The 288,358-nt window shown below is 34.9% G+C and overlaps 28 protein-coding genes and 1 pseudogene across 33 annotated transcripts in view; 12 read left to right on the top strand and 17 right to left on the bottom strand.

Annotated features, from left to right (window-relative positions):
* The window catches only part of LOC120332333 (xaa-Pro dipeptidase-like), a 9,662-nt gene extending 4,521 nt beyond the window's left edge, over positions 1 to 5,141 (bottom strand). Inside the window, exons 1-4 of the mRNA XM_039399557.2 lie at positions 2,397 to 5,141; positions 1,956 to 2,139; positions 1,271 to 1,462; positions 679 to 726 (exon numbers count right to left, since the gene is read on the bottom strand). Coding sequence (XP_039255491.2) covers positions 679 to 726; positions 1,271 to 1,462; positions 1,956 to 2,139; positions 2,397 to 2,413 — 441 coding nt within the window. The 5' untranslated portion in view covers positions 2,414 to 5,141. The remainder of the gene's footprint in view (positions 1 to 678; positions 727 to 1,270; positions 1,463 to 1,955; positions 2,140 to 2,396) is intronic.
* Positions 5,142 to 7,133: 1,992 nt separating this feature from the next.
* On the bottom strand, positions 7,134 to 9,578 carry LOC120332334 (uncharacterized). The gene has a single exon (XM_039399558.2). The coding sequence runs from the start codon at positions 9,346 to 9,348 to the stop codon at positions 8,155 to 8,157; it is 1,194 nt and encodes a 397-aa protein (XP_039255492.2). The 5' UTR covers positions 9,349 to 9,578; the 3' UTR covers positions 7,134 to 8,154.
* Positions 9,579 to 29,647: 20,069 nt separating this feature from the next.
* LOC120332603 (uncharacterized) lies at positions 29,648 to 31,342 on the bottom strand. The gene is made up of 3 exons (XM_039399881.2): positions 31,032 to 31,342; positions 30,607 to 30,830; positions 29,648 to 30,025 (listed from the first exon to the last, which is right to left on the bottom strand). The coding sequence occupies exons 1-3, from the start codon at positions 31,201 to 31,203 to the stop codon at positions 29,840 to 29,842; spliced, it is 582 nt and encodes a 193-aa protein (XP_039255815.2). The 5' UTR covers positions 31,204 to 31,342; the 3' UTR covers positions 29,648 to 29,839.
* Positions 31,343 to 39,438: 8,096 nt separating this feature from the next.
* Positions 39,439 to 42,888, top strand: LOC120332604 (transcription factor CP2-like). Its single transcript, XM_039399883.2, has 2 exons — positions 39,439 to 39,651; positions 40,580 to 42,888. The coding sequence occupies exons 1-2, from the start codon at positions 39,577 to 39,579 to the stop codon at positions 42,239 to 42,241; spliced, it is 1,737 nt and encodes a 578-aa protein (XP_039255817.2). The 5' UTR covers positions 39,439 to 39,576; the 3' UTR covers positions 42,242 to 42,888.
* A 9,788-nt stretch (positions 42,889 to 52,676) lies between these two features.
* On the top strand, positions 52,677 to 62,196 carry LOC120332342 (uncharacterized). Its single transcript, XM_039399566.2, has 12 exons — positions 52,677 to 53,807; positions 54,447 to 54,516; positions 55,026 to 55,138; positions 55,544 to 55,673; positions 56,068 to 56,155; positions 56,885 to 57,008; positions 57,266 to 57,377; positions 58,161 to 58,272; positions 58,483 to 58,528; positions 58,710 to 60,416; positions 61,164 to 61,350; positions 61,573 to 62,196. The coding sequence occupies exons 1-12, from the start codon at positions 53,611 to 53,613 to the stop codon at positions 61,654 to 61,656; spliced, it is 2,970 nt and encodes a 989-aa protein (XP_039255500.2). The 5' UTR covers positions 52,677 to 53,610; the 3' UTR covers positions 61,657 to 62,196.
* Positions 62,197 to 66,062: 3,866 nt separating this feature from the next.
* On the bottom strand, positions 66,063 to 76,194 carry LOC120333213 (solute carrier family 2, facilitated glucose transporter member 1-like). The gene is made up of 10 exons (XM_039400582.2): positions 76,045 to 76,194; positions 75,271 to 75,399; positions 74,167 to 74,434; positions 72,915 to 73,036; positions 72,377 to 72,547; positions 69,482 to 69,588; positions 68,766 to 68,937; positions 68,097 to 68,260; positions 67,731 to 67,872; positions 66,063 to 67,449 (listed from the first exon to the last, which is right to left on the bottom strand). Exons 1-10 carry the CDS (start codon positions 76,060 to 76,062, stop codon positions 67,273 to 67,275), a joined length of 1,470 nt encoding a protein of 489 aa, XP_039256516.2. The 5' UTR covers positions 76,063 to 76,194; the 3' UTR covers positions 66,063 to 67,272.
* An 866-nt stretch (positions 76,195 to 77,060) lies between these two features.
* LOC120333212 (solute carrier family 2, facilitated glucose transporter member 9-like) lies at positions 77,061 to 84,649 on the bottom strand. Its single transcript, XM_039400581.2, has 10 exons — positions 84,503 to 84,649; positions 83,738 to 83,866; positions 82,896 to 83,163; positions 81,176 to 81,297; positions 80,851 to 81,021; positions 79,957 to 80,063; positions 79,021 to 79,192; positions 78,598 to 78,761; positions 78,226 to 78,367; positions 77,061 to 77,566 (listed from the first exon to the last, which is right to left on the bottom strand). The coding sequence occupies exons 1-10, from the start codon at positions 84,518 to 84,520 to the stop codon at positions 77,390 to 77,392; spliced, it is 1,470 nt and encodes a 489-aa protein (XP_039256515.2). The 5' UTR covers positions 84,521 to 84,649; the 3' UTR covers positions 77,061 to 77,389.
* A 3,277-nt stretch (positions 84,650 to 87,926) lies between these two features.
* LOC120333211 (solute carrier family 2, facilitated glucose transporter member 9-like) lies at positions 87,927 to 96,738 on the bottom strand. The gene is made up of 11 exons (XM_039400580.2): positions 96,582 to 96,738; positions 95,226 to 95,346; positions 94,476 to 94,604; positions 93,552 to 93,819; positions 92,426 to 92,547; positions 92,105 to 92,275; positions 91,409 to 91,515; positions 90,501 to 90,672; positions 90,101 to 90,264; positions 89,722 to 89,863; positions 87,927 to 89,411 (listed from the first exon to the last, which is right to left on the bottom strand). Exons 2-11 carry the CDS (start codon positions 95,241 to 95,243, stop codon positions 89,235 to 89,237), a joined length of 1,470 nt encoding a protein of 489 aa, XP_039256514.2. The 5' UTR covers positions 95,244 to 95,346; positions 96,582 to 96,738; the 3' UTR covers positions 87,927 to 89,234.
* A 14,194-nt stretch (positions 96,739 to 110,932) lies between these two features.
* Positions 110,933 to 112,340, top strand: LOC120332633 (uncharacterized). Its single transcript, XM_039399928.2, has 3 exons — positions 110,933 to 111,087; positions 111,604 to 111,762; positions 112,125 to 112,340. Exons 1-3 carry the CDS (start codon positions 111,030 to 111,032, stop codon positions 112,268 to 112,270), a joined length of 363 nt encoding a protein of 120 aa, XP_039255862.2. The 5' UTR covers positions 110,933 to 111,029; the 3' UTR covers positions 112,271 to 112,340.
* Positions 112,341 to 117,614: 5,274 nt separating this feature from the next.
* LOC120333148 (glucan endo-1,3-beta-glucosidase-like) lies at positions 117,615 to 122,642 on the top strand. The gene is made up of 9 exons (XM_039400508.2): positions 117,615 to 117,701; positions 117,822 to 117,987; positions 118,097 to 118,225; positions 118,349 to 118,559; positions 120,548 to 120,623; positions 120,884 to 121,026; positions 121,445 to 121,616; positions 121,787 to 121,992; positions 122,365 to 122,642. Exons 1-9 carry the CDS (start codon positions 117,650 to 117,652, stop codon positions 122,578 to 122,580), a joined length of 1,371 nt encoding a protein of 456 aa, XP_039256442.2. The 5' UTR covers positions 117,615 to 117,649; the 3' UTR covers positions 122,581 to 122,642.
* A 6,640-nt stretch (positions 122,643 to 129,282) lies between these two features.
* LOC120332568 (potassium channel, subfamily K, member 16-like) lies at positions 129,283 to 134,348 on the top strand. 3 transcript variants are annotated; one of them, XM_039399837.2, is made up of 7 exons: positions 129,283 to 129,514; positions 130,125 to 130,160; positions 130,487 to 130,610; positions 131,098 to 131,252; positions 131,557 to 131,737; positions 132,022 to 132,153; positions 132,981 to 134,348. In XM_039399837.2, the coding sequence occupies exons 1-7, from the start codon at positions 129,314 to 129,316 to the stop codon at positions 133,127 to 133,129; spliced, it is 978 nt and encodes a 325-aa protein (XP_039255771.2). In that variant the 5' UTR covers positions 129,283 to 129,313; the 3' UTR covers positions 133,130 to 134,348. The 3 variants fall into 3 exon arrangements, with proteins under 3 accessions (XP_039255771.2, XP_039255770.2, XP_039255772.2); XM_039399836.2 differs by having other exon boundaries at positions 130,122 to 130,160; XM_039399838.2 differs by lacking the exon at positions 130,125 to 130,160.
* Positions 134,349 to 134,379: 31 nt separating this feature from the next.
* LOC120332566 (uncharacterized) lies at positions 134,380 to 138,413 on the bottom strand. Its single transcript, XM_039399835.2, has 4 exons — positions 138,135 to 138,413; positions 137,512 to 137,608; positions 136,972 to 137,095; positions 134,380 to 135,110 (listed from the first exon to the last, which is right to left on the bottom strand). The coding sequence occupies exons 1-4, from the start codon at positions 138,384 to 138,386 to the stop codon at positions 134,417 to 134,419; spliced, it is 1,167 nt and encodes a 388-aa protein (XP_039255769.2). The 5' UTR covers positions 138,387 to 138,413; the 3' UTR covers positions 134,380 to 134,416.
* Positions 138,414 to 140,707: 2,294 nt separating this feature from the next.
* On the top strand, positions 140,708 to 157,213 carry LOC120333043 (scavenger receptor cysteine-rich type 1 protein M130-like). Its single transcript, XM_078119450.1, has 16 exons — positions 140,708 to 140,831; positions 141,777 to 141,875; positions 142,035 to 142,167; positions 142,550 to 142,675; positions 142,969 to 143,052; positions 143,440 to 143,520; positions 143,870 to 144,191; positions 151,011 to 151,138; positions 152,150 to 152,250; positions 152,411 to 152,543; positions 152,931 to 153,056; positions 153,747 to 153,872; positions 154,409 to 154,471; positions 154,720 to 154,803; positions 155,187 to 155,267; positions 155,649 to 157,213. The coding sequence occupies exons 1-16, from the start codon at positions 140,769 to 140,771 to the stop codon at positions 155,993 to 155,995; spliced, it is 2,097 nt and encodes a 698-aa protein (XP_077975576.1). The 5' UTR covers positions 140,708 to 140,768; the 3' UTR covers positions 155,996 to 157,213.
* A 3,496-nt stretch (positions 157,214 to 160,709) lies between these two features.
* LOC120332733 (protein-glutamine gamma-glutamyltransferase E-like) lies at positions 160,710 to 170,429 on the top strand. Its single transcript, XM_039400048.2, has 15 exons — positions 160,710 to 160,824; positions 162,183 to 162,386; positions 163,663 to 163,848; positions 164,285 to 164,445; positions 164,823 to 164,919; positions 165,161 to 165,408; positions 165,592 to 165,769; positions 165,854 to 166,045; positions 166,745 to 166,914; positions 167,309 to 167,462; positions 168,072 to 168,247; positions 168,399 to 168,531; positions 168,601 to 168,764; positions 169,281 to 169,420; positions 169,886 to 170,429. Exons 1-15 carry the CDS (start codon positions 160,788 to 160,790, stop codon positions 170,037 to 170,039), a joined length of 2,394 nt encoding a protein of 797 aa, XP_039255982.2. The 5' UTR covers positions 160,710 to 160,787; the 3' UTR covers positions 170,040 to 170,429.
* A 1,250-nt stretch (positions 170,430 to 171,679) lies between these two features.
* LOC120332734 (neuralized-like protein 2) lies at positions 171,680 to 174,411 on the bottom strand. Its single transcript, XM_039400049.2, has 2 exons — positions 174,101 to 174,411; positions 171,680 to 172,793 (listed from the first exon to the last, which is right to left on the bottom strand). The coding sequence occupies exons 1-2, from the start codon at positions 174,259 to 174,261 to the stop codon at positions 172,013 to 172,015; spliced, it is 942 nt and encodes a 313-aa protein (XP_039255983.2). The 5' UTR covers positions 174,262 to 174,411; the 3' UTR covers positions 171,680 to 172,012.
* A 270-nt stretch (positions 174,412 to 174,681) lies between these two features.
* Positions 174,682 to 178,004, top strand: LOC120332735 (protein Hikeshi-like). Its single transcript, XM_039400050.2, has one exon. It carries the CDS (start codon positions 174,766 to 174,768, stop codon positions 175,384 to 175,386), a length of 621 nt encoding a protein of 206 aa, XP_039255984.2. The 5' UTR covers positions 174,682 to 174,765; the 3' UTR covers positions 175,387 to 178,004.
* On the top strand, positions 177,933 to 205,824 carry LOC120332732 (5-oxoprolinase-like). 2 transcript variants are annotated; one of them, XM_078119157.1, is made up of 32 exons: positions 177,933 to 178,122; positions 178,287 to 178,378; positions 179,197 to 179,388; positions 185,506 to 185,631; positions 186,058 to 186,164; positions 187,031 to 187,146; positions 187,805 to 187,937; positions 188,736 to 188,848; positions 189,255 to 189,343; positions 189,930 to 190,047; positions 190,692 to 190,746; positions 190,877 to 191,087; positions 191,743 to 191,855; positions 192,439 to 192,527; positions 193,372 to 193,591; positions 194,213 to 194,351; positions 195,050 to 195,209; positions 195,596 to 195,683; positions 196,047 to 196,113; positions 196,500 to 196,610; positions 197,015 to 197,116; positions 197,834 to 198,008; positions 198,772 to 198,884; positions 199,313 to 199,451; positions 200,163 to 200,257; positions 200,890 to 201,024; positions 201,164 to 201,313; positions 202,354 to 202,428; positions 202,561 to 202,643; positions 202,815 to 202,975; positions 203,267 to 203,364; positions 203,909 to 205,824. In XM_078119157.1, the coding sequence occupies exons 1-32, from the start codon at positions 177,933 to 177,935 to the stop codon at positions 204,083 to 204,085; spliced, it is 4,032 nt and encodes a 1,343-aa protein (XP_077975283.1). In that variant the 3' UTR covers positions 204,086 to 205,824. The 2 variants fall into 2 exon arrangements, with proteins under 2 accessions (XP_077975283.1, XP_077975284.1); XM_078119158.1 differs by lacking the exons at positions 177,933 to 178,122; positions 178,287 to 178,378; positions 179,197 to 179,388 and adding an exon at positions 185,200 to 185,386.
* LOC144431347 (zinc finger BED domain-containing protein 5-like) lies at positions 181,353 to 182,386 on the top strand. Its single transcript, XM_078119372.1, has one exon. The coding sequence runs from the start codon at positions 181,388 to 181,390 to the stop codon at positions 182,384 to 182,386; it is 999 nt and encodes a 332-aa protein (XP_077975498.1). The 5' UTR covers positions 181,353 to 181,387.
* Positions 205,825 to 208,627: 2,803 nt separating the features above from the next.
* Positions 208,628 to 221,550, top strand: LOC120332768 (uncharacterized). The gene is made up of 19 exons (XM_039400082.2): positions 208,628 to 208,713; positions 209,224 to 209,329; positions 210,149 to 210,285; positions 211,603 to 211,723; positions 211,919 to 212,070; positions 212,148 to 212,300; positions 214,748 to 214,942; positions 215,917 to 216,003; positions 217,155 to 217,296; positions 217,783 to 217,899; positions 218,228 to 218,393; positions 218,495 to 218,621; positions 218,792 to 218,928; positions 219,021 to 219,202; positions 219,375 to 219,500; positions 219,613 to 219,726; positions 220,008 to 220,235; positions 220,483 to 220,628; positions 221,129 to 221,550. The coding sequence occupies exons 1-19, from the start codon at positions 208,665 to 208,667 to the stop codon at positions 221,314 to 221,316; spliced, it is 2,673 nt and encodes an 890-aa protein (XP_039256016.2). The 5' UTR covers positions 208,628 to 208,664; the 3' UTR covers positions 221,317 to 221,550.
* A 4,805-nt stretch (positions 221,551 to 226,355) lies between these two features.
* LOC120332355 (COP9 signalosome complex subunit 1-like) lies at positions 226,356 to 238,509 on the bottom strand. 3 transcript variants are annotated; one of them, XM_039399581.2, is made up of 14 exons: positions 238,384 to 238,509; positions 237,423 to 237,524; positions 236,590 to 236,690; positions 235,775 to 235,855; positions 235,175 to 235,339; positions 233,856 to 233,991; positions 233,053 to 233,174; positions 232,127 to 232,223; positions 231,181 to 231,275; positions 230,208 to 230,394; positions 229,713 to 229,850; positions 228,911 to 229,045; positions 227,772 to 227,842; positions 226,356 to 226,999 (listed from the first exon to the last, which is right to left on the bottom strand). In XM_039399581.2, the coding sequence occupies exons 1-13, from the start codon at positions 238,414 to 238,416 to the stop codon at positions 227,792 to 227,794; spliced, it is 1,443 nt and encodes a 480-aa protein (XP_039255515.1). In that variant the 5' UTR covers positions 238,417 to 238,509; the 3' UTR covers positions 226,356 to 226,999; positions 227,772 to 227,791. The 3 variants fall into 3 exon arrangements, with proteins under 3 accessions (XP_039255515.1, XP_039255516.1, XP_039255514.1); XM_039399582.2 differs by lacking the exon at positions 227,772 to 227,842 and adding an exon at positions 228,437 to 228,482 and having other exon boundaries at positions 238,384 to 238,508; XM_039399580.2 differs by lacking the exon at positions 227,772 to 227,842 and having other exon boundaries at positions 238,384 to 238,507.
* On the bottom strand, positions 238,484 to 240,335 carry LOC120332356 (autophagy-related protein 101-like). The gene has a single exon (XM_039399584.2). The coding sequence runs from the start codon at positions 240,328 to 240,330 to the stop codon at positions 239,650 to 239,652; it is 681 nt and encodes a 226-aa protein (XP_039255518.1). The 5' UTR covers positions 240,331 to 240,335; the 3' UTR covers positions 238,484 to 239,649.
* Positions 240,336 to 240,361: 26 nt separating this feature from the next.
* On the bottom strand, positions 240,362 to 247,079 carry LOC120332353 (FSD1-like protein). Its single transcript, XM_039399579.2, has one exon. It carries the CDS (start codon positions 247,063 to 247,065, stop codon positions 245,467 to 245,469), a length of 1,599 nt encoding a protein of 532 aa, XP_039255513.2. The 5' UTR covers positions 247,066 to 247,079; the 3' UTR covers positions 240,362 to 245,466.
* Positions 247,080 to 247,092: 13 nt separating this feature from the next.
* Positions 247,093 to 251,916, bottom strand: LOC120332352 (E3 ubiquitin-protein ligase MARCHF6-like). The gene has a single exon (XM_039399578.2). The coding sequence runs from the start codon at positions 251,776 to 251,778 to the stop codon at positions 249,046 to 249,048; it is 2,733 nt and encodes a 910-aa protein (XP_039255512.2). The 5' UTR covers positions 251,779 to 251,916; the 3' UTR covers positions 247,093 to 249,045.
* Positions 251,917 to 258,584: 6,668 nt separating this feature from the next.
* On the bottom strand, positions 258,585 to 261,624 carry LOC120332569 (uncharacterized). The gene is made up of 3 exons (XM_078119100.1): positions 260,484 to 261,624; positions 260,220 to 260,403; positions 258,585 to 259,003 (listed from the first exon to the last, which is right to left on the bottom strand). The coding sequence occupies exons 1-3, from the start codon at positions 260,525 to 260,527 to the stop codon at positions 258,821 to 258,823; spliced, it is 411 nt and encodes a 136-aa protein (XP_077975226.1). The 5' UTR covers positions 260,528 to 261,624; the 3' UTR covers positions 258,585 to 258,820.
* Positions 261,625 to 261,876: 252 nt separating this feature from the next.
* Positions 261,877 to 266,878, top strand: LOC120332485 (nuclear transport factor 2-like). The gene is made up of 4 exons (XM_039399734.2): positions 261,877 to 262,012; positions 263,199 to 263,270; positions 266,050 to 266,160; positions 266,419 to 266,878. The coding sequence occupies exons 1-4, from the start codon at positions 261,923 to 261,925 to the stop codon at positions 266,527 to 266,529; spliced, it is 384 nt and encodes a 127-aa protein (XP_039255668.2). The 5' UTR covers positions 261,877 to 261,922; the 3' UTR covers positions 266,530 to 266,878.
* Positions 266,879 to 267,264: 386 nt separating this feature from the next.
* LOC120332484 (large ribosomal subunit protein bL27m-like) lies at positions 267,265 to 270,183 on the bottom strand. The gene is made up of 4 exons (XM_039399733.2): positions 270,042 to 270,183; positions 269,850 to 269,960; positions 267,942 to 268,012; positions 267,265 to 267,609 (listed from the first exon to the last, which is right to left on the bottom strand). The coding sequence occupies exons 1-4, from the start codon at positions 270,091 to 270,093 to the stop codon at positions 267,406 to 267,408; spliced, it is 438 nt and encodes a 145-aa protein (XP_039255667.2). The 5' UTR covers positions 270,094 to 270,183; the 3' UTR covers positions 267,265 to 267,405.
* On the bottom strand, positions 270,130 to 272,014 carry LOC120332483 (ribonuclease P protein subunit p29-like). Its single transcript, XM_039399732.2, has 2 exons — positions 271,489 to 272,014; positions 270,130 to 271,181 (listed from the first exon to the last, which is right to left on the bottom strand). The coding sequence occupies exons 1-2, from the start codon at positions 271,918 to 271,920 to the stop codon at positions 270,987 to 270,989; spliced, it is 627 nt and encodes a 208-aa protein (XP_039255666.1). The 5' UTR covers positions 271,921 to 272,014; the 3' UTR covers positions 270,130 to 270,986.
* A 6,425-nt stretch (positions 272,015 to 278,439) lies between these two features.
* On the bottom strand, positions 278,440 to 279,739 carry LOC120332646 ((3R)-3-hydroxyacyl-CoA dehydrogenase pseudogene; annotated as a pseudogene).
* A 5,350-nt stretch (positions 279,740 to 285,089) lies between these two features.
* Positions 285,090 to 286,944, bottom strand: LOC120332736 (uncharacterized). Its single transcript, XM_039400051.2, has 3 exons — positions 286,483 to 286,944; positions 285,936 to 286,075; positions 285,090 to 285,714 (listed from the first exon to the last, which is right to left on the bottom strand). Exons 1-3 carry the CDS (start codon positions 286,806 to 286,808, stop codon positions 285,623 to 285,625), a joined length of 558 nt encoding a protein of 185 aa, XP_039255985.2. The 5' UTR covers positions 286,809 to 286,944; the 3' UTR covers positions 285,090 to 285,622.
* Between the last annotated feature and the right edge of the window lie 1,414 nt (positions 286,945 to 288,358).

Here is a 288,358-nt window from a genome sequence, read left to right as displayed (position 1 = left end):
GATATCGAGGTGGAACTGAGTTCTGGTTGCTGAATTGCAATATTTTTATTAAGAACATTGTCAATTGCAAAGGAGCAAAACTGGTTGTTGTTGTACTAATTTATTGAGAAAATAATAAAATAATGCAAGAGTGCGATATTTTAGGATATGCTTGCTTATCAAGCCTTTAAATAACAAGTAAATCGGTTTCGGCATTTCTAATAATAAATCCGTTATCCAACCACACATTATATTTGGAATTCTCAAGTAAGTAAATACTTCTAACTATTTATTACAGTGCAGAGTATGGAATACATCAATGAGTCGCATAACTCTTCAGCATTCTTCACAAACAAGTGATTTGTAAAAAGAACAGGAATTCTATTTTCTGTGCAGCTTTTACATATTGTTTGCCAAATACCCACAATCGGTAGAATCGCCAATCAGCAAATTTCTTGTCCAAATAATACCAATGTTTGCCGATAGCTCGCAACTACTATATGCAGTAGTACTAACAAACAAGAGTTAATACCAGTATCTGTATTTTGAATTTTTTGTTTTTGAGGTCTATCATATTCCAGCAAATTCTTATCATAATATATTTCCCTGAGCAGCCACATATATATATATATACCTGCTTTGCAATGGAAAATCAAATTTATTGTTGTATTTATATTATAATTTTCTAGACTTACATACCAGTGTCAGTAATGTTGAAGGGCTTGCTGCTTTCAGAATTTCTGCTACCTAAAATGAGAAAAACAAATTATGTATTACAAATTACAATATTATTCTAATAATTTTGTTCCAAATCAAAAAACCATCATTATGGTCCACTAAACTATTCTATAAATAATATTAGATTTGAAGTAACGACATTAACTACACATAAACGAATTGAATTTTCATTGGAATGCTTGGAAATTGGGACTGGTATCAGTTTCACAAATACTATATCCAATTTTCAAATTTGATAACATTGGGTTTGAAAGGATATTTTCAACCTCTGGCACCAAGAATGTTTTAGTCTGTAATGGTAGTCTCTAATACATCACTCTATACAACACAATGCTAATTTCAAGAATCTTACTTAGTCCAAAAAATTTGCAACAAAAGATTTCATAAATTACAAATCTAGTATTATGAAATAATATTCTAAATCACAAATTGAATTATTACATGGCCAAAATCATCATGTATGATATAAATTGTTATCTGAACCAAATTTGAGTGATGAACAATCATCTTAAACTAGAGACTTCAATCTTAATTTCAAAACCATATATCTTACATCTGCTGTATATTGAACATCCTCCACCGCATATTTAGCCTTGAAATGTCCAAGAGAGTAAATTTCACCCAGCCACACTTTGTAGGAATCTGGAAGTTTCGGCATAAACAATGTCGCTTTGCCACTGTCAATGTCAATCACCCCATAACAGCCAGGCTCAGTAACACCAAAACACCATTGGAAATAGGATTCCTGAAATGAAATCATTTATTACAAAAAATCTGCCAAGATTTTAAACTCATTTGAACAAAATCAATAGATAATAAAAATGTAAAATAATTTGATGGTCCAATAGTAAAAGAATTCCTCCTGATTAATTATAACTACAAATAAATGTCTCACTGAAAACAGATTAATAATGGCAAAAAGAAAAAAAAATTAAGGCAATCAAACATATGTTGATAATGAAGTCTTTTCCCATGGGGGATAATTATGTGCAAGAGGATTGCTAAACTCCTAACTTCGTAGGGTGGTTCACATAACCGCCGGTAAGTTACGGCTTTCTCCACCATTTGAAACAAATAAATGATCAATTAATTATTCACATATCAGACATGAACTGTTAACCAGACAAGACAGCCTCTTGACATATTATAATAAAAAAGAATATATATAATATGGAATATATATGAATAAATATGTAAATCCTTTCCTATCTTTAACAACAAAATCAATTTTCACATACTTGTCTAAATATGAGATCTACATCAGTGGAATCTTGTGAAATCTCATCGCCACCTTGCAGCAATACGATAGATTTTTCTGAAACATCAGAATTTCCTTTTAATGCTTTACAGAGACGTTTTCTGTTGTGTGCAAACAAACTCATAGGAACTGGAAGAGTCTGTTCCCCAAGACAATAAACTGGCCTGTGAACCAAAATTAAGATAAACTATTCAGATAATAGAATTTAATAATGTTATCACAAATCAAAAAATTTAGTAGAGCCTGATGGTGATTGCTGGATTGATATGCCTGGATGCTTTTGTCGCATGTTTTAGAATGTTATCAAACTAGTTAATGGATTGAAGATTGTGGTATGATTAAGCCATATTAGTTTATTTTTTGTCAATAGTTTATTTTTTGTACATTTTTTATTGTAAAAAAAACAATAATTATAACTTACTCGGCTTTCGCGGACATCTTTATTCAATTATTGCAGTGGGTTCCAAAGATATGACAATGCACTCAATATCAGCAAGTACTGGAAGCCTTTTATTTATTTTATTATTTTTGCCGGATTCATATTTCAATGTTATCATAGAAGTTATGAATTAGATTTTTGACCAAATAAAAACATCAAGTGTTAGTATAAATTTTGGTTTGGATAATTTAATTTTGTAAAACAATCACATTCTGATCCCCATTAATTTCAGAAAGAATAATATAACAATCAATCATTTATTTTGGTTCTCTGACATAAACAAAAGAAAAAGTAAACGGACATAACAAAATGCAGAGATACCTGGGAGACGGGCATAACTCAAAATAAAGATAAAAAGCGTACAATGTACGTGCCTGCTCCCCAAAAAAAAAAAATAATAAAACAAACACAGAAAAACACGATTTACAATCGGGCAGTACTTTGAAGGCAATTTAACAAAAACAGCAAATATGAAGTACATGAATGCAATAAACTTCTGACAACTTCTTCCGTCTTTGGTTGATGAAACTTTGAACCACATGTTGGTATCCAATTAGGATTTATTGAGAGATCACCAGAATTAATATATAAATGAAGCCGATTTTGAATACTGCAAATACTGTGTGGGCCTATGGAATTCTTGGATGTGTATAGCACAAATCCGAATAAGTAGAAAGCTATAGGACACATCGTTTGAAAGAAATACCTTGAGCAAAGGTGAAATAAGTGATAGAAGGAAAGTTAAATTATGCTCATGTCCTATGTGCGGCATAACCACAGTACAGTGGCTGCAAATTTCATCAAAATAACAATTATTGGTAGAAAAAGAGCAAAAATATATTATTGCAATAATATCCACACACTAAGGTTACTAACTAAGAACTCATGATAAAATAGAAAATGAGTAACAAAAATATGAAATAAACTACATACTGAAACTATCTATTTATAACAAAATATTAGCAAGCAATATGCATACATTGCATATTTGTAGAACATTGCTTGCAAAATGCAGTGCTAAAAATCACTTCTAACATATGTGGCCAATTCCTTGTCAGATCTCCAAGCCATTCCACCCACTATCACAGATTTTATTTATGCTTTGCATATATCCAGAATAACTTCCTACAAACAATATAAAAAAAATTTGAACAAATTTCGTCAAGTATTAGAGAAGTTAGAGCATTTTGAAGATTGCCATTATTTATGAACGAGACAATCTTTTGAAGGTTTTATAAAATCAATTATTAAACATTTATGTGCTTTTTTTAGATTATTTTTTCAATATTATACTCAATTTTTGGTGCTGTTGAAGAAAATACAATTGCGCCTCAGAAGGGTAACAAAAAATTATTTTTTCACTTTCCGAACCTCCCAAAATTCCTGATTTAAACTCAAAACAGCCTTCAGAATCAGTCATGAGCGACGAAGACTTCATCTTCAATTTACAAAAATGGGTAAGTTTTGTTTTTAATAAAATGAATATTTTCTGAAAGCTTGGTAACAATGCAAGTCTGTGTAAAAATTTCATTTTGTATTTTAAAAAATAGAACCTATTTTTGCTCTGTCAAAGTCGTGTTCAAATTCTAAGTCAAAATGTTATATAAAGTGATATTTTCTCTATGACGTCATAATGGTGAAAGGTGATACCACAATAAACATAACACATTTATGAATCAGATGCCTAATCAATTGGAACTGAACATAGTTTTTTATTAAATAACATAATAAACGTATTAAATAACATTTAATAACAGGCAATAATTAATTGAGAATCACACACAGTTGGGAATATGAACAAGGAATACCCAAATTACTGCTGGGCCCAAAAAACAAACCATCCAATATTACAATTTAATCAACATTTCAAAATAAAATTTTAACAGAAGAAAGAAAGAATTTACTATTAGTTATACACGTTTTGCTTCATCCACCAGCTCAAAATGCATGAAACAGTGTAAAACATTTAAATTATTCTCTGTTGGGTCGTTTTTGTGGGAATTTTTCATGCCAAACAGTTGATATAAGGGAAGACGATTGTTCTGTTAGTTGATACTGTCCCCTAGTTGTTTGTAATATGGGGCATTCTATTGTGCAGATCACATTTTCAAAGGGAACCCAGCATCTGTCATTATTGGTTGGCCAGTAAAATGAAACAGCTGGTCCAGCTGGATGAAAAAAATCGACATTCAAATCACCTTGGGCTTCATCCACCTCTGAAACCATTCCTATATACCATTTTTCGTCATAAACACAACATACATATTTCCCAACATTAAAATTGTTTCTAGGTGTTACATTTTTATTAAAGTTCCAAATTAAGCTGTATTCATAATCATTACTAATCCTTTTCATTCCTATTTGATAACTTGAGAGTGGTGTAAAATTGTGGAATGTTCTGGTTCCTTTGATGGTCGAAGCCCCGATCCGAGTTTGCAGTTTGGATCTCGATAATTTTAAATCATCAGAAAGAAGGTGAAAAAAGTGAATCGATGGCATATGTTTTTTACAGAATTCCATCATTTTAGAAACATCATCAATCTGATGTTCTGGTTCGCTTCTGATATTTTTTAAAGCAGTTGTGCGTTTGATGGTACCACCAAGACCATCACAAGCGGACTTACCATGACAAGTGGCAAAAAAAGACCATGAGGCTTTGATGTTAAAATCTTTGTGATGTTGGCACAAATTAAAAAACTTTTTGCAGTTTTTATACTGGGCAGCACACCCATCACTAAAATACTCAACTGGTTGGGTATTTTATCTTTTAAGAATTCGATTGATTTTTTTTTGAATAAGGTACACCATACCAACATCATGTTGGAGGTCTTCAGAAATAAAGCACATACTGATATGTTTCGGTATCTCATCTTTGTAGTAACACACCACTGGATGAACGGTGCAATGATTTTGTGTCCAGTGGTATCCTTGCGCTTCATTTTGAAATCGAAAACGATCATTTTCGCTGAAATCCATCAGTATGAGAGCTGTTGTTTGTTCCATATTTAATTTTCGGTTTTTGAAATAATTTGATTGGGCCTTCGAAATGTATGAGTAAATATTCGATGAATTCTTTTACATTAAGGGTATTATCGATAAGGTCTGTTCTATCCGTGTTAACCCACTGTTTGAAACGCACTTCCTCTTGACACTGGAGTCTTTCCTCCAACCATTCAACTGAATTACTTTCTTTTGGACATTTGTCACATTGCCCCAACATACACTGCCTGTTACTGAGACTGCATACTGTCATTTTAATTATATCTGAATATGTTTCTTTAATCTGTGCGGCACGTAATAACAGGATGACATTTTGGTGTATGGTGCATACACACACTCTGTGCATACCAGGAGATGATACGGACATACACCATTTGGGACGAAGGGTACAGAATGTGGAAAAGCCAATTTTCAATTGTGGATACTTGTCTTTAAAAGCGATATACAACTCTTTTAGCGTACATAAAATTAATCTTTTTTGCATATAACTATTTTTTTCTATGCTAACTTTATCTTTAGTACCAGGAAGCAAACGTGTGAATTCATCATCTTGAAAAAAATCCTCAACATGCTTGATCACTTCTACTGGCAGCTTCTTACCACTTGGTTTAGGTGGAACAGCTAAAATTCCTTCTTTGTTCACTAGAGCTTTGGCTGATTTGACCAAACTTTGATGAACATTACAATAATTTGAAATCTTAGTGCGAAACCAGCTTTTAGGGGCCAAAGTCAAAAGTCTTAATTTTTCTGATCGTGTTATTGCATCTCCAATTTTTTCTTTTAATTCGTCGAGTGTGTGCAATTAAAATAAGGTGACAATTTGCAATCGATATCTTTTACATATTCAGCAATTAACCATTAAATCATCATCAAGTATCAGAGCTAGTTCGGGTCAAGAGAAGTTTCAACAAAGAATTTGTGATTTTCTCTAAAATCTTTCATTTCAATCTTGTTATTGTGAAATACCTTGAGATATGCTGAAGTGTTGATTGGTACCATTCATCAAGTGAACAGAATCTTCAGTTGTTCAGCGTAATTGCACAATGCTGTAATGTAATGGTATTCAGCTTTCTGCAGTTCTGTTATTTTCTAACCTCAGACCCTCCAGATTGCGATAATTTTTATAGTCATAACACTCATAACCAAATTACGCTGTCTTTTTTTTTTCTTCTGGAAATGGAAATATGCAATATTTAATACATTAATATAGATCAGAAAAGTATAGTTAAAATACAGCATGATAGTGGGTAAGGGAGTAAACAAAGAGATGTTTGTTTATGATAAACTGTTTATATTGAACAATTAATATGATAATTAATAATACAGCAATTATTTGTCAAATTTTCCTATATTGACATAGGTAAACTATCCTTTTTTTTACTATATTGTTAAGAAGGTTAAGAAAATATTGATACAAAAATGGGCAAAAAGTTCAAATTTTGTCAACATACTGTAATAAACTTATAATACCAGGCATTTCCAAAAACCACTTAGAAATCTATCAATATTGAATGGTTCTTCACAGTTGTTTCAGTATTGAAATTATCCAAACTTTTTTTTTATCAGAAAAATATTTCAAAACAATGGTTGATACTAAGATATCAAGTTGGAGATATATAAACTGAGCATTATACCATCTATATACACAATTTGAAAGATAAAATCTACACATTTGAATACAGAATATCATAAATAAATCAATTAAGTTCAGGATCTGAATACAATCTAGGAGTAGTTTATTAGGAAAAATACATTGGTATCAGGATCGCTCTTTCAGTGCACTTGTTTTAAACCATGAAACTGTACAGTTCAGGCAGGTAGCAAGTCATTCAAGGTAAAATATATTATTAATATATGATAGGCTTGGAAGAGTCTGATATAAGCACAACTATGCATTGAAGAAAGAAATCGCTTTGCAAAGCATAGGTATACATGCCCAAGAGGAATTGAATACTTTTCAAATCGGTTATATGAGGTATAGAAAACACCTGATTTTAGGAAAGAATTTTTAAGCATTTCAAATATTATGATTCCCAAAATTATATTAAAAATAGAAAAACAATCAAAAAAAGTTTATTTCAACAATTTTTCAGCGCTAAATTCAATCATCATGGAGCTATATTGATTTGTGTAAACTCCCCTGTTAAAATAATCCAATTTATGATATAGGCCTATTCGATATCCATATTTGAAAATATTATTTTGAAATGTATTTGGAGTAGTTAATTATTCAGATTTGGGCATCCTTCGATAAAAAATTAAATGAGGGTAATTGGTTTGAAGGAATATATCATGTTTCAGTGCAAAATATAAAAAACATAAAAAAATACAATATAAACTGTGAAAATTTCCAGTACTTGAAGACGGAAGAAGATGCCAAAAGGCCATCTTCTTCTTTCAGGGAACAAGCTTACTCTGTTAGGTCTGCGTTGTCACGCATCATATATTCTAATATGCACGAAAGGGACACGACAAAATGAACAATTATACATTAGTACAAATTTTCAAAATTTTAATTATAGAAACTCCCGGCCGCGCTGTAAAGCCTGTTCGTCGCTGACCACATGCACAAGAAAAAAGTACCACAGTAAAAATTTTCTCTGACGATCTTTTGTGTGAGAAACACTTTCCACGTTCTTCTAATCTAAAACATGCAGTTCTTACGTGTAAGTTCGGGTACTTAATGACTCAGCCTATGCTTTCACAACGATTAACGCAAGTAATTATGCTATTCATGTTGTTATTCCTCAGTATGACTCGATAAATGTTTCTTGTGTATAAATTGTGGTTGAAAATACCATCTTACGTTCTTGGCACAGTCAAGACTTCTTTCAATATGAGTTTGCTCATGTTTACGTAAACTAGATGAATGAGAAAAACTCTTACCACATTGTTTACAAATATGAAGTTTTTCTTTAGTATGAATTCGTTCATGCACGTGCAAATTGGATAATTGCGTAAAACCCTTCTCACATTGTTTACAAACATGAGGTTTCTCTCCGGTATGAATTCGTTCATGCCTGTGCAAATTGGATAATTGCGTAAAACCCTTCTCACATTGTTTACAAACATGAGGTTTCTCTCCGGTATGAATTCGTTCATGCACTTGCAAATGGGATAATTGCAAAAAACACTTCTCGCATTGTTTACAAACATGAGGTTTTTCTCCTGTATGAGTTCGCTCATGTTTATGTAAATGAGATGATTGTGAAAAACACTTCCCACATCGTTTACAAATATAAGGTTTCTCTCCAGTATGAATTCGTTTGTGCAAATGCAAATGAGATAACTGGGAAAAACCTCTGCCACATTGTTTACAAACATAAGGTTTTTCCCCAGTATGAGTTCGCTCATGGCCACGTAAACTAGATGATTGAGAAAAACCCTTATTACAATGTTCACAAATATAAGGTTTCTCCCCGGTATGAATTCTCATATGCATGTTCAAATTGTGCTTCGTTTTCAATTTTCTCCCACATTGTTTGCAAACATATGGTCCATCTCCACTGCAAATTTGCAAATCTGATCCTGGTCTTTTGTTGGTATGAACAAGTGAATTAGCTTGTAACTTTCTGTCTGGTAAAGAGGTTATGTTAAGTTGCTCGCAATTATGTGCTGGGTTAGTTTTATCAATCAACCAACTTTTACTACATTGTGCATGAATATCGGATTTCTCTCCGCCAGCTCTTTGTAAGAAAGTTTTATTTGTAATAACTTCTCCACAATGCTCATTAGAGTTAATAGACAGACTTGTTTCTGCAATGTCAATGTTGATAGTTTCATATTCATTCAAATCTCCAATTAAATAATTTTCATCGTGAATATGCAAAAACATGTGCTTCTCCAAACTTGGCCCTGATGAGAAGTTTTTATTACAGATGAGGCAAGGAAATACATCTTCGGCGGTTTCTAATATTTCTATAAAATTTTCCATAATGTAGAATATCTTAATCAAACAGCAATTATGATAGACTGAAATAACATGTTTTTCACAAAAAATTATTATTTTAGGCTCTGGTTACAATAACATATATTCATGCTAGAAAGCACAATCGAGCAACAACAGAAGGGTGATGTTATTAGCGTTGACGATTCAACGTAGCATTTATAATTTGAATGAATCTAAAATAGATGAAGGGATTTCTAGACAGTCAGACAGTACGGTATATTGTCAACGTATTATAACGGTATTATTCAGCATTTTGAGAGAGATAGTCTACCATGTCTGCATGTTGTGATTTCACATGATGATTGAAATAGTTTCATCATTGATAAAACCAAAGTTTTGTTTTCCGTCTGACTTATCTGAAATATTGCAATAGTCAGATAGTGATGATTGAAATAATAAATTAGACTAGACTATACATAAGTCAGAGAAGGTCTGACCATAGATTTTACATAACAGCATAACAACAAGCAAACTAGTCTACATAATAAAAAAACACCGGTAACTAAATTAATTCAGACGCAAAACTTTTTGCTACGGAGAACGAATTGATCGCAGTTGTCTTGCTAATGTGGCCCAAAGCTGTTTCTGACATAGATCCGTTGGTACCGGTAAAGTGCCTCACCATTAAAGGCTTTCCTCGATGCTATTTTGAACAGATGCTTTTCGTGTGATGACCTTCCGGTATATCCAAAGTGACTATAACATAGTTTATAGTCACTTTGGGTATATCCTACCAGGCTACCATTACCGCATTTCCCTACCACTTCCCGCATACTTGTTCTCTATTATTACGAAGATTCTTCAAGGTTTTCTTAAAGCCTCATTTAATTGGGCTTGTGTTTTTGTGTGCGTGCTGGTGGGCAGGCACATGAGATACTTCATGTTTTAAACTTTTTTGTAGGTTTTGCTTGCTCTCCAGAATTCTCCATTTTAAATTTAGGTTTGTTATGGAGTTTTCGAAATAAACTATCTATCTATCTATCTATCTACTGACTGACTGAAAACGTCACTTTTTCTCAAATGAGTCCGCGGAGCGTTTGAATGAGTCCGCAACGAGCCAGAAATTCTCTGCGGGCCGCAAACGTTTTTGCGAAACTTAGCCATCAGCCAAGTTACGATTTACGTTAGAATTTACATAAAACATAAAAAGCAAGTTTATTCACATAACAATAATTACTGGATACTGAGTAGGGATATGCATATATTCGAATATTCAACTATTAGAATAGCAATTTACTATTTGAAAATTTGGTAACAGGTGAAGCGACAGGTCACTTGCGCGTCGCTTAATCAAACGATTGGATTTCACAACTCACTTGGATTTCCGACAAAAACACGAGTCGGCACACGCGTGGATAGATACCTAAGTGGTGTTTCTCGCGAGCTCGAACAACGAGAAATAATCTTATTTCTGGGTGGTGTCAATGGTGGCAATCTAAATTTTCTGAATTGAAAAGCGACAAAACAAAATACTAAAAATAAAACGGAGAATAACATAAGTTTTGTTTTATGATGGTCCGCGACCGATTAAAAAAGCTTTTTTAGACATTGCAAATCGCAAAATTTCGAGTGCTACTGTAGTATACGTATCAAGGCATTTCCCCATAGAATTTTTTGCTTTACTTGCTCCACATTGGTATACGTACAGTACTAGAGCGCCGTAAGTGTTGTACCAACAGCTCAGATTTGTCGAGTTCACAAAAATACGAATCAGAACAAAATATAATCGGGCTCTTTACCACGCATTTTTGTGTTCACGGATTATGATGATATTTTCTGAGTAGTATTGCTTTTATTTCGTCAACACAACCGCAGATTAAAATGATCACAATTAAATTAATATTAAAGCAAGGAAATGAATATATTTTTTTTTATTTACTAATATACTTTGATTACATTTTTAATGAGTACTAAATAAAATTGTACTTTCTGGAAATTTATAGCAGATAGTAGGAATTTTCTAACGGCGAAAACAAATTCGTAAGATCGCAAAAAATATGTATCAAAATTAAATATATTCGGGCAATACATTCTCACATTATTATGTTCGCAGATTGATTTCGATTTTGAAATTCGTTAAAATTCTGTTGTGTTTGGTTTTATTACATCTTCACACAGAGTACGGTTGCAATAAACGCACGTTGAGTCCGCAAAGGGTTTCGCAGGTGAGAAAATAGTCCGCGACCTCACCAGGAATAAGCGCTACTTAAAATTTATAATCCATCTTCATTTTATGTCATGGGTGCAAATGTCCGTGGATGCAGATGTGCATGGGTACAAATGTACGTGGATGCAAATGTACATGGGTGCAAATGTCGGTTGGTGCAAGTCAGTGATCGTTAATTAAAAAGAATTGCTCGTTTGTTGAAGGGGAATTTTTCCGCGAATTTATGTATGCTGCATGCTTGCAAGTCATTTCTCCTGATATAAAAAGTTAATTTTCTAACATCAGTCTTTCTAACAACACAATTGTGAACATCAACAAATCAAAACTTTGCTCCAGGCTGACAGATATTCACGAATGCGTTATTGCGAATACAATGTACGGAATTGGAGCCACGTTTTGAACATATGATATACAATGTACACATACACTATGTTAACTAAACTGAATTATGTTGGCATTTTGTTTTTCCATATATACAATTCAGTGGCGCCGCGTCAATAGGGCCAACCGTGGCAATGCCCCGGTTGTTTTTTCGGTATAATAAAAAATATTCGAAAAATACCTCAATATCGGTTGCACAGACTGTCTACACCAGCCATATTCTCCCGACATGGCTCATTTCTCGCTCGCAAAGCCTTCGCTGAACGTCGACGGGGCGACGCCGATTTTGCCCCGGTTGCTTATTGTATATCGTATTCTCTCTCTTATCTTCCACTCGCCGCGTTTGTATCGTTTGTTTTCTGTTTCTTTTACTAAATCATCGGGGCTAGCCCCGAAATTATGACGACACAATGCAGACGTTTCTTACAACAACGTGTTGACTTATTCACGCATTCCTTCTCGTTCGTTGGTTGCTTGAAGAGTTGATAGTTTCCTCGCCTACGTTTTTGTCGCTTGTTTTGCTATTTGAATCAGTTAGAGACCTTTAGTCCATTTGCTTTCGATTTTCCACATTTTTTTTGAATTCCTCACTTCTTTCCGGCTTCGCATTTCTTAGCCTTAGACCTCATAATGAATAAGGTTGATGCACTACTTCGCACTCCGTTTTCGCAGCTGCCGCTGGAACAAAAATTAGAGGTACAACGTCTTGGGCCTTATCAACCAAAAAATTGTTCACTGGAACAATCCCATGACGGAGGAAAGCGTCGGCGTACATTCTGCGCAGAAACTTGGTATAAAAAACACGAATGGTTGTGTTACAGCGAGGACAAAAATGCACTTTTTTGTTTTTATTGCCTATTTTTTGCTACCGCCCGTAACTCACGTTGGTGTAAATTTGGTTTTAGAGATCTTAAACATCTTTCCGAACGTGCCAGGGAATCATCAATCTTCTATGGAGCATCTGGACAATGCAGTAAAATACCGGACATTCGGAAATGTTAATATTGCAGCACAGTTGGATGAAGGACGCGCGGTTTCTATTCGTCGGCACAACCAAAACGTCGAGAAAAACCGCCATGTTCTCGGTCGATTGATAGATGTTTTGAAGTTCAATGGTTGTCACGAGCTGTCCCTCCGTGGGCACGATGAACGGGCTGGCTCTTCTAATAGAGGGGTATTTTTGGATATGGTGGAATACACCGCATCCCTAGATACAGTATTGAGAAATCATCTTGATGCCGCAACTGTTTCGAAAGGGACATCTAAGGATATCCAAAATGATTTGCTCGACTCAATGTATAAAATTTATTTACAACATTTGGCTCTGGAAATTGAGAATTGCCAGTTCCTTCCGATTCAGTCTGACGAGACAACTGACATCACGTGCGTTTCCCAACTGGCTGTGATTTTTCGGTTTGTGAAAGATGGTAAACCTACCGAGAGATTTCACAGCTTTGTACCAATCGTTGATCGCACGGCTTGCGTGATATCGGCTGTACTGAAAGAAGTGTTACAGCCTTACAACACGAAGTCAAAATTGATAGCTCAAACTTATGACGGTGCGGCAATCATGAGTGGGTCGAAACATGGTGTTCAAGTTTATATAAAAGAAGATTTTCCTCATGCGCATTTTTTACATTGTTATGCACACCAATTTAACCTCGTTATTAAAAATATGTGTCTTGATATCCCTCTCGTCCGTATATTTTTTGCAAATGTTTCGAGGTTTTCTTCATTTTTTTCCGTTTCGTCGAAGCGCTCTGACCTCCTTCGCCAGATATGTAGCCGCCGTCTCCCAGCTTGTGCACCAACACGTTGGAACTTCCAATCACGCGTGGTGCAGGGCGTGTCCGAAATTAGGTCTGAGCTCATTGAGTGTTTCAATGGCATTCAGAGCTCTCCGGTTTGGGACGAACGCTCTGTGAGGGAGGCGGCAGGTCTAAAGCGTCTGCTAAAAGATGGTGAGTTTTCATTTTTTCTCCACAATATTTTATCACGTGGATGTATTATACGGCGCATTGCAGTCAAGGCTAATGGATGGAGCGTCTGTGCAGTCGTGTATTTCAGACTTCTGCGATGCTGTATCTCGTATCCGGGAAACAATAAAATACGACGACACATGGAGTGCTTCTTTACGCCGCGGGCAAACAACGCAGCGTTTGATTTTGTCTGCAAAGGAATGCTGTGACATTCTGGTGAATCAAATAGGCGATCGTCTGCGCACTGAACATCTTGCCGCGTTCTCTTTGATAAACCCCAAAAATTTTTCAAAATTTGCACGTCAATTTCCCATCCATTTGTTGGCTACTGTCTCCAAATTTTACCCCATGATAAACGTGTGTAAATTGGAAAATGAATTGCGATGTATATACACCAATCAAACTTTTTTGAACATCACATCAGCTTGCGCGCTCTATGGGTTCCTCATAGATAACACTCTAGTAACTACCTTTGCGGCGTCTGCAAAATTTCTGGACATCATTTTGACGACGCTTATTTCTTCCGCCGACGCAGAGCGAACATTCAGCACGCTGAAGCGTATTAAAACGTATCTCAGAAACACAATGAAGCAGGATAGATTAAATTCCTTGACTGTTTTATCCATTCACAGAGACGTTATTTCTGGGATGCATGACTTTAATCAGCGCGTTATTGAGCATTTTGCTTCCAAGAAACCGCTGCGTGTTGCATATATGTTCAAGCAGTAGAAGTCTAGCAGCATATATATCTATGAGTGAGCGACGCATGTACTTATCTTTGCATTAACTTTCCTTTCTTCATAGTAACGTTTTAAACCTTATTTTAGGTTTTGTCTGCTTTCCCGAAGTTTCTGTTAATATGTCATTGTATTTATCTGGGTAAATATTGCCTTTCCTTTTGAAAGAGGTTTCAAAATAAACTATGTCTATATTTATTAATACCTTGACTTGGACCGGTTTTAAAGACACTTTCTTATCGGTAAAAATTGTCGCTTTTGCCGGTTGGTTGTTACCGATGGAATGGTTTTTATACTCATAAAATGATGGGAGAACTTACAGCGCTCATACTGTGCCGTAGATGGGGGTGACTTGGCCCCCCAGTAGCTTGCCCCGGTTGTCAAAATGACCAGGCGCCGCCACTGATATACATATATACGGTATATACATTGGGATGTGTTTGTGTAACAAAACAAGACGTAGCCATACATATGAGGCTGTTTGCTAGATGAGCATGTAACTTCATTAGTCACTATGAGTTGCAAATTCCTTGTTGAAAGCCGTGCTTGTTATTTATTCCTCTGGTATTCTATCACCTAACCATTATATCTATCAATTTTATTACATAACCAAATGCGATGCTAGGTGTATCTAAAATCAGGATTGCAGCCCTGGAACCCAGCCGTGTCGTATCGCCCATTTGGTCGCTCCCCTTCTCTGGCCCTCCAATATTCTTCTGCTACCTATTTTGGCCCGCGGTCAATCAACTTTGGGAACCCCTGATGTAGATCGTTTGTCAAATACATAACAATTTTTTAAGTCACAAATTGTTTTATCGCTAATAGAAAAAATATTTACCACCCCCTAAATTTCGAAACACCCCTCTAAAAATGAAAAGCTGGGGAACATACTGGACTGCAAATGCACGTGGGTGCAAATATAGCGTTAGGAATACGCTCGCCACCGCACCTCTGATCACCCTACGTGGTTTCGCAGTTTCTTAGGAATGCGCGTGTAATTGCACCTCTGTTTAACCAAGAGTCGAAGCGCATACTATTAAATATTAACAATAATATGACTTAACCATTTTGTTCACTTCAATGTTCCCAAACACAAAAAATACATTTCTTATGATTGGTTGGTGGACATAGACTAATATATCAAAATGAGTGCCCCCGATTACTACATGTAACATGAACGTTTAGTGACACTCAAAAGTTCAAACAAAAAGATTATCTTGGCAAGTTTAAAAATAAGTAGATTGAAACAATTCCAAGTGCAAAACTGAAATTGATTTAGTAGTATTATTTGCGTTGTTTATTGAAAATCTTAAAATGGTTCTTGATCATGTATTTACCCATTGACTCTCCTATGTCCCTATTTACACTATATATTTTGAACCCTGTTAATCTGGGACTCACAGCGATGATCAATAAGTTTGTAAACACATCGCAGGTATACATTTTTGTGTTATGCTGTTGTCCTCACATCAAAATTTGAATTGTCTGCGATCGATTATGCGGGAAACTTATTAAAGAATCAATTTAACTTGTGTTGTGATCTCAATTCAGCAATATCCTGGCTCTTACGAGCGTTTCTATTAATTTGGACACTTTCGATAAACCAGCGGATTTTTGCTCTTTTGTGGACAGGTATTGCGAAACATTATGCCCGGAGAAGGAAAGAAATTGGTTTTATTTTTTTTACATGAGTACATTGAATTTCTTACATTAAAGTTTTACATGAGGTGCAAAAGGGAGCTTTATTCGAGGCTCTGATGTTTGAATTCGACATTCAAGCTTTAAAATTCGACAATACATCTAATTGGCATTTAATCAAATATTTGGGGATTCAGAATTCAGAAATAAAATAAATATAATATATATTCTATTGTGATTTAAGACAATTTTAATATTATTTAATGAAATTAAAAATAATTAATTTCTGATGATCGATTTACACGAGAATCTGATTTATAATTACTGTTTTCCGTTTTTCACGCTTAAAAATCCGCTAACCCCTAATTTGTGAGTTTGTAAAAAAAAAAACGATTCACTCGCAATGCTTGCAAAAAGTAGAGCAGTTAGCTGTTCATTCATTCACTTATATATATATGTATGCAAAACATACAAAGTTCAGAGGAAACTTGAATAAAGAAGCAATATTGAGTTCCACATTTAATCACATTTCACACAAAACCCCAAAAAGTTTGTAAGAAGAATTTCGGTCAAACATCCCATGATTTGCATCACTTGGATCCGATTGAATGTGAATGCCGACATAAGGTCTTGCAGGATTGAATGGTCTACCTGGAAACCAACGTGTGTAGACAGCTGGATTTCCATTGGATAAATAAATTCTTCTTGTCTGAAAGACCAAACAGATAAAAGGTTAAGCAGTAAAGATGCAAAACTATAAATGCTGGGAAATAGAATCTACTTAGAATGTATATTTTGCCTGTAACTAAAATTTTGTAGTAAGTGCGTAAATATTTATGACGCCATAATACAATTTACATATCTGTGAAATGTTTATTATGACGTCATTATTCTTACTTTGAAATAAAAGTTGTATCGCCAACACGACGATGAAACCGTTTTGCTCATAGCCAATTGAATAAATCGCAGCAAGCAAAACTACAAAATGCCCTATATTTTTACTCAATGCCCAATGGAGGCTAATCAATTACGGCAAAATGTTTCATCAAAAGCGCTTCATCATTTATATATGATCTATATTAGGGTTATCATATCTGAAAAAACAAATCCCTGACAACATTTTAATATGCCACGTTGACCAATTTTGCAACCAAAACACTTATATTATGATATGAATTTGCGATAAGTCTGAAGGCACAAGCTATCGTCGCCTTTTTGTGAGAATAGAATAAATACGGAACAAAACGAAAGAGCAAAATTGTTGCAGGTTAAAATCAAATGCAGGTTGTTTCTGTGAAGAATGAAAGTTATGAAAATAGCACAAGGTAGTGAGTTCGACCAAAATACCGATTACAAAATGCTAAGAATTCAGATAATATGTGGCATCACAATTATCGGAATGCGACGTAATCCGTGTTGCACAACAAAGACTTCATGTGATATATCTGAAAAAGTCAATTTTGTGGATGCGCAATATCTGAAACTCGAGATTTGTAGCAGTGATTCAATAATCCCTGACATTTAAGCACTTTTTAACATTTCTCCTTGGCGCAAATTCGACCACAAAAATTTCGGACATGTCCGGGAAAAACCTGACGTATGGCAACACTAAACTATATACCTTACTCATTGTGGAAGGAAATGTATCGTATGTAAACGTGTTTTGGCTGTATAATACAAAATTAACGAATAGCACGCCTCCTGCCTTCAAAGTCTTTGCTTTCTCTTCTGAAAAATATTTCCTTCTACCATCTTTCCCACAAAAACTTCTTCCGATTGTTATTCATTTTCATGTTTATTTTTTGGGCAAAAACTATTAGTATCAGTTGTAAATCAGGTTTATCTCAGGTTCTGTTGATCAAGTGGACAATGTTACATAAATTGCATGCTGGTGAAGTTTTTGTATTTGTTGTGAGGAGTGAAAATCAGGCAATCGCAGTAAAAGGATGCGATAGAGCTAAGGGCAGTCCCATTCCATCTGCCCTTACATCATACCGCCAAAACTAACTATTATATTGGCTATCCTATAACAGCAGTTCCCTTAAAAGTCCTGCGGGAAAAAAGCAGAAGCAAGTTTTTCATGTATTCTTTTTCATAATTAATTTCAATCGTTGACCCACATATTACTCGCCATCTTTGGCCAAGGTACTTGCATCGTCCCTGGCTGCGAATCACCCAAAGGATTGTGATTTCCCTTGTGCAGACCCCCCACACACAGTATATAAACGGAAACGTGAACATTTTAAAAATGGGTCATCAAAAAAGACTTACACTCGTTTCCACTTCCATTCCCGTCCATATGTGATGATAGTTAAGTCCGATGACATTGCGTGTTCGGATCAAGGCAACCATCCTATTAAAGTGCTCTTTGCTGTATATATTTGCAGCATTCCCTCCGATTGCATGACAACTCGCTTTAGCTTCGAATAAATTTAGTCCGTCATCGTTTGTTATCAACACCTAAGATTTTCCATCGCACAATTCATCGCAATATTCTAAATAAACGTGACATTGTCAAGATATTTTCGTATTATATATACCATACAAAACATTATGTTTCTTACTTTTTGCTCTCAATAAAACGTACTCAAATAATTTTAAATTAGTATTTTGTATTAAGCTTGGAATATGTAAGAATTTTGTATATCATACCCAACTCTCTTTTCGTCGAACACGTTCCATGACATAAGTTTATTGCCAACAAGAAAACGGCCACATGAATGAAACTGCAAACCTTCATTTTCATTAACAATCTATCCACAAAAGTCTCTATTCAAAAACTGTATTTTCCTATGCAATTGTCTTCTGTTTCGTTTGGTTTCTATCTTGACACGCTACTTATAGTGTGGTACAATACTTTTTTTCTATTTTAGGCTGGAATATTTTTTCTCGAGCAACTTTTTTCTCCGGCGTGTGTGTGTGTGCGGGTTGTTAATAATTTAAAGTTTATTTATCAGAAATCAAACTACTTTAATTGATGTTTATCGTCAATTCTATAAATCTGATTCAATTCACGTCTGCAATAAACTAAATTAAAAATAATTTATATGTATTCTAAACTAGTGGTGCCCACCCGTTTTACCCGGCAAACCGGTTAAATTATTTGAAACGCACTCACGGATCGAAAATGAAATATTAAAATAGAAATGCGTTTGTTTAATATAAATTTTTTTCCGTCGAAGGTACAAATAATCACGCAATTGCCTTAATATCCGATCTGTGCATTTAGTCAGATCAAGACAAAACAAAATGAATATGTGTACCAACACCCGTGAGCGGAATAGGTGGCTGAGAATAGCGCTGTAGGTGTTAGAATTTGAATCGAGGCCATTCGAATCAAAATCAATTCGGAACAGTTTAAATAAAAGAACGGAGTGATTTTATTTTAAAAAAATGAATTCAGATAACGCGAGACGGTTACATTACGCAGAGGCGTTGTCACAACATCTATCAAAAGTGTCTCAATTTTTCTTGCATTCACAGGTTTTTCCAATTTGCAATATTATATATTTTATATGGGTCACTGAGGAACCAATGGTTTTGTTCGTTTTTTCAGCTACTTAAACTGTTGAGAAGTTCACAAATATTTTCTGATTCGAATTTCGAATATAATAATCGAAACCACTGTTAATAAACTTAAGAATTAGGAAATATAAAATTCAAATATTACCCTATTACAGGTCGATGGGCTTCTCTTTGAATAGTTCCGCCAGAAATAGATCGAAGCTAAAGAGAAAATGTCAGATCCAAGTGTGTCTATGATTTGCTAGCTAAGTAATAGGCCTATTTTAAGACAGGACTACTTCATATTACTTAATTGAGCATTTATCATAGTTTAATTCCATTTTCCACTACATTGATGTTATTGTTAATTAAACCTTTAATAAACATTTTGCAATAAAGGTCATCACGACCAAGTCAGATGAAGATATGTTTGAATATACAAATTTCGGTCATTCCAAATCGTACCGACAAAACCAAAGACTTGGCTAGAGTAATGACATGATTTGACAAAAATAAGTTATAATGGGAATATGCATGACCGCGACCTCGTCGTTGACAAAGTAATTGTCTAAAAATTTGCATATTTTTGCCGACTGAAATCTCGTGCAGACAGAATGGCTAGACTTCCGGCGCCCTAAAATGGCACAAGGTCAACGAGATGAGAAGACCAAAATCCCTCTTGACACCAGTTATGTGCTGAAAATTTAACGAACACGTGAATAATCATTTACTATGATACACTAAGACGCAATCATTCCAGAATAATTCCAAATATAGGTTATTGCAGCCTCCTATGGCATCGATAATAAATCCAGGTCAGATGCTTGATCGGTCATCAACTGATACAAAAGTTTTACGCGATTAAATTGTCTTTTGTCAAATAGGCTTTTAAAGCAATGCTATCCATATGTTAGGAGTGAATTTTCATAGCAAATAAAAGTTTTTGTATTTGTTTATATTATAATAAATATTACTGACATCATATGGTTATTTGGCATAGAAAGGGCTTCTAAATTATCCTGCTAAATTGTTGTTGTTGTTGCAAGGGGAACAAAAGACACTATACTGATATTTTGTCAGTACCAGCCAGGTGTTGAAATTTCCCAATTATTCTAACAAGTTTGCTATTATTGCTCTATGAAAAAAGATTGCCCCAAAATAGAACCAGAAGCATAAGCTAACCCATTATCATCAAGCAATCTATAGACTAGTTATAAGACTTTTATTCAATGGCCCAGCGTAGTCGGCGGTAATCACCATAACCACATCGCGCGTCGTTATTTCAAATAAATGAGCTATTGCATGCACCGAATAAAATAAATACAACCGACACGGAAAATATTTGATCGGTTTAAAATATTTGCATCAATATGGCCCTGCGGCGCACAGCTACCATATATCGTAAGGTTTTTTTAAATGGCGACACCAACATTTTTCAAATGGCGACCCCAATCTAAAATCAGTTCTTTGAAAAACTTTACGATAAAGAAAACTGTAAACTGCACCCAGGATTGTTGCACCTGCTGCATACGCGATCATTTGCATCCACGGACATTTGCACTCACATATTTTGGCTTTCGCAAATAGCTTCTACAATCTACACGCATACATCAGCATGAATTGACGTTTGCACCCATGTATATTTATACCAACGTACATTTGCACCCAGGACATTTATACCCAGAGACAATTGCACCCAGGCATGTTTTTGAGACACCCCAGTTCCTGTAGTGATTTATTACTAATATAATCAAAATAAATTTAATAATTTAAATGAATACACGTAGGCTACTTATGAACATTGTACTTATCTTGGGCAGTTTTGGGGTCTAATGCAAGACGGTTTTACAGCTAAACTGACGCCTGATTATTAAGGATAATACAAATAGAACCAAGCATTAAACAATATCGTTTAATGATAAATTGGCTGTTTTTGACTCAGGCATTGTGGAACTATTTGACATCGAGAAGAAAGTTTGTCGCTACAGAAGTGTGTGTACCAACATGGAGGTAAATATTTTTGTTCAGCTACTTTACACATCAAATCGTGTAAAGGGACTGAAACCTATGGGCAGGGGGCATATTCAATTAGCTAAAATAGACATTCCCAAAACTCGTAATAAAACTAAAATAAGGAAAACCGGAATAAAATTATGGCCTAACCCTAACCTGGTACACACACTACGGGAGTCCAAAAAGCTCAATCTGGACGATTCCAACTTCGAGAAAGTAGAATCGCATTATAAAAATCGCAAAAAAAATTGTGAATAGTATCGAGAAAATACGTCAGAAAAATTTGACATGTGGAAATAATTCTGCAATTTTTTGTTGATGTGAGCGGTTTGCACTTTTTTTACTCGCTTTTGCAGTTAGATGAGTTAAAACTTTTGTTTCAGAAAATACACACGTCGTTGATATACGGGTCAGGAGTCGCTTCCAGAAAGTAATGTACCGATCGATTATTTTAAACCAGGCGTCGGCAATCAGCGGGCCAGTTTGAATCTAAATTTATTTACGCACCGCTCTTCAAAAACACTGCTTTTACTTAAATTGAATTTCCAACTCAACTGTATAACGCAAGCGAATTCTACAGTTCGATATTGATTAACGATAATTTTTCTCTGTTGACTATTATTTAGCGTAAACTTATATCATTTCATCATACCCTGTTCAAATTTAAGATAAGCAAATATCATGGTCATATTGCCTCTAACGGTTTGATATTGCACTGCTTCCCGATGGCTGCCGACCACTCTTTCAAACTACGTATAACGCATGAATTATATTTTAACTAGATTTTTATATTATTTTTTGATCTTGAAAGATTATAAAATTGGAATTTGATGAATTATGCCAGTGTGCCTAAATATCGATATCCTCCGACTGAGACAATAGTAGACTATTATTGAAAATGTTTGATCTGGAAAATTCTCAAATCGGTCGAAAACAAAAACCACATGTATCTCATTCGCCAAATATTTTGTCCACATGAATCCCGTTTATCATACATTTCATTCACCAGATATTTTGTCTATATATATATATTTCGTTTCCCTCATAAAACAGGCGCCGGGATTATTCGCTCGTTATAAAAACGACTTTTTCAGTGAGACTCTTCTGTGGCGTATAATATTCAATCCATGGTAATTAACTTAATTGTGTCTAACGTAACTCGCGGTGGCGACTTTAAATACATTACTACTAAAGAAAGAAAGATGTAATATGCGGACATAAACACATGAGATAAACTGTCTAATTATATTTAGTTTTGATTGGTATGTTTGCAATCTTGCTAATTCGTTATCGCCGTTAGGAATCAGTATTTTTGCCATTTTGCGAAATAGAGAAATCTGTACTTGTAACACAGATCCGCTCAATCGCAATGCTGACACTCAGATTATTTTTAAGATATTACCGTTATAATCTCATGACGTAAAATCTAATTTGTACAATGAAACTCGATTGGATTAATTAATTTACCATCACAATCCGTTAAGTGTGACATGTGGGAAACGTGGGACAAGAGGTACAAGTGGGACAAATGGTACAAGAAGTACACGTGGTGCAAGTGGCACACGTGGGGCGAGTGGTACACGTTGGGCAAGTGGGACACGTGGTACAAGTGGGACACGTGGTGCAAGTGGGACACATGTTACAAGTTGTACACGCGAGACAAGTGGTACACGTGGAGCAAGTGGTACACGTGGTGCAAGTGGCACACCTGGGGCACGTGGGGCAAGTGGTACACGTGGTGCAAGTGCGACATGTGGTGCAAGTGGGACATGTTGTACAAGTGGTACACGTGGGACAAGTGGTACACCTGGGGCAAGTGGAACACGACATTTTTGAGACACCGCTTTAATTAAACCCGTTTGTTATACGAACGACTGCGGCTAGCCGGTTGTTCAGTTGTGAACTGTACAGCAGTGATTTTCAACCGGTGTTTCGCGAGAGACCTCTATGGTGGCCCATCGTTGTCACGTGTAAAATTTAAAAAAAAAATGAAAAAATAAAATGAAAAAGCGAAAATAAAAAAATAGTTGTGAAAAAACATGAAAATAATTGAAAGAAAAAAAAAAAAAAAAATTTAAATTAAAAAAAAAAATTGAAAAATAAAACAAACAAAAAAATTAAAAAAAAAATTAAAATTAAAAAAAAAAAATTAAAAAAAAAAAAAATTTGAAAAAAAAATTGGATAAAAAGAAAATAAAAAGGTTGACAACGATGGTCCGCCTCGTGGCCCATCGTTGTCACGCGTTTTTATTTTTAGAAAATTTGATGCTGCTTGGGACCAACGTTGTCAGACTTAATCCTACACGCACAAATGTGTTTCCTGGGTTTCTAACTCACTACTGATTTTCATGACCAATATCCAATAAATTCAACATGAAAATGTTCTACAAATTCTCCATGCTACAAGTTCAACCACAAGCAATATATTTATAATAAGGATAAGAGAATATAGAATTGGATACGAAAATTTGTTTTTACGTGTAGAAGGTAATTTAATTGGAAAATGCTGCTTAACTGCTCAGACACTCGTGCGATGCCGGTACGGTATCGTCTGACCGTACCGGTACCCATGCAATCACTCGTGAAAGAATGGGAGATGATGAGTGATTGTATGGCTACCGGTACGGTCAGACGCAAAGCGACTATAACCGACTACCGGTATTTGGTAAGACGGTACGGTACCGGCATCGCGAGTGTCCAGACAACTGAGTAGTTAAGCAGCATTCTCCAATTAAATTACCTTATACACGTAAAAACAAATTTTCCGAATTTTCGTATTCAATTCTATATTCTCTTATCATTATTATAAATATATTACTTCTTGTTGAACTTGTAGCATGGAGAATTTATAGAACATTTTCATATTGAATATTGCTCAAGAAAATCAGTAGTGAGTTTGAAACCCAGGGAACACATTTGTGCGCGTAGGATTATGCCTGACAACGTTGGTCCCAAGCAGAAGCAAAGTTTCTAAAAATAAAAACGCGTGACAACGATGGGCCACGAGGCGGACCATCGTTGTCAACCTTTTTATTTTCTTTTTATTCAATTTTTTTTTTTAATTTTTTTTTCTTCATTTTTTTTTTTTTTTCGTTTTTATTTATTTATTTTTTTTTAATTTTCATTTTTTTTTTTCATTTTTTTTTTAATTATTTTTATGATTTTTTACAAAAATTTTTTTATTATCGGTTTTTATTTTATTTTTATTTTCAATTTTACGCGTGACAACGATGGGCCACCATAGACCTCCAGGTGTTTCGCGAAAAATTGTTTTTTCGAAGTATTATGACGTCATTCGAATAATATAAATAGAGTCGATTTGAAAACGGCGAGTCAGAATTTTGGAAAGTCGGTATAAAAAAACTTGTAACCAGATAAGAAATGACAGGCCATATTCCCTTTAAATAGACTTTATCTCGGCGTGTATTTCTAGTGATCCACTCCATTCTTGACCAAATAAAGTTTCAAAAATGTGAACATTATACTCGACCATGAATGGAGTCATCATCGAAGTTGATTACATTTGTTGCATTTTGAAGCTTTTCTTGAAGTAATAATTAGGGCGTGGCATCATCAAAATCGTCAAATGAAGTGTTGAATTTGCAAATTCCGTAAATAAAATTGTGAATTTGTAGGTAACGATTTTAGCTATGATAATGGTCGCGGTATTGTTTTGTTGGAAAAGAAAACGTTAAAACTCGAGGTGATTAATTCTAATCAGCGTCTAATCAGCACAAAAGAAATTGGGCAAAAAATTGTTCACAATTTTTTTGGCATCAGGTCGCGCATGTAAGATATCGTTAAAGAAGTGCTCTTCATCGTCATCTCGCCTAATGACCACGTAGAAATGCCATTATTTCAGCTTTTAAATCAACATTCAGGATTCACGCAATCACAGATTTATCTAATCACAATATCTAATTGATTTATTCCGGAAATAACACTGACACCAGTGTGGTGCATAAGAAACTCAATTATCGTCTTAATAAATGTGTGCATCCCGTTGTCGATAATGATAATATTATTCGCTAAACTGGGACGTTTAATTTGCAAACGGCGATAAGCTAGATCTAAGCCAGCGCAAAAAATAAAAATCAGAATAAAATTAAGTTGGAATTTAAAATCGCTCCTTAATGTCATTAACATCTGTCGCCGATGTGAACGCATATAGTTATACCAAAATATGAAACTTCGATCTCCGCCGATCGACAAGAATCAATACTTGCGCATAAGAAAAACAAAGGCGGTAATATGAAAACGTTCAGGGGGCAAAAAAAGTAGCGATTATGACGAAATTGAACAGGAAAAATCGCTTTGCTGCCAATTTTCAATGTTTCTATTAATTTCCAAATCGACCTCCGACCTTCTGGACTCCTGTTGCGTATAAAAAAAACGCGAGAAATTGAGAGCCGTTGAGAAAGAGCTGCGTGTTTGTCTCTCCTCGATAACAGAATAAAATATTTGAAACTCATCGCAACAGACCCAAATATCACACTAAAATACCATTTCTGTTTCTAGCTACCATGATCATAGTATTCATAAGCAAACTTGCAAAAACATATATTTGTACCGTACTTTAGCTCTTGTAGCTCTGAATCGGAATGTGTCACGTCTTTTCCTAAAGTTGACAAGCTATACAGTATTATTGATTTCGTTATTTTATTTTCATGCCGAAATGATCGACGTCAGTTGATTGCATAATATAGTTTATTTCCAAAAAATTCGTTTGGTGTTCCGCCACAATTTAAAAAAAAAAAGTGTTCCGCAGTACAAAAAAGGTTGAAAATCACTGCTGTACAGGATTATTTAATATTTTATCTACTTTTATATGTTTTGAAGCTCTTATAGTAAAAACGATGCTAGAAATGAAGGTCAGTTTGAGTCCTCACTGACTTCAAATTGATGGACTGCCCGTCGAAATAAAGGATGGTTGACAATCCTAATTCTATTCCCCAAATTAATTGAAACGCTAAACATATTCTATCATTTATATTTCATGCATTTATTACGACTAACTTTTTATGACATTTTGAGAATATGAGCTTATTGTTGCGCTGTTATTCGCAAAAATAATCAATAGTTTTAATTTGAATAATTCTACATCAACCCAATTTGTGTTATGAAATTTTTACTCTACCCAGTTAGAGCAATACAAAATACAAGAACGATTATCCAGAATGTTGTTAATAAATATATACCAAATGCGGATCCACTAATTGCGCCTCACGAAACTTCAAAATTAGTAAAGTAAGTTTATTAGCAATGGCCATATAGGCCAGGGCTGCCCAACCTTTTTCGTCTCGCGGGCCACTTTCACATGACAAAATTCGTCGCGGGCCGCAAACGTTTGTACCAAACTTCAATACCAGCTAAGTCCTGATTTCGGTATAATTTACATCAGAGGTGGTTAACCTGTTTTCGCCGGTTGTCGACTGAACTCGTCAAAATAGCGCGCGATCGACCGATTGATAATAAGGTCACGCACAAAAACGAATTAGTACTGAATAGGCAGATAACTGCAAACACGCATACAAAAAATTCCGCCGCTGCCAAGCTCGACTTGGGCGCATTTTTATTGAAATCGCCACAGAATATGTACTTTTTATGTTATGTTTTTAATTATTTGATATTGATGGATGGAATTATTTTCTGATGATAGTAGAACTGATATATCATTACTGTTTTTGTTTTTATTACATATAACAAAAATCCGCTCCCATTTAATTCATAACACATTTCTATCATTTGGATTAGGCTTGCACGTAATTTACAGATTTACGGAATTATGTAATTATTTGGAGTTACGGAAGGGAAGTTACGAATTACGTAAAGTCGTAATTATTGCATTGAAACGAGCTTTCTTCAAAGCAGTCAATTTCGTCGATTGCGAAAATGAAAGCTCAACAAGTAGAAGAAGTTAGAGTTCCGGTATTCGCAGCCGTTTTTCTCTCTCTTGTTACGTAGGTGAAGGAAGGCATGACGCGTTGCCATTTACTAACCTATTATCAACTTATCTGGCGTGGCCAATGTAAATTATTAACGTAGTTAATGGGGGAAGAACTGAGTAGGGCCGTTTGACGCCAACACACCTGGTTTTAACGCAACCCGCAACTTAACCGTAGATAAGGGATATAATTGCGTTGAGACCGATTGACGCCAACACACCTGGTTTCAACTTCTCTCGCATCTTATCTAGCATGGCCATGGCCAATGTACATAATAACCGTAGATAGGGGGAAGAATTGTGTTAAGACAGATGGACGCTAACACGCCCGGTTTCAACTTCTTCGGGTGAAATGACTAATGAACGCAGGAGATCAATCTATCAAACATTTGTATCCATTTTACTTTTATTTATTATTTACTTGTTCCAGTTTTCCGTTACTTATGGTATATATGTTCCGTTTTTATTTTATTCTATTTTATAGTCACGCGTTTGAATTGTGGGAATTCCCCACCAAGTGTGGATTAGCAATGCTTAACCATTCTTTATTGTTAATATCAACACTTGATATATGAACATGGAATATCATATTGTTTTTGGTTGTTTCATTTCAGAGTTGGGGTATAAACAGAAAAATATCCATAACCTTTCAACACGACTATCTTGTGAAATTTAACGAAGAGCTTTCGCGACGAATTGGAACCAAATAAGCGAAAAGAGCGATTGATCACTCGCGCCAATACCTCGCCGTGATAATTAATGTCGCGCTTATCAAATAGCAATATGACGACAAAAGAGAGATTGCGTAATGAACCAAAACGACGGATTCCTCGCGGACCGTTGAAAATTTGACTGCTATCATATATAATCAAATATGAGCCTGTGTGTTTATTCTGTGCGAGATCCATTTTCTATTACAAAATCTTGATGTTCTGTTAACGGTTTTATCGTTATATATCAGTCCGGACTTGGCCTTGCTCATGATGATTTTCACAATTCCCCTCAATATTTCGGCCATATATGATTAACTGTCTTACCAAATGCGGCAACTTATTTTGATTTATCGTCGACTTGAATACCACCGGAACTCGGCCAAACTTTTGTCAATCTTGGCCGATAGGATCGCCGACTTGAGTTAGCAAATAAATGTTGTGAGTGTAAAATAAATGTCACAAAATGCATTGTTTTGCGATATAACTTTGTATTTTCGGAGAAGGCATGTCATATAAGTTCGGTATTTAAATTATACGCAAATAAATATTATTTGATCTAAATTTATCGCAAATAATGTTATAAACATTCAGTCCGTGAAATGATTGAATGTAAAATGAAGCATGGTAATAGGAATATCGTCAATAAGTCGACATCAATAATTATTATTATAAAAATGCTAACAAGGCAGTAATGTCGGATAATGCAGAAAACGCTGCAAAAACAAGTCTTCGTCGCGAGGAAATCGCAAGTATAATCAAATGAGAAAATACGCTCGTCGTTGGTTAATAAATTAGAAACCCGTAATTTTTATTCAGTACTCAGGTGGTTTTAAAAAACTATCGTTTCCATAAACCAGTGTCGGTAATGATAAAATAAAATTGATCGCATAAAAATGGGACGGTTAATTTGCGAAGGTGATAAAGAAAAACCAAAGCTAACACAAAAGATAAAAATCAGAATAAAATTAATTTGAATTCACTCCTTGATAGTTGTCTTTAACATCTGCCGACGGCGTATAGTACTGCCAAGAATAGGAAAACCCAACTTCAATGTCCCATTCGGAAAAAAAGTGGATTCAATTGGTTGTTACGATAGGTTTAAATGCGTGGAAAAATATCGCAATTACGGGGTCATTACGTAATTGATTTTGCCGTAATTACGGAATTGATTTTTGTCAATTACGTGCAAGCCTAATTTGGATCATTCATTTTTCGAATGTAAATGGTTTTACTTATTTGTGTAAGCGATTTCAGGGGATAATTTGTAAAAAAAAACAATTCAATCGTAATGTTTGCAAAAAGTAGAGCAGTTGGCTGTTCAGTCACTTATGTATATACAAAACATGTACAAAGTTCGAAGGGAATTGGAATGAGGAAGCAATATTGGGGTGTGAATTTAATCATATTTCACACAAAACCCCAAGCAGTTTGTAGGTAGCATTTTCGTCAAACATCCCATGACTTGCATGACTTGGATCCGATTGAACGTGAATGCCGACGTAAGATCTTGCAGGATTGAATGGTCTACCTGGAAACCAACGTGTGTAGTCAGCTGGGTTTCCATTGGATAAATACATTCTTTTTGTCTGAAAGACCAAACAGATAAAAGATTAAGTAGTAAAGTTGCAAAACTAATAGATGCTGCAAATAAGGCCTAATTTTCAGGCTTGTCCGTGGGAATGGGAATCCCATGGAAAACGTCCCATGAGATGGGATGGGACAGCACACATTTGTATTTACTATGAGACACGAAAACCGTATGATTTTAAGGGAAATGATGGTAAAACATTTCGTTATGGACTTCGTGTCCATATATTTGAGCAAAGCTCTCTTGATAGTTAAAAATACGAAAATATATTCAGCATTAACAATATTCTTCGTGAAGGGGCAGATGGACACTTGTATAAAGGTATGAATGAAAAATTAACAAAGTCCGGAAAATTTGGTGTTTTGCATGTCTCTTCTTTGACTAACATTTTTTAGCCTATGTTGATTGGATTCATAGAATATTAGGACGTCAGTATTGAAAAGGGGTCTTATGAATGCCAAATCTACTCTAGTGCAAGGCAGGGATGGCACTGGCCCGCTGGTCATAAAACAGCGCGAAAGTTTAAAAACCGGAATCTTGAATGAACTTTTTCAAAATAGATCTTTAACGAAAACTTACACTCGTATTCAATTCCATTCCCGTCCATATGTGATGATAATTTAGCCCGATGACGATGCGTGTTCGGATTAAGGCAACCATTCTATTAAAGTGCTCTTTGCTGTATATATTTGCAGCATTCGCTCCGATTGCATGACAGCTCGCTCTGGCTTCGAATACATTTAGTCGGTTATCGTTTGTGATCAACACGTAACATTTTCCATCGTACACTTCATCGCAATATTCTAAATATATATACGTGACATTGTCAATTATTGAATATATCACAGAACTAACGAATTATTAAATAGATATTTTCGTGATATAAAATACAAAACATTATGTTTCTTACTGTTTGCTTTTAATAAAACTTACTCAAATAACTAATTTAATCATAGTTTTGTATCAAACCTGAAATACTCAAGAATATTCCATATATATCATACCCAACTCTCTTTTTGTCGAACACGTTCCATGACCCTGGCATAGGTTTATTGCCAACGAAAAAACGGCCACATGAATGAAACTGGAAAATTTCATTTTCATTGACAATCTATCCATTATCCACGAAAGTCTATATTCGTAGAGAACGCGGTAGCTTTTTGTCTCCTGTTTCATTTCGTTCTTATCTTGACACGCTACTTATAGTGTGGTACAATACTTTTTTCTATTTTAGGCTGAAATACACTTTTCTCTTAGCAGCTTTTTTCTCCGACGTGTGTGTGTGTGCGCGGTTGTTAATAATTTGAAGTTTATTTATCTGGAATCAAACTACTTTAAATGATGTTTTATTTAATTTATTTAGACTTATTTATTTTTGTATGGGTAACAGTTTTAGAGGAACCAATGGTTTCTCTCAATTTTGTTCAGCTACTTATAATGTTGAGAAATATACGAACAACTTGAAAAACACTGTTCTAAATAAACTCAAGGATATAAGCTGCAAATTCAAACTATCACCTATTACATGGCGATAGGCGTAATTCAAATACAGTAATTTCGTCTAAATAGCTCGAAGCTGAAACAAAATGAGACAAATCTGTTTAAGCTTCATTAGCTACTTTGTATTATTTAATTGAATGTCTATTTGAGTTAAATTATTATTGTATACACAATAAGTCATTTTATCATGAATGAATCAAAAAAATAAACACAGATATATATTGTGTAAATTTCCCCTGTAGTATTTTATTCTGAGTTTCAAATTTACTGATGAATGTTTTCCGTTTAGGAATTTATAGAGTTTATTGTTTCCGATATATATATATATTTTAAATAAAGATCAAAATTTGAAATATTGATGCTGCCAAACAGTATTGGCGTGAGAAACTTTACAAAAATATTTCGCATAGTCATGCTACACTACAATTTCGAGTAGTTGCGGGTTATTAGTCTTGCAGACAAATAGCATAAAAATAATAGGCAATATGCAATGGCTAAATTCGAAACAAGCGTAATCGGATGAAATATTTCATATGCAATGAATACAAAAGGTAAAAACTGAACAAAATCCCAAGACATTGAAACTGACTCCTTGTTTTTCACTGGTATATAAAAGGCAAAGGTTGCTCATTGGTTTTTATTTTGCAAACAAGAAAATTTACGCGTTTGCGTTATAGGCTACTGTATATGTACATCTTATTTTTAAAATGAATAAACCTTTTGCAATAAGGGTTGTCACGACCAAGTCAGATAAATTTACGCTTGGGCATACAGAAATCGGTCTTTCCAAATCGTACCGACTAAACCAAAATTTAACAAAAATAAGTTATAATGGATATATACATAACCGTGACCTCGTCGTTGACAAAATAAGTGTCTAAAAACGTTGCGTAGTTTTGCCGACTAAAACCTCGTGCAGACAGATTAGCTAGACTTCTGGCGCCCCAATAGGGCGCAAGGTCAACTAGATGAAAAAAACAAAAGTCGTCTTGACACCAGGTATATGCCCAAAATTTAGCGAACGTGACAAATCATTTACTATGATACATTAAGACGTAATCATTCCAGAATATTTCTAAATATAGAAGGGTACTCCTGAAGTATGATCACCAAGATGTCGCACAACCTGAACCCCGGACTGGTACACAACCTGAGTTCAGGTTGTGCGCCATCTTGGTGTGCATACCTCAGGAGGTCCCAAAACTTTTACGCGATCAAATTGTCTTTTGAAATATAGGCTTTTAAAGCAATGCTATCCATATGTTAGAAGTGAATTTCCATACTAAATAAAAGTTTTTGTATTCGTTTATTATCATAATGAATATATTAATGGCATCATATGGTTATTTGGCACAGAAAGGGCTTCTGAAGTATCCTACTAAATTGGTGTTGTTGTTGCAAGGGAAACAAAAAACACCATAGGCCTACTGATATTTTTTCAGTACTCAAGTGTTAAAATTTCCTAAGTTTTCGCTAATTTGCTATTATTGCTCTGTAAAAAAAGATTGCCCCAAAATAGAACCAGAAGCATAAGCTAACCCATTATCATCAAGCAATCTATAGAGCTAGTTATAAAACTCTTATTGAATGACCCAGCGTAGTCGGCGGTAACCACCAAAAGCACATCGCGCGTCGTTTTTTCAAATAAAAAGGCTATTGCATGCACCGACCAAAATAAATATAACAGACACGGAAAATATGTGATCAGTTTAAAATATTTGCATCAATATGACTCTGCAGCGCACAGCTGCCATATATCATACGAATTTTTTTTAATGGCGAAACCAATCCATAATTAATTCTTAAAAAAGTTACGATAAAGAAACATTTGCACCTGTAAACTGCACCTAGGAGTTGCAACTGCATGCTTCTGCACGCACAAACATTTGCATCCACGGACATTTACACCCACAGATAACTTCCACCCGCGTACATTTGCACAGAAGAACAGTTGCATTGGACATTTGTACCCAAGAACATTTGCACCCAGTCATGTTTGCGCCCACATATATTTGCGCCTACTGACATTCGCACTTATGTGCAATTGTCAGCGAATACAAATGTCTGTGGGTGCTAATATACAGGGTACAAATGTACATGGGTGCAAAACTGCAAATGTCCGCGGGTTCAAATATACTGGGTACATGGGTGCAAATGTCCGGGGGTTCAAATGTCCGCGGGTGCAAACGTCCGACGCAGAAAATCTATTGTCTCCCGAACGGTAAAGGAGCATTTCTATTTCTCCGGATGAACTGTGCCGCATTTAGGCTTGCAAACAAGATTGAGTTTTTACTCTAAGTTTGTCGCTGTCGTCGCCATGGTTGTTGTTATAAATTTCAACAATTCAAGAAACTGAAGCAGGTCTAATTCACTGGGGCAAATCTCATCTGCATGATTTAAGTTCTGGGAACTACTTCTTTTTCCCAGACCAGCGTTATCATATATGTTCAAAATTGTTTCTCTCATCATTTGTATCTTTATCTGAAGGTATGTCATTATAAATACACGCTAATTCATTGGGATTTCCAGCCGAGATTCTACTCCGCGCCATATTCCCATTTGTTCTGCTAGATCGATGAAAGGACAAATATGAAATAAGAAATCTGAATCAATCTAAGGTACTTCTCTATTACTCTTACCACGCATCTAGTAGTAAATGAGAATCATATCATTTTTGCAGAATTTAGGTCATGACTCTATAAAAGGCTGTCTACAACAAAATGATCGTTCTGCCTTCCTCTCCGAACTCTTATGTACTGCATCTATATATCACCTTATTGTATCTTATTCTTCATAATAAACCACGTAAGAAGCAACATTATCTGCTCAATTAATTCACATATTTGGCGAAACAGACCCATCTGAGCACATTTAACAACGGAAATCGATTTCTGACAGATTTAGGTCACTCTCGCATGATACGGCATACATTTTTTGTGAGCGCAGGGTGCTGCAAGTTGCAAAAGACGCATGCATCGCCATCAGGCGGCGACAATGAAAATATTAGTTGCGTCGAACCAACAAAGTCTCGCGGTAATATTAAAGGGCAGAAAAAAACATGTAGATCGTGGCAAGTTAGCATTTAGCTGCTGCACAGGGCTACGTAGCCCTGTAAAGGGCTAAAATCTGTGGGTGAAATTGCCGATGGGTGCAAATGGATGCAAGTGTAAATGTCCTGGGTACAGTTTATGGGTGCGTTTATTCATGGTTCCAAATATCCGTGGGTACAAACAATAGCGTAGCCAGCCCAAAATCTGGATGGGCCAACGTTTACTCGCGCCTTTTGCTCCGAAGATAAAAGCAGTCACAGATATCTAACGACATGTTGAAGAATCTCTCTATCTTCTTATAGACTTACTCCGCTGTCGAATTTATCCAAGGTAGGCTATACAAACGCGCATTTTCATCTACCTCGGTTGGTTCATTTGGTGAAAGGATTATTGATAGCAAGCCATTTTCAGTAAATCGTAATGACGTAGGTGTTAAGGTAGGTCCAATACTACAATTGACAGCTGTCTTACATCAGTAAAATTTGTTAGCTGTCACCCTCAATTGTATAGTACCCTAATATATATATATATATACTGAGATAGGCTACAGTTTGGGATAACATTAAAATAAATTTAAAAGTTCCTTTAGAACTGTGAATGGAAGTGGAATGGAACAAATATGACAATATGTATCACTGAACAATAATCATCAGTTCTTCCTCACACTCAGATTTGCTTTACAAGTCTTTTGCGCCAACCCTAATTGTATCCCCCAAATTTATTGGAATGCTTAACATATTCTATGCATCTATCAGTTAATGCATTTGTTACAGCTAACTTATTAATAACGTTTGAAAATATGAGCTTATTTTTACGCTCTTTTTCGCAAAATATAATCAATAGTTTTTAATTGGACACGTCAGTGTACATAACGATCGTTTCAATATTATGTTGTTGTTCTTGTTAAATGTTAGTAGGCTATTATTTTTCTCTTTCGTCATGATGAAATCGCTTTCCTTTTCGAATACTGAACCAATTGCTTTGAAATTTTCAGTGGTTGAAAATTGACCTGTTCGAACGTTCACGTGAATGTAACATTGAACAACGTCTCTTTGAAAGTGTTATCTACACTACAGAAAAGCATGCTTGGGCGATTAAGTAAATTCTCAATGCTTGAAAACGGCGAACTATTTCATTATTCTTTATTCCTTTTGCTGTACATGAAAAATATCTAAATTCGGATCAATTATTTCATTAGCGTCTATTCCTTTCTATTTTTCGAACTGAACCCGATATTTAGACAGAAAATATGCGTGTGAACGCTCGATGACAATATGGTCAATGAAGACAGCCGGGATGGCTTCAAATGTAGGCCTATGTAGTAAAATCGGAAAATGTAAAGTTACAGGATCACGGCTAAGGGGTCGTGTCTTTGGAGGCGCACCGCTTTGAAGTCAACAAATATGGTAACCCTAGGTAAGTTGGAACATTATTCTTATGAATACAGTTTTGATGGATTTGGGGTTAGATTTCAGGTTTAAGTAGATATAATTCCGAATGATAAACTAAAATCTGGTACGTGAATTTGTGAATAAATCGGTATTACTGATTACTGAATAGCGCCATGAACCCTTGGCAAGAGACGCCGCGGTTCGTTCGTGGCAGGAGCTGCCATGAAGTGGTAAGAACTGTGACTCTCGGACTGGGAGTTATACTCTGTCCCATTTACAAAGGCGTCCTGCACTGCAATGACGTCACCCATCATTCCCCGAAATTTTTGTTATAAAATCTGTATAATTAGGGCTGGGATAATTAACCGGTTAACCGATTTAAGATGGTTAACGGTTACGATTTATTTTAACCGTTAACTGACATCTCAGGTACAAATCATCTTTATAGTGTACGATTTTTTTTAAAATGTTAATGTCATCGCAAATTTATCTTCTGTGGCGTTTAATTCAGAAGAATATCGCTAACTGTATTGGTAAGGACCCAGTAAATGTGAAAAATAATTGAAGTACCAAGATTGTTGATTATGAAAATTTGACAATCGGTCGAATTATATTGTTCACGATTTTATTTCAAAATCGTATATTGCCAACCAACAAGTTCGTAGTTGAAGCTGTTTTTCTTTATATATCTCAAAGTAAAATTTGCACATCGAACACTGAACATTTGTCACATAAATGACATTTAATAAAGGAATCGGGTTCCACTGAAATTACTTGGATATGTCCTAACCACGCCGCATATCTCTTGCAGCAGAGCGACCATGAAACCATCTCGAAAAGGTCACGCGAAATTGATTTGTGACCATTGTGACGTAACAAGATAAAATTATTATGTGAAACGTCTCGCTGCGGTTAACCGGTTAATTTTACCCAGTTAACGGTTAAAGTGTTTTCCCCGAAATTCCCCGCCCTTTGTCTAATACATTTATATTTATTTCATGACAGCATTGAAAATATAAACATAATTGACCAAAATGGAATATGGCGTTTATATCAGAAAAAATGTGCAGAGCGTAATAGCCGAAATTTTTCCTAACAAACAAGAACTTTGCTTTGCTATTTCAGGTGGTTGTATTTTCTTTTTCCGTTAATGAAACTCAACCACGTTTTGCTGGCATTAAATATTGTGGGGAGCATGAAATATAAAATTAATTTTATGATGCCGAGTAGTCTAGTTCAAGACAATCAGCTGACAAAAGAAAACAAAACAGTAAAATTGTAATGGCCAAACTGATCTGACCCTATTTCAGGTTTTGTTTGACTCGCTGTAGTAAATGTGCTACCGCACCTCAATTCTTTGTTTGCAAAGATAATAATAGAATCCTATTTCCTGGCGGTGCACAACTGCGATTTCGAGTGCGTAATTCAGTGATACAGAAATAATACTATAATAACAGAATAACAAAGATTATCAGTTCCGTCGAGGTGTCGGTACTGGCACCAGACAGGCAGACCTGCACAACAGACCATTGCATATTTGGAAGATCTTATTTTGTAAATTTCATTAAACAATTGAGTTCATTTTTAATAGGGTAATTAAATTCATTTACGTCCCACGGTATGGTAGTACCACCGTATATCTGTAGGCATAATAGTCATAGTGCAGTAGTGATGCCATTGTATATTTTAGACAATATTGAGTTCATCGTATTATGTCTGTACTGCCTGTCTGTCCAAATTTCAGTATTAATGGTACATGTTGTCTGGTTTTGGTACCGGTATACAATGTACAGATGTAGGAGAAAATGAGTTAATTCATTACGGTAGGTTAGCTAGATGGAAGATTTCTACAAATTTGATTGAGCCATCCAATCCTATAGTTGTATACTGGTATAGTCTCAGAGTCTGCATGACATTCATTCAGACATCTATAACTTCTGAACTTTACATGCATAGGCAGATCAGCAGATAGGTTCATATAACTGGAATCGGAAAACTCTAGTAAAATACGCAAGACAAGGAGATACGACACAACGAGGATATGTACAATATAGTCAGTTAGTTTATGGCACGTCCATGTCCCGGTGTGAAAGGATGAAGACCGGGTACGGGTCGCTAGAATGGTATGTTTTTACAATGAATCTCATGAAACACCTAAAGATTTGTTCGGGACATAAACTTGCCAGAAACAAACGTTAGATGGGACAACGACACAAGAAAAAGAATTTTAAAAGGGAAAAGTAATTACAGCATAAACAAAAAATACTGAAAACAGCAAAAACGCCAACTACCTGACTACGGTTACGAACTATTAGCTACTGTCTGTTATTACCTGTATTGTGGTATTACAGTACAGTGACAGTAATATACAATCAGACAATGGTGAATGGTCACAGTACTGCAGTAATTAGTTGAGGATTGCACCATTGACTGAATGATTACAGGATTATCATGCAGTCACAAATTTGTATGTTAACGAACGGAAAGCAATTATTAACTTAACTTTTCTAGTACCATAACCTCATATTTTTAAATTTGATATTTTTGTTACCATGTGCATTTTCATAGGCATATTTGTGTTAAATCGCAAAGCTGGCTTCCAACGTTAGTACCAGCCGCTCTCTGTCTTCATCAAACACATATTTGTTATTGGTGCCTACTGTCGCATCATCAAATATTGAGCAGAGCAAGCGACAGGTAGTCGGGAATCTTGTGTCACCTAATGACAAAAACAGTCATCATTTTTTTGGCTTGTTAGACGAAGAAGAAGAGGATAAACAGAATATTTTGAAGCGCAAAGTTCCCACAATTATTGAAGGTTCCCGACCATCTAATCCAAGGCAACCTACAGGTAGATTTTGAAATAGTTGTGGTTGTCAAATCTTCCAAAATTATCAGCGTCATTTAAATCGTTACTAAAGGGTACAGTTTTATACTATTACACCTGATCACTGATAAGTCACTTACACATGAAATTGAATGTGTCTTTTGACCTCCAGGGAAGTAGGATGACTGGATTAGTGGTCCCCATACTTTTAACACACTGACCCATGAAGTTTTGATGGTCATGTAAATCAAAAAAGCAAATTATCTGTTTGAATTTTTTGTTGATGATATCTGTCTGTCCCTGAGATAAAAATGTGCAAATACATTGTCATTATTGTCACAATTGCTGGACCTTCTGTAACAGTTATTTATATACAAAAACAGAACTCATAGAGAACCTTATAAATTTCCTAACTCTACGAAAATGAAGAAAATTTATTTAATTAACATTGTAACTTATATATATCATGAATCTAACATGTTACACTATTTTAGGTTTTTCAATATCCCAAGACAAATTTTATATATTTCATAAATTATAATTTAATAAAATCATAATTTTAGATATGTTTTTGTGATTTTGCTACAAGCTGCTTCATAACGAAATGTTCTTTCACACCATCTATCCTATTAAAGGTTCTCACGGAATTTCACGAGCGAAGGCAAATTCAAATCAGTCAGCAGGTCTTTCTCAGTGTCCAAGTAAAAGCATAAACACTAATCATAACGAATCAACCAGACCAGCAGTGAGACAAAAATCAGCTTCAACAGAAAGCTTATCAATGCTGGCTGAAAATTTATCACAGCTTGTGTCCAATGCAGAAGTTGCCTACACAGCGAATATTAATAAAGCACAGGTAAGGGAATTGTTTAAACTTCGCTGTGCTATTCTGTAGGTACAATATCGATGACCCAGTGATTAAAGCATTAGACTTAACACCGGTTACACATTTTGTTCGAATCTCATGCCACCACATCATCCAGAGTAATAAACAGAGTGCATTGGACCTTCCAAAAAAAAATTGAAGCTCTTTACGTATCGTTAGTTATCAGTGTCTGCTTGTGCAACTGCAAGGATATCAGCACTGATTTTCTGAGCTGCCTTTTTACATTTATTGAACTGAACCATTTTCTATACAAGCTAATGTTATCAAAGTGCATGTGTCGGTCATTATTTGGTTCGTTATTTTGTTAACAATTCCTCTGCACATAAATTCACTGCGGCTAATTAACCGATGTATATGCCACTGGGCCTAATTATGTATTTTCCTAATTAAAAAACCTGCTCTTTCTTTGCCAAATATATCAGCCGGAAGCCATTTCATTGAATATTTATTTCATAGCTTTTGGCAGTGTTGATAAATAGCATTTCCAACTGAATTGTATTGTAGTAGAATGTTATTCTTTATACAATATAACTAACATTATAGCTTTATTAAATAACTCACTCACTTTTGACTATCAATTAGACTGTCTTCTTTCTTGCCAGTCATCTCCATCACATCAAAGTGAATTTTAACAATAACTTTCCAATAGAAATAGTTGATATTATTAAATGGGGAAGTTAATGTTCTTAAAATTTGGCATCTGCTGCAGAATTTGCAGTCGCTAAAATATGCCTTAATAATTTTGAAGGTAAGTTTGAAATTATTCATTTTCGGTGGTAAAGCACATCTTTAGTAGGGTATTAAAATGGATGAGAATTTTGTAAATGGATACTTTATAACCCAGCAATCTTTTCTAATTATAATCACTAACCACCAGATGTTTTTTTTTTCTTTCAAGAACTCTCATCGAAACATACCTATACCTCCACAGTTACCACAACGACATCATAGTGAAAACAGTAAATCTAGTCCTGATCTAGCTAACTGGGTCAAGATGGATGAACAAGCACTGGTGAAAGATTTTGATGCAAATCTGTCTGGATTAGGACTGGAATTGGGAGCGGGTGCCTATAACATGAGTGAGGTGTTGAACCTTCCTATTTTCAAACAAGAAGATAGCATAGTTGCAAATACTGGTACACAAAATTTGCCACCCTTGCAGTATATGCTGCAAGCACCTACTTCACCTGCTTCAAAGGTACACGAGGAGACTTTGACTTATTTAAACCAGGGCCAAGCTTATGAAGTTAGACTGAAAAGGTTGAGCGATTTGCCCAATGTGCTCTCAAGCAAACTGGCTAAAAGTTTCTTAAGGGTGGTTTTTCATGACAGACGATTACAATACACAGAACATCAGCAACTTGAAGGTTGGAAGTTCAGTCGGCCCGGTGACAGACTTTTAAACATTGATATACCAATGTCTGTTGGAATTATGCAGCCAAGACAGCCTTCCAACTTGCTAAACCTTGTGGAATTTGTGTGGGATTTAGACAAACAAGCATCAGTGTATGTCCAAGTGCATTGTATTAGTACAGAATTTACACCTAAAAAACATGGTGGTGAAAGAGGGGTTCCTTTTCGAATACAGGTAGACACATATAGTCTAGATGGAAATGGTGAAATGGGTGAACACATTCATTCCGCAAGTTGTCAAATTAAAGTTTTCAAACCAAAAGGCGCAGATCGGAAACAGAAGACTGATAAAGATAAGATGGAGAAACGCACTGCCCAAGAGAAATTGAAATACCAGCCGTCATATGAATCTACTCTCCTCACTGAATGCTCACCCACACCTATGAGTCTGTATGAAGATGCTTTGAGTGTGTTAGATGCGGAGCAGCGTAATGAACGGCAGCCATATAATGAATCACCAATCGACGCTGCTGTTGAGGTCGACTTATCCGCAGGTGGAAGTTATTTAATGGAGGAGGCTTCACCCGATGGAACTAATGGTGGGCGCTCATCTCTTCCTGGCAGTTATAGTCGGAGCTATATGGAAGCTGTTAGAACTGTAACCCAACAACAAGTCCCATGTCCACCAGTTAAAGGCCCAGATATATTACAGCCTTATGCAACCACTGCACAAACCATACAATGGTTGCAACGCAACAGATTTTCCACTTTCGCAAAAACATTTAACAGCTTTTCAGGGGCTGATATGCTGTCACTAACCAGGGAAGATTTAATACAAATTTGCGGTTCAGCGGAGGGTATACGACTATACAATTCACTGCGAGTTAAAAAAGTTCAAGCAAGGCTAACTTTGTATATGACACCTGCAACGCCAGAGAGTGATGGAGAAATTAAGGTTTACAGGGCTTTTTATCTTGAACAACTAACTGCTTCTGAGTTAATTAAGGAAGCGGCATCGCTTTTCGAGCAGCAAAATGGTGGTGGAAGGCCACATATTACCAGGGCCTTATATCAGCCAACGAAATCCAACGTACATGTTCTTGTCACAGATGAGCTGGTTGGAACATTGCGAGATGAGCAATGCTTTACAGTACTTGTAATAAAAAATGAGGGCAGCGATGGATTTCAAATTATATTGAAACAATAAATAGCCATGTGTCATGGTTTGGTGGCTTGCCCTCATCGAACAAGGCTCTGTATTGTGTTGTGTGGTTTGAAATGTGATTTGATAGGCTGTTCAAATATAAATGTTGCTAAATCCAAATTATGAACTCCAAAGAAATATGGCAATATTTGAAACCTGAGATTTTTTGTTTCCATTGAATTTTTATTGTAATTGAGATGTTTGACACAAATTATCTACTAAAAGTAACACATAGAAAAAAGTCTGCAAACATATTTTCTACATGTTAAAGGAAATCATCTGCCACATTGGTATATTTGTTTTATTATGACAAAGTAATTGTTCACGCTGATAAGGTATGATTTCCAATTCATCTGCAAAGTTTGGTTTTTTTGAATTTGCTGTACCATGTAAAATACGGTGGTTGTTTTTTATTAATTACTGCATTTTGCAATGATTTTTTCTTACAAATTGCAATCAGTAATGTCGGCATCTGCTCCATATTGCACTCTTTATATCGCTTACCTGTATGTTTTTTGCATTCCTCATGAAGTCAGTCATGCCCATATATATAAATGTAATTAATTAGTATATTTGTTCTTGTCTAATTGAGAGGCGCCAGAGCTCAAATGATGTTTTAACGAAAATTATTAAAATCTTCTCATGAATCATTTCACCAGTTCTTAGTCGTCAGATACCATGATGAAGTAAGATATAAGGTTTGTAAGAGCTACCATTCAGACATTTCTAGCTGCCAATTTTCAAAATATGAGGATCTATTCGATTCACACTGCATGGAATATATTTAGAGCTAAGCTAGTCCACTTAGCCAGAAATATAGAGCTATAAAAAAAGTTCCATCCAACTCTGAGCAACCAAATCTTGACCACTGAAATCTTGGTTTGTCTTAGTGTTTATATTAGTTTGCTAATTCTTCTCCTCCGGAAAGTTCAAAACTAGCTTTATCTCTGATACGCAATAACCCTATCTTGAGCGTGAATGTCATAACCAGGTGGTCATTGCAAGTCTTTGAGGAAACCAGTAGACTTCGAATACGGCTTGATTATCAGTCCTTTCAAGATGTCTTACATAGTCATAGCCATTGAAGAGGTGATTTTTCAGTCGTAATTTCAATATTAGAGGGAAATTTTCTTTAATACACCATGGTAAATTTTTCAAATACCAATGCCTTTTCAGGAAGATTTTTAACATAAATATGAGGTATGCAAATTAAAATTTCTGTCTGTCATTTTTATAACAATCCTTGTGGCTTGGGTATGGATGTTCGAAATTATAGTAAAAAGGTTTTGAAATATTGAGGGTGGCATATGATTTCCGAAGCAAAACATCAAGTCGCAATACTCTATTTCACATTCACACTGCTTGTATAGGGGTGGGGTAATGAGAACGCGTTGTGATTCTGCAAGTAGCACGCGGCATTATCTTTATTTTGCATCGAAACTAATGGCTTTAGCGTGGTTTTATTTTCCACTCCCTCGAAAAAAATGCCATGTTAGAAACGAGAATCACACTATTATATACAATTTTCAATGTAATAAGACTGAGCTCATTAATGATTCGTCGTAATTCCAATACGATATTCCAAGAAATTTTGAACATGTAAGAAATATGAAGCTTCGAAGATTTCTCGTCTAAAGTTACACTAAATACTTGATATATTTAGTTTTTTCCCTTTTTTATTGTCACTTAGAATCTGGGACGGCCAAACTGCTTGAACGGAGCCAACAACCATGAATTCAGCTGAAGCAAGGTTTAAGTATAACTTGTTGCTTTTAGCCATAGAAAGACCATGCTTATTTTTTTTTATTGATCGGCTCCTGCAATTCATCACAGCACGTGGATGAATCAGTGAGTGCATGATCATCTGCGAAAAGAGTTGAAACCCTATTGGTAGGTCATTAATATAAATTGAAAACAGAATAGGTCCAAGAATGTTCCTTTGTGAAATGCCACGTGTAATATATTCAAACAAAGATGGTACGGATGCATTTAATGTACTGATTTCATAATCAGTTTTTATCAATCATTTTATTGCCAGTTATGCTGATTATAGAGTAGATATAAACTTATACTTAGGCCCATATATATACTGCTGTTGTTTACTCAGGTAAGAAGGCGATAGGTTGAAAGTTTTCTCTTTCACGTTTGTTAATGCAAGTCCAAGTTAAGTAGTAAATTTGAAAACCGAATAGGAATTCGGTCAGTACATTTGTATTGGTTATGGCGCCACATTATCAGTGAAAATACTCGCGGCGCACTCACACGAAAAAAAATGTTTGAATGCCTTCAAATAAAGCTTAATTTCGTGATCGTTGATGTGTACTTTATTGATGATCTGAGATTGATTTTGCAGTTTTTTTTTATAAATCTCCCATGCCCTATTGTTTTTTCTAGACATAATTAGATTTTCCACTTCATAAGATGCATTCCCTGTGATTTAATGGACCCAAACTTTGGAACTCTCTTCCCTCAAGTTTGAAAACATTGAAGTTTAAGAAATCTTTTCAGAAATATTTCAAGTTTCATCTAGTCTCCAAATATTAAAAATTACTGTTTCAAAACCTCACTGACACGTGTTAATAGTTTCGAATCAATTAAATCCTCAAAGTATATGAATATCTTTTTGACGATCCATGACAAAAAGGTGGCACACTCCACTTGCACTTTGTATTTTTCATGGGAATATTGAACAGCTGTAAAAATCCTGTTATAGTTCCTGCAACTACTAACTACTGTGACTAGGTGTGCTGTGTAGCTCTTCTATACCTGTTCCAAATTTTAATCAGTCTTGTTTCAATCGCAATCTGGTGAAAGCATTCTTATCATTATATATATATATATATAAATATAATATGATGTTTGCTTTATCAGATAGTAACTGACATACTTGAATGGTATTTTAATATAAATAGCTGTTCACATTCTGACAATTGCATGGTCATGCTTCTTTTCTTGGTGTGGGATCATTCTTATTACACGGGTTTTTAATTTGATGTGGGTATCTACTTCTTAATGTAAGCATGCACTTTATGTGTAGGTAAGCAATTGCCATGAAGTTGACCAAAGTGTAGATAGTGTGATGTGATCAAAGTTGAATGTTTTTGCATGGTGTGACAATTGTGTCCAAAACAGAAATTGCTTTTGGATTCTCCAAACACCAATATAAAGTGATAAAAATTTGATCAATACCTCCTAAAATCAATTTAACAATTTCATTTATTTCCTGATAAATAATAGGTCACCATATATCCATATATTCAATCTTTTATACGCCTATACTCACAGATTGTTTTTTCGTTTTTCAGGCTACATCACAATCATCGAATGACGTGAAATGTGTGAAATTGTTTCCAAAGACTGACTCTGATGAATCTTCCGTGTTAATCTCAAAACATTCTCAATTCCTTTATCCTTGCTCCCACCTTTTATAACCAATAAATCCCAATACCTACCTCATTATCAATCCCCTAATCTAATTACTGTATGTTATACTTAAGCTCAGTGGCGGCGCGTGGTCATTTTGACAACCGGGGCAAGCTACTGCGGGACCAAGTCACCCCCATCTACGGGGACAGGATGAGCGCTGTAAGTTCTCCCATCATTTTATGAGTATAAAAACCATTCCATCGGTAACAACCAATCGGCAAAAGCGACAATTTTTAACGATAAGAAAGTGTCTTTAAAACCGGTCCAAGTCAAGGGATTAATAAATATAGACATAGTTTATTTTGAAACCTCTTTCAAAAGGAAAGGCAATATTTACCCAGATAAATACAATGACATATTAACAGAAACTTCGGGAAAGCAGACAAAACCTAAAATAAGGTTTAAAACGTTACTATGAAGAAAGGAAAGTTATGCAAAGATAAGGACATGCGTCGCTCACTCATAGATATATATGCTGCTAGACTTCTACTGCTTGAACCTATATGCAACACGCCGCGGTTTCTTGGAAGCAAAATGCTCAATAACGCGCTAATTAAAGTCATGCATCCCAGATATAACGTCTCTGTGAATGGATAAAACAGCCAAGGAATTTGATCTATCTTGCTTCGTGGTGTTTCTGAGATACGCTTCAGCGTGCTGAATGTTTGCTCTGCGTCGGCGGCAGAAATAGGCGTCGTCAAAATGATGTCCAGAAATTTTGCAGACGCCGCAAAGGTAGTTACTAGAGTGTTATCTATGAGGAACCCATAGAGCGCGCAAGTTGATGTGATGTTCAAAAAAGTTTGATTGGTGTATATACATCGCAATTCATTTTCCAATTTACCCACGTTTATCATGGGGTAAAATTTGGAGACAGTAGCCAACAAATGGATGGGAAATTGACGGGCAAATTTTGAAAAATTTTTGGGGTTCATCAAAGAGTACGCGGCAAGGTGTTCAGTGCGCAGACGATCGCCTATTTGATTCACCAGAATGTCACAGCATTCCTTTGCAGACAAAATCAAACGCTGCGTTGTTTGCCCGCGGCGTAAAGAAGCACTCCATGTGTCGTCGTATTTTATTGTTTCCCGAATACGAGATACAGCATCGCAGAAGTCTGAAATACACGACTGCACAGACGCTCCATCCATTAGCCTTGACTGCAATGCGCCGTATAATACATCCACGTGATAGAATATTGTGGAGAAAAAAGCGAGAAAAAATGAAAACTCACCATCTTCTAGCAGACGCTTTAGACCTGCCGCCTCCCTCACAGAGCGTTCGTCCCAAACCGGAGAGCTCTGAATGCCATTGAAACACTCAATGAGCTCAGACCTAATTTCGGACACGCCCTGCACCACGCGTGATTGGAAGTTCCAACGTGTTGGTGCACAAGCTGGGAGACGACGGCTACATATCTGGCGAAGGAGGTCAGAGCGCTTCGACGAAACGGAAAAAAATGAAGAAAACCCCGAAACATTTGCCAAAAAATACGAATGAGAGGGGTATCAGGACACATATTTTTAATAACGAGGTTAAATTGGTGTGCATAACAATGTAAAAAATGCGCATGAGGAAAATCTTCTTTTATATAAACTTGAACACCATGTTTCGACCCACTCATGACTGCCGCGCCGTCATAAGTTTAAGCTATCAATTTTGACTTCGCGTTGTAAGGCTGTAACACTTCTTTCAGTACAGCCGATATCCCGCACGCCGTGCGATCAACGATTGGTACAAAGCTGTGAAATCTCTCGGTAGGTTTACCATCTTTCACAAACCGAAAAATCACAGCCAGTTGGGAAACGCACGTGATGTCAGTTGTCTCGTCAGACTGAATCGAAAGGAACTGGCAATTCTCAATTTCCAGAGCCAAATTATGTAAATAAATTTTATACATTGAGTCGAGCAAATCATTTTGGATATCCTTAGATGTCCCTTTCGAAACAGTTGCGGCATCAAGATGATCTATCAATACTGTATCTAGGGATGCGGTGTATTCCACCATATCCAAAAATACCCCTCTATTAGAAGAGCCAGCCCGTTCATCGTGCCCACGGAGGGACAGCTCGTGACAACCAATGAACTTCAAAACATCGATCAATCGACCGAGAACATGGCGGTTTTTCTCGACGTTTTGGTTGTGCCGACGAATAGAAACCGCGCGTCCTTCATCCAACTGTGCTGCAATATTAACATTTCCGAATGTTCGGTATTTTACTGCATTGTCCAGATGCTCCATAGAAGATTGATGATCCCTGGCACGCTCGGAAAGATGTTTAAGATCTCTAAAACCAAATTTACACCAACGTGAGTCACGGGCGGTAGCAAAAAGTAGGCAATAAAAACAAAAAAGTGCATTTTTGTTCTCGCTGTAACACAACCATTCGTGTTTTTTATACCAAGTTTCTGCGCAGAATGTACGCCGACGCTTTCCTCCGTCATGGGATTGTTCCAGTGAACAATTTTTTGGTTGATAAGGCCCAAGACGTTGTACCTCTAATTTTTGTTCCAGCGGCAGCTGCGAAAACGGAGTGCGAAGTAGTGCATCAACCTTATTCATTATGAGGTAAGGCTAAGAAATGCGAAGCCGGAAAGAAGTGAGGAGCTCAAAAGGAATGTGGAAAATCGAAAGCAAATGGACTGAATGTCTCTAACTGATTCAAATAGCGAAACAAGCGACAAAAACGAAGGCGAGGAAACTATCAACTCTTCAAGCAACCAACGAACGAGAAGGAATGCGTGAATATGTCAACACGTTGTTGTAAGAAACGTCGGCATTGTGTCGTCATAATTTCGGGGCTAGCCCCGATCGGCCCCGATGATCTAGTAAAAGAAACAGAAAACAAACGAGACAAACGCGGCGAGTGGAAGATAAAAGAGAGAATACGATATACAATGAGCAACCGGGGCAAAATCGGCGTCGCCCCGTCGACGTTCGGCGAAGGCTTTGCGAGCGAAAAATGAACCATGTCGGGAGAATATGGCTAGTGTAGACAGTCTGTGCAACCGATATTGAGGTATTTTTCGAATATTTTTTATTATACCGAAAAATCAACCGGGGCATTGCCCCGGTTGGCCCTATTGACGTGCCGCCACTGCTTAAACTGTTACCAGTAGTATTTAATAAATATGATGTAATCTGGACTACAATTTGACAATATTGTGGCATGTCCTTGGTGAAAGAAAAGGTTCAGCCTACCTATTCATGCACTCTACTTTGGCAACTTTGGTTGGCCAAGTTGGCATTTGATTCCAAGTATAATCAGCTTGGCAAAATCATTTTTATGTTCTTATAATAAATATTGTTCACTCTTGTTTGGAAATTTTTATAAAATTATTAAAATGGTGTGTCAAACAATTCTTATTTTTTATTACATTACCTATTTTTTATTCTAATTTCTGTTTTACGTGTTTATTTTTTTGTTGTTATCATATAATTTATCTAAAGCTTCTCTCTTTTTTCTAATTTTATTAATGCTTTATGGTTGTGTGTGTGAGTGTGTATGATTTGATTCAATAGTTTTGGGTGAGTGAACACGTACCACTTCTTTTTGACATTACCTTCCATCTTATATTCTGTACGTTTTAAACCTCTTCCAAGGTTTTGTTTACTCTCTTGATTTCATAATCAGTTTTTATTTATTTGTTTTTATTAACCATTTTATCGACTTTATGCTTATTATGGAGTCGAAATAAACTTAACTTATCTCCCTGAAGAAAACTTATCTCACTGAAGAGGTGTGGAAAAGTATAAGTATAAGTTTATTTCGACTCCATAATCAGCAATAGAGGGTGCCAAATCCTCTGGGATGGCCCAATTTCGGAAGCAAGCAGGTAAAAACGATACTCTTTTTTAATGTATGTTGTCCACCAGTCCTAAACTGCTGCTATACTTTTCAGAGATGCATGTCGCACATCTATTTCTTAGGCCAGTCAGATTTTGAACATGTATCCCGTCGACTCTCTTTATTATGCAGATACTGTTACATTTTGGATGCGAATAAACAAACATACACACATTTCATCAGATATTACCTAGCTATTATTACTTTTTGCGATTAACTTCGATAAATGACGGCGTATTATCAATTTTGAGCTTTTGTCGATATTTCGAATTATCTTCCATGTTTTAGAAATATTTTTCGACTTTTCTTCGTAGTAAATGTTTTTATAAACCGGGATTGAATTTTCTAGGCGTCTTTTAAATAAAGTTTGCGATCTAATAATTTTCTATAGGATATAGTTTTATTTTGATTTCCCCGAAAACATACATAAAACATAAACAAAGAACACACAAAGTATAAACAACGAACACACAGAAGTCTGGAGAAATCGGGGAAACTAGCAAAACTCTAGAAGTGTTTAAAGCACATAGAAATGTATGTGCCTGTTTACCCATATCACACACGCAATTCACAAACATCAAATAAAAACACGAACGTGTATTGTTCGGGCGTGTATCATGAACAAACTGCAGACACGAAAGGTAGGTATGCGCTTTATTCTGATTGATTTTATCAGGCCGTCAACATTCTATATTCATTCTGATCACTTTTGTAGACAAGTTTTAATTAGGTATTGGAAGTGATGTCTATTTTGGGTTGCTGTTGCGATTCATTGCAGCTGTGATATATTCGAGATAATTTTCTTGCGGAAAGTGAGAAAAGTCTCGCCCTGCATAGTTTTGTATTGTATTTTTTACGAATTGGTTTGTATCTCTATAATAGGAGAAAATGATCAGGCAAATCATTGCAATTGCAATATTTGTTTTGACTTCTAATTGAATTGCACTGAAACAAAACTTTCTTGAAATTCAGCCACTGACTCATCTAAATTATACAATGAGAATATATACATTCTCATTGCGTTATCTGAGAATAATAATAAAAAGTATAGGTAGATAAAACTTAGTTTTTGACTCTGAAAGATTCAATCAAGAATTTCACTTTACGCTCGACAATTTCATGTTGCTAATTTGCCATTTCAACCTTTTGAACGTGTAGAATAGAATTTTACAAAGATAGGTGAAGTTGCCGGTGAAGGGTGAACTACCCTGAATATGTTATGCAATGGGAATAGTCTTATGCAAGATGTGGAAAAAGAAGCAAACTTGCGTTAAAATAACTGTTCAAATACTCTTTTGCGGGAAGATATTTCAGCGAAAACACATTACGCCATATACTCGCAAACTCGAGCACGCTGTCTGGCTGTATTCATGAGATGGAAGGTGGTGCAGAGCAAAAGTGCTTCCAATTCAACCAGTTGTCGGGTTAGGATAGGATGTAGGCCGGTTACCATTCCATGTCCCGATGTCGGCCCGGGTATGGGATTAGTTAGCTACCGCTACCGTATTTGTTTTTCGGAATGGACTTGAGACTTGATGACCACTTTGTGATTGCTTGTATGATTATGTAATTTTGTGTATATTTTATAAGTCTGTAAGGAATACCGGTATCTAAATAAAAAACGGCATCACTGGTGCCGAAATGCAGAAATGTAAAAATCAGGCTTGCAAAAAATATTGTGTCAAATCTTTTTCTGAAGTTTTTAAAGTAGACTAGAGTCTCACTAGACCTTGGTTTAAAAAGAAAATCTGATAGCGAAAATACAGAATACCGGTACCATATCTAGGCATAAGTTACACATATTGTAGTCTATGATGGAAATTAAATACCTATTTATGCAGAAACGTAGTCTATATTAAACACTTGTTTGATTGTGTAGTTTGCCGAAAGTTTGCCATGTTATTGCAGTATTGAGTTAATTCTGTAAATATTGAAGTTTAAAGATTAGTGTTCTTCAGAAAACACTAGTTTTGTTAGTTGTATCTTGTACCGTATGGTTGTAAGCACATGATTTTCGATTTCTCTCTGAATCTCAAAAGAATTTGCTGGGGATGGAAAATATGAATTCATCTGTTCAAATTTATTTCAACTCAATTATATTCAAAATTTCAAATTCCTAATTCAATGAATAAAAAGCTTTATTTCAAAAATTATCATTTTAAGCAATTGAAATCCCAAAGTATAACCAAAAACGCCTTCATTTTATTTGAAAACTCTAAAAGTGGAAAATAAAGACCACGCCTGCGCTCAGCAAAAATGCACGCGAGCGAATTCAGTTTTGCACGCCGAAAATTTGCAATCGCTCACCAATGTAAATCGGTTTAAATGGTCTTTAAATCAATAATCCAGTAATATAAAGATGCCAAAAAATTATAACTCCACAATTGTCGACTAATACCAGCTTGCAAGATTTGGCCTGATCGAAAAAAGCGAAGCAAAAAAGACCATATCGTGTTGAATGATGGGAATCCCGTGAGAATAGTTATGTGCGAAAAGATCGCCTCTTCACCGATGCTGGCCAGTTATGGCTCTGATTCAGCGTATTTTTTATACAATAACTTTACACGGATGCACTGAACAGTACCGATACCTAAAGTCGCACAAACACTCTCAAAATTAGTGACAAAGTATAGAAATAATGTTTTGGGTCAAAGGTCAAACGTCCATTTTTGCTCTGATTTGGCGTATTTTTATCCATTAATTCTACATAAAAACACTTCTAAAATTAATGACAAAGTATGTCCATTTTGCTCTGATTCAACGTATTTTTTATCCAATAATTTTACGCGGATGTGCTGAACAGTACCAGTATCCAAAGTCGCACAAAAACTCTCAAAATTAGCGATAAATTGTATAAATAATGTTTGGGGGTCAAAGGTGAAACGTCCATTTTTGCCATGATTCAACGTATTTTTTATCCGATACTGGCAATTTTACGCGGATGTATTGAGAGGTATCTAATGTCGAAGACAGTTGCATGCGGGCGCAGTTGTTTTGCAGGCCTGAGCTATAATTGCACGCCAGAAATTCTTATTTGCACGCGGGAATTTCTGATTGCACGCCCGATTTCTCGTTCAAAAAGGCCATGAAATCCAGACCGGCTCAAATCCACGTTTTCCCAGCAAACCTTTATTCCCAAATTCGAACTCATCAAATATATATTGACTACAGTGACAGTAATACCTCGATAGTCTGATAGTCGAACGACTCAAACAATTACAGAATTAGGTAGTCAATCCAAAAATTCTTGTCCAAAATACGGTAATGGAACAGAAATCTGGAGCTCGACCACCAGCTGACCAGAACCGCAGATCTCGGATGCCTCTTGACAATTCTGCAATTCAACAAGCTTCAGTTCAAATCAGAACATCAGTGGGATAACATGATTGATGAATAAATGATTGATTGATAACATGTGTTGGGAAATTTTCTTAATTTATTGTCTTCTCGCCATTGATCATGGCTCCAGACTGCCAGAGAAAAGTTGTGATAAAGGGAAGGAGATGAGGAAAACAGTGAGAACAACTATCGAGTTGAAAAAATAAATTATTGAGAAGAGAATGATGTTCGGGTGTCTAATCTTGCCTTACCTGCAGTATGGCACGGAGAAGTTTACCATTTTTTGATATTTTTATCTTTATTATGTACATATTTTAATAATTAATGTTGTTTAGGTACACGTTTTTTTAATACTTTCGGTATTTTGGAATGCGTAGAAACGAATTCAGATAATTATCTTTGTTTTTCTTTTGTCAAATGTTTCGGTTGTCGAGCACCAATCCCGAACGAATTATGTTTGTATCACAGTATTTGATATTCTGTTTATATATTTAAAAGACTATTTTGAAAACTATTCCTGGAATATACAACTCTATCGAGGGTTATCATGTCACTATAGTAGCAGGTCTAGCTCGCAATTGCACTGATCCAATGTCACTTCACTGCATCCTTAATAATAACTCTGTTTATTTAGACCCAATTTTTAATGTGTTTTTATTTTATTGTTAAACTTTAGACAGTCATTTGTAATATCTTTAAGTCGTTAATATCTTCAGATCTTAGTATTTAGTTTTATTATATCAAGTATTTAATTGTACAATGGCTACAAACAATTCCAAAGGTACTAGACAGAAATCTGCGAAGAAGGCTAACTCCCAACAAGAGAGGCCGCATGGTAGACGTTTCACTCCACGGAAACGCACTAGCGAGTGTGAGGACGATGGAACATGTGATTTATGTGTCCAATCAATAAAGATTTATGCAATTGGAAACTGTGATCATCCTATATGCTACAGGTGAATTGTTTCTGCACGCTTTCACCTGTGCTGGTGATGTCTGTAAATAACATAAAGTTGGGTACTCCCGTAGTATGTGTACCAGGTTAGGCCATAATTTTATTCTGAGTTTCCCATTTTTCGTATTATCACGAGTTCGGGACTGTTTGTGTTAGCCAAATGAATATACCCCTGCCCATAGGCTTCTGTCCCTTTACACAACTTGATGTAAAGTAGGCGAACAAAATCAGTTATTTCCATATTGGTACACATACTTCTGGAGCGCCTCAAGTTGAATATATACATTGACCAGACATAAAAATTTGAGGTATCTTTTAGTTTCGTACCTTTAAGTACTTCTAGTTGGCGTAACAAAATGATTTTTGCACATGTCAATGCGACGAGAAAACGAGAGAAATAGCTTGCTCGATTCCGGGTGATCGACTGCGCGTCTTGGATGACAGTTCGTATAGTTTGAAGGGCCTTATTACGTCAATGTGATGTCGTAGTGACATGATTTTTGGATGACGAAGTCAGGTAGGGGTCAGGATTGACATATGCAAAAATTATTTTGCTACGCCCACTAGAAGTACTCAAGGCACGAAACTACACTAGATCCCAAATTTGTACCTCATTTTAAACATGTCGTTAAATTTACAGGTGTTCTGCAAAGATGCGTGTTTTGTGTGAGCAGATGCATTGTGCTGTTTGTAGAGTGGAATTAACAAAGGTAAAATATTGAATGGTCAAAAAAAACTATACTTGCTGTGGCGTAGTCAGAATTAATTTGATGACTCAACCTCTGTAATCCCCTTTTTCTGGCTGCCCCGCTGTATACTGGTCCATAAAGATGGATTATTACACGATGATATAATATTGATAGCTAACTTTCTCTGGTACTCCGGAAGTATGTGAACCAAGATGCAGGACACCGGAGCGTAGTATGTGTACCAGGTTAGGGTTGGGCCAAAATTTTATTCCAATTTTCCTTGTTTTAGTCCTATTACGAGTTTTGGAGTCCCGGGACTAGCCAAGTGACCTCCATAGTATTTGTACTTGGAATTATGGCCTAACACTAACCTGGTACACATACTCGTTCCGGTGTCTGCCATCTTGGTTCACATACTTCGGGAGTACCCTTTCTCTTGTAGTTGTAGTAGCGTCTTGATTGATACATTTTGGAGATATAATATGTGATATTTTGTGATGTCTTGATATATCTATTTTTATACAATCCAGGTAGTTTATTGCAAGTCAAGACGACCATTCAAAGAAGCAGAAGCTTTGAAATTAATTCGAGGCAAAAAAGGAAATGTGTTTTTCACTGATGAAATTGTCAAGAAAGAATATGAGTATGTTTCAAATATTTTTTGTGGATTATCTTTCATTTTCTAATTACCAGTAGATTGAGTACTTTGAAATTTGTGAAATATATTCTAAAATTGTTGGATTGTTTTGTTTTTTACTCACGATGACTTACTAATAGACTGACATTGTTTATAACTAGGTCTAAAATGGCTGATATATAAATGAGTCAATAATTATTTTCAAAATATAAGAATATCAATTGTCACAATTCACTATCACAATTCTTAATTGTGACAGAGACCTCTTTTCGCACTGATGATATCTGCCATATTAATATTATGTCATGTCTGTTGGGATTCATCACTATCGTACTGTAAATGCAAAAATAATGATTTGTGTTATAGTCATCAATTCCTGACCTATTAACTATGAAATGCTTTTATTTCTAGAAAATTGTTTGAACATCATTGTTCGATTTGTCCTGAAAATCCTCAGGAATTCTCGTTTGACAGTCTGGAATCTCATATGAGGAAAGAACATAAATTGTTTTATTGTCACCTTTGCGTCAAATATAATACGGTGAGATAATCTGAAACAAACTTTTGAGGTAGCCTTCAAATGAATTAATTATAGCAGCAATGGAACAATAGACATTTATCCTTGTTAGTAATACATCTCAAATGGGGGATGTACATGATGCCAATAATAATATTGCCAACTATGCTGGCCTTTCAGGTTAGATATGCAGTGCTTTTGCTTTGGTTATCACGGATCAATGGTGTACTCAGTCACCACCTCGCCAATGATACAACAAATTGGATACAATTGAAATATTTTGTTCATGGTATTGCGAGCCCCATACCACACAGACTTGTTGCATCTGGCTTTTCTATCAACACTATAAAATAGCTTATATAGTTAATAATTATGCACAATTTTATTGTGAATCGTTGTTTCTAATCTATCTTCTCAGAATTTTACGGATGAGTGTAAGACGTATTCTCGAGAAGATCTTGCAAAGCATCGTAGAGTGGGAGATGAGGATGACACTTCTCATAAAGGTTAGGAAAAACTTTCGAACGACTTCCTATTATTTTTCTCTTATATTTTATATTTTATAGCTTTGCTCTGTGACACCGATAATTAACTTCAAGGGAGATTCAGGGAATAGTTTCAGGCCATCACTACTAGAGGTGATATTCTAGATCAGGAGTGTGCAACCTTTAATACAGGAGGGCCAGATACAAATACTTTGGTGAAACCGCAGGCCGCACCTTTATTTAGCATAGGCTTTCTAGTAGTTGCAACCACATAAATTTTGTTTGTTGATCTTATGACATGCGTTGTCCGCTTGCACAAGTTATCTGTTAGGGCATTGTAACTTTATGGGCATAGATAATAAATTAGACTCAGGTATATGCGTTGCAACGTAACAGGATTGGAATTACTTGCACATACCAGATGAAATTAAATTAATAACTCGTTTCGTGGGCCGCACACCATTCAAAATTGGCACTGCTACGCGGATCGCACAATTTTCTCTTGTGGGGTGCTTTTGGCCCACGGACTGCAGGTTGCCCTTGGTCTAGATATTTTATTTTTTAAAATACTTCCTCCTGTCTTTCATTTTTGTATATTTTAGTTTTTATTGGTTTTGTTAAAAGGTCGAGTAAATTTGTATTATTTATATTCTATTCCTCTGTTTCTTCATCTTATATATATCATTTAGATTACCATTCCTGGTCCTAGCTTAAATTATAGTATTTCCAAAAATTTTTTATTCATTGAAGGTCACCCATTATGTGAGTTTTGTGATGAACGCTACCTCGATAATGATACACTACTTCGTCATCTCAGAAAAGATCATTATTTTTGTCATATTTGTGATACTGCTGGGAATAATCAGTATTATGAGTAAGTCCTTTATATGAATCTTATAGCATATTTTGCTGAGCTGTTGATTTCCAGTTTAACTTAGTTCTTGTAAATCAGTCTGACTTTTAATTAATATCTGAATTTATTGTGTTTTTTATGAATTTATGAAGTTAAAAGAATGTATTGGAATCAAATATAAAAATTACCTTTCATTGAATGAAATAAAATTTTTAATACTCTTAATTAATGGTCATCCTTGGCTGCTGATTAAAACTGATAATTTTGTACTTTTTCAGTGGATATGCAGACCTTCGCAATCATTATCGCAAAGAACATTATTTATGTGAGGAAGGTGATTGTGTTAATGAACAGTTTACTTCAGTTTATGCAACAGAATTAGACCTCAAGGTTTGTGGTCTTTTGTCTATATTATGTCATATTACTTTTGATCAGTTTGTCTTGTCAGATTTTGATGGGTTAAGCCAAGTGTATACAGCCCGCGGGCCAAATGCGACCCACAAGAAAAAATTGTGCGGCCCGCGAAATAAGTTTTTAATTTAGTTTGATCTGGTACGTGCGAGTAGGCTAATTCCAATTCCTTTGTGTTACAGAGCCTACACCAGAGTCCAATTTATTATCTATGACGTTACAATGCCCTAACAGCTAGTTTGTGCGAACCTAACAACATCTGTCATAGGATGAATGACCAAAATTTCTGTTTCTGCAACTACCAAAAAGCCGGGGTCGCGGTTTATTAATCCAGTTATTTTTAAATTACCCTCTTGTATTAAAGGTTGCACACCCCTGGGACACTGAGAAAAATTACATAATATGGGTGCTGCGACTTGTTGAATTCTTCTGAGTACTTGGTGGTAACTGCTTTCGATGACCGCATAGTCGTATCGTTATCCACCCAGTCTGTACCAAGAACTATTTTGCTTTTTATTAATTATGTTTTGTTGTGTATATGTTTTCTGTTTTTTTTTAGTCATACAGCATTACAGGGCTCAATATTTTATTTTAAATGACCCTGTTTTACTTTAACTCACAAGTACATTTTTACCAAACATTTCGCTGTAATTTTGCTGACATTGTGGAGGTCCCCTGAACCTATGTCCATATATTTGAGCAATGTTTTGTTATTATCATCTACGGTAGTTAACGAGTTTTTTGTTTATTTATAATCAATAGGCTCATCGTACAGCAGCACACTCTCAAAGTATGTCTCGACAACAGCAAAAAGTGGAACGGAGTATCGACCTAGGTTTTCAATATGCTAATCCACCTGCTAGGGGAAGTAGAGGTATGTGAAAATAATTTGATAATGTGCTACACCAATTGCTAACTGTTGCTGTAAAGTGAATTTGAATCCAACTGAGTTCTGCGGCCTTCTTGTTCAGAAAAGGCTTAGCAGGATTTGTTATGTTACCACTAAAAATTGTGTGCCTAGATTGGTTATTAATTAATATGGAGTTAATTTTTTGTTTCTAAATTTCGTCACTATATTTTTCAGGTGGCAGAGGAAGAGGCCGTGGTAGAGAAATTCCTGATAACAAAAGGTAAAGAATCCCATTTTCTTACATCTCTCACTTAAAATGGACTATTTTCGATAGATAATTGACAAATTCGAGTACATAATGGTGATATTGTAACAAAATTTTTTTGACATCTAGGCAACAGCTTAAAAAAGGTGTTCCTACCTATGTTCCTATTGGTTAAATTTCGATATTTTTCTTGCAGAGAAGAACGGGATCTAGAACTGGCTAAAGCACTTTCATTATCTGAGAAAAACACACAAAATGATACAAATAAAGATAATTCAAAAGTCAAGGTTCGACCCAGAGTTCAACGAGAACCAGAACCTAAGAAACCCCAACCGGAAGAAGAACCGCCACCGCCAAATCTGGTTCACGACTTTCCAAGTTTGGGTGCGAAAGAACCTGAGGCTCCTGTGAATCTCTATTCCTACTCTAACACTCCAAAGACAGAACCAATGAAACCATCGGAAAAGCAAGAAATTCAGAAAGAACATAAAATTCCTCAAGCCACAGCTGCTCATAAAGTTGCAACCGCCGTGGGCCGTTCAGCTGGTAAAATCAACGATGACGACTTCCCGACTTTGGGAACTAGCAATAAATCGAAAAATATTCAATCGACTGGATATTGGGGATCATCTAACCCCTCACTCCCGAGTGGTGCACAGAAATCCAAACCAAATAAAACGCCCCAACCTGTTAGTGTCAATATCCCTCAATCTCGTTTCAGCAATAGCAAAGTTAATTTCCAAAGTAAAGATGACTTTCCTACTCTGGGATTGGGAGGTAGAGGTCCTGCTTTGATGCAAGGACAGAGCACGATTTGGGGCACTACCGCTCCTATGCCGGTCCAAACAGTGCAGAAGAAACAGAAAAAATCCAAAAACAAAACACCGGTTGTGAATCCGGAACCAGTTAAAAAATCAGCATTGAAATCTGCACCCCCTGCTGCTATGACTGTTAATTCGAACCCATTGGCAAATGATGAAACAGTTTCAATTCGAATTGGTTCTGGAAAGCATTCGATGAGATTGACATCAGCAAAACATCATGAGGAAATTTCAGATATTGAGAAACCTATGGAAGTTCCTGGTATGGATGGTAGTTCTGTTAAAACTGTCAGTGCTGATGCATTTTCATTACTTTCTCAATCATCTCGATCAAATCAATCTAATTCTATCGATGCAAGATTTATGTCACAGACTGAAGAATTTCCAGAACTCGGTGGTGGAAAAGGAGGACGTATCAAAGGCATTGGGTCTTCAAAATCTTCATCCTGGGCTAAAACCAATGGTGATGCAGGCAGAAATTCAAGAAACAGTCCTTTATCTCTCTCTGATATAAGCAAAGATATCTTTCCGAGTAGTACAATTGATAATCTTCCAATCCACTCGAATTCGAAGTCTTCGAAAGTGAATAAAGCAGAAATGAATTTTCCACATTCCAATAATGATATTCTCCATGTATCCCAACCCCCTCCAATAAGTTCATATACTCCTAATTGGTACAACGAACCAGAACTATCTGTCACTGATAAAATTGTGAGAGAAAGCTCTTTTCAAACTAAAGAAAGTGATTTTCCAACTTTGGGTGGTGGGGGCGGAGGACCTCGTACTTCAGCGAAGAAAAATAAGAAGAAAAAGAAAAAGGGTCATCCAAACGCAAGCGAGTTATCAAAGCATTTTGGCGTCAATGACGATCAACAAAGCAGTGGGCATTTACAAAATTTACTGGACAGTGAAAAAGGAGATGCAAAACAGTCACTTTCATCTATGCTTGATAAGAATAATGTTTTTGCTCCTTCAGGAAATAGTACCAAACCAAAACAACAAAATCATCAAGAAAAAAAACAACGAAAGGAAAAAATTAAGAAGCAGGAAAGTTCTGAAGATGAAAGTGAGCTTGATCCAAGGTACCATGATCATTGTTTTTCATTTACTTTAATTCCATCTAAAAATTTAGGAATTTCAAACCTTTAATGACTGAAAAAATCCTATTTACATATCTGGTCAGATTTGCATAAATCCTATTTTAACTCTTTATCTTCAAAATTAATGTCTTAATACAACCAAATAACCCAATGAAAGGAACAATGTATTTCTGATAGCTGAAATTTGGAATTGCCAGTTATTTCACAAAAAAAAATTCTTGCACAAGTATATACAAATCCCTGCTCTCAACACTCGTAATGCCAGTTATTCCACAAAAAAAATTCTTGCACAAGTATATACAAATCCCTGCTTTCAACACTCGTATCTGTTTTCAAAACCCTACTTTTGGAGACCTCTCTAATTTTTGAATAGTTCATGTAGGCATGTGATCTTCTTTTAATTTTGGAAACATAGTTAATAATTATGCAAATTGCAAAATATTAGCAGTATTTAAGATGTAACTGTACATATGGGCGTTTCAGAAGTGTGTGTACTAATATGGAGGAAACTAATTTTGTTTGCCTGCTTTACATCAAGTTGTGTAAAGGGACTGAAACCTATAAAGATATGACCTAACCCTAACCTAGTACACACACTACGAGAGTACAAAATCAATGAAGAATTTTTTATTGTACGAAAGTTAGTTAGCATTGTGCAATAATATTTGATTCTAGAAAAAATACTCGATTTTGGACAGCCCTGCCCTCACAATGTTGCTAATTTTTCAGACCTGATGAGAATGACATTCAAGGACGTAACATGTGGCTAATAAATACAATTCAACAATTGTGTGAACTGGATGAAAAATTTTCTGAGTTTAAATCTTGTTCTGGCGGATTCCGACAAGGAACTATATCTGCTAATCAGTACTATGAAAAATGCAAAGTTCTACTTGGAAAGAAACATTTTTCTACAGTAAGCTACTTCAAAATTTATTTACATACTGCATAGCCTGCTAAGTTTGCAAAGAATGTATTGTCTGTCTACCTACAGAATTTTTCACATATTTGGTCAAACGGCGGTATTCAATCAGAGTAGACTGATTTTTAATCTAAATTACCCAATATAATTGTATTTTGCTAATCTGTGTATTTGTAGGCCTTGAGATTTTAACTTTTGATCTTATTATATTTCAAGGTATTTCAAGAACTGGTTGATTTATTACCAGACGAAGATAAACAACAATCATTGAGGAAAGCCCACAGAGAATATATTCCATAAAAGCCTTATATCTATTAATTCAGGCAAAATATTTAGGTAACATGTTGTTGAGTGGTATATTGGAAAATATTGTGTACAGTGTTGCATGGTTTGTGTGAGGTGATATTCACCTGATTATGGTGTGTCATATCATGTTGCTGCAGTGGGAGCAATTCTGGTTAGAAATTTATAGTCATACAAATGATTAAGTTGTATAGATTAAGTTGTATAGCCTACTTCAGCATAAATATACTTATTCCCATGGTTGAGGATTGGTCAAACCTGGCTATGACGCTAAAAATATGCATGCAAGCCTTTTTTGATTTGTTGACAATGCTTTGAAGTTTGACGAAAGTTTTTCGACTGATTATCACCTTTGAAAGTCGGAAACAAGTATCACTATTCATTATATATGCCACATATTTTATATGCTAATAGGATACTTTATCTAGAACTGACCATTTATTTGTCGCGTTTGATGTTATCAGGTAGCATGGCTTGTTGCTTAACTGCTTCGGTGCAATTTGTTTTTAATAAAGTTTAAATTTAAGGTTGTCAAAATTGATGAAGTCTGTGAGGGAAGTTCGAGTCGACTGCAAGTGCTTTTCTGGGAATGTGGTATGGCTGAATTGACGTTTAAAAACATACATATATATGTTAGTTTCTTAACGTACCAGTATAAATTTATTTCTAATCTCTACCAAGGTCTCTGCGGTGGCGAAAATCAAATATGAGTTCGTTGCAGATAATATATGTGCTGTAAATGTTTCTCGCAAAACCCTTGTCCAAGCTTTTGAAATAATTTTTGACGCATTAGGACAATATAAAAACGAGCTTTTCATATCGGAAGTTATATAAATTTCTTACACGAGTGAACAACATTGTAGACAAGAATATCGGTCGGAGACCGAAGACTTGACGATCTAAAGTTAGGGGATCCCCCAATACAGAAACTGCGGTTTCGATTTCTTCGCTCTTACTCCACAGTGACACCACGTGTCCCATCGCTAATAAATTAATAACTCGCTAATTATACGACATAATTCATCCAAAATCAATAGTCTTCTGATCCGAGATATGATGAATGCACATGCAAAATTTGGAGAGATTCAACCTCGCTTTCGTGAGACATCGCTTGTATCGAACAGACAAATACTTATCAACATACTTACCGATTAAGATCGATAAGTAATGATACTTTTGTTTAATGTTGGCTTCGGTTAACTCTGGGTTATCAACCGACTGTCTACTTACAAACAAATAGTATAGTCAGTTGAAACATCGAACCGTTAAGTTGTTGCTCATTGGCCATTGTTGCTGAGATGAACAAGGGGAGTCGATGCTCGCGGAAGCATCAGCTGGTTGGTGTCATGTCTAAATACGTCTTCCAATACATTTATTGGAGGTTTTGTTCCGAAGCATCCAGTTAAAAAAGGATTTGTGTACTTATGTTTATCTATCGCAAGAAATACAGATAACACACGTGAATAAGTTGTAAAAGTCGGATGATACTCTCGTCTATAGCGCATGGTTGCCAGGTATCTTCGTGTCAAAGATAAGTTAAGCACAACCGGTGTATAGCAAAACGATTTAATTTGCCGACGTTTCGAATTTCTATCTGTGTGCTATCCATATTATGCAATGATGAAGTTTTTCTGAATAGAAATTCGAAACGTCGGCAGATTACATCGTTTTGCTATACACCGGCTGTGGTTTATTTATCTTCGATAGTCTCGTCGATGCCGCGAACTAAGCCAAGAAGTCCGATACCGACATCTCACCTTAGCATCGTCATCACAATAGGTCGAAACAACCGTGAAAAATTGTCAGACATTTGCAAAATATCCAAATATGGGTTGAATAAGTAGGCTTACCATACGTCCTGCTTTAGGCGGGACAGTCCCGCTTTTCAGCGTTTTGTCCCGCCGTCCCGATAAGTCAGCCAAAAATCCCGCTTTTCCAGCATAATACACAAACATGTTCTCGTTACTGTTGTTTCTGTGTAGCGCAGCGCTAGCCTACTTACTGAAGGTGAATGCGTTCGTTTCCCGCTGATTCCCATTGATGGCAGACGTATTGCATGGAAAACCAATACTGATTAGTCTAAATTCGACTTATTTGTACCGGTATCGTTAACGTCAATTCCTTCCTATTTTTAGTACTGAACCCGATATCTGAACAGAGAATATGCGCATGAAATTTCGATAACAATATGGTCAATAAAGACAGCCGAGACAGCTCTTAATGTAGGAACGTAGGCCTATGTAGTAAAATCGGAAAATGTGAAGTTATAAAATCACAGCTAAGGGGTCGTTGTCTTTCGAGGCGTCTCGATTTGAAGTCACAAAAATATGGTAACCCTATGAATAAGGAACAGTCATAATTTTGGAGAATTTTTCCATATATAGATATAGTTCTTTTTATTGTTTTATATATCTGGGTCCGCTCATTGTTCTGGTTGTCATAGCGATGATTATATCAAGGAAAGTTTTTTTATTCACCGTAATACATTGCGTCTGTAATGAATGAGCTAACTTTAACGATAGTTGCAATCAATTAGCTCTCTTCGCAGACAGAATCTACAATATATATTTAATATGACTTTATTTTAGGTAATCCCAAAGTTACTATAGTCACTTTAGTTAGGTAATCCCCAGACCGGATGTCTCACAATCTTTCAATAGACCTTAGTCGTTCAAAACCCATCCTACGCGCGAAAAATAAAAGTGGCATAAACAAAGCGATTTTAACATTAGCTCTTAAGGGGAACGTGATCACCAGAGCAGGAATTTGCATTTTTTGTAATTTTCTAATTATCTTCAATTGTAGACTTGTGCAGTTTTAAGGATAGAATATTTTATATATATTTTTATAATGATAAACATGGTCAAAATAGGCTTCATAGAAAACTAAAAATTGAATAAGGAATCTATTAGCCTAGGTTGGCTGTGCATGTTACCTGAATATATATATATAATTCCTGCCGGATCTTTTTTTTTGCAACCAGCCCAAATAGTATTACAAAAATTTAGTAATTATCCTCATGTATCCCAAATTTGGTGAAATTCGGTAATCAATCAATCTGCAGGTATTTGTAAGTTATTTTGTAAACATGAGTTTGAAAAGAAAGCTGATCAATTCAAATAGATTTTTCGACTGGATATGGGATACCATATCATATTGCTTGCTTAATTAATATGTCTGCATGTTGTGTCGGTGGCAAGTGACAACCTGAAACGGCATTTTCTCCGTTATGAAAAGTTAGAAATCTCACACTAAGTGTAGATATAGTAAGATTTTTGATCGTTCCAGTGAGTTTTTTGGTGGTTTTTGCACGTTTTAGCTTGATAAATGACAAATAACGATTAATGTGTTTGGACAATAGAAGTGTTTGTTTTGTATTGAACTGTTTACCCGATCTAGGCACTATTGTGGGCTAAAGACCACGTCTTTTAAATATGTAATGTACGATTATCAAAAATCTTGACCATGTTTATCGTCATAAAAATATCGAAAACTATCTAAAAATTACACTATATATAAAACTACCCACGTTTACAACGAAAGATAACTAGAAAATCACAAAAAATGCAAATTTCTGCCTTGGTGATGACCTTCCCTATAAAAGCTAATGTTAAGATTGTTTTGTTTACCTCACTTTTATTTTTGCGTGTAGGATGGGTTTTGAATGACTACGGTCTATTAAATAGAGAGGTCTCTCCGTCGTACAAATAAACGTATTTGATCGCACACAAAATACCAAATTTCTTTATATATTTTTTCGAAACTACAAACAGAAATTTCTTCGTTAATTACTCAGACCCGTCAACGCTTACCGGGGGACCATTAATCGCACTTAGCCTGTATGCTGTAGCCTAAACGGAACTAAATTCCTACCTATGATCAAAGAGATTTATATCTATGCTTTAATACCAACAACAAAGTAAAATCAATAAAAATTTTGGCAGAGATAACTCAAGACTAATGCACGTAGGCCTATCTATTTTTAGCCTTTTGGGCCAATTTCGTGGAATTAGAATTGGGCTAAAACAGGGTAAAACATTTTACGGGCGCCAAAAGGTATATCGAATCTTTTTGACTGAATTTTACTGTTTACTATCCGATCAAGGAAACTCCTGTAAATATAACTTTCCCCAGCGAAAACTAACTCTGTTTATAAGATATCTATAATTCGTAGTTACCAACGACACAATTATCTATATTGGCGCCTTTGTAAACCGCGCAAGGCGTGATAAGAGCCCCCGTAGGTGTCAACACAACACTTAAGGATTTATAGCAGACAGCCTCAGAAATTCTATCTATCAATTTCTTTTATCAGACCTACGAAGGCGTGCAATCATTCTATTACAGTTTCTTATCTTGAGGTATCTTTATCCAAAGCAATTTGAGTAAGAAGACAGACTGAGTAAGTGTGTTATAACTTATAATTAACAATTATATTTAATCGTGTAATGTAATATATAGATGTATTTAACATTTCTATTATTTCATAGGCCAAATTTTACTGGAAGTGGCAGAAAGAAATCAACTCTACATATATTTTGAGTTGAAATATTAACCACCAACAACCATAATATCATAATTCTTGTAAAATGTACAGGGTGATCAGACCAATTGTAGTAATCAGACAAATGTTTATTAAAATTTCTACAATATAAATGTAAAAGAAAAAAATATTTTGCAGAAAATAGTATTATGAAATAAATAATATAATTCATTGTTATTTTTTGATATATCCTCCCTTTGCCTTCACTACACGTATCTGATTGGAACTTGACCGCATGAGGCACGTACGGGGGTCTTCTGAAATTTTGCCCAACAAGTCATCAATCTATGCCTTGGAGCAGTTGTTCCCAATCTGAGTTACGCACACCACTAGTTTTACACGGAAGCTTTTCAAGGGGTACGAAAGCAGCTTTGAATTATTGCAACAATTAACTTTTGTATTCGCTAATCAGCGTTTATAGCGCTACCGGTTCTTGTCTTTTGGAGATCGCCCTCGCCCGTTACTGTCCATGCACGAAAAAACGGAACGGGCATGTTTTTGCCATTTTGCGCGTTGTGTCACAATAAGTCTTATCATAATCACTAAATTATCTAAAACCTCGGACGAATGAACTTTGATCAGTGTTATCCGCTATCTCGAACTCTTCCTCATTTGCCGATTTATTAATGCAGATGCATTGTGACGTAACATGCATAACGGCGAAAACATGCCCGTTACGTTTTTTGGTGGACAGCAACGGGCAAAGGCGATCTTTAAAGACAAGCATTGGTAGCGCTATAAACGCTGTTCAGCGAATACAAAATTAATTGTTGCAATAATTCAAAGCTGGTTGAACAACTGCTCTAAAAAGCATGGATTGATGACAAAATGTCGGAAGAAACCATTCGTTCCTTGTACAGTCAAGTTCCAAACAGATCGAGGCGTGTAGTGAATGCAAAGATAGGATAAATCAAAAAATAACAATAAATTCCATTATTTATCTTGATAATGCTATTTTCTGCAAAATAATTTTTTCTTTCACCTACATTTATATTGTATACATTTTTAATAAACATTTGTCTACACTTGGCCTGATCACAAGATCTTGCAAATATATTTTCACATGTGTATTAAAGTTCCGGATCCAGGGGAACAGAACTTGCGGATGTTGTAAGGCCGGTTTTATAAAATGCTTGAATTTGATCTGGTGTCCTCCCTGCGACGTTTGGAATAAAAAATATCGAGTAGATCAGGACAAAGATGGTCAACACCATCCAGACCAGGAATCCATACGGTCCAATCCATATCTAAAGAGATAACAGATAAAATACTTAATCATTGATATTAAATACCCGGAAAAATAAAGGCGATACAGACATAATTTTATAGTATTTCGAAAAAGTTCAGTCTAATATGTATCGAGAAATATTACAACTTGAGACATGATTATTAGAATCATACTTTTGCAATAATCGGGAGTAAACTACTCACAACTTCTAACTTGTTTTAAGATTAACACAGAATAACTGATATTTTAAAGTTTTGATGGAACGGAATGCATTATTAGTACTCTCAGAAATGATGTTACCTCGAAGTAGGGCGCTATGAAGCCCACTAACCACGCGAAAAACCACAAAGATGCTGCTCCAACGTTGATACAGACAGGCCTAGTTCTGTCTATAGTTATTGCTCCAAACATTACATAGGCGATAATATTAATCATTGCAAATCTGAAAATAGTAAAATACATATATATATTTTCCTGAACATAAACTATAAAGCGGTATGGTGTGTCGTGAACTTCAAGGCGAATTTTTCATATATGAGAATTAAGAAACAAAAGTGAATAGGAAGTAATGATCTAAAGGTGGTATCCAAATTCATTTATGTACAACACGAGACAAAAAAAAAATTCTAGATGTCATAAACAAGTTTTAACGCCATGCCGATTTACCCGAAGTAGAAGACGCATACTGCAGCAATTGCAGCTGTGGACATGGCAGGCACACCTTCATAAGTTGCCAAGCATGCAGTTATAAACGCATCTCCAAAAATCATGATCGTGCACCCGGCTATCATAATCATCCGTGGTTCGGCTCCTCGATTAACGAATATCGTCTGAGATACACAGGTGAATTCACGTTAGGAACATTTATTTTTTAAAATAAAGCCATTTTTGTTCTTTACTGAAATTTTTTTAAATAATATCCCTCTGCCACAAAAAAAAAAAAAAAAAAACATGAGCTCTTACTTAATTGGCGAAACAACTGGCAAAATGTTTACCAGCCGAATAATATGAGTTTGGTCATGGACGTTTAACTGTTATTGGACACGTTTAGTGGCCATAACGATCGTTTCAAAATTTTGTTGTTATTGTTATTTGTCTCCTTTGTCTCCGTCTCCATTTTTAAAAAATCGCTTTTCTCTTCGAATACTGGACCAATTGCTTTGATATTTTCAGTGGTTAAAGATAAAATTTTTCTCCAGAAGGCTATTACTTTTTTTTCGCTATGACGTCATCAAAATTATTGCCACTGGGTGGCGCTACGTATCCATATATTTGAGCAAAGCTCTCTTGTTATATTTGCGATTGAATTCGTTTCTCAATGTATAAACTACTTACCAATACAACAGATGTTATTGGCCCAACGACCATGACTCCCAAAGTAGCAGGAGTCACTGTTTCAGAATCCAATCCAGCGTTAGAGAGAATCTGATCAGAGTAGAAGAAAATATTGTTTACTCCGCTAGCCATTATGACAGAATATGCCAAAACAGCTCCAATAAAATGTCGTCTGAAAAACAAGAAAATATATAGAAAAAAGCACGCAAAATATGATGGTATGCCAGGCAATACATGTTTGTTACGTTGCACTTAACGTATATGTTAGTCTAGTGTTACCCTTGCGTTAAAGATTACAATTTCATCGAAACACTTGCAACTCCAGTATTATTTACTTGATAACAAAAGTAGCCTACTCATTTTATCGTGAAATATATTTTGCGTGTAAAGCGTCAAATACATGAAAATATCAACTATACACAGCGAATGCTTTGAATAAAATATCTCAAATTCATATGTCTATTATGTCAATTTTTAACTAAAAAGATGTTCAGTGGTATTTTTTCCCAAGTTATCTAGAATATTGTAAGTTTACTTTTAACCAATCTAATCGGGGTGTAGTAATACATTGTCTGTGCAAGGTCTAACTGTGAAGATGGGGCGATGATTCTATAAATGGTGGTGTCTATCAATGATGAACAGAGCATTTTTCGAGGTAATGGCATAAACACGTTTTTTTATTTATTTCGCGTTGTTTAATGAAATGTAGTAAGTACCTGTATTGTGGAGTTGTTATCACTTCCTTGAATGTGGCAACTGAGCTTGCATTGTCATCTGAGGCGCCATCTGCGACTAGATCCTTCAGCTCATTGTCCAAATCTGTCTAAAAATGTTACAAAGTAAACGTCATACCACATTTCCATTTTTGTCTCTCAAAATCAATGTCACTTAGTAGATAAATTGAGGGGTTTTAATACGTTGTGTATTTTTAATATACGCACTTCAACCGTAACTCAAGTCAACAATCAAATGATGTGGAAGAAGAATTATATCAACTACGAATTTACCCATGTTCAAGTGCAGAATTCAATAGGCAGCAGTGGTGAAATCAATGGGGTTTGCGCAAACTTGGCACGTACGTTCTTGAAATGCCGTGAAAATCAGCAAACCCGTTAGACGACTGCTGCAAATACGGCAACTTACGCCGCATCTGACGACTGCCGTTACATTTGGCGTTTCGAAAGATATGTAGGCCCTACTCCATTTACGTAAATCGCGTCATGTTAAAGTAGCTTTCGTAGTGGCATACACTAGTAAATATGTTGTACAGCTATAGAGATAAAAGGAATGAATAATGGAACCTGTTCTTAGGAATGACGATACAAGAGAGAACATGTGCTCAAAATTGTTAATCTCACCAGTGGTAGGCAGGTACACAAAACAGAAAAGTTTGTGTAAACGACGACCTTATACGATAATGACTGGTCATTACATAATAGGTTTCATTGAACTACGTTGTATACTCACTTTAAAGTATCACAGGAGTACAATTTAATTTTTTTTCATGAAAGTCTACGACAGGGGTGGCCAACCAGTCGGAGACCATGAGTCACATTTCGTACTTTATTATCGCGAAGAGCCACATTATAAACAAGAACACACATGGACATCAGATATACCTTTATTCAGCACTGCTAGTTTATTGTAAATGTCACTAACCAACATGAGTATGTCAAGAATCTACAAGCCATTGTTATGCATGCTACTTAGTGGGACTTCTGGCATTCCTTTGATTGAACAATCTTTAAATACAGTATGACTTTAATGTCGCTGTTGTTAACCGAAGCAGTTCTTTCACATGGGTGCTAGTCAGAACCGATCAATGGTTTAATTAATTTACGTTTACAATAGAAAACACAGAATCGCAGACGTATGTTGACCCGAACGTTGACAATATCCTATGTGCAGCTCGTTTGTCATTGGAATACTTTCCCATAACACAATTACCAGCTTTCATACGAATCAACGGAGCGTGCTGTCAGAGCCACTTCTTAAGGGGACGCTGCGATTTGCCTTGCATTCGCATGTGGTTGGGCGTAGATGATCTCAGCGATTCTGTACTGAGGAATGTTTGCCGTAATATGTCAGTGTTTTAAGGTACATTATAGACTATTTTGACACGATATCCGATCTTCTGATGGTACTGTAGCACTGGTACATGTGTGTACCACCACCACAAGGTACGTTACCTGTACTCAACCCAACCCTGCAAACAGACCGTGGTAATGTACTTGAATTTTAACATAAGTTAGTCCTTTTTCTAATTTATAATATTAAAATACTGTTGAAGCAACATTCACACATGGCGAGCTTTTCGAAGCAGGTGCGAATAGCAACCGCGCCTCTGAAACGTCGCCGTAAGCCAAGCGTCCCCTCAAAATATGTTGCTTGCAGCATCATGAAAGTTGGTATTCGTCCCTACCCTAGTGCATTTGAGTTGGTCTTCCTCATGAAGATCGATCATAGTTAACTCAGATACAGCCTCATCTAAAACTAAATAGAGTTTCAAACAATCTGTCTCAGAATTAAATGAGTCGTCTACGACGTAATCCGCTAACATTTTATCTTGCTCTTCAATTACTTCACTCATGGTAAACCACGTGTTTACCGCCGAATTCCGTTTTCGATACGATTACGACAGCCGTTGTAGTGTAATGAATGCGTATAACGATAGCACGGTAAAGTGAATGCAAACTTATGTATCTTCGATGTAAAAAGAGAATGCACGATGAATAGGGCTGGGAATTCCAGGGAAAACACTTTAACCGTTAACCGGGTAAAATTAACCGGTTTACCGCAGCGAGACGTTTGACGTAATAATTTATGATTTTAGCTTATTGCGTCACAAGGGTTACAAAGCAATTTCGTGTGATTTTACCTCTCAAAATATTTACTAATCGACATAGTTTCTCGATCGCTCTGCTGCAAGAGATATGCAGCGTGCTTCGGACATATGGAAGTATTTTAGTAAAACCCGATTCCGTTATTAAATGTCATTTATGTGACAAATTTTCAGTGTCGATTTGCAAATTCCACTTTGAGATATCATAAAGAAAAACAGCATCAACTGCGCACATTAAATAGACAATTGCAATAAATTCTTGAACAATATGATTTCACCGTAAACTGATTCTGAATTTATCATTGTCAAATTTCTATAAACAGCAATCTTGGTACTTCAATTATTTTTCACATATATTGGGTTCTTACCGATGCAGTTTGTGATTTTCCGCTGAATTAAACGCCACAGGAGATAAATTTGCGATGACGTCATCGTTTTTGAAGAAATTTTACATTATAAAGATGATTTGTACCTGAGATGTCAGTTAACGGTTAAAATAAATCGTAACCGTTAACCATCTAAAATCGGTTGACCGATTAACCGGTTAACCATTCCCAGCCCTAACGATGAATCATAATTTGATCGAACCGTGGTGAATAGTAGTTTGCAAGTTATTCTTTTCTTAAAATAACCAGGGCGAAGAAATCCGCATGATACCGCAGCAAGAACCGCATGCGACTCGCGAGCCCCGGATTGGTCACCCCTGACCTTCGAGATATGAGATTTAGCGTGTTATATAATACCACGTGACTCGTTCAGCAAAACTAACCTCTGTCCCACATCGCAGTTTTCGAAGAACCGTCAAGGCTCTTCCTTCTCCATGCAAAATATACGCCTGTAGAGGAGTTTCTACAATCCAGAATGAGCATATAATATGAACGATTGAAAAAAACATACACACGATTAATACTCCCAGCCATCGCTCATCTGTGCCAAATATCTGTAAGTAAGACATATTTCAAGCTTAAGCAATATCACAGCTATCATTTTGTAGATGAAATTATTCTATGTGTATCACTCGGTTCCATTACATTTGAACCCACGTACATTTGAACCCATGACAATTGCACCTGTATGCTATTGCATCTATGGAATTTTTTTTGTTTCACGGATTGTTAAACCCATACTAACCCTAACCCATGGGTTTTAGCACCCGCTTATAGATTGAACCCGTGGATATACGCATGGGTTCAAATGTACGTGGGTTCGAATGTACGGTCACCGTATCACTCATATTTCATAGTATTTAATTATAAATAATATATATAAGAGGTTCAAAAAAGATAGGATCGTCTGGTAAGTCTTACCTTTGGCCACGCAAAAAAGATTCCGATTGGCACTCCTGATGAAAGAGCTGTCCCCCAAACACTGCTGTAAAATGTGCGACGATGCGGAACGCAAGATTCGTTGAAAATTAATGGTGTTACGCCTAAGTGCATTGCAATGTGTGAAAAAATGTGAATGAAACATGCGAAAATAGCTCAAGTTCTCGATCCTGAGCAAATCGGTCGCCCAAAAGCTTTTAGTTTTGCTGAATCATTCATTTATTTCAGAAAATATTTACTTAGTGGAAAAGTTGTGAATGTGCACGCAATATTTTGACAACGCAGAATTTTGCAATTGAGCACTTTTTTTCGGTAAACATGCACGTGAACTTGGAGCCAGGGCAAGAGTGGTAAAACTTTTTGAAACGCAAACTGAATTTATCGATACCATATATAGTCCAAAAAGAGGTAAAATTTTTTAAATCGCCAAATAAATTTATCGATACTATATATAGTTCGTTGGGCCCCACAGACGTATTGAATGAAGTGAAAAAATTAGCCAAACACTGAATAAAAATAGAACAAACCTGGTTAATTGAGGTATATATATACTATATTCAGAACCGACTTCATAACAGATTGAAATGGTAATGGGACCTTGTGAATATATATATCATTTTTGAACTTAATCGAGCGCCTATTTGAAGCACTATGAATCTAAATGTGATATTCATGGGTATATTTAAGCCCAGAAGTTCCGATAACTTCCTTTCGTGGTTCATTCTTTTAAATTTTAAACTAAAAATTTTCAAAATATGAGACCTTTGATTTCATAGTAAACAGTAAATTTTCTTTAGCTTCGCTTGCAATATATGTTTGGTAAACACATTTTCAGGAAATTGATAGTTAATTAAAGCGTTGGTGCTCATGCACAATATTGTACATATTTAGTGTTTCGTGAACCTTGAAAGAACGGAACACACACAAAAACCAAAACCTTGCAATGCCCGCAAATTTCATTACTTTAGATAATAGATAACAAAATGGAAAATATGAATTTTCGTGGTTGGTAACCCTCCGTGTTAGTGGTTAAAAAAAGATAAAGCTCAATTTATGCATGTAATGAAAAAAAAAGATTGTCGTTAGCATTAGTATGTGTTTCTTTTGAAGCTCTCTTTGGTGTATTGCATACATGGATAATTTAATACAACAGAACAGTTTGTATATAAAGATATATAAAAGATATAAAAATTAAATAAATAAAAAATAACATTTTAAAATATGCCGTACTCACTCAAACCGAGCCCAAGCGCGAGTCCCGTAACAAATCGACCAATAATAAAAGCCTCATACGATCCCCATTTTCCTGTTCCAACTGTAACAATCAGGTATCCAGTCCCCGCACAAACATGGGTTATGATCAAGATTTGTTTTCTTGTCAAATAACTCAACAATATTTTGAAAACCATAGATCCAACAAAAGCACCAATCATCAACATCGACATCGTTAGAGTCAGCAAAAGAGTCCACGTGTCGTCAGGCAGAGCATCGGCATGTTGTTTCTGAGATATGAATGATTATTATAAGTGCAATATTTCGCGACAGCAAGTTATATCCATATACGCAAAAATATATGTTACTGAATTCACATGCGACTTAAACGGCTCAATGTAGAAGAAAACCTTCGTTTGAAATGCGAAATCACGCTTGTCAAAATATGATTTGTTTTGATGGACTGAATTAATTATTGGACCTATGGATCATTTCGTCATTTAGTATTTTTCTTCTTGTTGCTGTGAAAAAAATAGCTTCCTCGTTAACTAATGAACCAATTGCTTTGTTTTATTACTTTTATTCATTTCAAATATTCCCGTGGGATATGTGGAATTCGTTTTTTCTATTTTACGTTTTGTGTGGTGACGTCAACAAAATTAAAATTACTTGTAATGGTTCCGCGGACGCATGTCAGCGGATCTCGTGCTTAGCAAAAGTCGGAACTTTCTGTTTTATTGGGGTACGGTAGACTACGGGACCGATACAGTAAATGTTCCATAATACAGTTATGACTTGAATCCTTCGGTAATTCAATTCACGTTTAGACCAAAAGCACAAATCATCATCGTCACAGGACCTGGAAATCTAGGGGAAGCCCGGATACCGGTATTTTGATACAGGTACATGTAAGTGACCGTATTTGTTCCACAGTTCCAACTTCGTTTAGGGTATGGTTTTGGGGGAAGTTGTGGGTAAAAAAATCTTTCTATGGCTTTCGTGTCCATATATTTAAGCATGGCTCTTTTGTTTAGTAGCAACATATATTTAGGTTGATTCTTGAGATGATGATAAGTTTTCACATGATTACTGACTGATTGATTACTGATAAGAAAACACGACTTACTTCATACGTTGAGTTGTAGATGCGATGAATTACCGGAACCAGTGGATTTAGGCATGCTATCGAATAAGCGATCATAAAAGCGGTGGGAAATATGGACGCGTTGAGGACGAACGTGCAATACCACGAATTCTGTAAATCAAATTTTTATTAGAGTTCAATCAACCGCAATTTTGAAGTGAGATATTTGTACATTACAGCTGAATTCTTGTGACAACATTGTATATACGCCTAATACACAATCAGAATAAAGCACACATGTCCTATTTGATGTGTCGAAACGAACAGAACTTGGTATAAAAAAAAAAAAAAACGTTTAAAAAATATTTAATTCTGATAATTTCGTATATATATATTATATACCAGATCATATAGTTTCTTATAGGTTTGCTTATATCACCTATCATCTTTTGGATAAATTCCACCGTTAATAATATGAAAGCACGTTAATACCCTTTAACATAAATAATAAAAAATAATATCAAAATAAAATTTGGATAAAATTTGTTACAAAGATTAGAGAATAGGAATTATTTTTTATGATTAATTTGATTAACTCACATTGCACTTTCCGCTGACTGTAACGTCACATACTATTCACAAACTACCTGTAGTTATTTTATTTTTGTATAAAAAAAAGGATTCTTTGTCAAATTCCTCGCATAATGTGGCGCACATTTATCATGTAAATATAAAAGCAAAATAGTTGATGAAGTTTGCACTTATAAAAAACAAAGAAAGTATCAAAAGAATAAGTAGTAAACTAAAAAAACTTACCTTGTATTCTTCTTTCATTATGATTGAATACGTAACTTAGTAAATGTAATTTATATGATAAATTTCCAATTGTAAATAAGCTATTGATAGACAGGGCTTTAGCCGACCAATCACTTCGACTGCTGTGTATAATAAAATATATTTCAAGAAAATTATCCATTTGAATCTCAAAATTTATACCTATTTCTTGCCAAAACGTTCTTATTTCTAATATATTATCTTCATTATACCTGACTGTGTCTAACAGGACAATGCGTTCCTATTTGTTTTGAAAAAAAGTATCTAACTTACGTTCCGAATATCTTTGCGCATTAATTTATATAACATTTATTAGTCAGTTTCAAATATAATTTTTGAAAGACATTTTAATACAATGACACACAGAATAGACTTTACTGAAATTTATGTAAACGTTGCTAAAAGCAAGAAAATTAGTCTACGTTCTGGATCATTTTCAAAATACCCTTTAAAATTATAGTTTTTATCTGAATTTTCTATAAATATAGAGGTAACAAAAAACTGATAAAAGAAATAACAATTCAAGCGCGTTATTGCTATACTCTTTTAACGTTGCATACTTAAATTTAACAATCTCAGGCAACTTAGCACAAATTTTAGACAAATGATGAAGGCATTATCTGACCATACCTTCTTATTGTAACGGCCTAACTTGTATTTTGCAGCAAAAGCACAGAGCGTGTCAAAGTATTTCAATGTGGTTTGAAAGCCCGTTATAAATGACGTCAAAGGTATAGCCAAAGTTGCATTTGCTCTTATTCCGAGAATATCATATTACCAAAATTAACGGTACTCCCGAAGTATGTGAACCAAGATGACGGAAACCGGGACGTAGTATGTGTACCAGTTTAGGGCCATAATTTCAAGTACAAATACTACGTGAGTCACTTGGCTAGTCCCCGAACTCGTAATAGAAGGCAATTTTGTATTGCGTTCATTTTAATGACATCAACACATCATATTTGTCATTAGTGGACGCTGTTGGAAGTGGAGTGTACATATGATTCGTTATGTTATTATGTTGTTGTTGTTGCTCATCTTTTTTTTTCTATCTTGAGAGATCTTTATCCAAATCAATTTGAGTAAAAAGACAGACTGAGTGTTATAACGAACAATTATATTTTTAATAATGGAATATACGGATATATTTAACTTTTTCATTATTTTATAGGTCAAATTTTACCATGAGTGGCACGGGGAAATCAACTGTACATATGTTTTGAGTTGAAATAATAACCACCAACAACTCTATAGTTGAGGTATTATCCGGAATATCACAATTCTTGTAAAATGTACAAAATCTTTCAAAAATATTTTTGCATGTGTATTAAAGTTCCGGATCCAGGGGTACTGAACTTGCGGATGTTGCGAGGCCGGTTTTGTAAAATGCTTGAATTTGATCTGGTGTCTTCCCTGCGATGTTCGGAATTAAAAATATTGTGTAGAGTAGGACAGCGATAGTTAACACCATCCAGACCAGGAATCCATATGGTCCAATCCATATCTAAAAAGATAACACATACAAAATCATTCGCCAATCATTTCAATAGCAAAGGCCACACCATGAAAAACTTTAGTGTCCTGGCAATAGACGCACTCACCATCTGTGAGTTATATAGGAAAAACAAAGAACACTTTTGGATCAACACAATGAGAACCCGGCAACCACGAAGAATCAACGTAAAAGACAGAAACTCAAAGAAAATGATTCTAAAACAAACACAAACAACAACAAAACAAACAAAAAATTCAAAAGCAAACGCTGGAACATCTACAAATGGTCAAACCTAGAACGACTCAATATTATTCTTCTACACAGCACAATAGAGACAGACTTATCTCATCATTCTCCAATATTCTCGTATTTCTTAGTATATTATTTCTCACTGACTATTGATCTTTATAATTTGCAGTCATATCTTGTTTTATCTGAAGAAGTTAGACTATGATCTAACAAAAGCTCATAAACAAACTTACAATTTCGTGGAAAGAGATTATGTTATTCCTGCACATAAAATATTTAATAATCAATGATTTAAGATACCCAGGACAAAAAAAAACGATACAGACATAATTTCCATTTCTCTACTCAAAAAATATTTCAAAAGACTCAATCTAGTATGTTTAGTACTCTCAGAAATGATGTCTCTTAAATATTATTACCTCGAAATAGGGAGCTATGAAGCCCACTAACCACGCGAAAAACCACAAAGATGCTGCTCCAACGTTGATACAGACAGGCCTAGTTCTGTCAATAGTTATTGCTCCAAACATGACGTAGCCGACCAAATTAATCATTGCAAATCTGAAAATAATAAAATTAATATATTCATTTTCCTGAACATAAACTATAAAGCACAACTGTTGAGTAGCTGTTGGTGTGACGTAAACTTTTACGCAAATGTTTCATATATAAGAAACTAACGTAAATAAGAAGTGATGAATCAAAAGTTGTTATCCAAATTTATTATGTACAAAACAAGGCGAAAAAAACCCCAGATGTCATAATCAAGTTTCAACACCAAGGCAATTTACCCGATGTAGAAGACGCATACTGCAGCAATTGCGGCTGTGGACATGGCTGGCACATCTTCAGAAGTTGCCAAGCATGCAGTCATAAACGCATCTCCAAAAATCATGATTGTGCATCCGACTATCATTACTATCCGTGGTTCGGCTCCTCGATTAACAAATATCGTCTGAGATACAGGAGTGAATTCACGTCAAAAACATTCATTTTTTAAAATAAAGCCATTTCTGTTTTTCACTGGAAATGTGTCAAAAAGTATCCCTCTGCCACGAAAAAAAACATGACTTATAACTTAATTGGCAAAACGACTGGCAAACTGTTTAATAAACAGTCGAATAATATTAATAATATAAGTTTGGTCATGGACATTTAACTGGTAATATATTTGAAATTGGATTCATTTTCAATGTATTGACTAGGCTACTTACCAACACAACAGATACTATAGGACCAACAATCATGACTCCCAAAGTAGCAGGAGTCACTGTTTCAGAATCTAATCCAGCGTTAGAGAGAATCTGATCAGAGTAGAAGAAAATATTGTTTACTCCGCAAGCCATTATGATTGAATATGCCAAAACAGCTCCAATGAAATGACGTCTGAAAAACAAGAAAATATATATATAGGCAAAAGGGTACTCCCGTAGTATGTGTTCCAGGTTAGGCCATGATTTTGGGCCATAATTTTATTAAGATTTTCCGTATTTTAGTTCTATTACGTGTTTAGGGACTGTCTGTGTTAGCCAAGTCAATTTACTTACTTATAGGCTTCCGTCTCTTTACACAACTTGATGTAAAATAGGCGAGTTATTAGTTACCCCCATATTGGTACACATACTTCTGGAGCGGCAAAAGTATACCAAAAATGATGGTATGCTAATCAATATCTGTTTGCTACGTTGCACTTAATTTCCATATTAACCTTACGTTACATATTACAATTTCATCGGAACATTTGCAACTCAAGTATTATTTATTTGATAATAACAGTACTTGTTTTATTATGAAATATATTTGCGCCTAATACGTCAGATGCACGAAGATATCAACTATACAGAGCGAATGCTTCGAATAAAATATCTCAATTCTTATGTCTATTATGTTAATTTTCAACTGAAATAATGTTCAGTGTAGCATTTTCCTCCACGTTTCTAAAATAATGTAAGTTTACTTTTGCTTAACAACCCAATCGGTGGCGTAGTAATACATTGGGTGGGCAATGTCTAACTATAACGATGGGGCGATGCTTCTAAAAATAGTGGCGTGTATCAATGATCGCTGGTAAGAGCATTGTTTGAATTAAGGGCAGAACGTTTTTTTTTCATTCATTCATTTCGCTCTGTTTAATGCAATGTAGTCATTACCTGTATTGTGGGGTTGTTATTACTTCCTTGAATGTGGCAACTGAATTTGCATTGTCATCTGAGGCGCCATCTGCGACTAGATCCTTCAGCTCATCAATTAAATCGGTCTAAATTTTACAAAGTAAACGTCATACCCTATTTCCACTTTGTATATCCCAAAATTAATTGCTACATAGTAAGATAATTGAAGGATCTCATTGACTTTTTCATAATATTTTAATATTTCGTGTATTTTTAATATATGCACTTGAACCGAAACTTACTCAAGCTAACAATCAAATTCGAAACTGCAAAGTATTAGCATTACTCAAGCAATAAAATATCAAAATGTAGTCGAACGTGTTTCACATACATGAAATTGATGTGAAAGAAGAACTGCGCTGTGACCGTACATTTGAACCCACGTACATTTGAACCCATGTGTATATTCGCGGGTTCAATCTATATGCGGGTGCTAAACCCATGGGTTAGGGTTAGTATGGGTTCAAATATCCGTAAAACAACAAAATTTTTCATAGGTGCAATAGTGTGCAGGTGCAATCGTCGTGGGTTCAAATGTACGTGGGTTCAAATGTAATGGAACCATATATATGATGTAACAATATCAACCACGAATTTCTCACGTTATGAGTCTGGTTCGAGTGTGGTAGGCAGCAGTGGCGGAATTCATGGGGTTGTATGGGTTCGCGCAAACTTGGCACGCACACGTTATTGGGAAATCGTGGTAATCGGCGAACCCGCTTTTGTTCAAACGTTAGACAACCGCAGCTAAAGGGTAACGTGTACCGCAGCTGAAGACTACCGGTACAATTTAATTTTCTCACGAAAGCTTACGAGATATGAGATTTAACGTGTTATATAATACCACGTGACTCGCCAATTCAGCAAAACTACCTCGGTCCCACAACGCAGTTTCCGAAGAACCGTCAACGCTCTTCCTTCTCCATGCAAAATCAACGCTTGTAGAGGCGTTTCTATAATCCAGAATGAGCATACCGTATAAACGATTGAAAAAAACATACACACGAATAATACTCCCAGCCATCGCTCATCTGTGCCGAATATCTGTAAGTAAGACATATTTTAATTTTCGAAATTGAACAGATATCATTTTGTAGATGAAATTTTTCTGTGTGTATCACTCGTTTTGTTCTATAGAATTTAATTATAAATAATATAAGATATTCAAAAAGAGTTATGATAGTCTGGGAAGTCTTACCTTTGGCCACGCAAAAAAGATTCCGATTGGCACTCCAGATGAAGTAGCTATCCCCCAAACCCCACCGTAAAACGTGCGTCGATGCGGAACGCAAGATTCGTTGAAAATTAATGGTGTTACGCCTATAAGAATAAAGGGCATATGAGTGCATTGCAACGTATGAAAAAATGTGTATACGAAACATAGGAAAAAATCTTAAGTTTTCGATCCTAAGCGAAACGGCCGCCCAAAAGCTTTTGGTTTTATTTTATTAATCACTAATTTTAGAAAATGTTCACTAAGTGGAAAGGTTGTGCACGCAATATTTTGACAACACAGAATTTTGCTATTCAGCACATTTTTCTCGGTAATCACATACGTGAACTTGGAGCCAGCGAAAAGTCTGTTCAAAAAGTAGTAAAATTTTTTAAATTGCCAAGTAAATTTATCGACACCCCTTCATGGGCCCCTTCAGATGTATTGATTAAGTAAGTAAAACAACTAATCGAACACAAATTAAAGCGTTGGTGGTCATGCATCATGAACGCGGTATTTTAAATAATTAGTCATTGTTTCGTAAACCTAGAAAAAACGGAAACACACGAAAACCAAAACCTTCCATGCCCCACAAATAGATGATGGATGACAAAATGGGAAATACTAATTTTCGTGGTGGGTAACAAATTTTTTCGATATCGGCAGGCTTGTCCATGGGATTTATTTTTCTGTCTCATCCCATGGGATTCCCACGGATATTTCCCTGACCTTCGACCCTCGAAAAATCCTCTACTTCACCATTGCAAAATTTTAGGTGCGCTGTTTTAAAAGTGGTTTCGCGAGTTGACACGTATAATTGGTTTATATGTTTCATACCATTTTTTGATTGAAAACATTCAACAACTCATTTGAAAGTACTGGTGGGAAGTGTATAGCCTAGTAATAGTTTATCGCCTCTATTTCACTAATTTTTGATTACTGCAATTAAACTAAATCTTCTAAGAAACAAAGGTATCATTGAGTTATTTGATTCATACTTAAATTTTCGAAACACAACTAAAAACTACCAAATAATATGCAAAACGTGAAAATGAGGTAATGTTTACAACCATGACTGATCATCTTGCTGTTGATTAGTTAATATCACGTAATTAAACAAAGACGACGATTCTCGGGGAAACATCCATTGCAATACAATTCAATAAAAATTATTAAATTTATGAATATTTAGGTCTAGTGTCTACAAATAGGACTACATGCCCAAAGAGACATGCAAAACATTTTTGCCTAACTATGGCAATCCAGTGTCAGAAGTGTCAGTGTTTTCTGTTTTACGCAAAATCGTGATAACATATTATCTCACTTTTATGTTTAAACCGCTGCTGACATAATGTTAAGTGTATTGACACACAAAACGTAATCCTATGTAAAATTGTCCCATTTGTCTTACGTTTCCCAAGCGTCCTCTTGTCCTACGTGTCCCATGGGAAAAACAAATGTGTGCTGTCCCATTCCATCCCATTCCCATGGACACGCCTAGATATCGGTCAATTTATGCATGTAATGGGAAAATAAAAATGATTGTCATTAGTATTCATTCACCTTCTTTCGTTTGTTTTTATCGGGGTTCTCTTTGATTTATTGCATGGATGTACTATTTAACAAATTAGAACAGTTTGACAATATAGAAAGAAAAAATAAATCAAAAATGAAAATGACATTTTGAAAAATATGCCGTACTCACTCAAACCGAGCCCAAGCGCGATTCCCGTAACAAATCGACCAATAATAAAGGCCTCAGGCGATCCCCATTTTCCTGTTCCAACTGCAACAATCAGGTATCCAGTCGCCGAACAAATATGAGTTAATATCAAGATTCGTTTCCTTGTCAAATATTTCAACAATATTTTGAAAACCATAGATCCAACAAAAGCACCAATCATCAACATTGACATCGTTAAAGTCAGCAAAAGAGTCCACGTGTCGTCAGGCAGAGCATCGCCATGTTGTTTCTGAGATATGGAAGATTATTAAATGTGCAATAATTTGTGGCGACAAGTTTTATTTGGATCCATATTGCTGATTTATGCTACTGAATTCCAATGCAACCTAAACGGCTTAATGTAGGAGAAAACTCTCGTTGGAAATACGAAATCACGCTTGTCAAACTATAATTTGTTTTGATGGAAAAAGTTATTTATTGAAGTGGTCCTATGGATCGTTTTGCCATTTTGTATTTTTCTTCTCGTTGTCGTGAAAAAAAATACTGTAAATAATCGATACTGTAAAATGTTTGATAATACAGTTGTGAATTGAATCATTTGGTATTTCAATTCACGTTGAGACTGAAATCATGGATTATCATCCTCACAGGACCTGGGAAAGCTAAGACAATCCGGATACTGGTTCCTTGCTGCAGGTGTATGTAAGTGACCGTACCTGTTTCAGTTCCATTGGGAGTAAAAAAAAATCGTTTTAGCTTTCGTGCCCATATATTTGATCATGGCTCTTTTGTTTAATACCAAAATATATTCAGGTTGATTTTTGAGATGGTAATACGTTTTCACATAACAAAGAACGACTTACTTCATACGTTGAGTTGTAGATGCGTTGAATCACCGGTACCAGTGGATTGAGGCATGCTATCGAATAAGCGATCATAAAAGCGGTAGGAAATATGGACGCGTTGAGGACGAACGTGCAATACCATGAATTCTGTAAATGAATTTTTATTTTAGAGTTCATTCAACCACAATTTTGAAGTAATTTATTTGTACATTACAGCTGGATTCTTGTGACAATTTCATATAGACGCCTAACAAACAATCAGAATATGACACATATGTCTTATTTGTGCGTCAAAACGGACGAAACTGAGTTTTATGAACTGAAACCGTTAAAATTCATTTATCTCTGATAGTTTAATATATATATAAGATTATATTATAGTTTCCTATAGGTTTGTTTGTATTACCGGTAACTATAATATTTAAAATAAATTTCACAATTTATAATATAAAAGCCCGTTAATAATCTTTTAACGTAAATAAAAAAAAATTAAAGACCTGAAATAAAATCTGATTAAAATTTGTTGCAACGATTACAGAATGAGAACTGTTTTTTTTTTATAATTAATTTGATTAACTCATATTGTACTTTCCGCTGACTGTAACGTCACATACTATTTACAAACATCCACAAAATATTCTCAAACAAACAGTAATCAATTTATTTTTAAAATAAAAAGAGATTCTTCGTCAAATTCCGTGCATGGTGGGGTGTATTTTTATCATGTAAATATAACAAAGTTACTATGTACAAAAGACTATGTTTAAATTTTAAAAAACGTACCTTGTATTCTCCTTTCATTATGATTGAATACGTAACTTGGTAAATGTGATTTATATGATAAACTTCCAATTCTACATAAGCTATGATTAGACAAGGCTTTAACCGACCAATCACTTCGACTGCCTTGTATAATAAAATGAAGAAAATTATCTGTTTCCATCTCAAAATTTTGACATATTTCTTGCTAAAATATTCTTATTTCTAACATATTGACCTTCATTATACCTGACTGTATCTAACAAGACAATGCATTCCTATTTATTTAAAAAAAAAATTATCTAACTTATGTTTTGAACATTTCTGCGCATTAATTTATATAACATTTAATATTTACCTTCAAAGGTTAATTTTTAAAATACATTTTAATACAATGACACACAGAATAGACTATACTGAAATGTATGTGAACGTTGCTGAAGGCCAGCTAATTAATATACGTTCTGAATTATTTTCAATAAATTCTTCAAAATTTTTCGTTTATATCTGACATTAGAAAATAGAGGTCAAAAGTGCTATTGGTATATTTTTTAACGTTGCATACTCGTAATCAAAACCTCACGCAACTTAGCACAAATTTTAGGCAAATAATGAAAGCATTGTCTGATCATCCCTATTTTATATAACGGCTTACAATATATTTCCCAACAAAAGCACAGAGCGTGTAAACGTATTTCAAATATTAAAAAGTGACTTGCAATTTTTTCTCGTCAGCATGATAATGTGCATGATGCATTTTTAACGTAACCCCTGTCTGTGGTTCGAAAGCCCGTTATAACTGAAATCAGAGGTAGCCTATAGCCAAAGTTGAATTTGCTTTCATTCCGAGAACATAACAATAAAATTGACATCGATCCGATATTACCAAAATTTACTCGAATAATTTGAAAAACATCAGATTGAATTTATCTTTTAACGAAATTAGGAGCAAATTACAGATATTTTAACTAATGTATACATATTTAACTTAAACAAATTACTTCATTATATTAATATTGTCACATGAGTTTTGTTTATTAATTTAATCTGTTCAGTGCATGTAGCACATTACACTACATACAGAAATTACGTAAGACAAGCTTCGAAGAGCTGGAAAGAAACTACTTCAGACGAGGAAGGAGATCTTCATGAAAGGCCTATCGTAGCGCCAACCAGTGATGGGATTCAGTGGGTTCGCAAAGATTCAGTATCAAAATACCGTGGTATTCAGTGAACCCGTTTTTGGTCTGACGATTAACGTTATATTGGACTTTTTAAGGTTTTGTATTGATGTGTGTAAAACTTTTCATGGTAATGTAGCTTACGTAGTGACATACATTAGAAAATATGATGTATAGTCATCGGGCTATAAGTACGGCATGGTTTCCTGGAGATGGAAACCTATTGTTAGTAAGTTTAAAATTTCATCATTCCAACCCGCATCTGCTGTTTAATAATCCACAGCGCAGACTTTGAGTTTATTTAATCTCATTTTAAGGATTCATGACATCATAGCATATATTTATTTGGCTCTTCATATATGTCAGTAGTGGACGCTATCGGACACGGAATGCACTTGTGGTGCTAAATATGATTACTTACAAGCAATGTTCCCTCTAATTTTTGTAGTATGTGTGCGCAGAAATTTTGGTGTGTGCGCACTTTTTTGGAAATGACTAATATTTGTGCAAAAACCAATGAAGAAATTTTGGCGTTCTAACCGGGTAATAAGTGGGCTTATTAAACAAATTTTGGTTATTCAATAAGTTTTTCTATAGATTGTAAATGCTTTAGCGAAGGCTATATGTTATCAGTAGATAACAATGAACATACATGGAAAATAATAAATAAAATTGATTGTAACAGATGGTTTTATTTGAATTCAAATAAAGGGTGAAAAAAGAACAAAAGAACATTGTTACATTACATCGAAATACGTCTGTGCGCAGTAAATCTATGCGTGTGCGCAGCCTCTGAAGGCTGTGTGCGCGCGCACACGCGCACACTTTAGAGTAACGCTGCTTACAAGTATATATTCGATTCTTATCCAATTCCTAAATTTTTTATTCCAATTTTCGATTCCTCGACATAGCTTACCGAGAAAACATACCCACTTAAACAATACCATATGAAATCGAACAAGAGAGCGATGTTCAAATATATGGGCACGAAAAACAAAACCAAGTAGTATGGGTATGGACCTTTACCCGAGCATCGACTTCCATGTTTACTTCGTGACATTGACCAATCAGCAAGATTCAAAAAGTGACGTAACAATGCTCCCTTTCAACATACGCTCAGACACTTTTCTCACTCAGACAGATTTTCAAGCGTGGTCGTAAACATTACCTCGTTTACGTGTTTTTGAACTCGATTCGTTAGTTTTCAGTTGTGTTTCGGAAACTTAAGTATAAATCAGATAATTCAATGATCACTCTGTCTTCCTAGGAGTTTTAACTTCATTGCAGTAATAAAAAATTAGCGTAGAAATAGCTGTGATAGACTAGGCTAAAATTCTCCACCGGTACTTTTAAAAAACAGATTGTTGTATGCGATGAATCATAATGATGGTTTGAAACACATACCCCATTTTACAGGCGCCAACTCGCAAAAGCACTCTTAAAATAGCCCCGAAAATTCTGCAATGGTAGAGTATAGGAAGAATTTTTCGGGGGTCAAAGGTCGGGGAAAGGTCCATTCAATCTATTAAAGTAGACAAAATCGCACACAAAAAATTAAACCTTTGACGAGAGCCCACAGAAATTTTTAAAATACATAAAATAAACGTAATAATAGCCTTCTAGAAAAAGAATTACAATTTTTAAACACTCGAAATTTCAAAGCAATAGTTCCAGTAGGTGAGAACAAATATTTTTCCATAACGATAACAAGAAAATGAATTCTAGCAACAACAACAAAAACAACATAATAACAAAACGATCTGTATGTCCACTTTGAGGTTTACATACAGAATCACAAAACGTTATACTTTGTTTGCAAAACTAGTTTTAACCCTAAGAATCGATTCCAAGTCATCGGAATCGATTCTAACCGAATCCACGACGAATTGATTCCGGAGTCGATCCGCCATACATATGGATCGTTTTGATATTATGTTGTTGTTGGTCATCCATCAATTCCTCTTATCATACCTCTAAACGCATGTAATTATTCTGTATGCACTCTTACAGTTTCTTGTCCTAAGAGATCTTTATCCAAAGCAATTTGAGTAAGAAGACAGGCTGAGTAAATGTGTTATAATGAACAATTATATTTTTAATTATGGAATATATAGATATAATCAACAATTCTATTATTTCACAGGCCAAATGGTACTATGAGTGGCAGAGGAATATCAACTATAAATATGTTTAAGTTGAAATGATAACCACCAACATCTCTATGGTTAGTTTATTATCTGGAATATCCTAATCTTGTAAAATGTGCAAGATCTTGCAAAAATATCTTCGCATGTTTATTAAAGTTCCGGATCCATGGTAACAGAACGGCTGTTGTGAGGCCGGTTTTGTAAAATGCTTGAACTTGATCTGGTGTCTTCCCTGCGACATCTGGCATAAAAAAAAAATTGAGTAGAGCAGGACAAGGATAGTCACCACCATCCAGACCAGGAACCCATATGGTCCAATCCATATCTGAAAAGATAACATACATAAAATACTTAATCATGGATATTAGATACCCGGAAAAATAAAGGCGATACAGACATAATATTCATTCCTCTACACAAAAAAATATTTGAAAAAAATTCAGTCTAATATGTTTCAAGAAATAATACAACACGAGACTTGAAATCATACTTTTACAACAACCAGGAGTAAACTATATGTAAAATAGGCGAAAAAATTAGTTACCTCCATATTGGTACACATACTTCTGGAGGAACGGCAAAAGTATACCAAAAATGATGGTATACCAATTAATACATGTTTGTTACGTTGTGCTTAACTTCCACATTACCCCTACGTTACACATTACAAATTCTTCGAAACATTTGCAACTCGAGTATTATTCACTTGATAACAACAGTACTTGTTTTATCGTGAAATATATTTTGCGCTTAATACTATAGATACATTGAAGATCAACTACAGAGCTAATGCTTCGAATACAATATATATCTCAATTTATATATATATATATTATGTTAATTTTTAACTAAAAAAATATCCCCAAGTTTTCAAAAATACTGTAAGTTTGCTTTTGCTTAACAATTCAAACGAGGTGTAGTAATACTGTGGGTATAGGCAATATCTAACTGTAAAGATGAGTCGATGCTTCTAAAAATATACTCTTTTTAAGGTTTTATGACACCATAGAATATATTTATTTGGCTCTTCATATTTGTCAGTAGTGAGCTCTCTTGGATACGAAATGTACATGTGGATCGTTTTTCTAATACGCTGTTGTTGTTGGTCATCTATCAATTCCTCTTATCATGCCAATAAACACATGCAATTATTCTTAACCTACAGTTTCTTATCTTGAAAGATCTCTATTCAATCCAATTTGAGTAAGAAGACAGACTGAGTAAGTGTGCAATAATGAACGATTATATTTTTAATAATGGAATATACGGATATATATATATTTAACATTTTTATTATTTCATAGTCAAAATATTACTATGAGTGAAATAATAAACACCAACAACTCTATGATTGGGCTATTATCCGGAATATATATCATAATTCTTGTAAAATGTACAAGATCTTGCAAAAATATTTTCGCATGTGTATTAAAGTTCCGGATCCAGGGGAACAGAACTTGCGGCTGTTGTGAGGCCGGTTTTGTAAAATGCTTGTATTTGATCTTGTGTCTTCCCTGCGACATTTGGCATAAAAAATATCGAGTAGAGCAGGACAAAGATAGTCACCACCATCCAGACCAGGAATCCATATGGTCCAATCCATATCTAAAAAGATAGCACACTAAAATACTTAATCATTGATATTAGATACCCGGAAAAATAAAGAGAAAAACAGACATAATTTTAATTCCTCTACACAAAAAATATTTGAAAAAATTTCAGTTTAATATGATTCGAGAAATATTACAACATGAGACTTGAATTATTTAAATCATACTTTTACAACAACCAGGAGTAAACTATTCACAAATTTCAACATATTTCATGATTAGCGCAGCATAACTGACATTTTAAAGTTTTGATGAAATAGAAGGCTTTAGTACTCTCAGACATGATGTTTCCTAAATATTATTACCTCGAAGTAGGGAGCTATGAAGCCCACTAACCACGCGAAAAACCACAGGGATGCTGCTCCAACGTTGATACAGACAGGCCTCGTTCTGTCAATAGTTATTGCTCCAAACATCACATAGGCGATATTATTAATTATTGCAAATCTAAAAATAATAAAATCCATATATTCATTTTTTTAAACTTAAACTAAAAAGTGCAATTGTTGAGTAGCTTCTGATGTGTCGTAAGCTTCTAGGCCAATGTTTTATATATAAAAAATAAGAAACAAAATTAAATAAGAAGTAATGAATCAAAAGTTGTTATCCAAATTTATTATGTACAAAACAAAGCGAAATATTTTTTAGATGTCATAAACAAGTTTCAACACCAGGGCAATTTACCCGACGTAGAAAACGCATACGGCAGCAATTGCAGTCGTGGACATGGCTGGCACAACTTCATAAGTTGCCAAGCATGCAGTCATAAACGCATCTCCAAGAATCATGATCGTGCATCCGGTTATCATAACTATTCGTGGTTCGGCTCCTCGTTTAACGAATATCGTCTGAGATACATAAGTGAAAACATTCATTTTTTAAAACTTTTTTCACTGGAAATTTGTCAAATAATATCCCTCTGCCACGAAAAATAAAAAAATATTATAATATATCACTTAATTGGCGAAACAACAGGCAAACTGTTTACCAGGAGAATAATATTAATAATAGGAGTTTGGTCATAGGCCTTCAACTGTTATTATATTTGCAATTGGATTTATTTTTCAAAGTATTAACTACTTACCAATAGAGCAGATACTATAGGACCAACAATCATGACTCCCAAAGTAGCAGGAGTCACTGTTTCAGAATCTAATCCAGCGTTAGCGAGAATCTGATCAGAGTAGAAGAAAATATTGTTTACTCCGCAAGCCATTATGATTGAATATGCCAAAACAGCTCCAATGAAATGACGTCTGAAAACAAGAAAATATATATAGGCAAAAAGGTACTCCCGTAGTATGTGTACCGGGTTACGGTTAGGCCACAATTTTATTTCGAATTTCCTTATTTTAGTTCTATTACTGTCTATGTTAGCCATGTGAATATACCCCTGTCCATAGGCTTGCGCCCCTTTACACAGCTTGATGTAAAATAGGCGAAAAAATTAGTTACCTCCATATTGGTACACATATATACTTCTATAGGAACGGAAAAAGTATACTAAAAATGATGGTATACCAATCAATACATGTTTGTTACGTTGCGCTTAACTTCCATATTACCTTTACGTTACACAATGCAATTTTTTCGAAATATTTGCAACTCAAATATTATTTACTTGATAACAGCAGTACTTGTTTTATATTGAAATATATTTAGCGCTTAATACGTCAGATACATTAAAGATCAACTACAGAGCGAATGCTTCGAATACAATATCTCAATCCATATGTCTATTATGTTAATTTTTAACTGAAAAAATGTCCCCAAGTTTTCAAAAATACTGTAAGTTTACTTCAGCTTAACAATTCAATCGAGGTATAGTAATACTTTGGATAGGCAATGTCTAACTGTAGGGATGGAATGATGCGTCTAAAAATAGTGACGCGTATCAATTAACGCTTCTACAGAAGAACATTGTCCCGCATAAAAACTTTTTTTTATTCATTAATTTCGCGCCGTTCAATGCAATGTAGTCAGTAGGCCTACCTGTATTGTGGAGTTGTTATCACTTCCATGAATGTGGCAAATGAACTTGTATTGTCATCTGAGTCGCCATTTGCGGCTAGATCCTTCAGCTCATCGTTCAAATCGGTCTTAATTTTAAGTAAACATGTATCATATTTCCATTTTGTGTCTCCCCAAATCAAATGTTACATAGTAAGATATTTGAAGTGTCTCATTGATTTTTTCATAATATTTGGAGTATTTTTAATATATGCACTTCAACCGGAATTTAAGCAAGCTAACAATCAAATTTGAAACTGCAAAGTGATAAAATTACTCTAGACATAAAATATAGTCGAATGTATAATGTATAAAATGTAGTCGAACATGTGTCACATACACGAAGTCGATGTAAAAGAAGAATCGCGCTATATATATGATGTGACAATATCAACCACGATTTTACCACGTTATAACTCTGGTTCGAGTGTTGAATCGCGTAGGCAGCAGTGGTGGAATTCGCGGGGTCGCGCAAACTTGGCACGCACACGTTCTTGTTAAATCGTGGTAATCGGCGAACTCGCTTTTGTTCCAGACGTTAGACAACCGCAGCAAGAGCGTAACGATACCGCAGCTGACGACTACCGGCACATTGTAATTTTCTCACTGAAGCCTATGACATATAGGATTGAGCGTGTTATGTAATAACACGTGACTCCCCAATTCAGCACAACTAACCTCGGTCCCATAGCGCAATTTCCGAAGAACCGTCAACGCTCTTCCTTCTCCATGCGAAATAAACGCTTGTAGAGGCGTTTCTATAATCCAGAATGAGCATACAAAATAAACGACTGAAAAAAACATACACACGAATAATACTCCCAGCCATCGCTCATCTGTGCCGAATATCTGAAAGTAAGACATAATTCAAGCTTACGCAATATCACAGATATCATTTTGTAGATAAAATTTTTCTATGTGTATCACTCGTAGATGTTCTATATTATGTTACTATAAATAATATAGAAGATTTGAAATAGTTATGATGGTGAGTTTTACCTTTGGCCACGCAAAAAAGATTCCGATTGCCACTCCAGATGCAGTACATGTCCCGAAAACACCACCGTAAAATGTGCGACGATGTGGAACGCAAGATTCGTTGAAAATTAATGGTGTTACGCCTATAAGAATAAAGGGCATATAAGTGCATTGCAAATTATGAAAAAATATGAATGAAACATGTAAGAAAAGCTCAGATTTTCGATTTTAAGCGAAACGGCCGCCCAAAAGCTTTCGGTTTTGCTTTATCAATCACTAATTTAAAAAAATGTTTATTGAGTTGTAAGGTTGTGCACGCAATATTTTGACAACGCAGAATTTTGCTATTCAGCACATTTTTTCGGTAAACACGTACGTGAACTTGGAGCCAGGGAAAAGTCTATTCAAAAAGTGGTAGTTTTTTTTTTCAAATTGATAAGTAAATTTATCGATACCACATATAGTTTGTTGGTCCCTTCAGACGTATTGAATGAGGTAAAAAAATTAACCAAACACTGATTAAAATAGAACAAACCTGAAAACTGACTTCATAACAGATTGAAATTGTTACGCGACCTGGTAATTGTGTATCATTTTCGAACGTAATCGAGCGCCTATTTGAATCATTTATTATAAATATAAATGCGATATTTATAGGTATATTTATCATCGCCAAGAAGTTTTCATAATTTCATTACGTGGCATATTCCTTTGTTTACTTAAATCGAAAATTTGAGAGTTTCGCTTTTAAAGTGAACTGTGAAATTTTTAGCTTCGCAATATATAATTATTTAGTAAACACATTTTAAGGAAATTGATAGTAAATTGAAGCGTTGGTGCTCATGCATCATAAACGCGATATTTCACATAATCATTCATTGTTTCGTAAACCTAGAAAAAATGGAAACTTACAAAAACCAAAACTTTGCAATGCCTGCAAATCCCATCACTTTAGTTTAGATAATAGATAACACAATGAAAATACTAATTTTCAAGTTATGCATGTAATGAAAAGAAAAAATTATCATTAGTATTTGTTTCTTTTGAGGCTATTTATTGCATCATGGACAATTTAATACATTAGAACAGTTTGATAATATAGATGGATAAAATAAATCAAAAATCACATTTTAACAAATATACTCACTCAAACCGAGCCCAAGCGCGAGTCCGGTAACAAATCGACCAGTAATAAAGGCCTCAGACGACCCCCATTTTCCTGTTCCGACTGCAACAATCAGATATCCAGTCGCCGAACAAATATGAGTTAATATCAAGATTCGTTTCCTCGTTAAATAATTCAACAATATTTTGAAAACCATAGATCCAACAAAAGCACCAATCATCAACATCGACATCGTCAGAGTCAGCAAAAGAGTCCACGTGTCGTCAGGCAGGGCATCGCCATGTTGTTTCTGAAATATGAAAGATTATTAATGTGCAATAATTTGTGGCGACAAGTTATATTTCGATCCATATTGGGCTCAATGTAGAAGAAAACTCTAGTTTGAAATGCGAAATCCTGCTTGTCAAATTATAATTTGTTTTGAGGGACAAAATTATTTATTGGACTCGAAGTGATCCTATGGATTGTTTTGTCATTTTGTATATTTCTTTTTGTTGCTATGAAACACTTTCTCATTAACTACTCGACCAATTGCTTTGCTTTATTACGTTTTTTTTTCTATTTTACGTTTTTTGTGGTGACGTCATCAAAATTAAAAATTATAATTACTTGGAAAGGTTCCGCAGCCGCATGTCAGCGGACCTCGTGCTTGGTGAAAGTCGGGCCTTTCAGTTTTATTAGGGTACGGTAGACTACGCAGGGCTACTCAACTGGCAGACCGCGGTCCGAATTCGGACCTTTCAAGTTATCGATTCGGACCGCGTCTGTTTTATTTTTATTGTAGAGGATTGTCTCCATTTAATTTTGGATATGTAAAAGCATGTGGAATATTTTGCGGTTACTCAGTTTTCCACAACTCGCGTTTTCTCAACTTTTTAACCGAAAAGATAGAGTCACTAAAATATAGATGGTAATAGGTTTTTTACATAAAAAAACACGACTTACTTCATACGTTGAGTTGTAGATGCGATGAATAACCGGAACCAGTGGATTTAGGCATGATATCGAATAAGCGATCATAAAAGCGGTAGGAAATATGGACGCGTTGAGGACGAACGTGCAATACCACGAATTCTGTAAATAAATTTTTATTAGAGTTCATTCAACCGCACTTTGAAGTAAGTTATTTGTACATTATAGCTGGATTCTTATGATAACTATGTGTATACTAGTAACAAACAATCAGAATGGGGAACACGTGTATTTGATGCGCCAAAACGGACAGAACTGGGCATCAAAAATCGAAAACCGTTAAAATTTATCTATCTCTGGTAATTTTGTTTTTTTATATAGAACAGATCGTATATATAGTTTTTTATAGGTTTGCTTATATCAACTATAATATTTTTGATAAATTCTACAGTTAATAATATGAAGGCACGTTAATAATTCTTTAACTTATAAATAAAAATTCAAATATTGAAAATCTAGAATAAATTATTACAAAGATTACAAAATAAGAACTGTTTCTTATAATTAATTTGATTAATTAATATTGTACTTTCCGCTGACTGTAACGTCACATACTAACCCCAAATTTTCACAAAATTTTCTCAAACTTCTTTCTTCTTTGTCAAATTTTTTGCATAATGTAGCGTACTTTTATCAAGTAAATATAAATGCAAAATAGTTGATGAAGCTTGCCCAAAGTAACGTATAATATCAAAACCTATGTTTAAATTAAAAATAACGTACCTTGTATTTTTCTTTCATTATGATTGAATAAGTAACTTGGTAAATGTGATTTATATATAAAGTATCAATTGTACATAGGCTATGAATAGAGAGGGCTTTAACCGAACAATCACTTCGACTGCTGTGTATAATAAAATAAAATATATTTTAGGGAAATTATCTGTTTCCATCTCAAAATTTAAACATATTTCTCGCTATAATGTTCTTATTTCTAATGTATTCACCTTCATCATACCTGACTGTGTCTAACAAGACAATGCATTCCCATTCATTCAAAAAAAATGATATAACTTATGATTCGAATATTTCTGCGCATTTTTTTTATAACTTTAATATTCACCTTCAAATATTAATTTTCAAAAGACATTTTTTTTTCCCAATGACACACAGAATAGACTATACTGAAATTTATTTAAACGTTGTTGAGGGCAAGCAAATTAATATACGTTTTAAATAATTTTCAATAAATTCTTTAACATTTTTTTTGCTTATGTCCGAATTTTATATGAAGAGAATAAAGGTCAACCAAAACTGATGAAAGAAATAATATTTCAAGAGTGTTATTGTTCTATTTTTTTGTTGCATACTCAAATTCAAAATATCAGGCAACTATGCACTGGCACAAATTTAGGCAAATAATGAATGCATTGTCTGATCATCACTATTTATTTTGACGGCCCAATACACATTTTACAGCAAAAGCACAGAGCGTGTCAATATATTTCATATTTAAAAAAATACGTTATGATTTTACTCGTTAGCATGAAAATGTGAATGCTGCAATTCTGACGATGCCCTGGTTGTGGTTTGAAAGACCGTTATAATTGATGTCAGAGGTATATCAAAAATTCCTTTTGTTTTCATTCCGGAAATATCATAATACCAAAATTGACACCGATCCAATATTACCAAAATTGACACCGATCCGATGTTACCAAAATTGACTTAAATATTTGGATAGTACCAGAATGAATTCATATTTTTGACGAAATTAGGGGGAAATTACAAATATTTTAACTATTATATATATATATATTAATTTAACAAATTACTTCATTACATCAATACTGCCATACGAGTTTTGTTTAATAATTTACATCTGTTGAGTGTATATAACCCATTACACTGCATTCAGGAATTATGTAAGACAAGCTCCGGACGCGGAAGCAGATCTTCATGTAAGGCCTATCGTAGCCCCAACCAGTGATGGGGGTTTGCACGGGTTCATTCTTAGAAAACCCTGTTAATCAGTGAACCCAATTTTGAGCTGGCGACTAACGCTATATTGGGATTTCTGAAATTGTGTATTAAGTTATGTTATATATAATATAATACATGGTATATAATAAGGCTTACCATACGTCCCGCTTTAGGCGGGACAGTCCCGCTTTTTAGCGTCTTGTCCCACCGTCCCGACAAGTCAACCAAAAGTCCCGCTTTTGCGTTCAGCCATCCAGCATAATACACGAACATGTTCTCGTTACTGCTGTTGCTGTGTAGCGCAACGCTAGTCTACTTACTGAAGGTGAATGCGTTATTTTGTTTGTTTCGTTGTTTCCCGCTAACATTGTTAGCGAACGTAACACATGTGTAACACATGTAAAATCATTTCTAATTGGTCCTGTTCGGACGTTCACGTGAATATAACATTGAGCAACGTCGTTTTGAAGGTGTTATCTAAAGAAGAAGCAAGCTTAGCGAATAAGTAATGACCAATGCTTGAAAATGGCAGACTATTTCATTATTCTTTATTCGTTTTGCTGTATATGAAAAAATCTAAATTCGGATCATTTGTATCGTTAGCGTCTAAACCTTTCTATTTTTCGAACTGAATCCAATATTTGTACAGAGAATATGCGCATGAACTCTCGATGACAATATGGTAAATGAAGACAGCCGGGATGGCTTTAAATGTAGGCCTATGTAGTAAAATCGGAAACTGTAAAGTTACATGACCACAGCTAAGGGGTCGTGTCTTTGTAGGCGTCCCGCTTTGAAGTCCAAAAATATGGTGACCCTATATCAGGGGTCACCAACGCGTTGCCCGCGGGCACCAAGTCGCCCGCGAAGACCATATGAGTCGCCCGCAGGTCTGTTCCAAACTAAGCTTAATAACGGCGCTACATCAATTAAATTTTGTCCTGCTATTCTTGTATAAATGACACTTATATGGGAACTGTAAATGACACTATAGTAATATTTGTAACCATCAACCTTATTTTTATTTGACCTCAGTAATGTGACGGGTCAATTTACACTCTTTCAATTATGACATCACACCGATATCACTTTCCACAAAAACGCACCTTTTCTTGTCCGTTGGTTTGTGGAGCAGCAATAATACAATTATTGATTCATTCCAAAGAAAAATGGCAGAAAAGCGATGAAAAACCCATCATTTTCACAATGAAATCATTTTTACCACCATGAATAAAGCCCGCGTGTGCCTCATTAGTAGGCGATCGTACCGACGGCAAAGCGGAGAGATATTTCACATCTTGTCACGTAATCTTTCGCGCTAACTAGCCACTGGTCAGCGCAGTACGGGCAGAAAAAGCTCGCGATTCAAATCATACAGCAATCCTATTTTACGAGACCATTGTTTGGTTCAACCTATCTTTGTGAATTAACATTTATAACATAAACTCAGGATAGGAGGGGATTTACATATTTATCCCGGGGAGAAGATAGCCGATAAGACGGCCTAACCATATGACGACCAAGGCCTCTCGCGCGGTTACCATTCCATGTCTGGTATGGGATTAGTTAGTTATTTGTTTGCGGAAGCATAGACTTGATGGCGAATGAAGCCGTAACCGGCCAGCGGTTACGTGAACCACCCTACGGCGAGGAGTCCAGCAATCTGTTAGTACATAACTATCCCCGCATGGAATTCTAACCTGCGAACCTAACGCTTAAAACGATGGGCCACAGCGCCGCGACTCACTCCACCAGGAACAAACACGGAACCCGCTTTGTTTGTAAATAATCCAGATACATTGTGGTTTCCTAGGATATTATAGTAGGGATCACTTGAAAATCAATTTGAAAACACTCAGCTTTGAAATGCAGGTGTAATTGATAGATTTTTATTTGATACGTTGTAATAATCGTTTGATTTCCTGAAGAATCATAAAGTTTATTAGTGTCTCTACTTCACTAAATACCGGTAATTATCAATAATTAAAGCTTAATCCAGCAACTCAATTTTCAAAAGTGTACATTGAACTGGTAGTCCTCGGCTTGATATGTACCCAGAAAGTAGCCCTCGGCCTCGAAAAGGTTGGTGACCCCTGCCCTATATATATTGGTAATGTAACTTACGTCGTGAATTAGTCTACATTAGTAATATGACGTATAGCCATTGGGTTATAGGTACGGCATGGTTTTCTGAAGGTGAAAACATGTTGCTGGTATATTTCGAATTTCATGATTCCAACCCGTCTCTAAGATGAATCTGTTGTTTGACAACACGGATCCAAAACGCGAACTTCGTGAAATTTATTGCTAGAAAGCTATTATTTTTATTTATTTGAAATATTCCTTTAAGCTCCATGTATTCCTTTTTTTCTGCAATGACGTCATTAAAATTAGCACACCTTGTGGCGGTTGCTCATGTCAGCTGATTTCGTGGTCAGCGAACGCAGGCGGATCTCGTGTTTAGCGAAAGTGGAAAGTTTTTATGGGGAAAGGTAGACTGCATTACCTGATTTGGTAATACAGAAGTGACTCAGATCAGTTGGTATTTCGACTCATGTTGAAACTGAATCATGAAAAATGGATCACCGCCACAGGACCTGGAGAAGCTAGAACAGATCCTGTACCGTTACCGGTACCCTGATTACCGGTACCGTACCGGTGAGTTACCGCATACAGGTATGAGTTTCGGAGAATAGTTGATAAAATATTTCATTTTGATCTCCGTCTCCACATATTTTAGCATAACTCTATTTTTAATATGCTGTTATTGTTCCTCTTGGAATTTTTTTTACTCATTGGTATAGCAAGTAGTTTCGTTTATCGCTTTCCTTAAATCAATTGCTTTAAAGTTCTCGGTGATAAAAGTTTGTATTTTTTGCTAGAAGGCTATTGCTTTTATTTATTTCAAAAATTTCTGTGGGCTCTATGGAATTCGTTTTCACAAAATACAGTGTTTAATTGATATGAGCGTAAGTTCTCTTTCAAATTCAAAACCTAAAACCCGGCGTTAGCATTAACATTACCGTAGTAAAAAGTTATGATAGGAGTCAAATATGAAAATAACCTCCTGATTATGCAACGATGTCTAATTAACTGGGGATTCTGACATTGGGAAAGACGAAAAGCAAAACAAAGCCATCCTCGAAAACAAACGTGTGTTTGTGATACGTGTTCAATCTCCATTATGAAGAGTACAACAACTGATAATTTTTAATTCAGAAACAAAAATTACTAGATTTTCTCCTCCTACCTTGGCATTGGCGGGCCTATTTTCCATGGCGGATTGAAACTGCACCCACAGTCTCCACCATAAACCATCCTCACTTGCTTTTTTAGTGTCTGTAAGATCGAAGTGTGAGACAAGTCGAACACGTAAGACAAGTGAGACACTTGGGGCGGCAAATGGGACACGTGGGACAGTTGGTTCGGCAAATAGAACAAGCGGTACATGTGGCACAAATAGAGAAACGTGGGACCAGTGGGACACGACATTTATGAGACACCCACATCGCATAGCATATAGATTATGAATTATACTGTTAAGCAATGAGTTGAGAACTATACAACAAAAAGGGACAAGGTCGAGACCGCACATGAACATTTTAAAGAAAAACGATGTCTCTGAAGAGATCACGCTTTGTCTTCAACATCTTCTTCTGATGGTAAAGCGATGTTCCCAGTACGATATCCACTGTGAGAGTCTCACGCTACCACCATTCACGGATATGATATGCCCTGCTTGTGATCCTGTCGCCGTGGTAAATGTAAGTCGATCACAATTATTTTTTATTATAATCTTGTTTGATTTGTGTTGGTGTTGCCTTACCACTGCCCTCCAAGGATTACATTTTGTCAACATCCAAGAATTTCCGTTTGCCTTAAGAAAAAGTTTCAATGTTTGAATATGAGCATCCAATTCAAATTATTGAATAACCATGTCTAACTCCATGAGACCCAATCATCATTCATCTGTACAAAAAATCTGGAACAAAATGCTACATAATTCTCCTATGTTTTAAACTTATCAATGTTATTACCTGCACTGGTAAGTTTTCATTCACATGGGTTTTGCGATGTTCAAGGAAGCACCAGCAGAGGTCAAATATTCATTGCGCATTCGATTTCGGTTGTGTTGATTTTCAAGAAGTAATATTCCGATAATTACGGAATGTACTATGGGATGTACCGATACCGCCACCTGAAATTCTCTGTAATGCAGAACAGTTGTTTCGTTGAAGATATGATGGTATCGAATCTGCAAATCCGATGATGAGAGACAAACTAATTTACAGAACTGTTACTGAGGTATCACGAATCTGTTTTATATGACGACTAGCGATTACCCTGCGGCCTACACCAGTGATTCTCAAACTAGGGTTTGAGAGCCGCATGTGACCTTCCCCGTGGCTCCTGTTATTGCTTTAAAAATTAATTACTTTCAAAGAAAATTTTTCATTGATTGACTTGAAATTAAAATGTGGAAGTCTATTAGTTAGTCAAATGGATTCCCCCGTGTTTATTTGCGTAGCGTTGACTAACTTACAAGATGCCAAAGTGACGCAACAGTAAGCGTTTTCGCGGCCACTCGGACGCTTGGAAAGATTTTTAGACATGACTGTAATCATTGGCTTGCTTTTGTAGATTTTCAGTTTTTGTCACATTTCCGAATATTATGTATAAATCAAATCACTCGATGATTATTTTAATTTCTAGAGCATTTTAATTTTGTTCCAGTAATCGAAAAATAGTCCCGAAATATCTTGCGATCATCTCAAGCAGCTACTGCACCTTGCATTCTCCACGATTACGAGCCGCTTTGACAAACTTATTAGGAGTCAAAGCCAAATTAAATGGCTGTTAGGTTAGGGTGGGCAAAATCGATTCTTTTTTCGAATCGAATAATTTGAATATTTTTAATACCGAATAGTCGAATATTGAATATTTTTTTTATACATAACCGGGATCCAGAACGTCGGAGCTCAATACTCCATTTGGAAATTAAGAGAAACTTTGAAAAATCGGCAATAAAGCGTTTTTTTACTGGTTAATGGTTAATTTCATCTTAATCGCCGATTGGCCTTGTCACCGCGATCGTTTCGGCGGCGATATACTAAAGTTGGTTTCTATATTCCCGCCCTTTCTCGTTTTTTTGCAAGAATAAGGGGTCGCCGGATATCGAAGTTTCATATTTCTAGTATACCCTTGCGTTCACATCAGCTACAGCTGTTGAATACACTAAGGCAGTGGTTCTTAAACTGGGTTCGATCGAACCCCTGGGGTTCGGTGGAGCTGTTCCAGGGGTTCGACGAAGGTGCTCTGAAACAGTTGCATATTATGAGACTTTTTTATCACCCTGCATACTAATTATGCAAAAATAACTATAGTTCATGATGACTAATTACTAATGACTTGAACAATTGAATGGAACAATTAATTGGTGTTACCCTTTATTCATATTCTACCGTACTAATAAAATTTAACTCAATTTTACGGATAAATCGAAGATAGGCAGTAATTGTACATGAATGAATGCAAAATCATAGCGTGTTTGAATTTCACTCGGTGATAAATTTGCGACAAGGAATAGTTTATCGCAGAGCTTTACCCGAAATTATTATGATCCATTCAGGACAACCTCGATATGGCGCCGAATTAATCCTATCTCTATTTCTGTAAAATAAAACAATTGGCAAACGATTTTATTCGCATTTCAGCGCAGTTTAAAGTTTGAGAACAAATTGCTTGAACTACTAACGTTTATGGGGTATATTATCATCTTTCGGATTTTCAAAGTTATTTTTTATCAGTTTTCGCCTGTTCACCCGCATAACTTATACAACAAAAACCATCTGCTCATTCTGCCGCCAACATCATTGTGACAAAACAATGGTTATTCCCACATGGTTATTGATATCTAAGGTTTCATCACAATGTTCATATTCGATAACCTTGCAAGAATTAGCTTCCGCTTTATGACGTTACGGTTTGGCTTCTAATTTCAACCGTTCAGTACAATGGGGTTCGGCGGGAGCTTGCAGAATAGCGCAGGGGTTCGGCAGGCTCACAAAGATTAAGAACCACTGCCTAAGGGCTGATTTCAAAACCAAATTAATTTTATTCTGAGTTTTATCATCTGCCTTGGATTTGATCTTCCTTATCACCGCTTGTTCATTAACCGTGCCTGTTTAAAGGCACGGTTAACCGAGATGCAGATATTTGTTAAAATGATAATTGAGTTTCTCATGCTTTTCTATGGTGTTCGTGTTATTTTAGTATTAGATAGATAAACCTAGCAAATTTACAATTGCGTGAATACTAAATGTTGATTTAAAATAGCGATTAAATAAATTGGCAATAAAATCATTTCTAGGCCTTTGTGCCTAATAGAGGGTCAGACGCTAATTAAAACTGATTCCTTCAAGCTTTAACTTTTTTTCAGCAAAACAACACCCCGATGGTTATTAAAGCTAAAATACTTACCGAGAAATGCTAAATTTTCTTTACGGAATTTGCAAATTCAGCTTTTCATTTAATCATTTTGAATATGTAATGCTTCAAAATTTAACAATTGTAATCATTTTCGATGATAATAGACGCAACAATTCGTGAACGAGTCAGTGTGCATTGTTGCAACGAAATTCACGATTGATTTTACGTTCTACTCTTTGCTTAACGACCATGCATGGTCGAGTAAAATGTTTACATATTCGAAACATTACTTGGCCAAGGATGGAAGAGATCCCTATAGAGCTAATACAAAGTGCTTCAAAGGGAGTAGGACATGGCATTTCTTATCTAATTACACCCTAATGAGTGTTTTTTATACAAGTAACTCATACCAACTTCTGGAAAAACTTTTGGTCATTTTTAAATCCATGCTATTTATATAACTAGAGTTTTCTAACGACCTAAAATCGCCTTTTCCACAATGAAACGCCGCAAAGTCATTTTAACATTTAATTTTAATCAACTTTATGATCGGTAATGCAAGAAATGGCTAATGACATGTCACCAAGCATAATAGAGGGTCAGAGCCTAATAGAGGGTCAGACGCTAATTAAAACTGATTCCTTCAAGCTTTAACTTTTTTTCAGCAAAACAACACCCCGATGGTTATTATAGCTAAAATACTTACCGAGAAATGCTAAATTTTCTTTACGGAATTTGCAAATTCAGCTTTTCATTTAATGATTTTGAATATGTAATGCTTCAAAATTTAACAATTGTAATCATTTTCGATGATAATAGACGCAACAATTCGTGAACGAGTCAGTGTGCATTGTTGCAACGAAATTCACGATTGATTTTACGTTCTACTCTTTGCTTAACGACCATGCATGGTCGAGTAAAATGTTTACATATTCGAAACAAGGAGTTTTCTAACGACCTAAAATCGCCTTTTCCACAATGAAACGCCGCAAAGTCATTTTAACATTTAATTTTAATCAACTTTAGGATCGGTAATGCAAGAAATGGCTAATGACATGTCACCAAGCATGCGGAGTTTAAAATCTGGGAAATTTATTTCAAATACCTTATCTGGCTTGACGTTTCTGAATTTACGGAGCGGTCGGTACGTTTTTTTTGCAACATATGGAATTGAAACGATACGTTAAGTGCGAAGATAAGCATATAACACCATAACGCAAAGACAAAAACTTTTGAGATTTGTCGTTTTTTTCTGATATCGAGCGCCGTTGGGAAATCTCGCACAATTCACGAGTGAGTTCGGTCACGTGGTACCGGATATTCGAATAGTAAAATGGCTTTCGCATATTTTATTATTCGAATAGTTTGCCCAGCCCTAGTTGTTACGTGTGTTGTTGTTATGATGACTTTGTTATGATGACGGTATTTTAAAATCGCGCTTAAGGTTGGTTGCTATTTTACCTTGTGTTGTTTGTGCGCGGCTCTTCATAACTTTGAGGTTTGAAATGCGGCTCTGGGACTAAAAAAGTTTGAGAACCACTGGCCTACACCCTTGCTAATAGCAATATATCTACCACCCCAAAAATGTGGATTACTCTTCCAATAAAATGAAACGTGCCGTTTTTCAACAAATCTAGTCAGAAGCGTGCCCATAAGCGCTGATTGTTGTTGTTGTTATATGTTTTATGGCGTTTATAACTTCAGTGGTATTTTGTGCCTTTGATCAGTTCGAATTTAAAAATACTATACTAACATATAATACCCCATTTACGAATATATAATTATACAATTTAATCAATTACAATAAGTAATTATTTCTAAACATTTCTGCCCGTAGACAAAACAAATTTGATAACAGTGTCAATAATGTCCATGTTACTAAGCACTTCTTCCAAAGTCATTTCAAATTTAGGTTTTCTGGCTTTGCTAATGGCTGGTCTTCTTTGATGGTTATATCGTTGACAATGCAATAGATAATAGGCTACGGTCTCAGGTACGAAACACTGTTCGCAAAATCCGTCAGAATGACAGCCAATTTTATGTAAATGTGCATTCAGGGCTCAATGACCAGTTTGCAGTCGGAATAAAAGAACTCGATATTTACGTGATAACGTTTCGTTTTCTAGTCGTGACATCGTGGTAGGATAAAATCTTTCATTCTGTTTTGCTATTAACATATTTCGTATTCCATTTTTCTCGAGCCAATGTATCAAAATATGATTTTGCTTCTGAGACGGAAAGTGGTAGGATTACATCAAGGGAAAGTTTGTTGATTGCTTCTTTTGCCAGGTTATCCACTATTTCGTTTCCGATAATTCCTACGTGAGCTGGTGATCATAGGAATGTAATTTGTATTCCTTGTTTTGTGAACATCAAGTTTATTGTAGCTATATTGCAATTAATATGTTTATGAATGCTGAATAATTAAGAGGAGCTGAAAGGGCATTTAGACAATCCGTTATTATCAATACACGGTCCGGTCTTGTTGTTGCGATCCATCTGAGACAACCCAGTATTGCGTATAGCTCCGATGCATGTGAAGAGACAAAACGATGTAATTTCAGTTTTTTCTCTATTTTCGCTCGAGGCACAAAATATGCAGCACCAACGCCAAATGGATTTTTCGAACCGTCAGTAAATACTTGTACATAGTCTCGATAGTTTTCGTGTATATGGTCAAGGAATGACGTTTGTATTGTTGGTGAACATGTTGTACCATAAATCGTTGATTGTGTACACGGTCTATAGGACAAAGAGTTTATTAGAAGCAGAAAAAGCAGCGTTTATCAAAATGTTTTAATGAGACAGGACATGAATTAGAAAACACAACTAAAAATAGTTCACCACTACTTATACGAATTTGCAATCGATACTACTTGGTAATGGCTCAGTACAAAACGTTTCAATATCTTAGTGTCTACTGTAGTATTTAATTTGTGATTGATCTTAGAAAATCATGCACATTTGTTGGTCTTTGAAACAACAAATTTAGGATTTTCAATCGATTTCAATTTTATTTTGTTCACGCTACAATTAATAATTTCTTCAAATATAAAAATTCATCATTCAATGAGTGTAGAGTCTTACCCACAACAACGTTATACCACAGTGTCTGATGTGTTTTCAAGTAATATCCGTCACGCAAGAATATAATTTTACGCGAAATTACAAAACCAAACCATCGAAATGATACCGAAAATACCACGATATTTCTCGGGAAGCAATTTTAAAATAAATTTAAAAACTTTATATAAACTCCTTGAAAAAACTGATTAGAACGATAAAGTCTCATAAGTGAGTAAACTCGCGGTGTTTTGATCACTTTTAGGTTTTCTCCGACTGCGGCCCGCGAAACCTCATCAAAAGTTTTTGCGACCTTTCAACCTCGCAACCTTGGACCACCCTGCTATAAAAGCTTCCTACAAGATGATATATATACCCGAATATATTTATCAATGTTATTCGAATTTGATTTCTGTAATATTACTGCTCGCAGTTTCTTTAATTAATGGGAGATGGGTATCGTTATTCAACACCTTCAAATTAAAAAAATGCATCATCATCATGATACAAGCGTCAAATTTTGAATCTTGATTTTTCAAGATGTGATATTTACGATCAATTTCAGTTGACATTAAATTTTAATCAAACGGTTTATTCTTTCCAATGCCTCGAGCAAATGCGGTGAAATTGTTTTTTTAGTTTCATACGATGACGATATAAATGATTACGTCTTGGTTAATGTATATGCCTGGAAAAGAATGTCGTGATGCGTTTTTCAATTTGTATAACTGTGGGTGACACAAGAACTGGTGACACTACATGTTAGAAACCTTCCTTTCCGATCTTCCCGTTCATTTTTTTGTTCCGCGTTATACACGAAAGATCTAAATAAAATTGTGAAGTCTGTATTCATCATGTTAATTCCAAGTTTCCACGTTTCCAAGCGCATAAGAATTTATAAATGAATGAAAACAAAGCCATTCACAATGCAAATGTTTCAACCATCTTGTTATTGTCATTATGAAACCGATTCGTTTGATAATATTCCTGTGGGAAATTCAGCAAGCATAGCTAACTAACAACACTCTGCAGAAATTGACGAAAAAAGACGAGTTCATGTGCAACGTAAACAACCGTTAATTCTGCATTCTTCATACTGCATCATCAGGCGACGCCTTCAACAACGCCCACATTCTATTTGGTGTTATTACGTTCTACGCTTCTTTCTGAGTTCCATCCTGCCCATGTTAGACCAAATTGTGTGTTGTGTAATGACAACTGGAAAACGATCCTATAATATATTCATATAGGAACACCTTATATATACAAGGGAAGAAGGTTCTACCAAAGCGAATTGCAAAACACCTCAATCAGCAGAGGCCGGGCATGAGAATAAATACTCTACATTCGATTTTCGTTTGTTTATTCGGTTGACAAAATAGATGTATTTCTAATGAAAACTGTTTGTTTATGGTTTGCCAATGTGTAAAATGGAGTTAGATTTCCCATCCTGCTTTAAAGGCTACTGAAGTTCGTTGGTATTCAAATGCTTTCAAATAAGGTTGAATAAAAATGATAAATGCAATCATCCGCCTGGTATCTATAGAAGCTTCATATAGATCAGCGGTGTGCAAACTGCGGCCCGTAACTACATCTTATAAAGAAGCCGTTCGCAGCTTCACATAGTTACTTGAATCTGGCCCTCCTGAAATAAAGGTTGCATACCCCTGCTATAGATGATATATATATACCCGAATATATTTACTCAAGTTATTCGAATTTGATTTCTGTAATATTGCTGCTCGCAATTTCTTCAATTAAGGGAACATGGTTTTTCGTAATTTAACACCTTAAAAATGCATCAACGTTATGCTACAAGAGTCAAGTTTTCAATCTTAATTTTTAAAGATTTCGTAATTCAACACCTTAAAAATGCATCATCATCATGATACAAGCGTCAACTTTTCAATCTTGATTTTTTAAGATGTGGTATTTACGATCCAATTACAATCATTCAGTTGACATATTAAATTTTAATCAAACGGTTTATTTTTTCCAATGCCTCGAGCAAATGCGGTGAAATTGTTTTTTTAGTTTCATACGATGACGATATAAATGATTACGTCTTGGTTAATGTATATGCCTGGAAAAGAATGTCGTGATGCGTTTTTCAATTTGTATAACTGTGGGTGACACAAGAACTGGTGACACTACATGTTAGAAACCTTCCTTTCCGATCTTCCCGTTCATTTTTTTGTTCCGCGTTATACAAGAAAGATCTAAATAAAGTTGTGAAGTCTGTATTCATCATGTTAATTCCAAGTTTCCACGTTTCCAAGCGCATAAGAATTTATAAATGAATGAAAACAAAGCCATTCACAATGCAAATGTTTCAACCATCTTGTTATTGTCATTATGAAACCGATTCGTTTGATAATATTCCTGTGGGAAATTCAGCAAGCATAGCTAACTAACAACACTCTGCAGAAATTGACGAAAAAAGACGAGTTCATGTGCAACGTAAACAACCGTTAATTCTGCATTCTTCATACTGCATCATCAGGCGACGCCTTCAACAACGCCCACATTCTATTTGGTGTTATTACGTTCTACGCTTCTTTCTGAGTTCCATCCTGCCCATGTTAGACCAAATTGTGTGTTGTGTAATGACAACTGGAAAACGATCCTATAATATATTCATATAGGAACACCTTATACAAGGGAAGAAGGTTCTACCAAAGCGAATTGCAAAACACCTCAATCAGCAGAGGCCGGGCATGAGAATAAATACTCTACATTCGATTTTCGTTTGTTTATTCGGTTGACAAAATAGATGTATTTCTAATGAAAACTGTTTGTTTATGGTTTGCCAATGTGTAAAATGGAGTTAGATTTCCCATCCTGCTTTAAAGGCTACTGAAGTTCGTTGGTATTCAAATGCTTTCAAATAAGGTTGAATAAAAATGATAAATGCAATCATCCGCCTGGTATCTATAGAAGCTTCATATAGATCAGCGGTGTGCAAACTGCGGCCCGTAACTACATCTTATAAAGATGCCGTCCGCAGCTTCACATAGTTACTTGAATCTGGCCCTCTCAAAATAAAGGTTGCATACCCCTGCTATAGATGATATATATATACCCGAATATATTTACTCAAGTTATTCGAATTTGATTTCTGAAATATTGCTGCTCGCAATTTCTTTAATTAAGGGAACATGGTTTTTCGTAATTTAACACCTTAAAAATGCATCAACGTTATGATACAAGAGTCAAGTTTTCAATCTTAATTTTTGAAGATTTCGTAGTTCAACACCTTAAAAATGCATCATCATCATGATATAAGCGTCAAATTTTCAATCTTAATTTTTTAAGATGTGGTATTTACGATCCAATTACAATCATTCAGTTGACATTAAATTTTAATCATACGGTTTATTGTTTCCAATGCCTCGAGCAAATGCGCTGAAATTGTTTATTTTAGTTTCAAACGATAACGATATAAACCAGGGTTGACGAACCCATTTGCTGCCGCGGGCCACTTTATCAGTCACCGCTGAGTGAGCGGGACAATTTTTAGTTGTACTACCGTATGATACCTGTTGTTTTTCATCTACTAAACGAACAACGGCATCCATACAGCTGATGTTATTCAATTATATAATGCAATATAAACGCTCGGCTCGGATGTTCGAGATCCGAATTTCCTTTCGAATACCACAGCATTTTTATGGCCGTAGATTGATTGATTGGATGTGAAGTGATATTTCATCATAGTAATGTTTTTAATTTGTGGGCGCAGCCGCATTATATATTTATATTTAATTTATAATAAATTATAAATAGACTACTATGGTCGCCAATGAAATACTTTGCACAACTGCAAAATCGCTAACCGACAACATAACATACCGGTAAAAAACATTAATTGTCGAAAAAGTGGTCTCTTTTCACGAGTGGCCTGCCTAATTGCGTCGACAGTTGCATAAAAATTTTAGGATTCGTTACGATTTACCCTTTCCCCCAATGGTAATATCAACCTACTCATTATCGAATCTTTCTTCATGACATTTTGTGTCGCGTTAATATGCAAAATTCTGGTTGATAATTCCTCAGAAAGTATTTCGGGATCCTTTGTATGAAGATTCTTTATAAAAAACCACCGCCTCCGCTCAAAAAATTAAATGTAAATTATAAATATTTCAATTACATTTCTAGGGTGGGTGGGGGCTAAGAATCCAGATTGCGTCAGAAATTCAAAACCTCAAATCATTCCTAACCCGAACCGCAATTGGATAGTTACTAACTTGTTATTTCAGAACGTAGTTTTTTTCACATTTTGCATTAGCAATGGAGGCATTGTACAAAAGATCCGTATTTTGCAGGCCTTCGGAAACAAAAGTTGTAAACGAATCCCTCTAATCACGATTAACTGATTTTTAAAACGTAGGCATTTTTTAGAGATCTACCATTGTTTTAAAATCATTGAGCAGAAGTTATAAACTTTTTATTACTTTGGAATATCACGTCTATCGTGCACAAAAATATCACATTTTCATAAAGTGAGATTACTCCTTCTCTATTAAACCGTATGCGTTTGCCGATAAGAGAGCGTAACTATGCTACGACATTGGTCATTTTGATATATTGTTAGAGGTATCGATGACCCCCAAAAATGTGTTGGAAATAGTGTTGTTGCCAGTAATATGAATACGGTAACACTTACGATCCCGTTCTCTCTGTACAGTTCTTGGAGGTTTGTTGCTTTACGCCAAACATACACTGAATTGCCTGAATGCTTCGTGGGCCGCATGAAAGTCCTTGGCGGGCCGCATGCGGCCCGCGGGCCGCAGGTTCGTCACCTCTGATATAAACGATTACGTCATGGTTAATGCATATGCCTGGAAAACGGATATGTTTCCCCTTTTCATTGCTTTTTTGCGAATCATACACTAATATAATTATTCTATAAATCAAAGGACTAACAATTTTGTTTGAATAATGAAATTTTATGCAATCGAACTAGTTCAATTAGAATTTATTTGATGATGCATATGAATCTAAGAAAAAATGATAAACTGCCCCGAGGAACTACGCAATTTTACTTAAGTATTCATTCACTTGAAACTGATCATACATATTTTGCTGAGACTCGATTAAGTAGCAGCGAAAATGTCTGGATCTTTTCTTTGTTTGACAGTTCTGCTTGGTGTCATCGCATTATGCCAAGGTATGCTAATTTGTTAGCCTGCAAAACATTGCATGCTTATCTGCGAAGTTTGTGTGTGAAATATTCAATTTTTTAGGTTGGCATTATGGGGCACGAAATGTACTTACAGATCGTCATGTTATTATGTTGCTGCTATTGTTGTTTTTGCAATCACTGTTGCTGTTATGAAAATATTGCTTTTAACTTCTAACTAACGATAGAAGACTATTACTTTTATTGATTTCAAAAATTTCTGTGAGCTCCATGAGATTCGTTTTTGTGTACGATGACGCGATCCAAATGAAAAACTGCGCATCCCGCATTCGCCTATTTGTCAGACGAATTCGCGAAGACTGCGATACCGATAGTCTACTGTGGTGGATTGCATACCTGTTCCACTTCGTGTTGGTTTTTGTGTCCTTTTTTTGAGCATCGATTTCTTAATTTGTATTCAGCATCATGTTTTGATCAATAAGATATTGAATAGACACCGAGTTTGTTTTTATTCTCATTCAGTTGAGTTGATTTTTATTTTAGTTGAAGGTGGACCTGATTCTCGATGCAAAGATTACAACGGATTGTCTAAAGAAAATGGCAAACGGTGTGGAAGGCCCTGTGCATCAAATGATGATTGCGAAAAGGGACAGATTTGTTGTCCTGCGGGCGCGTGCGGATTTTTATGTAGACCTTTACCGGGTGAGTTTATTTCTACATTACCGGTATTTAATTGTGAACTAAACGAAAGTTTAAAATATGTTAATACTGTACGGAGGAAATTATGTTAGCACCTCATGAAAGCACTAGTAATTTTGTCCCTGTTCAATATCCTAGGACAAATATAAATTAGAACACACAAAAACATCCTTTTATTTTGGAGGTGTAATTGTCAATTTCTAACTTGAATGTATAATTGTGTAATATACGAAAAGTGGCGCATATACAAGTGCGCAAAATAAAAGGCTGGGAAAGCATACTGCTCTTAAGCATTTATCAGTTTTTCATATTCTATGCGACCAGTCATTATTTTCCGTTGATTTGTGAATATTTGTATTCTACAGTGGTGGATAAAAACTGCCCACCTGTTAAAGGAAAAAGAAAACGTCGATCAGCTGGAACGTACAAATGCTTTTCAAATGCAGACTGTGGCGACGGAATATGCTGCTATGGACCAGTATTACCCAGTACCTATTGTTTTCAATACTAAATTTACACATTGAATTCGGTTTCTAAGCTTTACTCGGCTGCAAATAAATGATTTACTATGGTGTGTACAATTCAAGTCAAGTAGTCTAACCAGTATAAAAGTCAGTTTTACACAAAATACGAAGAAAAAGATAATCACACATTTCAACTGGGGAAGGGAAGTCTCGAGGAACCAAAGCTGGTTATCGAGCAGCGACACCCCAGAATCTAATATTTAAATAAAAAGATCGGGAAGTTTAGTTTCGTAACTTCTGTTTTTGTTTAGTGTAGAGAGAGAGTGTAGCTTTTATACTGTATAGAAAATTAATCAGCTAATGTATTTAGGAATAAATAAAATATTTTCGATTATATTAAAGAGCTATATTGAAATTGTCAAAATATTCCTCACTTCAGCTACATTGCTTAAGAATAGAAGTTTTTGAAGGCGACCCCAGGCAGTATAGGTATAGCCACGTGATGGCTGCAGTGGTGAATAGAATGACGATTGTGAATGGAATACATAATAAAAAACATCAGGTACAATAAATTGATTAGAATTAACACATAATAAGGTAGAAAAGTTATGATATTATTACGGGATTGTCAGCGTGACATACATCCAAATTGTGAATTCCGTACACAAACTTTTGTTTTTCACTCGCGCGCAAATTCCAGTGAATGAGCAGTGAGATATTGAGTAGTTCTGATTTTTGAAGAACTTCCAAATTGATTTACTGTAGTATGGAGTCCCATAGAGATACTAATTTTAGTAACAAATGAATAAATTAAGTGTGGTATAACATTGAAATCCAAATTGCTTTCATTAAATATTTTAGTATATATATTGAATATATTGCTAAAAGACTAGCGCTAGTTACCATCAACTTCCTGTGTAGGCGGTTCCAAACTTTTTGTTCGTGCGCGCCAAATTATTTGAATCAAACTCAATTTTGTGATCGTTAATGTGTACTTTGTACCTTTCCAAACTTTGTAAACATGTAGGCCTGAGGAATAAAGGCAAAAGATCAACTTTTCTTCTTCTTTATCTCTGCCCTATTTAACTTTGAAATAATCATTCATGATCGCTAATTTGCAGCAAGTAGTAGACAGACACTATACGTAACAGAAAGTAAACAGCATAATAAGTTAACATGAATTTATTGGTTCATATACACAGCGTTTAAAAAAAAAGACAAAACATTTACATTAAATACAAGATGTTAAATATTCAATCATATATCATTTACTTGTAACATTCTATAGAATGATATTAATTAGTTGATAACCAGCTAATTATCGGGTATTTGCCCTAAAGAAAGAAATGCATTAGCACTCTCTGGAATGTTACAAGCCCAAAATAAAATAAATATGCACCCCCTTGTACGTTTCCATATAGTATTCTACTAATAGAAACGATGACACAAATAAGTTTCTTCCAAAAATCGTAAACGAAGTATAACGGGAATATTTCTTGAAAAAGTATGAATATGAAAATAAATGAAGGATATATGATAGTTGTTCCCAAACTAATTTGTAATGTGTCGTGCAGTATAAATCGATTTTCTAACACAAATTTTTCTTATGCGCCCACATGGACGATATAATACATGAAAATTAGTGTTGAAAGAGAATCTCGGATATCAGAAATCCAGTCGCGATATCATCGTTTATGTGCACAAAAACAATCTCAAATGTAGCATCAATTCAATAGGAAAATGACATGTAAAATTCTTAGTCGTCGTGATTGCAAAAATAAAAATGGATGTTTATAGGCAATCAATCAATCATCATTTATTTGTCAACACAATGTAAATATATCACCAGAAATATGGAAAAATATAAAACAAAGAAACAAAAAAGACTAACTTTAAATTTGTGACAGTTGTGGAGCCCCGAGAAACCTTGAACGGTCTTTGAGCAGCAACAAAAAACGGCTGGCTGTTCAGTTGGGCACAATTGCGTTTGAATTGTGCAGAGGATGATTATGAGGGAAACGAGTTACGTATGTGTTTCAGTCAGATATTTGCATTAGCAAATCGTGCTCAAATTTACGTCTCCACCCTTGTTTATGGAAACACGCGGCAGCGCATTCCAACCTTGGTCGACGCGGCTGATCGTTTTTGTGGGAGAAGTAGAATCAGTGGGCTTGTAACACACTCAAATTTCATTTCAGAAACGAAACAAATGGCAATTTAGAAATCTCTAAAAAACTGTGTAAAAATGTTCCACAGTATTCGCAAAAAGTGCACCTATAGGAAACAATGGTGTCAACCTATTTACATAGAATATATATATATATAACAAGTTGAGGCAGATTGCCATCGAAATTGACCAATTCAGTTATTAATAATTATACTGGTGTTACAAAACAAATCTTTTTCATATTGTGTCTATTTTTAATTTTGCAGCTTGTCTTGCACATTAGTATTTTGGAAATTTCAACATTTGGATTTCAGGGCCGTAAAAGTGAATACAAAAAATCCTCTTTTTATCATTAGTTAGTTTTTAGAAACCCAATTTGGCCTACTAATATTAAAAAAACGTCTGTCAAAAGAACGCCAATTAAGTTTAAAAATTGCTGCTACTTATTTTCATAACATAAGTTACATAAATCGGTGCGTTGTTTTCTGCTTCAGCCTAGTATGTAGGTCAGCCAGCTCGTGTTTGGTAACATGTCAAACAAAGTGGACGACCCATTTACAGCTCAATGTTATATAGCTTATGTTCGACTGGGCTGCTGGTCGACTGTTATCTGAGTATTTGCGACCTTGCGTACGTATTTTCTCACAGATCATTAATGGCTACAAAGAAGTTTGGTGGGAAATAATCGGAGTGTACACATGGATCGTTTCACTAAAATGTTGTAGGGTGATACTCCAAGTTTTTCTACATCTGCGAATATCGCTCAACCTGGAGCGTAGCCGTGTGGCATTATATCATTCCAGTCCGACATAATCATGATTTTTTCCTGTCTAATAATACAAGAAGGGTGCACAATCAAGCGTGAGTAGAACCTTATTGAATGTTTTTTTTTGTTGGTGCTAGAATATTCGACGACACGCAACAAAGATATATATATATATATATTTAAACATCTCAGGAATACATGAAAGCGTTCTGTAAAAACCAATCAATATTTTATTTTTAGAAAGTTCATGCTACCAACTGCAGCCTCATACGTGGAAGAAGCTTTACAAATATACACCATATTATGAAGAAAAGTGTTAGGTAGATAAAAGTTGGGGATTGCGGGAAAACCGCAAGATTTCACAAATGCAAAAGACTGAAACTTATTTTAAAAAATGATCTGTGGACAAGTGTGCCCAAAGAAAGTGTGTCCTCATTTTATTTGTACCTGCTTATTAACAAATGCGGTGCTTAACTACAGATATAACCTTACGGACGCGTGACATTCGTGGTCACGTATTTGAGTATTGCGCACTCGTTTTTATCAACAGCGACAGGTTTTCTTTCTCAAGGACGTCATTAATGTATATGTCAATATAATACGACTATTTTTATTTCATAAGCCAACAATTAGATTAGTCGATAGACGAAAACTTATGCAATAATGACGCACATAGAATGTGTTTATATAGACTTCGGTGTCAGCACATTTGCACACACGTACATTTGCACCTTTATACTTTTGAACCCACCGACATATGCAACCACGGATATTTGCACCCGTACATTTTCAGCCCAAAAGTTTTAAACCTTCATATCGATTATCGATCACCCGCGGACATGGCACGAACATTTGCACCAGCGTACATTCGCACACATGTACATTTGCACTCACATATATTTGCACTCATGTGTATTTGAACTCACGTACACTTGCACCCTTACATGTACACTTGCATGTATTCTTTTAATTTAATGTATATTTCACCTACGTGCATTTGCACTCACGTACATTTATACCCATGCACACCTGCATCCGGGAGTATTTGTACCCATGACACTTTCACGCATATGCAAGTGTGCCAGACATGTGTGCTCGCCAATAACCGTGTTTATTTAATTACCAACTATAAATATATATTCGAAATGAAAAAAGACAATTTTTAAGTAGCCTGTATTCTTGGTGAGGGTTGATACGTTTTTACAGACATTTACGAGTTGTGATCCTATCTCACTTTTGTCGGTCATTTTCTTTCGATGAAATATTGCAAACGTAGTCAAATGCACGGTGGTAAATAGACAATGGCGAAGAAAACTGGTCGTACATAATTTAATCGAGTCAGTGTTAAAACAATTGTACAAGACAAGAGAGAAGTACTTTGAGAAAGAATAATAGATAAAAATAAGAAAAACAGAGCGGGAAACGACTTCGACTTGGCGAAAGCAGGATTTATATTGAACAATTTGTTCACGGTACTTTCCTACTCTTCGTAATATTGCGTCATAAGGGTGCCTATACCAATGAAGATTTTTTCCACGATTTGGATGGAAATTCAAATTAGTTGCGTTCGGGTTTGCAGTGAGTTTGTCTTCATGACTATTCATAACGTTAGGATATCCCCGTTTTGGCGTAAATTGCAATAAAACCTCTTTCACTTCAATGTGTGTTAATGTTTACAGGTGCAAAATTTCATGGGTGCAATTGTCTATAGATGAGATATCGTGGGTTCAAATGTTCATGGGTGCAAATGTCCGCGGATTGAAATGCCCGCAGGTGCAAATATGCTGGATGCAAATGTATTTTGGTTCAAATGCACGTTGGTGCAAATGTCCATGGTTGTAAATGTTCAAGGGTGAATAATGTAGCCTATGTGTGTGCTACAATCTACGGGTGCAATTGTTCGAGAGTGCAAATGTTCGTGGGTGCAAAAGTATGCAGGTGCAATTGTCTTGGGTGCAAATGTACGTTGGTGCACAGATAATGGAACCAACTTACGTATGAATTAGCGCACAGTTTTGCATATTTCGATCGTTTCTATGAGATTATTTATTCACAATTTAAATAAGGTTTCTAAAATGGTTTGAATTCAAACCTATTCCATCAGACAAGATAATATACTAGTGAGTCAAATATTATTTTACAGGTTTGTTCCGCTCTCGCTATTACAATCACTCCCTAGGACCCGATTGCGCACACAGGTCCGTCATTCCCCTACGAGGAGTCATAGCAAAGGTAAAAATTAGTTATGATGAGTGAGTTCAAGTCGGCATTTTCTTTCGTCTATTTTCGAATCGTCTGTATGTCGTATATATCAAAACTGTTTGGTAATTTTCGCGATAGCGCTGATTACTTTGGATAAATACTGTAGTTTACATGAATATTTGAACACGTATCAGACTGTTGACGTCAAATTTCGCTTGTGCTCTATATATAAGCTTCGGGGGTTTGTCAGGCCACAGTAGTGTTGTAGTCGTTTGGAGAAAGCAACACAATATGGAATATAAAACCCTAACTTTGTTTCTGACGGTTCTCGCCTATGCGGCCGGTATGTTAAGTTTTAACTTCGTAATGTACCCATTAGGTTTACTTTAAAACCATGAACTCATATTTAATATATTTGTAATTATCTTCCGGCATTTCTTAACCATAAGTTATCACGTTTCAGGTGCTTTGATATATGACAACGAGTTCGATAGTGCAGACTCTACTGCGGACTGGGTCATTGAAGTAACTGGAAATCCCCATAACAACGAACTCCAGTATTATACAGCACGAGAACAAAACATTTACGTTGAAAATGGAAATTTGGTTATAAAGCCCATAAAAGAAATGTAAGTCACAAACACCGCATATTCATCAGCATCCTAAGAATCATAATAAGCGTGTGTGTAAAACGTAATGCACTCTTTTCGACTAAACTATATAGCCTTGCTTTGAAAGGTATCAAGGAAGAAAATACACTTCTGGGAGACTCCACTCACAATTTGCAATGAAGTATGGGCGCGTTCAGGTTCGTGCAAAACTACCTAATGGTAATGGATTGTGGCCTGCTATTTGGATGATGCCTCGGTAAGGAACAACCTAGTTTGGTATTAGCGTTTGACTATGACATGCGCAGGTTATTCGTAGAAATGCGTTTTAATAAACTTCGGTATACTCATCAACCGTGCACACATTTTTACCAAACGACAGTGACGACGTATTTGGAACATGGCCTAAGAGTGGCGAGATCGATATTTGTGAAGCTAGAGGCGACAACATGGCTGAGATCCAGAGTACAATTCATTTTGGAGATCTTCCATGTTGTGATTACCATTACTATGAGAACAGTGGCGATCTCGATATTGACGGTTCAATTGACCAATATCACGTTTATCAACTTGATTGGACACCAACAGAGTTGGTAGGTGTTTGATTTCATTAACATTTGCTCACTCATACGTCCAAGTCCTTTCGAAAATTTGGCGATCCTGCGTTGATGAATGGAATAAACAACTTATATACATACAATGGCCAAGCTTGGTATCGTACAATATTCGCACTATAGAAAACAGCATTATGACTTTGACGCGTTTACTTTGGTTAATGGACACAATTTTATTTTGACTGCTGACGGGATATTGCCGTTTAATTAAATAAGCACCTTTACAGGGTTCCCGTACATTTGAACCCACGACAATTGCAACTGCATACTATTGCACCTATGGGAATTTTTTTGTTTCACGGATATTTGAACCCATACTAACCCTAACCCGTAGGTTTTAGCATCCGGATATAGATTGAACCCGCGGATATACGCATGGTATCAAATGTACGGTCATCCTTTTACGGAAGAGGGCAGTGGTTCTTAACCTGAGTTCGATCGAACCACTGGGGTTCGGTGGAGCTGTTCAAGGGGTACGATCGATCGATCGTCTTCCGAAAGTCCTCTGAAACATTTTTATATTACGGGACTTCACTATTACCTCGTCTACTAATTATGCAAAAATAACTATACTGGTAGTTCATAGGAGATATTCAAACCTATACGTCCAACAATCGATAAATAAGCTTAGCTGTGTGTATAGATTTGCGCAGATATAAGTTTTAGTGGACCTGTCGATGTTCTTGGATTCTAGTACGTTTCATCAAAAGCTCATATCTCCACATATGTCGTGCGCTTTGGTGTTTGTACTTATCTATGATAGTGCTTTAAGATTCTTTCTGTTTATGGCTTTGAAATATCCTGGGTTGTTATGACAAACCAAGGATTTTCAGGCTGAATATTTGCGTAACACCTATTCATAATCTAACGTACTAATAAAATTTAACTCAGTTTTAAATACCTCAGTTTTGCGAATGATTGAAGATGTACATAAATCACTGCAAAATCAGAGCGTGTATGAATTTCACTAGGTGATAAATTTGCAACAAAGAATACTTTATTGCAGAGCTTTGCTTAAAATTATCGTCATCCGTACCGTATCATATCTCTATTTCTGTAAAATAAAACAATTGTCAAAAGCTTTATACGCATTTCAATGTAGTTTGAAGTTTAAGAAACGACTGACTTTAGCTACCAACGTTTTTGAGGCATATAATCATATCTTGGATTTTCAAAGTTGCTAATTTTTTATCCATTTTTGCCATTTCACCCAATAAGGTTATACAACAAAACACATCTTTTTCCCCGCCGCCGACACTATTGTGACAAGCCAATAGCTATTTCCGCACGTGGTATTGGTATCTGAGATTCTTCCATAATGTTCATTTTTTATAACCTTGCACGAAATTAGCTTCTTTTTTATAAAGTTAGAATTGGGCTCCTAATTTTAACCGTTCAGTACGATGAGGTTCGGCGGGAGCATGCCAAATGGCGCAGGGGTTCAGCAGGCTCGGAAAGGTTAAGAGCCACTGGAATGGGGTATCATAATACTGGCCATTTCGATTTTAGTAATGTTTAAGAGAATGTGGAACATTTTCTAATGAACCGTCGTGCGTATAGAAAATTAGGACAAATACTTATGCTGCAATTACCGCATTGATTTTCAAATCAAAGCTATTTTGAGCTACCCTCACATTTTGCCTCTACTTGATTTTTTCCATCGGGAGAATACTATTGGCATATTAAAAGTTGGTTTGAAAATTGTCTAGATATACTTTTGTTAAAAACTTCATATGCTACCGTAATACTCACGAATGATCATCCGAGTACTAAGTTGCATCAAGGTGGGTCACATGCCCCCGATTTTGGGTTTAAAATATTTTTGTTTCAATAGACGCGCGTTAAGATCTTATAAATTTTTTTAGTATCTGTAGCCATATTCAAATTATTTGCAATTAAGTTAGGGCAATGACATGAATTAAGGTAACGTATCACGGTGATCTACTAACTCTGAATTGAATTCGTAGGTATACAGCTTGGATGGCAAGCCTTATCATATGCACAATCTTGACAGACAAGTAGGATGGATGTACGGAAATAAAGGTCAGATTGAAATTTTTGACCAAATAAATAATGTCATCACCAGTCACCAAATAGTCGGAACTCAAGCATTACTAAGTGTGAAGTGTAGGATAGCCTAATATAATAATAGCCTATTCAAAACCATTTTGAAATTGGAAAAAAATATCTTACTTCGTTTTAATAGACTAAAACAGGTATATATTATATTTTTCTCTGTTCACTATCACACATATGTCACCGACATTTAAACATTTGTGATTATTTACAGTAATTTTTTATAGGTGATCCTTTCAATCAATACTTTTACATAATTCTTAATGTTGCTGTTGGGGGACATTACGTTACGGATCCAACACCAACCACTACCTGGAATTATCCGGATGCTGAAATGAAGGTCGACTACGTACGAGCTTATCCACTAGAGGTTTGTAAGCCGTAACTGTTTAGATAATGCTTTATATAGCTTTACTCGGATCGGGACTGTGTGACTATCTCTGTGAAAAAAATTAAATTTACTTCCTGACTTTTAAAAACAAGAAACACTGCTCAAATATATGGCCAAAAGGAAGCAATGCGAGTATAAAACCTTTTACAGTACCGATACCGTAGCCTTCCCGACTTTGACTGACTACCAGAACGCAACAATCGGAAAGTGAAACCGCCACAAGGTGTGAAATTTTTAATGACGTCATCGCACAACAAAAACGAATCTCATAGAACCCGCAGAATTTTTTTAAATAAAAAAAGTGATAGACTTCTAGCGAAAAATACAATCTTTCCCCGCTGAATATTTCATAGCAATTGGTTCAGAAATTAATGATTTTTTCAAACGATACTTTTAGGACATATCGACATTCAAATGTGGTGTCAAGCCTACAGCGTCTTACGGCGATATATGTGGAAACGTGGAATGGGCTTGTTATAATCAATTGGAGGCTGATGTAAGTGCCCAATGTACTTCCGAACTATTGAATTGCTGCGCGACAAGAAGCTGTGAAATTACTAGAGTACAAAGTAAGTAAATAAAACCAAGCCGCATAATAGAATATTTTTATAACAGCATTATTGAAATCAGAATCTTCGTGCCTGATGAAAATATGGTTCACACAGCGTTGTATGGAAATGGGTAGCTATAAAGTGACAATATTGAGTTTACGTCTTACCCGAATCAAAATTTATTTTAGCGTTGGCAACCGAAGTATTCGCTGCATACGACGAACAAATAAACGATGGAGATTCATGCAACTTCGGCGGTACGGCTATGCGCAAATATGTGTTACATGATGGTTATGCACCAAATCCCGAATGCCGTATCAAAGACGACGCAAACAATGCTGACATTTGCGGCAGTATGTTATGGGCATGCAGCAGTGACAACACCTACGCAAATGTAAGTATATTTCATCGCAGGAGACGACACTTTCAATTATTCTCAAATGTTCAAACTCTAGATTCTAGAAGAACTTATGAGAGAGTGATTGTTAATAATGTCTTGGTTATATGTTAAGTTCTACACCCAAGCTATTATAGAATAAGGGTTCAACTGAATACGCTTACACTTCTTCATTACACCAGCATAACACACAACATAAGATGTCTACAGCAACAGAACATACTAGCGAGTGACGCAACTGCGACACGTTAGAACAAGACAGATAGCACAATCAATTATTAGGGACGTTACTCGACAAGGCATTATTAGCCATCATCAACAGTGATGTAGTCTAAGTCTTACGCTTTGTTCCATATTGATATTTTTCAGGTCGATCCAGAGTGTAGTGATGCTGCCGACGTTCAAGCTTGCTGCAATGTTGATCCATACTCATGTGATAACAATCGCTTGAGGCAAGGTGCAGGGGCTGTTTTTGCAGCATATTATAATGCAATACCCTCAGCATCGAGTTGTGATTTTGGCGGCGTCTGCTACCTTGATGCAATTCAGGAACCTATTCACGCAATCGACGGTTATGGTGCATAAGCATTGCGTACTTTGAAACCTCCATGTTTTGGGGAAATAAATCAACAAAATCAAAACCTTGTAAAGACCGTCTTTTTTTCTTCGTAGTCAAAATAGGGAAATCTTGAATACGCGAAGGATTTTAGATTTATGGCAGTGGTTACCAAACCCCAGTGGTGATTTTGGAGGTAGGTCTGTGAGATCTGCATGTGTAATATAAAAACGAAATGGAAAATATAAAAGTATTAGTGATTGTAATCAGCCAATTCAATATAAATATACAGCCATTCAAGTAATGTAGGCCTACATACATACCCAATGTCATAGGCATGTATAGTCAACTCAATATTCATATGCGGTCATGCCTTTCGATGCAGTTGATATAAAGTGTACGAATATACCCGACTCGTTGGATGCCGCTGGCACAATATTGTACAAAAATATTTCCATTAACCCCCCGTCTGCCTCAAATGATTTCACCTGGCAACCTGTTGTGTTGCAACTTGATATATAACGCACATGCTCAGCCAAGCGTATCTATTCAATTATCTTTTACAAAGGCGCTCAATATAGAAGAAGCGAAAAAAGCACCACCACAATATGTACGAAAAAATTGCCATCCATCGCTCATCTGCCTCAAATGGTTTCGCCTTTCTGAAATGTGTTGGGTGGCTACTCGACATATAGGGCAAATGCACAGGGTAGCGTTTCTCTTCAATTCTCTTTCGCAAGAGCGCTCACTGTAAGAAAAGCATCACCATCAGAGTCACGGCAGCAACTGAGAAACGAGAATATCGGTCAGAGACCGAAGACTTATCGATCGAAAGTTAGGGGATCCCCCAAAACAACCCTCTTACTCCATAGTGTCACCTTGTGTCCCATCACTAATTAATCAATAACTCGCTAATTATACGACAAAATTCATCCAAAATCAATAGGCTACTGGTACGACTTATAATGAATGTACATGCAAAATCTTTAGCAGATTCAATCTTGCTTTCGTGAGATATCGCGAACATCTAACAGACAAACAGACAAATACCTATCAACATACTTACCGATTAAAATCGATAAGTAATAAGTCATTCTCTGTTTACGACAGCGGTTCCCAGACTTTTTGTTCATGCAGCGCCAAATTATCAGGGACAAAACACACGGCACCCTCACCCGAAACAAAAATTGCTGCCTTCAAGTTAAACCCAATTTTGTGATCGTTTATGTGTACTTTATGCTTTTTAAATATATAGGCCTAAAGAGTGAAGGCAATGTCAACTCTTCTTCCCCATCTCTGCCCAATTTTCCTTTGAAATACTGAAAAAATCATTCTCATGTTCGCTAAACTCAGTTCAGCAGATAAAGAAACTGCAGCTTCCAAAATTGCATAAAGCTGTGTCTACCTCTGTTGTTACGTGACAATAGAGGCAAACACTACGTAACAGAAAATAAAGGACATAGAGCAGTGGTTCCCAACCAGGGTGCCGTGCCACATTAGTGTGCCGCAAAAAGATTTTGATGTGCCGCGAGAATATTTCATTTTTGAATTTATTTCAAATGATTCCAATTTCAAATCCTTTAAATTCCACAAGAATTACCCACGGCTCTTGCTAACAAACAGAAACGACAAATTTGAGGAGTCGTATTTCAGGTATTTGGGTATTGTTTTAATTCTAAGTTTTGCACAATGCGCGCCAACCCCGTTTCGTGAAATTGAAAATGCCAAACAAGGTAACAAATTATTGTGCAAAATTTTTCCTAAATTTGACCAAGGAATTATTATTTGACTAGTAGACTTGCCATAATTGCCGATTTATTGAAGTATTATTTAAAATCAAAATAACATTCAGGATTCACGCAATGACCTTGCAGGGTTTTTTGTTCACTATTTAATACGAAAATAAAACAGACACAATAGGAAAGTAATATCACAAGAAGGTCAACTATCCTCACTATAAATATCCGCATTTCAACGTCAGAAATGATAATATTGTTAGCTTAAAATTGGGACAGTTAATTTACTATCGGTGGGGAGAAAGATCAAAACAGGCGTGAACAATAAATATCGAAATAAAATCCCGGATTCACTCTTTAATAGCCGTCTTTAAAATATGTCGCCCCCATGAACGCATAGTTCTCTCTGGAATATAAAAACCAAACGTTGCGTAGGAAGTAGTCCTTGTATAAAAAGAGTGGACGGCCGGAAATAGCTCACCAACATTAGAATGCCTAGCATTCTGGATATCCGTTGTATGTGTATTAAAAATACCCGATATTCGAAAATTCGTTAAAATTATTCTAATTATTCGATTCGATTTAAATATTCTATTTTACCCACCCTTGCGATCTGTAATCATGCCGGTAATCTGGCGAAACGCGTGGTAGCATAAACACCGATGCAATGAAACTCAATAGTAAAAACGTCATTAAATTTATTAAATTGCACTATTTCACGAAAGCATGGTGGAATTGACGATTATTTCATATCTCGAACACAAAAACGGTTATTTTTCGGATAGTTTCTGCGGTCTGAAAAGTCGAATAAGCGTTTCGACATAGTAAATGCTACGATCTTTGCCATCAAATTATTATCGGGCCTTGCACGAAATTCCTAACGTGAAAATAAAATTGTTTATAAATCAACTTTAAACCTATTTAGTGTTTTGGCGATAATAATGAATTGTTATGATGAAATACGGTTCGTTTGCCTCCTTCATTTCGTTCGCTAGTGCTGAGAATTACACCATTGAATGATTTTGGCAATGGGAGAAACATATTAAATTGTAACAAAAATGAATTAGGTTGTGCAAAAGTGAGAATACCTGTGATAATAATAGGGCGTAACGTGGAACGGGGAAGGGCGAGAAAAACCAAAGCGTAATAGCGTCACGTATTACCTGTGAAGCCGCGCATCTTTCACAATAATGTGAGGTGCTCCGAAGGTGGGTCTCGTGTACATTATTGTAAGAAAACAGTTATAATATCGGTAACTATTAACCATCCATTTTAAATCCAGGGTATGTTGTATTACCAAAAATAGAATTTCCCTTATCTGATCTTCTGTGTTTTTACTTATCGATCTTAAGATCGGTAAATTGAATCCGGATTAGGAAAAATTTGTTTTTTCCAACTCCGGGTTGTAAAAATTGTCGACTTCAGCTTCGCACTCGTAAGCAGGGCGATATATTGTTAAAAATGCTCAAAATACTTAATTCCTTTTTGAGAAGATTTTGTCCCTCATCATCATCATTGAAAAGTACAAAATTCCAAATCGGACACTCGAGAATTCAAAATGACTTCGGACAGTTGGAAAATATGACTCTGGCTTCAGTGAAAAATTGCCAAACTCCGACTCCACAGTCATAGCTCAAAACACAAGTCCAACAAAGACAAACCTTCATGGCTCAGCTCAGGACTGACCGCCATGCCAGTTTTCAGCGTCGTTTCTCACGCTGTAGTTAAAACGATTGATCGTGGCAGGCACTGTGTAGTAATAAAACCGTAGTAAGTAGTCTAGCTAATGTAGGCATTGCGTTTCAAATACAACCGTGACATAGCGGGGCCAAGGTAAGCACTGTGATGTAATAAAACAATGGTTCGGCATTGGGTCTGCATCATTTGCATACAACATAAGCCCTAAAATACTCCCGCATTGTGGCGTAAACTAATGAAAACGTTTACATAATAGAATAATTTTATTTTCTAAAATATGTCCCAGTGTTAGTCCTCATTCATCCCCAAATCACCCAGAGCAATAAACTAGCTTCATTGCAGCTATGAAAGAACAGCAAATCACTCAACTTTGAGTGCAAAATTATAACACTCGAGTTTAGATTCAAGTCGTAATACCAGTATATGTCGGAAGCTGAGTTCTCAAGCCAAGCCCACTACACTCACAAGTCCTTAAGTAGATTTTGTATACAACGATAATATGCTCAAAGAAAGCCTATATTGACAAGAAATAGAAGCTTTGCTCTGAATTTCTATTTGACTAGTGGTCAACTTTCCAAGCTTTTTAAAATGTGTGAAAAAGTATGAAAGGTTCTTCTAATCTACAAATATAAAGACAATGACAGCAGACGTAAACTTAGCTTTTTTATTGAGATATAAAAAGTAGCAATTTTATATTTGAGCTCAAATGAATAAAATATGGCTAGGTTTCCCTAATGTTTAAAGAACAAAACAGAGCAGCTGCATTATTCATTTCTTATGTAGAATTTTGTATTGTTTAATTAAGAGAAAACTAGAGCAACATTTTATCAAAGCTCATTGTAGTTTTGAATTTTAGTTTAAAATTATTAAATTAATAAAAAAAAATTGCAATTTCAGAGAATGAGTAAGATTTAATCTTCTTAGGGATTTTGATTAAAAGTGTTTTTTTTTATAAAAAATATTTACAATTTTTTTATGTATTCACATCAAATCCTATTGTAATATTTACCAGCTTGGATGGTCACAGTCGCTTAATGGTTGAATTGTTAGTTTTACCTATAATGGCATTGCAGAATAAAATCTCGGGTTCGAATCCCATTCCCACCATCTTAACCTGAGTGTAATGAATTGGGTAGGCAATGACGAAACGCAAATTGTCCGGTTTTTTCAAAATAGGAATAGCTCTTTGCATATAAGTAACTGCTTGTGTAAGCTGTGTTTACATCCAGATGCCTATAAATACGCCGTATTTCTATAAAGCATGGTATATGAATTTTTCAGCTGTTTGTTCTAATCTAAACTATGTATAAATTCAGATAGATATGTAAAACTATACCTAGACAAAATTACCTTATACAAACAATTACAGCACAATAAATATTTTATAGGCACGTGTGTTGAAAACTGAATTAGACAAAGAATCCTAACCGACATTCGTTACCTTCACAAATGCCAAGCAAAATGATTTATATTGGTTATATCTATTCATAATACATATCATCAAACGTGGCAGAAAAAGAAAAGAAAATAATAAAAGAAATTTTATAATTGTTTTCGATATGTAGTGAAGCGGTTAGTTAACGGTTAAATGAAATTTCAGCAGCCAAATAGATTTGTAGACTATGAATTGACATCGGTATAATAAAAGCTGTTATTGAAAGCATTCAACAAAGTTAAGAAGTCAAAGCATTATGTTTGGCGACTAATGAGTTGGATTACCAGGCAGAAAGAATTACAGGAACGTTCCCAAGTGGATGTTGAAGCTAGACATAAATATACCGTACAATACAAATAGCGCAATTGCGAAACAATGCTTGCAATTTTTATAGATGCGAAAGTTAAATTCATAAAGTTAAAGCTAACGAAAAAGAATTTTTATAATGAGGGCATGTAGTGAGAAATGTAAACCCCGCTGATAAATATATCACGTCGTCAACACCTATGGCGTTTATTTAAAGAGGGTAAACATTATTAAACTAACAAAAGTACTATTTAGTACTTGTTTTATAAATGGTATGGTACGAATATATTTGAACGAGGAGTATAACACCGATGACGTTATGCTTTGAAATCTATAAATCGTCATATATTCGGAATTGTATTTTCTATATTCTGATTTTTTATATTCTGTTATAGCTAGCTGAGATTGTGCTATAGCTTGTTTTGGTTGTCTCATTTGCAAAAAACAGATTATATTCGGCGCATATTTGAAAAAAAAACATTGATCGATTCTAAACCCACTGATCGATGACGGTGCATTAAAGACTTTCGAATAAAGTCTGTTTTGAAACTTGCTCGTGGTATGAAGAGAATAAGAACAATTTTTTACCACTAGACGTTCCAGTGCTCACAAAATACTGGAGTTTTGGAAGTTGGTTTTTATTTGTTATAGTGGATTAGTTATGCTGGGGTAACTTCACGATATGACTAAAATTGTGATCAGTATTTTAAATACGATGATATGTGTACTCGCAATTGGAATGTATCGTACTGAAGTGTATATCAGATTGTTAGATTTTCCTTTAAATGCGTACAAGACATCCAACATTATGTGCAAATAGAGAGCATATATATCGTTCAAAGGTATATTTACTATCTACTCTACAAATATAGTGCCAGTGACAGTCAATCTCGGAAGCATTCGTTTTTTCCGTTGACTCAAAAGAAGAATCAAGATTAGTAATTTCATATTTGAGCTTAAATGAATAATATATGTTTCCTTCCTGTTTGAAGATGAGAATGATACAACTGATTTATTTATTTCTTCCGCAACTGTGATGAATTCCGGATAGTTTTATAAGTAAATAAGAGAATATTTATCAAAGATCCTTTCATATAGTATTATTTTACCCTTAACGTTAAATACCTTTGTAATTCCCTTATACGGGCTCACGCGTAACAAAACGTCGGTAGATTTTACTTGAATTTTTTGAGTAGAATCAGAATTACTGTCACCGCGTGTCGTCCAATAGATAAAGACAAGAGTGAGTGAATTTCAACGTTGCGGTCGAGCAAACGCATTATCATCATCGTTTCTGACACGGCTTCTCAATTTAGATGTCTGACTGACTAATGACTATTGATTGCACATCTGAGAAATATGCTGAATATCTTACTGTAGACAGACAACATTGAGAGTAACAGAAACAGAGCGAGACTGACAAAATATTGACATAGTCAGAGTAAGACAGAATATACGTTGTAAACCTATACATTATATCCGAGTGGAAAGTCCAAACAAAATACGATCATATTTGGACGATTTTTAAATTAATTTCCATTTTTTTTGTTAGTTTTGAAGCTTGAATAAAACACTATCTGATTTGAAATGAATTGGAAAATTTTGCTTGGACTTGTCATATGTTATTTTATTTATCTTATAGTTGGTGGGATAATTTTTATGATCGTTGAAGGGAATTACGACGCTCAAAAATGCGAAGAAACCACCCACACAATAGAAAATATAATCTTCGAAGTTGACATGAATAAATCAGCTATACCCATCACATCTCTACTGGATCTCACACAGGTAAATTCATAAAATGCAAATACTTTATACATGGTTTCTCTTCTGTTGTTATTTTACAATACTTTAGTATACTAGGTGTATGCATCTTCTCCGAAATATAATTTGTCATAAGCAGAATGCAGTGTAAACTAATGTTAGATGGCAAATCTCAAATGACAAGACAAATTTTCAAACAGAATTTCCCATTTTGGTTTATTGAAACTAATTAGTAGTTTATTAGGCACTGAATCTACCCATTGAACAAATCAATGTTTTGGCGGCGCAAATGGGTAGACATATCAGACGACAATTTAATCATGACTAAAAATAGTTCGTCTGAAATAGGCTAAACGTATTGGAATCAGTGCCCTGACGAATATGGCGACAAACCTTCAGTGCCATGTATAATAGTAAACATTGTACAAATATCATACCTAATTTAACTTTTTATCCCAAGTAGATAATACTAGTAATTCCGCAAAAAACAATTCAAAACTGAATAAATGTCAATTCATGAAGATGATTTAGTAAAGAATTGTTGCCAACAATGATAAAATTCAACAATTTGTAACATAAAAACAATATATATACTATTTTATCATTTTGCTTACTTTGGTGATCATTGAAGAAGATTGCAAGTGCTTCCCCAATAAGAAGAATGCTAAAGGTGACTAACAAGCTAGTCGGGGAAATATAGAATATATTTGGGCATTATTTATTAATAGGATTTCCCATCCATTCAAAGTGGCTTCGAGTATGTTGCTGTCGCACTTCATTACTTGTAACAACTAAAGTTAGATTATCTAGCATGGCGCCATCCTAACTTGCGTCCGTAATATGCATTTCTATTATTAAAAGTACACTGTCTGGAGTTGAGCTGAAAATGAATTATTATATTTTGGTCATATATTATTATATGCATTTTATTTCTTTACCGGTGTGAATTTTATGCAAAAAGCACGTAGTTTGACTCATTTATTTCATATCATTTAGGAAATTTCGAACGCGGAGAAATATGGGTTTATATTTGATTTTACCACAATGACTTCAACGTGCGTCAACAACTGGCATTTTGAGGCATCGGTGTTTTTCGCTGGAACTGTAGTAACTACAATTGGTATGTTAATTAATTAATATTGATTGGTTTCTGTTGCCCCGTTCCGTAATGGTTTCTGTCAAATTAGTTTGAAAAAGTTTCTTTCCCATTGCTACTATCGGAAATCTAATACAAAACTCGACTTTTGATTGCCAGATTTACTCATGAAAATATTGAATTTGAGCATGAAAATAACCTCACACTGTTTGAAAGAACAATTCCGACTCTAAGTTTGACATTGAGATATGCAAATTTGAAAATTAGTCTCTCGGAACACAAAATATTCAAAAGTACGACTACAGTTGCGATATCAGCAAATATACGTTTAACTACAACACCATCTCGGCGTCCATTATTTTATTTCTCTCTCATTTTTCAAGATATTATTTTTACATTTCGTTACGTTAAGAAGACTATCATTTACCCCCGCGTCATGTCCATTGCGTAATTCTTAATTAATCTAAATTATTCATCAGCAGAATACGGCATTCCAAATTTTCTTTTTCAGGTTATGGTCATCTGTACCCAAAATCGCATCTGGGTCGAGCAATTTGCATTATCTATGCACTTATAGGAATTCCTTTATTTACTATCATGTTCACTGGACTTGGTGGAAAGATAGCAGGACTGGTATTGAAACTAGAAACAAGAATAAATGGAAAGGTACAAAGAATACAAAATACAAACATCTCACAAAGGATATTTTGTTAATCTATTGGTGTGAAATATTTATTTGGTAAATTTTTGTCAATTTTGGACTAGAATTATTGTCTCGTTCATTTAACAATTTATAGATCATAATCTTTCAAAATGAAACCAAATATCAATTTATTAGGCAGTCTAAGTGTTAGTTCTGACGCATGCTATTTATTTATGACTTTTATTAGTGAATTATCACTTTATAAAACTATTTTATATGCGGTGTAGGAATTGGTTCGAACTTATGTATTGGTATTTTAAAATATAGGCAACTCGGACTTGGGTTAGCAAAGTTCTTCTTATCACTGTTATATCTCTGATGTACGCTGTTCTTTGTCTACTGATTCCATCAATTCTTTTTGTTTCATTTGAACCTTGGAGCTACGAAGATGCTCTTTACTACTCCTTCATATCAATAACAACTATCGGATTTGGAGACATTGTTGCAGGTGAATTATATTTATTGTTCATACTCTGCCTATTTTATTTATATAGTCAATAGTTTTCTGCCTAAATTAGTTCACGCCACCCATTGGATGTTTCTCTAACCTTTGACCCCAGAAAATTTATTTCTACACTCAACCACAGGTACCATTGTTACCCAATTATTTATACTTATTTTGAGAGTGTTTCACGAGTGGGCGACTAAAAACTGGTAAACATGTTCAGACTACCATAATTGATAACATAATTGATGATTTGTGTATGATTTTAATTGAGTTTCCTTGTTCAGGAACCGATCCAAGCACAAAATACATTCCGATTTATCGTATCATGGTTTATTTTTGGATTTTATTCGGTATGGCTTTTATGGCGACAGTGATGTCACTCATCAGCAATTTCTTCAAAGAAACAGGAAAGAAGGGTAACTGAAGCTTAAGATACTATTAACCCCCCGTTGAAAACAAGATTATGTATATATAAAATGAATTCATCACAGCATAATATTTATAAAACCTCAATTTCCTAAAAGTGCAAAATGTGCTTAACATAAGTTATCCAAAGATGTTAGTTCATAAAATTTTTAACAGGTATATTTTTAATTTATTAGTCTAGTCACGCAGTGCTCTTCAACCGGGTATACGGTACACCCACGTGTATACCGAATCATAAGTTTGGTTTACAACAGGTAAAGGGTATACGAAGGGTGTACAGCCTAAGTCAGGGATTCTAAACTCTAATATAATAAATTATAAAATATTCAATCGGAGACAACAATACAAACGCGGCACACATGAAATATAAAATGCCATTAAATCTAAGAAAGTGAACACATTGTTACATCACAAATTATATAGATAATGCGGTCACGCGTCTGGGTTGGTGATTTCGGCTGCTATGCACTTCGTTTGATTTACGTTGAACATTATTCCCGTTGACGCTAAGGCCATCAGTCAAATTTATAACTTGCGGACACTGGCCTATTAGATTGCATAATGATATTGCAGTACAATATGTGATTAAAATTTATTGTTTATTCAAGTGTTATTGGTAAGGTAAGCCTATACAAAATTCTTGAAAATTTGTAAAAGGCATACCACGATAAAAAAAAGGTTGAAAAACACTGGCTCTAGTGTAAGTATAGATATTTTATGCCACGTGGATAAAAGTAATTGGTATTTGTTATATTCAAACTATCCACAAATTAAACGAAAAGATAAATATTGCATAATATTTTTTTCAAAAATGCAGGTAAGAAAAGAATTCAAAATAGGCGGAACGTGGTACCAAAACAAAAAGACGAGGTAGACGGAGAGGAGTTCGAAACAGAGGCAGCCCTAGACGACGGCAATCGTACCAAAGAAGACGAAAATAATCTTTACATCAAAGAATGCTCGTGATTTCTGTTGAAGAGAATCTGCAATTACCATGTTGGGCCAACATGTCGCTTGGCATTGGTGTATCGGTAGTGAGAAACGCCTAAACATATATCAATTCTTGATACAAAAGGACGCTTGGCACAAATCCAGGGTTGCCAGATTCCAGTGATCAAAAAAGTCAGGTCAAAACTATTTAAACGAGCAAATGGTACAAGCACCACAACCCTTGAAATATGTTAATCTTGGCGTTAAAAAGCCAGTATGGCAACCCTGCACAACTCATCTTCAGGACAACCGCTTCCGACATTCTTATACCACCGTCTCGAACAAATTTTTGTAAGCCGTCAAAATACATCAGACCACAATTCGGGTTTTATGTAGCCTCTCTTTAAAATGGCGCTCCCGTAGTATGTGCAACAAGATGGCGGACACCTGAACATAGTATGTGTACCAGGTTAAGGTTAGACCAAAATTTTATTCCAATTTTCCTTATTTTAGTTCTATTACCAGTTCGGGGACTGGCCAAGTGACTCCCGTAGTATTTGTATCTAAAATTACGGCCTGACTCTAACCTGATACACATACTACGTTCTGATGCCCGTCATCTTGTTGCACATACTACGGAAGTATTCTTTAAATTTGTTGTAATCTGATTAAAGGCACTTCATGACAACTAGCCCCTAACTCAGCAATGTAAAAATAGTTGGGTCAACGAACCACTTATACAGCAATCATCGTATCATGGGAATGGAATAAAATGTTTTTATTTATGCATCAGTGATTACTTGCGATCCTCTAACATTGCCCAGGATATGTATGTGGCTGTTGTGATGCATCGTCAGAAAGAAAATTCTATTTGCAGCGTGCAGGAATGCAAAACATCACAGACCAGTGACAGACTGTTTACAATATGATGCCTGATGTTTATAGCATGCTTGTGTTGGGCGCTAGCTGACTTTTATTGGACACGAAATGTACGTATGGATCGTTTTGTTATTATGTTGTTGTTCTTATTCGTGTTGGTATTTTCTTCTTCTTATTGTTGTTATGAAAAACAACTCAAAAACATGAAATACAGCAATGATAGCAATATACGCTCTTACTTTTTTAATTAGATTTGTCGTTTTAATAGCATAGCAATTTGAATTTTAAATGAATAAATTATTTATTATTTTCCCGTATACAAGTTTTTGGTTAAAATGCGTGGAGGTGTCTAGGTTATGTTTAATTAGCTCTATGTGCTGGGAATTTCAACTTTCAAATACTAGTAGCAATGTGAAACAATTTATTACATCTGTTTATCAGTTATCACCACATTAATATAGGCTTTTTATCCCAACTAGAAATAGCATTTAGTGCCCGGAGTAAAATAACAGCATCAGTTCTATATTCAGGTAATGCATTCTCTGTCACAAGTTTGGTCAAAAAATCAACACTTTGGAGAGATTTCAGTTCTTCTTTATCTTCCCACGGATTGACCTTCAAAATGCCATACTTATTTACCAGAAGTTCTGAGAACATCGGATGGTATTTTGGATCGAATTCGGCTTTTTCGGCTAACATCGACATTACAAAGTTTTGGCGTCCATGCAATTCTGTCGCTTTCCGTACGTCATAAACACCATTTGCATCTGTGGCTATTTCATCTATCTTTTCGGAAATATTCCGGACAGTGAACCCATACAGTCTACGTCTGTGATGAAATATATGTTGCAAAATTCGTCTGTCAAGCTGGAATGCAATTTCCCCAACCACCCTCTTCTGCCAATTTTTGTCCTTGCGGCCAAAAATTCCTTTCTTGTCGTAGGATTTGGTCATTTTAGTGATGTTCTCAAACTCCTCTTCACTGCTGTCAAAATTTAACTTTTTGCTGAGTGTAGAATCAGATCCAAAACCAGTTGATTGTTGTTGCACAGATTGTCCGATTGTGCCTTCCTCGCTCCTTTCGCCTCTTTTGTCTAGAACTCTTCCTATCTCGATTTGACGACCGGGCTCGAAGAACCTGAATGAGCAGAGTTGGTAATTGGTTTTCACCCGGAGTGAACCGAGTCATCTAGACAAAATAAATGAAAGTAAACTAAGGTTCGAACCAGTGCAGTGAGCCTTGACACCACACGGATATAGCTTGAAACAAAAAAATAACATTGCAATGATTTACCACGTCGATTAAAGTTGTATTGAAAAATCGAAAATTCATCAGCAAGAATTTGAAATTAGCCCTGGTATGGCGTGGTAAATTTTGTCACATGAATAATACCTAGTTTGGTGTTAAAAAGAACGTTGATTGAACGTCAGACTCATAAATCGGGAGTGTAGTGAGTAGTGACTCAACTGGCCCTGAGTCTCGAACCTCAAAATTGATGGGAGTTTCGAGCTTTCGACGACCGACTTGGCTCGATACTCTGGATTTAGCGACTACCAATAATTTTTATACATTTCAACACTGAGAAATTCGTAAAAATTACTCGTAAATAGGGCCAGACCGATATATCGACTTTGTTTTTCACAAATTTCGAACTATCAGTATCGGCTAATTTTATCGATAGTTATCGGCAATCATGTGACTGCCAAAGTGTCAAAATTAAGTCGGGTGGCGTGTATTTATTCATTTCATGTATGGCCATAACTGGAAGGTTATTATCGATAATATTATTTGAGAGAGTACACATGGGGGAAAAGGCAATTTAGTTTCCGCTGAAAATGCTAGTTGTATAAATAGAATAGATTTGAGCTGTTGAGTCAGTAATCATAAGAACATTGTACCAGAAACTTGAAGCTGAAACACATGCTGGGGGATCCTTATGATGGCAATACCTGCTTTCAATGGAATTCGTATTTTCCTATGATGGCAATACTTTGTAATATACGTCTATTACTATGACAAATAATTGTACTCTTGCATTTTGATGGCTGTTGTACAGTAACAACACAATCATCAAATAATAATGTCATTCCTAGCTCCGAATTCAAGACTTCCCTAAATGCAATTTAAAATTTCTTGGCAACAGTTTTATCTTATTAATGATTGTTAATAATTTATCTGAAAATTACACAAAACACCTCCAAAGTTAGGACTAACGATAATGGGATTAAAATAGCACCTATGGGCTTCGCATGCCCTAATAAAACTGAATTCATAGGAATTGAGTAAAAAAGTATTGAGAGTATGTACAATTTTCAACTGTCGACACTCGACAGTTTTCGAAACTCCAATTTTAGGGATCTCTAAATTTTGTTATGCAATTTTTTGTTATCATTGCATGAGTTAAACATTTTGTTATAGATTTCATTTCTTTTGCAAGAAAAACACAGAATTATCAGAGTGTTGCTTGTTACTTGTAGCCATCTTTTTATGTGTGGAAACATCGGTATCGGCTTATCGGCCTAGTTTTAGAAAACTATCGGTATCGGTTTAAAAAGGCAGTATCGATCAGGCCCTACTCGTAAACACCGCGGAGGAAACAGGAATGAAGTATCTATAAGCAATTAAGATATAACGTAGCTGCATATGCAATTGTTTAAGAACGTTTCAGGCAATAGCACTTGTGTTAAATCTTGGGGTTTCATAAGGTAAGTTGATTTCTTAACACCATGATTAATGATTTACTCTGTCGCACGATGCCACTATTGAGCTCTTTTTTCATAGTACAGCAAGTTTCTTAGTATTATGATATATAGTGTCTCTGTTATATCCATGACATACTCAAGAATACTGAACAGTTGTGTGTTTTAAACAAACACATGACACACAAGTTAAGAATTTGATTGAAGATATTTAATGCTATAAACAAATATTGCAGAAAAATATTTTCAAACTTTTTTGCTTTTTTGCAGATAACAACTGTTAATCTGTTTTATAATACCTTTGTGGAGTTGTTGAATATTTTTCACTTCCAATTTGATCAAAACTTAGAGCACCTTCAGACAAAGATGATAGTGGATTGTCATTCTTTTTGGTATCATTGAGCTTCAGATCATCGTAAGATTCTGAGTAAGATTTAATAGTTTTATCTTAGATTAAAAAGGAGCGTTAAAGCAAGCTCAGAAAATAGGATGGAAGATTGATTCTAAGCTTCACGAATATTGAAAAGTTTACTGTTTGAAATGACGGGTGGACGGGGATCTAAAATCTGAGAAAGCCTTTATCCGACTTTAGCTCCGGGTCGATTAAAACTTGACTCGATACCCGACTGCAATATCAGACTAACTCCAAACAATGACCATCGATTTCGTGCCTTAAAATGGTTTCTTCGTGTCACGTTTTTTATCTTTTTAAAATGAAGTTTTTGATTTTAATCATTGGCCAACTTCTCATTGAATTCTTGTATCATCGTTCTAAAAGTCTTGAATATTTGAAAAATCACTAATAGTATATCACGGTTTTATAATTTACAAAACCTTACGTAAAAAGTCCGATTTCATTACAATTCGCTTGGCATTTGCGTCATTTGGACTTTGACTTGCTGCAGCCAACAACGCGACACTGTCAACTTGTGGCTTCTGAGAACAAAAGGGGGAAGTTATGAATGTTTGATGACGGAGAATACATCAAATTTTGAACAAACAATCGAACGAGTTGTATATCAGTAATCATCATTCTCTTGGTGAAGTTGTTTTTATTATTTTTGATAAAGCACATCTTCGATGAGTAATTCTTAAACTTTTTGTTCTCGAACCCCATTAGCTTTTATAGACATTCCATTTCTTCACTGATTTAATCACTGTATACAAAAATCTAATTTTGTTACAGTTCTATTCGCCCATGCTATGTGAATCACTGGTAACGTCGGGCTGAATAGTATGATAGGCTTTTTGTCAAAACCAAATAGTTCATGGCAAACTCTTGACATATAAAAAGTAGAATTGAAATACCAGGGTCTACAGTTTAGATGTCATGATATATAATTTGACACCACCATAACTTGTTGTGTTTTAGTATGTCTGCTACATACCTCATTTTAAAACGTAAAAAATATAGCTGGTATAAAATTGTGAATGCATATCCACATGATTCGTTATTAGATACCTTAGATTTTCCCGGCAACGCAGCATATGATGTAGAAGAGGATGACAGGGATGTAAGAGTTGATGCAGGAGGAACTGCTTCCGTAGAGTATGTCTTCTCATTGTATGTATCTGGTTTTAATGGCAGAAAACACGAGTCCGCAAATCCTCCTAATCTTTCAATTTCTTGTATCAAAGACGCATTTTCTCTTTCTAACCTTTCTTTCTCGAACTGAATTTCATCTTCCGTTAAATTTAATTCCATCTCTTCCATGTTGAATTATGTGGTATTATTTTACTAACATATAAATAAATCAATTTTATTTATATAAATTTTTAGTTTCATTGTGATGTCATAAAACTATAAAAAGGTATATTTAACTAAATTACAGAATTGAATCGACTTGTGAAAACCCCACCAAAAAACGAGTTGGCGAAAAATTAGTGGCGTACCAGTGCCCTGGGTGAATAACTCGGGATACTGTTGTAAATTTAATGAAATAGGTCATTCTAGCTATTTTCCTGATAATGATTTATAACGACAAGCAACAAGCCTTAGTTTTCCTTGTATCAAGCGTTCTTTGTATTGTATTTGTATTTCCGAGGGTTGAAATTTAAGGATTTTCCATTGTACAGACATACTGCTTGGATTCGGCCGTATAACTGTGTTGAAAGGTTGAGGTGTATATTTTATTGTATCTGTATTTGGATTCAATTCGATTGTGCAACTTTACAATATACGAACATTTGACATTACAATACATTGTGTGCTTATTGACCTGTGAAAGAGTGCAGATCGGGGTTTCACTCTGTCAACGTGTGTTGAATAACACGGGAGTGCGGACACGCTGATGGGGCCAATCTTACCCCATATACCAGCAGTTATTATAGATCAACATCTGAAACCAATTTCTTCATACTTCTTAGTTTCAATGAATTGGAACAGTTTTTTTTTTGTGAATCAGCGTTTTCGAGTATAGGACGACGCGTGAAGCCAAAACTGAATTCGAAAATTTTTTTGGATGTGCAATCAAAATACCACAGTTGTTTTCATTACTCACTTAACCTTCATTTTATGAATTTATTGAAAAAGTATGTATTTACAGCGGAATTTGGACTTTGACGTAAGCACACCATTTTGCACAGCTACACCCCTGGTGGAACGTAACTTTAAAAATTGTATTACTTTTCCAAGTACGTATCATGGGTAGTCATACGTAGAATTTAACTAAGATTTATTTTGCGATGTAAAAGACACGAGGGATATATTCAGTTTTTCATGAATAAGTAATTTCAACCGTTATTACACGGCGACATAAACAAGTAAACTGCCGCTGCTATGATTATGGCGACCCCAATCAGATTTTATTTGGGTTCCTATGTTACTGTAGTAAAACATAAAGAGCTATCTTGTTTTACGTGGCTATGGTAACGCTTGTTTGATAATATTTTACATTGACAATAGCGCACAGTTTCGAATTTGACAGTAGGGAACGTCATAAATCTTAAGTCAGCGGATAAAAGAAATGGAAATTTTGAAGACTCATTCTGGAGCGTCAGTATTCACAAAATAAAGTCTAGCGGGAAGCTGATGCTACCATGCATCACATATGATGATTCGACCTTTCGAAACTCATCTTTTTCATGTATAGTCCATTGTTCTATAGAGACCCATGTCTAAGTTAATTAGGGTGTTCAATTGTCGTCACGTAGTCACAATTTAGTAGCAGGAAATAGTCGATAATATTTTCCTGAACGCGTGACAAGAATGACTAAAGTCACAAAACCCAGTTCAATTATCCGATAATGTTCGGAATATGTAAAATATATTTGGTAAAATACCATTTTTGCATATGAAACAAATAACATATTTATGAAATAAATTCTACATTACAACTATTTCATATAATACATTTACACTCAAATATAAGAACAGTAGCTTCATACGCACTAGTGGCTGTAGCCTCAAGCTGAAAAATGTGAAAAGAAAAGCATCTTATGAAGAAAAAAGAATTACTTTTATACCATGAAATTTGGGTTGATGAATAGATATTTTCAGATTATCTTCTCTGATTTTACACATAGTTTAAAGATATTGGTTTGGAAAGATTTCTCTCCAGTTTCAATTAATCGGGAGGATGAGCCAGTCCTCGGAGCGTCAACCACATTAAGAAATATTTCTCTCTATGCCAAATTTGCATTTTCACATGCATTTGAATACTGTTAAGACTATTGAAAATATTTCCTGGTTTCGAAAAACAACATACCAATCAACAAAATAAAATCACAATATTTTAAACTGCTAACAATTGACTTTAAATGATTTTTGCCAATATGGATTGTCCTGGTGCTCTGAAGAAATTGCAAATCAAAATTCTCTAAATGACTCTAATTCTTGGTATTTCGTTGTTATACGTATCTACCTGGAAATAACAAGGTCATGGTATAATGCATTCGCTTTATATTATATAGGAGAAATTGAAAAATGTATAAAGTGAAAACGGAACATCGACGGCACACGAATCGTGAGTCAGATCTCGTTATACTATAACTACACACAAATTGACATCGTAAGTTTACTTGATATAGAATGGTCGATAATAGAGGTTCTTAAAACAATCTTTCTTTTTATTTCAAGTTTTCCAAACAGTTTACCATGTATACGAAGTTGTTGATATGTTTGGTTCTCGCAATTAGAGTTGCTACCGAATCCCAAGGTGAGGGATATTTTTGATAACTATATATGTGTAAAATTTAAGCCAAATTTCAAAAGTCACATTTAAAATCCCGAATGAATAATTCTATATTTCGTAATATTTTCTCGATTTCAAATTGCTAGATTTCTTGAATATTCATTTAATTTATATTATTCTGAATTTTATTACGCTATTACGAGTATCTCGATTTCTATGCTGAATTTTTCATTTCATTGGACACAATTTGGGCCTATGAAAAACTTCGCTAAATTGTTGTTACTGTTTTTGTTGTTGGGGGTAGGAACAAACGCTTTCAAAGTTTCAGAAATTAAAGAAAGCAATTGTATTTTTTAGCCCGATTGCTATGGATTTAAGAGTCACCAACATAATTAATTAACCACAACTAGACATGTTTTTTTAATTCGTGATTGTTGAACACGAAATGCACATATGTATCGTTTTGGTTTTTGTTCTTGTTAAAATTCTTTTTATTGTTGTTGTTATGAACGAATTGCCTTCTAATTTCTTTTTAAAAATTTCAGCGGATTCCAAGGAATTCGTTATGCTTGTGTGTGCCATGACGTCATCAAAATTGAAAAAATGCGCACCATGTGTCGGTTACTCGTTCGCGATCTGGTGATAAGCCAAAGTCGTGAACACTGCGGATCCGGCTAGCCTTAGAGTCCATATATTTGGTCATCGCTCACTTGTTTCAGCGATATTTAATATTTCAAATCCTATGAAACCGGATAGATCCACTAAAAATTTGCGTTTTTCATTCCATGGGCACACTTTTATATGACATCCGGCTGTACCTTCACATTATATGTGTACGATTCTTTCGAAGTTTGCCTGAAATTTCAATGACATTGATGGCAGAACATCGTTTCTTTTTAATTTATGTAAGGCTGTGAATACTCCATTAAATTAAATATTGAATCAAACCGACAAAATGTTCTGATTTGGGTAAGAAATGCTTTGCACCTGTCTACTGTGCTGATAACGAAGTAGCAACACCACAATGGCAACAGATTTTCCCTCGTCCAAAGTGTAAATTGCATGTTTCAGTAAGGGCACTTTTTTGATACTTAACTACTCTACTCGGTTGCAATCTGATGTAAAAAAAATCTGGAGTAGGAAACTATATTCGATATGGTTACTATTCGACTTTGGTACTAATTTTATTTTTGATACTCGACAATGAACAAGTTTTATTTCCCTTTTCGAACAATGGTTCCACTAAAATATACGAATACGGACCACGAGGATACCGTGGACCTCGTGGAATAAAGAGAATCCAGGGAGAAAGAGGCTTGCAAGGAATTGCTAATACAACTATTACTGACAATCTTCAAAATGGTAAATTCAGTAATCATTAGTTCATTTTTTCACTATACTAAAAATACACTTTGTACAAAAAATATAAAAAGAGCGTAAAAATGGCATTTCAGGGCGAAGGGAAACCCTAAAAACGAGCGGCGGTTAACAAGCAGCGACACCCTAACAGTTAATTAATACAGAGGAGAAAAAAGTCGAACATTGTATCATTAAAATAATATTCCATAAAAAACGTTACGACTCCATGCACCGTCATGTACAATAAACAAAGGGACGGTGTAAGATATCATTTATATACTACGGTATATATAAATCACGGAAGTATTAATATATAATTTATTTTAAGATTTGCTCAAGAAAATTTTTATCTATGTTGAAATATTTTATATTTATTGATTTTTAGAATTTTTTCGACTGAGTGGCGAAGTTCTTCATTTAAACAACACTATAATCTGGCAAGAAGTTCTCATTGATGAAATGAATGAAACAATCATTCAACACAATGTAACTGTTGAGGATTTGAAAATAGGTGAGAACAGGCATAAATTAAATGAGTAAAAGGTTCGTAATTTTAAGTACTTGTTTCCTGCTTTTTCAAATATGTTTTACTGTTTTTCTATTTCTAGCTTTATTTATTCTATATTTACTTTTTTGCATATGACTTTTCTTCAGTATTTATTCCTTTACAGAATTTAAATCTCCTCTTTGAATGACTGCTCTCATTTTGATTATTATGTCGTCTGTTTTTATTGTTTTCTAATTCTATTCTTCTTTTTATATTTTTTTCTTTTATTATAATAAATATCTTATTTCCCTTTCAAGAAATAAAAGCCTTGGAAAAAAAACTTCAACAACAAGAAAGCAAGTTCGAAGAAAAACTTCGTAATTTCAGAAATGAATTTACTGGTTAGTTGAATAGTTATGTATAATTTAAACGCTAGGATGGATGTGTAAATTTCGAATCGTGCAATATCTTGTCCAATTCCTCGCTAATATAAACGTGATACAGAATGTCATACTTTTTCAAAAGTTTTACTCAAAATAAGGAGATGAAAATAATGTTCTATAATACTACATCGAATCATCAAAAATTGTGTGAATTTTCACATGGTTCGATATATATGAATTAAATTTTTCCGTCTTCAGTCAGGTCGTTTCTTCACACTTTAATGCGCTAATTTTCGGATTATTCTTTTTGTAAGAAAATATTACTTGTTGTGTAATTACAGCCACATTAGTTTAAATTGTTTTATTTCAAACCTATAAAATCATACTCTATTTACTGAATCTCAGAATCACAAAAAATATCCAACAATGAAATCCAAAGTCTAAAATCTATAAATTCGAATCAAGACACCAGGATAAATAATTTAGGTAAGATAAAACATTAGGAAATTTTTAATCTGCGGAACAACTCAATTTTAGAGAATGGTAAACATTTTAATGTTATTAGAATACATTCCTCTCATAATTCGGGTTCATTTTACCCAATTTTGTCATACAGAGTAATATACATCTGCATTGTGTTTGGCAATTTTACTAAAGATGTGGACCACAAAGAGACGGTGGATGCCCACTTTTGCATAATGAAAATAATAAGTTTTGAACTCTCATTTTATATTCTATTATTTTTTGAGGGATGAAATGTAGTCAAATCCATGTCGTTTAATTACATCTATACTCATTCAAGCTACTTTTATTTCGACAGGTCCTGATTACAAAGGAAAAGTTAGGTTGGCGAACGGAACGGGTAAAGGAGGACGAGTTGAAATTTTGCACAATGGAGAATGGGGAACTATTTGTGACGATGGCTGGGACGAGAAAGACGCACGGGTTATTTGTCGAATGCTTGAGTTTGGTCCTCCCATTTACTGGACGGATGACAACAATGTAACATACCCACTAGTATATGGCCAGGGAAAGGAAAAAATATGGCTCGATGACATACAATGCACGGAAAACGAGTTGAGCAATATAAGCTGCCAAAGAGGTGATTGGAATAAACATAATTGTGGTCATAATGAAGATGCTGCGGTTTCTTGTAAATGACAGCTATAACACAGTTTATTAGCTATTTGGCCTGTTTATATTTTTCGTATCTATAAAAAAAAAATTTATTTCACTTTCATTCAGATAGTAGATACTTGTTCTCTTCAATAAAATGTAATTTTTCACCTTATACGCTGATAAACCTCTTCTCATATCCCGCACTTTCTTATCAACGCGACAGCAGTGATATTCACAGCGTCTTCGCGCGATGGTATTTGTAACAGTTAGTCGGCAATAAGCTAACTTAGAGCATCAGCCAGTTCATTTTAAATGCGAATCCAATAGAAAAAGAATTTCATATGTTTTTTCTTTGATAGTTAGTGATACAATAGCCAGTTGTTATACTTTCTGAATTGGAACACATTTTATTTTTAACTTTACTGTTCACCGTGGTCACCGTTGTAATATATTAATATTAACACCATATCGCTGCCCTAATAACAGAAATTTAAAAGCCATTTTTATCGGTTTTGAGAAAAACAGAAAAAAGAATTCTGAAGATATAGTCCCGCCGACCCGCCATTAAGAGTAAAACAATCCACATCGTTCAGTTTTTTGTTGTAATCGGATTTAAATTTATTTGTATGATGCCAATATGTGACGTCATAATGGCACACAGCTTCTTACGCAGAAATTTGCCTTGGACTTATGAACACAGGCATTTTTTAACTCTGCTATATCCATCAGTACTGAAAACCAAACATTCGAAAAAATGTATGGAATTTGCAGTATTTCCGATGTCCAATCCCAAAACAGGATATCTGTTTTTAAAAATTATTTTTTAATTTTTTGAATATATATATATTTTACCAATATGACTTGCTCTGCACACCAAACGAAAACACGACTTTCCATAAATAATAAATATAAAGAATAAAATAATGATGCATCTATAAATAAATTCCAAACAATATAAATTGGACTCAGAAAAGGATCTTCACAAGTCTCCAAGTTCTTATTCAATAATGTAAGTTCAAATTTAAAACAGCTAAGCTAGAATCTATGATGCAAAAACTCAAAAAATGCTTCGCCGAAGTTTATTTCGACATTTGACGCCGCAATAACAATTGCAACATTGTACAACATTGTGTATGTTACATAAATCTCTCCTTTTATGCACTTCGGAATCTTTGGATAAAATCTGACAGGTGCGCAGCTTTACACAAATAACTATGCTACAAAAATCCAAAACCGTCAAAGAGTGACTTATTTTGTTATTAGCGTGACGATATATTTACTTCTAAATATTGATTGATTGGTTGAAATACAAAATTGACATAGTGTTGTGATGTGCTTCATCAGTTGATAGTCTGTTATCTTTTTATGGTGCATATCGGAAAAGATGATACAGTATACGTTCTGCTGTAATGTGGTTGATAATATCCGTTTCAAAAGACTGCGCGTCTGAGCTGTATGATACAAATATTATGGTATTGCTAGGGCATTCTGTATGGCCTGAAGTATTTAACAAAAATGTTCGGCTGCGTATGAAAAGCCAAATAATTATGGCTCGATTAAGGGGCCCGATGACAGTAAATAAACCACCCAATTTGTTACTTTGTTGCGCTTACCAAGCGCTCTGTTATCTTTCTATTTAAGTGCTGTGGCGCGCGGAAGTATAGCCTGAATAGACCTTAGTCATTCAAAACCCATCCTACGCGCAAAAATAAAAGTGACACTAAGGGTGTCAAACTCGTGGGTTTTCGGGAGCGGCATTGCATTTTGGGAATAGTGCCAAAAGCCGCAAACAGTTTTTAATACATTTTGATGAGGTATACCCAGTGGTGCGAACCGGCTGAACCCCACCACTTGGTATACCTAGCGCATATTTTAGAAAGGTGTAGTTTGTGACATATATTGTGATGCAATCACAGCTGAAGAAAATTTTGTTATTTTTTTAAATTTTAAATGACATTTACATATTAATTTCTTGCATTCCACTATATTTGCAATTTACTGTATTTATTACAAAAGATCATAAAATTTTATGTACAACTGTCCAAAATATTTTGAACAAACTTTTGACAGGAAGAAAATAATACATATATACTCTAAAATAGCTTAATCTAAATAGAGAGGCCTAAAATTCACAAAAATACAAAGTAAACTCAATGTTTTTTTACTACATTTTTTCTGGCGTTTGGCATCTCTTTTGGGCCACCAGCTTACCAATATCAGGCTGAAATGATTAATTAATGAGGTCACATGATAATCGATTAATTTGCATCATTTGAAAATGCAGAAATATTGCAAAACCCATTTTTCACCACCTTCTTCATGTACTTTGCGTTGCATTTATTTTCTTCAAGTATTTCGTTGCTAGCGCGAGATGTATTAATAATTGGGTCAAAATGTGAACAAAAAATTGTAATTTCACAAAACTACTTTCTGTAAATTGTCGTGAATAATCAATTTCATTTTGAAAGATTTGAAAAATGTATTATATTTAGATAAATAAAAAACTCACAAAATGTTATAATTATTATTAATCGTTCGAGGACCTCATTGGACGTTCTCTGAGGCTGCATGCTGCCCGGGGCCGCAAGTTTGACACCCCTATATTGCACGACGTGGTAAGCCGAGACAAAACTGAAGTTGATTGTTACATGTTATCAACCGGGAACATTGTTGATTCAAGCAGTTGAGTGTCCAACTCGCGGAAAGGAACTTATTTAGGTATGCTTGTATGTTACGCAGAAGGGAATAGAGTAGGGTATATTGCGTACATACGTAAAGATAAGCTCAGCAATTACTAGTAAACCTCTAGTTACATCTTATGCCCAAGTTTGGTATTAAATGGAACGTTGGTTTAACGTCAGACTTATGAATCGTAAATATAGCATTTCAGGATGAAAAAGGTGCGATAAACCAACACTGGTTGCGACACTTGTATTGATTGATTAGCAGGAAACAGGAATTGAGTATCTATCGGAAATAAATATATAACAAGGTATGCATATAACGTAACTGCATATGCCATTGTTTGGAAACGTTGGATGCAATGGAACGTGCATTAAATTTTCGGGTTCCATAGGGTAATATGATATTTTAACACCAATATAAATGATATATTCATGTCGCACGATGTCATTATTGAGCTCTTTCTGCCCGTACAGTAATTTGCTTAGTTTTGTGATGTATAGCGTCCCTGCTATATCCATGACCTACTCAAGAATACTGGATAGTTGTAAGTTTAAAATAAAAACAAGTCACACAATTAAGAATTTGATGAGAGATTTTAAATGAAACGAAAAATATTGCAGAAAAATATTTTTAAACATTAATGCTATAACACTTATACATAATATTTCAATAATGCGGAATTGTCGAATATTTTTCACTTCCGAATAAAGTGATGTATGGACGGGATCTAGAGCAGTGGTAGGCAAGGTTTTTGGACCAGGAGTCAAAAAATTTGTTCATCTACACTGGCGGGCCATGTAAGTGTAACGTATAATGTTACATTTTATAAACATTATTTACAGTGTTACAATTTAGCGAGCTCTTTTTGTTAGCTAAAACATCGAAATTTAGTTTTAGTTTGGTTACGGCAGCATCAGGCGGGCCAGATTGAATTACCCAACGCGTCGGATTTGTCCCGCGGGCCGTAGTTTGCTTATGTCAGATCTAGAGTCTGAGAAAAGTTTTATCAGACTCTTGCTTTGGTTCGACTAAAATTTGGCTCTATACCCGACTTTAATATCAGACAAACTCAAAACAATGACTTTTGATAACGCGCATTAAAACGGTTTTGTCATTGTATCTTTTTTTTAAATGAAGTCTCTGTTTTTAATCATTGGTCAACTTGTTATTGAATTCTTGTATAGGTCGTTCTAAAAATCTTGCATATTTGAAAAATCACTAAAAGTATATCATGATTTTATAATTGACGAAACTTTACGCAAAAAGTCTGATTTTTATTACAATTCGGTTCTTCTCATTTGCGACATTTGGTCTCCGTCTTGTTGCTGCCGATAATGCGACTCTGTCACTTGTGGCTTCTGAGAACAGATAGGGGAAGTTATGAATGTTTGATGCCGGAGGCTCCTTCACATTTCAAGCAAACAATCGAACGATATAATTATCAATATTCATAGTCTTGGTGAAGTCGTTTTGATCATTTTTTGTAAAGCACACATTGGATGAGTAATTCTCTAACTTTCAAACCCCATCACTTTTTGACATTTCGTTGCTTTACTGACATAATCACTGCTGTATAAAAACTCTAATTTTGTTACAGTTATTTTGCCCATGTATGGCACATCAGTCTCAGGAGGACTGGTGCAATTGGGCTGAATAGTATGCCTTTTGTCAAAACCAAATAATTCATGACGAACTATTGATATGTAAAAAGTTGAATTGAAGTAACCGGACTAAAGTTTAGATGCCAAGATATATAAATTGACATCAATTTAACTTGTTCAACTTCAGTATGTCTGCTACGTACCTCCTTCTAATCCATAAAAAACTATGTCTGGTATAAAGTATGAATGCCTAATTACATGGTTCGTTAGCCTACATTTGATTTTCCAGGCAACGCAGCCTATGAATTTTATTTATATAAATTTTGCTTATTTTTAGTTTCATTGTGATGTCATAAAACTATAAAAAGCTTTATTTAACTAAATTACAGAATTGAATTGAAATGTGAAAACCAAACCAAAAAACGAGTTGTCGAAAAATTGGTGGCGTACCAGTGTCATGGGATGAATGACCCAAGCTACTGGCAAAACCCGTATATTTTTATTCAACTGCGTTACTAATGATGATGCCAGTGTGAGGAATGTAGAATGTAACTATGGACTTTAATGTCATTTAACCCCGTTGTGTTAATAGTATGTACATTTAATGAAATAGGCCTTAGTTTTCTTTGTATCGACTGTTTTATTTCCGAGAGTTGAAATAGGATTTTCCATGTTACAGACATACTGCTTGGATTCGACCATATAACTGTATTAAAAGGTTCAAGTGTATATTTTAATATATCTGTATTTGGATTCAATTCGATTGTGCAACTTTACAATATACGACCATTTAACATTACAATACATTGCGTGCTTATTGACCTCTGAAAAAGTGCAGATCGGGGTTTCACTCTGTCAACGTGTGTTGAATAACACGGGTGTACGGACACGCAGGTAGAGCCATCTTATCCCACATACCAGCAGTTATTATAGATCAACACCTGAAACCAATTTCTTCATACTTCTTAGTTTCAATGAATTGGAACAGTTTTTTTTGTAAATCAGCGTTTTTGAGTATAGGACGACGCGTGAAGCCAAAACTGAATTCGAAAAATTTCTTGGCTGTGCAACCAAAAGACCACAGTTGTTTCCATTACCCACTTAACCTTCATTTTATGAATTTATTGAAAAAGTAGGTATTTACAGCGCAATTTGGACCTTGGCGTAAGCACCATTTTGCACAGCTACACCACTGGTGGAACGTAACTTTCAAAATTTTATTACTTTTTCAAATATGCAACATGGATAGTCATATGTAGAATTCGACTAAGATTTATTTTGCAATGCAAAAGACACGAGGGATATATTCAGTTTTTCAGGAATTAGTAATTTCAACTTATATTACACGTCGACATAAACACGTAAAATGCCGCTGCTATGATTATGGCGACCCCAATTAGATTTTTGGGGGTTCCTATGTTATCTTGTTTTGTGTGGTTATGGTAACGCTTGTTTGATAACATTTTACTTTGACAATAGCGCACAGTTTTGAATTTGACAGTAGGGAACGTCATATAAAATCTTAAGTCAGCGGATAAAAGAAATCGGAATTTTGAAGACTCATTCTGGAGCGTCAGTATTCACAAAAAAAAGTCTAACGGGAAGCTGATGCTACCATGCATCACTAATGATGATTAGACCTTTCGAAACTCATCGTTTTCATGTCTAGTTCATTGTTCTAGAGATCCATGTCTAAGTTAATTAGGGTTTTCAATTTTCGTCACGTAGTCGCAATTTGGTAGCAGGAAGTAGTCGATAAAATTTTCCTGAACGCGTGACAAGAATGACTAAAGTCACAAAACCCTGTTCAATTATCCGATAATGTTCGGCGCAGTCAACAATATCGTTCAAAATATACATGCTATAGCCTCATCGCGTTTTGGTAAAATATTTTTTTGCATATGAAACAGATGTATATGAAAAAAATTCTACATTACAACTATTTCATATAATAAATTTACTCCCAAATATAAGAATAGAAGTTTCACACGTATAAATAAAGAACTACTTTTTTATATAATGAAATTTGGGTTGATGAATAAATATTTTTTAGATTTTTTCTCTACTATTACACATAGTTCAAAAATATTTCTATCCAATTTAAACTAATCAGGTGAATGAGCTGGCGCTCGGAGTGTCAACCACATCAGGAAATATTTCTCTCTATGCCAAATTTCTATTTTCACATGCATTTGAATACCGGCGATACGATTGAAGATATTACATGGCTCCCAATGTAAACTGCCGATAAGGAAATGAAATTCATATTGTCCCAAACTGCTGACAATTGACTTTAAAAATTTTTACCCAATATTGATTGCCCCGATGCTATGAAAAATTTGCAACTCAAAATCCTGAATTTTCGAGACTTCAATTTTTGGTATTTCGTTGTTGTATGTATCTACCAGGAAATAACAAGATCATGAAATAACGCAATCATTATATATTATATAGGAGAAATTGAAAATTAGATAAAGTGAAAACGGAACATCGACGGCACACGGATCATGAGTCAGATCTCGTTATACTATAACTACTCACAAACTGACATCGTAAGTTCACTTGATATAGAATGGTCGATAATAAAGGTTCTAATAAAATTTTCTTCTGCGACTTCAAGTTTTTCAAAGCGTTTACTATGTATGTGAAGTTGTTGATATGTTTGGTTCTCGCAATTAGAGTTTCTACCGAATCCCAAGGTGAGAGATATTATTAATAACTATATATGTGCTAAATCTACACTATATTTCATGTCACATTTGAAATCTCGAATGCATGACTCAGTATTTCGGTAATTTACTCGATTTCAAATTGTTAGATTTCTTGAATAGTTATTTGACTATAATTATTTTATTACGCCTTTACGAGTATTTTGATTCAATTGCTAAACTTTCAATGATATTTGAACTGGACCTATGGAAGGCTTCGCTAAATTGTTGTTGTTCTTGTTGTTGGGGGTATGGAAAACGCTGAAAGTTCAGGAATCAAATAAAGCAATTGTATTTATTAGTTCGATTGCTATGTATTTAATGGTCAACATCATTGTGTTTTAATCAGCCATCTTTTCTTTTTAACTTGTGCTCATTGTACACGAAATGTACAAATGGATCGTTTTGCTATTATGTTGCTGTTGCTAGAATTCCTTTTATTGTTGTTGTTGCAAAAAAATCGGTTTTCTCATTTAACTACTGGACCAATTGCTTTGATTTAATCAATTTCTAGTGGTTAAAGATTGTGTTTTTCACTAGAGTGCTATTACTTTTATTTATTCAAAAATTTCTGTAGGCATTTAATTTTGTGTGCGATGACGTCATCAAACTTAATGAATTGCGCACTGTGTGTCGGATGTGCGTTCGCGATCTGGTGATCAGGCGAAGTCGTGAACATTGCGGTAACCGTACTGGTTGGCCTTCGAGTCCAAATATTTGATCATCGCTCTCTTGTTTCAGCGATAGTGATTTTTTTCAAAACCTATGGAACCGGATATTTCATTTAAAAATTTGTGTTATTTATTCCACGGGCACACTTTTATATGACATCCGGTTGTACCTTTACATTACATGTGTACGATTCTTTCAACGTTTGCCTGAAATTTCAATGACATTGATGTCAGAATTTCGTGACCAACATCGTTTTTTAAATTTATATAGCGCCGTGAATATTCCATTAAATTAAATATTGAATCAAACCGGCAAAATGTTCTGATTTAGGTAAGAAATGCTTTGCACCTGTCTACTGTGCTGATAACGAAGTAGCAACACCACAATGGCAACAGATTTTCCCTCGTCCAAAGTGTAAATTGCATGTTTCAGTAAGTGCACTTTTTCAATACTTAACTACTCTACTCGGTTGCAATCTGATGTAAAAAAAATCTGGAGTAGGAAACTATATTCGATATGGTTACTATTCGACTTTGGGACTAATTTTATTTTTGGTACTCGACAATGAACTAAGTTTTATTTCACTTTTAGAAAAATGGTTCCACTAAAATTTACGAATACGGACCACGAGGATACCGTGGACCTCGTGGAATAAAGGGAATCCAGGGAGAAAGAGGCTTGCAAGGAATTGCTAATACAACTATTACTGACAATCTTCAAAATGGTAAATTCAGTAATCATTAATTCATTTTTCACCATACTAAAATACACTTTGTACAAGAAATATAAAGAAAAGCGTAAAAATGGCATTTAAGGATGAAGGGAAGCGCTAAAAACGAGCGCCGGTTAACGAGCAGCGACACCCTAACAGTTAATTAATACAGAGGAGAAAAAAGTCGAACATTGTATCATTAAAATAATATTACATAAAAAAACGTTACATACAAAAATACGACTCCATGCACCGTCATGTGCAATAAACAAAGGGACGGTGTAAGATATCATTTCTATATATATATAAATCACGGAAGTATTAATATATAATTTACTTTAGGATTTGCTCAAATTTTTTTTATCTCTGTTAAAATATTTTATGATTATTGATTTTTAGAAACTTTTCGACTGAGCGGCGAAGTTCTTATTTTAAACAACACTATAATCTGGCAACAAGTTCTCATTGATGAAATGAATGAAACACTCATTCAACATAATGTAACAATTGAAGATTTAAAATTAGGTAAGAACAGGCATAAATTAAATGTATATAAAGGATTTGAATAGCATCAATATCGGGTTATAAAGCCATCCGCCGCCCATCATTTATAGATATTTGACTGCTAGAAATTTTGTTTCTTATGCTGAGTTGTTTGAAATAGGGTAATAGCCGAGGCCCTAAACTATCGATTATAAACGTTTATATAAAATACTATTGCAATATGAATAATGACCGAAAACTGAAACAATAAAATATGACATTTGATAAATCATAGACGTGTTAGGTTTTTAAAACTGATATGCTATCATATTGGGGAAACTTTCCTCAACCTCTCGTGTTTAGTCCCAACTGGTGTGCTTTAGGTCAGCCCTTCACCAATGACTGACGAGAACATGTTGTGCTCAAAAGCATTTTTTTAGGTCACAAATATATGTAAAAATCAAACTCAAAATTAAACTTCTGATGGATCGCTTGTTTAACGAATGTTGAATCTTTCTTTACTAGTTTTGCAATGGCCTATTTTAACGATGCATTTTTTAAAATAGTTTTATCACATTACCCCATTTTACAAAAATTAATCAACTATAGGGACGGTGTAAAATATCTTTTTTTATATATATATAAATCACGGAAGTATTAATATATAATATTACTGCATATAAGATTTTCTTAAGAAAATTTTATTTCTATTAAAATATTTTATATTTTTAGAAAGTTTTCGACTGAGCGGCGAAGTTCTTCTTTTAAACAGCACTATGTTCTGGCAACAAGTTCTCATTGATGGAATGAATGAAACAAACATTCAACAAAATGCAACAATTGAAGATTTGAAAATAGGTGTGAACAAGCATAAATTCAATATATATAAATGATTTGAAAAGCATGAATCGAACTATGAAGGCATTTTTTAATTAGTATTTATATATATCACACTATCATAAATTCTTTTTCGTATGAAGAGTTGTTTGCAAAAGGCTATCGTATGAAATTTTATAAATCACTATTGAAATATAACTAATGACTGAAAACTGAAACAATGAAATTGGACATTCGATAAAACATAGATGTAACAAGTTCTCAATACTGATGTGCTATCATAAAATAGCTTTCACCTTTCTTGAAAAGTGTCACTTGAGTTAGCCCTTCACCAATGAATAATAAGGACATTTTGCGCTCGAAAGTATTTTTAGGTCACAAATATATGTGAAAATCGAACTCAAAATGAAACTTCTGGTAGATCACTTCGTTGTGGTTAAGATATTTTATCAAGTACAGAAATTTGACGATTGTTGAATTTTCCTTCAGAGTTTTGTAATGGCCCATTTTGACGATGCATTTTCTCATATGGTTTATAACATTACCTCATTTTACAGAAATTGTAGGCATGAATAAAACGATATCTATCCAGGATACGACCATCATAGCTAGAGAAAATGGTTTGTAATTTTAAGTACTTCTTTTCTCCTTTTTTAATTAAGTTGTTCTGTTTCTCTATTTCTGGCTTTCTATATTTTATTTTTTTGATTTTTCTTCAGTTTTTATTCCTTTGCAATATTAAATCTCCTCTTTAAATGACTGTTCTTATTTTGATTATTACGTCGGCTCATCTCCTTGTTGTCTTATTATAGTCTTCTTTCAAATTTTCTATCTTTTAAAATACTAAATCTCTTACTTCTGTTGCAAGAAATAAAGGCCTTGGAAAATAAACTTCAACAGCAAGAAAGCAAATTCGAAGAAAAGCTTCGTAATTTTAGAAACGAATTTACTGGTTAGTTGAATAGTTATTTATAATTTAAACGCTGGGAACGGATGTGTAAATTTCGAATCATGCATATTTTGTCCAATAATTCCTCGCTAAATAAAGTGTCATATTATATCAAAAGTTTTACTCAAAATAAGGAGATGAAAATACTGTTTTAGAATACTACATCGAATCATATAAAAATTAAGTAATTTTCCACATGGTTCCATATTCGTAAATCGAATTATTCGGTCTTCAGTCAGATCGTTTATTCACACATGAATGCGCTAATTTTCAGGTTATTATTTTTTGTAAGAAAATATTAGTTGGAGTGTAATTACAGCCATATTAGTTTAAATTGCTTTTATTTCAATCAAATAAAGTTATTCACTCTATTTTCTGAATCTCAGAATTGCAGATAAAATACAACAATGAAATTCAAATTCTAAAATCTACAACTTTGAATCATGACTCCAGAATGAATACTTTAGGTAAGATAAAACGTTGTGAAATTTTTATTCTGCGGACCAACTCAGTTTAAGAGAATGCTAAATATATCAATGATATTAGAATCCAGTCTTTTCATAATTCGGAGTTCATTTTACCCAATTTTGTCATACATAGTAATATGCAACTGCATTCTTAATCGAATATGGTGAAATCCGTTACGAGACAATTGTACATTAAGTATTTGTCAATTTTACTAAAGATGTGAATCACAAAAAGACGGTGGATGCCCACTGCTGCATGATAAAAATAATAAGTTTTGAACTCTCATTTTATTTTCTATTATTTTTAGAGGGATGAAATGAAGTCAAATCCGTGTCGTTTAATTACATCTATATTCAAGCAAGCTACTTTTATTTCGACAGTTTCTAAATACGAAGGAAAAGTTAAGTTGGTGAACGGAACGAGTAGAGGAGGACGAGTTGAAATTTTTCACAATGGAGAATGGGGAACTATTTGTAACGATTCCTGGGACGAGGAAGACGCACGGGTTATTTGTCGAATGCTTGGGTTTGGTCCTCCAACTTTTTGGAGCCCCGTGCAAAACAATGTAACATACCCACTTGTATATGGCCAGGGAAAGGGCAAAATATGGCTCGATGACACGAAGTGTAAGGGAAACGAGTTGAGCATTGTAAGCTGCGAAACAACTGATTGGGAGAAACATAATTGTTATCATCATGAAGATGTTGGGGTTACTTGTGGTTGGTAGTTATAACGCAGTTTATTAGCTATTTCGTTTGTTTTGTACTTTTCGTACATCTGCGAGAAAAATTGTGTTATTTTTATTTTACTTTCTTGATCAGATAGTGGATGACTTGTAGTTGTAATTTTTCACCTTATACGCTGATAAACCTCTTCTCACATACCGCACTTTCTTATCATCGCGACAGCAGTGATATTCTCAGCGTCTTCTCGCGATGGTACTCGCGCTCGCGAGTTAGTCGGCAAGTTGGTGCATCAGCCATTCCATTTTTAAAACGAATCCAATCGAAAAAGAATTTCATGTTTTGTTGTTTCTTCGATAGTTAGTGATACAATGGCAAGTTGTTCTACTTTGTGAATTGAAACGCATTTTCTTTTTAACTTTGTTATTCTCCACAACCATCGTTGTCGTTGTCACGCTAATAACAAAAGTGCGTAAGTCATTTTTTATGGGTTTTGAGAAATAACTTAAAAACCTTGCTGATAATATTGTGTTGCTATCTAGACTTAGACATTTTAGAGTAAATAATTTCACATGGTTCAATTTTGAGTTGTATAGTCGGATTTAAATTTATTTGTGTGACGCCGACATGTGACGTCACATTGGCGCACTGTGACTTACGCAGATTGGTGGCTATAATTTGAGGACAAGCGCAATTTTGTAACTTGATTATATCCATCGGTTCTGAAAACTCAACATTCGAAAAACGTATGTCATTCACAGTACTTACGATGGCTAACCCCAAAACAGATTATCTGTTTTTATAACATTAATTATGATGCAACTACTCAAAAAATCATTTGCTGAGTGGGTCACAATAGTCTTGTGGGGGAACAATAATAATCCTTGTGACGAAACAATTTTAACAATGTTCATGTCACATAAATCTCTATTTTTGTACGTTTCGGGATCCTTCGAATAAAATCTGAGTCAACAGAAAATAAATACATACGCTATTACAAAAACTTAAAACTGCCAAAAAATACTTACGCAATTTGGTTATTAGTGTGAATGATATATTTACTTCTATGTATTTATTGTTTGGTTGAAATACTCAAATAAAATTGATATATTCAGTGTTGTAATATGCTTCTTCAGTCGATAGTTTGTTAGCTATTTATGGTGCATATCGGAAAAGATGACACAGTATACCTTCTGCTGTATTGTGGTTGATAATATCCGTTTCAAAAGACTGAGCGCTTGAGCGGTATAATATAAATTTTAGGGTATTGTTTGGGCATTTTGTATGGGCCAAAGTATTTAGCAAAGAGCTAGGCTGCGCATGGAGAGCAGACTCGATTAACTGGCCAGGTTACAGTAAATAAATCACCCGTTACGTGATTAGTCATGTATGCTATGGATATATGCTATATGTGATATACATTTATGATATATGCAATGAAAATATTATCATATACATACACAGCTAGTTCAAACTATGTTACGGTGTGTACCCTTTGTTGCGCTTACAGAGTGTCGTGCTAATGCTATCTGTCTGTTAGTGTGCTGTGGCGCGCGGAAGAGGTGTTGAATTACACGACTTGATAAGCCGAGATAAAATTGTAGTTAATTGTTGCATATTATCAACTAGGCACGTTGTTTATTCAAGCAGTGAAGTGGCCAAACTGGAGAAAAGGACCCTATGTAGGTATGCTCGTATGTTACGCAGAAGGGGAAAGTGTAAAGGTATATTGACATGCGTAAAAGTAAGCTCAGAAATTCCTAGTAAACCTTCATTTACATCTTATGCCGTCTAGGACTGAATTCCTGTACTAACAAATATTACGTATAAAACCATAAATCCGTTCGTCTCTTGCTGCCCGAAGTCTCGTTTTCACACCATAGAAAGAAATAGATTCAACTTTGTTACTGAAAACTGCAAGCCGTTGTTCGCAGTTTGAGGCAGTTCGAATCGAACGCACTTCTCGCGCGAAGTGTCATGGTGTCAAGTCTAGACCTTACTGATGTAATGAATTGAATATATATATATATAATACATTCTATGCAAGTGTGTTAAGCAGTTACATCCGTCTTTGACTATGACATTAAAGCAAGTTTTTCTGTATTGAACCCAATCGTTATGTAGTCTCGAATTGTGAACAGATATATGTCACATTGAGAAGGCAGTCAATTTATCAGGAATACTGCAAGTACGGCACTCATGATTGATAACAGATATTGCTAAAATTTATCTACCAGTCTTGAAACTAGACGAAAGCAAGAAATGTATGTATCAGGTGATCTCTGATGGCTTAGGTTCCAGTATGTTATCCGATAGTTATTTTGCGACAACGGCATTGTAGCAATAGCCTAACCCTAACGCACAATAAGAGCCATGTGTAGTGTTGCACACAAAGACCCCGCTTCACAGAATCTATGCTGGTTTTATATATTGTTTAATGTTAAAGTTTTTGTGCAATGTGGATATGGGTCGATCGATTTCGTAAATGATTAGATCGCTACCTTTGTTACGGTATTTAGCTTTTGTTTTCATACAGTATTCAGCTTTCGTATTATGACCAATCATATGGTTGAATACGGCAATAAATATTGGCAGAGAAAACAAGGTCTGATGAACCCAGTAAACATGTTTTTCATACCCTGGCTGGTGTCACTAATCTTCCATATCCACCTTGGATGTTTTTATGAGACGGAGTATAATATGTGACTGCTAGATATTAGTAATTGATATAGCCTACCTAATTAGTAATTTTGTAAGGCATATACCACACTCACGTTTATGCGCTATTGCGTTAAGGATTTTAGCCCAAGGGACACAAGGTTTGAAAGTCTGTGCAACATATTGGTGTGAGTGGGATGTTTTATATTAACACACGACAGCAAAAACTTGGCAACTACTAGCATATCATAATACATGATCGTAAATATATTTCATCTTTCGTTTCTTTGCAAAGCCAACGTAATAGAAAATATAATTTTATACATTAAAATAAGTTTTATACGGCGTAGTAATGTGTACTTGTCTACAGACAAAAATTTCATTAGTCTGCCGTTGACAATGGTATAGAAGTACGAACGAGATAAGAACAAATAATGATAAAAACAAAACACAATGGTACGTGTCTGTGATGAAATTGGGAAAGTGAATACCCAACAATTACAATGCAAGAGATATGTAAAGTACTGATTCAAAGCTGATATAATATATGAATGAAATTATTAACGATCGAATTCATTCAACAACTTTATACAGCTATTCTTCTGAGGTAGGATTAGTAGGCCTACTAAAAAATAACGCGAATACCTTAGCTTCAGTTGAGCTCACCGAAATCAAAAGCACGACCTGGATTTCTCTGTGCTGTCAGTAGTTAACGTGAGTTGATACTCTCTTGAAAGCTACTAATACGTCAATCGTTGAAATAATTTTCGATGACTCGTCACTGATGAATCGTATTGAAAATGCAAAGTTCATCCATGGCCTATGGTGGACAAAAAAACAATATTTTCATGAGATATAAAAAATCACGTACTGTTTTTTTTAATTAGAGCTTGGCGCGGGGAAATCAGTAGCCTTGGGCAAATTAGGCTGTTAGATAGCTATAAAGGTTTGATACTTCCTGTGATTGATACTTTTGAATAATTCATAGGTATCTCATTTTTTGGCACTTGTGAACTGTAATTCTGAGTTGATGTTTGTGGCCTAGTTTGGATCGAATATTTTATAAACAGTTACTCAGTGTGATAAATTAAAACACATCAATACTTATATATTCTAACATTATTTTACAATGTTATGTGAGCTTGCGGATTTGTTAGAGAATAAGTATTCTTTAAAGTCACTCAAATTTTACCTGCTGAAGCATTTCCGAAATGCCTTTCACAGCAGATTTGAAATCGAAATTATGACTACGAGACGTCATCACATTTTGTGGAATATTGCGAATCGAGAGCGGAAGTCGTAGTTCAATGCAGAACACACGGTACAGTACTTAAAAAAATCCCATTTTGTATGTTCCCGGTTCAACATATGGTGACATAGAACATATAATAAAAGTATGTAACTGTGACAATACAGTCATCATGTTATTCTGTGGAGTTTCGCAAACGGGAGTCAGAGTTCATTGGCAGTACTGGTGATGTACAGTAAAATATCAATTCCTGAAACATTAGTGGAACAGTTTATACTTTATATGACAATAATATTTTCACTATAGAATAGGAAAGATATATATTCTTGATGATGAATGAAGAAGTAACTATAGGCCACCTCGTTAGGCTTCTTTTAAACGGCTATGGATATTGTTCTCGCTATTTAGGTTATTTTAAAGTCAGTGCTTCAGATCAGCTGACCGCAAGATTTTTGAAAGCTGAATTAATAATCAGGTATTCCGGAGTCTTTGTCTGGTGTAATAGTACTTTCCGGTGTTATAATAAAAGCTTCGTCGATCTATCCATTCTATCGTATCGAGCTATACTTCTGCATAACAGGACCACGTTTCAAGATTAGCTCGCACTTGAATGATCAGAATCAAGTTATAAGTCATAATTATACCACTAATTGAAAATAGATATATATATATAGTGTATGGTATAACGACGCATTGTCGCTACACGTTGGATTATGATCTTTCAAGAATGTATAATCAGAGCTAATTAGTACGTTCCTTAGCGTTGATGAGCATCAGGAGCAGATTTTATAATCAGATAATAAAAGTAATTGGCGTAAATTTGCCTTTTTATTATTTCATTTTTATTCTCATTTCTATATTTTTGTTCATAGCATTAAAAAATAAAAATTTGTTTCTAATTAATTCATTACTAAAGATTGCATAAGAATATGGGATCAGCGGAAAGCAGACCTGAAAGACCAGAAGGTAAATTGTTTTATTAAGTAAAGCCTATATTTCTATATAATAATTCGAAAGAACTAATTGCTGTTCGGAAAAGAGAGTTCTATGACCGGGTGTCAATTTTAATTATTTTATTTTAGTCGCACATTAGAAAAACAGGTTCGTATGTGCTATAATAATATAGGGATAACTAAAATCGTCACCGAAATCCGTATCTAACTGGTCAGCAGTTTATGTTAATAGAACCACAGCATTTATTGAGTGCAAAGTGTAAAAATCAATTTTTAATCATATCGACAACATATTTCTTGATACAAAGTAAAAAGAACGTGATTCAAAGATTCGAACGAATTCAATATATAATGAGTTAATTCTCATTATCTTCCATGATGTCTTAGTTTCAGCTTAGGAATGGAATTTCCCCACAACGTGACTGAAGTAACGTTTTCTCAGCGCAAAACAGGAACTGTTCATCGCGTGATATCCTACGCATTGATATTTAATCTGTTTTCATGATTTCATAGTTTTGCGCAATTTTGTTTTCTACGTGCATGAGATCAAGCTAGTACATACATGAGTCATGTATGAAAATGGGTGTGAGGTTTCACAACCCGTACTTGGTTGAATTATATCCACTATATAACTGTATTTTCGGTTTTTAAAATAAATGAATTATAGAATGAAAAGACTTATTCATACCCGGTAACGGTTAGCATTTTAATCGGTCAACCGATTTTGGTTTTAACTAATGATTATAATTTTATTACGGTTACTAATTTTATCAATTTTGTTGTTATATATTTGAATATATTTGTATTTAGTTACGCTAGTTTTGAATTTACCACATGACACTGAGTACAAGGATTAATTTGTAGAAATCGCTATCATTTTTATACCACCTCAGATTATCTAAAAAAAAAATAGCTGATACGAGCTACTGAGTCCTATTTAATATTTTGATTAACCCGGAGCGTCAAAAATTGAGTAATCGAGTGCTTTCACTTCGCCAAAAATAAATATCTTTGTCATTTCCTTCGCATAGGCGGTAGTAGATGGATATTGGGCCACCACCCACATTTACTCTCAACCAACTTAATTTGATCATTAATTCTTCGCCCAAACTCGCTTTTCACAATTTGAATTATTTTATGAGACAAGTGGGACAACTGGCGCATTTGTGGGCAAGTGTAGAAAGTGGAAACAAGTGTGCTAAAAAGGGAGACAATATGACAAGGGTGACGAGATTTTTGAGACCCAGATTGGGTTACAACCCATATGCGGGTGTTCAAATTCTCAAAATATATTTCCACAATATACTCGAATCAATTGCAGTTATTATTCTTTGCATTGTAGACTAAACCTGTTTCCTCATTTTACCACAGTTCCCACTCCAGCACCGATAGTGGAAGCGACTCCGGATAGAACAGTAGATCCTGATGAATTGCTGCGATTGATGAACAACAATCCAAATGTCGTGATTCAATATTATAATTCAAATCGTGATTTTATTGAAAAATACATCGTAGATCATTTTTGGGAGGAAGATGTTGAAAGATGGTTGATTGGAATCAGGGAAAGATCACCAGGTATTCTAGTTACAAAATCTCATTTGCTATTGGTTGTGGAAGAATGTGCTTTTCTTTAAGGTGACAAAAAAACCTCAATCTATAAGTTCTGCATAACTTGTGGATGGATAATTGTAATCAGACGAAATTTGTGGAGAATAAAAATATGAGTAATACTTGTGTGACACAGGCTGTTAGGATAGATCTCCATTAGTTTTGAACACATCCATCACTTAACGGAGTGGGAGACAATCAGCTCTTTACACGTAGAAAACTGCTATGTTTTTGTAAAGACTTAAAAACCCGATTCCCTTGCCTAATGAATTTATTACTCACTGCCACTGGGATGTGATAGAATTGTGACTTGAATCCTAGAATTCAAATATGTCATATACGCCAATCGCATACGTCATCAATTTAACGTACAATATTAACATACAATAGAATCATTTTAAAAGTATTGGGCCCTTTTGATATGTTTCACATGACTTTGCGTTGAAGTTATGTTCTCAAAAAACCTCAAGACAGTATGTATAACAGACAACATGTCTGCACATCGAAAGTGATAATAGGACTATAGTCGAATATAGAGAATATAGAGAGTTTTGTTGTGTAGTGATAATTGTTGGCGACATGCGTAGGGTGTGAAACATCTGAATGGTCAACAGACATCATATTTTCGCGAATGCAAGAGTTGAGAACTACATTTCATTCAATAGGAAATACTCATTGCCATTATTCACTATTTTACGTGATCAGTGAATAATGTAAACGATAAACATAAACAAATCAGTAACTGGGATGGTATGCAATAGGATTGCAAGATGAAAAGAGGAGGCAAATAACGAAAAAGAATTGTTTATTTTGTTTAATAACGAGTAGAAGAATTGAGTTTTTAAAACTTGAGTGCATATGGTACAATTGAGAATTATCGTATATATATATGTTTTAATTTTGATAATAGAGTTGTACATTTCCACTCCGATTAAAGGTGTTCTATTTATTATAAATATACAACAATCGACATTCAAAAAGAGTTACTGTTAGGAATGATGTCGGTCATACTCAGTAATTTATATTTTCTCTAATTTTTATTGTTAAACGGAATAAAAACTAGGATAATACTGTTCTCTGCCGTATGCAACGCTACAAATCACACGCGAACGAAATATGGAATCAATGTTTAGAAGGCTTTTCTCGGCTCCTTTTGCTTCGTCAGAAACAAGTTCTAGATCTTGGTCATCTTTACCTGGAGGCCGTTCCACTGCCCGATCAACATCTACTTCTTCTTCTTTAGCCGAGAATCTTCAGGTTCGTCGAATCGATTTTCTCAAAGAAAAGAACGAAGTGGAACATCATACTTCTTTGTTCGAAAATAATTCATTGATTTTGAGAAGATCAGCAACCTTTGACCTTGAAATCATTTTTGGAAATCGTGGATTCGAATCGGAAAGAGATGACTTAACCCTTAATTTTGGTGTTGGTAAGTAAAAAATTTCAGGGTATATCTAATTCAAAAGGTATTTCATGTGAAACTTATAAATTTCTGGAGGAATGCAAATGAATATTCGTTTAGGTCAATATTTAATCTCATAGCTTTTATCGAGGTTGTATTGTTTCAAACTTTGTCAAGTCTCCCGGCAATCTTCATTAATTGGCAAGTACTTTACCACCATATAGTTTATAGTTTTAGCATGTTAGTGCGCTGCCTTGATTTTCTCAGATATAAGTCTTTTTTACTTCTGAGTGAGTCTATTTGTGACGGTATTGATAATTTCAAATACATTCAAAGAGATACTTTGAGGAAGCTACCGTAATGATTACATTACCTTCATTTTACGTGTTACTTAGCAAAACTTATAATGACAATTCCGTAGTAATATAAACCGATAAAATCGATTTTTTTTTGTGATTTTCAGGACCAAAACCATCTGAAGCATCGGGTACGAAATTCGTCTGCCCTGTGCTAAACAAGCCAGGAGACAAGAACACTTGGCACTGTTACATGCTAGGACAAAATACAAAGAAATTGTCCGTGAGAATCAACATTCCGGTTAATGCAATCATTGCCAAGTATTCTGTAAGTCCATTCCATTCCATTGCTTAAATATTAGAATGAGAGATCTACCTATTAGCCTACTGTCGCCTGATTCCATTTGATTTACATACAGTATCTTGATTTTCTATCAAATTAACGAAGTAAACGAACGTTAGTGCTAACGTGAGTAAAGTCTGAAGTACAAATACAGAAGTGCACTCTATTTACTGCAGATTTTACACATTGAAGCGACAAAGTTTTCTGTTGTTTTATTTTAACGTGCGCTCACTAAAAATTCCTGTTGACGGAAACAGCCTCGTTAAGGCAAGTCGGACGACCCTATAGAATTGCACTGTATTAGTCAACATACAGATATTCATCACAAGTTTATATGAACAACATCGATTCCTATATTACAGGTATCCTTGGAGGTTGTGAGTGGTACAAGTGGAGGTCGCAAGAAAATCACACATAACGACAACAGCATTATTGTCATGTTCAATCCGTTTGTTTCAGGTATTTGTCACAATTTTTTTTCAAAATCAAATGCTTTTTATAAGCAATTCCGAACATATGTCAATATATTCACTAAATGCATACAATGTATGAATTTCCAATGTTTCGATTGTCCACTACGCACCGACGATGTAAAAAATACTGGACAAAATCGCTATGTTTTCCACAGGGTGGTTCTCTTTCGCCCCAAGCTTTTCGTCTATGTATACAAACTATGTTCGAAATGTTAAATCATATTTAGATGACACCGTTTACATGGAGGATGAACGACAGCGTCAAGAATACGTGATGAACGACACAGGAAACATTGCTCGTGGAAGCTATTGGAGTATTAGTTTGAAATCTTGGGATTACGCTCAATTCGATGCTGGGGTATTGGATAACGTTCTCAAAATGATCGTTAATGACTCTCGCCATCTTGCACAACCAGTGAAAACTTGGAAGAAGTACAACGACCCTGTCTACGTTTCGAGAGTCTTGAGTTCAATGGTATGTTGATCGAATTTGGCGAACGGTAAATTAAAACAAAAGGTGATTGGAAGCATTTAAAAAAATCATTGGGGGTTCGGTGTTCGTTTTGTATTATCTACTTTTTTACAACTTTCCCCGTATATTTAAAGTTAACTGTTAAGTACTGTTGGTCTGTTTAAAATTCTGCGACTTCAATTATAGGTCAATTGCAACGATGACAAAGGCGTCCTATGGGGCAAATGGAACGGAAAATATGAAGATGGAAAAAGTCCTGGGTATTGGAATGACAGTGGAAAAATATTGAAAAAGTGGGCCGATGAAAACATGCAACCAGTAAAATACGGGCAATGCTGGGTTTTTGCTGGAGTCTTAACTACAGGTCATTATTTATATATAACCTAATGGGAACAAATGAGAAAAACATACTTGTACTTGAATAAATAAAAAAACTTTAATATTTTAGCTCTTCGTGCTGTTGGCATTCCTGCAAGAACTATCAGTAACTTTGCTTCTGCCCATGATACAAATGCAAATGTGACAGTGGACATGTACTACGATGAAGACACAGGAGATAAGCTTGAGGAAACTAGCGACTCAATCTGGAACTTTCATGTTTGGAATGAAGGATTTTTCAGACGCCCTGATTTACCAGAAGGTGAAACATAGGCCCGGATACTCTAAAGGAGTGGTCTGCAAACTGCGACCCGCAAACAATTTTTTTCTCTCAAACGACCCCACTTTTCAATTCATAAAAACAAAATATGTTTATTAATTTATTTTTATGTGCGCACGGATTCATATCGTAACAATGGCTGTTGTTTAGCGTTTGCTTTGCGGTAAGTAGCGTAAGCGACGACACATGTTTCTTGTATGTCGTTTACTTGCCTAACGTGCTAACCGTTGTAATATTCAGTTGTAATTTTCACAATATCATTAAATCAACGCTGGACCTGGACCTAACTTAATTGAATACCGGATCCTGTTCTGTACCGTAGAAGACAACGATTAATTAAACAGCACTGTATTGCAAATAAATAATAACATGTACGTGTGTAAGGAATAATAAAGTTTAATAAATAACAATTTATCTGATTTCGTGCTGATCAGACCCGAGAACAGTGAACCAACGGAAAGCAATTATTGCAGTCTTTTTGAGTTTGGTAATTATACAATACGTTATTTAGAATGGTTTGCAAAAAAAAATGATACTTATATGATATTTATAAGTACAGGCGGTTTTTCTTTTGTCGAAACGAAACAAATTTGCATGCATTTTGCTCTCTGAAACATTTTTCCAAATTTTACTCATGTTTTTTTTTCAGTTATAAATGTAAAAAATGAAATATTCACTCAGGTTATGATGGCTGGCAAGTCGTCGATTCTACGCCTCAAGAAGTATCAGATGTTATTGATCCAGGGCGAAACACAAGAAGAGAACTGTTTCAATGCGGTCCTGCACCTGTTAAGGCAATCAAAGAAGGCAATATTCTTATCGGATACGATTCTAACTTCATATTTGGAGAGGTTTGTTAATGATATATTTCATCGTAGGGAACATGAAATAAAATTCTCGATACTTAAAAACACAATGTTCTGTCATTGGAGATGCCTACATTTACTTGTTCTGATCCACGTTGAACCGACATTTGCTGGCATCTACATCTTATTCAATTTGGCACACTTAGCATTTAAATTACCGACAATGATTTTGCTATTGCTGAACTTTCTTCCAATTCCATGTATATTTTATCAAATTTGCTAATGTCGATAAAATGTAATATTCATCTGTATAGATCGGCCGTCTGTCTACTCTGAATTTGTCTCCATCGTACAGTTACGACTGCACTATATTGATATCTTGGAGATCTATAGCTGAAATTATGCCTTTTCATTACTTTCGTTTATTCACTCCCTTTAGGTGAACGCTGACAAAGTCAACTGGATTGTCAGTGGAGGCAAAGTGCGACCAGGGCCCGAAATTTTGAGAAGATCTGTCGGGAAGAATATCAGTACAAAAGCCATCGGAACTTATACCATGGAAGATATTACTGATCAATATAAATACCCAGAAGGTGAGTTTCTTCTACGTTCTTCAAAGTGTAAATCACACGAGTATTTATTATTATGTAGTTATATAAACATACTGATACAAAAATAGAAGAGCAAAAAAAAAATTAGACACCATGCATGATGGTTGTTTTTCAGAGCATAAATTCATTGCTTACTTCCGTAACATCGGCTAATGAGTAATACGGCAACTGTGACGTAGCAATTGAAATTTTAGTAGCCGCTCTGAGACTCTTTTTTAAATTAGCTCGTTTTTGTAATTTTGCTAGATATTCGTCAATTCTTAGTTGTGATTTTGAAATTTAGGTATAAATCAAGCAACTCAGAAGCCTTATTGTCCCAATAAATCCCAAGAGAAACGATAGACTAGGGTTAAATTTGAATCTAACTATTGATAATGATTACTAGTGAACATTTAAACCAGTAAGCAATAACTTCCTTGAAGATAGTAAAGATAAATATCAAAAATTTTACAATAGTAAAGCATAGAAAGGATAAATTTCTCTGGGGTCAAGTGTCGGAGAAAATTCATTTAAAACTGTCTTCAAACAACATTAAATTCTGCAAAATTTTAATAAAAATAAATTTGAATAACTTATTTGTCTAATTTCTAGGTTCACAGGAGGAGCGAATTGCCTTCAATCGGGCTTACGGACGCGGCAAAGGCGACCATTCTTTACGCTTTATTATCAAGAACCCAGAAACTTTGGTGAAGCCCAAGTTTGAAATTAAAATCTTATTGAAAGAGAAGAACATTTTTGTTGGATCAAAAGTTGTTGCTCAAATCATGGTATTTGAAATAATCTGTATTTAACTGAATGATGATATTTTTATATTTTACACTAACCTTCGACGGCCATTCTAGTTCACTCTTTTGTGTTGATCTGTGCATAAATGTACAGTCATTTATCATTTCGACGATCACGATTCTTCATTTTTAGGTCAAAAATATCTCAGATTCAAACGTGAATGCAGCGAGTATTAAAATATCTGGAAGCACAAAACGCCATGTTGGGTCTATCCATGCTTTACTGAAGAAATTATCGCAGAATGTAGAGATTGAAACCGGAAAAGGTAATTTTGCTGGTATACCTATACTCGAGCCGGCATGATATAGCAATTATCAATTAATTTTCGTTTTAGAAATCATTGTGTCGTTTGAAATTGACCAAGCCGATTACATCTACAACATTGTTGATAATAAGGTGATCAATATACGAGTCATTGCAACAGATACAAATGACGGAAACACCAAAGTAGAAGAATTGGATGTCCAAGTCGTTATTCCGAAATGCATCACAACTACGGTGAGGATATTATAATTTAATCAGAATGTAATAGCATAAGCCAGTCCAAGCGATTACTCTACCAATTCTCCATTATATGTTCAACTTTTCACCATCATATTTGCAATGGCAACAAACATAAAAATTCAGATGCTATCCGAAGTAGATTTGTTGGTATGTACTAATACCGGTAAAATCTGAACAAGATAAAAACACATAAATATGGGATGAAAAGTTACCAGCTTTTTTGTTGATCCACGTATCACTCCATATTTTCCCCATTACATTACAATTCTTTACGGTTTTGGGACCGAAATGGACTTACGTTTATAGTTAGTATAAACTAAGTGCCAAAATTGTAATCTACTCGAGCTTTATGTACACTATGTGATATTTGCTATTTACATCAATACAATAACCTTGAAATACATTTGTCTTTTTGTACAATTCAAAATAATTTTTAAAATTTGTTAAAAGAAGAAGTCAAGTGATAACTTTCTATTCAATTACTATAAGTTTTTCTATTATTCGTACCAGGCTCCAGATGTCTTCCCATTCGGCGTGGAAACAAAATTTGACATCATTTTCGAAAACAAGTTCCCGATCACTCTTACTAATGGTGTATTTGAAGTCACTTTTGGAGGAAATGAACAGAACGATCGAAAGTTTATTATGGAGTAAGTAACATGTTTCACTTAAAAAAAACGAATTTATTAACTAGCATTTTACAGCTGTTAAACATCTTTGTCAATGAAGTGACGCTCGCACTAATTATTGGTGGCTGATAAACTCTTCGCCTATAAATTGGAATTTGAACATATATATCATGAGGCCTCTCACCCGGTTGTCAGCCAATTTGATTCAGGTTTGGTAATAGTTAATCAGGTGATGAATCGCACAAGATGCGCAGATAACAGCGACAGCAAGCGTGATTGTGACTGTTGAAATCTACCGCATGGTGTCGCTAGCCTAATTGCTATTTGCACAGAGGCTCAGGCATTCGAGGTGAAGACGGGGCAACTCATAAGACGAACATATCCCATTTGATCGTTTCATGCATAATCCTTCCAAAATTATGTATTTGGAAGCGCTATGAGCAAATTTCTTACGTGCATAGCAGTAATATTAACTTTTTGTTGCAGGCAACCCATTCAACCAGGAAAAAAATACATCGTCAAAGATGTCGTTATAAAACCTCGTGGAAATCGACGCAGCATCAACACAAACATTGATTTTGACTGCACCCAGATAAAAGATATTCAGCACAACTTTAGAACCACGATTAGAGTATTATAAACAAAAGATTTTTAGTTGGTAGACTCTTAGACGGCATCTCGTCGCCTTCGTTATATTCAGAAATACTATATGCATGAATTTCATTTTTATTTTCCATTATTTCTGTATAAGCCAGTGATGATAAACGTTAGTTCAAATATTGTCATCGAGTAAATTGTGCCCTGTCCAAAATTGTATCTTATATTTCAAATATAGCTATGATCCAGCATCTGTTTAGGGTAAAGGAAACGCCATGTAGAGCGTAGTGAATGAAAAATTATTGGGAAAGGGGAAGTCCCTGTAGTGACGTAGTTCCTGCTTAAATACTTTGAAATATTAAATGTTTTTGGTAGTTGCTAATCTACTGTGTAATTTCAATTTGTCGAATATATGCAAAGAGTAAAACATTAATTTTCATATTTTTACTGAAACAAGTATTTGGGGGGCAGTAATTTTATTTTAATAAGTCCGCTAATGCTAATGTACTGACATCATAATATACTTTATTTGTTGAGTACTCGCTAGCAAGAATGGACCAACGGAAAATCCAGAATTTTTTTCAAAAAAATCACATTTTGGGAAAAGCAAGGTGTCCAGAGACTATATACGCATTTTTATTCATTTATTCAAATATAAAACCACTGATCCAGAAGTTCCACTAATGCGGTATTTCGTCTCAGCAACAGCATCAATATAGCAAAGCGATTTAAAGCCCAAGTTTCACCGACAAACGTCGCAATCAACATATATCATAATTGTTCTAATAAGACTAACACTGAATGTTGTTAATTTGGCTGTTTGTGGTACTCCCAAGATTGCTGATTGGATATGGCAATCGGGAATTTTTACCTGAAGTTACGGTTCAAATGCATAGTATTGACAACATTGGCTTTCATTCCATATCGAATTTCTTACTGTACGTTTCTAACCAGGTACTCCAAAAGTAAATTTTGCATGTCTTCAATTGGTAACTTCAGCATGTACCATAACCTAGGAAACATTACCCAAACTGTGCAGTAATATCAATTCACGATAAAGAAGCGATGGATAACTTAAAAACTTGCAGTAATATCAATTCACGATAAAGAAGCAATAGATAACTTAAAAACGTTTCTATGATAAATAAAAACTGACTTCGATAAAGCTATGAAATACGTTAATATAAAAAACAGAATAACAATGATATAATTAGAAATCAAATCATGAATACTGTGAGATATGGAAACACATTGACAGAATTCACTGACAAAGTAAGAAACAAAACGTTTGCATGAAATACGATCATACCAGAAGTCATTATTGGGCACGTAGTGGACATAGCGATCGTTTCAATATTATGTTGTTGTTGTTCTTAGTGTCCTTGTTCTTTGACACGTTTTGAAGAAATCGCTTTTCTCTTCGAATACTGGACCAATTGCTTTGAAATTTTCAGTGGTTGAAGTTAAAATTTTTCTCCAGAAGGCTATTACTTTTTTTTTCGCTATGACGTCATCAAAATTATTCCCACTGGGTGGCGCTACGTGTCTATATATTTGAGCATAGCTCTCTTGTTTTAGATTTAGAATATAAAATAAAACAAGAGAGCTATGCTCAAATATATGGACACGTAGAGTCACATAATTTTGATGACGTCATAGCGAAAAAAAAAGTAATAGCCTTCTGGAGGAAATTTTTATCTTTAACCACTGAAAATTTCAAAGCAATTGGTCCAGTATTCGAAGAGAAAAGCGACTTTTTAAAAACGTGTCAAAGAACAAGAACAACAACAACATAATATTGAAACGATCGTTATGTCCACTACGTGTCCAACAAGCAGTTGGAACTTGCTCTGAAGAAAGATCTGTGAATAACAAATTCGCATGAAAGATTGGATTAATCTAACTTCAGAGGCTATTTGACATATCATGCCCAATTGTTCTATCGGCTATAAGCATTACTAGAAACATGTGATAGGTAATATTATTTACTGATGGTATGGGAACGTGTATTATCTGCTATTGATATTGACAAAATTTCTTTATGGATGTTGGTATTGGCAAATGTTCACATCTCTGACCACTTTTTATTTGGGACCTGATTTTATCTCTAGCTAAGTCAGCAAGCGTCCCAATATATGGAGTGTCTACAATTTTGACCTGTTTTGTGATACTATAGACATCAATAACAACATAAAGAGGTCGATCGAGAGGTATAAGAGTAGCACATGGTCCCTGGTCTTCACCGTTTATAATCAAGTGCATGTTGCATAAAGAATAATCTGTCTTTTCCGAAATGCATATTCTTTCTTCATCGCTAGCAAGTTCAGCTCCAGTATCGCTGTTAACGGGAACCAACGTAACACCAATCCTGCTTCCGATAAAAACAGATTGTCCAAAATCTGGAAATCGATTCCCCGATGATGTAAAAGTTAACTCTTTACGCGCCAAGAAATATAAACTTTTTACAGAGATTCGTTGGTTTGCAAATGACGCGATATTTTTAATTCTTTCTTTATTACCAGAGTCACAGGGCTCTCCTACAATTTCTTTGTGTCGTCCACTGATTCTATTATGAAATTTAGTAACCGCCGTTGCCCAGGTTTGACCACCTTTTGTGATTTGTCTCTCTTCTGTAGAGGACCCTCCCGTTGTCATGTCGGGAATTACCATTTCAGGGACTGTGTGTAATTCTGACGGATCATGCTGGGTTACTCCAATCCGTAAGTGTCCGGACCATCCATCTTGAGCGTCTGATATTTCAATAAGAAATAATTGGCCAGGAAGAAGAGGGCAGTGACTAAAAATTTAAAATACACCATTTGAAATGAATGGGCTCAGAATTCAATAAATGTATATCAAGATAGGCCCAGTGCGAAATAGAAATATATGACCAGTTTTTTCTTAATTTACGTATATTCACGGATTGGATAGAGGAGGCATCCGTAATCGACCAGTGGTCACGTGATACAACAGGCAATGTATACAATTTTCGGCACTCCCGTAGTATGTGAACCAAGATGGCGGACACTGGAACGTAGTATGTGTACCAGGTTAGGGTTAGGTCCCAGGGGTCGGCAACCTTTTGTCGCTCGTGGGCCAAAATTAAGGGTTGCAAGTCATTGGCGGGTCGCACATCATTTTAAAAAGTTGAAAACCGAACGATGAATCTCTCGAATAGAATATAGATTCATTTCCTCATTGCATTGCATCTCAAAAAATTTCATTTAAACATTTTCGGCGCCATTGAACCCTTTGTACTTAGCATCAATTTATCTGCGATTTGTTGTCATTTGTCGGACCGGATTATATTACTCTGCGGTTCGGATCCGGCCCGCGTGCCGTAGGTTGCCGACCCCTGTGTTAGGCTATAATTTTTTTTTCCAATTTTTCTCATTTTAGTTCTATTACGAGTTCGGGGACTAGCCAAGTGACTCCCGTAGTATTTGTACCTGAAATTATGGCCTAACCCAAACATGGTACACATACTACGTTCAGGTGTCCGCCATCTTGGTTCACATACTACGGGAGTACCCAATTTTCTCGCACATAGATTGTATTCTTCGAATTTAGTGTGATGGCAAAATCTTTTTCTAACTATGCGCGTCTAATCTTATTATTTGGGACAAAATAGTTATATATCACTGAGTTAATTGTAGTGTATATGATCAAATTGTTCTTAAACTCCTGAACGACAATGATTCTGAAGCAAAATATATTACACTTGTATGCTGTTTGAAGCCTTGATGTATTTATATATAGTTGTGTGCTATTTTTCTCTCGTATGGATTTATATTTATAGGAAATATTAAAACTATCTATTCGACAGGGATCAGCAGTTGGATAGGCGGCCATCCTCACCCTACGAGTGAGAGAACAAATTCGCCTATCGCGCGGCAAATTGTGTTAGATCCTATATGACTTAAGCATGTGTTAGGTATCTCTAAACCGCGACAATAATCGATACACCAGAATTTTTCTATCGACCGTTTGACTATGCATATCAGAAATACAACTCGAAACCAACCGCATTGCAGCCATATTTATTATCCTAATCAATTACTAAATACACATATGGCACAAGCTGTACGTTGATTCGATACTTACCTGAAGCATAATCCATGTGAAAAACCGGCTTCTCTGTATGCAGCATTTCTGGGTTTATTAATATGAATGTTTTCACCGCATATATGATGAAATTTAAATTTTCCAGTAGTGCCTTTACCACCCCAATCGTTTCTCACTCTTCTCATAATTTCACTGTCCATATTAAGAATATGTAGGCCTATATGTGAGATATTGTAACTACAAATGCGAATGACAACAGTTAGATAGATAATTACTACTAGCAAAAATGTTGCTTGACTCAGGACTATACCTCACATAAACCTGCTCGTTAGTTGACATTCTTATAAATTGTTGAAACTTTAGGTACGCCATCAATTCTCCTCCAATAAACTGCACCTACGTTTAAACCCCGTATCTGGAAGATATAAACCCTTTCTTAAATGTAGGTATATTCCTGATACTAATTTCAAGTCAAGCAATTACATATCAATTCGGAATCAATTAAAATGATCTGAATAGCATGCATACATGTTCAAGACATAATCCTTATGACGTCATTTTCTCACCTTGTTGACAGCTGGACGTGACAAGTCATGCCTGATTGATTAAATGTCACGTGATGAGTACTGCACCCGTAGTAAACAAACTTTTGCAGAACCGTGCGAATCGCTTTTGTTTGGTGTGAAAGTGACATTAAACTCAAAATGTTTGCTGTTTTAGTTGCTGGTAGACTTGTTCAAACAGATGTACATCAAATTGAGGAAATGAAGGTTCTTTTTGATCTTGAAGATATCACAGATGCGAATCACATCGTCGTTTTTATGACGGGGCAAACTCCGTTTCCTGACGGTTTTGGCGGAGCTGTTTATCTCAATTTACCGTCCGCTTCAGGAGAATCAAACTGGCTTTTATTAGGACATTTGACCAATCAAAAACCTTCCTCAATTTACAAAATAACTGGAATCAAAAAAGATTTCGAACAAAGCACGCCAAATATATTTGGTTCAATGACAGCATTGCCTTCCCCGGCACAACCACACCACGCCCAGCTAGGAATTGCCGTCGAGCCATTGACGATGCTCGTTCAACAAACTCCCGTTTCTGGCATCAGTGCACCAAAAGCGACCACTCTGATGGAATTTACACAAAAAATGTTGCAAACATTTTACAATTATGCGTCATCATTTGCATGTTCTCGGGAAACAATAAGCAACAGTTTAGTTGGGTCCCCTTCTGACCAATTTGTGCCACTGAATACGCTTGATAAATGGTTTATAGAATTTCAATCTAAGTTGCAAAGAGATCCAAATTTTTGGAAATCTTGAGAAATTGTATTCTGAAATGCTGTCCACCCTGGGTGAGTGTGCATGGGAAACTTGAAATGTAGCAGGTACCCAAAGTTGCTTGGAATGCATGAACATCATGAATGAGTGCTGGGATGTCAGTGATATTTTGTGTGTGAAAATGTTGTGAGTGAATGGAGTAGCACATGTCCCCAAATCAAGAACAAAGAAAAGTCTGAAAGTATTACTGATTTTTGCCCTTTTCATAAATTCATCTGAATGATACAAATGAGAATATATTTAGAGTGTAATAACTGTAGGGGCTAGTGTAGTTTCGTACCACAAGTACTTCTAGTGGGCGTAGCATAATGTTTGCATATGTTATTCCTAACCCCCACCTGACTATGCCATCCAAAGATTACGTCACTACGACCTCACAATCATGTCATAGAGCTTGCCAAAGTATAGTTACGATCGTCCAAAATAACATCTGTGCCAACGATAACGAACTCACTAACGCTAGCAATCTCCCTCATATCGGGAACGTTGCGACGAGAAAATGACTTGCTTGATTTCCAATGAACGTCTGCGCTATTTTCATGGCCGTCCATAAACTTTGTAGGGCCTAATTATTTCAACTTTTGGATAATGTAGTCAGGAGGGGGTTAGGAATGACATATGCTAAAATTGTTAAGCCAGGCCAACTTGAAGTACATGTTGTACTAAATTACATGAGACACGTATCTGTACTGAATTTTGATTATTTTCCATTTTGAAAAATGTTTTTGTTCATACATATGAATTACGATTGGAGGTTTACTATGCCTTCATCGTAATTTGTAAGTGCACATAATTGAAATTCACCAAGATATCAATCGTTTAACTTTTAGAATATCTTATTTTCAAATCGTATCATTATTTCCGTAAGAAGCTATCAGTTAACATTGAAAAGAAATCGAATTTGGTTATTGGTATATCAACTTGATCAAATCAAAAAGTGAGATTATTTTTGCAACAAATGGGTACATGTGGAAGGGAAGATCGTGCAATCATTCCATCATTAAATGTCTTTGTTTTTGTATGAGTTGAGTGAGGAAGTGTCTAATTTTATATATCTCGATTAGATTTGCGTCTCTGATATTGTGGATGATTTGCTACATAAAATTGTAATTGTGGAAAAATATTTTGTGGTAAATATCACTTCTATAGTCACAAACCTGACTATGCCTATGGAGATGATATTCATAAGTTCATAACAAACTATTTTTTTCAGTAGCTAAATTTTGAATAATTGTAGAATGTGTTTTATATTTTCTAGTTTCTCATTTATCATGCAATATTGTATATTTGCAATGTGAGAAAATTTTTGTTGCAATCTGTATGGTTTTATGCCTGACTTGTTATAATCGTTGCTGTCCTGACTCCTGTGTGGTATGGGTATCTAAACATAAGTTATTGTCTTAGTAAACTCACATCCGAATTTCCTTTCCTCTCGATGTCACATTGAAACAACTACCGTAAATATGCATTATGCATATAAATTGAAATATCTACATTGATTCTTGAATGAAGAAATCCGAATTGACAAGCTATTTTTAGAATTAAATCTATACTTTTTCACCATAGCTGTTCATTTGTGGTATATACCACATCACTTTAGCATAGTCTGTTCTAATCTATCTTTTGTGTCTTTGATTTGATCTCATTATGTTAAATGATATTTTTTAATTAAACAGTTATTCACATCTATCGCTTCGAGCAAGGTCCCATACGAGCATCTCATGATTTTTAACAATATGTAAGGATATCTTGAGTAGACCGAATTTTTTGTGGTTTCGGCATTGCCTGCTCAATTTATTACACTCTGGGTGAGGTGTTGTCCTGGGAATCGAAACCCGAGATTGTGACTTACTTTTAATGTCAATACTTCTTAACATTTTCACCGTTAGCCATCAATCCTACGATATTGGGATAATTTTAATTTTCGTTCGATATTTTTTCGTTTGTTTCTCTAAACTCCTTTTGATCATGAAAGTATTCAAAATATAAACATTTTAGTAATCACAAACCAATTTGATACCATTTATATAGTGTATAGTTGCATCATATTCATAGGCTTGTCTTCATGGATTTCCTCACTAAATCTAAAACATAGTTACAGAAATACATTCGTGTTAGTGTGCAGCAGGACTCTCGAATTGCATAGTTATTGGCATTCCCAATTATTAATGCTTGCTCTTGATTTTGTTTTTATTTGTCAATAATAGTCATTAGTCTGTTTTATTCATGTTCATAGGATCTTATACAGTGTGACCAAAAAAACAGACTTAAGTCAGGGGGTGTGCATCACAGATTGAACTAAATTAAAAACTTGTGCCGCATCCGCACACTTTTTATTTGTGGGCCGCGTTGGGCCCACGGGTCGCAGCTTGCACACTCCTGAACTCAGTAATTAAACTTATGTGTTCTGTTTTTTGAGTCACCTGATATAAGTTTCTACGGGAAAATAGAAATTAACAACATTACCGTACATCTTGAAATTTGCAATGTAGCATTGATTCACTGCTTTCAATCACCTGTCTATCAACATGAATGTGTTAACTCCTTTGCTGGAAAAATTTTTCATATTTCATCAAATTTTTAATAAAATTTTTCTCAGATTTATAACTGATTTTGCTTCATTGTGCTTGCAAAATATGGGAGACTCTGGTTTTAATAAATTTCAGTTTTCAATTGATAGAGGTGGAACATTCACAGATGTCTTTGCAAAATGCCCAAGTGAGTCGAATGTTTACCATAGGTATTTGTTGCAAATATAAATAATCAATGAAAACATTCCAATAAACATATTCAACCGTATTGAAATGTCTCCAAATAAATATTATTTTTTTATCAATTTCCACATATTGTGATATTCAATAAGGTGGGATTGTTTTTTTCAGATGGGAAAACCAGAGTGATGAAACTGCTGTCTGTGGATCCAAATAATTATGCAGATGCTCCAACAGAAGCTATTAGAAGGATATTGGAAGAGGTATTCAGTGTTTAGTCATAATTTAGTCTTTAATATACTGTATATGTGTTGAGCTATTATTTTTAATATTGTTTATCAATTACAGAAATATTTGCTGTCTTTAGTATGTGTTACACATAATTATATGCATAATATATGTAATTATATGTATAATTATGTGCAATTCAAGAGTCCCACTGCACACTAACAAAAATATATTTTTGTAACGTTTTGTCTGATCTGACCATTGTTGTAAACTGCTTGTCTGAGGAAGTCTGATTTTGGTCAGACGAAACGTTACTGAAATATATTTGTGTTAGGGTGCGGCAGGAATTTTTAAATTGCGTATTATGGTATTTTTATTCCTGCTACAGCATCCTTGCAATACTTGCATACGGATCCACTAGCACAAAGGCATTCGGGAAGGATTGGGAGTTAGTCTCGTGCAACCTCTACTGATACTTCTGTATAATTGTTTTGAATTTAGGGGGGAGGGGGGGGGGGCAGTGGCTTAGTGCTTAGTTATAAATATAATGGCATCGCCGCCATCGCATGTTGGAATTTTTGTTTCAAATCCCATATCTTCCATCTTACCCTAGGTGTAATAAATTGGGTAGACAATTTTAAACCTGAAAGATTACGGTCCTTCCAAAATGAAGTAGCCCCTTACATAACAGTGACAGGGCCTTGTTCAGAACGAAAGGTGTATATTGTGTTGTATAAAAAAAATTATGCAAATTGATTACGAATATGTGAAAATAATCATATGTACTTATTCTACCAATATCAACAAGATTTCTATGTTTTTGCTAACTTTATAATTCATTTTTTCCGAACAGGAAACTGGCACAAAAATGCCACCCAGCAAACCAATTGATACATCAGAGATTGATTTTATTCGCATGGGTACAACTGTAGCTACGAATGCTTTGCTAGAAAGGAAGGGTGAACGAATGGCACTGGCTATAACAAAAGGATTCAAAGATTTGCTCTATATTGGGAATCAATCAAGACCCAAGATTTTTGATTTGGTATGTTGGTATTAAGATCATGCATGAGGATCCTGTAAAGCAGACGTCTCTGGACTTTTCAAACATACGACGCATTTACTTTCTGCAATTTAAATTGAGACGCATTGGACAAAATTTTACTTATCGACATTGAATTACGACATTTAATAGTTCCAATTTATGCACATGTAATCAAGTAAATAAGTTATAATATCCAGATGCCCAGTTTATCTGGTTATACTTCTCTTTCAACAACGTTACTCTTAACACATTTGAAATTAGAAATGGATTAATATTTTGTGGCATATCAATAATTATCTTGTGGCAGTCGAGTGTATGCTACCCACAGTTTGGCAACTACTGCTGTAGAAAATTACTTATAGGAAATGCTGAGATATTTTTTCGTCCATATCGATTTGAATGTTTCAAAAATCAAGTTTTTAGTGTATTCTAAATAGTTTCTCAATAGGTCATGACAATTTAGAGCAGTGGTTCTTAAACTGGGGGGCGCGCCCCCCTAGGGGGGCGCGAGAAGATTTTAGGGGGGGCGCGAAAGATTTCAAGAAACCACACTTGAGACTTTATTTTGCTTAGCCAATTTAATATTTTGAAATTTCATTTAACTCGTCGTCTTGTTGCTTTATAATTTTGTGTCGTAAAATGATGCAAAATGACCCTTTTCTTTCACTACTCACTACCAGACTACGCGTGGCAAAATAGGATAAGCATGCGTGAATATGCGTTGAAATTGATTACTGTGTTAACGGTTCTGCGAGCATTGATTTCCTTGCTTAGTGTCGTAACAATGACCAATCAGCATTAAGTCAACAATGACGGTACAATAGAAGTCGGTCAGACAGATGTTCGAGCATGGCTGTTAACGTTTTGTCGTTTTCGTGGTTTTGTGTATTAGCCTATTTGACAGCTTTCAGTTGTGCCTCCAAAAATAGCTGTATATCGAATACCTTAATTTTCATCATATTTTTCGATGAGCTGTAGATTAGTTGCAATAAGTAATAAAACTTGATACCGCAAACTCTGTGATGACCTAACTTATGCCATAAGTATCTGTAAGCGGCACACGGTATTTAGTTTTGGATAAAATTGACAGTTTTGACCATTTGATGTATATCTTTTCTTTGGGCTGAAAACGTACATATATTTAATTGCACTTTTCCATTTTGTAAACTGTATTGTTTGTAATCTCATCAGGTAGATTGGCTTTGAATATTTGAGAAGTTGAGCAAGCCATGAAGTCTGCAATCCTTGTGTATTGTCAGAAACAGTAGATTGACTTTTGAATATAGCTCAGTAGTGATGTTATGAAGTAGTTTAACAATTGAGTGAGTTTTTACGTAATCATTTATTGAATTTAGTGTAGATTTAGTTGAAATTTAGTTGCATTGCAAAATGAGCGGGAAAAAGAGAAAGTATGATGAAGATTATCTTAGGTATGGCTTCATATATACCACAGTGAAGGGCGAGGTTGTACCGCAATGCATTTTGTGCTTTGAAAATCTCAGCAATGACGCTATGAGGCCAACTCGCTTACAGCGACATCTTAAAACAAAGCACCCTGCACATCAGGAAAAACCTTTACCTTTTTTTCAAAGCAAAAAGGATTCATTTAAAAAAATGAGGACTTGTAGCATAAATTCATTTTGTCAGTCGCCTTCTGCAGATGTAGTAGAAGCTTCTTTTGAAATTGCTCATATGATTGCGAAGCAGAAAAATCCGCACAGTATAGGGGAGACATTGATAAAACCGAGTATTTTAAAAGCTGCTTGTTTTGGGAGAGGCGAGCAGTAAGAAACTTGCAAAGATTTCTCTTTCGGATTCTACAATTAAAACAAGAATTGATGAGATTGCACACGGACACGACATTGAACTTCAGGTTATCGAAAAAATAAAGCTGTCGCCATTTTTCGCCATACAATGTGACGAAACTACTGATATTGCTAACTTGTGTCAGTTGTTGGTATATGTCCGTTTTGTAGGATCAAGTTCAATTGAAGAAGACATGCTCCTTTGCAAACCTCTCGAGACGACCTCTAAAGCTGAAGATGTATTCAAACTTGTTGCTGAACTTTTTGAAAATAATGAATTGAAATGGGATAAACTTGTAGGTGTCTGCACTGACGGTGCGCCGGCTATGATAGGATCTCGTAGTGGATTTATTGCCAGAATAAAACAAAAAAATTCCGACGTTATTGGATCGCACTGTGTCATCCATCGAGAGGCTTTGGCTTCTAAGACTCTCTCTACTTCGATGAAAGATAAGCTTGCGATAATAATACGAACCGTGAACTACATTAAAACTAGTGCCGTCAATACACGAATGTTTGCCAAATTCTGTAAAGATATGGATTGTAATTACGAGAATCTGCTTTTCCATACAAATGTTCGGTGGCTATCGAAAGGAAACATGTTAGCACGTGTGTATGAGATGAGGAATGAGCTTACGCTATTTCTGGAAGCTCAGGAAAAATACGATCTTCTCCTTTATTTCAAATCAGATGAATTTGTGCTGGTCATGGCCTACCTTGTGGACATTTTTGAATCTCTGAATAAATTAAATCTACTATTACAAGGCAGAGAAACTAATCGAATAACTGACTACGGTTTCATTCGTGCTTACATAGCGAAGCTTGAATTATGGTATCGCCGAGCTCAACAAGGAAACGCGGCCTCATTCCCCAATCTCGATACTGCTCTTGACGAAAAACAAATCAAGCTTGATGGTGATTTCAAGAGCGATATTGTGTCCCACCTACGTCTTTTAAAAGAAGAATTTGAACGCTATTTTCCAGATTTGAATGACACAGAACTTCCAGAATGGAAACTTACAAGAGATCCATTTCGTGTCGATGAAGACATTCTTCCAAGCAACTTGCAAGAAGAATATTTGGATATGAAATTTGATTCATCTGCAAAAGACGACTTTGAAGCCATGCCGCTAACCGACTTCTGGGCAAAATATGTACGCATATATCGACGCATCAAAACCAAACAGTGCTAAGTCCACTTTTCCCAAAAACGACATTTTCCAACTGCTGATTTTCCTGGACTTAGCTCTACATTTTGGTCTATTTGCCTTATCTCTAGGTGCTCTAGATCTCAAGATAGCTATGGACATAACCCTGCTTTTTTTAGGGCATTTGAGAACTAAACAGAGCTGTGTCTGCTATAGTGGACTTAGCTCTGGATAACTGCATTGTAAGTCGGTGCTAAGTCCGTTTTTTGGACATAGCTCCTCCCAAAAATTTGAGTTAAATATAATAGAAAGCGCTAAGTCCATACCAGCTCTCAGTCATAGCTCAGTGTTAGCTGTTTTTTATGTTTACAGTAGAGGGAATGAGAAAGTTATAATTCATTGCCATAACCACTTTCCAACTGCTGTTTTTAAATTATTAAAATTTACATAATTATGGAATTTTCGAGTCGGAAATATATCTTTCAAGCAAAGCCAAGCAAAGTGTGAACCAGCCAGAAGACTTTACTCAGTTACGATATCCCATCTGATAAGAAATCTAACCAGAATATGATTGTCTCAGTACATACAAAAAATGAGATGCAGTCCGAGAAAAGATACTAAGACTGATCAAAAACGTAATCAGGAAGTCAACAGAGTCTACACTTTTTTAAATCCAGAAAGCAACGAGTTGGTGCAAGTGTGTAATAACTTTTTTTAGATTCCCCCGAATATAAGCAAGAAAAGGGTGGAAACATCACTGGTTCACTGGAGAAAGATATGTGAGGAAGATATGGTGACCACAACAAAGTCACCAGGGAAAGGCAGGAGCCATTTATAACTCATATAAAATTGTTTCCAGTTGTTGAATCACATTATTTGAGAAAAGACAGTCAGTGGGAATATCTTCATGAGTATCTGACTGTACGACAAATGTATGAAATATATGAGATTTGGTGCGAAGAAAATAGCTCTGCAGTTGAATCATATGATTTTTATTTACGCATATCCAATGAAAAATTCAATCTTAAATTTCACCGACCTAAAATAGATGTGTGTGATCAATGCTTTCAGCTTTCAAAAAATGCAAAAATCTCTATTGACTGACGAAGATTTCGAAAATCAAACTAAGCATATCCAAGAAAAGGACATGGTGCGTTCAATGAAGAGGGAAATGAAAGAAAAAACCACAACAGATTCTTCACTTCATGTGGCAGCTTTTGACCTTCAGAAAACTCTTCTTTGTCTTTGTGGACAAGTGTCCTCCTTTTACTACACACAAATGCTGAAAAATTTCAACTTTACAGTAACTGACATTCAGTCCATGCACAAGAGTTGCTATCTTTGGAATGAAGTATAAGGGTGAAAAAGCTCTTGTAAAATAGCGACTGCAGTGTTTTGATACCTGTCCTCTCTCACCACAGCAGTGAAGACTGTGCAACTTTTCTGTGACCGCTGCAGTGGACAAAATAATAACAGAGCTATGATTGTGATGTTACTCTATGCTATAGAGGAGCTGCATTTCGATGAAATAACACTTAATTTTCTAATTACAGGTCATTCTCAAAATGAGAATGACACAGCCCATTCGGTGAGGAGCTCTTTTAGAACTCTTTGGTTCTAAAGTCAGCAAGACCAGCAACACAAAAAAGACAGAATATAAAAGAGTCAGCAGGGAGAAATACAAGAGTTTGACAACATTATGTAATAAGAATTTAATCCCTACAAACCACAAGGCATTCTACGAATTGCTTCCAGTAATTGATGAAAGTTAGATTTCATGAGCAGAAACACTAGCTCAAACTTTTGTAAAATTAAAATAATTTAAAACAGTTTTACATATTGGGCTTGATTTAATTTTTTTTTATTTTTTTTGACCATTCCTGATTGAGAATTTACAACAGTTTCTTTCTTAACTTTGTTTAGTAATTTAGTTGGCAATGGTTATGAGAAGGAATATAATATAAAAAATGCAGTAATCAGTAGCAATAGCAGTCTGATAAAAATTGGATGCTAGATAACTATTGTCAGCAAGATTCAGGAGCAGAAATATTTTCTAACGTGGAGATAAGCTCACAAAAAGTGTCAAAAACATTGTAAAAGGGAATTATTGACGTTTATCAATGACAAGTTGCCTTTATAATAGCATAATAAAGGGGCCCTAAGTCCAATAAAAAAATTCTGGTTGAGAAAATCGAGAGCAAAAAATGGCCCAGGTCCAAAAAACTCCCCCCCAAAAAAATTTGGGGGGCAACACAAATTTTTTTATACCACTCAAATATGGCCTTCATTGTAACTTTGGTGGACCATAAAAACTAGACATCCTCGATGTAAGGTATTAGAGAAATAAAAAAAAGAAACAAAAAAAAAAACGTTTTTTGCGTTTTTCTCAAAACTAGAAAAATGGACTTAGCCCAGTTTGGATTTCATGCGTCGATATAAGAGAGTAGGTAGCGTAGCAATACGCACTCTGCTTCCGTTTTCATCTACCTACCTTTGTGAAAGCGGGTTTTCTACTCTGGTGAATATAAAGCCAAAACAACGGAATAAACTTCAATGTGAATCAGATATGAGATGTGCGTTATCTGCTACAGTTCCTCGAATTAAATTACTTGTTTCGCAAAAACAGATTCACCCCTCTCATTGACGTTATTTGTGAATAAAATCTTGTTTCGTTGAATGCATGTTTGTGCCTCAATTTAGGGGGGGGGGGGCGCGAAATCTGTACGATTTTTCAAAGGGGGGCACGGCTCAAAAAGTTTAAGAACCACTGATTTAGAGATTGTGACTTTCTTTTTTGAGATTTATCCCAGGGGTGGGGAAAGTTGAGAAGAATGGTCAATCATATGATGGCAAGCCACGGCCTCTCATCAATTGACCAGTTCATCTCGGGTATGGGAGTAGTTAATCAGTTTCAAATGCATGGACTTAATGGAGTTTCGGGAACCACCCTATGGCGACATGAAGATGAGCAACTCTCTTGAACATTATTATTCTCCATGTGCCACAGAATTTTCAAAATGAGAGCTTGTGGTGGGATAAACACAGGTAATGATGGCAGGCATATTCCTAGCACTCAATACAATGCGCCAACCGCAGATTTTTCACTTCAAAGTGAGTGCATGGAGAATTGAAAAATACTGAAATTGCTTAAAATATGAATTCAGAAAATTGAAATACCTGATGTTCTTTATGAAGAATTAGTTGAAGTTGATGAGAGGATAATACTTCATCAAAAACATTGTGAATTAGGATTGAATGAACCAATTCGCGGTGAACATACTGATGAAAAGGTTAGTTTGATTTATTAGAATGAATATTACCATTTTCATGAGAAATTGAACCTTGAAACGGAATAATCTTCTATGTTCACACTGAGAATATTGTCTCGGCGTTCAGGCATCAATGACATAATGAAATTTGAAGAGGAGATTAATAACATGATTAGGTATACATGATAACAATGATATCATCTATTCATTGAATAAAAAAATCTTGAAAAATCTCAAATTTTGGAGCAAAAAATTTGAAGAAAAATGAATTCGGAATTACTAAAAATCAAATTAGTATAATTCAGGTATTTATTTGACCATTTCGTTCCGAGCAACGCTGTTATAATGCTTGTCTGAGGAAGTCTGACAAGGCCAGATGATAGATACTCATAACTCTTGTATTACATAGTGTAGTCATGTTCATTCCCGCTGTTTCATTCATTTTAGTTACATGTTACGCAAGAGGTCGATGAAGTCACATTACGCAAAGATCTTCAATCTGTATTAGATAAAGGAATTAAAAGTCTTGCAGTAGTCTTGATGCATTCATACTTGTAAGTTAGAGAATTATTTATTCAATGATCAAAGGATTTCATCAAATTAGTCAATTACCTTTGCTTTGTGAATCCGATTTTTTTTATTCGCCCACCAAAATTTCTTTTTATAATCCAGTGCAAAATATTTTCAGACGTCAAGCCTTATGATTCATTGTATTTCAAACTACATAGGAAATGAAACGTTTCCCTTCAATTTTAAGATCAATATTCCACATTGAACAAAATTACATTCAAGAAATGTCATTTTGGATGTTCTAGCCTTGTCATTAACTGGAAACATTGATGCTGATTTAATGCCTGAATTGGTGCTCCTGGAGTATGCGCACCAAGATGTCGCATAACCTGAACCCTAACCTGGTACACAACTTGAGTTCAGGTTGTGCGCCATCTTGGTACGCATACTTCAGGAGGTCCCCTGAATTTTTATAATAAAAAATAATAGTTTTATACCAAATCTATCATTTTGAATTTGCTGATTTGCTATATTATTGAATGAAATTATGGTGTTTTTAACAATTCTGGTCCTTTTACCATTTATTTGAGTGACTGAAATCTTGTTTGGAATGCATATATTTTTGCAGCTATCCCTCATTAATTGGATTCCGAAATAATATTTCGATATTGTGTAAAATTATTACACTACTCTTTGACAGACAATATACCTGATATTATAAAATATTATTTCAATATATAATCATTAAGTATTTAATATCCTTACATCCTTCTGTGTACTGAAATAGTTCAGGTCAACTATATAGGCTACTCTTTGAAATGAAAATTGCCTTCTTTAATGTAGTTGTCTTTTAAACTTTTAATAATCATTTAAAAATACCTATTTTTCATCCCACATTTTATCGTCGAAGGTATCCTAATCATGAAAGGAAGGTTGGTGAAATTGCAACTGAGATGGGCTTTACTCAGGTTTCTTTATCATCTGTCGTAATGCCAATGGTGAAAATTGTTTCAAGAGGATTCACAGGTATTAGGATATTGATATATATATTATTTACACAAGCCAGTAAGGTGCCCAGTATACTTCTCTGCCAATGCAGGGGAATCCGCCAACGACGCTAACAATATTGCGCAGAGAGAATTGTACCAATAGTGACAGTTCATTTTAAGCGCTGGACATTTCGTAGTTACCTTTCTGTGAAACTTTTCCTGTGGCTGATATTCGAAAAAAAGGTTCACTAAAATCCGTAAGCTTTGTCAGTTTATGGACTATCGAGATGAAAGACGGCTTGTTCGGTCTAGTTTTTCTTCCATGAAGGATAGCATTCTTGAAATTTCAATAATCGACTTGGTTGACGTATAAATAACGAAAAATTATTACAAAAAATGGAAATTTTTTAACGATCATCGTGTTTTTGCTGCTGCCATGGAAACGAAATATCTATTAGGACTTTGAGAGAAACACACATTACTAGGGTGTCAGCATAACCTAAGTGAGAAATTTCAATCAAATCGGCCCAACCATTTAGACGGTACAGCCAAACAGATAAACAGATGGACACAGCGACTAAGAATAAGGGTCTCCTAGAGCGGAGATCCATTAATTGGTGTAGCCTACATGATGTTCTTGATACTGTATTATCGAAGTAACCGAGGTACATGAACTTGTATTTGTTTTGTTTTAGCTTGTGTTGATGCTTATCTCACTCCCTGTATTAAACAATATCTCAATGGATTCCAGTCTGGATTTGATGAAAATTTGAAAGATGTGAAACTATTATTTATGCAGTCAGATGGCGGCCTCACTCCTGTTGACAAGTATGTTGTTTATTGGTATTTTTTATACAATGTCTGGGCCAGGGTTCCATCTTTTTTTTTTAAATCTCATGCCCCACAAGGGCTGCAGCCGGGGAAACGACCCCCCTGTATCATAAAGAGCAATTTTCATAGCTTTTTAGACCCTAAAGACTCTTGAAAACCCACCTGCTAGCTGTTGCGGTCTAACTTGGCAATTAGAAATTTCAAATACCCCACACCCCTGCCCCCACTTCCTTCAGGGTGTAATAAATTGGGTTGGCAATGCCAAACTGGAAAGAGTTCAGTTCTTCCAAATGCCATAATAGTAACTCTTTATATAGCATTAAATATCAGTGGAAGCATTTGTAAGGCCTTGTTTGGAGCGATAGGCGTCGTATAAAAAAAATTAGCATGTGGAACTGGAAAAATTAAAATATTTACACAGATAGTCTAACGTTATTCATTTCGAATTGGTGTTCGATGACCGATTTGTTCGAGTATTGCAACGTTTTGGTCAAGAGGCCGACGAGACACGCAGTTCATGTAATGTCATCCTACTCGACGGCGTGCTCGAATTTCTGTTCGATTACCGCAACATTTTTGACTAGGATCTTTTGGTCGACTACCGAATTGTTTGAGTATCGAGTCGTTCGACTACCGAGGTACAACTGTATAATACTTCGATCAGTCTTTTATGAAATACAATAGGTTTTGAACAGACAAGCCATTCTAACACTTCATATCTTTTCCTTAATAGTATTACCGGTAAGTACAATTTTCATTTTTTAGGAATAAAATAAAATCAACAGTATTTTTTAGATTTACTGGAAGTAAAGCAATATTATCAGGACCAGCAGGAGGAGTTGTTGGTTATGCATTGACGGCTTATTCTGATGAAAATAAGTTACCTGTTATTGGTTTTGATATGGGAGGTATATCTGATTTTATTCATTATGTTTTTATTTGGAAAGCTTTTATCGAAACAATAAGGATAAGATTTACATATTTATCCAGGGGGAGAAGATATCTGATAAGATGACTTAAAGCCAATATGGCGAACGACGGCCTCTTGTCCGGTTTCCAGTCCATCTCGGGTATGAGATTAGTTAGCCAGTTATTTGTTTTCGGATACACGGACTTGATGGTGGACCAGTAACTGACCAGTTGATTATGTAAATCTCCCTATGGCGGCGAGGAGTCCAGCAATCCTCTCTCATATAACTATACCTGCATGGGATTCGATCCTGCGAACCCACGCAGGGTAATCAGAGGTGCGGTGGGGAGCGTATTTCTAACGCTTAGCACGGCGATAAGTAACTTGAGTTCTGTGTTGCCCAGGTACATCGACTGATGTTAGTAGATACGCTGGACAATATGAACATATTTTTGAAACAACAACTGCTGGAGTTACAATCCAAGCACCTCAGGTATTTCCAGTTTCATTTCTACTGTGCAGTGATATGAATATAAAGGTTTCATTTGTTTAACCATTTGTTATTCCTATGTAACAATAGTGACAGTTAGGCTTAACTACGATGACTACATTGTAGTGAAACCATTCAAGGCAAACTTTTCAGACTGTTTTCTAGGCTTTTATAAACTTGAACATTACTGCTATGCTAAAATAAGAAAAAAACAATTTACAAGGTATAGTAAGCTTGACGAGCGCTAACCAAATAAAACCCTCGCTTTGTCACGCAACTATTAATGTTGATATACTATTAATCCTTCGGCGATGGTGCCACGTTGGCCACATTAGGTGGCGCTGATTCAATTTCATCACACAGATTAAAATTATGGGTTCAAATCCCATGCCCACCACCTCACCCAGGGTGGAAAAGGTTCCAGTTCTTTCTAAATGAAACAGCTCTCCACATATGAGTAGCCGCTTGTGCAGATCCTTATTCAGAGCTACAGACATATAAATGGACTCTTGAATGGTTGAATTATAAAATTCTATGCAAATCTATTGAAAATCAAATTTTTGTAAACCACTAATTGTGTTTATTACAGTTGGACATTAACACTGTAGCAGCAGGAGGGGGATCGATGTTGTTTTTCCGTAGTGGATTGTTTGTTGTTGGTCCCGAGTCAGCTGGTGCTCATCCTGGTCCTGCTTGTTACAAGAAAGGTAAGCAGAGTAATATGAATAGAATCAATGTTTGCACGTCACAGGGTGATTAACATATTTGGTAACATGGGATAGGAGTTTTTTTGGACCTCCCAGAAGTATGCGCACCAGGATGGCGCACATCCTGAACATAGTATGTGTGTACCGGTTAGGATTCAGGTTGTGCGACATCTTGGTGCGCATACTTCTGGAGCACCGTTTTTTTTTTATATTTCTTCCCGGTAGACAGAAAAGGCGTTAATACAGCTTAATCATATGACGAACCATATACTCTCATTTGGTTACTAATCTATGGGAATAATAATTTAGTTATTTGCTTTAAAAGCAACGATTTGATCTGATGGTGGGGAGAACCATAACTGACCAGCGATTGCTATGACCACCAAACTATTTTATTTGAATGCTGAATTCATTTTGGGCAGATTTTTTCTCGCTTCATCTTTGTCCTAATCAAAGATGTTCACTGCGGCTTTAGTGAATTTATATATGAAAATGTTGTGAAACGAGTTCAGTTTGCCATAATTTTAAACATCACATATATATCGCTGAAATGTCAATATAAAAGTGGATATCGGGTACTTGAAGCTTTATTATGAATTGCCGTTCAAGTACCAGGTATAATGTTGATCTTATTTTCATTTCAGGTGGTCCCTTGACTGTCACTGATGCCAATCTATGTCTTGGACGACTTTTACCAAGGTAATGACTCTCACCACATATTAAAATTGCTATATGTTATTCCACAATAGTTCATCATCATAAATTAGCTACATAAATTACATAATTGTTGATTTGTTGTTTATGCTGTCATTCTTTTTTGAAATTCCAGTCATTTCCCAAAAATCTTTGGACCAAAGGAGAATGAAGCACTTGATATTGCTGTAACAAGACAAAAATTTACTGAGATGACCAAAGAAGTGAATCAGTTCATGAAGTCACAAAATTCAAGCCATACCCAACTCTCCATCGAAGAAGTAGCAATGGGTTTTATAGAAGTTGCAAACGAATCTATGTGTCGACCAATTAGAGCCCTCACACAGGTGAGATTTTTTCATTTTGTCAGTTTTTTGTGAGATCTTAATTATGATTATCAGTGGTTCCTCTAAATTTTCTACTAGATGACTTTTTTTTATGAGGAATTTAAAACCATGGACAAGGCTCTGTATAAGCAAACACAGCTAGGTAAGGAGCTGTTATAATTTGGGAGGACAGAAATCTTTACGGTTTGTCATTGCCTACCCAATTTATTATACCCCGGGTGTAGGTGTTGGCACATAATTTTGTGCTGCGATGGTATTACAGTTAAGCCTAACTACTAGACTATGTCGTTGACATGGTATGTGAGGAACTTAACACCCATACACACAAGTCTGTAGTGTTAATATCTGTCATCAGCTGAAATATGGGCCTAGCTTCCTAATAAAGCAATATGACTTTGAAGAGAAAGAATGACTTTAAGTGATAACGTCAGCAGGGTTAAATTTAATAATTGTTTTATCTAGATTTTAACACAAATTACCACAGTAAGTGTATATATATATTTATATAAATGTTAAACTGCTTTGATTGGTTCATCTCCTATTTTTCTGTTTCTGGGCTTTCTACTTGACCAAACTTTAAATTTAGTTTAGTAAGTAGACCCAATTAGACGCTGCATAAATTAATTTTAAACCAATTTTATCATTTGCATTTCAGGCGAAGGGACATGATACTTCACGTCATGTACTTGCATGTTTTGGAGGAGCAGGAGGACAACATGCCTGTGCTATTGCAAGATCTTTGGGAATGTCAAAAGTTTACATACACAAGTAATATCTTAATCCTTTAAGAATCCAGACCACCAAGCCATTTCGTGTGGTCCTTGTCAACACTCGGATTTTTGCCCATCAAGCATAGGATCGAATCCGACAGTTTATGTTTAGAAAGTCGCCCACGTGGGTTAAAATTCTCAATGTCTTTTTCTCTTGCCCTTAACTTTTTCACCGTTTTTCTCGGTGCCTTTATTACTGCGAGGCTATGTAAAAGATGCATTCTCTTCTCTTTCCTTTCCCAGAGCAAAATCTAAATTTTTTGTTTGGCCCGGCTGGATGTCTGAAGTTGCAAAAAAATGTTAGACTCAATCATTTTAGCGTTGTACATTACTCATCTCGAGTTTAAATTCCATGCCCATCCGGCTGCCACCCATGTTGCAAAAATTGGGTAGACAATACACATAAAAAAGTGAACAATCATTCCAAAATAATAGCTATGTGAATTTGATTATCTGTGACTGCTTTACAGGGCCTTGTTCGGAGCAGAAAGCACGAACAAGCTTCATATAAAAAGATTTTTGTTTTCATATTTATACAGTTAAAGATTTTCATTATTTAACATCTTGAACTTATATTTCAGATACTCTGGTATTTTATCTGCATATGGGATGGCACTTGCTGACGTAGTCCATGAAGCACAAACTCCTGCTTTATGTGAATATAGCAAAGGTGGGATGAGAAAGAGAATATGGTTTTATGGAATTTATAAAAAATGCCAAGAAATAATAGTACAATGAAGTTGACAGTGATTATCAGTTTTTGTAAATGATTATTGTAATAATAAGACAAAATTTGGACATTTCATCTCCAAATTTTATTGATAAATACAGATTTCTGTGCCATTTTAACCTTGAACAAGGTTTTTACTTTTATTCATGGATGAGATTGAGAGTGATATATAATGGTCATTGTAGTGTATATTCAAAAACCTAAGCCAGTCGTTCCCAGCCTTTATCTAAATGGCATTTAGCACTTTTATGACTAAAAAATTAAATTTAATTTAACATAACATTATTTCTCCAGAAATTATTTCAAATATGCACTAATGAGAAAACAGCGCTTGTTTGGCATCAGCGAGGTTTTGAAATCGTTATTAGACCTAGGCAATTGCCGTATGTTGTACATGCAAATGGTCTTATCGCTCTCTGATTTTAAAAATATCATAGATTTTTATGTTGATTATAATACAGATGGCAAATGACATGAATTGATACCTCAATTATGCACTTAACTTGGAATTGGCAAAAGGAATATGATAATTTTTAGGATAGAAATTTATATTTTATCCTTGGGAAGAGGAAATCCTATGATATGGCCGAATTATATCGCGAAACATGGCCTCTTACCCTGTTACCATCCATGCCGAGTATGGGCTAAGGTAAAACAGCTTTTTGTTTCAGATGCATGGATGTAATTTGATCTGAATTGACCCAAGCCAGTTGCTTTTTAAGCACAATTGGAACCTAGAAGATGGCAACTAATCATTTCTGATTGTTATCTTCTCTTTTAACAGAAAATGTATCGTCCATTGATTCCCAACTTGAAAGTTTGATTAAACAATGTACAGAAGAATTATTAAGTCAAGGATTTAAGGAAGATCAGATCAATTGTGAGCCTTTTCTGAACCTAAAATATGACGGTACTGACTGTGCATTGATGTGTTCACCCCAGGGTACAATGATGAAGAGAAACACTTCAACTCATGGAGATTTTCTTGCTACTTTTACTTCAAGGTATTAAACACAATATTATTTTCTAAATTTTGTTAAATCATAGTCAAGCCTAATGTTTTAAATCAGGGGTGTGCAACTTGTGGACCATGGGCAAAATGCAGCCCACAAGGAACTGAGTTTTAATTAAGTTTAATCTGGTTCATGCGAGTAATTCCAAACCTTTTGCGTTGCAAAATCTAAACCTGGGTGCAATTTATTATATTTGCAAATGACGTTACAATGCTCTAACAGCTAGCTTGTGCGAAGCGAACAACACAATTCACATTCCTGATTTTTTGTGCCTGCAATTACTAGAAAGTCTATGTTAAATATGACCCACAGTTTCACCCAGTTGTTTGTATCTGGCCCTCCTGTATTGAAGATTCACACCCTTGCTTTAAACTGTACCTACAACCATGCTTTATGATTGGAGGAATCAGTCCAGTTAGTTATTTAGTGTTTTCTTCAGGCGCTCTGCTATGTGATGAAGAATTTAGCCATCCTTTGACATATTATAATCCATCCTTATGAGTCTGAAAATTGCAAACTCTTCCTGTTTAATTTAGTGATTAATCGTTTACAAAATCTCGCCTCAAATAATCAAGTTACCACTTTATGATCAAATTTATATTTCACATTCAGGTACAAAACAGAATTTGGTTTTATAATCCCTGGTAGAAAAGTAATGGTGGAAGACATCAGAGTACGAGGTACTGCTAATTATGGAGTTGGTGATGAGAATAAAAAAGAAAAAAGTGGAAAACCACCAAGAATCGAAACGGTACGTTAATAAATACTGGTTTTGAAATCAGTAATGAAACGTTATATTACCCTTATTCACACCTCACTCTCTGAACAAATCCCTGTATAAGCATCTACTGCTACGCTGCTGTTTCTCGAACGACCATAATCTTCATGGATCGGCATTTCATATCAAAATTTATTACACCCTGGTTGAGATAAACTATGATACCAACGCATCAAAATTTTATGCTTAAATTGCTAGAACATCATGCATACAGCTGGTTACCTTCCCATTTTTTTAATTCAATGTTATGTATTTCGTGCATGGGTTGCAGGTCTTTTCAAGGGAAGTAAAAATTGGATAATAGCAGGATTTAGTTTCATAAATATAGGTAATTTACATCTGAAAAAAGATAATTTGAATTATCGAGATTTCCAAAAATATCTAATCAAGTACATAGCTTAGAATTCGAATTCATGATCACAGCCATAAAATAAGTATCGGTAACCCCTCACAAGCACACTGTCTGTCGGTACAGAGCTTGTTATAGTCAAAAAAATAAGAAGCTAGAAAAACTACGAATTAAAATCAAGTTTTTCAAAGTCCCATGAATACCACCGTAATGCAAGAAAACATCCAAATTCATAACTTTCAATTTTTTTATATTCCCTGAAATATTCATTAGCGTTAAATGTATCTGTTTTATCATTTCTTGAATTACGTTTTTCATGCAGACAACAAAATGTTATTTCACTGGTGGAAGTAAAGACACAAAAGTGTATTTACTTGAAGATCTATATTCTGATCACACAATCACAGGACCAGCGATAATCATTGATAAGAATAGTACAATATTAGTTGAACCTGACTGTACTGCGGTTATCACAGATGAAGGTAGGAAAAATTGTTTTTTTGATATAAGATTTTGTAATAATTATGATTGATGGATGTTTCCCTTAATGTCAACTCTTTTTGTTTATTTCTGTAATATTGGGCAATCAGCAGGATGTCAACTGTGATGTAACAATTAAAAAATGGCTTAGACAGGTTTTCACGATTGGTTGTAAAAATTACCGTATTTTAGTTATTTCGCTAGCCATCTATTTCTATTTGTGTTTCTGATATTATGATTTAAATCAAATAACTCAATTATCATTTTGTCTTCTGTCATATTTTTTATCTTCAATTTTCAAAAAATTAGCCAATACATGGGTAGCTAAGAGATTTTTCTTACCATATAATTCGAACTAAATTGAATTTCATTTATCATATACATTCAGGTGATATTTGCATTACCATTGGCGATGGGATTCACAAGAAAGTTGACACTGAACTGGATTCAATCCAACTCTCAATATTCTCACACAGGTAAAGATTATGTTATGTTAGGAAATAGAACTTAGCGGGCTGGTTGGTGTGACAGTAGCATATAAGGTTGGTAATCGATAAGCTTGACGCAGCATAGATTCGACTCTTGTGGAAGATGACGGAAGATTATCATAAGCACCAACTGTAATTAACACTGGAAGTAAATTACAAAAAAGCTTCATCATAGCATATAACTGCCAGTGACCTTAGCATTTTCACCTGTACCACTAGAACGAGTGAATGATTTGTAACTCCTTGTTATATATGAATGTACTTTCTCTTTCTTGATAGTGAAATACAGACACAGTTTATTCAATTCTCGTTTATGAAAAGCAAAATTTGAAATCTGTTCCAATTTTTCAGATTCATGAGCATTGCTGAACAAATGGGAAGAATCTTGCAAAGAACTTCCATATCCACAAATATAAAGGTTTGTATGGGGTTAGGATCAAGTATAGTTTGTTGTTTTGTAACCTTTCTTGGTTTTATTAGTCTCTTCTTCTTCGTAATTAATTGTCTTTACAATTTTTCAGTAAATTTCAATACCTGATATCGAAACTTTTACTTGCTCCGTTTTCAACAAGACCCACCACATTTTATATTTCGGAAATAGTTTTCTGTTGTTGTATTTTTAGGGATTGATATTTATTTGGCACTATTTGTGGTTGTTAAAATTATTTATTGTCTCAATCACCACATTTTCGTCAATCTGGGTTTGTCTTTGTCACCAAAAGAATAAGCAGTAAAACATAAATGAGAAAACTCTTACATGAATCGTACTATAGCCTAAAAGTTCAATTTTTTTTTTTTTTTCAGGAACGTCTTGATTTCTCTTGTGCATTATTTGATCCTGATGGTGGACTTGTATCTAATGCTCCTCATATTCCTGTTCATCTGGGTGCCATGCAAGAAGCAGTTCAATACCAGGTAATTCTTGAAATAATCGGCCGAAGGCGAGTTTTCCTTGCTGCCATAGTATGGTGGCTAACATATCCTATACATGACTGGACCGACATGGACTGGTAACCGGACGAGAGGCCGTGGTTCGCCATATGATTAAGCTGTCTTATCAACTTTCCTCTCCCCCGGAATAAATATGTAAATCCTATCCTATGATAATTCTGTCCTATCGAATTTGTGTTAATGTCATACAAAATGCTAACAAAAACAAACAGTCTTATACAATATAATAATGGCAACAGTTTGAGGTCTGTCGGCTGAGGTTAAAACAGACTCTAGTTTCTCTGGAGAGTACAAAAATATCTTACTCGAGTGGTCCGCCATCCTATTACACTATAATTCTCATAAGTTTCTATTGCTATTAAATGCAGATGAGGGCTCTTGGAGACGATTTGAAAGAAGGAGATCATATTCTATCAAACCATCCTTGTGCTGGAGGAAGTCATTTGCCTGATCTTACTGTCATTACACCGGTATGTTTTCTTATTTATTTATGAATATTAAGACATTCTTTGTGACCTGTTTGTTGCCTCTTTACAATTTATAAACACAAAAAATACATCTCAAACAAGTTTGCTTTTGGAAATTTGGACGTTGTTGATTTTAACTAATATTAATGAACTTGCTCAGAAAAAAGAACTTTACTATCAATTTATCAGCTTTCTATATACCTGTGGGCTTGTGGATCTGTATGTATATATTGTTACAATAAAGATAATCATTCTATGTGATTGAAGTGTCTGATCAGATGAAACATTCCACAAATATTTAGGTTGGGGTTGCAGCGAGACTCTTGAATCGCATAGATTAGTGGTTCTCAAACTTGTTAGGCCGCGCCCCTTTTTATAATTTGTCAAGTCTCGCACCCCACCTCAAAAATAACTAACGATAAGCTCCAATTATCAGATAGTAAGGCAAAAGTATGTTTCATTCAAAAAACACTTTGAAAATATGTGGATGGAATATGTGGCAAGATCAAATCTGACAAATTTTCTTATTGTTAATGAGCTTCACGCCCCCTTAAAAAATTGTCAATGGCCCCCTTGTCGGGCGTGCTGCACTGTTTGAGAACCACTGGCATAGATTCTTTTATGATTGTTTCAATGTCAAGTTTTTAATCTTATTTGACACTCTGACACTTTTATTTATACTGTGCACTGTTATTCAGTTTGAAATTATATATTTGACAGGTATTTCATCCGAGCAAATCAAAACCTATATTTTTTGTTGCAAATCGAGGACATCACGCTGATATCGGTGGTTTAGTTCCAGGTTCAATGCCTCCTAATTCCAAATCAATCCATGAAGAGGGTGCCGTATTTATTTCATTTAAACTTGTGAAAGATGGAATTTTTCAGGAGAAACGTAAGGAGAGGTTTTTGTTTTCTTTTTACCTGATTCATTTAATCATAATGCGGGCTGAGTGACACGAAGGAAGTGTGCAATATTTTTTATCAATAAGTTTATCACTCCATATACTCAAATTAACAGTGGGCTTGACACCGTGATCCACACAGCCCTGGAATGATGCCCGATGGCCTTCCAGAATTTACATCGGTTTCGCACTATATATGGCTATCGCTATATACCAATGGGCCAAAAATTTTGCTCAACTAGACTGGCGGGCATTTAAAGTGTGACATAAAAGTTACATTTTATGAACAATATTTTCAGTGTTACAAATGCAAGAGTGGAAAACAATAAGCCTTGTGACTAAACTAAATTTGATCACAATCTCAAAAAATTCCTTAAGCTATTTTTTAGCATAAACATTTTTTTTTCAGTTTGGTTGTGGCAGAATCAGGCGGGCCAGATTGAATTTTCTAACTGGACAAATTTCGCCTGCGGCCTGTAGTTTGCCCATGTCTGGTTTAATATGTAACTCCTTATATATAAATGTAATCTTGATAGAGGAATACGGTTCAGTTCCTTTCAATGACATAGTAAACTAGTTTTTTCATAATTTTGCCATCTTATAATGTTCGCAATTTTTGTAAACCTCCTACATAAAGACATTGATATGAAGGGTTGTACTCCGATTAAAACGTTATTGAAGAGGTAAAAAAATTTGGATCATGTTTTTGCATTTTAGTAATAACTAGTAAAACTGTTTTTGTTCATATTTTAGAGGTGTCAAAAATTCTAAAGACTCCAGTAAAAAAAATTCCTGGCTGCAGTGGAACTAGGAATCTTCATGATAATCTAGCTGATTTAAGAGCGCAAGTTGCAGCCAATCAGAGAGTATGTTTTGAATATATATTTTCTATACCATCTCGCTTAACAACCTCATATTCAGAGAATAATATTTTGAATTATTATTTGTCACAGTTGAATCATATTATATGCTAATCACAGTTATGTGTTTTATTCAATAAGCAGTTATTTAATAAATTGTTTGGATATACATATTGTTGCAAAAAGCGATCTCTGAGACAAATTTAACAACTATTTATAATACACAGTAGGTATGCAGTAATTTTTTGTAAAATGTTTTTTGACTATTCTTGTATGTTGCCAACATTTTCATATCTAATTGAATTAGCTTTAAATTTTCTTAAACTATCTGTAATTTTGTCGTGACTAATATATTATCGCTAACTTCTGGTATTCGATATGACAGTGAATGTGCCATTTCCCCTTTAATTACATTTGGTTGAAATTTATTCCAGGGTATCAAGTTAGTCACAGAACTGATAGATTACTATGGATTAGAAGTTGTTCAGGCGTACATGAAACATATACAAGAAAATGCAGAAGTTGCTGTTCGAGATATGTTGAAAGATATTGCACAAAAAAATAAAGAAAAATGTGAGTAATGATAATAGTTAATATCAGTGTCAAAATTATATTTTTTATGGTGACCTTCAGATAGAATGATGCACGATTATTTATAATTCTTTGCAAACAGGAAAATTGCATGAAATTGATTTAACCGGATCTTAAATTTGTAAAATTACATGTGTAATTAATCATAACTTTCGATAATTCAGTATACAATTTCTGTTATACTCCCACTACCGGTATATGTTGCGCAATTTGCTAGCTATGCATTAGGAACAGTTATCATCATGCTGCTGCCTTTTATCATGTATGGGCCATGAGGATTGTTGGACTCCCCAATGCCATATTTGGGGGTGGAGGTTTGGGGGGAGGGGGGGTTGTTAGGGGGTGTCGTAAAAATGTTGTTTCTCACTTGTCATATATACGTTTGGTTTCGAGTGATACAAGTGTGAACAACTGGGGCGAGGATTGTGAAGTCGGACAATTGTGGTACAAGTGGGACATAACATTTTTGGAGACAGGTCACAAGTTGCATCACAATACCTCTGATTGATTACATCTTTCTCGACCGTTCAACTTCATAGATTTGTAACAAAGTCATTAGATAATAAACTATTCACATACCCGTCAAATATGGATGAATTATACCTTGATGGCAGGCAGTGGTTTACCATATGATTTAGCTACCTTACTGACTTACCATGAAAATGTGAATTTTCTATCATTTTTTGAATTTAGACAATTCATCTACTGGTTTAACAACATTGGAATCAGAAGATTTCTTGGACGATGGTTCATGTATAAAACTTAAGATTGAATTGGATGGAGGAAAGGTGATAATCTTTCTTTCATAACTTGAGTTGCTTCATATATTAAAATATCATATAGCAGATTTTCATTTATTGAAATATCAATGTACCAGCAAAAAGAATCTGGTAATTTGTGTATATCAAATCTAAATCGATTGTAAATTAAAATTGATTATTAAAATTTGTTAACATGTTGATAAATTTTTATAAAGGCGAGCATTTTCTTGTTTTCATATTACGTCGATTGCTAGTGACTTTCACTCCGTACAAGTAGACACAGATATCTAACGATATGCATCGAGCTGCTGTATATTTGGAAGGACCGAAATCTTCCCGGTTCGGCATTGCCTACCCATTTATTACACCCTGAGTGAGGCGGGGGTCATGGGGCCTGCTCCCGAGATCATAATCTTATTGCCAACACAGATAGGTCTGACGCTTTAATTAAAAGCTAGGCCATCTTGTCCTTATTTGTTTTTAAAATTTCTCATGTTGCTGTTGAGAAATCATAATATCACAAGATGATTCAAACCTTAGCTTTGAATAAAGCCATAGACAAGTAGCCACTACCTCTTTTATTGCAAACTAGATGAAGTAATGGGTCATAGTGCCCACAAGAATTACAAACTAGATGATCAAATATATATTTTTCTCAGGGTACTGCACTCATTGATTTCACAGGAACAGGTTCTATGGTACATGGTAATTTGAATGCACCACGAGCTGTAACACTATCAGCTCTGATATATTGCTTGAGATGCATGGTGGGATATGATGTTCCATTGAATCAGGTAATTCAAGAATTCATTTTATGTCTCGAAACTATGTTTTTTTATGACATTTTCACGCCATCGCTGTGAAAAAGTTATGTTATCAAAATCCTTTTTACTGAGCAAACTAGACACTTGTCTATTTTTTTTTCTTACTCAGGGTTGTCTTGCTCCTGTTAAAGTTAACATTCCCAAATGGAGTCTTCTTGATCCAATTGAAGACGCAGCTGTGATTGGTGGAAATACTTTGACATCACAAAGGATAACTGATGTTGTGTTCAGAGCATTCCAGACTTGTGCTGCTTCTCAGGTATATAATAAAAATAAGGAGCATGAAAGACATAAGAATAAATGACCCAAATATTTTATCAATGCAATATGATAAGCCAGAAAAATTAAATTAGGAACAAGAAATTATTGAGTTTTATTTGTAATGGCGAATCTACTTCAATACCATTAAAAATTCTTTTGATGTCCCCTTTTTGGACACGAATTGGACCTATAGTGGATTTATTATTATGTTGTTGTTGTTCTTTTGTATTTTCTTCTTCTTTTTTCGTTGTTTTGAAAGAATCACTTCTCTATTTGATTGCTGTACCAATTTTCAGTGGTTAGTTTGTTTTGTCTCTAGAAGGCTAGGCTAAAGTATTTATTTCAAAAAATTCTGTGACTTCATGGGATCCGTTTTTTTGGGCGATTCGTGTTCATATAATTGAGCACTGCTCCCTTGTTAAGTTGTTTATAGTATCAGTTATTTTTGTGTTCTTCTGTGCAAAATCTACGAAAAGTGATCACTATTTCCAAGAATGAATTTTTAATTTCCATCCATGAGTAGGCCTAATATCCATTTTTTATTAATATTATTTTTTATTATAACATGAATTCACTCAAATTATCGCTCTAAACGAGACATGTGCAAACTAAGGCCTGCGGGTCAAACCTGCCCTTTGAGTAATTTAATCCAGCCAACCTGATGCTGCCACAACTGAACTAAAACCAAATTTCTATGTTTTAGCTAAAAGATAGATTAAGGAATTTGCTGAGATTATGATTAAATTTAGTTTTGGCATGAGGCTTATCGTTTTCCACTTTTACTCATGTAAGACTGAAAATATTGCTCATAAAATGTAACTTTATACGACACACTCATATGGCCCGTCAGTTTGAAGAGGGCAAAATTTTTGGCCCCTGGTTCAAAACCCTACCCACCCCTGCTCTAAACAGTGATATATTATTCATATGTTTATACGGTCTATTGTTGCTATGCTATGGATAAACTTGCTAACATATCACCAATTGACACTCCACTCCAGTTGCCACAGTTCAATATTTATTTATTTTCCTTTTCAGGGTTGTATGAACAATGTAACATTCGGGGATGCAAAAGTTGGATATTACGAAACAATAGCAGGAGGAGCTGGTGCTGTGAGTTGATTTCTTGGTTAAATTTCTGAATAAAATACATATATCACGGTAAACATATTTGGGTTGAAAATTCTTCAGTAAAATGTTAATATATTACGAATCTATAGTAAAGTTGGGACCTATTTTTTTCAGGGACCAACATGGCATGGACGGAGTGGAGTTCACACTCACATGACAAATACAAGAATAACAGATCCTGAAATCCTGGAAAGAAGGTGTGTTGATTTCTCAAAACTTTTATTTTGTCTAATATTGTGAGGGACTGTCCTGTCTTCGGGTTTTGTTTTTACAACACTTGACACATTCATGATTACAACAATTATGTTTGTTTTAAATTTGATTGACCAATGAACCTTTTGCTAACGATTTACCGTTTTTCCTATTAGATATGCAGTTATTCTTCAACGCTTTCATCTGAACCCTAGTACCGGAGGTCATGGTCGTTACAAAGGCGGAGATGGAGTTAGGAGAGAAATATTATTTCGCAAAGATCTTGTGCTTTCTGTCTTGTGTGAGAGGAGAGTGTTCTCACCTTATGGAATGGCAGGTAATGATGTGTTCTTGCAGTTACATTGGATCCAGAAGTAAGGAATTGAGTTGGCAAAGCCAAACCGAACCGAAAGATTGAATTCTCAACGAAAACTTGAATAAGTGTGTCTCGCGATGTCATTTATTTAGTTCAATTGAGATATGGAAGTTTGTGAATCACAATTGTGAAATATCCAGCAATCTCCTCGCACAAAATTAACCCTCGCAGGATTCCAACCTATAAATTGCACTGGGGAACAGTGGCGCGATGACAAGTGACAGAATTGAACTATGTTTTTGTATTCTGAAGGTGGTCAACCTGGAGCAAAAGGACAGAATCTATTGATACGTCACAATGGTCCTATGATCAACTTGGGTGGAAAGAACACACTGGATGTTCATGCAGGGGTGGGTACAGCATGAGTAATGTATCAAATACCAGTAACTCAATCCCTTCCTACAAAGTATATTTGTAAGTTTTTGTTAGATAATATGTGTTCCATGATGTTATTCGTAACCCTTTCATCAAAAAGTTTCTCCTGATAGTGATCTAAGTTTAAAACATTGTTAATTACTACTAGTTAGTGCATCGAACGACCCACAATTTTCCAGAGCCTTCTTAGGTAAGGAGCTACTGTAATTTGAAGGCAGAGGAAAGTTTCCTATTCGCCATTGCCTACTCAATTTATTACACTCTGTTTGAGGTGGTGGTCTGAGATTTCAACCTGCAATGCCATCATAACTTTGACTAACACTTCGACCACCAGTCTAAGTTATTTTCAGTGTAAAAAGATTAACATGATTTGAATGCCACTGGTCATCCATGTCTTGCATCTGTATTAATTAAATGATAGGCTGGTCTGTGTCCTGCATTGCTAGTGGGACGATATGTTCCCTATATGATCAAGGCATTTTATGGTCTTCTCACTCTCCTATTGGAATCACTTTTTAGGATGTTTTCCGCCTTTTATCACCTGGTGGGGGAGGTTATGGAACTGCAGAAGATGAAAATAGTGAACCTAGTGAAGCAAAACGCAGAAAACTTGAAAATGATGGAAATTCAACAAATCATGAATTTGTACCACGTGGAAGTATCTATGAATACCAGCAAACTCAACAAGCACATTAGGTTATTAATCTAGATTGAATTGTTTTACACATACATGGTGATCCAAACAAAGCGGAAACCATAAATTTTTAATTATTTCTGCAGAAATTAGGATAATTTATTTAACCTTTGAACTTCTATTTGTGTACGATTGTACCCAAGAGTTTCAGTAATCCAAGACGTTATGCACAAACGTTATGTTCTCTCTAGATTAATATATTCAAAATGACATTGGTTTGTTTTTCGTGGTTCGCCTATATAAGTTTTATGCTCTCAGTGTTTGAGTTATACTATACTACTTCTAGAATTCTATAATCTTGAAAAAACTTTTACTTTAGATTATGAGATTAAAAAAATTTGATACTCTTATGTAATCATGCTTTACCAGAATTATCATTTTTTAGGTAATTCTTGCATTTATTTCATTTTACTAGTGAAATTTAATTTATGTTTACATGATATATTATGACAATGCTATAACTAATTGTAGGCAAAATAGTACATTCATATCATTTATATGGTGTTAGTGGTGCCTATTCGTCATCAAAACCAATTATTTAACCGTTTATTTAACCAATTATGCTGGGCAGGCAGTAGATGTTTAATTCTGCCAAGAAAAAGAAGTGTTACTAATCGTATATATATAGGAGGATATATAAATAAAAGGAACGAAACAAATCACGAAACGGATATCGGCTTGTTGCAGTTAACGAGGGGGTCGCGAAAGACTCCAAGAGCCATCTAGTCAACGATATCTTATAGCTGAACTGAAGCTAGAAAAATAGCAACCGAACAATTCAATATTAAACATTAACCTAAATTAAACAACTCAATCATATAAAAATAAACTGATTCATTTCAAATTATATATGTGTAGTTTAGCAATTGTGATGGTTTCAAATGATTGAAAACTGTTCTCCGTTCATTTTATATTATTCAATCTCATGCAAAGTTGCTCTGGAACATCATACTTAGAAATAAAAAAGCAACTTCCGATATCTCATTTTTAATGCAAAAAATATACAGGGTGTTAAAAAAGTAACGCAAAATTAACAGAAGTTAAGATGAAATGCTACTTAAATTTAAAACATTTAATGACTAAAAGCTTTTATCAGTATTAAATTACGGTGAACTTCCATTTAAACATTTCACGACTGCCGTTTTTTGACAGTTACTTTTTTAACCTTGCAAAGACTAAGAATTTTACCTTAATTTTGCGTAACTTTTTTAACAATTTGTAGTTTAATTCTTGTAATTTGTAGTTTTTGTAGGTATTAATGTAGACGAAAACTTGTTATTGCATCGAGGACTGCTATCGAATGACAGCCCAACAAGCCCTCTAAGGAGGAAGCCTTTCAGATTACGATTTTATTCATATATACATTGCAACTCCAAACACATATAATTGTTTAGATATATTTTCAGTTTTCTTGACTCCGTTTCAGTTCTATTCACATGGTTTACTACACGTATAGTGTAATAATGGAATTTATATCCTAGATTTAGTACTAGGTAGATTTTTCAAATATTTGGAAGCCAAACTTGTTTCATGTATATGTTTCAGTATGTGCATGATTCCAATGGTGGTACTGATAGTCAGCAACGAAATTCGGTTTGTACAGGTTTTCATTCTTCTGGCCTAAATTCATATTAATTTATATCATGAATGTTTCATTTAATTATTTATGCAATTGATGGTATATTCATTCTAGAAAAGTTCATCGTTCTATCCACATTTGCCAAATAAATACTGAAATGAATATCTGTCTTGTGTTATTTTGTCAAAATTAAGATTTTACTTAACTTATTCAATGAATACACGATTTTAGTAGAGAGGAAATTACCGTACTCTCATTTGCTCTAGTAAAAGATACACGAATATTTATGTCCGCGGAGGGCAGATGTGTGTCTATCCACTTCCCCGACCAGGCCCTGCAAGAATTTTCCATTTCGTTTAATACCAATGTCTGCAAACAACCAGCCAAAATGTCGGGATTCTAACTTACGTCCCCTTGCATAGTAGAATCGGCAGTGTGTCGTCAACGCATGGGACGGTGAGTTGCATTTTCAAGTTTTTTTGCGAGTCACCATTTGGTCAATTTTCATGCGATATTGATAGCAATCAGTCGGCTCGGCAGACTCGGCGTTAGGAATGCGCTCGCCACCTGACCTCTTGATTCCCCTGTGTGGGTTCGAGCCCACAGGGGACAATTGTGTTCGAGAGAATTGCTGAACTCCTCGCCGCCGTAGAGTGGTTCGCGTAACCGCGTCCTCGATTATACGGCTACACATATCCAATTGTTATAATCTACTGACTACATGAGGAACTACTAAAATCATAAGTATCCGCAATACACTTCTAGTGCGTATCGAAAAAAGCGTACGTAATGAATAACCTGAAGTATTTATTATACGTTATTGTTACGTAATAAATACACGAGTTAGTTTCGAGGCGTGTCGTATTACTCGTTAACTCAATAAGTACAAGGAAACGATGTTGTGCGCCAGAAAAGTGTTACCTTAACCTCGAATACAATATCTGATACACTTTGTACCAATATATACTATAAACTACAGTATTTAAGTTAAGACTGTCAGTTCGGAACGTGATTAGTACTCGTCACGTTCTAAGCAAGTCAGTCATAAACGCTATGAAAATATTTGAAGGTTTTACGTATTCATTACACTTATGAACTGAACACTGAAGCGAACCCTCGTAATATCGGAAATTTTGAGCTCAACGGTATATATATGATTAAATTAATAAAATCCGACCTCTGTCAATTTGGCTGTCTGGAGTATTACAAATATATATATATATATATATAAAATATTCAAGTCAACATCAAATCAAATGGAAATAAAGCAAGCACAGGAGTTCGATAAACGTTTAAATGAATAAAGTACGAAAAAGATTATAAAAGCAAATGAAAAAAGGAGTTCTATATTTACATGTAATTAGCTCATTATTTTTTGTTTATTTTTAAAGTGTTATTTTACGTTAACGAAACTTTTAATTGTTTTTCTTCGTGAGCCATTGGGAAACTTTTGTATTCATTTTAGGCATGAAAAATATCCTATCGATCAGATTGAGGAATAAGCCTTGGGATTTGGATACTATATTTTGTAGCTAAAACCCTGGTTTCAAATTTAGCACATTTATTGTTTTATGTATCTAACATTTTTTTGTTTTGGATTTCATTAGTGAAGAGATATTCAGACTTGATGGCGTTGTCGAAATTTGAAAAGTGTAATAGAACTGGGATGTATACTCAGGTCTTTTAACGTCGTAAACAAATGCAAAAACGAACGTCGTACTCGTATAAGATGAGCAACTTCTTTAGCCAATTCACAGAGAGAACATACACCTGGTAATCAGTCTCCAAACATCGAATTCGTTATCTACGGTGCCTTCCTAGTAAGAACTACGTGAATCATTCACAAACTCAAAATGCTCACTTATTAGAAAAATAAATTTTCTAATATTCAGAAAATAGAGTTATCGTTCTGGGAAACAAGAAGACAGTACAATTGATATGTTGTTAAGTTTACTTTCTAATTACAGTGATAAATGGCTATCTTAATTGCAACATTTTTCGTCATGAAAAGCAATACGCGAGAGGTGATTAAATTTTGTAATATTTCAGTCTGAGCCGCTTTGTATTTTAGGAGAAACCTGTCTGGTTTAGAGGCGCGGAGAGCATTTTCTTTCGTTTTTATATCGAGATTAAGATAAACAGTAAGAGATGTGAATGATGAGATAGGCTATCCACATTTTGGTAAAAAAGAATTTGTCGTTTTGATAATTCCACGATTGTTTTTTTACAATTTATATATATATTATTGAAATGACACCATTGTTTCGTCAACAAAAAATAGGCTTAGTTCGACAGAAATGATATTCGAATTTGGGCGCCGATCTCAGATCATTTATATGGATGATAATTCGCTCAACAATTTTTTTTGGGCCCTAACTTAGCCTTAGAATAAATACAACGATCGCGGCGTGTGTTTTGTTTCAAAATTCTTCAAGCATATAATAAATTTGTCTGCATGTCATATTAGCCAAATTGGACGAATTACTATATTCCAATGATAAACGTGGCTCACAATCAATGAATACACGGAGTCATATTAATATTTAGGCGAATTTTATAGAAAGTAATTCTTAAATTGATACCAAAAGTACAGTTTAATAGGAAGTCGAGGTTTAATGCGACATAGCGTATGTAAAGCGTTCATAGACGACCAATAATGTCGCAATCATACTTGATCTGATGTTCATAAAGTCCTGTATTAAATGAAATGGTGTGCTTTGATTAAACGAATTAGAAATAAAAAACATAAATAAATACTGATTAAAATAAAACAAACTTTGTTGAGATATATTGAGAATTGACTTCATAACAAAATTGAAATTATAGCAGGACTTTATGTTATCGTATGTTAAGGCAATATATGTTGAAAGTGGCATAGCAATAAATCCTAAAATAAATTAAATATATAGACTGAACTCTTCATTTCAGAAAATAACTATAATTAGTAAGTGTACAAAGAACATTTAGGCTCGTACATAAAGTCTGCTACTAATGGAAAAATAATGTTTCGTATCATTGTGTTAACTTACTTCAGCGTAACGGCAACATGTGGTAAGTATTTTCGTAGGCGACACACTACTCAATTTGGAGAATTATTCGATTGAATGCTTCCATGTTATTGCCCATTACAAATTTGCTGATTCTGCTTATGTTATGGTCTAATAAACTTATTTATTTTTCCAATTCGTTACAACTTATTTTAACCTAATCTAAACAGAAAAAAAAGATCAGTAAGATAATGACGGCACAATAGCAAGTCAGTGCCTACGAATCGTACAAAATTTTACACCTAATAACTTTTAAATGCATAGTTAATAGTATCTGGAATATATCATAATGGTAGATTGTGCATAATTTTAAATAATGAATGCGAGTCGTGTAATAAATGTTCGTTTCTAAATATGTAATATATTAATGAGCGGATATAAATTCCCATTTTGTACATACGACAATTTGTATTCATTATAGAAATGTCAAGTCAATCTGGATTGAATGCAAAATCCATAAAAAATTCCAAGTACTCGGTGACTTTAAACTTGATTTATTATATTATTTCTTCAGTTTTTGCCAACACAGTGCCATGCGACAGTGATGGCTGGCTGCACACTTGTGATGATGGTTCGTGTATATTTGATAAAGCAGTCTGCGATGGAAACTTAGACTGTCCGTAAGTTTGGCTTCTGAAAACGTTTCAGAGTTCTATATATATTTATATATATATATATATATATTAAGTGTACATAAATCATTACTCCATACCATTGACACGCTCATTGAACCATGTTTTTGGAATGCATCATGTGTGATGTGGGAGGCAATGTCTAGCGAACGGGATTTAAAATTTCGAAAACAGGTTCCCTTTTGTATCGAACTGGCCTCAGTCCTGAAAATCATGAAGAACTAAAATTAAAAAATAAAATAAAAAAAAAAACGGGTTCGATGATTATCATAATATTTCAAGAACAACAATGCTCCATATCGTAGATGTTAATCATTACTGCATCAGCGCGTCATTTTAAAATAAATATATCAACTATTCATGAATATCATAATTATGTTGAAGCCTTAGCATTTACGATTCCTTAATCGTTTTAATTAATTACTAATGATAAACACTCATTAGTACAAGAGGGTAATTCTCAATTATATATACATAAAATTAAAATGCTATATGGCACCAAAACTCTAGCCGAATATAAAAATGAATGTACCGAATTTACTATAAAGGTGTGTACGTGAATTTTATTAAAAACAGCAAAATATGGGGTAAATATCCTACCCCGTAGGATCCAGAGAAACTTAATAAAGGGGGAAATAAATATAACGTCCTCTTGCGACTTCTTCTCTTTTTAGACTTTGAAAATTTGAAATCGAATATTCTGTTAGTTGCGAGAAATGCGCTTTATCCGCAACAAAAACAACCACTGAGCAAAACGACTCATTGTTCACTCCGTGTTCAATGAAGGAATATCTTTATTTTTCTCAGAGATGGCAGCGATGAAAAACCGTTTCCAAGTTTTGGACAAAACGTGACTGGATTTAAATGCACAGTAAAAACAACATTGAACAAATGTATTCTCCCTGATAAATACGTATGTGATCAATACAACCACTGCTTAGAAGGTAAATTTGAATACAAACGTTGAGGAGCGGCTAAAAATGAATTCAGTCATGTGGCATGGGACAGTACAAAGAATGAGATATAGGTCTATATTCATATTGTCTGTGTACATATTACCCATGCCACGTTCACGAGTCTACTCGAAAGTGATGAACTCGCGCGAAAAGCACTTATTTGAACTTAAAAGTGAAAAAGTCCCCTAAAAGTAAATTTTTCCACAACATGTAGATGAAAAGTTGCACAAAATCTTATATAATTCATCTTCTATGTTTCTTCGTCCGTTATACTGTAATAACCTCCATGCATTATGTTAAATTATGTTGCCATTTGAAGCAAAAATATCTACGTGATGTGCGTGATTTTTGTCAGCACAAGTAATAGGTAAGTCGGGCCGAAAAGATGAAAGTTTACCACAGTTTATCAACGGACCTAAAAACCGAATGCGCGAAAATTAATTCATTTTATTCTATACTTTCGAAACTGCACTAATCAAGTCTGTCTGAAACAAAGTGCTTTGATCTAGCAATCGATAAATCAAGAACAAACAAAAAAAAAGTACTCGTTATTACCAACGTATTCAAATTTTAGTACTGGTATATTCGATCGTCTGGAAAACAGACAAAAGTTGTCAGTATTCATAATGTCGTCAAGTATATAAAAGACAAACAAATAACAATATTGATGTAATGCATGATAATTTATTGCAAACTTTAGGCCTTACTTTGTTTGTAACATCCATCATGCTAAGCCATATTTAACAGTTTTATACTAAAGAAGTTTGAATACAAGAAATTCATTTTCTGCATTTTATGTTGGCAACCTCCTGAAAACATATAAGGCACTGGCCAAACAAAGAAAAGTTACAAATCTATGAGCTTAGTTAGTTATGGAATCCTTATTCGCTGCCAAGTGAAGAGAGGAATCCATAAACCTTGAACTACACGCTCGCCCGAGAGTGTTCCAAAACGTTGTCATGGAAACCGAGAAAAGTTTTCATGAAAGACACAGACACATAATACATTCATCAGTTTCTGTCGCCCAGTTCATAAACGTCGTCTAACTGTCGAAACTTGAAAACCTCGCGCTTCAATGAAACACAACGTGACCTGTCTGACCTTTTGCACCACTTTCGACCATCAATAGGAAGAAATTCTTCTGCATTCGGATCTTGATCAGTGCAGTAGATAAACGAAACGAAACCGTTATGTAGACATTTCAAATAACATTATGGCTTTTTTGTATATCAAAGCACCACCAATACAGTTTTTATGTATGTGTGAATGCTTCTCTTAGTTTATTGATATATCGTAACTTTTCAGATGAATGTGACTGTATGCACAGCTACCCATTCCGATGTTCCCCGGACGAATGTGTCAATCAAGCATATTTTTGCGATGGGATGGCGGATTGTTCCAATGGGAGAGACGAATTGCCATACAGGTATTAACAAGACAGAATACTGTAGGGCTCATTATATTTCACTACTACTATTGGTATTCTATTATAGATCATAAACAGGTATACTATTTTAGTTTCATTCACATATTTTCTATTTGCGGTCGACTATACTAAAGTTCCTCAAATTAGGTTAGACTGTTAGCTTTATAACGTTCCTAATATATTTTCATTTAACAGCAACAAAACGGAAGGACTTCGATGTGTAACAGAATACAACAACAGTGCTTGTTCTTTGCCTTATCAATATCGATGTGATGGATCAAAAAACTGCTTGAACGGAGGAGACGAATGCTTTTGTAACGGCGATGGCGGAAAATACGACGACATTTGTAAGTCCTGTTGTAATCGAGGCCTCCGCGGTTACATTACAGTACGTGACATCAATTTTCTCCTGTTTCTGTTTTAGCCTATTTCGACCAAACCTGTTTTCGCTGCTTAGATGGTAATGGAGAAATGATGCAATCCTATCTGTGCAATGGTTTCATAGATTGTGTGGATTTATCTGATGAGTGTTTATGTGAAAATCCAATATCAATTTGTAAGCAATTAGCCTACCAAGGTAAGGAAATAAGAACGATCTCGTATTGTACGCCGACACATATTACCCAGAAACATATTAACATTGAAGCAATAAAAAGTAACAAAGTGAATTTTGAAGTCCAGAGTAACCCACCAAAACAGAACAGAACCTGGAACATACTCGAGTTAGAACATAACTTTTGTGCAAAGCTGCTTAGACCAGTGGTTCCCAAACTTTTTTGACCATCGCCCCCCTAAAGTAGTTTATACAACTTCATCGCCCCCCTGCACTACAAAAAAATATAAAGTCAGAAACGAATTTATTACAGACCAAATAAGGAGACAAATCATAGTTTATAGTGTTTTTTAATGAGATAGATGAGCTTGGTGTTCTTCAGCGAGTTTTTTTTTATATCTAAAATTACCCCATTTACTGATGGAAAGGTGATTTCATTGTTCTAATAGCAATAGTAGCACGGCTGAAAACCCCTTTTTCACCATATAATAGGTCGGAAATGAAAGAATCCAGGGTCCTACCTCCTCAAAAACCGCCGTGTACTCTTGCCTTATAGCATTTCACTTCCTAAATTCACCACATTTCACATTAAAATAATAAGAACAAAGTTAATTTTCCAAACTTATAATAATGATTTTCGTACATTTCATTCATTCGTACAGCCTGATGACCTGCACCAAAATATTTCGGAAAAATCCCCGATTCTTCATCCTATCACGGCCTCCAGTCCATAATTAACCAGCCATTTTTTTGGATTCATGAACTCGGATGTGGAAGAAGCCGTGACTGACTATCGGCTACGGCCCAGGGGTCGGCAAATTTTATGTCGATCGCAGGACAAAATTCAGGGTTGCTAGTCTTTTGCGGGTCGCATGTATTTTTTGAGAGGTAAAAACGGAACACACGCGAAAACTGCGACAATCGTGAACTCAACTCAGTCGTCTTATTAAAAAAATTTTACAATGACATTTAATGTGACACTGTCTTGTTGCTGAATCACGCTGGATAGCTTTACGACGCCAAGATTGAAACATTTTCTAAATGGGCATCACCAAACCCACTTCTTTGCTTGTTCTTTGTAATGTTCATTTTCGAAAATAATGGTTTGCACAAATATGTACTTCCAAACATCGAAGTGAATATTTTCGCACGATTTGTGAAATTTTGATAAATATATATTTTCTTTGAGAAGATACATTCTTACAAAAATCAAGCATGATGAATCTCCCGAATATGAATATGAATTTTATTTCCTTATTGCTTTGCAATATATTCGAATATTTACTGCGCTATTGAACCCCTGCACTCAGCATCAACTTTTCTGCGTGTTTCCATTTGTCTAATTATAATTAAATTGTAGGCTCGTTAAACGAGTGGCTGTTCACTAAATTGTTAGGATATAGTATAATTCACTCTAAACGTGTCTCACGATAAATTCTGTTACGTAAAAAAATGTAATTTACTCCTCGAGCGTAGATTATAAATAAAAAATTTTCATCGTCAAAACCGCCGTTTTGATATTTCCCCGGACATAGACTTCCTTGTTTACCTCGTGACATTGGCCAATCAGCAAGATGCAAAAAACGTAACAATGCCCCCTTTCGCAGGCGCTCAGACACTCTCACTCGGACAGATTTTCAGGGGTGGTCGTGAGCACTACCTCATTTTCACGTTTTTGAATTATATTCGTTAGTATTTAGTTGTTTTTCGGAAATTTAAATATAAATCAAATAAGTCAATGATTACTTTGTCTTTCTATGAGTTTCAGTTTAAATACAGCAATCAAAAATTAGTGTAGAAATAGCTGTGATAGACTAGGCTAAAATTCTTTATCGGTACTTTTAAAAAACAGATTGTTAAATGGTGTGTATTAGAATGGTAGTTTGAATCAAATACCCCATTTTACAGGCCACAGCTCGCGAAACCACTCTTAAAATAAGCTTCGAAAATTTTAAAATGGTAAAGTATGGAAAGAATTTTCCGCGGTCAAAGGTCGGGGAAAGGTCCATTCAGTGAATCGTCCCGGGCCAGATTATTTTACTTCGGCAGTATTTTGCCGACCACTGGGATACGCAAACTACCTTACCTTACTGCAAAGACGAGACCAGTAATCCTTTCGCGTGTGAATATCGCCCACATGATTCAAGTCTGCGAATGCACACAAAGTACAGAATTAAGTGCGCCGAACATAAAACAGCTTTCGCGGAATCGCCCCCCTATCGCCCCCTTAGACTTTTTCGCCCCCCTCTGTATCGTTTTCGGGGGGCGATACCGCCCACTTTGGGAATCACTGGCTTAGACTACTGAAACATTTGGGTACAATCATACACAAAGAGCAAGTTTAAAAGTATTTTTTTCATTTTCATAGAAGTAATTAAGAAATTTATAGGTTTTTTTGTCATGTCCATGAATCCCTTTTCAGAAATTTAAATATTGTATTTTTATGATTCATTGATATATTTGTCTGACAGATGATTGTGAGTTCAGATGTCGAACAACAAACGACAAGATCAAAAGCAAATGCATTTCGAAGTCACAAGTTTGTGACGGATCACGTGACTGTACCATGGGTGAAGATGAAAAATATTGTTCCCACGTAGAAGCAGTCAAAAAAGAAATACAACTCAGTTATAAAGAGGATATGCCTGAATTTTGGTGTTGTAACGGTATGCACAATCGATGTACTTTTGTTGTGTATACGTTTCATGCGTGTATTTGCGCAATTTCTACTCAATAGTAAATTGTAAACGCGTCAATTCGTGATTGAAAATCAATAACAAATCACTAAAAATCTTAACGTGTGAATTGACAAGTATTTTTGGAATGCGAAACTTCATTTACTATTAAGAATTCCCATTAACTGATCAATTTTGGAAAATAATAAAAGATTGTAACAAATCTTCTGTCTCGATATAAAGACTGATGTAACAAAGCAAACCATGTTGAACAATATAAAACTGTAGTAGAGTTCGTCTTTTATATGGGTATTTATAAAATGATTAACGTTCATTGTACAGCTAGGAAGGTTAGTTATTCTTTCATTTATTATTGGACACGTAGTGGACATAACGATCGTTTCAAAATTTTGTTGTTATTGTTATTATTTGTCTCCGTCAACACGTTTTGAAGAAATCGCTTTTCTCTTCGAATACTGGACCAATTGCTTTGAAATTTTCAGTGGTTAAAGATAAAAATTTTCTCCAGAAGACAATTACTTTTTTTTCGCTATGACGTCATCAGCATCATCAAATTATGTGACTCTACGTGTCCATATATTTGAGCATAGCTCTCTTGTTTGGATTGGCATTGCATTTGAAATTCACGTACATAACGCCAGGGCCAGCTTCAGCTTACTGTAGCCAATGCAGTCACATTGGGGCTCGCGATTATGAGCCATTACTTGGGTAAAAGATAACAAGTTGAAGACAAAATCGTTTTCTATTACAAAAGCGAAATCTGTTTCGCAAAGGGCTCCGTATTGGTTAGGCCCGGCGCTTTATAACGAAACGCGAACGTTTCCATCCAGTGGCCCGCGTTTCCGTGCGTCTGGCGTGTCATATACAGCTTGTACACCCTCTTATATATATATGTAAATAAAAAAATTATGCACATTTCTAACCGAGTTTAATTCAAATTACAGCCGGATATCCTGCTGATTGTTTGTACGAGCAAACATTTACAAATGCAACTCATGATGGCTGTGATCAGTTTTATGAATGTCCACCCGGTAAGATTCAATTGTTGCTTAAGGAATTTACCGTGAATAAAAAGACATGGATAATTTACCACCTTTGAGAAATACTATCAGTTAATGCTATTTTTTATTATTTGATCTTTTATTTTATTATTAACTAATCATAAAAAATTAAAAATACACATTTGTTATCATACAAAGATAATAAATTATTGTACATATTTCTTAAAATTTTCCATTTTTGATCATGACTTTTTAATTTTTGGATTCAATGACAATGACAAAAATTCTTATTAATATATAAAACACAGTTAATCGGTACAGTTGCAGCATTATCAAACTCTAATCAGAGGGAATATACACGCATAAGCATATAAATACAATCAATTACTGTACATATATCTTAAAATTTTCCATTTTTGATCATATTTCTTAATTTTACCATTTTTTTTTTAATGAACCGTTCAATTTCCCTCCCTTTATACAGATATGTGATAAAAACATTGAACAGTGGTTCTTTTTTTGTATCTTACAACGATATAGATAAAACCCGAGAACAAAAAGGATACAATTACACAATTCGTTATAAAAATTACCAACATATCCCAACATGCAATCTCTTTTGGAGAAGTTAAAATTTATTCCTATTTTTGAATATATCCACATGTTCAGCGGTTCCCAAAACTGTTGAATAATTGTACAATCATATGAAAAGGGGCTAGCAGTTTCAACATTAGACTTACAGAAATCACATAATTCTGATGAAACAGGTTTAAATTTATACAATCTGTTGTTTAGTACTATCTATTATGGCACCATGAAACATCTTCACATGAAAAGATTGCAATTTAGTTTTAATAGTACAATAAAAATTATCCATATACAATTTTTCTAATTAAAATCACTCTCTAAAAAAATCAGATATGCCCATCCGTTTCTTGATTTATCAGGGGTTATAAATTCCATCAGGTTAAATTTTGTATAGATACGTTTATTTACTTATTTATTTTTGTATATTAAACTGAAACGTATATTTAGTTTGCAGTGTTCCATCTTGTGGCGAACACATTTATTAACGAGCCACATTCGTCTTATCAACGACAGTCCTGTGAATATACAAGAATAGAAATTGCCACATTGCTTATATTGATTAAGTCAAAAGCACTAAGTAACTATATCTTTAGATCCAAAGTACTTTCCATATTTGACCTACGCAATAAAATGCGACAAGATACCGACATGCACCGGATTTTATGATGAATGTCTGGGATGTAATGATTCAACTCCACGACCTTACTGTGCACTGGATGAAGTATATGGATATGTGTAAGCCTATTAACAAACTAGCAGTTTGTACAAATATTTGACAATATTATTTTTGTCTAGCAAAAGAAGATTATGGGACATAAGTGCGCCTATGAATCGTTTTGCAAAATTGTTGTTCTGGTTGGTGTTTTCTTTGTGAAAATCACTTCTGAATGAATCAATTCTAGATATTGATTGGCTGAAGGGTGATAAAAAAGCTTTTAAAACTGTTACTATTATTTTTCTCCCCTCCAAACTTTTGCCGGGTGCTATAGGGCCATTTGCGTATATTGCGCCACCACGTGGCATTCCGTCAGGCTAGTCAGTCTATTTTTTTAAAGACTTCACCGGCACCCAAACGAAGTCAATTAATGCAGTGGGTAAACGGAGAATTGCCAATCTTAGGCCTTATATTAGTAATTTGACTTTCGTGCCCCTCTATGTTTCACGATTGCTCTATTGTGTTTGTTCGCAGTGTGCCTAATTTCAAATATTTTGTTTATATAGATGCCCCAACCACGAATCTCCTATTCATCTCGGCCCAACTGAAGTTTGTAATGGATCACCAGCATGCAATATTACCCATCCGGTGGAATCTGCAGATGAGGTCGATTGTCCTGGCAGGTAAGGTATCTGAAGTATTGCTAATGCGTTGGGTAATGATACAAATGTGTGTGGACGTTGAAAACTAAGTTTACATATTACATATTCGAAATTATTCAACGTTTTATGATACAATGTCCCTTATCCGAAATGTTTATAAGCAGCAATTGATACGTAAATAGCTACTAGTTTTTGTAACGGGAAGAATCTTTTTAATTCGGCATTACGAGCCCTTATTTTTACACCCCGGGCAAGGTTGTGGGCATGGGGTTTATGGTCATTAACCTGCAACGCATTCATAGGTATATCAAACGCTCTAACCACTACACACACTATCTTTCGTTTCAAGATATTACTGCATGGGAAATGTCGGAGGCAAGAAATATGTTAGTATACCACATACATCGGTATGCGACTGTTCTGTAGATTGTTGGGATGCATCCGATGAAGCAAATTGCACTGAGTTTAACAAATTCTGCTGCAGAAGCGGTGGCGAATCAACCTCTCTGAATAAGGTCAGTGATTGGTGGTCAGTAGCTGCACTAGAACAAGGAAGTACTGCATAGTATAACTTTGTATATATGAAATATCGTAATTTACTTCTATCAATATTCAGGTATGTAACGGAGTTGACGATTGCTCTGATGGAAGTGACGAATGCCAATCTTGTATAGACAGTCCGTTTGCAGACGACAAACACCTAATCAGTAACGTGGCGTTGAGGGCATTCGTTTGGATTATAGGTGCATAATTATTGCCTAACTATAAACATAACAATTCTATTCTTCGTAAAAGCACATGTATCTCATAATAAATACATATCATTTGTTTGAAGCTTATAGAAGCGAGTATGTATATATATAGTCGCATAATTTGTCATGACACAACTTTGAGGATAATTTTGATTCGTCAGGATTGACTTCATCAGCTGGAAACATCTACGTACTTATTCAAACTTCCATCTCATTGAGAAAAGGAAAACAAAATGATTACGCAAAGATAACTTCGTTTCATGTTATTGCACTTGGCATTGCTGATTTATGCGTAGGAGTGAGTATTATTTTTCATTGCTTTTTCCATTATTGTGCGAATGGTGCTTATGTGAATTTTTAATAATTTTTCAATTCAATTTTACGTTTCAGTTATATTTAATGGGACTTGGAATCACCGACGCAGTTTATGCTGGGATTTACTGTTATGAGGAAAAATCTTGGAGAAGTGGAATGCATTGTAATATCTTAGGTGTCCTATCGATGTTTGGACTACAGGCTTCTGTGTTTATGCTGACATTGATGACTATAAACAGACTACTTATGGTATTCAGGTAATTTAACACAATTGTATCATATCAGTAACAGAATTATTTTGAGCGTGAACTTATGGATCGTTATACCAAATTGCCGGTGGATTCGCGTCATTGTATCTTCGCATTGCTTTTTTGTTATGTTTTGTAGCAACACCAAGCAAGTTTGAAACTTATTTTCAATATTTTTCAGGCCATTTAACAAGCCGAGCCTGAAGACCTCACTGTTTTTTGTTGTTTTATCAATAATTGTTGCATTCCTGTTGGCGATTATACCTATTGTATCGTTTGCCGAGGATTACTTCATCTCATATGTAAAGTAAGTGTAATAAAACTTTTTTAGTATTTCAATAAAGTATTTCAAAAGTAGCATCAATTGTAATTCTATACAGCAGAAGTGCGTACTAGTGAACTAAATAATTTTTGATCAGGTTTTTCAAGAACCCATTCCTTCAAAAGCAAGTTGACCGAACACAACTCAGTATTTTCGCCAACAAGTTGTCGTCGTATGAAACTTTCGGACAAGATTTTCAGAACGTCATGGGGTACGTGTTTGCACGTTTTGATACTTTACGCATGTATTTCTAGGCAACTACTACTGCCTTTCAGGGCTGAGTAAGCGAGACTTGTTTAATTGTCCGTTGAGAGTGCTATTCAACTTGATACTTTCGAGTCACTGGCGTCAAAGTACGTCGCTCCAAATCGGGACTCCGGAGAGGTTCAAAATATGAATCCGGTTCCAATACATGTATGACTAAAATATGACAATCTTCGACTTCACGACCCTAATTTGGGGACCTCCCTGTTAATGTACTTTTCATTTTAGGCAAGAACAAACAACTTACTCATGGAAAGGCTTATTCGTCTTGATGAAGCATTTGAACAATTCCTTCGAACCACGTTACCAATTTGGATATTATTCGAGTCACGGCGTTTGCTTGCCGAAGTTGTTTCCAACACCGAGCGACCCAACGTGGCAGTATTCGATTCTAATTATAGTGATCAATTTTATATCGTTTCTGACTATCCTCGTTAGTTATATATCTATTTATAAGTAAGTATAATTAAATTAATTTGGGTTTACATTGGTTTATATATTTAGGGTGGCTGAGCTGTACCAGAGTATAGCATTAAATAGTTTAGTTCTGGTAATAGAACAGCAATGTGAAAAGTTAAAATCCTAAACAGGATTTTATAACCCGGGTCCGGGAATCAAATTTGTTATTTACAATTTTTTTTATTTGTTGGAAAAATTGTGGTTTTATTTTCGTATGAAAACTGAATATTGCAAATTATTTTAGACAAACGCTTAGAAGACGAAGAAGTGTTAAAGGTCATTGTCGGTCTGATCAATCTATTGCAATGCAGAGAAAAATAACTCGTATTATTGTAACGGATTTCTTTTGTTGGGTTCCAATATGTTTGATTGCCTTTTTGAAGATGACAGGTAATTGAATATATATATATATGATACAAATAATTTTAATAATATTCCTGTGTACGGCCATTATGTTATTATAATTATGCTTTTTTGCGATACATAGCGAAATCGGTACCAGAATTTAGCAAAATTTGGGTATATATATATATTCAAGTTCTTTGGCCCGGCATTCGGTAATCACCGTTTGCTTCAATTACCGGACTTTACCTAATAAAAGTGCTAGATGAATATTTTGATTTAGGTCCACTAATGCATCCGGGAAATGGCATTTAAAAAAAGGTAATAATGCGCGCGATTAGCTAGGTAAGCGACAGAATATAGAGCACTGCCTAACCGCAGAAATAAAGCGGGGCGCTGCGCCTTCAATGGGTTTTGTGACGTCATATTTTAAATTGGGGCGTTTGAATGAGTAAATTGCCGCTTAGATTCGGCGTAATCGAGTCACTAAGTACGATGCTGATACGAGCGATGACATGTAAATTACTAGGTTAATTTTATATTTTTAGGTGTACCAGTGTCCGACGAAGTCTATGCAGTTGCAGCCATCATGATTCTTCCAATAAACAGCGCCATTAATCCGTTTTTATACTCAAACCTACCTGAAGTTATATGGACTCGAGCCGGGAAAGCTTACAACAAAATGTCAAGCGATACCGGACCAAGAACATACGAACGCGAAAGCGACAGAACTTAAAGAAAGTGACGTCAGGATGTAGAGTTTTCAAGTTCACGCCAGAGAACAAATTGCTCAATCTAGTGCGGAAATTCTCGTATGGTGATATCAAAGTCTAAATTTTTTGTGATTTAAATAGCAAAAAATATCATGAATATACGACACTACAAAAACTATTCTAAAGATGAATACCTCCAAACGTTAACCAAGTGTAGACTATATATACTATCGATGAAATACATGAAATGAGTATAGTTGAAATATATATTTAACAATGACCATTAATAAGTAAAAATCAGGTAAGGCAAACGTCAGGCTCTCCTTTATAAGTGTTGCTGTTTGGTCTAGTGTAGTTGTTCGCGTGGGGGACCAATGAGAGTGCTTCTCATTGTGTTGAAACCAGAACATTGCATAACTTAGCAGCGTTACAGAAAAATTTCTGTATTATTCCAGCTTTAAATATACTGCAGGGGAATATGTAGTATTGCAAAACTACCATTATATTCAATAGCTGGATAGCGTAGATCATTTTAAGTCACAATTGGATACGGTTGTTCGGCGTCAAAAATTGTGGAACAAAGTCGAAGAAGCGTTGCTTTACATTTCAAATTAAAAGGAATGAACGATGAAAATTTAACTAACTAATATGACATATAGTTTGTTGTTTGAGTCGCATTGTTGATAAATGTCATGTAGTTTTATTCAGATGCAGTCAAGTATGATGATATGCGACCAAAGGTAGTCGTTGAATGGAAAACCTCAAAACTGAGCAACAAAATATGTAAACGACGACAATATATTTCATACGTCTTGGATTGAAACAGACAATAAGATATGTTACAGCCTATAAAAGTACAACACACTAGACCAGCGTAAAGAGAAGTTGAAGCATTTAACTTGACCTGTTCTTTGCTATATCGCGCACAAAAATAGTATTTTCCAAACATAGTTATTACTGGATGCTATTATTGGATGTTATTACTGAAATTGAAAGCACTTTCAGTCATCTAGGCTTTTAAAATTTTACTATGAAGATAACTAAATGATGTCGGATTTGTATAGACTTGTGTCTGTTCGATTTCAAGCAACAAAATCAACAATAATGAAACAAATATTTTGCATTCTAACCCATCACACTGATATGCAGTCATCCGTGGCCGTGAATGACGTAACTGAATTTCACTCTCTCTTGCCAAAAATTGTTCAAATCTACCAAGCATGGGTAAACACTAACGTATACTTATAATATATCTATTGAAAGAGAGTGGCCATGATTGCCCCAACCTCGGTGTCCTCTGTAGCAACCACCGAAACGCCAGACCTCACTCAATCTGATTATATGGAAGATAAAACAAAAAAATGTGACATGACTGAAGAGAAATACAAATGACTGAAGTATGGGAAGGCAGAGAGCAAGCCAAATTGTTCGATAAGAAATATAGATACCTAGATTTAAGAAAGCAAATTTATAGATGGTGGAAAAGCTGAATGTGTACGCCGATTTCATAGTGATAAATATTCCGAATCATTAATTTGATATGAGTTGCAGATATAACTTACACTATTTCTGTGAAGTTTTGAAGAATTTTCATGATTACATGAGTAACAGTATATTAAAATTCTAGAAAAGTTTCAAAGCCTCAAAAATATATATCAGGAGAAGCGTAATTGGTGACATTTACACGAATATTTCTTAAGTTTAAAAGTAGGAGATAAATTGCTACTGGGTTCAACAAAAGTATGAGAGTTATTTAAGACAAATGCACTTGATCATAACGGGTAAAAATTGCTATGAAATTTAGATAGTAGCTAGTCAACCCAAAGATTTATGTTAGTATTAGCTGTCTTTATCCAAGACTGTAGTGTTTTCTCTGATATTTCCTACTTTAATAGTTTATGAATTTCAAATTAAACAGAACGACAAAAAAGCGGAAATCTCGGATGAGTTTTCATCCTCATTAAATTAATAAAAAAAAAGTCATTGTGTAAAAAAATACGTATACATCATTATCACGATGATAAACGTACATACAACCACATTCAATTTTGTCGGTGATTTAATCTACCATTCCAACCAATTATTAAAAAATGGTCTTTGAAGAAGAATATGCGTTTAAAATTACACAAAAGAGCAAATTTGAAAGATGCGAAATCTGTTTTTGTTTTCAAACGATATTCGGCGGGAAACTATATATATGTGTCGGTTTACCAACTTCCCACGAAAAGTTTGAAAAATAACACACAATATTGAGTTACAGTGGGCTATGTTGAGTGATAAAACACTTGGCCGGGATTGGAAAATATATAAAACACAAATTCCAGTACAATTACTCCGTGAATCATTCTCGATTCGGTATGATTTTGTTTCAAAAAAATTGATTGGTCGACGACTCTTTGTAACTATATGACGAGCCTTTGATAAGACGTAACAAAAAGCATCTTTTCATCGCCGTTTTTGTCTTGATAACGACTTCTTTCATAGGTGTAATGTTACTGCATATGAACAAAGGAGATACAAACGGGACTGTATTGTTTTTTATTGATGTCTCCACATTCGCAACGCGATAATTTTAGGGTGTAGATTCAAACGAATGTAATCGTTGAGAATGGTCGTTGGAAAGCAGGTATCTTCGCTTCACAATGCAATCTTTGTCGGGAAAATGGGATATTTGCAGATCCGCATAAGGTTTAGAAATATGAACATATATCATGGATTCTTCAGAAGAATTTGGATTCGGCGAATTGGCCGGAGTATGATTTTTGCGAGGCCTGCTCTTGTTAATATACTCAAAATCGCAAAACCCTACTTTGCGTCAAAATGGGCAAGTTATGAAGAAGTTGATATATTCAAAACAGACGAAATTAGCTATAATTAGGGAATCATAGAAGCACTCTATGATCAACAAATTCCTCTAAACGACAGTACTCTAGAGAATTTACGTGTCCAATTTCCGTACATTTATCTAGAAGAATCAGTCGGAACATATGATCTCTGCCTGACAAGGAATTTTCCTATTGGGGTAGCAATAAAAAAAAATTACCATTCTCTTACTTGTTGACATAGCTGCATGCAAGGTATTTCTGTTGGGTGATTTCTAAACTAGACGATGTTGTCGCCGTAGCAAATCGTACATGCAGCCAAAAGAGGTCAAGGGTATAAGGTGGTAGAGGTCCATTGCATTTATTTCGTATCTTAAATTCTAATAATCTCTTCTATGAATGTTTACTGGTTTGTGGTGTCCGGCAGGTAAAAGTGCCATGCTTTATGATGTCGAAATAGCATTGCACTTTTCCCGGCCTGTTACCCAGATACCTAGCATCAATGTAAGCAATAGAAATTGCTTCAAGGAATTTTCCCAACTTTATAGCAATTCTTCCAAATGTCGAAAATTGCTTGATTTGGAGAATTTATTAAATGTAAATAAATGTAGGAGACTTCTCTCATTAATGATGTATATATATATTGGCAAGTTACACCTTAATAGTGAAATTTTTATTCACAAAAAAATCCTGCGATCCTGAAATTTGAAATAAACGTAATTTCTGAGAAAGATAAGATTCGATAGAATAAATGATTAAGGGCATTTTGCGTAGATCAGATCGAATGCAAAATTTCAATTTTTGTATAATATTGCACTCGTCCCGGTCTATGTACAACAGCTCAAACTCTTCAAAGAATGTTTCTTTCTTTCATTTATAGTTAGTGATGAAATCGACGAATAGATTTAGTCCGTAAATACGATATTTTTTATTTCAGGGCCGCGCAAATACGACATCAACAACAACAACAGGATTTTAATTGCAAATTTAGAATAAAAATAATAGGCCTTTGCAGTTACGTTATGGCTTAGCGGGTAAAAATCGTTAGGCTTAACCAGTGGCGCAGCTAGTGGGGGATGTCGGGGTCGAACTTTTATGTTGTCGACGCAACCGCGGGTCAAACGCAAGAAATTTAAATTAATAAAGCAAGACATTTCAAATAGGCCTGTATCGCTAACAGATTAGTTACTTCGCGCAACAGAAAAATCATTATTCGTTGAAAAAGTCGGCCCTTCAACAAGTGGTGTAATCGCGGCGACTGTTTCAGAAGGGAATGGGGTTTTTCGATTTTGAATCTCTCCCCATTTGAAAACGCCTTCAATATAGTAAGACATCAGGGACTGCATATATAGATCCTTGTTCCGAGCGAAATGCGTGGTGAATGAGCGTGGTATAAAAAGCACGATAGAAAATCGATCACCATGAACAAATCCCCTTTTCATACAACGAGGCTCAAGTTTTATCGACAAAAGGGCGTCGAATGTCTGATCATTCAAGAAATGAATAATCACACACGCACACGTCTAGTCACGAGAACAGGGAAAAGTAGTTTCTTTCGTATTAAATAACCAGCGGAAAAGATTACTACGTACGAGTTTTCTTTGTGTTAATTGACGGAGAGCTATGAAGATCCGAACCACCGCCGATCGCACGCGATCAAGAACCGACATTAGATACAACTTGTAACCGACGACTGTATTATATCTGGACTCAACTAGGATGTACATTAATCTTGAAAGAAGTTTCTGAATCAAAACTCTAATATCCAAGCAAAATACGATTATGGCTTCTCGACAATTTATTTTGCGTATCCCTTTATTTCATCCACACATTCTATATCCAATACATTTTTATTACGACGGTAGCTTTAAGAAAACTCGCAACTCGATACAGAGAGAGTGTTTTTGGTGGCCAGGCGCGCTTTTTTGTTAACCTTGTCTCAAGTTATGCTGGCCTTGCAGGTAACTCGGCATTTTGTTTGTCCTATGTTGTTTTGCTTTATGCCAGAGCGAAAAAAGTAAATTGATTGATTGAAGACCGCAGCGTAATACCCAGTACATGGTTCATTATCCGGTTAACTTTTCCCCACTAGACTTCTTCAACGTCTGTGATTAGATACATCGCGTTTCAAAATATACGTGATGGTATCGGTGACGAGACAACGCAAGACTATCGAGTAATCAACACAGAAGCTCTCAATAATTCCAGCCCAAGTACCCCAATAAATACTGTCAACAAGCGTGATTTTAACTTTTAATAAATATACAACTAAATTCGGCGAACGATAACGCCTAAACAAAAAAAAGGGAGAACTTTTTTAAAGAGTATCATTGGTTTGATGGTCTACTGAGATGGGTACAATACAAGAAAATCATCTGTATTCCAAAGAAGAAGAAAAATAAGTAACAAGATTAATGACGGTGCAAACGTGGACAATTAAGCAGGTTTTCTTTTTGAAATATGACAGCTGGAGTGGGTGTGGTTACATAAAACCACACAATAGTATAAAGACCGGATTTAATTTGATTTCATGAATCACCGCACCAGGTAAATTAAAATCATTGAAATGATTCAGTTACTGCACTACAAATAATTTTTCTCAAGGCATCTTATAAAACACATCGGCACAGGAAAGGGGCAGAGAAATTTAATGGGACCTCCTGAAGTATGCGCACCAAGATGGCGCACAACCTCAACTCGGGTTGTGTACAAGTTTAGGGTTCAGGTTGTGCGACATCTTGGTGCGCATATTTTAGGAGTGTCATTTAATGTGAAAAATAGAAATGCAGTCATTTTTGAAACTTCTATTACACAACTATGCACATTGATAGTGTCATCTTCCAGATCCACTCACTTCTGACTGCGATTTATCAGTGCTCCCACTCTGAAATAAAATGTACAGACAGATAGTATAGAAATAAATACATTTTTAGTTTTAAAAAACAAATTTACCAAGTAAATAATACAGAGGTTTTAAGAAAGAAAAAAAGTTACTCCTGAAGTATAATCACCAAGATGTCACATAACCTGAACCCCTATCTGGTACACAACCTGAGTTCAGGTTGTTCGCCATCTTGGTGCGCATACTTCAGGAGGTCAGAAAAAAAATAATATCACAAAAAAGCATCTTTTGAGCTGAATTTCTAATCAAATTTAAAGACATATTCCCCAACATAATTTAATAAAAAAAAATTGATGTTTGAAAGTAAAAAATATGAGTTCTCATTTTTTCAAAACGGTTTTTATCATGGTTAGTCCTTTTGACCTAAAGACCACGAAAATATATTTAATATAACTATAGTGCAGACAGATCAGCACAACAAAGGTTACAAAAATGATTCCTAATTATTCCATGCTTCTATAATTCTAATTTAAAAACTGGGTAGTTTTTGCAAACTTATATAGCAACCATGCAAGAGATAGGGCTGCCTAATCTACTCTTATCTTCTTCTGTACGAATTTTATTACTGTGGTGTCATATTACCGGTAGTCATATCTTAATGAACACTGAACCCTGGCCATCACACCCCAACAAACAGTACTTTAACCTTGATTATTAAGTTATTCACCTTATAATGATACCTGAACTGCTAAGCTATTATGCTTGGTATTACACATTCATCTGGCAATAAAAACCACATCACACTTGAACTTACTTGCTAATCTTCCTCCAAATTCAAACAGAACTTCCACTTGACAATGTTGACATTGATGTATCAGATGTTCCCTGTATGTGAAGACTACAAGGCTATATCCCACTCACAAATCCTCTCAATTAAATATTGAAATTGTGGACAATTCATAGAATCTTATACTTCAACTCGACATACCCACAAAAACTTACGAAGTCGTAGTTACTTCATACTGAATCTCTCTACTTTTATTAATTACCTCATGTACTAATCTACAAGTTACCAACACTATTCATTGCTTCCATTCACTGAAAAGATTCACTACACATAAATTCTATATGAGCTAAATGATTTATTTGATATCTAGACAACCTATAACACATCATTCCCCGCTTTTTATTCCAGAACCATTATCCACCTATGCTACCTACTCCTACATTTGACATAATTTTCTAACATATATACAGGGTGACCAAAAAAACAGAACAATAAATGTCTTAAATACATCGAAGAAAACTTATTTAACACTTAAATTTCTGTTCATGTGAGATTGTGCCAAAAAAATTCAGTAATCTAGAATACTTTTTTAAGAATATGTTCCAAATGACCCGAGTTCTGTTTTTTGCATCTCACCATATAATGAAATTTACTATCAACATTCAAACCATCACAACATTAAATACCTTTACCTCATCAATGATTGTTAACAACACATCCATTGACATCAGAGTTAGCCAGCAAGAAAAAATACAAAATATAAGTACTTTGAAAAGTGTGACTCAATTTAACATTAACATGAACTCAGATTGAATATGCTGAAACTAAAAACACTCTAATGGACAAAATGTAAATAGTTCATTCAAACATACCTAGAATGGTGACTGTATAGAATACAGCTGCATAGCAGAATATTTCGTACTCCCGTAGCATGTGTACCAGGTTAATTTTTATTACGATTTTCCTTACTTTAGTTGTATTACGAGTTCTGGGACTGCCTGTGTTAGCCAAGTGAATATACCCCTTGCCCATAGGCTTCAGTCCCTTTACACAACATAATGGTACACACACTTATGGAGCGCCAAATTTTTTAGGTCTGAATCTAACAATGCCTTTAGCATTTGTCATTATCAATTCATTGTAAACTAAGCATCATTTCGACTCACTTGCACATGGATATTGTTTCTTAAAACAGCAGATCTTAAAATCATTGCTTTCACTCTTTGTAAATATTCAGTACCAACTTGAACGGTCTTTTCAAATGTTAAACTTCTTTGATCAGTGTCTTTAGCATGTAGAATCTGATAAAGATATAACACTAAATTACATATGGCATTATAAATAGAAATAAGACATCAACGCTCAAATGTATAGACGAATGTATCGTAATCGTACATCATTGGCAGAGATAGATCAACCAAATTAATGACAATGAAAATTTAATAGTCCGTCCGAGTCCATTTAGGATAGGAAAGGATGTTATATGGGATTTTCTCATTTATCCCGAAGCAAAAGAACCCATTTAAACGGGTTTATCATAAATGGCAAACCACGGATACTAGTCTGGTTAGCAGTCCATGTCAGATATAAAAATAACTAAACAGTTTTTTGTTTCAGTTATTTAAGCATATGGACTTGATGATGGAGGAACCCGTAACTGTCAGAGGTTATGTGAACCGCCGTTCGATAGCGAATTCTTAAAGCGCATAGTCCTTGTATGCATTGAATAGTCCAAACCAAAGATACAATAACCATAACACAGACAAGATCAAAACATAATTTACATAACAAAATTTCTTGTTTAAAAATTTAGCAAACTGAGCACACATTCCAAATGCATGTCAACTAAATTTATTTGAAATGGTATTATTAATGAAAACTGGATGCATGAAAACACCACACAAAGAGACAACTAGTGCGGAATTTTTGCCAAGCATTTATGATAGCCTTCAAGATAGAAACACATACCTTATTCTCTGAGTCAATTCTTGCTTGTATTTCACCATCTAATATAAGTTGCATTATTTCGTTTTCTAAATCAGGCAATGAAGAATTGAAAGCATTAGCCATCTTTCTCATATCGGCCATCATGTAAGGACTGAAATACTAGAACAAAAAATATTCGTTAATGTCATCAGATTTTATAATTTACATGATAGCAAACTCGATAATCTTTCATTTATAGCTCTCTATTCAAAACTGAGCAACATACTAAAGCGAGTACTCCTGTAGTGTGTGTACCAGGTTAAGGTCGGGCCATAATTTTATTCCGATTATCCTTATTTTAGTTCTATTATGAGTTTGGGGACTGTCTGTGTTGGCCAAGTGAATATACCCCCCTGCCCATGGGTTTCAGTCCCTTCAACAACTTGATGTAAAGTAGGTGAACAAAATGAGTGACTTCCATATTGGTACATACACTTCTATAGAGCCCAAAATTGACTAGTAAAAAAATGCACATACTTGAACCAAAGATCGATTCCTGATTTGCGCATAAAGTCTGTCGACGTGAGGAGAAAGATAGATATCCAGTCGTAAATTATCACGAATCGATTGTAACGACGATAAACATTTACTGTAGTTTGATTCATAAAATGCAAACACAATGTCTCGAACTTGAGGCTCCAATTCAAGAAGTAATTTGAAAGAACTGTAATAAAAGTGAAAACAAAATATTCCTTGATACATAACTCATCGCATGAACACAAGAATATCAATCTCGGAGAGGAAAAAAATATGAGTAATCACCAGCCAATCGCATGAAATCACGCAAATTTCTGGAAGAAGTTTCAAAATGTTTAAAAGTCCTGATAAAAGTTATTGAAAATTGGTATTCACACACAACCATATGAAGACTAAATACGATAGCCTATACTTGGGTAAGACAGCTTAGTGGTTAAAGCAGGGGTTGGTAATCATTTTTCTCAGTGGGCCAGTTACAAAAAATTGACTGGGTTACAGGGTCAGAGCCTTAAAACTCAATATGGAAAACTATAAATAAAAAAACAATTTATTAATAAAAGCTAGTCCAACAGCTAGGTTTAAGTTATATCGTGATAAGAAGCACAATATAAAATAGGACTAATGATGACGTTGTTTTCTTCGATAACGTGAATTTATATCCATAAAAACTATGGTCATAATTTCAGCAAACACAAGTGGGCTGAATAAAACACTTCGGTGGGCCGGATCCGGCCAGCGGGCCATAATTTGCACACCCCTGGTTTAGAGGGTTAACTTAACTAAGTTGCCATTGCACTTCAAGATCTTCAATTCAGGCTCTATTTCTACGACTTCAGCCAGCCAGAGTGTAATAAATTGGAGAGGCGATGCGAAAAGAGAGTTTCAAACAAAATTTGGTAAATTATTGTCAAAAGCCATGACCATAATTTAAATCGTAAGTAATGGAGAAATAGAATATCTACAGAATACCAACCTGCTATTTATAACTAATTTTTGAAGTTCTGTTCTGGTAAATGTAGCGAGTGCACATAAACTTCCATACACAGCAACATTACTGGCAGAAAGCAACTGAAATAGAAAAAAAAATCAAATTTGAAAATATCAGTTTTGAACCTTGTTGATCAAATTCAAAAGGAGGTTTTAAATATGATTGACCCAAGCTTCAGGATTGCAAAATCTTTTACATCTGCAAAATATGGCTTCACTTATACATTTTATAGATATTATAGAAAACTTCGTTTGTCTAAACTTTCTTTCTTCGTTGCCCACAAAAGTTTTTTGACGTTCTATTTACTCAGTCTCAAGGTCTCATCCATGCAACGTTGTTTTGGGCAACTTTGGGCAAGTAGGTATAGAACTAAAAAACCAATTTACCCGTATTGGTAGATCTGCATTATGGATGATTTGGGGAATAAAAAATTGTCAAAAGCTATTTCAAGATCGGCAGGCCTGGCGGTTGCTGGATAGCGCTAAGCTTTGGCTTGTACTTCTCTCTCTTGCCAACGTACTTCTGATCACCCAGGTATTCAAAGCGTACCCCATACCCAACATAGACTTGTAACTGGACAAGAGGAACCACAGTGTGATTCATCATAATTATAATTGAACAAACCATCTTATAGGCTTTTGTACACATTATGATAAACACAAGTATCTTTTCCTAGAAGACACACTCAGAAACACAAGATTAATTGTGGCAATGCTATATAATCTCACTTGCTTTAGTTAAAAATAACTAAATTTCAAGAAAAATTTAAAAAAAAAATACTGAAAGTTACTATGTATAATGAAACTGAATTTTTCAATTTGAATTGAACTTGAATTCAACTTTACAAACGCTATCATAATATATTTGGTTTATTGACCTTCAAGGATACAGCATTATAATTTCAAAATTCCTAAAAAATCAATGTACTCACCTCTGGGAAATCACAATGGTCAACAGAAACTTGTAGAAAATGCTTTGCCGCCAATTTGTATTTTTCTATTGCCAATTCAGCTAGTCCTGCTGCACATCTGTGAAGGCAAATTTTTATCAAATTTTGAAACATGAATATTTATTAAAATGCAGTTTGTAAATGAGATAAATTATACAGAGTCAAGTAATCGGTAGTCTATTTTTTCAACATGCTGAAAATATCCACTAAACATAAACAAATTGAACAAGAGAGCGATGCCCAAATATATGAAAACAATGGCCAAAAGAAGGTACACATAGTACGGGTATGTAATATGTCACAGTAGACTACCAGTAGCGCAGTCTTAGCAACTTCACTTGACCACTAACGCGAACGCGGAGCCGCCACAAGGTGTGTAGTTTTTAATTTTGCTGACATTGTCGAAAACAAAAAATAAATCCCATACAGCCCACAGAAATTTTTTAAAATAAATAAAAAAAGCAATATCTGTCAAGTAAAAATTACAATCTATGATTATAAGTTTGTAACCATTGAAAATTTCAAAGCAATAAATTGGTTCAGTAATTTATGAGAAAAGCGATATCTTCAAATGGTAACTGCAAGAACGAAAATAAGAATACAAAATGACAAAACGAACCATAGGTCCACTACGTGTCCAATAAACTAAAAAGGCACATTTCAGGGCGAAGTGGGATGCAGAAAACCAATACTGGTTATAGAGCAGTAAAACCCTTACAGAAGTCCGACAAAAATGACAAAAGAAAAAATTTGATCTTTACAAACATCCAGGAGACGTGGTATACCAAGTAGTCGCACATTTAAATAAAAACGACTACGAGCACCACAAAACATGATCAGCTATGCTTAGAGATGGGCCGTTACAATATTTTGTTTTATACATCAAAAGGTTAACATAATTTACTAACTTTAACTTAGCAAGTATTGATTGACTATGGTTGTCTCTTTCCTTATCGGCAAATTCTCCTGTTGCTTCTGCTTTGTTTACATAGGTTAAAACATGGGACCAATTCTGTAGATACACACTGACCTATATCAGAAAAAAAAGGAGCATTGAACATAACTTTAAAACGTTACGATATAAACGAGTTTATTTAAAATTGAATAGCTAGGAAATGGAGACAAACACAAATTGGTTATTTATTCTGGTTGTTCAAGTTGATGCAAAAAGCCGAGATTACTGAAACATTTGGGTACAATCATATACAAACGGAAGTTCAAGTGTTCCAGTGTTAAATTAATCTTCTTTGTTTTTGTAGGGGTAATTGAGAAATTTATGGCTTCTGTTATTCGGGGGTTACCCTGTATTAAATTTGACACTGTACCAGGCATACGAGACAAGTTATGATTACTTGCAGAGAGTATGATTTAATCAATTTACCTAACTACCGTAATTTTTAACGCACTCAATTTGCGCATGATGGCCTAATAATCAGATCGATGCTCAATGAGCATAACTATTATGTTTGGTTGCAGCCACAGGACAATTTTCAGTATCAGATTCCATGTTCACCACCCAAACAAAGGTGGAAACAAATGTGTAATACCCAACAGGATAAGTTCCCTTTACATCAGTGATTGCTATTGCGAGTCTTTTCAGAGTAAACATGTAAAACAGCCTATATTTTGTTATGGTCAAATGTAGCAAGCTATTGAAAACTGCAGTTTGCTAGTTTATTTATAGCTTACACATTAGCATTATTAGTGTTACCTGTATAACATTGAGACACATGCTTATGATATGTTTCGGAGATGTACAATAATCTCGAGCTCTGCTATAACACTTGAGCGCACTCGGAACTTCTCCCATATTTAAATAATGATTTCCTAAATCGTCATGGCCGCGTCTGAAAGTATGAATAAAAAAATCATCCAATGTTGTCAAGTTATTAATGATTAACAGACAACAAAAGCAATTTGACAGCTTTTTAACTCCGTGTTGGGCAACAGTTAAAAATATCTGAAATATTAGATACAAAAAACTCATTTTAATTGTTAGTTAAATTGGCATTTTTAAACCATTTTATAATCAAACAATTTCTAAATATCATAACTTTATTAAATATCCCTATTCAATTTGAGCATCATCTTATGGAAACAATAAAGATTCTCTATTATCGTACGCTTAATTGTGTACAAGACAAGGTATGAACAAAATGAAATGGTGATTCGAAAATCACAAACTATATTATAATACTTTTCAGAACAATCAAAAAGAAAAATTAGTATACACTTTGTGTCTGTGTTATTTTCCTAAGCACAAAAACAAAGAATCTTTAAAGTCATATGGTCCTGCATAACACACAGTCCTCAAGCACACAGAACTTATCAATTATGCATTATCAAAACTAGGAGTTTCTATTGGCATCCATATGTGCCGTTTCATGGCTGACACCCTAACAAAGCGAAAATTGATAGTAAAATAGATACAAATGACTAATTAATAATCTAATGACTAAATATACCAACATGTATTTACAAGATAGCAATGCCCAAATGCGTAAACACAAAACAGGCATTTTCAGACAAAAGGACCAATGTTGAAAGACTGAAAAAACCTTTTATTAGAAAATATCACAAAAACAGTGGTATTTTTTACCATGATTTGGAAAAATATTATTTCCATTAAAAGTGAGTTAAGAGTTTGAAAAAGAAAAAATATATATTCAACTCATTTCCTCCTATTGGGTTAAAGCCCACGAAAAGTCGAATCTTTATATGGCCATCTCAATGTCAGCTAAACCTTATATGAATTGTTCTGATTATTGTATGAAATAATAAAGAATTGCATCGAATATGATAGGTTTCCATAAATCATGAAAAGCAGGAAAACTTAATAAGGAAAAGGAGGACTCCAACAAATATTGGAACAAAAATACTCACTAAAGATATTGAAATCGATTTGTCCCCTAGTTCCGCAGAAAAGCAATATTTTTACATTTCAAACAAGAAAACCAATAACAATTTTTATAGATCGCTTGGACAGAAAATCAAAACTCATTGGATAAAATTCGAATCATAATCTCAAACCTTATACTTTCTTTGATAGAATTATCTTTATAATTTTTCAGATCAGTATCAAGTTTCTCCAGTAACGTTGCTGCCTTCTTTGCTGTTAATTCCATCCATGCTGTGTCAAGCGATGGAATTTGATGAGTCAGCTCTACTACTGCATCAGGAAGGAATGAAGATTCTCTGAAGAGTTAGAAATTTATTTTTTATTAATTCTTGAAAATGACGAAAAACATTATTATTAACTGATGTCATTATTCAACGATGTCTATAAAATTGGATAAAGAAATAAAATGCAGTCGATTTGATTTAAAGAATCGTAACCTACAGAAAACTGTACAGTACATTGATACAAAACAGTCTCTATTTTAGGTCTCTTTTTTTACGCTTGGTTTAAACCCATTTGAAAAATATGATAAATTTCATAGAATTATATTCTTCATATGACAACGATGTCAATTTCCTATTATTAAAGTGAGCTTTAGGACAAAAAAGGCGAATGTTCAATTTTCGAAACATTTTTATTTGTGAATATTGAGAAAAAACATATGCTCAGTGATATTCATAAGTTTCGCAGTTTTGGGCGAAGGCAAGCTACACATTCAGCCTAACAAATACCTTATTGCTTGAGCCAGCATTTCATGAATGTTATGATATAATCCAACATTAAATGATTTCTGAACGTGAGCTAGAGCCATTCTAAAATAAAAAACAGATATTATTAAAAAGCACAAATGTATATTATTATCAAAAATACATATTTAAATGAATTCACTTTCTATATTATTTCCCAATTCGCACAAGTTTATGGTTTACAATTGATTAAAGGTGTCATTGGGTTATTAAGCACACTGTCAACAAATTGCTTAGATTAGGGTTTCCCATACATACGGTAAGGCGCACCGACATATAAGACGCAGCTGATTTTGCAAAGGATTGAGTTACTGTACGAAGCTCATTAAGGAAAAAAACTCGATATTTTTAATGGTTATTGTATTTTATTCAAAAAAACGTAAAGCGGTGGTTTCTTTATAAAAATAACAGTACCGTTACTGGTTTTTTAGTATAGGCCAGTGGTACTCCATGTCTCCCTTCCGAAGGCTTTCATGCTCGGCAGAGTGAAAACACCCCGTGGAATAACCTTATCAAGCAATGAAACTAGGAAGAACGGGGAGTTTTCTTGTATAGTGAAAAGTAAAAACAGTTCAGCGCCTAGAATTATTAAGGGCTAATAAGGCCCCCTCCAACTGCTCTGTGGCCCCAGCAGAAGGCCATGGGGCCCCAGGTTTGGAACCACTGGTATACGCAAGAAATTATGAAGCATTACCATGATCCATACATTAGCACCGGCTTGTAAGGAGCACAATCGATTTTTGAGAAAAAGGGGAAGGGCCATATAATACAATACATAGAACAAAGAGCATTCTATCTACCTGTATGCTTCTACTTTGAGTGAAGGAGCATGTTTTGCAATAAATAATAATCTTTCAGTCTTCATCAAACCAGAATAATTTGCTGTGTACATTTCCAAGTCCTAAAAATATAGACATGAACAATTACCAGTAGTTTGAAAACATTGCACTTGTAAGGTAGGCCATTGATCTTTTTCAAGAGTACAAATATATGAAAATTTTGTGACAGTGTTGCAACTTGTTTAAGATGATGCCCCTTAGTACATCTTCGATAAAGCAAGAGAGCCTACTGCAACGCAAATATAGCTAAGACAACACACCAACAAGTAATTTTTCTCCAGAAAATGAGATTCATAAACCTTTCAGACTCGCTATTATGACACATAACAATTACCGGTAGTCGAGTGGAAAAAAATTTTTTTTTTTCATAACAAAATAATACCAAAAAGAATTATAGGTCCATTCATTTATAATTGTCGGTTGTTCCTGATGCATGGACTTGATGGTGGTGGAAGCCGAAACTGACCAGTTACAACTTACATGAACCACCACATATTATATTCCCCAATGGGATTCGAACATCCCAAGCCGAGCAGAATAATCAGATGTGTGATGGCGATTGTATTCCTGACGCGTAGCCCGATGCACCAACCACAATGAGGTAAGATCAAATTTCAAAAGCTGAACTTCGCTACAATTTCAGACCACTCCAGAAAATCAAAGCCCCAATCACAGTTTTGCGGCAAATCCAGCCATATCGGTGGTGACCATGACTTGAGAGTATTTTTTTTGCTCATGAGTGTGTGAATTCATCAAAAGCACAATAATTGGAAAAGACATTAACCAAAACAAACCAAAGTTGGGTTCTCCACAATGAAGTTTTGATCATCATCCTGTTGTTCATTTATATCATGTTCCTGTGGTTCAACATCAACTTGCATCGGTTCGATACCAGCCTGAAAGAATGTTACAAAAATGATCAAAGTAAGCAGTAAGTAAAGCTAAAGTAAGCAGTATCAATAAATATATTTCAAATTCAAACTACGATGATCGAACAATCATTTTTCCAATAACATAATCGTAATATTACTCTTTGCTTTCAACAATGGAAGTTATAACAATATATTCTCACTTCTATCAAGAGATTATCCCTTTGATTTTATTCATTTACATCCTTGAGTAGGCTTATTAAAAGCGGATTAAGTTGTCTTAAATCTCTTAAAAGCAACAAATAATCTCATGCAATTGTGATCCATTTGCTACAAATCTACAATCAATTTAAGTATAAATTCCATCAGTAACGAATAATAACTCAAATTCATTTTCAAATGACAAAGAACAAGGCGTAGAAAGAATAGAATTCAATTATTATCAATATTATTATATTTTCAGAAGCCTTCAATTAAACAATTTTAAACCAAAACCATTCTCTTACGCTGCAGAAAAATCACAATCATTGACATGTAATTTGAATTCATAGCATAATATATCAATATACTGGGTGTCCAAAAAATTTGCCCGATTTTATAGTAATAAAAATCAAAAATTTCTTCGTCTTTGTTTATTAATAGTTCTTATTTATCATACAATATAATTTATTTATTAAACTTGCAATCGCTATTACAATAAAACTGAGAAAATTTTTTAATTGTTATTGCCGTGGGGTCGTGCGAGATTTTTTTGACAGCCTGTAGAATATTCGGAATACCCATCTCAACCTGTCATACAAAAATTGTTGACTAACAAAGTTTCTTAATCCATAACCCTAGATGTATGAAAAAAAGACGTTCTCCATGATTAAAGTAATATACAAACCTGATTCATAAATCCCATCAACTGTAGCGACATTTTTCTGCTTGTATCAGATAAACTATACTTAATAATATATAGTTGTTCTACTTCTACATAACAAATATCTGAAAAGTACCAGTTAATATTTAGCAGTATGACATAAACAGGGAGCGTATTGAGTTATTCACATCCATTTTAAACAAAAAAAAAATTATTTATAAAATCAGCACAAATACATACAATGAAGAAATAAAGAAGGTTGGAAAAGAAAAGAGGAAAAATATGACTTTGAATGGCTTAGTAAACTGACATACTAACAGTGGTATCATAGTTAGAGATCACAGGTTTAAACCCTGTATAGTCTATCCAGATCAGGGTGATCCAAGGTTTGTCAGCTTCGGGGGTCGCAAAATTATTTTTGTATTATTCACGGGCAACAATAGTGCCAAATATAAATAAGCAGTACAATACAAACAATTTTATTGTGCAAACACATTGATCATTATTTGTTGCTAATCAAGCCATAACAAGCAAAAACCACCGAAAAACTTACTAAAATGTGCAAAAGTCTTTCTATATCTACATTTGGTGTAACATTTCAAACTCTTCATAACGGAGAATTATTTAACCTTGCTAGTAGTCTCAGCTATTCATAACACTAGTCAATTCAGTGACATTAGTGATGTCGCCTTGGTTTGGACCACCCTGGTCTAGATACCAACCATCAGCATATCCCCAAAATGTGATATGCGACTAAGGTAATGTCAAAGTGGAAAAATAATAAGCTAATGGTAAATTGCTGTTTATGATAAGCCTTATTAATAAGAGCAGAAAATGTGGTGTGCTTTATGAAAGTAATGTCCAAATCCTTACAATTCAATACAAAGGCAATGATATGAAATATCAAAATTTTACCACCAAGGCAAATCAAAGGAATAATAAGCATTGAAGCTCTTGATAAATGAAACTTGATAAATAATATTGTAGAACGCAGTGAATAGTATCTGCACTAGATAACAGTTGAATGAAATTAATAGGCCTATCATATTAGGAATCAATACTTTAATCACACTTTCAATAAGGACAATTCTATAAAATATCTCTACTTCAAAGGACGAAGGGGATTTTCGAAAAGAGCATGAATATATTTTGAAGTGATATCAAATATTCATTCAATAGCATTGAAACTAGTCCAAAACTGTTTACAATACAAACACAGAATTGGAAAGTAAGAGAACAATAAAGAATAGATCAATCTGCATAGAAACACAAAAACAAAGACAATTTTTGTTATCGAAACATTCTTTTCACGGTTGAGCCTACACTCGCTGATACGGGTGGATTAATATTAGAGTCACTATTGATCCTGTGGGTAATTTTAAACAGATACGGTTGTATATCTGGAAAAGATGTGTCAAATACGAGATCCACGTCGGATTGTGTTGGCATTTTTGGAACAAAGTCATGACGATTCATTGCCTCAGTTACACAGAATATTTTCTCTGCTAAACGTGATCCAATGTTTTCTTGAGCGACCTGCCGTTCGCTTTCTGTTGTTAAGAGTTTTTCTGTAATAACTAAATTCCATATTTCCCATGGAATTGATTCGTCCGGAAAAGGCCACCTATTTCGTCTTTTTTGATAGAATTCGATTGTAATAGTTCCTGATATTGTAGTTGCAGACGCAGACAATTCAGCTCGTTTTTTGCGTAAGTCTTCACCGAAAATGGATACATGTTTTGATACTACATTTGCCAGAGTTTCTGATGAAACACGAACGTATGTGAAATCGATAAAATCGCAATTTATATCTTCCATTCCGATAGTACCAACAGAATAAGTCCCTTCACGTTTGTAGCTAAATTTTCCCGTCGATCGATGTAAAATAATTGAATGAAAAATGGACAAAACCGCTTCTTCTACTTGACGAGACTCAACGAGAATTTCCAAACTATGAGACTTGGCATTCATAATTTATTTTTATGCTAAAATGTTTTCTAGATCTAAACAAAAAGTATATAGCATATATTTAAAAATTAATAATAGGATAACCAACAATTAAAAGGCAATAAGGCGAATCAGTGATTAGTAACATGCTACAGCGATATAACGTATATCCTCGCATATAATCCGAGTTTAAAGAGACCGAAAAAAAAGTTTTCAAACTAAGGAGTCAACTATATGCCAATAACTCTGATCGCACTAAAAATTAGACATGTATGTGTGACAGTGAGGATGAATTTGAAGAAATTTCAGACTTCTTTACTGTATGTAAAACATAACAATAATGTAACGAACAGTTGGGGTTACGTGAAACTAACAATGATGGTTATCATTTTCATCAATTCTCTTTTGCAGCCATTTGCTGTGATAGATGCATTCGACATGTTAGGATTAGCAGGGTCGGCTTATATGCTTATTTTTATAAATTCACTGTTTTAGGGGTTCAGCTTGTATGCAGGAATATAATGGTATGAAAGGCAGAAAATTATTCAATGCAACATGATATATGAAACATTACAGCACACAAAAAAACAAAAATAATGAAACATTATAGCTTAGAAAACACACACCTCATATTAATATTAAGATAACAACTTTTGAAACTGTTGAAAAAACTGATATATTATGAGGAAACAGAATAAAAAAAAAAAATAGTTCATTAAAATTGAAGCAGATATCTAAGAAATGACTTATTATAATTGAACAATTATCAAATTTCTATACTGAAAAATAATAGTTGTAATCCATGTTGTATGCTGTGATTGATTGGGGTCTAAAATATCAAAATGAACGTTCAAATATATTTGAAAGTGATATTAATATTCCAATAATAATTAGTCGGGAGAAATGTATCAAAAACTTGTTTTTGGGCAATATTGACATCCGCTAGGTCCAGTGGTTCTCAAACTTTTCAAGTCGCGCTCCCTTTTAAGAATTTGTCAGGTCTTACGCCCCACCTCATAAATAACTGGTAGCTATCAATAAGCTGCAAATAACTGATAGTAAGGCAAAAGTGTGTTTTAAGAAAAAAAAGGTTGAAAAAATGTGGATGGAATGAAAATATTCAAAATAAGACGGGTAAGATCAAATCTAACAAATGTTTTTATTTCCCTCAAGAAATTGTCTACGCCACCCTTTTTGGTGTTTTTTTTTGGGGGGGGGGGCTGCGTCTTACCATTTGAGAACCACTGCGCTAATCAGATTAGTATTGACTTTATTTTAGTTCTGGACTGTAACAAAAAATTAGCAAAAACAGTGTTTATTTTAAATATTCTTAATAATAAGCACCAAATTCAATTTCTATCTAAAACCCAATTTGGTATTTTATGTCTGACAACAATATTTGAGCAGGTTAGTGAATCAATGAAATATAAGGTTATGGGTTATGGCCATTCCTAGCTACATGGAAGAGCTACAATATAACATCCATTCGAAAAAAAATTAAACTAACACATAAACAAAGAAAATTTTGGTCCATTTTAAACGCTGGATTGGGTAGCAAATTTCATAAACAGTTCATGCTTGATGAAGATTACACAGTATCTGCAATTCTATTTCAAGAACTATGGCCAATTAATTGGCAAAGATAGCAATTCTAGAAAAATTTTTTAGAAAATCTATAAAAAAAAAGAATATATCTTTGGATACATTTTTTATGCAAACATTACATCATTGTTAGTTTACCCTGACCCACAACTCATTACCGGTAATATTGAACTTAGAGAAATATTATTTAATAATAGATAGAATTATCATTGGTCACAAAATAATAAAAAAAAGATGTAATTAGAAACGTTAACATAAAAATGTAACAGAGATTTCGAATTACACTTTGAGCAGAGATGCAAAAAAAGAATCGAAAACGGTACAAATTTAAAATTTGTTACTTCCTGGAAACTGTAAAAAACGGGAATCAATTAAATTATACGATTTTAACGTCGTTTTATTGCCGAATTCAAACTTACTGACTAGGAATTGACTCCAAATATTTTTTTATAAATATATTCAATATTGTATACCGGTATTCAAAAATATTATTTGAATATTATTATTATTATATTATTATGATATCCATTATCGATGAAGTATTCGTTAAAATGAACAAAGATTGTTTTAAATTTAAACATAATAAAGTATGGCATAATTATAAAAAATAGTTTTGTGATTGGCATACTAATCCAAAGTCTTCAGTCTTGATCATAATAGGTTGGTCTATCAAAAAACTCATCAACTAGTTTGCGAATCAAATCTGGTGTTGCATTTTTCCCTTTTTTTTGTTTCCATAAATACAACATTTGAAGCTTTTGTTCCTCTGCCTGGCGATAGTCTTCCATTATGCTTTCGACATCATAATCTGATAATCTCAATCCTGACGAAGATCGAGCGAACTTTTTAAACTCAGTCATCTTCGGAAATCTCTGAACTATTTCATCCTGAAATACATCTTCGATTCGTTCACCGACGCGTCTTGGTTTAATTTGAGTTTGACCTTTGTTCGAAGGTTGTGGAGCGCATGGTCTCGTAGATCTTTGATATGGTACAGCTTTATTTTGAAGTCCATGGCTACTTTTTTCATAATGTTCGTGTGAACTTGTTTCTTGTTCTCCACTAAAAGTCCTATTCATTATGGGTTTCTTCGAGTTTGGTCCTTGGATTTTCGGATCATCCATGCTTCGTGGTGTTGGAATACTATCTGCTGCATCATGACCTCCAGAAGCCATTTTTAGAGTCGATTTTACTGAACTAACAAGCAGGTACCGAACCCATCAATAAAACTATTACAGAAATTAATAAATAAAATGTTAAAATTCCATGAATTGCGAATAATAAGTATAAAACAATATCCACCCTTGGTGTATTTAATAAATAATCTTCATCTACTCCAGAACTTCATACAGCTTTCTTAATGTGTAACCTAGTTTATTTTTATGATGTTTAATTTTAATGTATCTGGGATGAACAACAAAAAAACAATAAACATTAAGTTTCAACATATAAGAAAATTTTTTGACTATTTCCAGTAACAAGTAAATAGTATAACTTTACAGCATTGACAATATATATTTTAAATCTGTTCAAATTATATAATACATAAAAAGTAAAATAATAAGTTTTTTTCTAATTCATCATGATCAGAATACTCTTATTAATAACTCTTAAAATAAACGTAGAATGTTAGTCAATCCAATAGTATCATATCAAACTATTTGTTTGACATTGATATTGTGGTCCAACTGGAAACTACATAGATATTATTAAGTATATTAAGTAAAGCAAATAGATACATCCAAATATAATTTTAACCCATTAAATACTCCAGGCTCACTACATATACGACGAGTATACCCATATATACCATCACAGTGAACAACTAGCTAACAATATCATATAGCACATAGTATAACAAGGAATGTTTTCATTAAAAAAAACATCCCAGTCAAAAAAAAACTTTGGCCTGGCATCAATATATCATGTTTGAGCATACGGTATATAACAAAAAAATATTTCAAATGTTACAAGGTTCAGAACCCTTACTAAGTTGTTCTTTATCATATGCCTGAAAAAGACGTCAATGCTCGCTACATGATTCATGACTAAAATTACATTGCCCTGACTTATTGAGTAAAGATAACACTAGGAATGTTTTATACTAACATTGAACAATAGAGATTAAATACAAAGAAGTCACCAGGCAAAAGCTACAAAAAAATAAAAATATGAAATAAGTGAAAAGTTACACTGACAGGTTTTTCGAATTAAAAATTAAGGTATAACTAACATCTATTACATTATCATTATTTCACAAAACCACCTATTTTTAATTTTAGGCCAATTTGTGTCATGATCCATAGATTTATAACCACTATAGTGTGATAATAAGTGGTCATAGGAATGATATAAATAAATTTAAAAGCTAATTACTGATGTAGCTCATAAAAGCTTATTTGTGTATTCATTTATCATGGTGAATAATAAAATACAATCACAATTCACAACAGTTCAATTGCAACACAAGTTGATAAAAAATTGCACAAAACTGATGAATAATACACTTAATTGTGCAGAGAAGCATTTCGAACAATTTTATTTCGATTAGGTAATGCGAAAAATATAATATATGTTACTAAAAAGTTAAAGTTAATTACAATAATTCTCAGTGAAGTTTATTAGTACAGTATTACTTATTATATTATTGCTTGATCACAGCTTTATTTTTTATAAATAAATATATTTGCACTGACCTTTTGTTGATGAAATTGATAAAAACAGTGATAAATTTGTACCGAAATATTTGTGTATAAAATCCGAATAACTTAAACTTTCAAAAATGTGAATTAATGTCATTAAAAAAGTTTATTTTTCAATTCAGATGTTTGAATATTACGGTAACTCTCCCAAAAAAAATTTTTTTTTTGGAAATACAATTTTTTATATCAAATCTTATTGCAAGATACAACAATTTTTGCTTTACATTTACCAATTTAGAATATTTCAATTCAAAATTATTATTAAAATCTGAAAATACCAAGAAGTAAATGTTCAGATATGGAAGGAGATAACTATCATGAGCAACCTCTCTCTACTATAAGCAGCATGATTTAGAGTTGATCTGATAACATAGCAAATTTTATCAGTATTTCAATATGAGATAAATTTGAGAATAAAAAATGGAGCCACGAAAAATAAAAAATGAAGGAACTACGAGATAGCTTACTACAAAATAACACTTTTCACTAGTCTAATATGGAATTTCATAACAGATTTATTATTTACAACATAAAGGATAAAGTAACACTACATCTTGAAACTTGAGGGCACCAATAAAAACGAAATTCAAAAAAGTTTTATGCATTTGCACCATAATATTGAAAATAAAGCATTATTAATAATAAGTGGAGATGTACGGTAAATAATAAAATCATTTATCAGCTTCCCATTTTTATACTCAAGCTATATTTCTCTTCTACTCAGTCTTTTCACTATATTATATTATTATTTTGTCATATTTCCTAAATATAAACAACAACAAAATTCATGCAATATACGAATTATTAATCTTCATAAGTGAATTTTATGTGAGAAATAGGGGAAGAAAACACAAACTTATTTCAAAGATGACTTTTCCTCTGGACTTGCTGGATTCACAGGTGAATTTGATTTTGTCGAACTTGAATCAGATTTGATATTGAGAGAAGTTGAAGGTCGTGTGACAATCCACGATGGAACTTGAATCCCAGTAAATACCTCTAAAGATCCGAACCACATAAGAAATCCTGGAACAATCGGGCCATTGCATTTTACTTGCTTGAACGTATGAATGTGTCGACGTGTTTCGGCATTATAAAAAGACAATATTCCAGTAGAAAGATTGAAGTAGACTCCATATCTATTTGGTGTTTGACCTGATGAATCTAGATTTTTAACTTTATTGTTATGTTTCGCAACGAATGTATTCTGAATCCAGCTGCTGATATGTATACACCATGATGTTGCTGTTTTTCCCAGTTGATCAAATCTGGCAAGCGATTTCAAGGTTATTCCTACAGAATACGTTTTGCAGTCAGGATGAGGTGAAACCTCAAAATAAGCTTCTTCGTCACTAAATGCTGTGTCAGCAAGTACAGTGTAAGACTCTCCAGTGAAGCGATCTTTAGGTTTAGCTCTTCTAGGAGAAGATGAGGTTACACCTTTCGCCGGAGACGGCGAGCGAGTCATGCTAGCACTTTTTATTCTATTATCTTGAGAAACTTTATTTGACGAAGCGTCCCATTCCACAACATCATCTGAAATCACTTTAAGATTTGGATGGGAGGCGTCTGGATTGAGAGCAAAATGAAAAGCTGGAGTAGAGATTGACCCTACTTTACTCCATGTACCCCCCATTGCCTTATTCCAAGCCTGCACACGGAACTCAAGAAAAGGTTGATGAAATATTAACCCTTTTATATCACATTGCATTGAACGAACACATTCAATAGTGATCCATGGAATATTTTCTCCGCTAGTTCGAACCTGTCGATATTGTACGACGAAATAATTGATAGAAGAAGGCAGGTGAAGACGATCTGTTTGTTCGCTGCATAAACTTATCGGCATATCAGCAGATAAAAAATTGTCTTCTTCTTCCAAAATTGTCCATAGGCAATGAACGATATTGTTTTCCGCAAAACATCCGGCTTTAACAATTTCGGGTTGGCTTGGAATAGGTAGAAATTTCAGCTGATTCAAAACGTTTTGTTCCCTAGCGAAATCAGCATAAAAGAAGCATTCTGGTTCTGCATTATCATCAAACGGGCACAGCGAAAGCCGAAATATAGGAGACATTGTTACACGCTCTTTAATACGAAGAGCGGCTTGTGAGAATTGATCGGGTGCTGTCAAATCTAGGGCCTCATTGGACATTGCAATTAGATCTTCAGCATCATGTTTTGCTGATTCGAAAGTTTGTAAATGCTCTTGCAACGGTTTCATTTTCTCTGCTAATTCAGTTTCAATCTCAGACATCATTCGAGTTCGAGCTCTTTCGAGACTTTCTGCCAACATCTGGAATTGCTCGTCCAGTTCTAAAATCGAATCTTTGTAACAATTTTCGAGTGTGTCAATTTTTGAATGAAGTTCCCGTGCATATCTATCCACTTCTTCATATTTTGTTTGTACAGTTCCAGTAATTCTCACCAATGCTTCTTTTTGTTTATCCATCATATAAGTAATATTAATAATATGGTAGTATCTAAGTATGAGCAAAAGAAAATTCAAATATATATTATACACTGTACAGTATTACGACATTTTTATCAACAGCATCCTTTTACCAAAAGTGAAAATGTGAGAGAAATATCAAGCACAAATAATATTAAGCAATAAAGTTCATAAAATACAATTATTGAGATGTGATTATTTTACCTTCCATATTTTTTCTGCGCACGATTGCCTAGTGGTTAGAGTTAGAGACTTAACTGTGTCACGTTCACAGGTTACATATCTCTATCTTCAAATCCCATGTCCACCACCTCAAAAAAGTGCAAATAATAGGATAGGCAATATTGAAACGGGGAAATCGTATTCTTCAGAAACATCCTAATATGCCAACGATTATTCAAATATGTGCAAGATGGTCTTCCTTTAGGAATGATAAATACTTATTGTCATTCATTTCAAACACACTTTTTCAATACAGTTAATGCCAAACGAAGCAATGAACAATAAATCCCAGTCAAGAAATACAAATAAGCACAAACACATCTGATTATAGATACATAATAATAAGTTATTGACACTGCAAGCTTGTGAGGCTGGCCAAAAGCCATGTGAAATTTACTAATTTGAATAATCTTCTGAAAAAAAAAGATTTTCACATCTGAGAAGCATTCAAAATTTATACAAATCAGTGTGAATACTATGGGGACTGAATTTAAAGGCAGAAATGTAGAGCAAATAACAGATATTTTATCTGGTTTTCCTGTTGTACCAATGTTTGTTATAATCTGCCTAATCTCTTCAATAGTCCAATTCTTGCTTGTGGATGCGACAATAACATATTATTGATGAAAATATTGTAAAATAATTGATAATTTAGAGTACTATATTAGATATGGTACTATATTGAATTTCCCAGTACAACGAGAAAGCAGTTCACAAAATTGATGAGACAGATCAATCATCTATTGAAGAAAGATCAGGCTTATTTTAGACTACGAAGGCAGGTAATTAACATAAGAAAATATATAATTCTCTTTGAATGAAACAATGGAAATATCATGCAGTGTAATGCGGAGATGGCCGAACCCAAATAATCTACCACTGTAATTCAGATATTGAATATATTTTAAATTAGATAAGTATATTTAACAGAGAACATGTTGAAGTTGATTCATATTCAATGTGTTCAAATATGGAAAAACAAAAAAGTTTCAATTGATTTTCTATATCTTAAAAATTTTTATAACTTTAAAATAAGGCCTGTGAGACTTAAATTTCTCAATAGCTTTTTCGAAATTTACTATCCTTAATTAATTCTAAAACCAAGAACTTAAAATCCCAAATATAATTAATTTTGAATTGATTCGAAAATTTGATTTAATTTGAACAGTGAATATGTAACAAAATTTTGTTGGGAAAAAACTGCTATATGCCAAATTTATCCCTAAAAAAGTCAATTTAACAAAAACAATAGTAATTTTTATACTCAGTTCTAACGAAGTCTTAATTATTCATTAAGCAATTCAAATTCCATTTCAGCTGAATCATCTTGAACACTTCTTTACACAGAAGTTTATGTTACACTATCATTTGAGTTCCTTTTACAAACGTTTTCCAATTTTTTTTTACAAAAAATGAGGAAGTTTCTTTTATGGTTTTCATTAATAGACTAACTATCCATGGTTTCCAAGCACGATACTTCTAAAACTTGTTAGATTTACCAAACATAAGGCAGTTCATTCATTTCTATTAGAAAATTATTAATCTCCAGATAAGTGCAATACTATATGGAGGCAAAACAAAAACACAGAAGAATAACAGACAAAAAACACAGTTATACAATAAGCTGTAAAAATCATGAAATTATTGCAATAAAATGAAGCAGCAGAAAAAACTCACAACAATTGAGTTAAACTGGAAACCAGTTTCCAAAAAAAATTTTTTTTATTCAATAATAACAAATTGATATCAAATTAAAATTATTTAGGCTTTAGCAGGCTCGTAATTGAGTAATCTTTTCCCAACAAGATAACGTTCATTTTTGATATGATCGCACAATCGACGAAACTGCTTCGCTTCAAACATGAGAAAAGAAACTAGTGCAAAAAAGGAAATGAGACAAGGATATATACGACGTAATAAAATATTTGAAAAATCGTGTGGCAAACCTAAAACATATGTGGCCGAATGAGCAATCACATATGGCACAGTTAAAGATAATAAAAGACTACACATAATGGGATGAATAACATCAACGTACATATCACGAAGACTGAAATTTCTAGGTCCTTGATGAAAGACCCTCTCTATAGCAATTCTTATTTTCCATTGGGGGCCGAGCAAGGTTAAAGCAACTGCTAACTTAACTAAAAGAATTCCAAGCACCCAATCTTGCCAAAGAAAATTAAGAGGAGATTGGTGTAAAGGTACTCTCAATGGAATTACGATTACCAGCTCAAAAAGCAATCCGAACAATAGTGGAAATAATCCAAAAACAAAACCCCCAACAATCGCAATTTTAGAAATCATTTTAATCAATGTTTTACACTCTGACCAAATCGCTCTTGAACCCCGAGGAAACCATACCATTGATAAGTTTACCAAATGTCCCATCAGCCAGCATGTATATAACCCCAAAGCTGTAGGATATAAATCATGTATAAAATTAGCATTTTCAGTACCTAACCACAAACTAAATAAATATCGTCCAATTCCCACAGGTACGACCATTACTGTAAGGCTGATCAATGAAAGCGTTGCACACATTAAAAGTAGCAAAAGCACAATTCTAGTCACAAAATAATTTGGGCGAGTATAGGGTTGATGTATCTCGCCATCTAAAGCCATCTGTTGTGGTTCTGGGTGTAAATTTTGCTGCTGAAATGGCACAACTGGAACTTCTTCTTGATTTTCATCATTATTATTTACCGCCCGTTGAGGTTGAATTTGATTTTCATTTTGAGCTCTGGCATCGCCGTCAGTATCACCAAGAAGATATGACTTTACACCTAGTAAAGTACCAACAACTTTCGCCCAAATCTTTATTATTGATTTCAACCATTGCCTTGTCTGGCCTTGCTCTAGTAAAGCAGGTATGATAACTTGCAGTAGGATAAGTTCAAGAGATAAATCACTGATTGGAACATCTTTACGTAAATTAACATGATATGGTAGAAAGTTGGGTGAATAACGAAGTATCATTTGCACTGGCAAATAAATCATCATTAGAACTGCAGATCCAAATATAACGACTGAAAGTAAAAATCTTCGAATATGTCTGTACAATGGTAAGTGGATCATTTCTTGAATCGGGTTGAAATCCGGATCGTTTAAATTGCGTAGGAACCATAATGCGCCAGGACGCAAAACTTCTTTTAAAAGCAGCATGAATGAAGCTGTGTAAAATATATAAATCATTCCTAATAACCAATGGAAAAAAGTCGACGTTCCAGGTGAATTTATGTAATTAGTAACTCTTTCTTGAACAGTTGTATTAAAAAGCTGTAGTGAGCAAATGTCCAACCACCATCCACATACAAGTGGGAAAACACCCATTTCAAACATAACTAGCAGAGCTACTTTCAATACAATATACAAAATCCCAAGAACTCTTCCAGATCGTTGCATTTTCAACAAAAACATAGCAGCATGACACACAAAAAATGCCACGGTCAAAATAACGTATCCGAATAAAGTGGTGAGGAATCCTTCGAATCGTGAAGCAACGAGGTAAACATCAAGGTCAACCGCTGCAAGAACAAAATGTCCAAGATGATACGGACAAAATGCAAATACAAGAATGAAAAGAGTGTTGAGTGAAACAACCCAGAATACATGCTCGAGAAAAACTAGAGATCCATCGAGTCCCAACATTCTTTCCCACGTTAATTCTTCCGCAGCTCTATCCCATTCAAGTGCATTCCAATTGCCATCATCTCCTTCATTTTGTACATCCACTTCATTTTCCTCCAGATCTTCAACTTCAGCACCATCCAGCTGAATCTCTTCTGGTTCCGCATCTTCCTCCTCCTCATCTATGTCTTCAGAATCATCCGATTCATCCTCTTCTTGTTCAACAATATCTTCAGCATTCGGGACTCCATGTTCTATGTTATTGTTATCATCATTTATCGCAACTTCTGCATTCGGAGCTACAGCGACGTTATCAGGACCGTTTCTATTTAGCCAGCCTGGCATGCCACCATTCATGATTTGTTCGCGAAGCCACACTAATCCGATGAAAGAAGCCATCGTGCAAGCCACGACCAATGATCCACATAAAATATCCTGTCCTACATTTTCAGTAGAAAGCATATCCATTGGTAAGCTCAGTAAAGATCTTACCGATCCGGTAAAAAGACATTTATAAATTCGACAAGCGGTTAGGGGGACAATACCTAACCAAGCCACCGCTACCAAGGTATAATGCAACCATGATCTTACAGCCATGAATATGCTGCGGAATAACCCATACACGAGGTCAGTTACTGGCAGACGAGTGGGCATATCAGCACTATAAATTGGCTTGAACGAATACTTATGCTTGCACAATTCACAATATTCTTTTTTGCTGTGGCGAAGCCATTGTACCAAACAGTCCTGATGTACATATCGTATACTTCCAGTACAAATACATGGATGATAAAGTGGTTTGTCTTGGGAACCTTCAGATCTACATACACGACAAATATAATCGCTCTCTTCGACAGAGGCCATGGTTTTCTGATCTATCTGAGACTTGTTTTAAATAATTCCCAACATAGATATAGACTGGAATAGCAGCTATTTTATTGAAGATTCAGAAAGAACTATTTTGTCATTCTACAAAAATGAATCAGAATAATAAAATTAGAGGAAGGTTTTTTCAATTGCTCGCTAGTTATTGAATAAGTCGTGTATTATCTTTCGACACGTTGTCGTATATTATCATCGAAAATGATTACCGTACTCTTCCATTTTGGTGGGTGTTGTACTGTCACAATAACGTCATGAAAGTATCTCAGAAATGCGACCTCCCTATTTCTTGGGTAACAGTTTGCATAAAAATGCACGCAAGCACAATCCATTTTGTGTTTGTCAGCTTGTGATTGCTGCCCTGCCGCCTGTCCCAGTTCTGCCTAAAAAATCATTAATCTCAAAAAATCTCTAACTGAACAATTCGCAGATTAATATTTTTTATTGAAATTTGGTGAAAGGAATCAGTGTGATGTAAAACAAATTGTTAAGCTAGCTTACAGGTACCGGTACTGTAGTGTCGCCTACATACTGACATAGTCTACAACCTCCAAAGCTTTTTGCGAAGGAGCGATAGTCTGTTCGTAAGCCTTTCCACAAAACGCTAGAAGCAGAAGGCAAGGTTTATTAACCACAAGGTGTCGGTAAGGGAATGAAGAGAGAGAATTTATATTTTCGTCAAACCAGAAACATGATGATACAAATAATAATAATAATAAAACAACACATAAACAGTTTTCGGTAAATGACTGGATGATAGCGATACGGCTATATACGGTCATATTTGGTTAATTATTTTCAACTCCTGGCGTGGATTTCCAGTTTTATAAAATGGACAAATATTTACCAATCGAATGAAATATAATTGTCTATTTTCTAATATCGATTGATTGATTGATCACCACAAATATCATATTTCTATAATATACTGCGAGTGCCCATTTTGATTCAGATTTTTCTTATTCTAGTTCTATTACGAGTTCGGGGATTGTGTGTGCGTGTTAGCCAAGTGAATATATCCTGTGCCCATAGGTTTCTGTCCCTTTACACAACTTGGTGTAGAGTAGGCGAACAATATTAGTTGTCTTCATATTGGTACACACACTTATGGAGAGCTCTTTAGTTCTATTTATATGTACAGCTCGGGTACTACGGAACCAGGTCACGCAATGATATTGAGAAAATACGCAAATACAAAAAATAAGGCCAAATACAGGTGGGGAAGCGATTCCGATAAGCCATCTTGGCTAATATTTTGTGGGTGTTTTTGACTGATACGTTTGCCCAATGACATTAAACAACATTGTTTAATGTCATTGGTTGGCCGTAATATTAACCACGACTTTCGCAAATATATAAAACTGCCAAAATTAGCACCTTATGGTGGGCTGGGATATACTAGCGTTTGATACATGATGAGAAACGAATCAAGATCAGGAGAATATGCGAGAAAAATCAACGCAAATGATTGATTTCATGTCAAATCCAATCGGAAATCCATTACGCGCCTCGGAAAAGTTGAAAGTCTATCGTCGAAACGAGAGAGCTTTCAAATGGTCCCACGGAAACGAGAGAGACACCAGGGCAACATCAATCGAGGTAGCCATGGGGATGGATAGGTTTAGGTCAGGATGAAGTGAGTTACGAACTGTTTAAGGCGACAAAAAATTTCTGACAATAAATTGAAATGACTCAGGAAATAGGAAAATAATGTTTACCTAAGTATTGTCTTTTCTGCTTATTTCCCAATCAGGATGAAGTCAATAATGAGGTAACAATTGAAATTTGTGCCGATGATCAGACAGATATTCAATTCAATTAGTTTATTCAATGACATTAAACAACATGATAGGCAACTCTGACGTCACTCCATAAGACTACAGGCGAAACATTATATTTCATGATACGCTCCAATGCACATATTTCTCGTCGCCTTTCGCGTCCGTTTTCCGCTCGCTTTTGCTACTCGGCGTCTTTTTTACGTGTAGTACCTGCCTTTTTGCGCCTGTAACGAAACAAAATAATCTCTATATCTAAGAAGTTTTGCTTACTTGGAAAGCTGGAATAACAGGCAAGCTGTAAAGAGCAATTCTGGACATCATAGACGTTTTTTTTTTATCAGAGAAGATTACAAACGCGATAGCGGAAAGATTTGTGTGGAACATTTTGCCGATAATGACAAAGTTCAAAGTTAGTAATTTTAATGTTTGCGCTTAATCATTGAAATTTCATTTAAAGAGGGTGTCATACAAAACTGTGCTGCGATACAATTCCATAACACAAAGTTTGCACCTATCGAACTTGCTTTTGTAGGTGAATTTATTAGACATATTATATATTCAGTTAATCGTAGGTAACATTGCTGGTACATAATGCATCGTAGATAGGTTTGTTTAAATTTAGGAATTTAGCTCATAGCCCACTAATTAATATTATCTTCTATGCAGGAGGTTGCAGGGCTGAATTCAACTTGCAGCCTTACCGATCACCTGACGATGCTCATTTAGTTTGGCTCGAGCAAGTCTTCTTGAAATGCTTGTGTGGATGGAAACTACCTATATTTTTTGCCTTCCTCCGATTTTAGACAAATTTATTCTGCGGGATTTCGCATATAATTCTCACTGATTGTTGGCTGTTTATAATTCCTATTGATTGTGAATTCTGATTATAACAATGAATTGAAAATTTTTTTACCTAATTTACTGGCACCTTTTTCTTGTCAATACTCCAAGCTGAGGTAATAAACATGACAATACATTTATGTCATCTGGAAGCAAAATATGCACACTAATTAATAGTTTGGCACATTGAGATAATACATCATGACAGAAAATACAAGTTAAAGATATGTATGACCATCACATGGTAATTAAAATTAAAAAAATTAATAGGGGCTATGGAGTATGAAAAGTTCAAGACAAAGAAAAGAACAAATGTTCATAGCTCATGAACTCTCAATTTTGCCTCCATTGCTTTGTGAAGGCCAATATATTTCGAGTGGCTGAATTGGTTTACCTTTATGATAGCAACGATTTTGTATTTCATATAGCGAGATTATTTCAATTTAATTGAAGTGATATAATTTCCCAAAGCAATGCTTGAATCGTCTAGAATAGATCAGTGGTGTCAAACTCATGGGTTTTCGAGAGCCGCATTGCATTTTGAAAATTGTAAAAAGAGCCGCAAACAGTTTTTGATAATGTATACTTAAAAGATATTTTTAAGATAGTTTTAGTTTGTGACATATATTGTGATGCAACTAAACAGTTGGATTAAGTTTTATTATTTTCTTCAATTTCAAATGCAATTACATATTAATATTTGCATTCCACTATTATTGCAACATTTGCAAGTTACAGTATTTATTATAAAAAATCGTAAAATTCTATGTACAACCATCAAAATCATTTTTGAACAAGCTTTGAATAAAGAAAGAAGAATACATACACTAAAAATAACTTAATCTAAATATATGAACCTAAAATTAACAAAAATACTACAGTTTAAACTCAATGTTTTAATAATTACATTTGTCCTGGCGTTTGGCATCTTTTTTGTGCCACCAGCATACTAAGGCCAGTTCGAAATGATTTTATAGTACCAACTCTAACTAACGAGGCCACATGATCATGGGTTTATCTGGATCTTTACGAATGTTTAATTAATTCCAGTAATGCAAAAAAGTTACTTTTATCATTTCATGTATAGATCAGTAAAAAAACAAATGACAGATTTTTTCGACAAGACATTTGCACTACATTGCGTGGCATAGGATTGCTTGAATTATTATTGATATTGATTTTTAGTAACTAAGTCGTTGTATAATTATATTAATATACAAACACATGGAAATTTTCTGTTCGAAGTTGGTCTTCGAATTTGTCATATTGACTGCTGAGCTTATTGTGTTTTTTGATTGTATTGATGGGAATATGACAAATTAAACAATGTGCTTCAGAATTTTGTGAAGAGCAGAAATGTTACAACTCCCATTTTCTTCGAAAATGCCACTTTCTTCATGTACTTTGCGTTTAATTTAATTACTCAAGTGTTTTATTCAAGTATTCTTTTGCTAGCTTGATGTGTATTCTTAATTGGGTCAAAATGTGGACAAAACAAATTAATATTCCAAAACTACTTTCAGTAAATTGTTTTCTGTGTGAAAAATCAATTTCACTTTAGAAGGTTTGAAAAATCTATTACATTTAGATAAAAAAAAAACTTCCAAAATACTATTACAATTATTGTTAAGCGTTCGAGAGCCGCACTGGAAGTTCTCTGGGGCCGCGAGTTTGAGATCCCTGGTCTAGATTGAAGTTGTTCAAAAAATATATGATAGTATTTTATCATGAATGATGATTATACCCCTTCCGGAATTTCTTCTATAGTACTACCAAAAGTTGATGAACCAAATATAACACAGGTGCAGTGAGGTACCCGTAATCCTCATTTCCAAAGCTGTTTTAAGTATGTCTGGCGTGTTTTGTGCCTTTTTACAAATAAGACCGCTTATGCAATCTTACGCTTTGGAATTTTTAGTTATTTCCCTCAAGCCCTGCAGGATGCGGGGGCCATAAACAACTCTACCGGAGGGTCAAATGTCTTTGCATGCCTCCATAGGTTGTTTTTCTATTGCAAACATTATATTTCTTGGAATCACACTGTCACTGATATGTCGCCAGACTTCTGATATCTCCCCGTCTGCTATAGTTGTCCTGTGAATAAATAATAGGAAATTGAGATTAGACGAATAGTTGAAAGTTTTGCTTTATGTCGGCTTAATTTCTTGATTGATATACTTACTATTTCTGCTATTGTCTCTTGTACTGCAAGAGTCTCACAATGCTTAGACAGGTTTGTCCACAACTTTCACATCTGAAGAAAGAGAGGAGATTTATTAATTTTCGTTAAGAATAAATAAAGCAGTCTATATGATTTAGAATGGAAAAGCTAATAAATCCAATATCTCATGTTTTAAGTAAAAAATATTTTACTGAATTTGGTATATAAACCAACTAATAAAAAGGGTTTAGTCAGAAATTTACAAGCATTCGTGGCTCCAAATACTTGAGAAATCAGACTATACAATATAGACCGGTATGAGTGAAATGTTAGGTGAACTTGTTAACACTTTGATACAATACGCAAATAAAAGTGAATGCGCAATAGTATGTTACAATGAGCAGCAATCAACAATGAGTATATATCCTCACTGATTAAAAAAATCTAACTGGAGGTGCATGAACTATTTGAAACCATAAGGGGTAAGTAAATATGTAATTTCGGCAAATGGGCAACTACGTACCGTACTGAATTAATAACTTCGTAGTATTTGACAAAGGCTGGCTTTCCCACATGTACCTAACAGTGCGATGCCCGGGTGTGATATACAACAATAGTATTCACCTTACCTTTTACCGATTTTATTTTACCCCAACTTTCAAAAATATCATTAAAATCGACAACAACTGTCAAAGCAGGCACGAACACCATTCGTGCTACGCCTCGAAAGCAGCACACGTCCGCTCGTTTTCGTCTCGTCAAGTATGTGCATTGGAGCGTGCTATTGAATACGATCTTCGGACAAAAATGTCGGAGTTGCGCATCATGTTGTTTAATGTCATTGGTTTATTACACCAGATAATATAAAAACATAAACAAATCAATGAACACAGGTAAAAACGAAACTAGCACAGTAAATATATGTTTGAATACCGCAATATCAGCCAAACAACATATATTATGAATTAAAATTACAAAGGCAATATTGCCAAAATAACAGCCACCATGTTTTCCCTAAAATGATACCTAACCTTAATTTAAAAACAATATTTTGATATAAGCCCTTTTCCTAAATAGGACCTAGTCGATAACGTGATATTTTTTTCAAAGAAACCACACTTTTCCCGCCTGTGTATAAATCATTGTTTGAATAATCCTCGTTTGTTTGAACTTGCGCTAATTTGTTTATTTATATATATTATCTTATTATCATCCTTTTAGATTAGAGTTGACGCCATGATTATTTTTTCATATTTTTCCTATTTTCTTTTTTTTGCTCTATATATATCCACTTGTGTCCTTTCCATATTATGGCCTGATGAAGTTTTTCTGTATAGAAATTTGAAACGTCGGCAAATTACATCGTTTTGCTAACACCGGTTGTGCTCCATTTATTATCAACATGAGTTTACCTGGTGGCAATCATGCACCACTGTCGACTTTTATGTTTCTGACGCTTGTGAGATTCAACGTAGCCCTTCTGGGACGAATCGAAACCGGCAAAGCGAAAAGTTTGATCATTTGGCGTCAAGGCGTCGGTCGCTCAGACAAATAATAGACTATCGCACTTATCAAACCACAATATGACGGCTAAGAGAAATTGCTTAATAAACCAACGCAACATCGTCTTTTCGGTCCCGGCAAAGCGATTGAGACGTCAGAAAAGTTGTTTTTCAGGGGTCAAAGTTCTGGAAAACATCCGTATTTAATAGCTCTCCAGCTCAGGGTTGTCATATTGGCTTTTTATTGCCCAATTGAACGTTTTGGCTTTTTTCTAGCACGTTTGACTTTTCAAGTCCAGTGTAGGCTATATTATTAAAATTATATGAAATGCGATATTTAGCGTGCGACTATTGCCTAGCTACTTAACAATTGGATTTCCCCGAGCTTCGATTTCCTCATTTATTACTTTAACACTTAACCGTAACCAATTAGAAATAAGTCAGCAATGATGTAACACTTGGAAGTTCAAGTAGAACCATGTAGGTATATCACATACAGACATACTAAATCGGCACCATGTATTGTATATATACCAACAATGGTCATTTTATCATGTGTCTAATTGCTCACACAAAAGCTCAATATAAAGATGTAGAACGTGCACTTGTTGGAGCAGACAATTACCGTCTGGCAACGGAGTTCAGTCATTTTTATTGCTCCTAATAAATATATTGAAAAATCAAGAGAAGAAAGGTTAATAAACGTAGGCTACTAAAAAGATATTTGACATTCACTCCAATTAATCAACGCAAATCGTTGATGTCATCGAATGAACTGTTGAAACGATCGGGTCGACTTCATCCGGTGGCAAAAGTCCGAATCGAAGAAACGACCTCGATCCAAAAAAATCCCGAACACGGGCTCTGAAGTTCGGTGAATGGCGGTGCCAACCTTCCAGATGATTGTTGGTTCTTATTTCTACTAGAGATGTACCGATACCACTTTTGTCGCCGATACCGATACCGATCCGATACCAGTCAAAAACGCCGATACCGATACGCCGATACTACAAAAAGTCCGATATTACCGATATTCCGATACCGATACTATGTAATTAATACTTGATTAGGTGTGCTGTGTAAGACAGACGGGTTAAAACAATGGTCTTAGAGCGTTGTTCATAGTTCACATTATTTCAGATCGAATAAAAAGATGTATCACATAATATGAAATTAATGTTCGGTATCCATATGCTTTAGTATTCTTGGTGTTCAATTAGAAAACTCACAAGCCGGGATATCCAATTTGAATTTAATGTCAATATCGCGACCTTAGAATATCGTTATTCGTGTTTAAAAAAATATCGAATATCACCCACCGCCGCCGCCTACGTTCAAATTAAAAGCATTTTACAAATATTTTATTTCGTGGCTAATCGTAATCGTCGACGCCATAAGTCAAAGCCAACATGAAAGAATATCAATCAGCCCCGACCAAAAAAGGCCTACCTATAACCGTCAAGGATGTTTATTTGCTTCACTATTTTATAATATTTTACAATTGCTATCATATATTTTGAGACAGTCTAGCTGGGGCTAGCTAGGCGGTCATGTCAATATATCTATGAAGAAATTGTGTAGTTAAACAAAATTAAAATTAATACCTGCGTAGAGGGATAATTGTGTCGGAATTTAGTTTATCGATGTCGACGCACTAAATGACACTCGTACTTGACGACAAACAGTCAGAATTTATACCCGTGCCGAAAGTCCATGTGCCGTTAATAAGGACCCCAATTCCACTGTATGCTTAAAACTGAGCGCCTAATTGTGTTGATATATTTCTTCATAATTACTATGTAATATTAAAAATGTCAATATAAAAATTTGACAGCGAAAATAGTCACATTAGTTGAGCTAGTTTGGCTGATAAATAGCTAAAAACACGTGAATCCTATTCTCTCGCGGGGTGGGGACATGTATGTCATAGCTCACGATCTCTTGAGACAAAAAATAAATTAAAAAGTAGTATTCCAACTTATCTTTGAAAACATTCTAGACCATATCGAAAAGGTAAATATATCGGAAATATCGGCCTTAATCCAACCGATATCGATACATGACCGATACCGAAAAAATGGCCGATATTGCCGATACCGATATCCGATACCGATACATCGTAACATCTCTAATTTCTACGTCGAATACTGACCAATCATTGGGAGTCCAGACACTGTTGTATAGCTCGTGTTTTGAAAATATTCGGCAAAGTTCTTGAGTTTGCATCTTTTCTTTCAGTGATTTGAATCTGGACGTAATAAACATAGGTGGTATATAGCACAGCGCCATGACATGCTTGATCAGGTCTCTTGTTCCAGCGTCCCTAAAACAAAATAAAAACATGTTAATACAAAAGAAGTGAAAGATGTACAAAGACATATATAAATATGGTTAACCACTCACTTGTTGTATAGGCGAGCCAAATTATTGTGACGCACATTCTTCATGATGGCCTGAGTGAAGTGATATCCATGCACGGAGATTAGATAAGGTGCCAGATCGGTGATAATGAAGCCGCGCGCCTAGATTACGCGCCGAGTTCAAAGCCTCATTATCGCCGGCCTGACACCTTACAAACGTAAATACTCATTAGCCGAAGTCGTTTTCATTACAGTTTTATACTGAAACGAGAACGACTAACGGTATATTAACTCCACAAAAACTACGCAAGAGTTCAAGATGACTCCAAATATGTGCAAAAGATGTGACGACAACGTTTCCATGAAGCAGGAGGGACTCATCTGTGACGTGTGTCGAAATTGGTTTCATCGCAAATTGTTTAACAATTCAGGGGACAGGCAATGACAAGGGATGTACAATGACAGTACATGCTATTAAAAAAACAGGACGTCACGTTTGAGTCGAAGTGCCTGGACTGCTACCAGGCCCACGACACCCATTATGACTCCAACCCGGTTGTTATATCCCAGCAGATGGAACCTAGCCGTCGGCTGGTAGACTACTCAGGTGGTGAGTTGGCTTACAACTAATATCAGTCGGCACTAAGTAAATGCTATGCAACTCTTGAGTCTGCGTTTTGAAAAAGCAATGTCTTCTCCTCGAGCATCGATATCGCAGAGCGATTGCTCGACTGGTGAGTTGTCTGCCTCTCGTTGCTCGGTAGTCGAGTTGTCTTCACCTCGAGCATCGATGGCGTCACGTCGCAGAGCGTTTGCTCGACTGGTGAGTTGACGGCCTGTCGGGCGACTGCCGTAGGCGAGTTTAGACTACTGCAACCATAGAGTACTGAGCTCACATTCATTAATATTTAAGTGTTACTGTGAAGTCTAAAAGTTTTAATATATTTGAAGGTGCTCCTTCAAAACATTTAATACCAATAAAGTTCAAAAAATTAAACGAACACAGTCCTATAAGTCAACAGTCTAACTCCGCTAACGTTACTCCAATTTCGTCTGTAGACTGTATTTGTATTCATACAACATGATCAAAATAAGCCACTTATACAAATAAAAATGCTTTCTAGAGCATATTTATGTATTTTTCTCAACATTTGAGCACTAAAAATATCAAAAACGCATTTCTATAGACCTAAATCACCACCGTAGAAAATGCCAAAAGACGGACAACTCACCAGGCCTCTAGGTAGTCGAGTTGTCCGTGTAGTCGAGTTGTCCGTCAGCCTCTTCATGTGTTGTTCATTTAATGATTATTTAACATTGACATTCCAGCATTCAGACTGTTGATTCTGAAACTGATCATTAAATCTATATGCTTGTGTTTAGTTTATTATATAATTAATAACAACAATAACTGAATATTTGTGCAGTTGTGTTAGTTTGGTGAAAGGAACTTTGCTCTTCTGCTTGATACAGACTGCCGAGATGGACAATGCAGATCATATTGGGAGGGCTTTTGCTCAACATTATTATTCAACATTTAGTGCCAATAGGCCAAATCTTTCGCCTTTATATGTAAGTTGAAAATAATAATAAGGACAATCTAATACTTATACTATAACATTGAATTTAAAATGGTTTACGAGTCCAAGCCAAGTAGACCAAGTAGTCTACTGATTCAGTGATTCTATTCACTGTGTCTGTGGTGAGCTTTTTTTACCTGTAAAAAAACTAGTGTCGACCTATTTATTTTAACGTCAGTACAGTTCCGGTAGTCATTAAAGCATCAGTTTCCGAGCTGGGGATTCTAAACCTCATTTCACCCTTTGAATCAAACATATTTATCAGTATGCCAATATATGCTTGAAGAATAAGCAGAAATGATATTATCCACACTTAACTGTAGATGGCGATTTGTAGTGTTATTTTTGGCACACCCTGCGAAACATTAGGAAAATGCTTGCCATCCTTCATTACCCTGTGTGTGTTTGACATATCGGTAATAATACAGTATAATAAAGTTGCGCAAAATACTATAAAAAAGCGCAATTTAGTAACGTCTTCATTGAATTTCTTGGGAAAAAATAATCCGATTTACGAAGGAAAAAAAATTTAACCGTAGCATTCGAGAGTTTTTAGCAAAAAACGGCAATTTGGGTCATGTGACAACCGCGATTAATTTAGATTATTATTGAGACAAGCATGGCGCAATATGAAGCATTTGACGTGGTCCCAGACGCCCCTCGTTTGTGAGACACATATAGTGTGTGTTTTATTGAGCCAAATGGAGGGAAATTCTTGGAATTTGGATAGTGTTCTGTACTGTTTGATAATTATGTTAGAGAGGATTGCTGGAGTTTTTGCCTCGCTCATTCAATCAAGTCTATTTATCCAGTTATCTGAAATTTTACATTTATCTAAACAAATAACTGACTAACTAATCCCATATCCGACTAGTAACGTGGTAACATGACTAGAGTCTTTGCTTTATGAATAATCTGTCATATCGGCTTTTCTCTTGCTCGAAATAAATATGAATATCTGACCCTAAGTCATAATTTGTCGACTCGAGCAAGAAGGGTTTATTTCAGTCGCATAGCCCAGTAGCCCTAACAGAATTTCAACTCAAGAATTGATGTAATGGTTCAAGTTTCAAATTGAACAGGTTTTTCAATTTTATTATTCTGTTGCCATGATATCCTGATAATCAGTTTTCAGATTTAAGTATGTCACATTACTGCAACCGCCATTTTATTTACAGAGTGACTTCAGCTGTATGACATTTGAAGGTCAGCCAACACTTGGGACTCAAAATATTATGAAAAAACTTGAAGTGAGTTTCGAAATACATATGACTGTATGAATATTCTTAGGTATCTATCATCCCATCAAATTATTAAAAATATTATCTATGTATTGAAACCAGCTCATTGGTTGGGGCATTGTGATAAGCAGAAACCCTTACTTCTGATTACTCTACGCGATTTTGAATCTTGTGAGGAATAAATATGTGCGAGAAGATTGCTGAACTTCTTTCTATCATACTGTAGCTTATATAACCACTGGTTGGTTACAGCTTTCCCCACCACCGAGGCAATGGTTCGCCATATGTTTAGGCTTTCCTCTTCACCAGAATGAATCGGAAAATCTTAGTGATTAGCACCACCCCTATATTGTCATAATAACTTGCCTCAGTTGATGGGTTGCAATGAAACTTTACAACATAACCACAGCAATTCCATAAATGTCACGGAGTCACACATTTATTCAATTTTACTATATCAAGGTCTTGGTGGTTTGCTATTTTTAGAATGCCAATTGGTAGCAGTAACACTGATGTATTTACCATAATTCACTTTCAACCAAATATTTTTCAAACGACGAGACAAAACAAGTGATGTCACGGAGTGACAAAAAGTTGAATGCATAAAATGACTGCGATATATCAACCAAATTTCGTCAAAAGCTTCATGACATATTAATTATAATAACTTGTCTCTGTATTCTAGAGATATTAATCTCTACATTTATGCAAAATTTATTGTACAACAAACATTTTTCAGGAAGCAGCGTAATTATATGGCCCAACTAGTAGCATGTCACTCCGTGAACTAACGGAGTGACAAAAATTCCTTATCATTGAAATGGTATTGAGAATGTTGAACACAAGTGCACTAACTTTAATAATCTATAGTCTCTGTATTCTAGAGATATTAATCTCTACATTTATGCAAAATTTATTGTACAACAAACATTTTTCAGGAAGCAGCGTAATTATATGGCCCAACTAGTAGCATGTCACTCCGTGAACTAACGGAGTGACAAAAATTCCTTATCATTGAAATGGTATTAAGAATGTTGAACACAAGTGCACTAACTTTAATAATCTATAGTCTCTGTATTCTAGAGATATTAATCTCTACATTTATGCAAAATTTATTGTACAACAAACATTTTTCAGGAAGCAGCGTAATTATATGGCCCAACTAGTAGCATGTCACTCCGTGAACTAACGGAGTGACAAAAATTCCTTATCATTGAAATGGTATTAAGAATGTTGAACAATTAGTTATATTAGATCAAGATTGGGTATTTGTTTGAAATCACAAAACATTTAAACAAAAAATTGGGAAACATGATATTATTTTGTCGTTCTGCTTGTGTATCCCTCATATGAATATGCTAAACGAGTGCACTAACTTTAATAATCTATATAGTTAAGTAAAAAAGCTATGTTGCACAGACAACATGAACGTGGACAACACGATTTTTGTTATTTGGATATGTAATTTATTAACCATAGAAAAGCATTTTCTTTTGCGTTGAAGTCTCTCTTGTTAGGTAGTACTTGTATCTGCTTGCAAAGCATACATAGAAGCGGTAGGCGCCAAACACAGTATTTTTAGTCTGCATATTCAGAACAAGAAGACAGTGATAAATATGTCCCTCCGTACACTCATTATTGCATCATTTTTGCTTTTTCCAGTTTTATGATATAGTTGGCACGAAAAAATAATTATTGGTGACAATGAGTGATGCACTGGCGTTTTCTAATTGGAAGTATCTTCAATTTTTGACAAACACATCATATTTCTTTTACATTTCACGATATTTTTACCATCCTATGAGTCAACCCGATAAATGAATATAAACCAAAATCCAGATGTCGATGTTAAAACTTGAGATTTAATAATATTGTTTGTGAATTTTTTGAATTCACTTACTCCTTTTACAAAAATGTCTAATTATATTGCAAAACAATGCATTTTGCCATATTTATTCTGCCATTTCAACAGATTACATATTTTTTCAATTGTAGTCTACAATATGTTTGTTCATATTGTTCAAACCCGGTACATGTTAGGTCAAATATTTTGGTCATCGATAGTTTTAAAAAAGTTGCCATTGCCATTCAAGTTTCATTGTGGGTAAGATCCAAAGTAAGTAGAGGGCAGAGCGGAAGAATTTGCAGTTTAAACCCAATATTATAGTACTTCGCGTACAGAAAAATAATATTTTCAAAAAATGGCATACTTATGTCACTCCGTGACGTCACGGAGTGACGAGAGATCTCTTGAAGTGCTGTGAAAGAACAAAAAGCAACTATCAACTGCCAAATTGGTAAATTATTGGGCCCTACCCCCAAAGTGACGTCTCAGTTTTTGAGGCGAATAGTTATTGAAATATATCAGATATTAAAATAAAGTTGAAAAATTGTCACGGAGTGACAACACAAGGCAAATTCCCATCAGCTCTGTTTAGCTCAGTGTTGCCAATAGTGCACAGTGCAATATTTGTATTAAGCACAGATATCAGAGGTAAAACTTAACACATACTTTGGTTGAACAAATACATTTTATTAAGGTAACATAAATAGCACGAGAGCTTATGTTACAAAACTGAAGAAAATTAGGCAGAAAATCATCAATTATTCCGCTGAAGAAAAAACAATTATTTTGAGCCGTAATTGTACCTTCTCATGCGATTTTAAAAACTTCAAGATATGTCCTACACTTTCTGCAGTTCAACATTTCAATTAGGCAAGATATAAATTTTACCAAATTTTCAACTAATTTATGGAATTTCTGACTACCAAAACACCTTTCTTACAGAGCCTCCCATTCAAATGTGTACAACATTCTGTAACGACATGCGACTCCCAGTTTGTATATGGTGTTGATGCGGGACGGGCGGTTGTGGTGACAGTGATGGGAAGACTGCAGGTATGCCTTTTACCGTTACAGGAAGAAATATTACTAATCCCATTTTCTGTGTACTTTTGATATTGGAGTCATATTTGTATTTTCAAACACTGGAATTTCAGACTTTTACGTTGACAAGCTTCCTAACAAACAATAAATAAAAACATTCTTGTTTAGTTGTAGTCTTAATAACTTTACGTCAATGCAAAATGCCAGGGTGTTTTTTTTTCAGTCAGTCACCTAGAAAACTAAATGATAAAAAATATTTTCATATTTCAGACTGATGATGACCCTCCAAAAGATTTCATTCAAACTTTTTTCCTTCGTGCTGTTAACGACAGTTATATGATCTCAAATGAAACGTTTAGACTTGTTCTGCACAATCAATAGAAAGAATATTCATGAGAGTAATATTTTACTAAAAGTCGATTTAGTATCTTCATCATTGAGGCTCAAAGTCATGCATGAAAACGTCACATAAAATGCTGATTGAACTTTATTTGATCACAAACTTTCATTAGGAATTTAGTGGATTCAATGAATTTTCGATTCTCCACGATAATTATGTACAAATTTCTTTGATACTTGCAACATAAAATTTGTTTTTGTAATTCAATTGTCTTTATTGGTTAACAAGAAAAAAAAAATATATGGATTGTAGTGATTTTACATTAATTAATGTTGTTTATTTTATAATTGCAGTAGCTTTTGGGGAACAGTCTTGGCTAGTGTAGCTATCTGATGGGCATCTATGTCAAAGGATATTCCATTGTTAGTTTTTCATAGCCTCGATTCAACAAATTGACATTTCAACATCCCCCAGTAACCACCAAAATTGATGTTTGTATTGTTTAATGCTTTGGTAAAAAACTGATTGATCTTCAAACCAGCAGCCTTTGGGGATTCCCCGGACAGTCTAGGCTTGTGATCCATTTAAAAGGATATTTTTCTCTGCCTTGCTTCAACAAACTGACATTAGAACATACCCTAGTAACAAATTGTTTAATTTATTACAAAAAACTAGCATATTGACCTCTTCATAGCCATCTGCGTGCGCATCCATTAAGGAGGGTTTTCCCAACCTTGCTACAACAAACTGACATTAGAATATACCCCAGTAACAAATTGAATTTTGTATTATTTAATTTGTTAAAAATGTTTTACAAAAAAACTGACGTAAAGGCCTTCGTATCCACGCTAAATTTACTTTGATGCTTGGACTACAGGCAAAAGATGGTTCATTCAATGATGTTGTATTATTCTTCATCAAATCTGTTCTTTCAGTTTAAAAACACCAACTTCTTTATCTTGCAATACGTTCACAGTCAATTTATATAACATTGCACCAATAGGTAAATCCTTAGCAACCTGAGCCAGTTCACTTTGAGGATTAGGAACAAAAATCTCTCTTGTGATTCTGACTGTACCGCTGACAAGTGAAGTCAATGTCATATTTTTTCCAACCATCACCTGAATATTATGCACAGTTTTAGACCTAGTACAAAGATTCTACAAGTAGTATCAGTTTCGTTAGTGGCCATCATAGGTTGGAATTATATAATGAAAATTATGTGGACTGCTGCTTGTCGCTGTGTCACAATTGAATAGCTAGTCATTATTCCCATACCATCCACCCCTTTTACAACACCACAGAATGTTCAAATGGTTCAACAACGAAAATTGGTGACATAAAGTTATATCCAAATTCAGTTTTACTATTAGGTTCATGTAAGTTAGCATACATATAATAAACACCCATTTTTTTCACCGCTTCTAAGCAAAATAAGCACAGAGTCACTCACGTTTGATCCTGGATAAAATTTGAATCTATGAATCTGAGCTGCAAGAATATATCCTGAATGAACGTAGTCACCTACGGAACGATTTAAAGCAAGATAATAAATGAGCGGGTATAAAGAGAGGGTATCGAAATATCAGTCATGAGTGCCCTAGAAAATCTAAGATTATAACTGAATCTAAGAATACAACTACCTAGGATGTTCACAACAGGGCAATTCCATGAAAATAGGGACAAACTAGAAAAAAATAAAAGTGATCAATCCTGCATAAACAACCAAAATTTTCATAGAATATATCTTGGGAGTTTTGTGAACTCAATTTATAACACACCTATAGGGACAAATAAAAATGTGACAGTCATGGAGTTGTGATGCATTGACCCCAATTTTCGGCATCATAATGCATTGAAACAATCTTGGGGTTTTAGCCTTAATGACTTATCATGAAAAACCATAAATTATTTGATATGTTGGAGTAGCCAATAAACCACCATTCCCAATAAAATATTTCAATTTTGTATAATACTCATTCTTGGCATCATACGCCGCAATATACTAGTAAAAATTATAATGCAACGAAAGTAACGTTTTTTTGGCCTTTTTTTTTTTATTCAGCTAAAAAAATACTGTAAATTGCTTTTAGCAATATACCATCTTCCTATGAATAGCTACAAATACAATATTTGCACATTTTTATTTATCATGGTTGTATATATATTTTCAATATTCAATGTCAAATTGTGTAACGCAAGTAACGAAACAAGAGAAATCAAAATTTAATAAATCAAAATGGTCTTAACCATGAAATATAATGGTTTTGGATATTTAGTTTTCATTTACCCCGGTAAATACAAACATTTACCGATCAATCCCACCTTTTGCCATAAGAATAGCACACTTTAAAGAGGTAATGAATATCGGAATTGCCATAGTTGAAGATAATTTTGAGATTGATGGTATTTTTGGGAAGATGTTAGTCATTTACTTTGATGTAAAGCAACAATATTCACCTAATTTTATAATATTTTACAACCTAAATATATTCTCCATTGACATGGGAAAAAGCTGTTGATTGGTGACAATATCTTGAGATATGTGCCACATCAAAATTCCACTAAAAAGCTTCTGTTCATTTTCAAAACAAGTATCAGTTTTAATGGGTCTTCTATGTGAAAGTAGTCCCTAGTATTTCCATATCTATGGTGTCTATGTTACAGGTCCAAGGCCATATACAACTAGAAACACTATTACTTGAATGCTTGTAATTGGCTTTAGGTTAAATCAGTCTGAATTTAAAAATTTGCCCAGATGTAACGAAAGTAACGCTGGAAATTTGAATTGCCTATTTTATTTGTAGAATTTATCATCTAGTCAAGGATTTATTATTTAAAAATTTGAACTCACGGAAATTGAATGTCAAATATTGACTTAATATCAAATTTGCCATCAAAACAAAAATCGAATCATGATTGTAATTTGTAACGTAAGTAACGGACCATTTTTTCTTCCTAATGAAAATTTTGCTATTCAGACAAAAGTTTTTCACCTAATTTTTTATGGTTTTACAATTGAACTATATTCTCTAGTGACATGGCAAAAAGTAGTTAGTTGGTGTTAATATCTTATCTCATTTGTCCTCTTTCTGTAACGCAAGTAACGGTGTTTCGGGACATTCCTATGTTAAAGTAGTCCATAGTATCGCCACCTCTATGGTGTCTATGTTACACCCCTAACGCCATCTACAACTAGTAACAATGTGACTTGCATACTTCTAATACGTTTTAGGTTAAGTCAGTTTGAAATTTGAAAATTTGCTCAGATGTAACGAAAGTAACGCTGGAATTGCCCAACATCTCAAAAGGGGGAGTAGAAATTTGGAATGAAAAAAGGTTAATCTCTACAAGAACCCACCATCGTCAACTTTAATTCCTCTATATCTTTTCCTATTTATTTGTTTCTTATTCCTTGTGTTACTTTTACCACCAGTCGATGCACAGCAACTTGGGATTTTTAATGTTGGTGCTGAAAAATATACTTTCGATAAATGCCTGTATTTGAAAATTGAATGATTGAAACAAATTCTCGAGAAAAATTTTGACTTACAAGCTGAGAATTGATGGAGTTTCACCCTTGTTAACCTTCTGATGCATTCCATGATCTATATATTCATATTTAATATAGTAACACTAAACTACAAGAAAAATGATAATAGAGTTGGATGTGAGAGGGTGGCAATGTCAGTAAATGCAAGTTGCCAGTTCATTGTCCTTATATTTAGTTACCACGTCTTACAAAATAATATTTCACTTGTTTTCTCTTTGAGTAAAATGTAAGAGTTGAACGAACACCATATAAATTTCAATGATATAAATAGAAATACACAGGTGTCGAATGTCGATGGTTCTTGAATGGGAGAGTGTTGTATTTCCAGAGTTTTAATTAATCGCAAAGACTGTAAATGGTTATTCATTCAGAATTTATACTGTAGTATTGTTTTTAAACAAACCTATTTCCTGTGAAGATTGCACTACGTTGATTACCTATTAATAAGCCTCTGAACCAGAGGCAGTAACTAAGGTCCATTTAAGGCAGTGAAGTATGGAATAAGTTAACAGAACGACGTCTAGTAGGCCAAGTAGGGTGTTAATAATAATTGAGTTCGCATAAAATTGTGTAAAAATAAATGGTCTGTGCGAGTCACTTTGTTGATACACTTTGTTCACAATTTTCCCGTATTAAAACTAATCATATATGCGGTGATCGGTGACAAAGATTTATCTAGCCTCGAAGATGGAGAAGCAGTATTGGAGAACCTATTGTGAATTGAAAAGGCCTTAACATTAAAACGATATAAAGATATCTATATGCAACACTGAGTGAAATTAACAATTATGTGCTGCAATTAATAACTAATATCCTTCCACATTTTTGAAAAGATGGTTGCTAAGCAACAGAAGACAAATTACGCTTTTGATGAAATACAAATCACTTAGCATTAAACTCCGATCTTTAACAATTTTAGTTTAACTGCATTGCAAAAAAGTTATATCATCGCAAAAGTTCTTTTAAGCGTGGATTTTTCGTAAATCTTTTCATGAGTCTATGAGATGGCTTGAAGCAAAATTGTGATCCGAATATTGTTATAAGATATCCAGAATATTCCAATGTGAATATAGTCTTGTTCTTGGGAATTCTCACTAATTTGTTCTCCTTGGTGCAGATCAAAAATATGTTTTTTGTTTCCTGAAAAAATGAGATAAAATAACTTAATTTAATAAAAAAACGGAAATATTGGTATGCATATTTAACACACTGAACAATCCTTTGAACGAATTACCAAGTCATCCAGTTATCATAATCAGGAAACATAATAATTTATTCTATATATTATGAGGTCAAAAGTTGCATGTGTAGAGTGCAATCACCAATTAGTATTGAATCTGTAAATACCATTGATATATGATGAAATCACATATTGTGCCAGTGCACTTCAAAACAAGGACAAAATGAGTTAATAAAAAAGGTTAATAATACAGATATATTGGCACACCTGAAGGACTGTTCCACTCAAACCCAAATGAGATTTACAAGGTGAACCTGTCACAGACAGATCTGCTCCATGATAATCTGCTTTCAACAAAACTTCCTGTGCGTTTTTGTTATCCAAAGATGGTTTGGTTTCTCCTGGTTTTAATGTCTGATAATCCGAGAGTAAATCTGTGATGTATTCCATCCATAAAATACGCAGTTTTTCATAATCTTGATAGTTTGAATTTGTAGGTTTCGCCAATATGCGATTCTTTATTCTTCTCTTATTCTGTTTTTCACGTTTTCTCTTTTTAGCTCTCTTTTGTTCTCCTACCAACATAATAGGCTTGTTTCTCAAAGATGACTTCAAAGTTTTCAAATCTCGCTCTTTTATTTTAGGAATAGTTTTTTGAATAAATGCTTCCACATATGAATATGTTCCTTGCCGAGACATGTTTAAGGTTTAAATATCAACACACTGCAATATAAGAGACCCAAATTGTAAAATACAAATTTCCTGAACTAGGCTACCTACTGCTGCACAAAAAAGCAATAATCATGATGTCTTTCCAGGAACAAAGATCGTGATAAAGAAAGCTAGAAGTTAAAATTCAGAGAGAAAAACCGATGAGACGACTTTATCATATAACCAACACCGTAGCCTCTCGTCCTGATAACAGCCCAAATATTTTGTTGCTATTGACATTTCACTCTCTACAGCTCTATTTTATTATAGCATTACCGGTAAACCCACGGTAATCAGTAGTTTATTTTCTCACCATACTAAATGCACACTTGATATACAAATTGCAATAAATAAATAAAAAGGCATTTCAGGGTGAGGGGAGCCACAAGAAACCAAATTTGGTTATTGAGCAGCGGCACCCTTAAGCAAGTCTAACAAGGAAATAATAACGGTACGAGTAGCCTACCGTATGTCTCTAAATTCTTGAAAGGTTACAACTGAAGCGATAAAATTTAGTGAAAGTGCAAAACTACTGGTACCGGTACCGGTATGGGTTGTTCGTTCACAGTTCAACTACAAAACCGTACGGTACCGGTACGTCTTTCTGCATACCAAAGCTGCAAAGTCCATGCATCTGCCAGCAGTTTGGGCTACCCGCATTTTGCCATCTCTATTTTGAAACGCATCGAACGTAGTTCGCCATCCCTTTTGCAACCATTGAGATTTTGACTCATCGACCCTATTTCAGTATTTTGTCATTCCTAATTTGACACCCATCAACCTATTTAGCCATCCCCAATATGACTTTTATGCTATCATATCACTACTATAGAGTGAACTAGGTCTATCCACATTTTCATTCATCCAACTTGACAATTCTGATTGGGCAATTTGGCATTAGGTGACTCTGACTATAATCAGCTTGACGATATCTTTCGAGGAATACTTTTATACCGGTAGTCGGTACACATCTAATAATTCCTGTTAGTTAATGGGCCTTTTCTCGACCTTTGACACCCGCAAATTTTTTCCTATACTTCACCATTGCAAAATTTTCGGGGCTATTTTAGGAGTGCTTTTGCGAGTTGGCGCCTGTAAAATGGGGTATGTGTTTGCATACAACAATCTGTTCATCTGATTTATATTTAAGTTTCCGAAACACAACTAAAAACTAACGAATATAGTTCAAAAACGCGAAAACGAGGTAATGTTTACGACCACGCTCAAAAATCTGTTCGAGTGAGAACAGTGTCCGAGCAGATGCGAAAAGGGAGCATTGTTACGTCACGTTTTGCAGCTTGCTGATTGGTCAATGTCACGAAGTATACAAGGAAGTCGATGCTCGGGGGAAGGTCCATTCGGTATTCAATGGATGTTTCCTCAAGCATCAATTTCCTTGTTTACTTCGTGACATTGGCCAATCAGCAAGATGCAAATAGTGACGTAACAATGCTCCCTTTTTGCATCCGCTCAGATGCTTTTCTCACTCAAACAGATTTCCAAGCGTGGTCGTGAACAATGCCTCATTTTCGCATTTCAGAATTTTGTTCATTAGTTTTCAGATGTGTTTTGGACATTTAAATATAAATCAAATAATTTAATGATCACTTCGTCTTCCTAGAAGTTTCAGTTTAATTGCAGTGATCAAAAATTAGTGTAGAAATAGCTGTGATAGACTAGGCTAAAATTCGTTATCGGTACTTTTAAAAAAGAGATTGTTGAATGCTATGAATCAGAATGATGGTTTGAAACAAATACCCAATTTCACAGGCGCCAACTCACGAAACTATTATTAAAATAAGCACCGAAAATTTTACAATTGTGAAGTATAGAAAAGTTCCTCGTTTTTCTCGCTTTTCTCCTTAACAAAAAATCGCTTTTCTCCTTGATTACTGGACCAATTGCTTTGTAATTTTCAGTGAGTAAAGATTATATTTTTCGCTAGAAGGCTGTTTATCGTTTTTTGTGTGCTACAACACCATCAAAATTTGCCACTATGTGGCGCTACGTGGACATATATTTGAACACGGCTCTCTGGTTTTATTGGACACGATAGTGGACATAACGACCGTTTCAATATCATGTTCTTGTTCATATTCTTCTTCTTCGTCATGATAAAATCGCTTTTCTCTTTGAATATTGGACCAATTGCTTTGAAATTTTTAGTGGTTGAAGATTGATTTTTTCGCCAGAAGGCTATTACTTTTACTTATTTCGAAAATTTCTGTGGACTCCAAGAAATTCGTTTTTTTATGTGCCAGATTTAAAAATAGCGAGACCTTGTGACGTGTATGCTGGCACTCCTTTTCATGTTCTTTTGATCACATGCCATTGAACGTCGGTGGTTCGTAACGAAATCTTTGCTTTGCTAAGATCCGAGGAATGGTGAATAGTGACGTTCTTGATGTTATATTACAGTAGTGACTCGTTGGTGGTGATCGTTGGTGTTACTACAGTTGTGAGTCGGACCATCTTGCAATTTCAATTAACGCTGTCACAAGACAGGAACTTCTACAGCGCGGTGACACTGAACCCACTCGTAAATACGGGGCTTGCATTCACTGTTATAACTAATGTCTTTAAATGTTGGTGCTTTTCTGGGAATCGGTATACGTGTCCATATATTTGAGCATAGCTCTCTTGTTTGTTTCAATATTCTTCTTCCATTTTTACTAAATAATTGATTTTATGTCTCGCTTTTTTTTTCCTTTTGATCTTGTTATGTCTCCGTGATTGTGTGTGTGTGTGTGCATGCGTGCTTTAATTAGTTTCAATACTTTGGGGTGAGCGAACACGTACTATTTCTTTTCACAATACTTTTCCATATATTACCTGTCCTGTACGCTTTAACCAGGGGTCGGCAAACTTTTGTCGTTCGCCGGCCAAAATTGAAGGTTGCAAGTCATTGGCGGGCCGCACATATTTTTAGAAAGTTAAAACCCAAGGGAATGACCAATGAATCACATTTTTTCACATAGATTTCAGTTAAATTTCAAGCATCGCGCGAAGACTGATCATTTAAATATTTTCTGCACCGTTAAACCATTTACACTCAGCATCAACTTTTTTACGTTCTGTTGCCATTTGTCTAATTATGATCAATTATAGGCTCATTAAAGGAGTGATTGTGAATTATATACTTGTTACCTGTTAGGTTATAATATAATTAAGTGTCTCAAAAAATTCTGTTACGTAAAGAATATATTCGTCAATACAGTTATTTTGTTATTATAATTCAGTGAAACTTCGCGGGCCGGATTATATTGTTCCGCGGGCCGAATCTGGCCCGCCGGCCGTAGTTTGCCGACCCCTGCCTTAAACCTTACTTGAGGTTTTGTTTGCTCTCCCGATTCTATAATCAGTTTTATTTATTTTGTTTCTATCAGTTATTTTATCGTGTATTATGCTGATTATGGAGTTATGCGTTTGCAATCGATGTTTCCCCGACCTTTGACCACGACTAAAGTTTTCCTATACTTTGCCAGCGCAAAATAAATGATGCTAATTTTGAGAGTGGTTCCGCGAATTGACGCCTATGAGCTGGTTTATTGGACACTTAGTGGACATAACGATCGTTTCAATATTATGTTGTTGTTGTTCATGTTGTTCTTTGACACGTTTTGAAGAAATCGCCTTTTTCTTTGATCACTGGACCAATTTCTTTGAAATTTTTAGTGAGTAAAAATTATATTTTTTGCTAGACGTCTATTACTTTTATTATGTGGTGCTACGTGTCCATATATTTGAGCATAGCTCTCTTGTATGTTTCAAACCATCATTTGGATTCAAAGCATTCAATAACCTGTTATCCAAAAGTACCAGTACAAAAGTTTAGCCTAGTCTATCACAGCTATTTCTAGACTAATTTTTGATTACTGCAATTGAGCATAGCTCTCTTGTATGTTTCAAACCATCATTTGGATTCAAAGCATTCAACAACCTGTTATCCAAAAGTACCAGTACAAAAGTTTAGCCTAGTCCATAGGTTCTCAAAGTGCTCCGTACGGAGCCCCAGGGCTCCGCGAGAGAAACCCAGGGGCTCCGCGAGATATTCGATTACTTTTCAAAATACTGACCAATTTTGTAACTGTTCAAAGAAGCAATAACAGCTTGATGACATTATTTAAGGCTGATTTAAAGAATACTATTTCAAAATAACATAAAATATATATGTGATAAACTGCCAACTATAAATAAATTGGAGTCGTATTTTTGCGATCTTGGGATTTGTCAAACTTGATTTGTTCTTTCGCACTTGAAATTATGTTTAAGCAAGATATCGCCGATTAAAAAATCACAATGTATGGGCAAAATACGAACAATCGAAATTTATTTTATTGCATTCGGCTCCGTCGGTAGTTTCAGAATGAAAAAAGGTACATCGCGGATCGCGCGCACAATTGATTACGTGCGGCTCCGTCGGTAGTTTCAAAATGGGAAAAAAAGGTACATCGCGCGCATAATTGACTGTGTTTACTACGATGAAAACCTAACATAACACCAAATTTTGTGATTTACAATCTCTATTAAAGCGTTTTCAATCTGAAGAGAGTCTGCTGAAACCAAACGTATGATCTTCCATTTTAAGATTCAGTTTTAATATTTTAGAATGCCGTTTTTCAATCAAGAAATTTGAGTTGCGGATTTACCTCTTTATTAATTATTATTTTTAGCATTTTGTCGCCGATGACTATAATGTGGTAACATGTTTTTCACAATGAACTCATAATTCCCCACGAGAACAAAAAAGCAATTAACGTCGTCATTGTGTAACAATAAATGTATATGCCGAGGGAAATTTTTGATTTAGGGAGAATACACACCGGCGTAAAGATGCATAAAGATTCAAAAACAGGCCATGCTGACGAAAAAAATCGGCGATTGTAACAAAATGAAATCGCACACGTTATTAGCGGCTTTTTAGGTCTTTCAAAAATGTCAAAAGGGAAAAGATTTGCCCCCTAATTTATAAATATGTTTGTCAAGTGTCAAATTTACAGCTTTAGTATATATAATTTGTGTTTGAAATTTAGATTTATTTATGACTTGTGTTAACCCTATATTAAAAAAGGTTCAGCATTTAAAATGAGTAAAGTACTTTTAACTTGCTCAGGAATATTAATCTGAAAGTAACAATTTTAACATTTATTTTGGGGCTCCGTAAATAATATTCAACCTTTCAAGGGCTCCGCAACACCAAAAGTTTGAGAACCCCTGCTAGTCTATCACAGCTATTTCTAGACTAATTTTTGATTACTGCAATTAAAGTAAAACTTCTCCGAAGACAAAATGATCATTGAATTATTTGATTCATACTTAAACTCGCGAAACGAAACTAAAAACTAACAAATAGCATGCAAGAACATGAAAACGAAGTAATGTTTACAACCATGCCTGAAAATCGATGGTCTGAGTGTCAAAAGTGTATGAGCGGCTACTAAAACGTCTATTGTTACGTCACTTCTTCATGTTAGTTAGCTCCTGTTACGGGAGAAAACAAGAACTCGATGCTCTGGGAAACATCCGATTCCATCTATCCTAGTGAAAAAGATGTCTGAGCTGCAGCGAAAATATAATTTGTTACGTCACTGTTGATATCTCCAACAAATAAATATAAACAAGGAATCGTCGCGTTCAAGTCAACGTTCAATCATAAAATGATATATCGCTGGAGTCTAGCGTGTGCAACGGCGACGCAACTCTCCCCGGAAAATCAATGTTGCACCAATATTTCCCCAACAGTTTTTATACAAATAAATTCCGAAATACCTTTACCCGAAAATGTTTATTCAGCGACATCGAAAATTGTCACCAGGTCAGGTCACCATGCATCTTTTAACATTCAAATAAAACAACCAACATGGTGTATCTATGTTTATCCATTCAACATCCAGCTAATTTTAGAGACCTCGTTGGCAATGAAATACTGCGAATTGTAAAACAGACCGAAATTTAATTTGGTTTCGGTGTGCAGTGTTCGTCATTTTACGTGCATCCAGTAAGATCAGCAATTCGTTTGAATTCATTCAACCCCATTCATGAAGAATCCTTAAATCAAGAGATGCTCCGTGAAACAAAATATATTTTTCCACATTATCTTGAAAGCAACAATCGTCTGCTCAATGCTCATCCTGCTTTAATGTTACATGAGCTCAAACATTTCGCCCCGTCAGTTTTACTATTTTAATAGTTTGGCCGGTAATTCTGTACAAATGCATTTGTATACCACAAAAATGGGCGCTTCGGAAGTATTCGTACCAAGATGAAGCACAACCTGAACCCTAACATGCTACGCTACACATACTATGTTCAGTGCGCCATCTTGGTACGAATACTTCGGAAGCACTAGAAAATGTGCTATTGAGTAGCACCCTGCGCATCAATATTTCCAAGAAATTTACCTTGTGTAGCAAACAATGCCCTGGTCTGTATTCGACAAAACAACATTATCTGAGAACAAGGGAGCCGAAGACAACTACATCGTGTGCGAAGTTAACGACTCTCTACTAACACATCGGCTACAGATATATATTTCAAAATGATGAATAATTGGATTATTATAAATAAGCATGTAATCTCGTTTTTTTTCATTCCGTATTTAAATTATTGCAGCACTTTATATTGCATAACACAAAATTAATTACATAAAAAGCAAAACTATAAGCTTTTGTTAAACATTAAGTCCTCCCGTTACTTCTAAGCATGCTCCATTGACGTATGAACTTTCATCTGATGCGAAAAATAAACAAGCATTTGCAATTTCTTCGGGTTTTGCCAATCTTCGCATCGGTATTTGTCTCACGCCTTGTTCTATTTTCTTTGGATCGAATGATTGTGCCATTGGTGTGTCGGTTATACCCGGTAGCACGGCATTACACCGTACTTTATGTTTCGGATATTCCAATGCGATACTTTTTGTCAATCCAACTACTCCATGTTTTGAAGCACAATAATCCGCATTCCCGAAATATCCTGTTATTCCTGCGATACTTGCTATATTCACCAAGGAGCCTTTAATATCAGTTGCATCTTTCAATGATCTCAAAAATTCTCTAGCCATAAGAAACGATCCTCTCAAATTTATTCTGATGACGTCATCAAAATCATCATCTTTCATATCCAGTAGTAGATCGCCACGAATAATACCTGCGTTGTTGACTAGGATGGTGCTTGTTTTGGACAGCTTATCTTTTGCTTCTGCAAAAACGTGTTTGACTCTTCCGGATGAGGTCACATCAGCTTCAATGGCGCAATGTAAGTTGCCATGGTTCCTCGGCAGTTGATCGAGAGTCTCAGATACAGCGTCACGGTTGATGTCAATTACTGCTACACTTGCACCTTCTCTTGCAAACACCTGACAAATTGCTCTTCCTATTCCACTTCCGCCTCCGGTTACAAGTGTGCTTTTTCCTACAAGTCTTGCAAGCGACATGGTATATGAAAGATACCTATACGCAATTTTATCTGTAAGTACTTTTATTTCGTGTATAAAGGTACACACCTAGAATATCTAAAAGGATTTTAGCTATACATATTCAATCACAAACTTGCTTCGCTGATGGAGATAGAAGCACGCATATATTTACCCGCTAACTTAGAAAATACACATAATGACTCGGCGTAATTTACCCTTCTACGAATTACAAAATATCTTCACTTTTTGGCATTTTCACCTCAACTCGACCCCGATCAAACCTAAGAATCACTCAAGTATAACGTGAAAAATAAATAAATCGCAGTTCTGAGGCTGAGATGACAATATTCTTGTTATAGTACACCAAAAAGAACTGACTTTGTAAATTTTGCTGCTAATACGACTATGCGAGACAAGTCAGCTTATTAAAAGAGCGACGGATATATTTACTGATACGGTTGATTGCTCATGGTTTCATTAACCCTGTGCTGTTCATAGCATGTGCTACAGAACGTCGAAGCCGGATGCTAAGGGTAGCTGCCGCTTACTGTATTTATATTTCAAACATTTGTCTATTTTTGTTCGCGTACTTGTGATTTGTGATGCCAGAAATGATCTTTTTTTGAGGACGAATGCGTAACGCGTTAATGCAAAGAAATGCGCGGACAAACATACTTTTAAGTCGACTGTCGTTATCGCATGCCAATAACGTGACATTTAGGATTCAATCGTATATTCTCTATTTCGATTAAAAATTTAGTCTGCATTAGACCTTTCCCAGACCTTCGACCCCCTAAAAAAATTTCCCATGCTTTTACTTTATTTACCATTGCAAAAAATGTCGGGGCTATTTTAAGAGTGCTTTTGCGAGTCGGCGCCTGTAAAATTGGATATGTGTTTCAAACCATCATTATGATTCACCGCATACAACAATCTACTTTGTAAAAGTACCGGTAACGCATTTTAGCCTAGTCTATCACAGGTATTTCTACACTAATTTTTATTACTGCAATTATATTAAAACTCCTAGGAAGACAGAGTGATCATTGAATTATCTGATTCATATTTAGGTTTCCGGAACACAACTGAAAACTAACGAATAGAGTTCAAAAACGCGAAAACGAGGTAATGTTTACGACCACGCTTGAAAATCTGTCTGAGTAAGAAAAGTGTCTGAGCGGATGCGAAAAAGGGCCATTGTTACGTCACTTCTTGCATCTTGCTGATTGGCCAATGTCACAAAGTATACAAGGAAGTCGATGCTCGGGGAAAGGTCCCATGGAATCGCCTCATTAGTATACGAGAAGTACAAGTGTTAATTTTAGAGAATGGGTCGGAATATTCCAAGCCACAAAGTGAGATTGCTCATGTTATGTATTACACAGGGTAAGTCCAGAAAAACGGAACCCATAAATTTCCCAATCACTTCAATGTACCGTAAATGGAGTATATTATTTAGGGTTACCATATTTTTTTGACTTTAAAGCGGGACGCCTCCTGTAACCTAACAGTTTCCGATTTTACTACGTAGGCCTACATTTAAGCCCTCCCGGATGTCTTCATTGATCATATTGTCATCGAGAGTTTATGCGCATATTCTATGTCTAAAACTCTAAATATCGGGTTCAGTCCGGAAAATATAAAGGAATAGACGCTTACGATACAAATGATCCGAATTTAGATTTTTTTATGTACAGCAAAAGGAATAAAGAATAATGAAATAGTCTGCCGTTTTCAACCATAGAAAATTTACTTATTCGCCCAAGCATACTCTTCTGTAGATAACACCTTTAAAAAAACGTTGTTCAATGTTGCATTCACGCGAACGTCCGAACATGACCAATTAGAATTGATTTCACATGTGATACGTTCGCTAGCAATGTTAGCGGGAAACAACGAAACAAACAAAATAACGCATTCACCTTTAGTAAGTAGGCTAGCGTTGCGCTACACAGCAACAACAGTAACGAGAACATGTTCGTGTATTATGCTGGATGGCTGAACGCAAAAGCGGGACTTTTGGCTGACTTGTCGGGACGGTACTGTCCCGCCTAAAGCGGGACGTATGATAAGCCTAATGTTATTTAATCTTCTTTTACACTTGAACTTTTGTTGGTGTATGATTGTACTCAAAAGTTTCAGGAATCTTGGACGCATTGTACAAGGGTCATATTCTCTGTACAATATGATCCAAATTGCCTTATCGACGTTGGAGACAGAATTGCATCTGTTGTGCAAAATTGTCAATCACTTCACCCCTCTATTTGCCCAATCACATTATGTACGATATTCGCCATTGAGCTCCTTCATTTTTGTGTTCAATCCAATATGGACTGGATTGATTAAACCATGCTTGGTAATGGTTTCTAATGCCGTGCAATTTACGGATTGTAGCGGTCTCTATAAGACTTCCTTCGGAGGTGCTGTGTCCCAGTTAACATTATTTTTGCTGTCAACGTGTCTTGACAGCAGAAAGTACGCTGCAGCAGCAAACTAGGTGAGTGATTGACAAGTTTGCGCAACGGATGAAAGTCTGCCTCCAACGCCAAGAAGGTCATTTGGAACATATTTTAGAGAGAAAATAACTTTTCACAAAGCGTCTCATTTTTCTGAAACTTTTGGGTACAATCATACACAAACAGAAGATGCAAACAAAGTGTTTAAACAAGTGCAAATAAAATCAAATATATTATATTTCATGGAAGTATGTTGTAACTTCATTGGTTTCGTTTTTTTACTCACTTTGTGAGTACCTTTAACTCTTTTTAAGCCTCAAGCCCTGCCCATTTCATGGGTATTTTTAAACTTATTTTTTTATGTCAACCATTAAGCCCTAAAACTTCACTCATGGGTTTTTAAAAGCGTCTTCTAGAGTTCTATTCAGCAATATATCTTTAAAACACACCACTCGAAAAAAATTTTTGCAAAAAAATTTCAAAAATTTCTAAAAAAAAAATTGGACTTTGAGATATTCTCTGTACAGTAGAGGGTTAATAATTAATTCCTAATTAATTAATTTTTTCTTCAACGTTTTCGTCAAGTTTTTCCTAACATAACAATACCAAAACGACTATTATAGCATAAATGGTTATTACTCTGAAATTCACAATTGTATTTACAGTATTGTCAAGTTCAAGGTCAAATTACCGATACTGATGACGTCACAGCTCTTATTATTACTGCACAGACCACCCCCAATGCAAAAAAATTAAATTTTTTCGACGGAAATGCGCCTAGAACGGCGTAAACAATCTCATACGCGCATTTACGCGTTAAAATTACCATTAATTTTACGTTTTTTTTACATACAAAAAATCTCCATACCTCTGCCAACTATGGAGCATTCGAAATCATATTTATCAAAACAACACAGCGCCAGGGATGGTCAGGGATAGTTAGTATGACTGAAAATACATGCTAAAACAATAATAAGTCGTTATAAAGGAGTATTTCCTGTCTGAAGGGAGTCACATTTTTTAGACGTCTGACAGGTGATTTTGAAATCCAGGCTATTTATACGATTCGCACTTTGCGTCACGGCTGGAAGGTTTTATCGCTTCTCTCATATCAGGGCATTACGTCGATAAACAGCTAAGAGCGATATTCACCCTATAAGTACCGAAATTTAGAAACTATAGAAAAGTACACCCATATGGGCGTTCCGGCTGTAGAAGGGTTTTAACACCCATCTTATCAAAATATGCACACAGCAAACCCTCGTTTTGACCTATAATCCTGACCCTTCGTGAGACTGGTGTACGCTCTCCGGTTTCAGAATATTATATCTGAGCCGTAACTCTACTAGCCTTCTGATTGTCGATGGTGAGAATGATCTGCCTGATGATGTACCCGTTATTGGAAACATAATTTTCGCATCGAATCCCGTCGGCTAGTAATTTTTGCTTCGAATCACAAAAGCAATGCTCAAAATATTTATACTGTTCTCCATGACAATCATTCTCCAGGAGTTTACCCGGCCTCATTTCGCAAAATTAAATAAACTGAAGCGAAATCATTCGCACCTGGATCCATTGTGACATTTTCGTTAGAGGAACCAGGTATTGGTTCAAAATATGTTAGGTAGATTAAGTGGGTGCGTAAGAGGCCCCAATTTTCATAGGCCCGGCGATTGCATAAAAATATTACCAGAACGGTATTTTGAACACTTGGAACCAGAGTAGCAAAAACCATGAGGTTTTCCATGAATATTCGACATCCAACGGTCCCAAAATAACCTCAACTTTTTTATTATCTGCATTGAACAAAACATAATATCGTCACGCTAATAACCGAATTGCGTAAGTCATTTTTGGCGATTTTGAGTTCTTTTTTTTATAAAATAGGTAGTTATGTAATGCTGCGCACCTGTCTGTTAAGTCAGATTTTATTTTAAGAATTCCGAAACCCATAAAAATGGAGATTTAGTATGACATGCACATTTTTGCAATTGTTTCGTCATAATGAATTATCAGTGTTACCGCAGGACTGTTGTGACGTCACAAAGGTAAAATGACCTCGGCGAAGTATTTTCGAGTTTTGCATCTCGGATTCTAGCTTAGCGCGTATAGTTTGAATGGTGACCGTACATTTGAACCCATGTGTATATCCGCGGGTTCAATCAATATCCAGGTGCTAAAACCCATGGGTTAAGTTAGTATGGGTACAAATATCCGTAAAACCAAAAAAAATTCCATAGGTGCAATGGCATGCAGGTGCAATTGTCGTGGGTTCAAATGTACGTGGGTTCAAATGTAATGGAACCAGTTTGAATTTATACTACAGTATAGGAAGACGTGCACTTGTGATATTCACTGCCCGAGTCCAATTCACCTTGGTTGGCTTTTATATTGGATGCATTGCTGTTTTATTCTTTATATTTATTCTTAATCTTATTTCGGTGGGTGTGCAGAACGTGTTATATTGATGAAATTATATTTTTAAACATCAAAAAATATTGTAATTGGAACTGATTAGCTATTTTGGGGATTGGACATTGTAGATACTGAGAATTACATTCGTTTTTGGAATGTTCAGTTTTCAGGACTGGTGCATATAGTAAAGTTGCAAAATTGCGTATGTCCCCAAGTCAGAGACACATTTGTGCCTAAGTCACAGTGCGCCATTATGACGTCCCTAAACTGCGTCATACAAATTAACTTGAATCCGGCTACGATCAAAAAATTGAACCATGGCAAATTATTGACTTTCAATGGCATAACAATATCATTAGAGAGTTTTTCACGTTTTTCTCAAAACTGCTAAAAATGACTTACGCAATTCGGTTATTAACGTGACGATATTGTGTTTAAAGTGAAATCATTATAAGTGATCCAACAACGGCAGAAGAGTGTCAATCGCACTTCACGTTTCATATTTTGCCGTATAATAAAAACTCGGACCTCCAGAAGTAAGCGCACCAAGATGGCGCACAACCTGAACATAGTATGTGTGTACCGGTTGGGATTCGGGTTGTGCGGCATCTTGGTGCGCATCCTTCTGGAGCACCAAAAACTCAGTAAACGATGTCGCATGATCGCATCATTTTCTCAGAATGTTTGACATCAATACATATATACTTATTCTGATACTAATTATATAGTTTGATGAACTCATTATATTCAAATTGCAAGCGAGTGGCATTCGATTCCTGACCCGTTTACAACGTTGCGTTCGTGACGGTCTGACCAACCGCGTGATGAACTGAATATAGCGTGTATGTAAAACTCATGTAAAAATAATTGAATAATGTTATATATAAATTATAAATTTATTAAATATGTAAATATAAATTAATTCACAATATATAAACGAAATATATGAGTTGCAAAAAGGTAGGATGATTGAATAAAAAAATACGTTCGTAGGAAAGTTTACAAATAATGATTAAAAAATATTTTCAATGTCAAAATCTATCAAATCGCATTCATAATTGTTCATATCACATAGGCCTCTCAAAGTAGGCTATAAAAATTATCGCGATATTCATGAAGTATACGAGAAATTTTATATTAGGATTTTACGGCAGGATCCACTTTGAAGAACGGCAATTTTCGTTTCCACAATGTACAGTGATTAGTTAGTCCTTAATGACAAATTCGAGGTAACTGTGCACATTCCATTTTAGTGCCTGTAGCATCATTGTACGTGTAACTCTCCTCTTATGCAACTTTGCTCTTATAATTTCTTGTTTTGTTTGAAGGATTATTAGCCTCAGGCCAGTTGTTTTAATTGTACAGTCGATGAAGTTATTTTTCGACTTGTCCTTAATGAGACTTTTCAACTCCAGCAATTGATTCTGCACATGTTGCAAGTAACTTTAATTTTCTTCCCGCGATTTCGTCGAGACACTGAGTATGAGCTTCTCTTTACTGAAAAATACATATTCAAATTAATATATTTTAAATAATCACTGCACAGTCTCTATTTTTATTTACATTAATACGACGTATGCCAAGGATCATGGCAATGTTAATCACCGCGTTTCGAAATGATCAAGTTTCGATGAATGTAGGACTATCGATAAGAATAGCGCTTTTCTTACATTCCATTCATAATGGTCATATTATGACTACATAGATTTCAAACATACCTCTTTCTACGACGTCACCGTTTTCGTCTTCTGGAATACTACGTTTTGAAAGCATTGAAACGTGGCATCGACTTGTCATTGTTTTACATCTTGATTGCATTATTAGCCCACACGAAGACGTAACTCTTTCATAAGTTTGTCTAAAATTAAAAAATATATTGTCATCGACCAATATAAAATTGAATTTGTACGATCAAGTAGGTCGCAGTAACAATTTAAATATGCAGTAAGATATAAACTGGAAAATGTAACGTTGTGCATTCACAGACTGAGATAGAACTGTAAAATTTTCTGACTTATAAAGACAAACATACTATTACTACATAGTTAGATAAATCATTACGATCATATTTTGGCTAGCTTAACACTGGTTCATCATTAATTTTGTTTGTACAGGATGACGTTTTGACAAATATTTACTGATTGTCATGCAAAGTGAATATTCATATAGTAAAAAAATAAACGACAATCTATTGTTTACAGTACCAGACACAGCAACTCATAATACAGTGTATTAAAGTATTAGACATTATAAAACATGAAATACCTTATTCTTTGCGACCAATCTGTATTCTCGTTGTTATTTTGATCTGGAGTCTCGGATTTTGGCGCATCTGGAACTTGTTTGTGACATTTCGTTTTACGATTTCGCAACAATGATAATTTTCGTTCCAAAAATTTTATTTTCTGTATAATGTTCATTTGATTGAAGTGTGGCCTGTACGACGGTGCTGAGTTTGAGGTAGATATAGCCAAGGCAAGTAAAAGTAGGCAAAGCAGAAGAATGTGACTGCGCGGTGTTGAAGAATACTGGGCCATCTTGATATCACGTATACTTATTTCAGACTTGCTATTAGCGCTGTAGTTTCTCATAAATCTGACTGTAAGACGAACGAGTTAGGCTTTTATACTAAACTGTACAGCGATTGAAAACGAGAGAAAACATACATTCTATGAGGCGTGATTCAGACCACGATGTTGCGTGTTTGGAGAGTGTCGTAGACAAGATTCGTAAATATATTTTTAATGAAACGTCTACTGAAATGAGCGATACTGTTAAACTTTTAAATAATTTTAAAATCATTTAAGTCAATGCCGTGCTAAAAATAGAATCGTTAGTTTAAGTAAGTGATGTATATATCGCAATAGCTAGACAAATAGTAATTCTGGTTTGGCTTAGTTGTATTGTATTTTACCGAAAATGATCTCACTAAAATATTTAAATAAGGCGGGTCTGAAAGTCAAATCCTATAAAACTTTATATCGGTAATAATATGGTAGATTGCGTTATACTCGTTGCCAGGGTATGAAACAGCAATGAATTCTATTTTTATCGAGATGTGACTTCCCTTCCAACTTTCATAAACGGGATGATTTGTCCAAATTGTTATAAAGTTATTCAATAAAATTTCGAGAGAAATTAATGTTTAGAAACGTATCACGTGATACTAAAATTGTTCATACTTTCATTATAGTTGTCATAGATTTTTAAAAAAGATAGGAATTTCCGTCTTGTTGTTTCAGTACAGAAACATGGTTTACGTTTACAATCTATTTTGGCTGTACAATGTTTAAATTATCTGAAATAAAATAAAGCATGTGGCTATGTTTACAGTGCGATCATAACCAACAGAAGAAAATTTTAAACTTCCTGCATGTTTTATCAGCGAAAGTTCAATTGTAAACTTGAACATGATGTACACCGTTGTTTAAATATATTATTCCACATTACATCGCTCATGTAGTAGATGATATAAAGAAAAAAATATTTTGAATCTTTATGATTGGATTTTCCACATCTAACTGATATTCCAAATGACTTCACTGAATTCTGAATCAGTGTGTTTTGAAGAGCGCCTCCAGGTGGAAACTGTTCCGCGCTACCTTTGTGTGATGATTTGATGTTTGTTTGGCAACACTGTGTTTTTGAAAATATAAAATCCAACTTTTAATACTTTATCCTTATAACGAATATACTACAAAAATTGCAAAGCAGCTATATGTGCCCACGAAAATTAAGCTTATAGCAATAAAAATGAAATCTGGATAATATATCTCCAAAATAGTTTATATCTGAACACTACAGCAGTATTTGTAATCTTGCTTAATAATTTTAATAACAATAGCCCGGCCCAAACTTAAAATCCCAACAAAAAATTGAAGGCGAACCAGAATTATTAAATTTGAAACTCTATAAAGTAGGTTCAAAATTCGAAAGCAAATCAAATGACTATCTTTATTTACATTTATTATTCGTTTTACAGTATCATAGAATGGTTTGGCCTTGCTTATAACTATGATAAGTGAGAATCGTAGACGCGTAATTCAAAGAAAGAAATGTGATGCAATTAACTATAGATCGGGATTTCTGTCTGTTCATTTCAAGCTCAATTACAAACATCTCTTTTGTATTTGCATAATTG

The sequence above is a fragment of the Styela clava genome, chromosome 13, assembly GCF_964204865.1.
Source record: "Styela clava chromosome 13, kaStyClav1.hap1.2, whole genome shotgun sequence".
NCBI classification, from domain to species: domain Eukaryota; kingdom Metazoa; phylum Chordata; class Ascidiacea; order Stolidobranchia; family Styelidae; genus Styela; species Styela clava.
The sequence above is the reverse complement of the archived record's forward strand: the minus strand, read 5'-3'. Positions and strand labels throughout refer to the sequence as shown.

What these genes read in the sequence shown, in the direction of transcription:
- LOC120332355 (XM_039399581.2), bottom strand. Translation starts at nt 238,416, where the DNA reads ATGTCGCTACAGTTGATGGGATTTATGAATCAG. An exon ending in TGATGGGATTTATGAATCAG is followed by an intron (nt 237,525 to 238,383) that starts GTTTGTATATTA and finishes ACATTCTTTCAG; the next exon opens with GCTGGTATCGAACCGATGCA. An exon ending in CTCAAAGTAGAAGCATACAG is followed by an intron (nt 235,856 to 236,589) that starts GTAGATAGAATG and finishes TTTTTATTTTAG; the next exon opens with AATGGCTCTAGCTCACGTTC.
- LOC120333213 (XM_039400582.2), bottom strand. An exon ending in TCTTTTTTGCGTGGCCAAAG is followed by an intron (nt 72,548 to 72,914) that starts GTAAGACTTACC and finishes TCTTACTTACAG; the next exon opens with ATATTTGGCACAGATGAGCG. An exon ending in ATAACAACTCCACAATACAG is followed by an intron (nt 68,938 to 69,481) that starts GTACTTACTACA and finishes CTTGTTTTTCAG; the next exon opens with ACGACATTTTATTGGAGCTG.
- LOC120333043 (XM_078119450.1), top strand. Translation starts at nt 140,769, where the DNA reads ATGTATACGAAGTTGTTGATATGTTTGGTTCTCGCAATTAGAGTTGCT. An exon ending in TGTTGAGGATTTGAAAATAG is followed by an intron (nt 142,676 to 142,968) that starts GTGAGAACAGGC and finishes TTCCCTTTCAAG; the next exon opens with AAATAAAAGCCTTGGAAAAA. An exon ending in TTTTAGAAACGAATTTACTG is followed by an intron (nt 154,804 to 155,186) that starts GTTAGTTGAATA and finishes TCTGAATCTCAG; the next exon opens with AATTGCAGATAAAATACAAC.
- LOC120332353 (XM_039399579.2), bottom strand. Translation starts at nt 247,065, where the DNA reads ATGATGGATAAACAAAAAGAAGCATTGGTGAGAATTACTGGAACTGTA.
- LOC120332352 (XM_039399578.2), bottom strand. Translation starts at nt 251,778, where the DNA reads ATGGCCTCTGTCGAAGAGAGCGATTATATTTGTCGTGTATGTAGATCT.
- LOC120332356 (XM_039399584.2), bottom strand. Translation starts at nt 240,330, where the DNA reads ATGAATGCCAAGTCTCATAGTTTGGAAATTCTCGTTGAGTCTCGTCAA.
- LOC120332732 (XM_078119157.1), top strand. Translation starts at nt 177,933, where the DNA reads ATGAATGTGTTAACTCCTTTGCTGGAAAAATTTTTCATATTTCATCAA. An exon ending in TGCGGTTATCACAGATGAAG is followed by an intron (nt 195,210 to 195,595) that starts GTAGGAAAAATT and finishes ATATACATTCAG; the next exon opens with GTGATATTTGCATTACCATT. An exon ending in CCATATCCACAAATATAAAG is followed by an intron (nt 196,114 to 196,499) that starts GTTTGTATGGGG and finishes TTTTTTTTTCAG; the next exon opens with GAACGTCTTGATTTCTCTTG.
- LOC120332484 (XM_039399733.2), bottom strand. Translation starts at nt 270,093, where the DNA reads ATGGAATGCATCAGAAGGTTAACAAGGGTGAAACTCCATCAATTCTCA. An exon ending in ACTCCATCAATTCTCAGCTT is followed by an intron (nt 269,961 to 270,041) that starts GTAAGTCAAAAT and finishes TATATTTTTCAG; the next exon opens with CACCAACATTAAAAATCCCA. An exon ending in AGGAATTAAAGTTGACGATG is followed by an intron (nt 268,013 to 269,849) that starts GTGGGTTCTTGT and finishes ATCGTTCCGTAG; the next exon opens with GTGACTACGTTCATTCAGGA.
- LOC120333212 (XM_039400581.2), bottom strand. An exon ending in TCTACAACTCAACGTATGAA is followed by an intron (nt 83,164 to 83,737) that starts GTAAGTCGTTCT and finishes TCCATATCTCAG; the next exon opens with AAACAACATGGCGATGCTCT. An exon ending in TCTTTTTTGCGTGGCCAAAG is followed by an intron (nt 81,022 to 81,175) that starts GTAAGACTTCCC and finishes TCTTACTTACAG; the next exon opens with ATATTCGGCACAGATGAGCG.
- LOC120333211 (XM_039400580.2), bottom strand. An exon ending in ATAACAACTCCACAATACAG is followed by an intron (nt 90,673 to 91,408) that starts GTAGGCCTACTG and finishes TCTTGTTTTCAG; the next exon opens with ACGTCATTTCATTGGAGCTG. An exon ending in CTATAGTATCTGCTCTATTG is followed by an intron (nt 90,265 to 90,500) that starts GTAAGTAGTTAA and finishes TATGTATCTCAG; the next exon opens with ACGATATTCGTTAAACGAGG.
- LOC120332604 (XM_039399883.2), top strand. Translation starts at nt 39,577, where the DNA reads ATGCTGGCTGAAAATTTATCACAGCTTGTGTCCAATGCAGAAGTTGCC. An exon ending in CGAATATTAATAAAGCACAG is followed by an intron (nt 39,652 to 40,579) that starts GTAAGGGAATTG and finishes TTTTCTTTCAAG; the next exon opens with AACTCTCATCGAAACATACC.
- LOC120333148 (XM_039400508.2), top strand. Translation starts at nt 117,650, where the DNA reads ATGGAATATAAAACCCTAACTTTGTTTCTGACGGTTCTCGCCTATGCG. An exon ending in TACGAGCTTATCCACTAGAG is followed by an intron (nt 121,027 to 121,444) that starts GTTTGTAAGCCG and finishes CGATACTTTTAG; the next exon opens with GACATATCGACATTCAAATG. An exon ending in TGAAATTACTAGAGTACAAA is followed by an intron (nt 121,617 to 121,786) that starts GTAAGTAAATAA and finishes AATTTATTTTAG; the next exon opens with CGTTGGCAACCGAAGTATTC.
- LOC120332734 (XM_039400049.2), bottom strand. Translation starts at nt 174,261, where the DNA reads ATGGACAGTGAAATTATGAGAAGAGTGAGAAACGATTGGGGTGGTAAA. An exon ending in TCACATGGATTATGCTTCAG is followed by an intron (nt 172,794 to 174,100) that starts GTAAGTATCGAA and finishes TTAAATTTTTAG; the next exon opens with TCACTGCCCTCTTCTTCCTG.
- LOC120332768 (XM_039400082.2), top strand. Translation starts at nt 208,665, where the DNA reads ATGTTTCGTATCATTGTGTTAACTTACTTCAGCGTAACGGCAACATGT. An exon ending in ATACAACCACTGCTTAGAAG is followed by an intron (nt 210,286 to 211,602) that starts GTAAATTTGAAT and finishes GTAACTTTTCAG; the next exon opens with ATGAATGTGACTGTATGCAC. An exon ending in GTTTTATGAATGTCCACCCG is followed by an intron (nt 216,004 to 217,154) that starts GTAAGATTCAAT and finishes CTATATCTTTAG; the next exon opens with ATCCAAAGTACTTTCCATAT.
- LOC120332334 (XM_039399558.2), bottom strand. Translation starts at nt 9,348, where the DNA reads ATGGAAAATTTTATAGAAATATTAGAAACCGCCGAAGATGTATTTCCT.
- LOC120332633 (XM_039399928.2), top strand. Translation starts at nt 111,030, where the DNA reads ATGTCTGGATCTTTTCTTTGTTTGACAGTTCTGCTTGGTGTCATCGCA. An exon ending in TGTCATCGCATTATGCCAAG is followed by an intron (nt 111,088 to 111,603) that starts GTATGCTAATTT and finishes TTTTTATTTTAG; the next exon opens with TTGAAGGTGGACCTGATTCT. An exon ending in TTTATGTAGACCTTTACCGG is followed by an intron (nt 111,763 to 112,124) that starts GTGAGTTTATTT and finishes TGTATTCTACAG; the next exon opens with TGGTGGATAAAAACTGCCCA.
- LOC120332568 (XM_039399836.2), top strand. Translation starts at nt 129,314, where the DNA reads ATGAATTGGAAAATTTTGCTTGGACTTGTCATATGTTATTTTATTTAT. An exon ending in CTCTACTGGATCTCACACAG is followed by an intron (nt 129,515 to 130,121) that starts GTAAATTCATAA and finishes TGATCATTGAAG; the next exon opens with AAGATTGCAAGTGCTTCCCC. An exon ending in CAATAAGAAGAATGCTAAAG is followed by an intron (nt 130,161 to 130,486) that starts GTGACTAACAAG and finishes CATATCATTTAG; the next exon opens with GAAATTTCGAACGCGGAGAA.
- LOC120332342 (XM_039399566.2), top strand. Translation starts at nt 53,611, where the DNA reads ATGGCTACAAACAATTCCAAAGGTACTAGACAGAAATCTGCGAAGAAG. An exon ending in GTAGAGTGGAATTAACAAAG is followed by an intron (nt 54,517 to 55,025) that starts GTAAAATATTGA and finishes TATACAATCCAG; the next exon opens with GTAGTTTATTGCAAGTCAAG. An exon ending in GGGAATAATCAGTATTATGA is followed by an intron (nt 57,009 to 57,265) that starts GTAAGTCCTTTA and finishes GTACTTTTTCAG; the next exon opens with TGGATATGCAGACCTTCGCA.
- LOC120332735 (XM_039400050.2), top strand. Translation starts at nt 174,766, where the DNA reads ATGTTTGCTGTTTTAGTTGCTGGTAGACTTGTTCAAACAGATGTACAT.
- LOC120332485 (XM_039399734.2), top strand. Translation starts at nt 261,923, where the DNA reads ATGGACAATGCAGATCATATTGGGAGGGCTTTTGCTCAACATTATTAT. An exon ending in ATATTATGAAAAAACTTGAA is followed by an intron (nt 263,271 to 266,049) that starts GTGAGTTTCGAA and finishes CCTTTCTTACAG; the next exon opens with AGCCTCCCATTCAAATGTGT. An exon ending in CAGTGATGGGAAGACTGCAG is followed by an intron (nt 266,161 to 266,418) that starts GTATGCCTTTTA and finishes TTCATATTTCAG; the next exon opens with ACTGATGATGACCCTCCAAA.
- LOC120332736 (XM_039400051.2), bottom strand. Translation starts at nt 286,808, where the DNA reads ATGAGAAACTACAGCGCTAATAGCAAGTCTGAAATAAGTATACGTGAT. An exon ending in GATTGGTCGCAAAGAATAAG is followed by an intron (nt 286,076 to 286,482) that starts GTATTTCATGTT and finishes TTTTAATTTTAG; the next exon opens with ACAAACTTATGAAAGAGTTA. An exon ending in CGGTGACGTCGTAGAAAGAG is followed by an intron (nt 285,715 to 285,935) that starts GTATGTTTGAAA and finishes TGTATTTTTCAG; the next exon opens with TAAAGAGAAGCTCATACTCA.
- LOC144431347 (XM_078119372.1), top strand. Translation starts at nt 181,388, where the DNA reads ATGCTCCTTTGCAAACCTCTCGAGACGACCTCTAAAGCTGAAGATGTA.
- LOC120332483 (XM_039399732.2), bottom strand. Translation starts at nt 271,920, where the DNA reads ATGTCTCGGCAAGGAACATATTCATATGTGGAAGCATTTATTCAAAAA. An exon ending in TGAGTGGAACAGTCCTTCAG is followed by an intron (nt 271,182 to 271,488) that starts GTGTGCCAATAT and finishes TCATTTTTTCAG; the next exon opens with GAAACAAAAAACATATTTTT.
- LOC120332603 (XM_039399881.2), bottom strand. Translation starts at nt 31,203, where the DNA reads ATGAAACAGGAGACAAAAAGCTACCGCGTTCTCTACGAATATAGACTT. An exon ending in TTCGACAAAAAGAGAGTTGG is followed by an intron (nt 30,831 to 31,031) that starts GTATGATATATA and finishes ATATATATTTAG; the next exon opens with AATATTGCGATGAAGTGTAC. An exon ending in GAATGGAATTGAATACGAGT is followed by an intron (nt 30,026 to 30,606) that starts GTAAGTTTTCGT and finishes TTGGTCTTTCAG; the next exon opens with ACAAAAAGAATGTATTTATC.
- LOC120332566 (XM_039399835.2), bottom strand. Translation starts at nt 138,386, where the DNA reads ATGGAAGAGATGGAATTAAATTTAACGGAAGATGAAATTCAGTTCGAG. An exon ending in CGTTGCCGGGAAAATCTAAG is followed by an intron (nt 137,609 to 138,134) that starts GTATCTAATAAC and finishes TTTTGTTCTCAG; the next exon opens with AAGCCACAAGTTGACAGTGT. An exon ending in AATGAAATCGGACTTTTTAC is followed by an intron (nt 137,096 to 137,511) that starts GTAAGGTTTTGT and finishes AATCTTACTCAG; the next exon opens with AATCTTACGATGATCTGAAG.
- LOC120332569 (XM_078119100.1), bottom strand. Translation starts at nt 260,527, where the DNA reads ATGAAGAATGTGCGTCACAATAATTTGGCTCGCCTATACAACAA. An exon ending in TTGGCTCGCCTATACAACAA is followed by an intron (nt 260,404 to 260,483) that starts GTGAGTGGTTAA and finishes ATTTTGTTTTAG; the next exon opens with GGACGCTGGAACAAGAGACC. An exon ending in ATGATTGGTCAGTATTCGAC is followed by an intron (nt 259,004 to 260,219) that starts GTAGAAATTAGA and finishes GGTACATCTCTA; the next exon opens with GTAGAAATAAGAACCAACAA.
- LOC120332733 (XM_039400048.2), top strand. Translation starts at nt 160,788, where the DNA reads ATGGGATCAGCGGAAAGCAGACCTGAAAGACCAGAAG. An exon ending in GTTCAATCCGTTTGTTTCAG is followed by an intron (nt 164,920 to 165,160) that starts GTATTTGTCACA and finishes AATCATATTTAG; the next exon opens with ATGACACCGTTTACATGGAG. An exon ending in CTAACTTCATATTTGGAGAG is followed by an intron (nt 166,915 to 167,308) that starts GTTTGTTAATGA and finishes CACTCCCTTTAG; the next exon opens with GTGAACGCTGACAAAGTCAA.